This window comes from Mus caroli, unplaced genomic scaffold, assembly GCF_978045245.1.
Source record: "Mus caroli unplaced genomic scaffold, Mus_caroli_1 scaffold_14, whole genome shotgun sequence".
Classification (NCBI taxonomy): domain Eukaryota; kingdom Metazoa; phylum Chordata; class Mammalia; order Rodentia; family Muridae; genus Mus; species Mus caroli.
The window spans coordinates 106,381,238-106,669,595 of NW_028227269.1; the positions used below are offsets into that span (position 1 = coordinate 106,381,238).

Below are 288,358 nucleotides of genomic sequence, written 5' to 3' on the forward strand. Positions count from 1 at the left end.
GACTGGTAATGGCTGAGCCTTGGCCTTCACCTCCTTCCAGTCTTAAGTCCCCCCAGGGGACAGGACATGGAAAAGTCAAGGTCATAGTCGTGATGGAATTAGGACTCACTCATGGACCTTCATACCTGGTGGTGGGTCACTGCAGGCCTGAGTCAGAGCTCTGTGCTGGAACCTCAAGGACGGAGAGAGGGAGAGGGCAGGAGGACCCTCGGCCAGCTCCTGGAGGGTTGGTACATCGTGAACTCATGAGGGGCGGGACTCTCAGTCCAGCAGAGGTCAAATCCTGACCTTATCTGTCACTGGCTTGGCAGTTTCCTCATTCAAAAGGAAGGGCTTCTAACAGGACTCCCTTCTCTGGGCTGGTGGACCCGTCAGGTGTGATCATGAATGGGGTGCAGTGTGGTGCAGAGTCTGGGGATCCCTTCCTGCTGGCCGTTACTAGCATCTTTATTGCTTGCTCCTTGTTGGGGAAGGCAGGGCTTAAAGACCTGCAGTCCTCAGAGGAACCACATGGGGCCACTCTGGAGCAGCTCTGGCATGGCCTGCTCATTCACTGTGCCACCAGACCCTGTGCCTTCCACACCCTGCCGGGGGCCTGGGTTTGGGAGGCAGCAGCGCAGGCTCTTGCTGGCCAACAACCTGGCCCTCGGTTTTCAATGCCTCTCCTTGAGATGAACCTGGACTGTCGGATGCTAGGCAGGGGAAACCTTATGTCCAGAGCCAGGTGGAACTCGAAGACCACAGATGGGAATCACTGATCAGAAATGCACAAAGGGGAGAAAGCTGGGTGCAGGCTATCTCATGTTACTTGTGATACCCTCCCCAGGGACTCTGGAGGGTGCCTATCTCCCTGGCTGCCTGCCTCTAGGCAATGGTGACCTTTTCTGAAAATTTCCTCCCTTGTAAACTCGGACACAGGAATGTGGGGAGGACATGGACTCTAAATCTGTGCTCTGCCCTGGCAGGAAGCTTCCAGTATTCATGGTCTTGGGCAGGCGGTTTATGTTCTTCCTTCCCCTATACTTGAGACCCTTTAATAGTGTGTCTTTCTAGCTCTTTCCAGAGTGGTTACCTCTACAGGAGGCATGCTGGGAATTCTCACTGTGTGTGTGTGTGTGGGGGGGGGGATGTGGGTTCTAATCCTCCAGAGGTGGAGTCCAAAAAGAGGTTGGGGACTCCATTGGATGCTGGCTCACTGGGAAGCGCCCACCTTGTTGTGTTCAGTTCCTGACTGTTCCAGGGGAGCTGGGCATGGGTAAGAGTCGGGGAGCGCTGCAACAGGAGGATTACGTCCTTCCAGTTGGCCAGCCAGGTTCCAGGGTCTATCCTGGGTGGGATGGGGTGGGAGTCAGAGGATCTACCTCTGCTTTTACTCCCTCCTCAGTCCATGGCTGGGGTTAGCCTGAATAGAGTCTGTAGCCAAGACCTTTGCTGGCCCTAGTACCAGGGCAAGGGCCTGTGTCTGTGTGAGAGACCCCAGGATGGGGCATTAGTACAGGCAGCCTTGGTGGATAGGAACCACACCTTCTCCCTGACAGCAACAATTCCTAGCATGCTTCCTGCAGAGGTAGCCCCTCCGCTTGGGACCTGGAGTGATCTACTCTTAAGGAGCCTTAAGAGGCAGCCACCAACATTGGCATGTTTGGGTTCAACTTCCCTCAAATGTGCATGAGGTCCCAGTTCCATTTATTTATTTATTTGTTTGTTTGTTTATTTTACATGAGTACACTGTAGCTGTCAGACACACCAGAAGAGGACTTTGGATCCCATTACAGGTGGTTGTGAGCCACCACATGGTTGCTGGGATTTGAACTCAGGACCTCTGGAAAAGCAGTCAGTACTCTTAACCTCTGAGCCATCACTCTAGCCGGAGGTCCCAGTTCTATAGATACATCTTAAGGGGGCTTTCCCTGTCACAGGGCCCAAGGCAGGGTGGGGGCCTCAACACCCAGGGGCCTTGTCCAGGACAGGAATCCTTCCCATGAGCCTCTTTCTGTTTTCACCACAAGGTAGAGTTCCTAAGGCCCTAAAGCCGATGTGAGGGCTTGACATGAGGAGCCGCAGGTTGCCTCTCCTCCCACCAGGGACACTAGAGAAGCTGGCCTGGCCTGTTTGGCCTCTCTCCTGGCCTGGAGCCTGGAGGCCGCCCAGGAGTGGTTCACTTGTACTTGGGGCTGGGCCAGGGAAGCTGGGGTGGGGGTGGGCGTGGGGTGTGTGCAAAATTAATTTCCAGAACTGTGCTGGAGCACACAGTGTGTGTGTGTGTGTGTGTGTGTGCGCGTGTTTGCGTGTGCCTATGTATTTGCCATGTGCACATGCTCTCTATGATTTAGTACCAGTCATATATATATATATATATATATATATATATATATATATATCTGTGTGTGTGTGCCTGTGTGTGTGTGTATATATATATGTATATGTATATATATATATATATATATATATATATATATGAACCCCATGTATGTGAATCTTTGTGTGTGTAAGCATCATGTCTGCTTAGATCTCACAGTATCTCTGTACGTTTCCATAGTCTCCTCTTTGCATATAAGATGCATGTGATTCTCCCTGTACGTCTGTGTGTGTTTCTCAGGCTGTGTGCAGCTGGGTGTGTCTCACCTTATCCTATCTGGAGGAGGTGTCTGTTTGAATCAGAGTCGGTGGAGCACGTGGTCATCACCACCCGGGTTAGGCTTTAGGCAAGTAACCTTCCTTCTGTGCTTGTCCCACTACTGAGGCCAGGCCTCCTCTGCAAGGCCACCTGCTCAGGAAGTTCTGCTCTGTGCAGACATGGGCCGGTTTTCAGTTCCCACCCACTGAGGTGCCAAGGGAAGCTGTGTATTCCCTCACCCAAAATCAAGGGAGAAGTGTGTTTCTAGAAAGGAGACCCTGGACTCCCAAGGCCTGGCCAGGCATATGACCCATGGGAATGTGAGTGCCAGCAGAGGGAAAGAGGATCGGAAGGAGGCATCCTCTCTGATCATGTCACCCAGACTCCAGGCCTAGGGCTGGACCCCACTGATGTCCGGTAAATGCATGACCCTTTATACCCTATTCTCTTGCAAAGGCCACAACTCCACTGACATCTCTCATCCTACCTGTAACTTTTAACTTTTTCAAACCTTATTTTTATTTTTATTTTTTTAAAGATTTATTTATTTATTATATGTAAGTACACTGTAGCTGTCTTCAGACACCAGAAGAGGGAGTCAGATCTCGTTACGGATGGTTGTGAGCCACCATGTGGTTGCTGGGATTTGAACTCAGGACTTTTGGAAGAGCAGTTGGGTGCTCTTATCTGCCGAGCCATCTCACCAGCCCCTCAAACCTTATTTTTAATGAAGGTTCTTAAATGCTTTAACCTCCCTTATAGCCCACCACCCACCAGAGGTAGTGAGGAAAAAAGGATACGGGGGTGGGTGGGAAGTGGACCTGTTTAGAAAGGTTCTTTGGAGCAACTCCCATCTGTGTTGTCTGGAAATCGGCAGTTCAGTTCACAGGTCAGCAGCGGCAGCCTGATCCACTCGCAACACTTCATGGAATCACCAGCAGTCCACTTTGGCAGAATCAGCATAGCAAACAGGAATCAGCAGCGGTGGCCCTACACAGCAGAGACAGCCAGGCCTCAGCCTTGGCTCAAGTCAGCAGGAGGAACCTGGAGGAACACCAGGAGACGTTCTTGGCTGTGCCTCTCAGGAAACTGAAGATCAGTGAAGACTTGAGACCTACAAGCACTACACAGCTAGCTCTGTAAGCAAGCCAAGCTCTGTCTCCATCACTGTCCATCAAGTTCTTTTTATCTTCCTTCCAAACATCACGTGTCCTCCATGGGTCTTGCCTCAGCTGACATCACTCTGCCAGTCAACCCCAGTCCAAGGAAGCGGCAAAAAGGCAAAAAAGCCGGCACACCTCCAGAAGTTTTTTGGTGCATTTTTTCTCTATGGAGTCCTGACCAATGCAGTTCAACTACGCAGTGTAAGGCAGACCAATACACCTGTGTCATTAGCAAAGGCTCCTTCGTCACGTGACCTTCCGTAGGCTTGCTTTGGCAGAGCATCCTCTCTCCTGTGTCTGCTTCAGCTAAATGTTCCTTCACGAGTCTGCCTTAGTCTTTCACCTGTGTCCGCTTCAGGAAAACACTCCTTCACGTGTTTGCCCCAGCAAAACACCATCCAACACAACTGACTTTCCAAAGAACCCTTAAGTTCCCACTTTGCCACCAGCCAATCTCTTGCCACTCTTGAGGTGCCATGAGCTCTTTCTCATGCCAGGCCCTCCTCCTGCTCACCTCTACCCCTGATATTTCCTAGGCTTCTGTTGAACAGTCCCTCATAGAATACCCCTCGATCACAAGCCCCACCTGCCCCGCCATCCTGACCTCAGCCCCTCCACATGCACCAGCCTGGGGCCTCAGGAGACTGCACAGAGCCTTGTTAGAGCCCTGGGAGTGGCCACCATGCTGTGTCCCCCACCATACTGTGGAAATTGGCACCAGGTGCTTGTGAGTCCTGGGAGCTGGTGGACCCAGACATGGTCAACTTCAGCATGAACTGGTAGAGGTCCTATTGAACATGTGCAAGTGCTTGCTTTACATGCATATACACACTCCATACATGTAAGGCACATGTATGTTCATGTATACGCAATTCCATGGGAGCACATATCCACATCATCACATACACACCCTACATGCCCACCACCAAGCACACGTATACACACATGCACAGCCACCTGCTCACAGATTCTCATACATGCAGTGGGATCGCTCGCATGTTACTATTGACCTCAAAGGCAAGAGAACCAAGTTGTTTTTTTTCTCCTAACACATGTTCTCACAATAAAGAGAACAGGAAGGGGCTTGGAGCCAAGGACAGGAAGGGGAAGTAGCCTGCACACAGGAGCTGACACTGGGCTGTCCCTCTGGGTGGTAATTCAGAGCCAGACAGAGACTGCTCCAGGGAAGGAGGCAGAAGTCTCCTTTGACAGCTCCTAGCAGAGAGCATATGGAGGCTGGGCCCAGGCTTGTCCAGTGATTGGGAGGCCCTTGTAGAGCTGGCATCTGACCTGGTTCAAGTGCCACCAGGCTCCCTCCAGCCCTGGTCCTGAAGTCTGCCCACCAGGGTTGTAAGTAAGCATCTTTGTGGAGCCTCCTCCCTAAGCGCCATCATTTGCCCACACTAGGATGCACCATGTGCCAAAAGCATGACCATGACCAAAGTACTCATAAAAATAGCATTTAATTTGGGGTTCACGGTTGCAGAGGGTTAGAGCCCATGACCATCATGGCAGGAAGCATGGCAGAAGGCAGGCAGGCGGGACACTAGAGCAGATGCTGGCAGCTCATGTCTTAATCCACAAGCACAAGACAAGAGAGCAAACTGGGGATGGTGTGGGCTTAAGAAGCCTCAGAGCCCACCCTCCTTGACACACCTCCTTTCAACAAGGTCAGTCTACTAATCCTTTCCAAACAGTTCCACCAAGTCGGGGCTAAGTATTCAAATAGATAAACCTACGGGGGGGGGGTGCCTGGGGGGCATTCTTATTCAAACCACTACACCCCAAGGCAGGGCCTCTCCCACTGTGAGGTAAGTGGCTGCCCCAGCTCCGACTTCTCCACAGCACCTATTCTGCAAGCACTACATGCTTTGGTCTGAGCTGAGGAAGGAGAAGATGTGGTGCGGAGGAGATGGAGACCCCAGGGCTCGAGAGACAGTCCCCCGGGTCTGTTTAGCCTCTTCTTCGATCACTTAGAATTAAAGCCTTAGTTGGGAGGGACACAGTAAGATCATTTGTTGCTGGGACTGAGGACATTCGCGGGATGCAGGCAGGGCATTCAAGGGTAAAACTGGGTACATGCCAGGCAAACACGGTGGCTAGTTAGTTACCCTCAAGGGACTCCGGCAGCATTGACTCCAGCCCGACCTGACATTTGGACTTCCTTTATGTCTCTAGCCAGGCTGTTCAGCTTTGCTTGCACACTTCCCACCGTGATGCACTTATTACCCATCCACACAACGGGGCTAAGCGCAGGAAGGACCAGGCACTGACCACAGCAAGGTCAGGGTTGGTAGAGTTCACGAGCAGGGGCAATGGACCCCTGAGATGCCTCAAGACAGTAAAAGGAGGAAGGGGAGGAGGGGGAGGGAAGAGGAGAGGGGAGGAGGAGGAGAGGGGAGGGGGAGGAGAGGGGAGGGGGAGGAGGAGGAAGAGGAAGAAGAGGAGGAGGAGAACAAAGGGAAAGGACCTGGCATAGGACACGGCATGGGCCAGACCAGAGGAGCCTTTGCAGTTTTGAATTCCTTTGCTAGTTTTTCCTGGCCCATGGGCCAGTGCTGGGTGAGGGAGATGTGACTCTTCAGAACCTCCTTCCTCCCTTCTCCTGGAAAGGACTTCTTTTGAAACCTTGTGATCACTCCCTCTGTGGTCTCTGAGTTAGAAAAGGCCTCAGTGCCCATGCAAGACTTTCCAGGGGGGGGGGCCCAGAACTAGTTTTTTTTTCCTTTTGAGGTTCAGTGACCCTCAGTATCAGTATCTGACTCCTCCTCTTGGACGCTCGCCTGGCTTCTCCTGCCTTGATTTCTTTCCTCTGCAGGAAAATATACTTTCTGCCTGGACAGTGCAGTTACCTTCAGCCTGTACTGGGGACCCCTGCCATCCCCTGCTGGGGACTGTCCCTTCTTCCTTTGTACCTTCTGGCTCACATTCCTGGAATGGAGCCTAGAGCCAAACAACTCTATGCTTTCATGGGAAAGCATGAAAACTTTCTCCAGGGGCTGGCGAGATGGCTCAGCGTGTAAGAGCACTGACTGCTCTTCCGAAGGTCCTGAGTTCAAGTCCCAGCCACCACATGGTGGCTCACAACCACCTGTAATGAGATCTGACACCCTCTTCTGGTGTGACTAAAGATAGCTACAGTGTACTTATGTATAATATAATAAATCTTTGGGCCGGAGCAAGCAGGGACTGAGCGAGCAGGGTTGACCTGAGAGAGCGGGGCCAACCGGAGTGAGCAGACTTGACAGAAGCAGAGGTCCTTAATTCAATTCCCAGCAACCACATGAAGGCTCACAACCATCTGTACAGCTACGGTGTACTCATAGACATAAAATAAACAAATAAATCTTTAAAAAAGAAAGAAAGCATTCCCCCTCTCTCTGGTTGAGACCCTTTTTTTTTCTTTAAGCTGCTTCACTTCATGGGTCTCACAACTGGAATGACCCCTGGTCCCAGGGGTGGGGGGATAAGACTGGGAGTCCAACACTGGGGTGATACCTCTGGGAGCCATGGCCCTACACCAGAACTGCCCCTTTCGGGAACCAGGAGGGGACTCGGTTGACTCTTAGTCAAGCACACAGCAAACACATACTAAATGCTTGTAGCGGTGTGTTCTCTCAATCTCACGTTTCCTGTGTAAGCACAGAAGTTACCTCACTTCCTGCTGGGAGCTCCTTCACACAGCTCCCCAACATGTGTGGAGCAGAAAGTACCCTGTGTGTGTCCAGAAATGTGGGTGCTCTTGGCTAAACAAAGGCAAGGCTTCCTATGCCTTGGAGACAGACAGCCTGGCTCCAGATCCCGGTTACACCCCTAGAGGGCTGGTTTCCCTTCAGGGTCACTTAACCCTGTCTGTGACATGGACCTGATGTGGCTGTCTGGAAAGCTGAGTGAACTGAAGTGTGGGTGACTGTGCTCTGTGTGCCTCTTGGAACCAGCACACACTCACTGGCAGCGTCCCTTGGTATCCTCCTTCACTAAATGCCCATAAATGGTCCTGACTCAGTAGGTGGGACTAGACACCAGGAGAGAGGGAAAAGGCATTCCGTAGTCTCCAGAGCTGGGATTCCAGGGACTGGTCCAGCACCCAGGGGTGCAGTAGCTTCTCAGGCAACATTCTGGGGCTGCTGAGGAGAGGCCCCAGGCAGAGGAGGGCAGTGCCTAGATTTATCCACCAATCGCACAGGTTCCTGGCACGGGGAACACGCTCTTATCTGCCCAGCCCAACATGGGGGGGTGGCCAGGCTGGCGAGGCAGGACACTGCCTAGGGGCTGGACACGGAGCAGTCCCAAGCCAGGCTGGGTGGGTGACGGCTGTTGAGGGCTCTGAGTGTCCCCGCAGGCTGGTGGCCAGCTGGCTGCCCATCTCCCCCACCATGTCGGACGGCGAGGGCCCCTCAGCTGGTGAGTGGCAGTGCTATATTTACCAGCCATGGCTCCGGTTGCAAAGGCAAGGCCTCCGGTCACCAAGGGCACCCGGCCCCCCACGGGCTGCAGGCAGCAGTGAAGTGGGGACCCCTTCTTCTTAGTTTGACTCCTGGGAGCTGCAGCCTAGCGGAGGCAGTTTGAGTTTCAAAGCTCAGCCCTGGCCGCACCCCCTGATTTCCTAGTAGGCTTTAGCAGGAAGCCGTACCTCTAACAAATTCTTGGGCTGTCAGCCTGGAGAAGGAGCAGGGCTGACCACAGGATTCAGGGATCAAGCTGTGGGCTGGGCTTTAGAGTGGGTGCAGGGTGCATGACCTTTGACACCATATGCAACGGAAGGGGTGTAAGCATTAAGCTGGGACAATCTCGCAGGTCCTGGGAGGTTTTCTGGGATCCTGAGCCCACTGGGATGTTCTGATTACTCCACCAGTGTGAGATCAGCTCCTGAGGATTCCTGCTGGGCTGCATGGAGGTGGCTGGGGATACAGGTGTGAGGAGATGCAGTTGGAATCCAGGTCCTACCCATATACCCTGATGTGTAGTGGGGATTGGCTACCTGAAATAGTAGAAGCTGAGAACTACACACTCAGTGTTTACCATGGGGCTCTGGAGGAAGTGGTCCAGGCTACCGTCTTGAGCAGCTGGTTTAATGTCTCTGAGCTTCAGTGTCTGTAGGTGACAATGAGAACAGATGTGGCTACGCACCTACCGTGCGGTTTGCGAAAATTACAATAATGTACAAAAGTGTCTGCTGGTGTCAGTGTATCGTGAGTGCAGCGGTTCTTCTGAGACAGGATAAGTAGGTACTGCGAGCAGATGCTCAGTAGCACACATGGCCTGGGCATCGTCCCTTGATGTCCTTAGTTAAGACATGGCTCAGCTCTGGCCCATAGTCTTTATCCTAAAACCTCACCTTGGTGATTCTTCAGCATTCACAGGCATGCCAGGCTGCCCCGGGAGGCCCTGTGGTATCTGACGGACATTCCGGGCCTGGCTCTGTATGTGCCTGTGTGTCAGGAGGGAGACATGGACAAAAGCAGGCTGCCCTCGCCTGCTTCCACCGGGTGCCAGCAGAGCTGGCCGCCAAGCTTTACTCCTATGGTTGCGGAGGCCACCAGTGTCTGGGGAGCTGCCAGCGTCCGTCGCTGGCTGGCCTGGCCCCACACCTGACACAAACCCGGAATAGCTCTCCCTGCATCAGGGACAGAGCCCTAGTTTTAGCAGTCTGTAAAGCCACCCGTAGGTAGAGTATTTCAGGAAGGCTAAGACAATATTTAGGCTGCCAGGATTGTGGTACGGCACCGAGTGTACATGGTATGTGAAGCCTGGGGCCAGGAGAGGACTTATACTCTTTTTCTCTTCTTTGTCTGGGGGTGGGGTCAGTACTGGTTTGCTTTGTCCTGGCTCAGCTCTGACAAGAGACCCTGTGCAAGCTCTTGGAATCATTGTTATTGTTATGGCTGTAAAATGCAGTGCCGTGCTCTTTGTCTTCCTTCTATGGGTCTGACACAGAGCCTCATCTGAGAATATAAGCAGGTCCTCCTGAGGAGGCTGAGACAGGAGGATTTCAAGTTTTAGGCCAGCCTCAGCTACACAGAGAGATTGCGTCTCAAAAACCCGAAACAACAGAAAGCAAAATGGAGAGAGAAGAGAGAGAGAGAGAGAGAGAGAGAGAGAGAGAGAGAGAGAGAGAGAGAGAGAGAGAGAGAGAGAGCGCTTTTCCCAGACAACAACAACAAAACCAAACTAGACTAAGGCTGCAGCCTGCAGCGGAGGAGACTCTCTCTGTTTAGAAGTCTCCTGGAATTCATCTCCAGACATTCAGGCTTCTCTGGGATGCCTGCCTCCAGCAACAGATCCAGGAAGCTCAGTGGAATCTCCCTGTTGTCCCTAACTGGTCTCAGGGCCTGTAAAAACAGTCTCAACATTCATGAGGCTTGTGAGCCCTTGGGCAAATCCATTCAAAGGGGCCAGCGAAGGGACTCTGTTCTTCTTAACGCAATAAGAGTAAAAGAATCCAAAACTTGTAGCACCATTAAAACGATGCCAGTCTTTGTTAGCAGTGTGAGGGGGTTTATAGTTCAGGCAATAAATAAGCTACAGGGCAGAAAATGGAATAACGATACCCAGACACCTTCCTAGTCCTGGGTGTTTTGGACGTGCCATTTACTGCCTAGAGGCAAATGGCATGACTCCACTGTTCAGGCAAGGGAGATGAAGTCCAGCGGGCAGATGACATGCCCAAGGTCATCGACTGCTGTAGGGTCTAGCAGAGGCTGGACCCAGCACCCCTATTCTCTGTGCTGGGTCTGTCTTTGTCCCCAGGTTAGGACCTTTATTCCAGGAGTGTCATCTTGCCTTCAGCCACACCCCTTCTTTTCAGAGATTGCTAGGTAGCTCAACACTGCCTCCAATCATCTGGAGCCTGTAAAAAAATGTGGTACCTTGTTAGGACATGGGAGGAAATTCCGTCAAGAGGGGAGCACAGCGGGCGGGCGGCACAGGCCCTGGGATTTATGGCCTTAGGCCTGGGCGGGCAAGCCTACAGGAGGCTTAAGGTTACCCAGGAGTCAGCATTGTATTTATAGCAGGAACTACCGACCCACTGAAGGCACAGCTTTTTCAACGCTTGTGTTTCAGACTAGACTCTACTCCTTGGGTGCAAGGGGTTCCTGGATGCACCACGTCACCAAACCAAGCGTTAGTTTCATCAGTGGTAAAATAGAGACATGCCCCATTTCTCATTGGGTCTGCACTTAGCACCTTCTGGACATACAAAGTGACTTATTCCATACAGTCCAACATTCAGTCCCTTTTGGTAGGAGGAGCTGGCAGGCCTCTGGGCTGTCAGTTTCTCTGTGCTTAGGAGGGGAAACAAAGTAACCAAGCAAGTCTGAGCGTCAAGAGCAGGGTGCTACAATATCAGAGAGCAATGAAAGTAGTCTAACCAGCTCAGGGTTCAAATCTCTGCTCCCACTCACTGGCTCGGTGGCCTTGGGCAAGACACTTACCTGATGGGTGAACATTTGTCCTGTTAGAGAGCATGTCTGGGGTGGGGGGGGGACTCTGTTTGTGGTGGTGGACAGTAGCTGGGTGTGTGTGGGGACAGTAGCGGAGTGTGCATCTGGTTGTTGTGTGACTCTGTTTCCTTCCATATAGTGTCTGCCAATTCCAGTGCAGCCACGCCACTTGTCCCTGGAGAGATGGCTGCTCTTGATACTCTTGTTGGGGGAGGGTTGCTCTATCAAGGTCAGCTCCCTTCATACTACATTGCCAAGAGATTCTCTAAGAAGGCCCTGACATCCTCGCAGGGTCTCCTGATCCTCATCTCTTAAAGCACTTGGCTCTCTGCCTCAATTCAGAGGCTTTGCCCCAAGCCTAGGGCCGGAAGACACTGAGGAGCCATCCATAACTCACCTGCTTCCTCCAGGCCCATGAGAGACCCGGTTGCTTTCTCCCAAGGCCTCATGTGGGGTCCCTAAACAGGCACTGAGACAGCCTCCACCTCCTTCCTTACCCCGGCTTGACTTGAGTTTCTCCCTGGAGACTCCTCAAATCCACGCTGCCCAAGACTCCAGAGCAGCTGTGCAGACCTCAGAGGACAGGCCTGACAGCTGTCTCTGCCCTGGATTCCGGGTAGGCAGACACTGTGAAAGGGGCAAAGAGGACCCAGGAGTGACTCTGGGACATAGAGGAGGCCTTCACGATAACTTCAGGCCACTGACTGTAGAAAAGTTTGGCTGGGCTAGCCTGGGTTACTCTGAGGATCTGAGTCAAGCTCCCTGCCTTGTGCTTCTCAAGACTCACGAGCTGGGCTCACAACAGCAAGAGGAGGTGTCATGCCCAAGTTGCAGAGGCCCCAAAGACAACCGAGGAGCCATTTGTGATGTAAACACATAAGAGTCTTTATTAGCTCTCAAACAAGGACTCTCGTGAACCTCATTACAGCAGGTCACAGAGAGCCCGAGTCTAGGGGTGCAGGGTATTATTGTAGTGACATCAAGCTTGGGGAATTTCTATATGGGTCAGCAAGATAATCTCTTAAAAACTACATTTCTGGAGTAATCTTTAGGAACTGAACACGGAGGCAAACCTGACAAACAGGATGGCTAGGTTATCTATTCTCTGCAGGATGTCTCGAGTTATCTCTATGAACCTTGACCCTGCCGTTGGGATGTTTGCTCAAGTGGACTTCATGGTTTTCTTTCTGGAATTGGAGTTTAGCCCCTGGTCTCCCACAAAATGGAGTTTCTTCCAAAGCGGAGTTGGTTGGGCTTTGCAGAGAGGGATGTGATCTCTGTGTTCCCAAGGCTGAGAGACAGCAAAACAGCCTAGGTTCCCCCCCTCTGTGGCTGCTGACTGGATGATTGACACTCTGCGTTGGAGCCTGGTAAGCATCTCTGGAGGAGGTGCCCAAGCACTCTGCTAGTCTGCTTTCTGCGACAGTAACAAAGTCCCAAGACTAACACATCACAAAGAGGAAAGGGCCATTTTGGCTTCACCGTAGGGCCTCAGCACATGGTCACTTGGAATTGTGACTCTGGGCCTGTGGCGGGCAGGACATTGTGGTGTGAACACAGGAAGCAGAGGGGGGTGGGAGAGGGGATAGGGTCCTAATATTTCTAGGTCACATCCCACTAAGGGACACTCAAGATGCAAACCACAAAGCTGGCTGGGACACTGTTCTTAGAGGGTGGTCTCTGGGCCCTGAGATGGCTTCCTGATGTCCCTCTGCCTAGTCAGGTAACTGCAATCAGGATTTGTTCTATAGGTAGAAGGGAGCCAGGGAGGCCACTGCAACCAGGAGGGACCTGGATGTTTGATGTGCTGTGGACAGAGGCACTGGAAAAAGAGGTTAAGAGGTGGGGGAGGAGCCAGCAGGACTTCAACAGCTTTCTTCTCCTCCTCCTTCTCCTCCGCTTCCTCCTTCTCCTCTTCCTCCTTTTCTTCCTCCCTCTTCCTTCTCCTCCTTCTCTTCCTCTTTCTCTTCCTCTTCTTCTTCCTTTTCCTCCTCTTCCTCCTCTTCTTCCTCCTTTTCCTCCTCTTCCTCCTCCTCCTCTTCCCCTTCTCTTTGTCACCCTTCTCCTCCCGGCCTTTCTTTTTTTTAAAAGATTATATTTATTTATTATATATAGTAAGTACACTGTCTTCAGACACTCCAGAAGAGGGCATCAGATCTCATTACGGATGGTTGTGAGCCACCATGTGGTTGCTGGGAATTGAACTCAGAACCTTTAGAAGATCAGTCAGTGCTCTAAACCGCAGAGCCATCTCTCCAGCCCCTCTCCTCCACTTCTGTATTCTCTCATTCATCACATCCTGATGCCAGTTTCCCTTCCCTCTGCTCCTCCCTGTCTACCTCCATTCCAGCCAGCAGAACTTCTTAGTTTCAGCTGTGAGGTGGAGGTGACACTGTGACATTGGGATGTTGTAGGGATCTCATGAAATGATGCCTGTCACTTCCCTATAAATGAGGAGTCTGGGAGAGGCAGGAGGGAGGAGGTGGCTCTCTTTAAATGATCGCTGCAGTTGTGGTGAACACTCAAGATACAGCTGACACGGAGGGATTGACCTGAGCATCACCGCACTGCCTCCTGGGAGATGTCGGGTGTGGCGAGAGCAGTTACAGGTGGAAGTCCTGGATGGGTTCTCTCATTGCTGTCCTTTATCATATTTATATCACACTTTCGGCTTATAGTCTCCACAGTATGCAGGGGGAAACTGAGCCCAAGAGAGAAAGAAAGACCGGCGATGGCCCTGTGAACCATTCTCAGGGCGCTTGCTCTCTCTAACAGGTCCCACCACACCCCAACACTGTGCTAAGGGATCTCACTCTCTCCTTCCTGTTCAAAGCCAGGCCACTGGCAGACACGGGAGGAGGGTCTGCCTTCTTCAGGGACCCTTCCCTGAGATTTGCAGCTCTAGGGGCCCTGCATGTTGGAGCACCCCTCTACCTCCTGCTATCTCACTGGGCAGTATTCCTGAAGAATGCCAGCCCAGCCTGTCCTGTGCTTCGTGCCCCTTGTGGGAGTGCTGAGGTATTGGGTGTTTGGGGACAACTGGCGCCCTCATTATCCTGCGTTCTGGGGTAGGCCTCTTTCTCTTTCTGGATTCAGGGAAGTTATGTGCTGTATTTGACACTCACTGGTCCCAAATCCCTCAGGATAGCTCCCCCCCCCCCATGTGTAGGGCTCATGCAGGCTCAGTGTGGGCCTCACACATGATCTTAACTCTTAGCAACATATGAATGAATTCTCATTGCTTGAACCCTGCTTCAGTGTCTCCAGAACCCACGAGGACTTCCTGTTTACAGGAAGAAACACAGGGCAAGCATACAGGGAAGCTGTTAGATCTTCAATATGGGAATCTTGGGTCAAGTGGAATTGAGCCTGGTTGAGAGAGCAAGATGTTTTATTTGTTTGAATTTATTATATCTTGTTTATTCATTTTGCATGTATATGTGTGTGCATAGTTTGGATGTGTGCCATATGTATATGTGGTGATCAGGAGACAGCTTGTCTGAGTGGGTTCTCTCCTTCTACCACGTGGGTCCCAGGAGTTACACTCAGTTTATCAGGCTTGGAGGAAGCGCCTTTACCCACTGAGACACCTTGCTAGGCTCTGTATTTTTACTTTTTTCACTGTGTGTGTGTGTGTGTGTGCATGCGTGCGCTTGCACGTGCGCATACCTATGGTCAGGGGACAATGTAAAGGAGCCAGTTCCCTTCATCTAACTTGTGGCCCATCAGCTTGACAGCAAGCGCCTTTATCTCCTGTGCCATCTCACCAGGTTCATTTATTGTATTTTTTTTTTAAAGAAAGTTATTAGCATTTTGAACCCCAGACTATTTTATTCTTGAGATTATACAGTCTAAATAAGCTCCGGAAGTCGCTGAGGCAGGTTTAACCTATCAGTGGCTACCCAGGCAGTGCCTCACACCTTTGCTCTTTCCATTTTGCTTTCGAGGTTGACACTCGTGACCTCTTGGGTGTCACTGACAGCACTGAAAGTCCAGACATGCTCAGTTTGCTGTGGAAAACACAAATGGCAGTGGTTCGTAGTGGTACAGGGTCTTCATTCATGCCAAGTTCATTCTAGTCTGGTTCAGGTAGATCCAGACCCTTACACAGAAGCATCTATTGGGATACTTCCATACCGACCCGGGTCCAGAGAGCAGAGACACCGGCATGGCCAATCATACGGCCCCACAAGAAGTGATGGGCATGGCTATGCTGGCATCTCATTGGCCAAAGCATGTCACATGACGTACATGAAGGCAGAGGGTGGGTGTCTGAGTGAGTAGTAGTAGTAGTAGTAGTAGTAGTTATTTCCCTGTTGTTTCCCCCCTTCAACATTTTTTGTAACTCTAGGGTAATCCACTTCAATTACGAAAAGCTCAGAGCACATTGTGTAAACCGCGGCTAGCAGACTGGTGCGTTGTAGGTCACATGACTCTCAAAATGCCAATCATTCAAAGCGAGGGGCGAGAATTTTCAAGCCATCTTGCTCTCCCACAGACGTGAATTTGCACTTAAAAGCACAAAAATATCCATTCGTCTGTTCATGGACACTTAGGCTGCTTCTGTCTCTTGGCTGTCTTGACAGCGCTGCCTGGAGTGCAGATGTCCCAAACAGGCTGATTCCACTTCCCCAGGAGTGAGATGTCTGGATCAGATGGTGTGTCTATTTTTAATTTTTTGAGAGACTATACTGATTTTCATAGTGGCTGGACTAGCTCATATTCCCACCAGCCATGGATGGTGAGGGCTCCTCTGTATGTAGCCTTTCAACTTTTAAAAATGTTTTGTATAGTTTGTGTGTGTGTGTGTGTGTGTACAGATGATGTGTGTTTATGCATAAGTGATATGCGTGTGTGTAGGTACATGGTGTGTGTGTGTGTGTTTGTGTGTGTATGTGTGTGGCCACCTGTGCTTGAGCACATGGGTGGGGTCAGAGAACAACCTGAGTCCATTTTTCTCCATTCACATTTACAAAGGCTCTTTCTTGACTTTGAACTTGGGGTTTTGGGCCTGCGAGGCGAGTGCATCTCTCTGGTCTCTTTTCTCATTGATCCCAGCCCTTCTAACAGGTGTGAGGTGATGGCTTTCTGTTATTTCTGCATTGCTCTGGTGATCTCTGGTGCTGAGGGTGTTTGCACATACCCCATGGCTGTCTGAACGTCCTCTTTTGAGAAGCATCGGGTCTGGCTCCCCGTTCTGTATTTGGATTGCTTGGTTCTTCACTGCACATACCCCATGGCTGTCTGAACGTCCTCTTTTGAGAAGCATCAGGTCTGGCTCCCCATTCTGTATTTGGATTGCTTGGTTCTTCACTATGAAGCTATCTGAGTTTCTTTCTTTCTTTGATCCTTTATTATTTAATTTTTTTAGTTTTTAGGGTTTTTTTTGTGTGTGACAGGGTCTTAGAACTCACTCCGTAGACCAGGCTCACCTTAAATTCAGAGCTTTTCCTGCCTCTGCCTCCCCAGTGCTGGTACTAAAGGGATGCACCACCACTCTTCAAGGTTCTTTTTAATTTAATTAAAATATATATTTTTAATGAGCCAGGGTCTATGCTGTAATCCAGGCTGGTCTGTAGCCCACTATGTAGCCCAGGCTAGCCTCAAAATCACAGCACTCCTCTTGCCCCATCGCTGAGATTATAGGCGTGAACCATGCCATTTGGCTTGGACTGCTTTCTTTCTAAGATGCCCTTCTCCCTCCCCCTCTCTCCTTTCCTCTTTCCTCTTGGTATGTCTGAGTGTATAGTCATGTACATGAGGGTGCCTAAGGCAGCCAGGAAAGTGTCAGACCCCTTGGAGCTGGAGTTAGAGGTAGTTGTGAACTCCCTGATGTGAGTCCTCTCCAAGAGATGTACATGCTTAGCCCCTGAGCCATCCTTCCAGCCCCATGGATTTCTTATGTGTCCTGCACATTAATCCTCGGTTAGATGTATACAGCGACCCTTAGCCACCCTTCCATAACCCCCGAGGATACCAGGATCTAAGGATTCTCAAGTTGCTATAGAAACGATGCGGTATTTGCATACAGCTTACTAATCCTCCAGAGTACTTCACATCATCTCTAGGTGACTTACACTTCCTGCCACTGTGCAGAGATTATGAAAGCTGCCACACTGTGCTGTCTAGGAAGAAATGACAAGGTGTCCAATAAATGAGACCGTAGGCCTAACTATGTAGCACATGCCAGCTATGCCACGAGGCTTTGCTTTTGGATACCGTTTCCCAGTTGGTTGGATCCACAGATGCAGCAGGCAGGGACACAGAGGTTGACTGTACTTTGCAGGTATCTCATGGCGATCGATCATACGCTGTCCTGGAGTTGGTCCCCGCCTCGTATGTAGATTGTTTCCTTTGCTCTACAGCAGCTTGTTCATGGGATATGACCCCTCCCACTCGGCTGTTTACGCGTTTGTTACCGATGCTTTTGAGATATTATTGGAAAAAAAAATCCTTGCGCGGAATGATGAGTACATTGGTAGATGAATGGATAAAGAGGGGTGGGCTATTATGATAGAATGTTAGTCAGTCGTGAAAAGGACGGAAAGCCAGCCATTTTTGACTATGTAGAATGGAATCATGTTACTCAACATAATATTGAGTCTAGCCTCAAAAGACAAATACCATCTCACTCTTAGGGAATCTAAAAGAATTGACATGTAGATATGGAGTGTAGCGTGGTGCTTACCAGAGGGTGGGGCAGGGAACAGGGAGAGGGGCGGGGAGCAGGGAAAGGGGCGGGGCTCACGGAGTGGGGCGGGGCTCGGGGCGGGGCTCGGGGTTCAGGGCGGAGCTCAGGGAGAGGGTTGCGGAGAGGGGCGGGGCTCAGGGAGCTGGGAGAGAGGCGTGGAGAACCGTGGACAAGAGAACAGAATGTTAGTGAGGCTGAAGAAGTGCATTCCAGATCTGTGAACCCCAAGGTGATTGTTACTAAGGATAGCATACTGCGTACATGAAAAGTTGAGTGGATGGTGAGGCTCTCAGTATTAGACAGCTACGTGAGGTGGTCTGTTTGGTCATTGCTAGATTTATCCATGCCGCAATAGCGCGCAGACTTCAGAACATCCTGCGGCACACATTAAATCACATGTAAAGTAGTTTGCTTATTTTAGTTGAAAAGAAAAAACCAGAACAGAGACACGTAGAGAGCCCAGGGCACGCCAAGACAGCAGAAGACCATGTACTCGCCAAGGAGAGATTAGACACACTCAATCTCAGTCCTTTGGTCACAGAGTTGTGAGGCAAAAGAGTTATGTTGTCTCAGAGAGAGAAAAAGAAAAACAAAAAAATCAATTTCTGAAAGATTTGGTTCCAGGACCAGCAAGAAGCAACAGAGCTAGGGGAGACATTAGCTGTTGATGGTCAAGAGTCTCTCTTTACCAGCTGAGAAGTCTTCTCTCCAGTTTCAAAAGTCTCTTTTAATGTTCTGTTTGGTAAGGGGCAAGAGAGACAGTGCGGGGCATGAGGCTTGGAACAGATCAAGGGGTGTCACACCAGGGAGCTCAGAAGGGAATGGTTATAGGAAAAAGTGGGAATGGTCTGGGTAAACTTTGGGATAGTCTGTGTTGTGGCTCCAATAGACACAATTGCACACAATCCGTCGGGGTCCACGGTGAACATCTTCACTAGCTTCTATAGTCACAGGCCTGCCATCTCTGCCTGGGAGGCTGGCCCAGAAAGATGAGGCCAGCCTGAACTACAGAGTAAGACCCTGTTTCAACTAACTAAGTAACTAAGTAACTAAGTAACTAGCTAAGCAACTAACCAGCCTAATATTGTTCTGATTTTATTGAAACAAATTTCAATAAAAACTTAAAAGTGTACCAGAGGACAGAGCATAACACGCCTTGGTTCTTGCAAGAGAAGGGCCAGTTTAAAGTACAGTTTTCAGGGCAGGGGAGATGATTCAGTAGGGATGAACGCTTGGTCTTCAAGTATGAGGACTTCAGTTTTAATTCCCAACACCTCTGCAAAAAGCTAGGCATGGCTGTATGTGCCTGGAACCCCAACATTGTGGGTAGAGACAAGAGGATCATGGGAGCTGGCACGGTGATCAGCCTAGCAGAAATGGTGAACTTCCGGTTTGATGAGTGACCCAAGCTCTGGATGTATGAGCATCTGATACTGACACACATGTAACACGCACACGCACAGATTTTTTTCCAGCCTACATGATGTTTGTGAACCCTTCCCTAAGGCTGTATGATGTCACCAGAAACAGGGCTGGGATTGTAGGTGGGGCTGGGATTGTAGGTGGGGCTCTGCTGTGACCACACAGTGTTTGTGCTGTCCTGCACTGGCTCTAACCACTGTCTAAGGCCTTACCTTAACATTTCCAGTGGGAAAGTGTAAGTATTGGAACAGTTGCCACAAACACACTTCCAGTCCCCTTGCTCTGAGGGCAGAGCTCAGTCTGACTCCACATTATTTTCCAAGTGTTATGAACTTCCGGGGGCCCTGCCCAAGTCTTTTGGGGTTCAAAGCTGAGGTGGAACACACCACTGGAGGAAGGTCAAAAGACTGATGATCGTTGGCCTTGTAACTCTCTCTCACTGTACTGGGGGCCAAAAGCCGACGGCCTCTAGAAACCTAACACTCTCTTGCTTATTCTGCAGCTGAAAACTGCTGGCTTCTTTTCTCTTTAACTCTTTGTGCTTAACCAAGCATGGGTTCTGGCTGTTTAACACATGCTATTTAGCAGTGGGGAATTGAGTAAAAGGATTTATTGATAGAGTTCCTTTCCCTGGCATGTCAGCCAGAAGCCTCTCAGAGCTCATTAACTCTTCTTGAACCAGAGAGAAGAGAAAGGAAAGGGATGAAGAAGCCACTCACACAGACAACACACACCACTTTTCTTTATTGCTTTCAGCCTTTTTATAGCTTTTTAGACAGAAAGGTCTCTATGCAAGAAGAATTACCTCAGAGATAAAAGGTTACATAAAAGAGCAGTTACAGAAAGGTATCAATAACAATTTCAAAGCAATGTTTCATACTGTAAGCTCATTAGAAGTTCAAAGCAACAGTTTTTATATTGCCTTATCAATAGTGCACACCTGTGGCTTTATCCTTGGACCTGAATGGTTTTCCCTTGACACAAATTTGTCCTAAGCTTATCTCTCTTTTTAGTGTAATTATGAAAGATTATTCTATTTCTTATTATGCAGCCTTTAATTACAGTTTATGAGGAGTAGTCACATTCTATTTTTTTTTAAGATTTATTTATTTTATATGTGAGTACACTGTTGCTGTCTTCAGACACACCAGAAGAGGGTATCAGATCCCATTGCAGATGGTTGTCAACCACCATGTGGTTGGTGGAATTGAACTCAGGACCTCTGGAAGAGCAGCGAATGTTCCTAACCACTAAGCCATCTCTCCAGTCCTGCACATTCTAACTTTATTATATCTTTCTAGCAAAACAACTAAAATCATTTCTTAAAAACTTTCTTCCTAAAATTATTTGAATCAAATCAGGATTTCTATAAAATCATTAATTCATCTAAACAGCATTAATTCATGAAAGTTCATCTTCATGTTGGTCTCTAGGAAGTCTTCTCAATAGGGTGGGCTGATGCACAGGAATCCTTCGGGGTTGTGATACTGGCAGGAAATTTATATCAGCTGCAAGAAGCAATCCTGAGACGAAGTGTCTTGGGGCCCTGCCTCAGAGCTCACCCATCATAAACCATACAAAGATGGTGGGCCACCTGCAGGAGGGCCACCTAGCCTTAGCCTTCCCTAGATGGCTCCTGACAATGAGCCACCTGCTCCCTGGGTCCTTGGAAATCAGGGCTTCCTGGAGAGCCTTGGGGTTGAAGCTTGAGGTCTGGCTTGGAGCCAGCTCTGCCTTAAAAGCCCTGGACTCAGGTAAGTCCATTTCCTCCAGGGAGTTTACCACAGGTCCTTGCCAGGAGCACAACACAAAGACAAATGCATCACTTCCCTTTGCCTGAGCCAGGACCAGGGAGGTACCCCCAAAGCTCCAGCCATCTGATAGAGCAGTTGGGGACTGCAGCTGGTTCCCAGCTCAGCCCTACGACCAGCGTAGGCTGAGCAACACCTGTAGCAGTAGGACCCTCTATCCTGTCTAGGACTGGAATGATGTTGCCTGCCACCCCTCCCTCCAGGGCTCACAAGTCCTTACAGAAGGAGGCAGATGGAGCCAGGCTTCTGTTGTCTGTGCACATGTGCCCTGCCCTGAGACAGCCCTTCTCAACTGTTCTTGCTCATCCAGGTTTTCACAACCCTATCAGATGGCACTGGTGCATAAGCTCAGACACTGGGATAAGCACATTTAAACAGACAGACAAACAGGATAAAAAAAAAAAACAAAAACCAAAAAACAACCAAACTAACAAAAAACCTGGGGCTAGTGAGATAGTTGTCAGGAAAGTGTCTGCGGTGCAAGCATGGGGACCCAAGTTCTAGCCCCTCTACCTCCCACTGTAGGATGCTAAGGATCCTAACTGTCCTGGAAAGGTAGAGAGGTTCTTAGAGGACATTGAGCTCTGTCCCGGCCTCAGTCTGTATCCAGGGTGAAGGATCATGGGAGGAGTGGGAGGTAGGGAGTCTGAGAAATACCAGCTGTGGTTCAGTCAGTGGGATCTGAGGGAAGGTCAGGCTTCCTTTAGGGGTGACCTGTGCTTTGTAGATAGTGGAGAAAGGACATGGCTCACAGTTCCAGGATACCCCAGGGACCCAAGAGCACCCCGTTTGTGTTTGTTGATCACTCCTGTGTCAAACCCAGGTTTGCACTAGGCCAGAGTTGACAAAGAAAGCTTGTGAACAGGTCTGGAGATTCTCCTACTGCAGGACCTTAGGAGGAAAAGAGGCCAGCCAGTCCTAAGAGGAGATGGGAGGGCCACACCCAGCTCAGCACCCATGCTTTTCAAAGGCACCAAGTCTGCCTTCTACACCCTGCAGACTGGTTCCCTTGGCTGGCTCTCCACTCTGTGTCCCTATATCCTCTGAAAAGGCAGGTCAGGAGCCATAGGCAGGCGCTGTCCAGAGTCACAGGGTCAGCCCTGTGCCCTGCTCCTCTGACTGCCCTCGGAGTGGCTAAGGCCACCAGATACATTTGCTGAAAGCCTGGCATTCATCCTTCCAAGGGAGCTGTGCTCAGGGTCCTCTGAGACCATCAGAGGAAACAAAATGAATGGCCAGGAACACCTACAGATGCAGGTTCTGTGGGGTAAGTTTTGGGTTCTAATCCTGGCTCCATTGTCCCATTTCTCCATTTTGGGGAGGAGGGTAGCAATTTTCTTGAAATATCGCTCATATGCTATTAGGTTTGGCCATTTGGGGCTGGGGGTGTGGTTTAGTTGGTAGAACGCTCAAGTAGCATGCAGAAATGCCCGACTTCACTCCCCAGCACACACGGTGTGTGCCCGTATCTTAGCATTTGGGAGTTCGGGATAATTCAAGGTCGTCCTTGCTACATATGACGTTTGAGAGCTTTTGGGGGATATATGGGTTCTTTTCTCAAAAGAAGGATAAATGTTCTGCCCTTTATCTGGCTCATTTTGCACTTGTCACCTGAGGGCACCCCATACCCAATAGCACTCACACCTCCCTCTCCTCCCAGCCTCTGGCAGCCTTGAGTCGGGCTTCCTGTTTCTGTGGATTTGACCCCTCTGGACTGCTCACCTGTGCAATGTTGGATGCTGTACAGCCGAGATCTCTCTCGCTTAGGGCAATGTCAGAGTCAGGACACCATCTTACCTCTGTGCGAGGTTCTCTGTGCTGATTGGTCCACTGATGGCTGATGGCTCTGGCTACCACACCCGGCCATGTTGAACCTTTTGAGAACTCATGCTCTAGGCTGTGGCTTGTGGGTACATATTTTTGTGCTCCACTAGCACTGTCATCTGGTGTCTCTGCCTGGACCCCAGTTCCCACAGGAAACTGGGTTATGATTGTCGTCACTCTAAGGAATATGGGGTGTCATCTCTCTGTGATTTTGACTTTGGCTTCTTTGGTGGCTAAGGCTGCTATGCATTTTCTCAAATACTTACTGGGCAATATTTCTTAGCCTTGTGGCCTTAAGCCTCAGTTTGCCTGCCTGTATAAGGGGACAATGACAGTATCTGTTTCCCAAATTTATGGAGTGCCCAGTTCCTGGCCCCAGATGCTTGCCAGTGGACATCATTGCTTGGAGCTGCGCTAGGGTCTTCCCTTCAAAAGCTTAATAGTAGGAGAGAGGGACAAAGCATGTATGTGTACAAAAATCCCATTAGAAAGGGCATCAGGGAAGGTGCTGATGGATGTGGCCCAGCCCTGGGTGATCTTTCCCCCAGCTTTGAAGTACTGCCAGGCTGTGGATGGGCAGGCCAAGACAGACACTCCCCGATGGAATGCCGACGGGCCTGGCTGGCACCAGGCATCTGACAAGGGGACTTGGTCTGTCCTTCTTATAAATAGTTTGGCCACCCGGGGACTTGCTGCAGTGGCTTGTTACAGTTGTGCTGGTCATTGGAGGGCTCTGTTGCTGGGAGCACACGCCTGTGAGGCTGGGCAGCTGTGCCCTATGTTGGGGCACCTGTGGCCTGTGGAGGTGCCATTAGGCTGATTGTGTAGCTGTAACCTGAGCCAGATGGAGGTGAAGGGACTTAATCAGCCTGTCACAGTGGAAACCAATCCACTTGGGAACAGCAAGCTTATTAGGAGGCTCCAGAGAACAGAACCAGGTGGGGAGGAGAGCAGAGTCTCTGAGGAGCCCTGGGTATTCACTGAATCTATTCAGTTGAAAGGAAGCTGATACCCGATGCAGAACTCCTGGCTCTGAGCCAGCTGTTCGTAGATACTGTGGTAGGCTGGGTGCCAGGTTCATTCTCTGTCCCTGGTACTATATTCTGGGCCAAAAAGGTCACAGGTGGAAAGCAGGGAAGGAGGGCAGACCGGAGGGTCCAGATTGACATTGGCACTTGAGTTCTGCCACCTGGTGCCATGCGATCTGTACTTCTCCTGACACTTGTCATGTGTGCAAGAAGAGGCTGGTGTCTGCTATGTCTGAGATGTAAAATGTCCCTATAGCCTCTTGTGTCTGAACACTTTGTCTGCAGATGATGGCACCACTTTGGGAAGCTATGGGTCCTATGGGGTTGGAGCCCATAGAACCCAGAAGAAGTGGGTTCTTGGGGGTCACCTTGAAGGTTAAAATCTAATCCCAGCTTCTGGTCCCAACTGTGCTTAGTGGTGGACCAAAATGTGGGCAAGCCACCCCAGGCTCTTGCTGCCACCATAATATGCCACTCCTGTCTCTGTTTCCCCTCTATTGTGGACTGTACCCTCCCATCCTCCCGGCAAGCAAACAAATCCTTCTCCCCTCCTCCAGCTGCTTCTGTCACTACTACAGTGTCTTAGCACATGGTTACCACAAGCAAATAAAGTAATGTGTGCTCAAAGACCGAGCTGGAGAACTGAGGTCCTTTCAGATCAGCGTTCCTAAAAGCTTCTGATGTATACATTTGACCTGTTGAGACAGAGCTCTGAGGAGAAACAGAAAGGAGAGAGAGAGGCAGAGAGGGAGCCCAGGTGGAGTCAGATCTCACCCCCCTCCAAAGGCAAGGATCTCACCATCTCTGTCTGCAGATGGTTGGTAGATGTCTGCTGAATGTTTCCCATAGGGAGCAGCTGTGCATGCAGTTAGCATGGGGACCACCAAGCTGGAGACAAATTGCCAGGCATTAAAGTCTGCAGGAGTTAGGTGGGTTCAGGCCTCAGAACCCATCAGGCTCATCCCTGCTCCCACACCTCTTATCCTTGCATGGAACCTTCTTGAAGTTCTGAAGGCTGGGTCTGAAGTTAGTGTCCCAGGGCTCAGTCCCGGGTGTTAAGGCTTTCAGTCTCAGGTAGAAGTCCTTCCATGCATCCTGCAGCTGCAACAGGCCTCTCTCCTCTGCTTGTGGCTCTACCCCTCTGTGATGAGGACATTAGTGACAGCCTTGAAGGACCCACCGATAATCCAGGATCATCTCTTCCCTGAAGTTCTAAACTGCCCCCTCACCTCCAACACACACACACACACACACACACACACACACACACACACACACACACTCAAGAGGCTTTTCCAGGGTCAGTGATTAGGACTGGTTTCTCTGAGCTCACTACAGAGCTCACTATAGACAGGAACACAGCTGCAGCTTCCCTGGGGGCTATGGCCAGGGACCTGGGAACATGTCTGGAAGGAGCTCACATTTGTCCCAGGAACAGCAGCTCCATCCTTGCCCACAATACCTGCCTCTTCCTTCTGGCTTGGTCTTGTTCCACCTCCTTATAGCTTGAAGGACAGACATCCTTACCCTGAATGATGTATCTAATAGCTGCATCATATCCTCCCACACTGAAGAAAAGTCAGACCTTCAAGCTCTTGTTTGGGGGCACATAAGGACTGTTTCTGGACTTGGAAACAATTTTATTTTTTGCATATATGTGTATATACATACATATATATATACATATATATATATATATATACACACACACATATATATATATGGTGTGTGTGTGTGTATGTGTGTGTGTGGTGCACATGCAAGTGTGTATGTAGAGGCCTGAAGGCCAAGTTAGGAGTCTTCTTCAATTCCTTCCTGCATTATCCACTGAAGCAGGGTATACCATAAGAATGCAGGGCTTGCCCATACATCCACTGTAGCTGGCCAGAGAGCTGGTCTCTTCTCTTTCCTAATGCTGGGGTTATACATAGGCTGCTATCACCCCATCTGGCTTTTGAATTGGTTCTGGGGAACTGAACTCTGACCTTCATGCTTGAGTGGTAAGTACTTTATCTCCCAAGCCCTAGAAACATTTTTAATCCTTCTGTGAAGCTGGATCCCAAGGCTATTGTCCCCAGAAGTCATATGCTCTGTCCCGTGTGGTCACTACAGTTTGGGCCTCACTGGCCTTTCAGCCCACTAAGCGTTTGTGTCTGGCTCAGGAAAGCTTTGGTGAATGAAGAACCAAGAAATCACAGGTTGTTGAGTACAGCCAGGCCTGCAGTCTGAGCTACTTGGAAGACGGAGGCAGGAGAACTTGTTTGAGCCCAGGAGTTCAAGGCCAAACTGAACAACTTTGCAAGGTAGTATCTAAAACAAAAATCATCTCAGAGAAGTTACAGGGACTGTTTTACATGAGAAGAAGCACAATTGGCCTCTAAGTCTGCATTTGCGGCCTCTGTCCTATAGGCCTGGAGACTGCTTTGAGCACTTAGGAACACCTTATAACTCCTACACGACAAGGTCACCTAGTATTCACATGGTATTAAGTGTTACAAACGACTTGGAAATGACTTAGCAAGGAAGGCTGACTGTAGGCTCTGTAACACTTCCCTGATTCAAATGAGGGATTTAGGGTTTGGTGTATGAGGTATGGGGTGCCTGGAACCCAGTGCCACCAATATGGAGAGACCAGTATATATGTTTTTTGTTGGCAACTAACAGCTCTTCCTTCTCACACATTTCCACCCTCTCTGCAAGGTCAGGCCCTTGAAGTAGGAAAAATCTGAGCCCCCTTAGTAAAAAGACTAAGCCTGGGCCTCTGTTGACCTGAGGTGCCGAGAGAGAGAGCCCGCTAGTAGGCAGTGCGACCTCAAGGGTGGGATACTGCGGCCCCATGGCCTCTAGAGCTTGACCCTGGATGGCCTGTGAACTACAGCTTGCCAAAGGCAATTGTCTCTGTCCTCCCTACCCCCGGGTTCTCTTCAGAGGAGTTGATTTACAGCCCTGAGAAAGTAGAGTCTGTGGGAGAGGATGCATAGGCCTGGTTCCAGGAAGGGTAGCAGCTGCTACCCTTAAAACACACACACACACACACACACACACACACACACACACACACACACACACACATTGTAGGAACCAGGGAGACAACTCAGTAAAGTGCTCACTACACAGGCATTAGGACCTGAGCTGGGGTCCCCAGAACCTGTGTGAAAAGCCGGGCTTGGAGATGTGAACTATGATCCTAGCACTGGGAAGGCAGACATAGGAAGGTCACTGGAGCTTCCTGAACAGCAGCCTAGCTCCAGGCTTGGTGAGTAACCCTGCCTCAAAACCTAAGGTGGGGCCATAGAGAAGGACATCTAGTCTGATGCTGGCTTCCATACACATATAGGCATAGACACAAGAACATATAGACCGTGCACAAAAATGTACGGTTTAGGGCTTCTGCGATATGTAGATGGATAAAGGCTTAAGTTTAACCCTTTGAACCCTCTGACTTCCACATGCACCCACTGAGAAATGCCCTTGTAATAATAAAACAAAAAGTTTTTAAATTAAAAAATACACATTTTCAAGCCGGGCGTGGTGGCGCATGCCTTTAATCCCAGCACTCGGGAGGCAGAGGCAGGCAGATTTCTGAGTTCGAGGCCAGCCTGGTCTACAAAGTAAGCTCCAGGACAGCCAGGGCTATACAGAGAAACCCTGTCTCGTAAAACCAAAAAAAAAAAAAAAAAAAAAAAAAAAATACACATTTTCAAACAGTATTTTAAGAGTTAAGCCTAAATAAAGAGATAAGGCCCAGCGTCATACTCCAGGAAGCTGAAAGGCAGGGACACAGGGGACAAAGAGTCCTCGTCCTGGCTTTGCCTCTAGCTCTACCATTGTGGGCAGTGACTGCACCTAAGCCTCAGTTTCCCTGTTTGTGCCTGGGTGAGCACAACACATGGAGAGGGGTCTGCACACACCACAGTACACATAAATAGGTACAGACACCACACACATGCGCACACTCACACACACACACACCACACAGATACATACAGATACATATACACACACACCACAGACACACACTACACACACAGACATACAGACACACACACTACATACACACATATCACTCATACCACACCACACACACACACCACACATAGCACACAGATAGACAGACAGACACACACTACATACACATATACACACACAACACCATATGCACACAAACACCCATAGCACACCATATACAAAAACTACATAGACAGACAGACAGACTGATAGGCACATACACACACCATACCACAGAAAGACAGACACACAGACAGACAGACAGACACCAATGTTCCCAAGGACATGCCTACCTCAGCCCAGTTCCAGACACTTCTGCAAGTAGAGTCTCCAAGAGGGAATTCCCCACTGGTGTTAGGTGTGAGCGTCTGAGCCTGGCCAACTCCTCTTATGCTCTGACTCTCTTCACAGCCATCTAGAGCCTCTGACCTGGGGCTGCTCCTCCATCCTCCATGCCCCTCAGTGATAATTGTCATCCTGACAGACTCTGAATCATCCGGGAGACAGCTTCCACACACATCGGTGAAGGATCGTCTTGATGACATTACCTGTGGTGGGAAAACCCATTTTAATGGTGAGGGACCACCTGGGCTGGGCTGCGGCCCTTGTTAAATGAAGAAAATGAGCTGTGCGTAGGCCTGCGTCTGCCTTTCTCCACGGAGGTGTCAGGGCATCTCCTCAAAGCAGCAGTCGAGGACACTAAACTCTTCCAGCAGACCGGTCTCATCTCCTGGCGACTGCCAGGGCAGGCCCCTCTTGCTGGGTTGCCAGGTCACTCCAGGTGACTTCTTCCCTCTGCTTTTTCTTTCCTGATGGGGACGGTCCTCTTTAGTGTTGTGATAGCCCCTAAGAGCCTCCATCACTCCCTCTGGGGCTGCTGTCCCTCCCAGATGGTCGTGCCTAAGGCATGGTCTGATTCTCTTCTCTCCCCAGTACCTGACACACAGTAGGTTCAGAATTGTTATATTCACCTCTTGATCATTAATGTTTCTTCAAAGCCTTTCAGGAAGGCTCTCTGCTAGTCACAGAAGCTGGAAGGGTGTGTTTGGCTGCAGGGTTGTGGGCCACAGAGTTTCCCATCAGGTATGCCTACTAGACCAGAGTCTGAGTGCCCCCTGCCCCTTAACTACCACACCAGGGCCTCTGTGTTCAACATCCCCTCCCTGGGCTTCAGTGGCCTGCTTTGTAAATGGGAAAGAAGCCACAATTAGTAGTCTCTGAAGTGTTCTGAAACCGGGCATGTGAAGCCACAGGGCATGAACAAGCTTGCTGCTGTTCAGGCACCCCTACATGGAGACATGACATCCCGGTAGCTTCATGGCAGGCAGCAGTGTCACCAGCTTGGCAGAGCCCCTGTCCCTCCACCCTGCCTTCTGCCATAGTGCCACAGTGGCATGCGTGATCCTTGTGGGCCCTGTAGGTGGGCTCTGTCAGACTTCTAGGCGTGGCCTGCCTGGCTCCTTGTGCTGAGGACGAGGGAGTGAGGCAGTGGCTACAGGATGACCTCAGGGGTTCCCATTGGTGGCCTTGCATTTTTGCTTTGTGCTATGGACCTCTGTTTGACTGGAGTGTACTCAGGACAGAGGCGTGGGTGGGCATGGGCATGGGCATGAACTCACTCTTTCCTAGTCTTGTTCTGAGGCTGGGTGACTCAGCTTGGCATCCGCATGATCACCACTGACTGAGCCGCTGGCCAGTTGTGCAGTCCTTCAGCCTCCACAGCTTCAGTTTCCCTACCTTGTACTTGGGATATATAAAACTCCACAAGTTTCTGTACAGCCTTCTCCAGGCCATGCAAATGAAGCCCAGTGTATAAGAGGTGCTTCATCAAACCCCTGTGCCCCCTGGGCCAGCAGGCACCTGCCTCTAGGCCTTCACTGCATTGCAGGAGAGGACAGGTGGGAAAGAGCTGTAAGCCTAACCGGCTGCAATCTCACTAATGGTTGGTCTCTCTTTCCCGAGGAGGAGGAGGTCAGGCTTCCTGCACGGGGCCAGAAACAACAGGCCTTTGTCACTGTTCTTGCAGGAACAGGAGGGACAACACAAGCCAAGTCAGGTGTCCTTATCTTTCCTGGCAAAGTAGGGCCTCTGAGCCAGGTCCCTGCTGGCAGCCGAAGGGAGGCATGAATAATATAGAAAGGCTGGCACCGGAACCCCAGCCACCCTTTTGTGTTTTGAGCTGGGGAGGGGGGTGAAGCAGAGAGAGGCAGCCTTAGGTAGCCTGAGAGTCTGAGGTCCAGAGCAGCCAAGGGGTCCTTAGTAGCTAAGGTGTCTGTACTGCGGGGGTTACTGCGAAGGCTACATTTTTACATCTCAGATTCTACAGGTAGTGTGTCGTTGGGCCTCATCCTTGGTTGGCTCCCAGAGTTGGTGCAATGCCCTATGCACAGTAGGTGCCTAGGGGTGGGTGTGAATTGGTCACTCCATTGCTAGCCTCCCGGGAGACTGGGTTGGGAGCCAAGTGCACATATGATCATCTGTGAAGACCAGGTGGAAGCTGAGAAAGGACCCGGCGCTGGACAATGCTCAGCACAAGGGTATTGTAGCCACGAAGGAACAGACTCTGCAGTGCCACTGACCTGGGCAGTTACCCTCTGACAAGAGGCAGAATAAGACACCAAGCCCCTTACCTCTCGCTCTGCACCCTGTCAGCTTGTTAGAGAGCTTTACAAAGCTCATCTTGACTCTGGGGTGGTTTCTAAGAAAATAGAACCAGGGAGTGGCGCTGTGCTGGGGACACCTCAGTGTCCCAAGGAGCCTGTGAGCGTGTGTGGGTCCTAGATTTGTATATCAAAGGTCCTTACCTATGTTGCCAGGAACGACACCCCCGATGCCATCAGGGCCTGAGAGAGAACACCACACAGTGCTAAGCACGTCTGATGTAGGGGTCCAGGGGTGGAAGACTCAAGCAGTATAACCACACCAAAGAAGAAATCACAGGCTGGCAGGCCTGGCCTGGCCCTCCCTCACACAGAGTTGTGGGAGATAGCAGGCTGACTGGCCAGGCCACTCCGTCCAGTCCCACTGTGAGTCACTGGCTGGCTGGAGGCCCAGGCAGAGGTTGAGGGAGGCCTGTGGCTGGACTTCCTGGGGTTAGCAACTCATCATTGACCTCAGATTCCTGATGGGTTTGTGGCCTCTGGGAATCGGGATGTAAGATCACAGAGTGGTTGGTCGTGTAGTTTTAATCTGTGTGAAATCCTAAGCACATTTCTAAAGGGTGCCTGCTTTATTGGCCTTCCCAGATGAAGCCTAAAAGCTAAGACATTAAAGATGACTGGTCCAGGGAGCTTATTCAAATGTCATGTTGAAGCCAGGTGTAATACTATTTTAGTTCCAGCTACCATGAGGATGAACTAGGAAGACATCTTGACCCTTAGAATTCAAGGCTGGCATGGGCAACAATGGCGAGGCCTTGTGTCAAAACAGTAATGACAAAAGGGTCATATTCTGGGCTGGAGAGTCTGTGTGGTCCCCTAATGTCAGCGATCTTCGCTCTTAAGTGCCATTGGACACTAAAAATAATTAAAATTTTTAATTTACCTTATGGTATGTGTGTGCGCGTACACTGGTGGGGATGCTATGGCCTGGAGCATGTGTGGAGGTCAGAGAACAATCTAAAGGAGTCGTTGCTTTCCACTCCGTGAATCCAGGGGTTGAACTCAGATCGTTAGCCTTCTCGGCAAGCACCTTTACCGAATGAGCCCCCTCTCTGGCCCCTTTTGGACCTTTTATGGAAACTCTATTCCCCTTGCAAGTCACTTTCTCAAACCCCTACCAGAGTCTGAACTCCAAGAACACACAGGCAATGGCCATCCACGTATAGGCCCATGCCCACGTGAATGTGCAGGAAGATACACACCCAGCTTAGCTGCAGGATTTTCAGGGCCCTGTGTGAAGTGGGCACGTGCAGAATGCTACAGGATTGCACAACAGTGATTCTGAACCATCTAACCAGCTAGGGCCCGGGGCCCAGCACACACATGGCCACAAAACCACACCCGTGCATATATCCTGAATCCTCACAGATGAATGTCCCCACAGGACAGACACCCATGAACACACACTCATGTGCATATACACATGTTCAGAGGCAATGAGGCTTTTAAAATTTCCTTCACTGTGATAGGAAGTGTGCTGTTTAGCATTTAATGAGAAAAAAATATATATCAGAGTTGAATCACGTGTGGAACGCTTGCAGCGAGGAGCACCAGATGGAACAGCCTGTGAATCATTGTCTTGGGTTTCATGGGTAACGTGTTAATTGGGTTGTGACGAGTTTGGGAAAACTTTTAGGTTTCTTCCACTTTCAAATCCAAACTCAACTGGCACTAATGCTCCCAAAGTCCTGACGCTGCCACAATAAAACGTGGACTTGCTTACGAGAGTTTGTGAATGTTTGCCTACCAAAGAAGAAAGTACAGGATCGCTCCCTCTCCCCCCCTCCCCCCCCCCCAGGAGCAGGAAGAAAACCTGGGCAAGCACCAAGCACAAGGGAGGGCCCATGCTAGGATCCACAGCATTCCTTTAAAATCCTGGCATAGTCACCTGTCACCTCAGTGCTGGAGCAGGTGAGGGGGCGGGGGGAGGGGTTGCAGCTCTCAGTGAGAGCCTCTGTCTCAATAAACAAGGTGGAGAGCAGTCAAGGAAGAAAACGCTGTGCGCCAGCCCTGTCTGTGCTCAGCTACTGTGCCCCGCTGCCTGGCACACAGTGGGGATATGGCAAATGATAACATTGCTATATTTCTTTAGAGCCTAGGGTCCTACTTACTATGAGATTCATATGTTTTCTAGGCCATTAAGAAAAGCAACCTTCCGCCCCCCTCCCCTTTTAAAACTCTGGCAGTAGCCAAGATGCACAGAGAGAGACTCACCCAGTCTCAGAAGCCTGTGGCAGGTACATCTTAGAGCCACAGTCATCTGGATGGAAAGGCTGAGGCCAGTAACCTCAGTCTGAATGCCGTGGGATCTGAGACTGAACAGTTTGTCTCCAGGCTCTGTGTCGCCATGAAGAGCATGGAATTTCACCCACCTTCATAGGGATTGCGTTGGGAGAAGAGACTCAGCATTCCCTAAAATGCTCTTCTTGAGCCCCAGTTTAGGCAACCTTAGGGTCCAGGGCCCACGGGGGCGGCGGGGGGGGGAGGGGGCTCATTCTTTGGCTCTCCCACAGTTTAGCACAGGCAGGCACAGTTTGAGGGGTTTTCTTCAAAGTGAGTTTCAGAGCCCAGTAGTGATGCTGAGGACTGGAGGCCTCTCTGAGTCTTCTTAGTCGCACTCACAGTGACTCATTATGCGAGGAGCCTTCACAGTGGCAACTGGCCTTGGAAGGCAATGGGCTCATGAATATTCATAGACTGGCCCATCAATTATGCATTCCATGTCTTCTCTGGGAGAGGCTAAGCAGGGCTGAGTGATTTTTCGCCCCAGGCGACAGAAGGCTTGCTCACAAGCACATACATCTCTCCCTCCCATCACAATAGACTTGAGGGGCGTGTTAAGCCAGGCTAGAACTCTGGTTGTGGAGTCACTGGGCTTTCCTTGGCTGTGGCTACACCGATGGCCATGGATACCAGTGGCTGTATTTGTTTAGGGAATAGGGTATCCGAGATGCTGAAGTCTCTGTCTTGATCTTACAGTCACCCCACAGGTCATAGCTGCCAACCAGATGTGTGTGTGTTTCACGTGTTCTCCAAACTAGAGCATCTCAGGTATAGGTGGCCAGGTGCCACAGAATCAGTGCTGGGCTTGGGGTCAGCGTAGGACCCTGATTCCAGCAGGACCATGAGGAAGAGATCAGCCAGTGCCTGTGTTAGGGAGAGGAGCCAATGGGAAAAGGGACAGCATTGGCCTTCTCTCTTTCTCTGCCCTTTATGTGCACACCGATGGCACACGATCGGGCAGTGTTGGCTGGATAGCATGCATGCTGGGGGCATGGCTCTCCTTAGTGAGCCTTCCTCTACCAGCTCAACTTTCTGGCTTTCAGTGATTCTGATGACTCTCTATTGGAGCCTAGTCCTGGATGGCAGGTCTCAATTCTTTATGTGTTTCCCGGGTGACTTCAACACTGTTGCTGCTATGCACAGTCAGAGGTATGGACACTCACATCTCTTTTCATTCAACCCGCCCAGGAATCTGGAGAGAGACAGGGCATGGTACACATAAACTGGGCTGCACCCAAAGAGGGGACAACTGTCTTCCTTAGCAATCCAGCTTTGGCCTTCCTCTTCTGCAGCAGGGTTTGAGAAAGCTGCCTTCAGATACAGTGTAAAGTCTGGGCTCAAACCATTCTATTGGTTTGGGTGGGGGAGGGGGCGTCCCGAATGTGAGTAACAAGCCAGGATCTCTCCAGACAATTAAGTGGGGAAAAGAAAAATGAAAACAGTTACAGTCTTGCACTTGGGAATCTGTCCATCAAAGGGCTCCTCCCATCTGTCCATCAAAGGGCTCCTTCCTTCTTCCTTCCTTCACTGCCACAGCCACATGCTGCTCAGTTGCTGCTGTGTTCAGGACTGTGGAACCTGAAGTCAAACAAGGTGGCTTTCTGCCTGCAACTGTCCACCTCTGTCATGTCAGTCTTACTAAGCAGTCTGCTTGGAAGTCACTGTTCAGAGGGTGTGACTACCATCTCCCTCCTTCATTAGTTCTGTGTCTCCTTGGTAACCAATGGCCACTATTGCCTGGTCCCTCCTCCACCTGGCTTTAATAGCGTTCAATAACCCTGCTCTCTTTAAGAGAACTTGAAGACAACCTGGCCTTCTTCATCCCCAATCACATGTGAGAGTCACCAGTGCTAGTAAGGTCCTTTCTGGGACAGACGGCTGGGAGAGTGTCTCACTAACTTACTGCATGGCTGGGCAGCTAGGATGTAGGCCCATCCCATAGTTACTGAATTATGCTCAGTAAGTATAAACCCGGGGCTCAAACACTGCCAAGTCACTCAGCACCCTCCTGTGTGGGTTTGCTACCACAGAGCCAAGCAAAGCCTGACTCCAAAGAGTTCCCAGCAGGCAGGGAGAAAAGAAAACAAGAAGCCCTAGACAAGGCGCGAAGCTCCGATCGGCACTAACAAGACTTTTCAGTGATTTCTTCCCACCTGATGCTCATTGAAGAGCTTTTCCAACTGCTATCTCACCTGAGCCTTTGGGCAGAGTCTCACAGCAGCAGAGTCGGGACCTGACCATCTTCTTTCCAGCTCCAAGCCAGTGTGGCTTCACTGACCTAAAAACCACTCACACAGGGCATTCCCATGGTAGATCTTCGATTGGTATTTGTCAGATATCTGGGGCTTGACAGATATCACAGTCTTGAATAACACTGAGGGAGGTGGGAGGATAGAGCAGTGTGGTAGGTGTCAAACACAGGCTGGGAAAGATCTCTGTGTGACACTGGGCCGGGCTGCCCTTTATCTGCCGAAGCCAAGCTGCCCAGAGTGATTGCAGGATTGGACGGGAGGCATATTGACCAAATTCTCGGGTCACAGAGAGGTTGGGCAAGGACATGATAGGGAGGCTACAGGATGAGAACAGAAAAAAGATCTCTATCAGTTCAAACAGGGAAGGAACTCATGAGATTTGATGGTCACAAAGTCCAGCACCCAGATCACAAAATGACAGAAAATCTAACAATGGGGCTGGTGAGATGGCTCAGTGGGTAAGAGCACCCGACTGCTCTTCCGGAGGTCCGAAGTTCAAATCCCAGCAACCACATGGTGGCTCACAACCATCCATAATGAGATCTGACTCCCTCTTCTGGAGTGTCTGAAGACAACTACAGTGTACTTACATATAATAAAAAATAAATAAATCTTTAAAAAAAAAAAGGAAACAGACTTTAAAAAAAAAAAGAAAATCCAACAACGATCAGACAAAGATGTAGAGGAAGAAATGAAAGACTGACTCACGTGGGACAGAGAGGACTTTATATAAATCAGCTGCAAAACGGAGCCTTGAACCAGACAGTGACCTTGACTGCCAGCGTCTTCCTCTGTCTCATGTGACAATAATAGCAGTGGACTGGCTGGGTCATTTCTAAATTTATTTATCTCATAAACTTTTAAAAATTATAGCGTCCAGGGTGTTCAGATGCTAAGCATATGGCTTCCTGGATTTTCGCAAAGTGAGCTCACCTGCTTAGGAGGACTACACGAGCGCTGCCAGCCAAGAGCCCATCGCATGATAGAGTTCCTCACAGTTGTCCCCAGGAACAACTGAGGAAACCGCTAGACGAGTGCTTAGGAGAGGCCATGTCCTTACTGGCCATGATGTAGGCTCAGCTGTGTGGCTGTCCTGAGCGTCCTGAGTGTCCTTTTCTCCTACAGCATTGGTGTGACAGAAACTTGCGCCTGGGTGGTGATAGGCCAGAAGCTGTCAGGGCAGGAGAGATGCCAGGAAGGAGTCTGCCTTGTGGCACCCACATCCAGCTCTGTCATGTAAGGAGGGGACGACGGGTTGGCTGCTGAGGACTGGGGCTCCTGACAGTCTGGAGGATGCTTCCAGGGAGAGTTTGGATGCCAGGGCCACCCATGGTTTCTTGCCAGCCCTATGTCAGCAGAGCTTCATGGAGGAGGAGGCAGCCTGGAGCGGGGCAAGGCGCCCTGGAAAAGAAAGGGGCAGGGAGGATGGCCAGTCCTGATGGCCGCTGATTTTCGGCATGGCGTTCTTCTTTTCCACAATGCCTTCCGTGACGCTCACATGACCACTGAAAACTCTAGCTTGGGGCTAGGTCCTTGCAGGCCCTCTAGGCCTCAACCATGACTCCCCAGCAAGTGCCACGTCCAGGTTTCCCTTTCTTCTTGCAGCGACCCTGATGTTTACAGACAGGCATCCAGCGCAGAGAGGGCAAGCGGGCTCGCCCACGGATTCTGGTTCTGCGAGCCTGACTCCACTTGGCTTCTCTCTCACCTCTGCTCACCATACAGGCCAAGGTATGGCCATACATTCCTCCATCCAGTCTCCCCTCTCCAACAGACACAGACCCAAATCCAAGCTCCCCAAGTTAGGGTAAGTTAGGCACTGGCTTACAAGAGTGTCTACTGTCAGCTACGGCCAGGTTCCAAGTGTACCACTTGGTCCCTTCCCCCAAGGAAGACAGAACATAGGCCGCCCTATGTATGGCCATGAGAGACATGGGTGTTGTGAGACTCTCAGGCCTTCTCTGGTTCATGCCGTGATGTGTCTGTCCATTCTGCTGGACAGAAAGCTGGGTGCATCAGAGCTTCTGGGTCTTAGAGAGGTGAGGCAGACTCTGCCCCAGAGATAAGTCCTCAAATGTGCCCCGTCTCTGGGTAGGATGCAGGAAGCCATGGTTCCACAATATAGCTTCTTTGCTGTCTGGTTTCAGTGCATCTGTGTTACCTCGTGATCCACACTGCCTCAATAGGAATAGAGCAGGTGGGTTGTCACATGCGGTTCTAATGCCACCAGGAGTGGCTTGAGCTACTGAGAGGCATGTTTTGAGGGAAGGAGTCTTTACCACCCGTGGATTGTGTGGGATGACTCTCATGCCAACTATCTTAGTCAGGGTTTCTATTCCTGCACAAACATCATGACCAAGAAGCAAGTTGGGGAGGAAAGGGTTTATTCAGTTTACACTTCCATACTGCTGTTCATCACTAAAAGTCAGGACTGGAACTCAAGCAGGTCAGAAAGCAGGAACTGATGCAGAGGCCATGGAGGGATGTTCTTTACTGGCTTGCCTCCCCTGGCTTGCTCAGCCTACCCTCTTATAGAACCCAAGACTACCAGCCCAGGGATGGTCCCACCCACAAGGGGCCTTTCCCCCTTGATCACTAATTGAGGAAATGCCTTACAGTTGGATCTCATGGAGGCATTTCCTCAACTGAAGCTCCTTTCTCTGTGATAACTCCAGCTGTGTCAAGTTGACACAAAAATAGCCAGTACAGGGGCTGGTGTGATGGCTCAGCCGTTAAGAGCACTGACTGCTCTTCCGAAGGTCCTGAGTTCAAATCCCAGCAACCACATGGTAAAAAAAAAATAGCCAGTACAATTGACCCCTTGTCAACTTGACACACAAACACATCACTAGTAAGCCTCAACCCTTATATTCTTATTCATCCCCAAGATCTAAATAACTTTAAAAGTCCCACAGTCTTTACATATTCTTAAAATTTCAATCTCTTTTAAAATCCAAAGTCTTTTTACAATTAAAAGTCTCTTAACTGTGGGCTCCACTAAAACAGTTTCTTCCTTCAAGAGGGAAAATATCAGGGCACAGTCACAATCAAAGCAAAAATCAATCTCCAACCGTCCAACGTCTGGGATCCAACTCAAGATCTTCTGGGCTCCTCCAAGGGCTTGGGTCACTTCTCCAGCCATGCCCTTTATAGCACACACTTCATCCTCTGGGCTCCAGATGCCTGTACTCTACTGCTGCTGCTGCTCTTGGTGGTCATCTCGTGGTACTGGCATCTCCAAAACACTGCATGACCCCTTCAGTCCTGGGCCTTCAATTGCAACTGAGGCTGTACCTTCACCAATGGCCTTCCATGGCCTCTCACAGTGCCGAGCCTCAACTGCTCTGTGTGACCCCTTCATGCCTTCAAAACCAGTACCACCTGGGTGACCCTTACACATTACCAAGTCCCGCTGCAGAAGGAGTACAACCTTGGCTATTTCTGGAACACAGCCTCTTTGTGCTTTCAGAAAACACTTCACAGAAGATGTCACCTCAACGATGCTGGTCTCTTCTTAATCACTGCTAATTTCTTAGCTCCAGCTAACCAGCATCAATAGTCCCAGTAATGCAAAGTTTTTGCTTTAGTAGTTCTGGTATCTTGTTAATCACAGCTGATTCTTCAGCCCCAGCTAACCAGAACTACAAAATCTTCACAATCAAAACAGCAATGGCCCTGAAAAGAGTCTTTAATTTTCCCTCTGAAATTTCACAAACCAGACCTCCATCTTCTGCACTGTTCTCAACATTATCTTCCAAGCTCCTACACAACATCTGACAGAGATCTTAACAACGAATGGATCTTCAAGCCCAAAGTTCCAAAGTCCTTCCACAGTCCTCCCCAAAACATGGTCAGGTTGTCACAGGAATACCCCACTCCCAGTACCAATTTGTCTTAGTCAGGGTTTCTATTCCTGCACAAACATCATGACCAAGAAGCAAGTTGGGGAGGAAAGGGTTTATTCAGTTTACACTTCCATACTGCTGTTCATCACCAAAAGTCAGGACTGGAACTCAAGCAGGTCAGAAAGCAGGAACTGATGCAGAGGCCATGGAGGGATGTTCTTTACTGGCTTGCCTCCCCTGGCTTGCTCAGCCTACCCTCTTATAGAACCCAAGACTACCAGCCCAGGGATGGTCCCACCCACAAGGGGCCTTTCCCCCTTGATCACTAATTGAGAAAATGCCTTACAGTTGGATCTCATGGAGGCATTTCCTCAACTGAAGCTCCTTTCTCTGTGATAACTCCAGCTGTGTCAAGTTGACACAAAAATAGCCAGTACAATAACTAAGAACAAGAGAGTCTTCCGATGCTGGGCAAATGAATCTACGGAAGGGGGAGGGTGAGCCACACACAGCATCACGTAGGATCTGGAGCAGTGGTTCTCAACCTGTGGGTCTCGACCCACTTGGGGACTCAAATGGCCCTTTCACAGGGGTCACCTAAGGCCACTGAAAAACACAGATATTTACATTATGATTCATAACAGTAGCAAAAATACAGTTAGGAAGTAGCAACAAAAATAATCTTATGGTTGGGGTCACCACAAGATGAGGACCTATATTAAACTGTCATAGCCTCAGGAAGGTTGAGAACCACTGATCTAAAGTTGTCACTTCTATATCAGAAGACCTAGCAGTGTCACCTCTGGGTTGAAAGAACTGGTCTCTTGAGGAAAACACACTTATTTGTTTAAGAAAAAAATGTTTCATGACAAAGTCAAACAGAAATGGCCATGCACACCTGTCCTGTGTTCAGCCCTGATGTACCAGGGTGAGCATGATGGGGTGTAATACGTCAGGTGGGATCCCGGAGCCCAGCTACTAGGGGGGCCTTGAGGGGGAGAAAAATAAGAGCAAGCTGAGCAGGGCAGGGCCTCAGGCTCAGTCCCAGCCTGCAGGGCTCACCTTGCTGTGTTGACTAGGAGCCAAAAGAGGGGGCTGGGAACAGTTCCAGTACTCGGTTCTCTCTCCCAGTGAAGCAAGATGGTCCAGCAGCCTGGAGCAGAGTGCCAGAGAAAATCAGTCCCATGGGAGGGGGCAGTTGGAGCCAAGGGAATGAAAACTGAGGTGAGTTCTGGAATGCGTTCAAAGTCTGGTATTCCTGGCCGACCTTGGCACACCTGAATATCCTGAAGAGATAGATGTTCATCTGCTGGTCTGCTGATTGATCAGTTCCTGGGGCTGGCTGATGTGACTGATCCAAGGAACAGGCTTTGAGCTCCGCGTCATCACGTGGCACTTTCCTGATACCCCTGGCTTGAGGAGCGTGTGAACAGGTAGAGGGTGACAAAGACCATGGAGGGTCAGGGAAGGCTTCCTGGAGGGGACACTGGAGTGCTGCTGAGGACAGAGAGGGAGATGGTTAGTGTGTCAGGAGGGAGCAGGCAGGACTTGCCACATTCGTCACAGGAAATGCAGGGTGTGCTCTCTGTAGCCAAGATACTGTGCTTGGAGAACTGAGACTTACCTTGGGCCCAAGATTAGGTCTGCCTCCTCACAGACCATTCCCAGATAATAAGTCCAAGGCTGTTGGGAAAGGATGAGAGAGGGAGGGTGGATACACCTTGGAGAATTAAGTCCGGTGCGCCAGAGTGGGTGAGAACCCAGAGTCCAGTGTCTGTCCACCAGGCGTTTATTGAGAGGAGCATGAAAACTGCATTCTTCCCAGAGAGGTAGGATTCCTGAGGGCAGAAGCTATGCCTCCCGTCCTTTGACTAAGTGAAAAGGAAGTCAGTATTCTCACTCAGGGAGAGTTAGTCTTGATTTCTCAGCCTGCTGGTGACTGTTCTATGCTCCAATATCAGGCCGAGTGTGTCTTTAACTTTGGGGCCAGTTGATAGACCCTGCCATTGGGTTGTCCTTGGCATAATTATAAGCCACAAGCTGTAGTTCTGTGGCTTGTGTGTGTGTGTGTGTGTGTGTGTGTGTGTGACTTACTGGGTAGCTCTGGCCGGCATTAAACGCATGGAGATCCTTCAACTTTTGCCACCTCAGACTCACAGAGATCCACCTGCCTCTGCCTCCCGAGTGCTGGGATTGAAGGCGTGCCCCACTATGGTCTGGCTGATACATTATTTAAAAGCACTGTTGATGACTCCTAGATGAGATGCTGCCCTAACACCATCTAATGCTTTGATGAAATGTGCCTTAGGCTTGCTTGAGAGACCTGTGTGTGGCCTGGCTAGAAGTGGGTCCAAGCCAATGTGCAGAGATGCATAGAGCTACCCGAATAATTATTGTATTATTCACTTCTCGGTTGGCAGTTTCCTTTCCTTCCCGTCCCATCTGTTTTTGAGACAGCATCTAATGTAGCCTAGGCTAGCTTCAAACTCACTATGTAGCTAAGGATGACCTTAACTTCTGGATTTTCTCTTGAGTGCTGAGGTCACAGTCAGGCACTGTACCCAGTTTATGTGGTGTTGGGAATGACCCAGAGCCTTTTGCCCAGGAGGCGAGCACTCTGCAAACTGAGCCACATCCTCGGCTGTTATTAGTTTATTAAGGTGGTAAAATACGTAGCTGCACTTGTAACTATAAGCTTTTCCTTCCGACCACTTTGTTCCCAGAAATAATGACTCTGAGACTTAATATTTCACGAGTAAATGCTCAGGCCTAAGCTTCCGCTCTGTTCCCAGACTAGCGCATGTCTCAATAATCTGGGTTATTCTAATCTACCTTCCTCCACCAGTCACTTACCTCTCCTCGGGTTTATGTCACTGCCTCCTCCAGCATCCCCGGGCGAAGCTCTACATCTAACCTCTAACTCTTTCCCAGAATTCTCTCTCTCTCTCTCTCTCTCTCTCTCTCTCTCTCTCTCTCTCTCTCTCTCTTCTCTTGGAACTCCCACCTCCTGTCTTAGCTCATTGGCCATAAGCGTTTTTATTGACAGGTGAATGGTTTTACATAGCGCACAAGAGATTCTCTCCACAAGCCCCAGCTATCTCAACCACGTCTAAGTGGAAATATGCTCAGCACAATTAAGGCCGTTCCCACCACTGATTTCCAGAACTGAGGTCACTTTTCGGAAGTGTGAACTGTCCCCATTAACCAACCACCCCGTCCCCTCCGACACCCAGGCTCTAGTAATTACCATCCTACCTTCTGTCCTTGCGACTTTATCGGCCTGCATCTGTCTTTGTTGTTGTTGTTTTGTTTGTTTTTGCTTTGTTTTTGTTTTTTTGAGACAGGGTTTCTCTGTGTAGCCCGGGCTGTCCTGGAACTCATTTTGTAGACCAGGCTGGCCTTGATCTCAGAAATCCGCCTGCCTCTGCCTCCCAAGTGCTGGGATTAAAGGCGTGTTCCACCACTGCCCGGCTGCATCTGTCTTCTATTACTCAGTGTGGCATCCTCTGGGTTCATTTATGTTGTAGCAAGTGTTGCCATGAGCCAAGACTCAGTTGACTCCCTGTGTACAGGCGGGACGGGGTATCCACTCATCCATCTGTGGCTACTCGGGCTGTTTCCACCCTTGGCTACTGTGGATAGGGTTACCATGAACACAAACGGGGAATCTCTGTTCACACCCCTGTTCCTAGTTCTTTTGGGTATATATCTAGAAACGGATTACTGGTCCATATTAGAATTTTATTTTTAGTTACTCAAGGAACTCAATTGGTAACTTAAAAAAAAGCCACATTTAGATGGGTGTTTTGCTTTGGGGGGGGGGGTTTATCAGCCACAGCCTCACCTGGACATTCCATCCCAGCAACTCCAGCACACGATGCCCCCAAACCAGCCTTCAGCTCTTCACTACTGACGCTCTACCGGACAACATTAAATGTCTACCCAACCCAATATCAGTAATTTGTTTCACTTGGCGAGGAGTGATGTTTAAAATTTAATGGAGCCAGCAGATTTCCATAACTCTGTGTTGCCAGGCAGCAATCACACTAATAAACGGCCATTGCTTTTCTTGTGAGTGTTTGCAGGGAGCGCGCAGGTCAGCCACTAATGCAGTGAGCCTGGCGCTGGCTTCTCCAGGAAGCGAAGGCCAATCCATCATCCCAGGGCTTTACTCTGAAAAGGCTGCGTGTCCACTGGGAGTCCCTGCTTCCCAGAGGTCTCTCTCCCTGCTTCTGCTGATTCATATTCCCATAATTCCTCCATTGCATAATATTTTCCCATCACCATGGAGACCATGTGAGAAGAAGGCTTGGGGAGAAACTTCAGAGTTTACTTCATATTTCCACAGCCAAGCCCGGACTTCAGTGGAAAGTAGCCATGAGTTTAGATTGCAAAGAAGAGGGGTCCTGTAACAGAGCTTGCTATAGCTGAGAGGGACTACAAGGCAGGACTGTGGCTGGGAGCTGGGTCTAGTTCCAGTACTTGCCAGTCATTCTTGTTGGATGAGGCATCTTTTCTAAGCCTCAGTTTCTTTCTCTGTAAACCGGGGTGGAGAAAGGGAATTGCTTGAGAAAATGCAGGATGTTTGCAAAATGGTAAAATCTGTCTCAAAATAATACAAAATCCTTTATTGTAGGTCAAAGTGGGGGTTAAGGGGGCTTCATCTTGCTTTACTGTTACACACACATCACACACACACACATGTGCACGTGCAAACACACACATGCACGTGCAAACACACACGCGCATGTGCAAACACACGCACGTGCACACACACATGCACATGCAAATACACACATGCATGTACAAATATACACACATGCACATGCAAATACACACACATGCACATGCAAACACACACACAAACACACACATGCACATGCAAATACACACACACAAACACACACATGCACGTACAAATACACACACAAACACACACAGGCACGTGCAAATACACACACATGAACACACACATGCACGTGCAAATACACACATGCACATGAACGCACACACATGCACGTGCAAATACACACACATGAACACACACATGCACATGCAAATACACACACATGAACACACACATATACATACACACACTTGCACGCACGTGTACATGCATGCACATACACACATGTGCACGAGTATGACACACAAACTTCTACAGCATCCTAGGTGATTAACTAAAACTCCACTTTATATTTATTCTTTCACTGGGCCCCACATATGACTCTGCATACAGGAGCTAATGAAATACTTGGGCCTGAATTTGAGCCCAGGATATGCTTACCAAGTCCAGTCTGCCCAAGGCCAGGGGTAGGGAGCACACAGCTGAATCAGGGCCAAGTCATTCTGATCTAAGAGCACACCTTAGGGTTCCCAGTAGCTTTGTCTATGGCAAGGATCGGGAGAATCACCCTCACACTGGAGGTGTACATTGGATGTAAGGTCCATTCTTGTATTAGCGGTGAGGCATTGTGGTCACCTCAGAGCTTTGTGTTAAAGGAAACCTTTATAAGGACATGTGGGCCCCAGATTGGACTGAGCAGCCAGAAGGACCCTTCAGTGGGGTGAGAGCTCAAAAGGCTTGCAGAGTCTGGACCAGGGAGGTGGTGTCTGTTTGGGTATTGATTCAGGACTGTAGAGCTGATGGAGCTGCCTTGGAAGACGAGACTTCAAAACTGTAGGGAAGAACTTGGGCTAGCTCCGGCTATGCCTGTCTTTGATGAACAGGCTAGCCCAGAGCATTAAAACAGGGACACTGTATTTACTTATTTACTTATTTTAAGTGAGCCTGCATGTTTGCTGTCATGTGACAACCTCGGGTGGCATCCTTCTGTCACTGCCCACATTTTTTGTTGTTTTGAGACAGGGCATCTCCTTGGTCAGGATCTCACCAAGCTGGCGAGGCTGGAAGCTATCCTGTCCCAGGGATGCCCCTGGCTTCCTCTCCTGCATTGGGATCACAGGCACACAGCATCATAGTTTTAACCTGCGCTATGAGGAATCAGAATGCCATGCAGGCTAATGTCTTCTGATTGCTCTGAAGTTGGTCTCCAGGGAAGCCAGCCAAGGAGTAGAGGAGCTTGGGGACTCATGCCATCTGCCCCCCACCTCTTTTTCTGTGTAGAAGAGGTCATGGGCTTCAATCCTTGATCTGAAACCACCCCACCCCAGGCACATTTCCCACAAGTCCCTTCTGCCTCCTCTACTGTTCTGGGAGCTTCACTCAGTTTGTCCTTGCTCTTGTCTGCCCAGTTCCTACAGAGCCTAGGCTTTCTCTTTCTCCTCTTCTCCCTTTTTGTCTCTCACCCTCTCTTCCCCTCTTCTTCCCTGCCTCTCCCTTCCCCTCCCCCACAACTTTTCTTTCCCCCACTCCTCCTCCTTCCCTCTCCCTCCCCCGCCTTTCCTCTCCCTTCCTTCTCGGTCTTACTACACACCTTGCCTTTATCTCTCTACCGGTTCTCTGACTTTTTCTGCTGTTTTCGATGACAGGGAATCTATTCAGTGACTTTTTTTTAAAAAGATTTATTTATTAGTATAAGTTCACTGTAGCTGTCTTCAAACGCACCAGAAGAGGGTATCAGATCTCATTATGGGTGGTTGTGAGCCACCATGTGGTTGCTGGGATTTGAACTCGGTACCTTTGGAAGAGCAGTCGGTGCTCTTACCCACTGAACCATCTCACCAGCCCCTGTGACTTCTTTGATTTCAGACTCTGCACAGTTGTACGATGTTCACGTGAGTCCATGTAAGAATTCAAGTCAGTGCTCTGTCCCCAGAGTTACTTAGCAATTGCCAATATTAAAGTTAAAAACCTTTCATTAACCCCAAGCAGAACCACTCTGGTGATCAACCAATCATTTCCTACTCCTGCATCCCCGACACCCCCCCGCCGGGCACTCCCTTCCCCCCCCTTCCCCCCAGGCTTCTTTCTAGTCTTTGTGGATTTGCCTGCTCTCAACAGCCCTGTGTGCTCATGTGCTAGTTAGCTCTCCCTGTCACTAGGATAGAATACCCAACAAAATCACCCTAAAAGAGGAGGAGTTTGTTTTGGTTCCCGGGAAAAGGGGATGCAGTTTATCATGGAGGAGAAGGCACAGTGGCTGGGGCTCCACTCTTGGTGCTGTGACAGCCTACTGCATCTCAGAGGGTCAGGAGCCAGGAGCTAGATCTAAGCCCGCCCTATGGCTTGTATCTGCTAGCTAAGCCCTATGTCCTGAAGGCTCCATAGCCGCTCAGAGCAGCTGTGGGGACCCAGTGTTCACACTCATGACGTGTGAAGAGCATTTCATAGTGAAACCCTGCTATGCCTCCAACGGGAATCATACACTATGAAGTGTTTAGTGTCTGCCTTGTTTGTTTAATGTAATGCTTCAACTTTGCCCGTGTTGTGGCTTATATCCATACTTCGTTTTTATGGCCGAGTAATAGTTCATTATATGGACATAACACATTGTTTTTTACCCATTCACCAGATAGTACACATTGAAGTTTTTAGTTTTGTTTTGTTTTCCATTTTGGGGTCATTATGAACAATTAGTTCACTATTATATTTTATACTTCTTGGTTGAGATGTGTTATCTTTATATTGATTATGTAAAATTTTATCTTCGTGAAAACATTTGATACAATAGCTACTTTAAAGTTTTTGTCAAATTAATTTTAGTATGTCGGTCATTGTAGAATTGATGTGTGCTTCCTTAAAACTGAGTTGCTTTTCCTGCAGAGAGGGGAGAAAAGAGGTGAGAGAGAGGAAGAAAGACTGAGAGACAGAGAGATAGAGAGACAGAGAGAAAGAGATATAGAGAGACAGAGATATAGAGACAGAGAGACCCAGAGAGATAGAGAGACGGGTAGAGAGACAGAGATAGAGAAAGTCAGAGAGATACAGAAAGACAGAAACAGAGATACAGTGAGACAGAGAGAGGCAGAGAGACAGAGATTGACAGAGAGACAGAGATAGTGCCATAGGTGTGGGTCCCTGCAGAGGCCTGGAGAGGGTCCTAGAACCCCTGGCACTGGGTGACAGGCACTGGGTGACAGGGTATTCTGAACCTGGGTTCTCTGGAAGAGCAGAAAGCAGTCCTGACTGCTGAACCATCTCTTCAGCCCCAAGTGTTGACATTTTTTTTTTTTTTTGTTAGTTAACTTGGTTGGACAGCAACTTCAGACTCTGACATCTATGGTGGCTTGGCTTGGGGCTCACATCTTGCTTAAGATTTTAATACCTGTCAGAGGGTGAGTGATTTGAGGATCAGCCAGAGGATCTGGCAGGACTCACACACAGGATCTGGGGTTCTGTTTCTCTGGCTCCGCCCTTTCTTGGATCACCTCTCCGTCCTCCTCTCCCTCCTCCTGATTCTGCTGGATGGAAGGCCAGCAGGTCTTCTTTTGGAATTTTGGTTGCATTACCTCACAGATGTGTTTTAGTTGCATTTACCTCACAGATGTGTTCGGCCCCAAGGCAAAGCCTCAAAAACGAGAGGTTCACTACGTGTGGGTTTCTTCTCAGAAATGTCTGTTCCCTCTTTGGGGGTGGGGGCTATTTTTTGAGGCAGGGTTTCTCTGTGTTACTCTGACTGGCCTTGAACTCAAAGATCTGCCTGTCTCTGCTTCCTGAGTGCTGGAATTAGGTTTGTGCCACCATACCTAGTGCCTCTTGAAAATTTCTTAAAATTTATTATTTCATACATACATGTACAATCACAATCACGCACACACTCACACACGTGCACGCATGCTTATGCAATGCCACTGAATCTCCTCTTCCCATCAACCCCTGCTCCTGCTTTAATGTGTCCCCCCCCCCCCCCGCCGTGTGTGTCTGTGTGTCTGTGTGGCTTGGTGTTAAGTAGAGTTGCTTACATGGACACATGGGATAGTGATTGTTTTTCAGTCACAGGCGACTTCTGCACAGCTCCTCCTCTGAAGAAAAATGATGCCCCTCTCCCTCCCCCTCCCCCAGCAGCCATAGTTAAATGCCCAAAGTTTCTTATTTAGGGCTGGGGCCTCAAGACCCTCTCCCTGATTCCATGCTGTAATGTTGAGCGGCCCCATCTAACTACGTGTCTGGTGCAGATGACCATGGCTTCTGAGAATTTCTGGCTGCCCTGGCCATGCCACGCCACCCCCAGAGGATGGTGCCTTACAAATGGCTCCTATTCCCCAGCTGTTCCCTCTTCTGAGATGTTCATTGAGCCTTGTGGTGTTGATGTAGGTGTCCCATTTAGGGCTGGGCTCTCAGCAGTCTAATCTCAGAGCTTTGGCCAGTTGTGGATCTCTGCATTAACTGCTGATCGATTCATGGAGGAGCCTCCCAGGCCAGGACTGAGAGCGGTGTGGTGCAGTCCCTGGGTATAAGAATTCAAAGGCAGTCGTACCGTGTTTTGTTGGCGGGGTGGTGTCTGAGCCCTGACTGCTGTTGCTAACCTCAGGGCGTTGGCTGTTGTTCCCTTACTACTTGGTCCAGAGTCTGTGTTCCGATGGTGCCTGTGGACAGTCTTGTTCATAGCAAGGGAAGCAAAGGCCCCCAACTTCACATTTTTCCCTAGCTTCCTGGGCATATTCTGATATTTTTCTGCTTGGTTCCACATATTTTGGGTTGTGGCTGGCCCTCTTAGTCTCTGCTAAATTGATTTTATGGGCCATTAGTAGGTCACAACCCATGTGTGACCCGTGGTGCTCTCCAGCATGATAGACAAGGAGCAGGTGCTCCTAACGAGGCACTCAGTGAAGGAATGAAATGCAATTCCGACCCTCCCCACCCACAGCCCACAGGGCTTTGCATTCTGAGCTGCTACGGAATGGTCTTGGGCTGTCCCAGAAGCAGGGTGCCCAACTGTGGTACCCCCACATCTTCTTCTGGGGCCTACAGTGACCAGAGCCCAAAGTCACTTAGAGTTCATTCCTCAATTGAAACAACTCAAAGATTTTTTTTTTGTAAGATCCTGACTCCCCCATCCCATACAGACACTCCCTCTCTGTCTCTCTGTCACACACAAACACAAACCTGAGTGCTTTCTCTGTCTCTGTCTTTCTGTCTCTGTCTCTCTCTGTCACATACACACACTCTGTCTCTCTGCCACACTCACACACACACACACACACACACACACACATACATACCCAGTCTTTCTCTCTTACATACACACAAACATACTCTCTCTTTCTCTCTCTCTCTCTCACACACTCTCTCTCTCTGTCTGTCTCTCTGTCATACATATATACTCTCTCGCTCTGTGTCTCTGTCACACACACACACACACACACACACACACACACAGGGCAGCAACAAAAGGCTGCCAGCTTCTTATTTTGCTATTTAAATGTGGCTGTGCAATAATGATGCCCACCACCTCTAACTGTGGTTTCCTAAAAGGAAAGTTATTATCTTTAAAGTTTTACTGTAGTAATTTAGTGTACATGCGTGCACACTTGCACACATCCACCACAGTGCGCATGTAGGAGTCAGAAGACAACTTGTGGAGTCAGTTCTCTTACTATGTGGGTCCAAAGACTCCAACACAGGCTCTTCAGGCTTAGCCACAAGTGCCTTTACCTAGTGCGCTATCCTGCTGGCCCTAGGAAGTTTATTTTGTCATTCCAAATGCCAGATGAACAACCAAAGAAGAAGGCAAAGTCCCTAAAGGAAACATGTTTCCTTTCCTGACACATTTACCATATGTGTCTCTCACTGGCCCATGGGCAGGCACCTGGCCCCGACCTGACTGGCACCCTAGGAGGCTAGGCTAGAAGGACCCAGAAGCTTTCAAGGTCCCTGCATCAGATCCATGGAGGGAGAGCACCTCTCAGGACCAAGCTGCTGAGAGAACAAAGGGTTCCAGATCTCCCCAGAATAATTATCCAACTGCAGAGGTACAGGCCTCAATCCCAGAGTCCTCTCCGTTCAATAGAATTCCCAGGCCCCAGAGCTCATTTCACTAAGTGCAGGCGGCCCCCTGAGGCAGCCCCATCTGCCCTACATACCACCTCCCAGATACACAAGGTCTTGTGGCAGAAAGCAGGAGCCTGGATGGGAAGAGGAGTCGGCTGGCTGAGGTGACTGTCCGTTCCGGGAGCAGTTCTGGGGGTCTAGGGGTCTCATTAGAGCTTGCGTAATGGATGGCTTTACTGACGGCCAGGAGGACATGAGAGGCACAGTCTGCTCATTGTCTGCTCTGCCTCCAGGCTCCCTTTGGAGGAGGGACAGCCTCGCACAGGGAGGACCAGGCTTGGTGTCTGTCTTCTGCTCTGAGAAGGTTGGGTGAGCATCTACTGGCACTCCTATTCTTCATCTGGACCTACCTGGGGCTGGGATGCTGGGCTGTAGTGGGAGCCTCTGAACCATGCATGGAGACCAGGAAGGGCTTGGTCAGAAGAGTCTCTGGCGTGGCTCCAGGGAGCAGGATAGGAGGAAGAACAGGCTCTGTGCAGAGGGGTGGACTGGGAGTCTGCAAGGTGAGATTCTGGGGCCAGGGAACTCTGTCCAGTTCTCAGAATGACTCTGGTCACAGACAGGGAAGGGCTGGTGACCAAAGCCTTCATCACTGTCTGTATTCCTCACCAGGTGTTCTTAGATACCCTGGGAACCCAGAGGGACCCAGCCTCCCCTCTGGTGTTCTGGTTGGCCATGATGACTGTGTTGTATTCTGTATTTGTGTATTGTCTCCCCCCCCACCCCCCATGTATCCCTTTCTTTCCCGCACTCAGACTGTTCTACTGAGACCCCACAGGACCCAACCCTATGTTCAGCAACTGAAACATATCATGGCCGGCATACCAGGGGACTCCTGATAGCTCTACATTGCTAGTCCTAGGGAGGTTGCTGAAACCTTTAAAAACCCCACTGGGATCCTATAGAGGATAGTGGCTCAGCTGCTCCCCTGAGAGACTCTTTGCAGCAATGGGCATGGGTCCTGCTTGTTTGGGAGGCAACCAAGGGCGTTGACTTGGCTTGTGGATTCTCTGCTAATTAGGGATGGTCTGCTCTGTCTACTTGGGTCCCTCCCTGGTGGGGCCAAAACTGAAGATAGGAAAGATGGGGGTGGGGTGGAAGTGGGGGTGGGGTGGAGGTGGGGGTGGGGGGAGGCTTGTGTTCTCTTGGAAATGAGTTAGGATTTTAATTGCAAATCTTGCAGACCTCACCGACAGCTTGACTTTAAGGGAGAAGATGAGCTAAATTTAAGCTAGCCAGTTAAAGAGCCAAAATGCAGTTTACTAATTAGCTTAAAATGGAAACCAGTCCAGTAACATAAAGAGCTTTACTGGTAAAGGGGGGAGGGGGAGGGGGAGTTTTTTTTTTTTTTCTCATTCTGTAATCTACTGAGTACCATCCTGGAGTCAACAATGCAGCTTCCATGGGGACACGGTCCAAGAGGTGACCGCAGTCACTATCTTCACCAGGCGTGCTCTAGGCATGATGGTGCAATCAGACTGGGACCATTCTCTAACTCCCAAGCATCCAGAGGGTCTAGTCTCGGTACTTCCTAGGGAGTACAGAGCCGAAAGCAGGCACACAAGGACCATCATGTGCAGGTCCTGGATGCTGAGGAGTTCAGCAGCAGAAGGAAGGGGATGTGCAGAGGAGAGGACAGAGGGCCTCGAGAAAAGAGGGGACAGAGGGAGACACAAGTCTAATGTGAGATGGGAAGTGGGGGCAAGCCCAAAGGACAGTATGGGGCTCATTTTTCAGGCAGGTAGGCTGACACACAACAGGTATGGTAAGTTCCAGGCCACCAAGAAGATTAACCTAGCCTCACTCCTGTGAGTTAGCAGACCCAGATCCTCCTTCACGTCACCGAGGAAGGACTAGAGTTGGGCTTTGACAGGCTGGCTTCCAGTGTGGAAGATACATTCTGTTAGCAGGCTACGTTCTTAATATAATTAAATATAATATTAGAGACCGAGAGCCTAATGTGTACATTAACTCCTTAGTCTCCTTTTATCACTGATAGCATAGGTGATGGGATGGCAAGAAGAATTATGGATGAAATGCTTTGCAGACTCACTTAGAACGTATGGCATGTGAAGCTGGGCGTAGTGGCTCACACCTTTAATCCCAGCACTCGGGAGACAGGGGCAGGTAGATCTCTGAGTTCGAGGTCAGCCTGATCTACAGAGCAAACTCCAGGGCTATACAGAGAAACTATCATGAGAGGGAGAGAGGGAGAGAGAGAGAGAGAGAGAGAGAGAGAGAGAGAGAGAGAGACTGTGAACAATTCTGATACAAAGAGCAGCCTTTGGGAGAAATGGCAGGTTTTATGCTATAGTTTATGTGTGCACTCTTCCAACTGAAGCAGACGGGCTTTCTAAACTATGCCTCTCTTTTGAGAATATTTTTTTTCTGCTGCTTTAAATGGCACAATAAAATGCCCTACTGTCAAAAATAAAGTCTTAGCAGGTGACATAACTATTACCATACATAAGTGGGACACCTGTGTCTGTGGATTCGGTGGATTCAGTCAACCACCTATCAGGGGGAAATGAATGTCAAAAGACCGATGTAGAGGATCCTTCAAATAACACAGCATCTCGGCTCTTTATGCAGCACTGGTATTGATAGGCTATGTTTAGCCATCATCTCTAGGTGGCATAAGCACAGGGTTGGGGGCAGAAATCAGTGGCACAGCTCTCGCCCTGTGTGCTGGGCTCAAACAGTTAACCGGTGGCTATGCATCAGGTCTGGGAAACCCTGTGGCTCTCTATGCAGGATTCCTGAGCATGTGTGGGCTTTGGTGTTGGTAAGGGGGTCCTGAGAGTGTCTCCTGCACATAACCAAGGGTCAAATGTGTGTGTATATGCAATCAGCCCTACAGATTGAAGGAAAGAGATGGCAATGTCTTTCTGTAAATGGAGGAAGTCTGAAGTCCTGTGAGATTCATTGGTGCAGAGTCCCCAGAATGGGTACAAGTTTACTGTTGTCACATCTGTTGGAAATAGTTGGGTGTTTAAAAAAGACTTATCTACTTTATTGTATGTGTATGGTTATTTTGTCTGCCTGTCTGTCTGTACATCATGTGCGTGACTGGTGCCCTCAGAGGCCAGAAGAGGGTATTAGGTCCCCTGGAATTTGAGTTGCAGACCATTACAAGCTGCTATGTAGGTTCTGTGAGTCGAATCTGGGTCCTCTGGGAGAACAGCTAGTACTCTTAACTGCTAAGGTCTCTCCAGCCCTCAGCCAGCTTTTCATTGCTATATCATAAGCAATACAATGCAATTAAGGACCCAGCACAAGTGTGAATTCTAGCTTATTGTCCTTAGTAATTCCTATCACTACTAAGAACTATTAGTAATATTATTAGTAATGCAGTCACACTGGGACCCTCTCTTCTCACACGTTGACAGGTTAACTACAGATCTGTCCTCAAGCCACCTTGTCCTGCTGACACACACGCTTCTCACCGGATTGGCCAACACACAGACATGTTTACACATCGACGCGTTGTGTAGGAATATTTTCTTTATGGAAGATTTATTATGGGGCCCTGGATTGAGAGCCTTTAGCCACCATGGGCCTTTATCCCATAACTTCATTCAGGTGCAGTTGAAAGTTGATTGGTTATCACAGACTTTAGAGTTTTGTGTCTAAAGAGAGAAGGCGCAGAGCTCAGTCATCTCCACAGTTCTTATTGAAAGGAAAAGTCTGTTCAATGGAGACCTGCACCTCTTCTCCTGCCATCAATCTCAGAAGACAGTTCCATAGATGTCTCTAGGTGGGGTGTGTGAAGGAATCAAGACACTGAGCGCATTCACTTGCTCGCACACACACACACACACACACACACACACACACACACACAAAGATACTGGGGAAGTAAGACTCAAGTGTTCACATGGAAGGCAATGGTTTAGTTGGCAATGTGCTCACTATACAAGCATGAGAACCTGAGTTTGGTTCCCAGCATCCACAAAAATGAGCCAGATGAGGGGTCAAACTTGGAATCACAACACTGGACTCAGAAGCTCCTGGTCAACCTGCCTGGCTACTTGTGAAGCCCCAGTGTAGTGAGAGACCCTGTCTCCAAGCACAAAGATAGTGCTTGGAGAATGACACCTACGGTTGACCTCTGACCTCTTACCCACATGTTTGAACTCTGTGTTCTGTGGATCCCCCTCTCCACATCACTCTAGACAGCTCCCCCTAAGGTGAGCAAGCTTGTAGGAGCTTGGTAGCAAGTCCCAAGCTAACCCATAAACGGATCTATCTCTTGACTTTTCTGATAAAAATCCAGATCTCTAGTAACTTCACTGCATTTTTCGAAACTTTGCTGCTTCGAGATGGCATTTTAAATATGCGCATATGGATATCAGCCTTGTCTCCCCGTGCCCAATGTGGATGGATTCTCCGCCTTTCCATGCTAGCTGGAATGACCACACAGTCTATTATCCTCACTGGAATACTTAAGCAAGTCTAAGGGAGACAACTAGACACTTGCCAGGACCTAGTCAGGAACCTGGCTGTCCCAGGCCCACTGTGGTGAGTGAGGCTCTGATGTTAGCCGATCGTCTCGGTGGTCAGCCTGTAGCATGCCAAGAGCTGCCGTGGAGCCTACAGGCAACACGACGGAGCAGACAACTAAATAGTCTCAAGATGAACTTGTCCCGTTGAGACAGTGTAAGTTGAAGTTCATGTACAACGTCCCATGGTGCCTATGTTATTGTATGTGGGATATTTAGATGTGTACAGCCCCAGGATTTCTCAATGTGATGGCAGAGTTAAAAAAAAAAAATAGAAGACCTACTTTAGACGGCTCAGCAGTTAAAAGTGCATACTATCCTTGCAGAAGACCCAAGTTCAGTACCCAGCACCAAGTTCAGAACCTAGCACCAAGTTCAGTACCCAGCACCAAGTTCAGTACCCAGCACCAGCTCCAGGGTACACGACACCCTCTTCTGGCTTGTGCCGGCATCTGCATTCCTGTGCACAAACGCACACAGATGCACACATGTACACGTACTTAAAAATAAAAATAAATCTTAAAAAAAAAAGAAAACCAGCTGCAAATTGCTTTCAGTTTTCCAGTTCACCTCAGATACTTCAGAATGTGTGAGCTCACTTGATTGGATGCAAATGGCTAAGAACATCTTTGAATAAACAGTCAATGGACAATTATTATCTGTGGGAATGTAACGGGTCAGCCTTTCTGTAACGGGGCTGTGAGGTTGAGACATTTGTAGGAAAGATGGTCTGTGTCTTGGTTGGTGTGTCTCTGACTCCTGACCCTGAGATTCATAGGAATACAGAAGCCACCTTCCTACAATGAGCTGAGAGAGCGATAAAGACCCAGGACATTTGAACTCGGGACAGGAGTCACCAAGGACCCAGAATCCTGGCCTGCATATTTAGGACTTGGCACTCTGGGTCTTTTTTTCTCCAGTAAGGATGAACATCCTGAAAAGAAGGGATAGCAGAAACATCTCACAAGTGCCCACAAGAGGAGAGAGCTGTGGAGAGTTGCTCAGTTACCGGGAACACAGTCTCTGGCTTTTGACAATCCTTAATTTAGCCAGATGGAATTACAGAAAACTGGAAAGGGAGAGAGGGTCGTCATCCTCCTGCCCCAAAAGGAGAGAAAGTTGGATTTTGGAAAATACAATGATACATTTCATATTAATATCGGTGCTGAGAAAAGCTTTCAACCGATCTGCGAAGAGCTAGCGTGGAAATGCTTGGCAGAATGGTTGTCATTAACAGTCGTTAACATCCGTTCCCTCTCTGCATGGGACTAGATCAACAGGGCTGGAGAGACTGTTCTTGACATCCCAGGGATGGTTCAGAGGACTAAGCTGGCTAAGGAGACAGCCAGGGCAACTTTATCTTTTGTTGGACAAACCTAGGGCTACCTCTGGGAGGCCTCCCCAGCAGTCTGTGCAGGGCCCTCCCTTCCTCCAGAGGCTCTGCTAACAGGCTTATGGGGAACAAGGATGAAGGGGACACTGGGGAATTCTCACTCTGTACTCACTTCCTGTCACAGAGCTGTGGGTCAAATGCCAGATCTGAGAGTTGAAGAGATTTTAGTTAGGCTAAAATGATGGGTGGAAACCAATAACATGACATGTAGCCGGAATAAAGATTAATCCCGTCTTTAGAGAAAAATGGAATCAATTAGTTCAGCACCGGATGGAGAAAATCTGACATCAGTTGTTTGAAAAAGACTGATAGGTTTATGATTGGCCATGGGCTTACTACCACCCCTTGGCTATATCATCATCACCACCACCACCATCAATATCATCAATAAAGTCAATGAGAATCTTAGGTGCATCAATAAGGACATGGTATCCTGGGTGCTAAGGATATCCACACTGCTAGAGAGGTTCTCATGTGTTGGGGATGGGCCTCTCTTCAGGTAAGGAGTCTAGAAGCTATGGACCATGCTATGTGTCTAGGTACCCAAATGGAGAATGCTATCCTGGGGATATGCATCCTCTCGTCCACCTTTGGAAGTGCATTGTGTATGATGGGAAACTGTTTTTCCCTGGAGGAGTCATTCCTTCCTTCACTCATCGGTAGTTACAGATGGTCTATTTCACACAACACTGTGTCGTGGCGAACCTTAGAAGCACATACTCCAGGAGAGGAGGACACTGACGTCAGAGATACGTACGCAATTGCAGGGGATAGGCAGGGGATATGCATGGGGATTCCCACCAAGGAGCTGCTGCTGGGGCAGCCTTGTTGCTGATGGGAAAGGAAGACAGGCACTAAGGACAGGGAGAGCTTGCTGGTCCGATCCAGAGTGCTCAAGCGTATGGCGTGACTGAAAGCTGTGATCAGGACTTGTAGCTAACGTGGTGTGGCCGGGTATCGTAGATGCCAACACCGGCCTTTGAGGCAGGGACACAAAGTCTATGTCCCCATGTAATGGTGGGTGACAGGATGAAATGGCATGAGTTAACTCTCTTTGTCTCAGTCCTGGAGCAATGGCACCAACAGGGCAAATCACCACACAGGGTATATTGTGATATTTCTGCACACATGGAAGCTTAAGGCATGATGTAGGCAGACAGAATAAACTAGCCTAAAAGGATCATTTTTTTTTCTTTTTTTCTTTTGGCAAGGGCATCTAGGATTGAAAAAAAGAAATCTATTTAGTCACTGGGATTCTTCAGCTTTGGGAGGGGCTGAGTGTCCCTGTGTCAGGGACGCTGTGGAACAGACAGTTATATTGTCAGGCAGGCAGGAAGCCACAGTGTAATGTTCCCTATTGATGCTAAGAATCACTCTGCTTCTCATTTTACAGAGCGTTTATCATGCGTGGGTATAACATATATTTACTTACATTGTATTGTGTATATACCATTTCTGAGCCAGGATCTCACTAGGTGGCCCAGACTGACTTCAAACTTGTAGTCATCTGTCCCTCAGCCTCCGAAGTGCTGTCATTATAGCTGTGGCCCACCACACTCCATATTTTATATTTTAATATCAGGCCTGGGAGTGGAGTCTGCAGACAAACCAGTCCTTGGCATTGAGATTCTCTGATGACTGTGTGTCTGTTTGATAGGACTTCTATGACAAATGCCACACACTGGGTGACTTTAGCTCTATTGTCTGTGATTCTAGAGATTAGAAGGCTGCCTCCTCTGAGGGATGTGGGAGGAACTCCGTGCTACCTGTAGATGCTGTATTCTGTCTTCATGTCCAAATACCTCCTGTCTTAGTCAGGGATTCTATTCCTGAACAAACATCACGACCAAGAAGCAGTTTGGGGAGGAAAGGGTTTATTCAGCTTACACTTCCTACATTGCTGTTCATCACCAACGGAAGTCAGGACTGGAACTCAAGCAGGTCAGGAAGCAGGAGCTGATGCAGAGGCTATGGAGGGATGTTACTTACTGGCTTGCTTCCCCTGGCTTGCTCTCTTATTGAACCCAAGACTACCAGCCCAGGGATGGCACCACCCACGATGGGCCCTTCCCCCTTGATCACTAATTGAGAAAATGCCTTACAGCTGGATCTTGTGGAGGCATTTCCCCAACTGAAGCTCCTTTCTCTGTGATAACTCCAGCCTTTGTCAAGTTGACACACAACACCAGCCAGTATTCCTCCTATCTATCTATCTATCTATCTATCTATCTATCTATCTATCTATCTATCTATCTATCTATCTACCTACCTACCTACCTACCTACCTACCTACCTATCTATCTTGTGTGTGTGTGTGTCTGTGTGTGTGTGTGTGTACACATGGGTGTGAATGTGCTTATGTGTCTGTATGGAGGTCAGAGGAGGGAACTGGGCATCCCTGGGCCTTGTTCCTTTAAGGTAAGATGTCTCTGTGAGCCTGGAGCTCACAGTTGTTTGTTTGTTTGTTTGTTTGTTTTTCCAGCTACATTGCCAGATGTTAAGGCTCAGCATCCTCTTGTCTCCGTCTCCTTCACTGCTGGGGTTTCAGGCATGCATGGGACCACACCTAGTTTTTTATTTGTTGCTGGGATCTGAAGCCCAGGCCTCAGGCTTGCTCAGCAAGCACACTTAACTGCCACACCACATCTCCAGTCCTCTAGAACACTTTCATCATTCCAAACTGTGACTGTGACCCCAGCAAGCAGCAGCTTCCTAACTCTCACATCCCAGTGCCCATCTGTCATTTCTGCTCCATCTCCGATCCTGACTGCTCTAGGAAGGTCATGCAATTAGAACCTACAGTATTTATCCTTTGGGATTGGCTTAGTCACTCAGCATAATGTTCTCAAAGTTCAACCATGCAGCAGCAGGTGTCAGAAGTCCTTTCCTTTTAAAGTTTAAGTCATACTCCAGCCCGTGATAGCTCACATTTTGTTTATTCAGTCTGTCACCCATGCAGACTTGGGTTATCCCCACCTTCTGGCTCTACCTAATGCGGACATACATGTGATATACATGACGCTGGCATGTGTGTGGATATACATGATGCCGACATACATGCGGGTATACATAACACTACATATATGTGGATATACATAATGCTAACATGCATGTGGATATGCATAATGCTGTCTTGCCTGTTGGATATACATAAAACTGCATGCATGTGGGTATACATAAAACTGCATGCATGTGGATATACAAAAATCTCTACTTTCGATTCTTCTAAACATTCACAAAAGTGAAATTTCTGTTCCTTCTTTTTCCCCTTTCCTCCTCTCCTCCTCCTCCTCCCCCTTCTCCTCCCCCAACAGCATTGTGTACTCTGTGCTTCATTCAGTCCCAGCCCTGAGTGTGGTGCCTGGCACTGGGCAGATATTTTTGGAGAACGTTGAATGAAACAATAGGTAACACAGCCTCACATTTCTGGGTGATATTTTTCTTATTGTTTCTCTATGAATAAAGGCTACAAAACACCCATTTTCCTTTCTCTCTCTCTCTCTCTCTTTCACACATTGCACAAATGCTGGTATTTATCCCACTGAGCACTGTGGTTACATTGTCCTATAAAGTCTACCTCATTAATTACAATGACAACATTTTCTGGGCTCAGGTCACAAATTATCTCAAAGTGACATGGAATAATAGTCTGTTAAAATGTTTGGGCACAAAAAAATCACACATTATCAATTAAGCCTTTAAAAGATTTTTTTTTCCCTTGAACATCTTAGATCCTTTTTATAATGCTATCTAGATTATACCTAATTGACTTAAATGTATAGCCTTCTAATTATTCTAAATTTTGCTTTTTTTTTGACCCAAATTTTATAATTGTGGGAAACCAGGGCTGTTTAATCCCCAAGGTTAAGAGTGTAATCATGGGTCTTTACTGCCCCAGGAGCAAGTGGCCTGGGCTCTGAATGAACTGTTATTTGTAATTTCACTCCCTTGGAAATAATATCCTGTAAGAAAATCTCTTGCAGTGGTTAGCAGTGAACTGGGTGTGATCTGCTCAGGCATGTACCTGCGGTGGTGTGCTGCAGAGGTCGGAGGTCAACCTTGAGTCTCAGTTCCCAATTTTACTTTCTTTGAGATTTTTTTCTTTCTCCTTCCTTCCTTCCTTCCTTCCTTCCTTCCTTCCTTCCTTCCTTCCTTCCCTCCTTCCTTCCTTCCCTCCCTCCTTCCCTCTCTCCCTCCCTCCCTCCCCCCTCCCTCCCTCCCTCCCTCCCTCCCATCTTTTATTGTTGTTGTTGTTTTGTTTATTTTGTTTTTTTTTTGAGACAGGGTTTCTCTGTGTAGCCCTAGCCATCCTAGAACTTGTTCTGTAGAGTACTAGCCTGGCCTTGAACTCAGAGACTCAATGGCCTCTGCCTCCTGAGTGCTAGGATTAAAGGCTGAGCCACAGCTTCTTTTTGTTGTTTCGCACTGAACTAGCTTGCCCATTAACTCACACTTTCCCGGGTCTGTGCCCCATCTTACTATGGGGATGCCAGGACTGCCAGTGGGAAACTACCCCACCTAGTTTGCTCTGGCCCTGGGCATTCCACTCAGGGCCCCACACTTGGGCAGCAGGTTCTTACTTCACTGGGCCACCTTCCCTGGCCCACAGCTCAACTCTTTATTCCAGCTATCCAGCATGTCCTCAAGTGTTTCTGCAAAGTATTGAGGAGAGAGCATAAAGGTTAGGAGGGGGGCAGGGGGGGAAAGAAGAGAGCTCAGAGTGAGTGCACACTGGCATTAAATCTGTCCCTTCGGAAACTCGCTCCCTTACGGATGCAGAGGAGCCACGGGTGCCAGGCAGGGGACAGCGAGGACTCTTGACTGCACCTGCTTGCCAACCATACTTGGTCTCATTTCCTTTCCCGCCCACGGACCATGAATGCCCCCAGTCTTTACCTGCAGCATCCAGGAATCCACTTCCCAACTACATCGTCTCTCCACAATGCTGCAGGTCCCCTGGAGGCCTCTGCCACCATCATGCACGTGGGTTTTCTCTAGCCTGGTCCTCTGTAGAGATGCTGCTCTACAGAGAAGGTATGACAGTGCCAACCTCCTGGAAGCTCTGTGCTGGCCGCTTCCTGAGGCCATTTCCTCTTCGGAGCTGCTGGCTTCCTGGCTGCTCTTTCCAAATTCTCTGCCTTGCCGTCGCTCCGATACCAACACCTCGCCAACTTTCTACTTTCTTCTTTCAACCATGGTTCACTGTGATCCCTTTGCCAGGGTCTCCCAGTTCTTGTCACTACAACTGCCAGAGTCCTAATGGAAGATTTGCTGCCCTGACTTGACCTTCTGCATCCTTCTGGGCCTGTCCTACAGTGATCTCCCCACAGCCCATCCTCCATCCTTCCTCCTTCTGATCAGCTGGGCTCTTGGTGTCTTGTCTCTAGAGCACCGACAACACACTGGATTGTTTGATAACAAGCCCTGACTCTGGCTGTCCAGCACCCAACCTGAGCCCTCTAACCCACCCATCCACCGATGCCTGAGTCTTTCTTTTGTCCTTCCATCTTCAGAGTCTGTCTTGTTCTTCCCCCTCCAGGCTTCTTGTCTAGACCCTTTCCCTCAGCCCAATCTCATTCCCCACATGTCTGCAACATGAGCCCCTCATTCACGTCAGGTTAGAGCTCCTAGCCTGAGAGCAGGCTCGCTCCTCTTTCTTGCACCATTGCCAGCATAGCTCTCCTTCACCCACCTGGCAACAGTTGAATCAGCAGCATCTGGAGCCCTTCTGTCTCCACCCACAACATATTTTCCACCAAAAGCCTTGTTTTCTAAGTGTGCTCTCCTTAGCTAGGACAGAGACCAGGCATGACATCTCTTCTACCTACATCTTTGAGGACCAGAGTGACAGATCCCATCCCTAGCCTTGTCCTCTAATGAAGTGTGAGAAACCTCAGAGCCCCGGAGAGGTCTGGAAGTTTTCTTGATAACTTTCTATTCCATTATTATTATGTGACTATTGTATTCAAGGTCTGGAAGTTAATACGGAAAACTTCAGAATTTTACCTCTAGTGGTCAGAACCCACCTTCGGCTCAAGCATCCCTTTCTCTCTAGCTTTCTCGCTTGTCACTTGGCATTATCTTTATTTCTAGCCATGGGGAGTAAGGTTCAGATCGATAACCTAGCTGGCGCTTGTATATATAGGCTGGGTGTGCTACTGACTCTTGGGTTTGTTTTTTACAATATTCCTAAGTTGACATTCTCTGCCTGATGGTGAACCTCGATCTATGGGTCTGTAACAATTTAATCTAAAGTGACAGCGTCATACGAGTTGGTCACAGAGGAAGGGGGATGGGGTAATCTCTTTCTGCATCCTTGGTCCCCTCTGGAATTAGGTACATGGGTTCTTGTGGAGTTACAAGCCCTGAGCTGGAGAACACGCAGACCAGGGGATACGCCTTGCTGGAAGTGGCCCGGTGGGAGGCGCTATGCTGATGGCAAGCGCCACCGTGGTCCAAATTTAGAGCAGCAGTTGTCCGGGGTTCCGGGGGACAGCTCAAGGGGGAGAAAGGGTGGGCAAGAGGGTCCCTGGGGTCTGGGGACGGGCTGTAAGCGTCCCTTGCCTTCTCTCCCTTTATCCCTCTACCCCCACTCCCCACCCCGTAGCATTCTGCCTGTAGATCATAGGAGCAAGGACCAGGGAGGGGACCAGGGCGGGGACCCAGGCGCGCCCAGCTCTGCGCCCCGCCCGCCACGTCTCCTCCGGACCATGCCACCGAGGCCGCCCCCTCGCGGGCAGCGCGGGTGGCGGGTGCTCGTTTTCGGCGGCGGCGGCGGCAGCGGCGGCGGCGGGCCCGGGTTGCTATGGTGACCGGCGGCAGCCACAGCAGGGCCGGCCCCAGCGCCAGCGCCGCGGCGGCTCGGCAGGGCGCAGTGTGTGGGTGAGCGCGGCCGGAGCGGGCGCGGCCCGGCCTCAGCATGGAGGACGGCTTCTCCAGCTATAGCAGCCTGTACGACACGTCCTCGCTGCTGCAATTCTGCAACGGTGAGCGTGGGCGGGAGGACAGGGGCACGGGGACCGAGTGGCGAGGGCCAGGCTGGGCCGCGGGCGAGGCCGCGCCAAGTCGCTCTGGTTCCCGCCGGCGCATTGTGCTGGGGCCGCGGGGCCGCGCTTCTCCCCGGCTGCGGGATCCCGGGCTCCCCCATACCCACCCCAGGCTCCGGTCGAGGGCGGATCTGTGGTTCCCAGAGCCCCAGCGGATGCAGTGGCGGAAAGCGCGCGCGAGAGCCCGGGAGCCCCGGAGCCGGGAGGCCCGGGCAACCTCGGCGTTCCGGGGACGTGTTGCTCTTTCGCTTCCAAACTCACATCTGTTTGGACGGTGCTGGATGCAGAACTCAGCAAACAAATCACTGCTGGAACAAAACCTTTGCAGGATGCACGCAGGGCTGGCTGCAGATGGACCTCCAGAATCCTTTTGGGGTCACTTGGATGGAATCATCACGGTTTAATGTGCTCCAGAGCCCGGGTGGACCTGGCTTAAAAGTGTTAGACCTTATTTATTTTGTTTAAGGCATCATAGATTTGTTTTTCCCTGTATGTGAATATGTGTGTGGCAGGTTTTACAGGGAGGAGACCACCGCGCTACCAATATGGCATCTTAAAAATATATAGAATCATACACATGCTGTAAAGATTTTATAGTCTCTGTAGCAGGGTTGGGAAAGATTTTTTCACTGCGCTCTGCATATTTTATCAGAACATGATGTGCGATAATTCATGCACAAAAGTTTACCACACTTTTTTTTTTTTTTTTTTTTGCATGTTGGGAGTTATTGCTTTATCAGAAGTTTGTTAAAGGGTGAAATGTGGATTTTACAGAATTTTCTCGAGTGCAGTCAGGATACATTTCAATCCCAGACCCTTGAACAACTGGAGAAAATTTACATTGCAGTTGTAATTGTCATCTAGGGAAACATTTCTTGTTTAGTACCACCTGTTTGCAAACGAGAGCATTAAGAGGAACAAATGTGTTGATTCACTCAATATACTATTTTTCTTTGGTGGAATTTGTCTTTTTCTTTTAATGACGATATATATACACGTACTTGGGTTTTTCAGCTTATGATTTTCATGTGGGGCAGATAGACTGTATTTGGTATTCCACCGATCACTGGGATGCTTTACAGTGTAGACTCATGGGAATGTTTTTGCTCCCGGGTAGGTTGTCTAGATTCTTCAATTAGCACTTTGAATAGTTTCCTTAATTGGCTGATAATCAATCACGTCTGAACAGTTACTTTTGCTGTCCAAGGTAGGTACAACCTTTAGCATAGTTCTGGTGGATTCTCATTGTGTTGGTTGTGAGAGGCATGAAGCTCAAAAAAAGGAATGATAGCCAGGCACAAAACCTTTATGTACCTGTATGTGGGCATATTATTGACAGTTTGACTTTGAGTATGAAACTGGACACTTTTTGTTTTGTTTTGTTTTTTTAATTGGGGCAGCTCTTCAGGGAAGGATGCCCAGGTTCTTTGGTAGCTCAGTCATACAGTTGTTTTATTTGTGAGTGTTTTGGTCTCTTGCCTTCTATCAACTGCCAGTTTAGAGATACTGGTATGATATTTGGCTGGTAATGAAGATGTGGGAAGGAAGCTGAAAACCAGCTCTTAACATGCTAGAGAGGTGACAAATTGAAGAACAAATAGCTCTAAAATAGAACAAGAATGGTGCTTTAAAACACACAAACAGCTGTTGAATTTACTTCCTTTGAAGAGTTAGCTCTGCGTTATTTATTTTCTGGGGTTACCTTAATGATGAAAGTTTAAAACCAAAGAGACTTTGGGGGATAGACATGGCTGTTATCCAGAGATGTCGTAGGAAACAAATGTGTTGCTGTGAAATTAGTCAGTAGGCTTTCATGAAGTGAAAAATATAAATGAATACCATTCAGTTAATTACGACAACAATTCGCTTGAAGCAGCAGGTCACAGAGATGCCATCTCAAAAAGAACTAAATGAAACATTGAGAATTTCACTAGGGGTATGGGGAAGAGGGTCCTTTGCCTTTTAAAGTAGAAATTTGCATCCCAATGGCCGGGTCCCAGCAGGGTAATATGTGAACTCACACATTTTCCTATGTCCAGTTCACCTTGTGCTTTTCAAAGTGACAGGGACTCAAAGATCTTAGCTGTACTGTGTGTGTCATCTTCAGGAGAGGCAGCACACAGTGACTGGATGCCACAGGACAAAGTGCAGGTGGGAGACACATCAGTGAGAGATGCTCTCCTTAGCAATGAGATTTCCAATCTTGCCTCTCAACTGTTTCCTGTTGTCCCCCGGGTACTTGGTCTTTACTGGCTGCCAACTAGGAAGTTCAGAAGCCTCCAGGCTCCTGAAAAGGCTGTCCATGCACATCATTTAGGAGTCTGTTCACTCGTTTAAGTAGAAATCTTGTACATTTTTTTCTTCTAAATATTTAGAATTTGTTAAGTGATCTGGGAATCTCAAACACATGTGTGTGTGTACACATGTGTGCATGCATATATGGGTGCATGCGAATGTATGTGTGTATATGGGGGAGTGGTGTGTATATGCACATATGGGTGCAGGTGTGTGTGTGTGTGGTGTGTATGGGGCAGTGCTGTGTATGCAGGTATGAGTATGCATATATGTGTGTGTGTATATATGTGTATGTGTATATGAGGGAGTGGTGTATATGTGTATGCACATATGGGTGCAGGTGTGTGTGTGTGTGTACGTGTGCATGCACAAATGGAGGCAGGTACATGCATCTCTGCATATGCAAGGGAAGGGCAGAGGTGTCTATCACTCTCTGCCTCACTTTTGAGAGAAGGCCTTTCTTACTGAATCTGAGGCTGGCTGTTTGGTTAGAATAGCTGGCCAGCAATCTCCTGCCCCCCAACTCTGGGGTACAGGTATGTGTCATTGCACCTGACTTTTATAGTGGATGCTGGGGATTCAAACTCAGGTCCTAGTGCTTGCATGGTTTACCCGCTGAGCCATCTCCTTAGCCCCACACACTGCTTCTTTTTTTTTTTTGGTTTTTTCGAGACAGGGTTTCTCTGTATAGCCCTGGCTGTCCTGGAACTCACTTTGTAGACCAGGCTGGCCTCGAACTCAGAAATCCGCCTGCCTCTGCCTCCCGAGTGCTGAGATTAAAGGCGTGCGCCACCACGCCCGGCTCACACACTGCTTCTTAATGTTGTAATGAAAACAGTTCTGGAAAGTGGGCCCTAGCATGTGCATGTGTGCTCAGGCCGGAGTACAACTTGAGAGAATAGGCTCTCTCCTTCCACCATGTGGACACCAGGGATGAAGCGCGGGTTCTCAGTCTTGGGGCAAGCACTTTTACCCAGTGAGCCATCTCACCAACCATTATTTTATTTTAATTAATTAATTAATTTATTTATTTATTTTGGTTTTTTGAGACAGGGTTTCTCTGTAAAGCCCTGGCTGACCTGGAACTCACTTTGTAGACTAAGCTGGCCTTGAACTCAGAAATCCGCCTGCCTTTGCCTCCCGAGTGCTGGGATTAAAGGCCATTATTTTATTTTTATTAATTCATTTTTATAGTTCTGGGAAACAAATATTTTCACCACACCAAAAAGTATCCATAGTAACCATTAGCAATTGGTACCCTAGCCCCTGACAACCATTAATTCTCTATGCATTCTGGATATTAAAATATATAATATATGTTTTTATAAAAGACATGTTTTAATTTTGCATATGTGCATTTCTGTGGAGGGTTATGTGATAGGAATTCAGATGTTTGTGAAAGCCAGAGGTGTCAGATCCCTTGTGTCTGGATTTTTGCATGTTTCTGAGCTGTTGGACCTAAATGCTGGGGCTCAAACTTAGGCCCTCTGCAAGTACACACACTTAACCGCTAAGCCATCTCTCCAGCCCCCAAAGATGTTTTTAATTGTTATTAATATTAAGTATGCACAATAATGGGCTTCATTAAAATATTTTTTCCCTGTTATGAATAATGCTATACCAACATGCTCACTTCTGTGTGGACATGCATCCTTATTTTCTCTTGGGCAGATAATTAGGAATGGAATTTCTATGTTATGTGATAACACTGGGTTTAATATTTTAATGAGCCTACCTGAATCTTCTGAGATATAAGTATCAAGCTCTTTGTCTAACATTCGCTGATAAAAGAATAAGATCCAAGAGAGACTAGAATAGGAAGGAAATAGAGTTGTAGGTCCATAGATACTTCTGTCTGTCAGCTCACCAGGAGTTCAGTGGGCAGACACTTGGCTCAGCAGGTAATCTCATGGCCTTGATTGTTTTCTTAGGCTGTTGAGCTGATTCTCCAAAGGTGAATCAGACAGATGTAGCTGCTCTAGCTGAAATAGAGAGCCCTCCTGTCCTGCCTCTGCCCTGCCCCTGGTGCACTGAACCTCTTGTGACAATGGATGCCCTCACTACTCCTTTGTACAGCTCAGACCATCCGGTCTTGTGTGGAGCCAAAAGTTGGCCCTCATTTTGTTCTCTGGGTCTGTAACAATCAGATTTAATCTCCTACATGTGTCAGCGGATCAGCCTGTGTTTGAAGCCTACAAGCCCTCTTCTAGATTCTTCTTTTGGTTAAACGTTAACATAAACAATTTGCAGGGCAAGGTGGTGCATGCTTTTAATCCCATTACTCATGGGAGGCGGAGACAGAGGCAGGTGAATCTCTGTGAGTTCAAGGTCAGTCTAGTCTACATAGTGAGTTCCAGGACAGCATAGACACTGGAGGGGGGGCGGGGGGGGGGAGGTGGATTGCTCATTCTGCAACGTTCTAGACCCTTAATCTTGGTTTGTGCCACCTATACCTGCTTCCTTCTTTTTGCGTTGCTTTTTAACTTGATACAGGTGAATGGAAATCTAGACATGGCGTTTCTGTTTTTTGTTGTGTGTTTGGAGAATAGCATCTTCTGGTGGAGCCCAGGTTGGATAAGAACACTGAACCTCCTGTCCCTACATCCTGAGTGGTGGGACCAGCCTGTGCCACTCTGGCCAGCCCTGGCATGTTTACTTTTTAGTTACATTTTTTTTTTTTTACTGTTTGTGTGGGGCCGTTGGGGGCACCATGCTGCCCCTATAGAAGTCAGAGGTTTTCTTTTGGGGAGTAAGTTCTCTTCTTCTGCCACATGGGACCTGGGAGACTGGGTCACCAGGCTTGGCAGCCGGCTTGGCAGCCATCTTGGCAGCCATCTTGGCATGGTTGTTGAGTGGAGCCAGGCATGTCACCCTACCAATCCAGTCTGAGATGATATCGACTCCTTCTCTGGTCATACTCCACACTGCCTCAGTTTACCTAAAAGTCTTGTATTTTACCTGATTATGGCCAAGTTCTTGCCCTTATCTTTTTACTGTTAGTAATGGTTTTGTTTGGGGGGAATTTCCTTTGTAGGCTGTGCTCTCTCAAAGGACAACCCAATATAACCTGTACCGTGCTGTGAATAACAGCAGCACTCACTGGCAGTTAGCTTGGGGGCAGCACAGAGCTTTAAAGTGTATGGCCCTGGCTCACAGCCTTTACTTTCCTTATTCCCTTTGAAGGAGGTGTTGAGAAAAACCTTGTCACATTCCCTCTGGACTCTGTGTGGACAGAGTAATATGTCTCCTGCCTTTCCAAGGTGGCCAGGGCCTTCTTTTCTTGCTAATGACCAGGGCCAGTCAACCCTACTTGGCCTGCCTGCTTGAATTTCATTATCATGATAGGATGGTCTTTCCAGCTAATAGGTATTATTTTTCTCTTACCTTGAAATGGAAATTTGTTTTTGTTTGTTTTAAGGTCCCACTATTTAGGTCTTGCTGTTCTGGAACTCACTGTGTAGACCAGACTGGCCTCGAACTCAGAGATCTGCCTGCCTCTGCCTCAGAGCGCTGGGTTTAAAGGCGTGAGGAGCTGCTTCCAACTACAAATTTGTTTTAATTTCCATTTATTTCTCCTGTAAGAATTAACAGTGATTTAATAGTAATATTTTAAAAATTTTAATTGCATTTCTCTTTACGTGGTATGTGTGTGTGTGTGTGCGCGTGCACACATATGCATGAGTGTGTGTGCCTCTGCCTTGCATGTGGATGGAGACTAGAGGACAGGTTGGCTTGCAGAGACTGATTCTCTCCTTCCACTGTGTGGGTTCAGGGAACTGAACTCAGGTCATCAGGCTTAATGGCAGTTACCTTTACCAACGGAGCCATCTCAGCAGCCCCCTTATTAATCATCTTAGTCACTTCTGATGTCTGTAATACTGGTGGCTGTCTCTTAGCTATGACTTCTGGTCAGTGTTTCGAAATGACTAAAACTTAAAAAGTTCTTGCTGGATCTAGGAACTCTGGAGGACCCACCTGGACACCTGAGGCATCTCCAAGCCCGTGTTAAACTTTCACACACTCTCTCTCACTCGATGGCAGAGCTCTGACTTAGAAGGATAGGGTAGGGTCTCTGGTGGCAAATCAAAAGGGAAAGCCTGTGTGGGAGTGTGAGGGTGCATGCCCTGCCAATGGGAGGATGCCTAATTGCCGCATGGGCCCTCCACCCAGCGAGAAGCCCATTTTATAAGTAACCACAAGCATTTATGACATTATAAACAAGCCAAGTGTATGGGGTGGGGAAAAACCCCTAAATTGTGTTTTAAAAGCTATCACTAATCATATAGAATTTATTTCTGAGATAATGAGAGTCCCTTTCACACATGGGATGTATGTCGAAGAAAAGAGAAATAACGCCTGCTGTAAGAGTTTGTTCATGCCCTGAAGCTAGTAGCCTCAAAATTTGCATTGCTGAGGACACAGAAAACGGCTCCAAGCCTTGTGTGCTCTGAAGGCGTTCCCTCCAGTGACTCAGAGTCTGCTCTGTTTTGTAATTAGAAGTTTTTCTTTAATGAACAATTAGTTGTCCTTTTTAAAATCATGGATCAGCCAGGAGAAAGGGGGCAGGTTCTAGTATTGGGGAAATGGTCTAAACACTTTCAGAAAGACTGCTAATAAAAAAGGGGGAAAGCCTCTTATATGCTCTTATGACCATCGATGATGGAACCTCCAACGGCCTGACATCTGACAAGCACATTTACTATCCTGCTGGGAGCATGGCTGTTTCCATACAGACTGGGGAGTCTTCGCTTTGGTCAGCAGAGAGTATATGTCCTCTAGACAAGTGATTTTTGGAGGGGAGACTTTTATTTGTTTTTATTTAAGAGCATAGTATTTATTACTTATTTAAGAACCAGGTACAGGGGGCTGGAGAGATCACTCAATGGTTAAGAGCACCAGCTGCTCTTCCAGAGTACCAGGGTTCAATTCCCAGCACCCACATGGCAGTTCACGACCGTCTGTAACTCCAATTTCAGGGGTTCTGATACTCTCATGTATATACTCACATACGTACATATAGGCAAAACATCAATGTACATAAAATAGAGATAAATAATTTGCTTTTAACAATAACAAAAGAATCAGGTACAAGGTGGGTGTACACTCCCTATAATCCCAGTGGAAGGTAGGGCATCCAGGAGTTTAATATTGTCTGTACCCAGCGAGCTCAAACAGCCTCGGCTGTGAGATCCTACCTTACCACCTCCATCCCCACACCCATTCCCCACCTGCAAAAAAACCCAGGTAGACACGCTTCTGGCTTTATTTATTCAGAACTCCACCTTTCTTTAAAAACCCATGTGGAGTGGAAAAACCATACGTTTGCCGTGTTCTCCCAGGCCGCTGGTGGTCATCCTTCTTTATCCTGCTAGCTTTTTGGAAAATATTTAAACTCTTGGCTTGAATAACGACTCTGACAGGAGCAATCTGGCTTACAATATATATGATGGCTGAAGGCCCAGTGTACCACGACCCAAACCTAGGGGCTTCTCATGGGACACTTCCTTCAGGGGGCTTTGTAGTCAGAGGGAGGGGGGAACCAGCTGGAGGCCACAGGTCCCTAAGGATGCTGACTGTATTGGGGTACAGTCCTGGACAGATGGTGTACTCTGCTCTGTACACCCTTTGTAGAGGATACTGCCTCTGGAGTGCAGTTGAGGGTTCCCAGCTGTGGCCTTTCAGGCAGCACAAAGCTACTCTGGAGAAGGCTTAAAAGCTATTTGGTAAACTAAGCTGGTTTCCAGTGAACACCTACAGTAGGCTGAGGGCAATGTAGAGCTGGGAGATGGCTCAGTGGGTAAAGTGCTGGCCATTCAAACAAGAGGAGTGGATTTGGATCTCCAGCACCTATATCCAAAGCCAGGGACAGCAGTCTGCATCTATAACCCCAGCACTGGGGAGCAGAGGCAGGAGGGGCCTTGCTAGCCACCAGTCTAAGTAAAATCCAGGTTCAGTGAGAGGTCCTGTCTCAAAAAGAAAGTGGGGAACAACTGAGAAAGACCCCAGATCTCTGCTCCAGCCCCACACATGCACAGACACAGACACGTACACATATAATACACATATACAGACATGTGCACACATTAACACACTCATGCACAGACACGGACACATATACACAGAACTCACACATGTGCAGTCATGGACACAGAAAACACACAACCGTGTGCAACATGCACGCATATACATGTTCACAGACTCGTACATGCATAACACACACAACGAAATGTTCACTGCGTGGCCCCTCTAGACATGGAAGGCTTTCTGTTCTCAGCTTGGTCTGTGCCTATTTGGTTTGAAGGGCCTTCCCTATCTACTCCCTCAGCCGCCTCCATCCAGTCTTTGTGTATTCCACAAGAATGTAGGCCCCAACTGTGCACATTGTCACACTGTTCTCAGGCTCCAGTGACCCGCTGGGCCCTCCTGCCCTGCCCTTTAGGAAGCCCTACTGTGCTCATCAGGAGTAAAATGTCAACATCGTTTTCTTCAGTTACTTAGTGACCACAAAACAGCTTGCACTAAGCCCGCTAAGGAACTATGGGAGAGTGCTGCAGGTGTTAGGGCATCAGGGCACTCAGGAAAACTTGGCTGATCTTTCCAACCCACTCATTGCCGGCCAGTGGGCCAGAGGCAGGAGGGACACTCTGGAGCTGGGAAAGCCGCAGGAAGCTCAGAGTGAAGAGTAGAGGTACAGGAGGATGGAGTGAGGCTGAGGTAGGGGAATGACCTGAACAAACTTTCAGCTGGCCTTTTCTTTCTTTTTTTAGATAGAGATTTCTCTATTTTGCTCATACAGGCCTTGAACTTCAGCCCCAGTGTAATCCTCCTGGTCTTATCAATGGCCATCTCCTCTTCTGGGTAGATATTTAGCTCTGAAAGGTCACTGTCAGTGGTGCAGAGGGTAGTCTGGAAGAGCAAGCACAAGTGGATGTGGGAACCAGAGGCTGAAATCCAAGGAGAGGCTGTGGCAATTTATGCAGGGTGTGTGGGGGGTTCAGGAGAGACAGTGGGTGACAGCATCTGCACTTGGAGAGGGAGATGGAACAGCACCTGGGCTATGCGGCTCCTCTAAGGTGGAGACAGGAGACAGATGGATGAGCAGATAACAGGGTCACTGTTGGTCTGTGAGGGACTTGCATGTGAATTTGAGGTGCTGAGCAGACCAGGCCAAAGGATCTAGAGTCTCTGCCAGGATGGGAGCTGACACTTTGCCAGCCATCAGCACAAACAGTAATTACATCACCACCTAGAGAGCTTGAGACACTGGAGTGCCCTTTCTCAGTGACAGAACCCTGCAACTCCTCTCTCTGTCTCTTTGGCATCCAAGATCCTCCGGGGCATGCACACAGCATTCCTGGATCCTTAGGGCTCCTCCAGCTACTGTGCCTTGGCTCCCTAGTAGGTAAGGTGTCCTGCCTGACTTATGCTCTTCCCAGTCTGGTTCTCTGGGTCTTCTGAGCAGTTTTGCCTTTTGGCAGTGTCTGGCACAGAATGGGTTTCCTGGAGAGTGTTCACTGGGTCTATACCGGGCCGGCATGTCTTACAGTGAGACGGGAGAGCGTGTACACATTTAGTCATCCTCCCTCCCTGGGGAGCTGGTGCGTGCGCATGGACACTTGGAAGACAAACCCAGCAATCGTGAATGAGGGAGCATGAGTGGTGGCTCTGACCGAGTCAGCCGTCTCCAGCCCTCTCATACAGACGCGCGCTAGCTGGACACTCACTCACTAAGTAGAAGCGTTTGCTGAAAGCATATGGTGGTTAGCAGCCTTAGCGCGTTATTTCCTGCCAGAGTAACTGACATAATGAAGTCGCTCTTGGCAAAGTCAGAATTTTTAGCAGTAAAAAGGATTTGACTTAAATACCACCCCGCAAAGAAATTACATAACAAGAATTTAACACTTCTAAGGAAATTATGCTTCAGTTGGGAAGTGATTGGATGGAGTTGGGCTCTCTCTCTCTCTCTCTCTCTCTCTCTCTCTCTCTCTCTCTCTCTCTTTCATGCTATATAGTGTTTACAAGGTGTTTTAGCCCCAGTTGTAGGCATCCCTGTTGGGAAGCCTTAGCAATAGCGTTTATCGCTGATCATCATCTCTGGAGTGGCTTCGCAAGCACACCACACCCATAGTGAAACGCACACGGCTGCCGCTCCCCAGGGAGGGTGAAGATCTAATGGGGACTCAGACATGGAGGTTGGCAGGGCTTCAGACGGTCAGTGCCGTGGGGAGGGACAGAGTTGGTATGCATTCATGGCTCCCCAAGTCCAAAATCTGCTTGCTGGGCTTCTTTCCTGTTTCAGTGGAATAAAAATGTGTTCAGACTTCGTTTCATGCTTAATTTTATCTAACACCACAGAGTGACTGTTTCCCAAGTAGAGGTTGGCATTTGGGAGATAAGATCCATGTTCTCTTTATCCAGCAGAGAGTGTGCGCTCGTGTGTGTGTGTGTGTGTGTGTGTGTGTGTGTGTGTGTGTAGGTTTAGCAGAGCAAGAGAGAGCAGTCCCCCTGTTGTGGACTGTGTCCCTAATCATCAGGAGTTGGTTTGTGCACTTTGCATGTATTTCCTTGGTTGATTCTGACAACAGGGCTCCGGAGTGGCTACTCTGTGTCCATTTTGTTGATGAGGAAACAGGGCCAACATTTTAAGGAATTTGTTGGAGGTTAAGTTCAGAGCTAGGGTTTGAACCCAGGCATTCTGGCTCCAGTGCCTGGACCATACTGAATAGTAGGTTATGTTGGTTGAAGATGGTTCCGGAGACAGAATGGCTGTAGTCAGGAAGGGGGATGAGGAGGCAGCTTGAGTTTGGCCCTGGCCTGTGGGATAGTTGGTGCTCACCTTACTCGGCCAGCTCTGCTTGCCTGTCACCTGGTGAGCTGCCACAGGTTTTGGTACAAGTGTCATTATTGCTGCAGCCTGGATATGGATAGTGTTGGGCACACCCGTTCCCAAGGCTTCGTGTGCTGAAATTCAATATGGGAAGGTGATCCAATGGTGGTGATTAGAGGTGGGGACTTAGAATTAGCTGTGGTTGTTAGTTGGAGTCCTGTGATTGAATCTTAAGAAGAGGCATGCCAGAAGGGAGGGACACACACCACACTTACACACACACACATCATTTACCACACACACTTCTCTACATGAATACACACACACTTCATACTACACACACATACATACACACACACATACCACATATCATATACACATACATGTATACATATACCATGTACTACACACACACATACATAACACACATACCACATATCATACACACTTATATACATGCATACACACACCATGTACTACACATACATATACATACATACACATACCACACATACACATACATGCAAATACACATATACTACATTGCACACACTTACATACATACATACATACACACATTATACATACCAGCTCTTGTCTCATCACATGATGCTTTAGGCTGCCTTGGGTCTCTGCGTACCAGAGGCCATCACCGTGTGGAGTTCCTCACTCTTGGACCTCCAGATTGTGAATCAAAATACCCTCTCTTCTTGATGACTTATGTGAAGGTATTTATGGTGGTATGTTTTGGTAACAGAAAACTAGTGAAGACAACTGATATCACATATTTTTTCTTATTGTTGTTTGTTTTTAAATTATACTTCATCACACTTTTAAAAATAGAAGCCTTACTTGTGTCTGAATTCTAAGATGTCTTACAGCTTGAGCCTTAGGAAGTGCCTAGGCATCTCACTTAGCATCTCTGAGCTTCCTTCTGCCTCACAGCTCAATGGGGCAGCCTTTCCTCCCAGAAACCCTTGCACCCAACCACTTGTACTTTTGGAAGTTTCTGAACATGGCTGGCTGTCTTACACATATTCTTTCTTACTGTAACCCTGTCCCAGCCCCTCTCCTCTTACTTCAGGACCACTGCACACCATGGAGACCGGATGTAATTCAGTGCAGCTGTCTTGGTGTGCACCCTAACCAACCCCGAGCCATACCAGGACCTCCTGGAGGACAGACATCGGTCTGTGTCAGTCACTGTGTGGCCAGGATCTGCTTGCCCAGCCGGAGTGAATCTTTTCAGAGTGGAAATACTAAGCGGGAGCTTTAATCTTCTTAGAAAGCTTTAGCATCCTGCGTAGCTCTGTAGCTCTGTAGCTCTGTGCAGAGCAAGCACTTGCTATGTCTGGCTTCCACACCCCATCCCAAATAAACAAAAAGGCAGGGACAGACCGTGGCTCAGGGTGCCTGCCTGGTATGTGGGGCGCCTTTGGTTTAATCCTCAGTGCTGCCAAAGAACACTACGGTAGGATGGCTTGCGTCAGACACTGCTGTCGCCTCTGTAGCTGTGTGCGGAAGCTTCCGTTACCACTTCCAACTTGTTCGTTCTATTAACCTTCCGACTTTCCTTAGCCTAGAAAAACATAATCACGGCAAGACACATGTGACATAGAATGCTCCACCTTAACCATGTTTGAGTATGTAGATCAGAGACAAGAGTTCATTCAGGACCTGTCCATGGAGCTCTGTTTCTCGTCCCAAGGGAAAACCCTGGAAACTCCCTCTCCACAGAATGCAGCCCTGCTCTCTTTCCCTCCCCCTGCCCCCTATGGTGGCCTTCTACTTGGTGGCTGTGACTTTAAACACTTAGGGACCCCAGGTAAGCACAATCATGCACCCCCTGTCTTTCTGTAAATGGTTCCCTCCAGGACCCTTTTGAGAAACAATGGTCTCCTGAAGTCATGGGATTCCAGACCAAATGTCTAACTAATGATTCAGAGTCTGGTGTGGAGTGGGATAAACACCCATGCGTTCCAGCTGTCACACGCCACAAGCACGTGGACTGGACCACACGCACTAGCTCACACGCACTAGCTCACACGCCACACTCTAGGAGCCTTTGCCCAGCCTATGCAAGTCTGCAGTTTCACCTCTGGATTCTGAGGGCTAAATGAGCTTCGTCTTCTAACTAGGGCCAGGGTGTGCTCACACTCAAGAACAGCACAGGACATCGGGATGCTGGCTCTGAGACCAGCCTGTCTTGTCCAGCCATCCAGGAATCCTGAGTCTTCGGGGTTAAGCAGAGGAGAGACAGGCATATAAGCTGGGCTGGGAATTGGGGGTTGGAGGGCAGAGGTTTAAGCAGTTTAGAGAGCTGACGAGGGGCGCATGTTTGCTAAAGAGTCCCGTAACATCTGCTTTCGGATCCAGTAGCGTACATTCTCTCTGCACTAGCTCAGATACTAAGAAAGGAAACAGCAGATGCAGGGCCCGGGACGAAGGAGGATCTGGCTGCAGTCTTGGAATATCTCTGAGTTTTTCTCTCTTTCTCTGTCTTTTTTTTTTTTTTTCTATGATTGCTTTTGCACGTTTGGCACAATTTTCTGACACGAACGCCTGATTGGGGCTTCCAATTTCCAGGGCCATTTAAAGAGATAAGCAAGCAAAAGCTGCGCGTGCTTCGAAGCAGTAATCCTTGGAAATGAGCACAAAAGACAATGTGCGTTCTGTCTAGAACATTCACTGGGACTGACGACAGGTGACTTTTCCAGAGGCTGGGAGCACAGTCTATGCAGATAGACAGGGCTCAGTCTGTCTAGGTTTTGTCTGATGCTGTCGAGATGGCGAACTGGCTTATTTTTCCTGATCTCACAATTCTTGGCTAGAACAAGGCCAGGTGGCTCTAGCGCTTAAATGAGGAGACTCTTGTAAGTCCAGGTATGAAGAAAGGAACCTCACACTGGGTAACTTAAGGGGGTCTCGATAAAGACATCATTACAAAGGCTGAGAGAGGGAGGTGTGTGCGCAGTCAGAGGGTTAGAACAGTGCCCACACCTGGTGCAGAAGGCTCAGTCCAGGCCTGGTTCAGATAGGGCTGTATAGATGGAGCCATGGCTGAGCTATGAGATATCACCCAGGGAATTGGGAGGTTGGTCTCCTGGTTTCAATTTCTTTTTTTCCTACCGGTGGGGTCCACCAATGTAGCTCACGCAGTCAGCCTTCCTGTGTTGAGGATAGGGAAGAGGGTGTGAGACTAGGAGTGTGTGCGGCACGCTCAGGACGCCGAGCTTCATCTCCTAGAATAGGAATGCTAACATTCGGCCATGGCGGCTTTTATCTTGTGCTGACCACTGCAGCTAGCTGGCTCCTGAGTGCCGTCAGTTGGCCTGACTTGTCCATGTTTCCAGTACCCATAGTGGCTATCTCATGAATGTTGGATTCCGGTGACTCACCACATCTCCCCGAGTTGTGTGTGCCGAGAACACCTTGGCTCCAGGGTCACACCTAACCCTTGTTGCTTTCCTGTTCTCAAATGCGTGCTGATTCCTCAGACCTCAGCTTCAGCCTTCCTCCTGGGCCAAACCTTCCCTCATCCCACAGGTTTCTTCGAAGCAGATGTCATTGCTTCCCAGCTGGGATTCACACACCCTGTAACAGCGCTGGCTCCACTCTGTGTGTGGTTAGCGGGGAGCGCCTGTGGTTTGCTCTGAGTCGCCTCGAGACATAAAGTGACTATCCCCACTGCTCTGCATGATCCCTTGTCTGTTGGTACTTGTTGACTGAAAAACAATATCAAAATTATTCAAAAGGCTCTACTGTCTTTATCTTGTGAATCCTGAATGGAATCTGTCTTCGTCGTGTGAGGGAGGGAGTAACCCTCCTGATGACTGTGGAGTGGGCTGGGTGTGTATAGCCTGTGTTCACAGGTCACACACACCTGGCAAGAAATAGCATATATGATTTTGTTCCCCTATTTTTTTCCGCTCAACCTGACCTCTAAGTGCAGGCTAAGCCATGTGCTCAGCACACAGACAGTAATCTGTTCCATTTTTGGAGGGATTTAGTGAGAGATGAGACAGCGGATACAGAACTCCGTGCTTCTCCCAGGGGAGGCTTGGGGAGCTTTTTGAGTGAGGACGACACACTTACTTCCAGCTAGTTTGCTAAACTACAGTGCCAGGTAACTGTAGAGTACTTCAAGCACTGCTCCTGCCTCAGCCTCCCAAGTGACGGGGCCTAGAAGGACCTCAAATCTTCTCACGTAGCTTTTAGAACCCAGCCCTCAGGTGAGCAAGCACGACTTTGTCCCATTTCTCTCACAGATAAACTTGCTGATATACTTTCTGTGACTTAGCAGAGGCGAAGCTGTTAGGTCAGTGGCCGACCACAAGCCTAGGTCTCCCGATGGAAACCCAGGGCCCTTTGACCTTCTCAAGCTGCCCTCATCTTTCCATTACACCTACCACGCTCTGCTCATCGACATTTCTGTCGAGAAATGAAATAAACCCCATGAGGCTCGAGGGCCCTGTAATCTCAGCGCTCGGGAGGCTGAAGCAGGAGGATCAAGAATTTGAGGTCAGTGTGAGTATGCAGCCAGGAGCTGTCAGACAGAGAGGGAGGGAGGGAAGGAGAAAAAGAAAAGATGGTACAGAAAATTGCATCTTTTATTTTGGGGGACTTTTCTCTCTTAGACCTTTTCAAAAAATATATATATATCTTTATTTTAAGGTCACCAACATTCAAAATTCTGAATAAAACTTCAGACGTTATCTATAGAACCTCGCCAAATCCTCTTTTCCTTTCTCTTGGATCAGGGCTCTGGGCATGCTGAGCCATAACTCTGTAACTGTGCTCCAGCCCCAGTGAGTTTTAGTTGTTTTGTTTTTGTTTTTGTTTTTCGAGACAGGGTTTCTCTGTGTAGCCCTGACTGTGCTGGAACTCACTCTGTAGACCAGGCTGGCCTCCAACTCCCAGAGATCCTTTTGTAGTTTTTATTTTAAGTCTGAGCCTCACCAAGATGCCAGGGCTGGTCTTGAACTTGCAACCTTACTACTGCCTCTGCTTCCCAACTAGTCCATAGCAACTTTTTTTTTTTTAAAAAAAGATTTATTTATAAATAAGTACACTATAGCTGTCTTTGGACGTACCGGAAGAAGGCATCAGATCTCATTATGGATGGTTGAGTGCCACCATGTGGTTGCTGGGATTTGAACTCAAGACCTTTGGAAGAACAGTTGGTGCTCTTATCTGCTGAGCCATCTCTCCAGCCCCCACCCCACATAGCACCTTTTTTTTTTTTCTGGAAAACTTTACTTGAAAATAAAATTCCAGTAATATGGGTGAGACAGAAGCCTTGCTTTGAGGGCAGCGGTTCAGCGTGTAACGTTTTCTGGTGGGACAGCTAGCCCCAGTTCAAGGGAAAGCTAAATACCTGGGGTTTGTCCCTATGCTGGACCTGTAGGGGACCGGCTTTCGTTGTGTTGGCATGAAGGGCCCAGAGAGAGTTCTGCTACCCAGGGCACTGTGCCTCACCCAGCAGTCTAAAGAGTCCTGAGGGGATGGTGGCTTTCCTAGAGTAGGTCCTCTGGAGGTAGACAGCCAAGGCCTCAAGTTCCACAGGAAGCCCAGGCCCTTCCAAAGGCTCCTGTTGGCCAGACACTAAAGCACACTCTGGCCAGTTCTGGAAGTAAAATGGCCCCAGGGTTTTTTCTACATTGCTTATCAGCACTGGGCACAGGAAGGAGCAGCCTGTGAGGCTCCTAGTATCAGGCTCAAGGACACGGAGACATTCAAGTCCGAGATCTGGCAAGGTACAATAGTGGCCACCTGTCTGCAACAGCTGGGCCATTGGGAGGTTCATGGATCCATGCCTGCTAGGAGCAAAGCCTCTAGAGATGTCACCTGTGTCCCAAAGAGTCTAAGGACTCCTGAGGGACAGGGGCTCAGCCATCAGCCACGATGGAGAGGGCTCGGAGTTCACTTAGTTTGCTCTCATTTTCCCCGCTCTCGCTGCTCATCGGAGTGGCCTGGCTTTTTAAGCTGCTGGCTCAGGTCTCCAAAGATCTTATCCATTTCTGAGTAGCATCTAACCTGTGCCCGGATCAGGGACTCAAAGCTAGGCTGGAAATAGTCAAGTCGGCTGCCATTGAACTGTGGCATCTCATTCAGGAGTTGTTTGTTCTTGGCCTCAAAGTCTTAGGTAGCTAAGGTAGCTTAGGGCTGTCTGATCTTAAATGGAATCCAGCTCATGGTCCTAAACTCACGCCGACTGCTGGGGTCCTCGGTAGAAAAGCAGGTTCTCGAGGACCACTTCCGGGTTCCCGTAGCAACTTTTAAAAACTTCCGTATCTTCACTTACGGCGATGCTTGTCAATCTCGACCTTCTCTTCAGAAAACATCCTGAGGGGAGTGGCTTGCCTGTTTTTCTGTTTTTAAGACCTCTCCTCCTGCAGACCACCGTGTGAGGTGCTTCACGGAGGCAAAGCCATTGCTGACTTTACAGGCCCAGTGCTTGGATGGAGCCCTTGCCCAACACCCTGGGAATTTGTTGGAACCAAGCACCTGCTTGCTGGGTCCTTCCCCAGCCCAAGGCTCACCTCAGACATCTTGAGTTCCAGCCCACAGCTCCAGAGGCAGGCTGATTGTCACTTAGCGGCAACTTCAGACTCAGAAAATGAAACACATTTCAGTGGCTTCCTGTGACTTCTCTTACTTTAATGATTCTGCTTGTCTATAATGCCGAGGGTTTGCTTTGGTTTTTCCCTGTCTGTGGTGCAAGAGAGAGAATCCAGAGTCCTGAGCATGCATGTGCAGACCCCTGTGTGGAGCTAGCTTCAAGTGTGGCTGTGGGTACTGCCTTAGACCCTTCCAGTGTATTGGCATTTTAGAGCCCAGTGGCTTAGGGAAGAATATGCAGCTATAGGGACTAGTATATCCTGGTGATGCACATACTGGACCCACTAGCCTCACCTGTGGATACTGGCTTGATACTTGGGTAACATTTTCATAAAAACCCTGATATTTAGGTGAATCAAGTCCCCGGAGAGCCATGAGGACATGTACTAACCGCCTGCCACACAGGGTCCGCCAGAACCAGACTCTGGAAACTGTGGTTCCAACCCCATGTGGCATCGCGTGACCAAATGTGGGGCTCACGTGAAAACGGGCAGGAGAGAAAGGTTTCTGAGTGCCTAACCACCAAAAATGTATTGAAAGTCAAATTCATGATGAATCCAGGGTGTGTCTGACTGCACTCACAGATGTGTGTCGCACAGCTCCACTGCAGCCTTGGTTAGGAGCACACACGGGCGTGTCTGCAGTGTGCATGGCCTCCCCGCCACTCAGCACCCACCGACCCCGTCTGAGACAACTCAGCGCACACCAGTCTTTCTGCTCTCACAGAACGGCACTGGTTTACTGAAAGGGAAGACTCACGGTCCACACCACCACTCCTCAGCAGAAAAGTGGAAAAAAAAAATGCGCTTGCAGCCCGTTACCCTGGAACGTTTGATTTAAAACCAAACAGAACTTTTAGGAGAGCTCTGCTGCTTGTACACTTGTGTGCCAGAAGAGGGCGTCAGATCCCATTACAGATGGTCAGGAGCCCCCATGTGGGTGCTGGGAATTGAACTCAGGGACCTCTAGAAGAGTAGTAAGTGCTCTTAACAGCTGAGCCATCTCTCCAGCCCTTAGTGTTTGATTTTTAAAAGTGGTGTTTTCTGACGTGAATTCCATTACAATTTTTTTTTTGTTCAATGAATTTTGGCTTAAGACTAGGGCAGAATGTCAAACAGTTTCTGAAACTTCTCTACTCGTACTTCTGTTGTGTATGATATGTTCATGTGAAGTGGCTCCTTCAGCATTGGCAATGACTAAAGTCAAAAGATCAGTAAACCCTGAAGCATGTTACAAAGACCCTTTATGTCCGGGAGCATCAGATTGTCAGCTAAAAGTCAACGTGACTCTCCTCATTAGAGTGCAAATTTGCTTTTGTTTTAAATAAATGGTAGAATGATATGTATGCCAAGAATTGCTTAAAAAAAATTCTGCCCCAGCACTCAGGAGGCAAAGGCAGGAGGGTCTCCGTGAATTTGAGGCCAGCCCGGTCTACGCTGCAAGTTCCAACAGAGCCAGCCATACATAGTGAGACCTATGAAAGAATAAATGTTTCTCTTTATGATTTATTGTTGGTAAATGTTGGCTTTCTTTCCTGTTTTATAACTCTGTCTACCTCTAGTCATATAAAATATCCTCAGGTGACAGTGGATCTGAACTGAGGAGAGTTTTAGAACAGCCAGGTGCCTAGAAAGCTAAGCCAGTCTGGTCCTGAGAAAGCAGGGTTGGGAAGGGTCCCACTGACTCTCACTGAATCCATCGCTTCTCCTCCCTCCCTCCTTCCCTCCCTGCTTTGTTCAGCAGGAATCTGTGTGTCCTCTGTAAACAAAGCCTGCTGTGTGGCCTGAGGAGCCAGGGTGATTCTTCCCATCTGCCGGGCTTAGTGGGAGTGGCTCAGAGTCCCATCACCAAATTCCTGCAGCGGTTGTGCTTTCCACACAGGAGGAAGCCAAGGGCTTGGGTTTCCCCTGCCCACTGGCATCTCTATGCTGCTGCCTTCAAAGGCCCTGGGGCATAAGCGCTGAACACTGCCGCCCGTCCCTTTTTTTTTTTTTTTTTTTTTTTGAAAATTCAACCCTAAAGGGATGGCTGTTTGTCTCTCGCACACCCAGGACAGACCACTTAGCTTGCTGTGCCAGAGGATATGCCTCAGTTTCCTGTGCCACACATAGGGTTCCAATTTCCCATAAATCTTAAGGGACATAATCTGGATGACTGTCCTGTGACCTATAACCTCCGTCTGGTGGCCGTGACTCATGAGGGTTAATGCACAGTTAATAGTAGCGTGTTTCAAGATGGTAACACTTTGAGTGTGTGTGTGGGTGAGTGGGTTAATTAGATTTAATACTCAACATGGAACATGTATATTAAAGCATTGCATCTTACTCCTTATGGTACTTAAATTTTTAATTGGCAATTATTATCTATCCACTTAAATATACCTTGCTGCATGGCAAATTATTTTCTTGTCTGTCTGCATTTCTTTTCTTTTCTTGAGATAGGGTCTTCCTATGTAGTCCTGGCTGGCCTGAAACTCACTATGTAGATCAGGCTAGCCTCAAATTCATAGAGATCTACAGGCCTCTGCCTTTCAAGTGTTGGGATTAACGACATTGTGCCACCATACCCAGACAGTTTTCTTTCTCTGTCTCTATATTTGGATCTGTCTGTCCAAGGGCCTCTGATTTCTGCCCCTCCTCTCTCATGGAGCTATACAGACAAAGATGGCTGTCGTGTCCCTCAACAGAACAGTCTTGTGGGACCACCATCATAGGTGTACTCTCAGGCCAGGCGCAGGGGTTCTCATGGGGCACATACCTCCCATGACTGCTTGTTTCTGTTCTCCCGCTAGGACTGACGCCCCCAGGGATATAAACTCTGTTGCATTCACTCACCTTAGAGAACTGTGTGTTGCCTCACACTGGGAGTGAGCCAGAACTGTTCATCGCCATGGATACGATGGAGGGATGCATTGCATGTCATCTTGACAGTTTTAAGCCTATTGGTGCTATTAGGTGCCTGGACAGCTGGGGGCATTGTCTTGCTGTGTTAGTCACCGCCTACAGAATGTGGGTGCCTGACTGAGGACATTCGTGTGGCTGTACCTTTGTGATAGCCAAATAGATGGGTAGAGGCAGAGGAAGAAGTCCAGCCAGTGAGTGCCCCTGACCTAAGTCTGAGAGTACAGCTGAAGAGGTCTTCGTCTTTGAATCCTCCCCTGATGCCTTTGTGACACTGGGACTAGGGATGTTCTAACTTACAGACCATCTGGCCTTTGGACAGGCCATAGAGCTTTGAGGTGTCCCATGCTTTCTCCCCTAGCTATAAACCTCTCTGTGACCCCTCATGGCTGAATAATGCTCTTCCCAGCATGCCTTTGTCCCACTCTTCTCCCCACACAATTGCGTCTACAGTTTGGTCCAGAGGGTCCCTCTTTGCAAAGAGATTCACAGTGGCAAGATTTAGGGGAGGCATTTGGAGGGCAGCCCTGCAGCAGCAGCAGCAGCAGCAGCAGCAGCAGCAGCAAGGGTTAATTAAGGGAATAGCATAAACACTTGAACAGAAGCTCAGAATAATTCGAGTTTCGGGGGGGGGGGAGTATCAGCATTAGTTACCTCACCTTTGGTTATAGAAAGTCTGTGCTTTGTAAAACAAATAGTGCTTATGTGGTTTTGCAGAGAAAATGTTTCCAAGTATAGAGTTTCTCTTATCTGAAGCATTGTTAATGAGGGGTGGTGGACCAAGGGTTGCAGACCCCATACACTGCCAAGAACAAAGCAAAACAAAACAAAACTTTTCCATAGCCCCGTGAGCTCCAGAGTCTTCGTCCTCGGGGCTGGACATGTTGGGCGTTCCTTTTGAAAGGGGTATGGGGTTGGCCCAGACTCGTCTTAGCTGCCCTTCCTTGAAGATCAATCCTGTTATCTGAGCAAAGGGATTATGGGTAGAGCTGAACCAGTTTTGTGTGCTTTGCAATTACCAGCCCTGTGGATTCTGTGTTTCTCAATGAGGGCACAACAAAGGCCAACCATTCATGGGGACTTTTGGTTTATGGGACAAAAATAAAAGTGTCCCCAACTTTCAAGTCACAGTCTTCAAGGCAAAATTTCAGATGTTCTGGCCTATCTGTTTATACAGCAAGTGCATGAAAATTATGGATGCAGAAAATGATTTTTAAAAAACCGATAAAAGCAATTATCTTTACCCGTTAGAAACCACAGACATATGGCGGCTTTGCATAGTATATAAATCTGAATGGCAGAACTTACCAACGATTCCTTCAGGTATTGAGGAATTCAGACCTCAGCTGAGGCAAACTGAATTTTAAAAGCTTAGGGTCTGAAGAGTTGGCTCAGAGGTTAAGAACACGTTCAGAGAACCCAAGTTCGATTCCCAGCACCCGCATGGAGGCTCCCAACTGTCTGTAACTCCAGGGCCAAGGACTCTGATACCCTCTTCTGGTTGCCAAGGTAACCAGGCGTGCACACGAGGAACATATATACAGGTAGGCAAAATACTCATGCACATAAAATAAAAATGTAAAAGCAAATGCGTTTATTTATGTATGCATTTATTTAGATAAAGTCTCATTGTGTAGTTCAGATTAGGTTCAAAACCATGGTCCTTCCGCCTCCATCAGTACCCACTTCAAGATTCCATTTCACTGACCATGAGGTTGTTAGTACTGGAGTCGTCAGGGCACACCCTCTCTGCATGGGAGACCCTTCTCAGAAGCTGGAAGCCATCCACTCCTGCACATGTCGGATGCCAGTGAAGGACCTGGTAGGTGACAAGAGCCATGTGTTTGCCTTCAGATGTTCTGTGGCTTTGTAACTTCTGAGAGTTGATGCTGTTGTTTTCCTTAAACAGGGAAAAATGAAAGGGATATACAACGTTATGGCATGGTCTCTAGACCTAGCACTTGGGAGGATGAGGCTGGCTGACCGTGAGTTCAGGATCAGCCAAGGTCATCTAGGGAGACCCTGTCTAAGAAAAACCGAACCTCAAATGAAATGAAGAGGTTTGGTGCCAGAGTTTGTCCCAGGAGACAACCTGCAATCTGAAAGGAGGCTCAGTTGTTCCAACTTCTTTATAAAGCACTTTTAAGCTGACAGATTATAAAATTATAAAGCCAAGACTTGGTTATACTCAGATACTCAGCCAAAGCTATGCTCCCAGACCCTGCAGAGCTGGGATCCAAGTGTCTCTGAGACTATTGAGCCTCCATAGCTCAAGGCATGGCATCCCATTCCAAGTATGCCAGGTGCTGCACAGATCCTATTCCTGACCGTGAACTGCACCCCCTGTGCAGAAGGGCTAGCATGTGTGTGAACCTCAGGGGGGGTCACTGTCCTAGCAAAGATGAATGAATGCCCAGTGAGTGTGTGCCAAAGTCAGAAACAACTTTGCAGCTGGGCCAGCTGATAGGCAAGGCTTACTGCTCCAGGCCGGGCATCCGGGAAGTGGCAGAGCCAGGGTCCAGATGGGTATGAGCTAGCACGTTCTTGTACCACCTATACCTCATGGATCAGCATTGCCCAACCACTTAAGCATCAGCTGTCCTGACTGCTCCCATGCCAAATCTGAGACCTGTACACTCTTATTTGAGAGAGCCGAGTGCCTTCTAACACAGGGTGACACACTTCTTGTTGTGATCGGCAGTGGCTGATCCATTTTCTTCTATAAACACTGGTTTCTGGTTTCTTTTCCCGCCATCTTTGTTAAAATGAGGATGAGTGGATAGTTCTTTTAGATAGGCAAATCACAGCTATCTCTTCGTAATACACCCAAACTAGTACTCCCGCAGCGGTCTGGAAGGATGCCTTTGCCTGCCTGGCAGGCTTGGAGATTAGGTCACATAAGCCATCAGGGACCAGCAGAGGACAAGCTCCAGGTGACTTCATTGAGTTATAAATGCTAATGAGATTTTTAGGGTGTCTGGCCGTCTTTCTTCCTTCTTATGATCTAAAAGATCATCACTTCGGGGAGCCTGGCATTGTGTGGGAGACTTGATGGTTTTGATTTATGTGTAGAGGGAGGGGTGATCCCTTGGAGAGAGACGTCTGACAGTCTTAATGCCAGGCTTCGTGAAGCAGTGCCTGCAGTGGAATGGCTTCTGATGTCCCTATCATGAATGTCAAATGTCATTCCCTTGTCTTCATGCTAGCCTTGCCCGCTTACATGAGGGAATGACCAAAGGCAGGAGGTCTGCCTGCTTTTGCTGGAGCCTGACTCCAGTCACAGTGTCTGTAGCAGGTGGGCACTCCTGGTGCTGAGGTAAAGATACAGGGACTTGGAGGCTTCTCATCACCAGGCGCCCTGCGGGCCAGGTGAGAAGGAGAGTGACATTCTTGTCATTCCTGGTCCACAGGATTTCTTCTGACTTGGGGTACCTCTCTGTTTGGCCCAAGTTTGAAGCTATGTGGTTTGTCTGAGGCGAGAGCTAGGGCTGAAGTGGTACAAATGGTGGATGCAAGTCTGAGATTCCGTGGTCCAGCGCCACAGTTGATGTCTAAGAGCTGGGAGGGGTGTGGGGGTTAGTTTTTTTTTAAAGGTTTATTTTATTTTTAAGTGTGTGTGTGTGTGTGTGTGTGTGTGTGTGAATCTGTCTGTCTGTCTGTCTGTCTGTCTGTCTGTCTGTCTCTGTCTGTCTGTCTCTGTCTGGGAATATGCTCAGGTGTGTAGATACCCATGGAGGCCAGAGGTGTCAGATCCCTTGGAGCTGGAATCACAAGACATTGTGAGCCACCTGCTGTGGGTGTTGGGAACTGAACTCAGGACCTCTTCTGCAAGATCAGGAAATGCTCTTAACTCCTGAGCTGTAGCCCCAGTTCACTCTCTTTTGAGGCAGGTCTTACACCTGAGAATCTTGTGAGAAAAGCCAGTTCCATAGTGTTTGAGCTAATTTGAAGCAACCTCGAATTAAATAGTGGCTAAGATGATGGACTCTGGCCATGACCATTTTAGGGTACCCAGAAAATAGCCACAAGTCACATTTGTCAGAGGCGGACAAAGGCAAAAACCACAAGATCACACTCCCCATCAGGTTCAATCTCTGCCCGCATCCAATCAGGGGCAAACATACATCCTGATGTATTTCCTGCCCACTTACTTCCCACCTACACATGATCAAGTACATCTGGTGCAGTTGAGTCAAACAGATTTGTGTACGGAACGAAAACATGCGACTTCTTATTTCCCATAAACAATATAATAACCTCCAACACTCCAGGAAGCGTCTGACCTTGGGCAAGTGAGGCTCACAGGTTAAATCTGGCCCTGACATAGGGTTGTGTGTAGTCCAGGCTGGCCTCAAAATCATCTTAGAACCGAGGATGGCCTTCATCTACTGATTCTCCACTTGTACCCGTGAACTGCTGGGACTGCAGACATGCACCACCACGTATGGTTTCTGTAGTGTGAGGAGCACACCTAGAGCTTTGTGCAGGCTGAGCCAGCATGCTACCAGCTTAGCCGCATCTGCATTCCTTGCTTTTGCTCCGTGAGTGTATGGTATGCATACATTGGTTTTGTTTTTTGCTTTTTCAAAGACAGGGTTGTGCCACGCAGCCCAGCCTGGCCTCAGACTCTCTGTGATCCAGACAGGTCTACATTTAAGATCTTCCCGTCTCCACCTTCTCAGTGCTGGGTTACAGGCCACCTTGCCTGGCAGCTGGCTTTGACAGAGACATCTGCTGACACCTTCACTTCTCATCCTTCAGCTTGGCACTGTGGCCACTGGTTCTCAGCCTTGTGTCCTAGCTTGTGTTCAGATGACTCTTTCCCCATCTATGATCCTGTAATGACACGCCACTTGAGAACCATGAAGTCACTGAGTTGCACAGTGTGTCTGCTTGTGATATATGTACTACATGGCATCAGAGTGTTCTGAGGGACGGTGTCAGCCCTGTGTCCTCGAAAGGGTCTTTAGGCAGCTGACACCTAAAAGAAGTTTGTGAAGTTCCGGCTTCCTTCCTCCTGGAAAGGTCAGTGTTATTAAGGTCAAACACTGTCAGTTATTTTCTTTGAGGTAACAGGCTTGTTCCTGGTTGTTATTATTGTATTGTGTGTGTGCAGGTGTGCATGTGTGCATGTGTGTGAGAGTGTGTGTGAGTGTGTGCGCGTATGTATGAATGTGTGTGAGTATGTGTGTGAGTGTGTATGTGTGAGTGTGAGCATGTGTGTGTTTCACATGATGTGGAACATTGATGGAGGTCAGAGGACAACGTGCAGCAGTTGGCTTTCAGCTTACCACATGGGTTCCAGCAGTTGAACCTAGGCTGTTAGGCTTGGCAGTGTGCATATCTACCCACGTAGCTGCCGTCTCGCTAGCCAGCCCCTCAGACATTTTTCTGAGAAGCTGACTATAGAACTTTCCAGTATGAATAGCTGCAGTTTGTCCACCAGCCGTTCCCTGAGGGGACATCGGGTTTCCTGAGAGGAGACTCACAGCTGGTTGCAGCGGGTGCTGCTCTGATCCTGTGGACTGAGTGTGCTTTAGGACAAGACCTGTGTGTGGTGGTTGAACTTGAACAGCATCAATAACTTCAAGTTCATCATAGATGACCTTTCATTTTGACTGAGAGTCAGCGGCAATGAAGACTCTAAGCACGGGGGGCACCGCCTCATGCTACCTACTGGCACTTCCGCAGCCAGTTCAGACGTCAGCACTGTGACATAGGAAATGACATTGTGGTGTTAGGAAAGTGTTTTTTGACCTCTTACACTTCCCGGGGTGGGGGTGCTGTATCTCAGGATATTTTAAGAGTTGGTGGACTGTGTGTTTAGAATTGCCACTCAGGAAGTTTATAGCTGGTGACTTGTGTGGCACAGTCCTGGGGGTGGCTTTGCCCACAATGTGTTAGGTACTTACAACACAAAATACCAGCAGTGCAGTTCCTGACTTCTAGGTGCCCTGGCTGAATATGGAAGGGGTCCAGCAAATGGATATTATGACTGTAATAAGCATGGGAGATTCTGTGGAATTCCAGGGGAGAACCCGCAGCTCTGAGGCCGTTAGAGGAGACCCCAAATAGTAAATGACCAGGGAAAACCAAGGAGGTGCAAGGAGGTGCTGAGGAGGTACAAGGGACAGAGACAATGCATTTGATTGTTTATCATGTAGATATTTAGAGCCAACGGGATTTGGTGATTGGTTTGATGTTAATCGGAAGAAATTGGGATTAGCCAAGGCTGTATCTAGGTTTATACATTATTGAGTGGCTGCACAGATGGCCATCCACAGGGGCGGGGGAGCCTGGGAGGAAAAGTGGAAGCAAGGAAATCCGTTTAACATTGTGTCCCGCAGACACACACAATCATGAGTGCACGCGCACATACACATGTGTACACACATACATATGCAGATATACATGCACACACACACACACACACACACACACACACACACACCCCACACCTATAGCAGACTGAGCTCTGGAGCAGGGGAAGCCTTGGCTAGAGACCCCAGCATAGGTGATGGATGATGTGTCATCACATGGGATGTGATGACACCTGAGAGTGGCCTTCCATGTCCCTCCTACCTATAGAGGAAAACAGAGCAACTGTAAACTCTTCAGGAAACCTTTGGAGATGGTTCCGATGTGCTCACAGTAAGCCCGACACTCCGCAGTGACACGGCTGGGTGACGTGTATTTTTGGTCCTGAGTTAACTCAGTCTTCAAGTCTGCACAGGTTGGCAAGATGCTGATTGTGGGTTTCAGCTGTTGTCCCAGTGAGATGATTTTCTCTGGAAAAGAAGGCATTTCTCTTTCCTCTCTTTGGTTTCGGGATGCTCAGAAATTTTGCCTTTCTTTCTTGTACTAATGGGCATGCTGGTCTGGTTCCTGGACATTGTATGGCCAGGACAGGGAAATAATGGTAGATGTGGTACTGTTTTCATGAGAGGCTCTAAGGAGATGAAAGAGAGGAGCTGAAGGTCTTAATTCCCATTGTAGGTTTGGGTATCAGGAGACGGTCTTCTGGATGTCTATCCCCAGTGACCACTTCATCAGCTAAGCCCTACCTAGTAAAGACTCCACATACTCCCAAATAGTTCTATGCCCCAAGCAGGAGACCACGCGCTCAATCGAGTGCATGGGGAATGGTCCAGATTCAAACCAAAGCAGTCCATCTGCAATGTTTTCACTTAAACCGTTTCTCTTCTCCTGCACGCCGTCTTTTATCATGACAGTTTTTGTTTGTTTGTTTGTTTTGTTTTGCTGGAGCGAGGGCGAACATAGTTCTTTGTTTTGTCCACGAGTTCTGCCTTCATGATTCCCCACGAGAAGCTTTGTGGTGTGTGGTTCTTGCTCATAGTGCCCAGGTGCCCTAAGAAGCACTCACTCTGTACACTGCAGGGTGGAGGAGAGCCAGGATCATGGCACCTGCAGGTCAGCTTGCACATGGCAGCTTGCAGGGTGAGGATTATCGCAGATGAGGAGGAAGTTTCTGGGCCTCACTACCTCATAGTTTTACTGTTTAGTTGGTGGCTGAACCTTAGCTGGTGCAGCGCACACTCAGATGTGCATAATGGGCAAAGCACAGGCCAGCGATGCAGAGGGACCTTTCCCCAGTGACCTGTTGAACTTCTCTGAGGAACTTTGTTCCTAACTACAACTCACACACCTCTACCTCGGATAAGGATCTGGGCAGTTCAGAATTGAAGCTGTTTTTGCTTTGATTGACCTCCGAGAAGGGAGGTGTTCAAGCGTCAGTCACGTGTAAGCTGACGTCGTGCAGTGAGCTGGAGCGGGTGGATTACAGGGGTTGGGAGGGGTGAGAGGAGGCAGCTGTGAGCTGGCAGTACACAGCCAGGCTGAGGCACAGCCTCTGTCCTTAACAAGTCTACCTGCAGGGACCACCTGCTCTGTGCTGTCACACGGTTCCACGAGGAGGTCAGAGCAGGGGCTGGCTGTTGTGACAGGATTTCCCACGTTGACTTTTACATTCTTGATGACTTTACTGTGTGTGTGTATGTGTGTGTATCTATCTGTGTGTGTGTATCTATCTGTATGTGTGTGTGTGAGTATGTGTGTGTATCTATCTGTATGTGTGTGTATCTATCTGTATGTGTGTGTGTGAGTATGTGTGTGTATCTATCTGTATGTGTGTGTGTGAGTATGTGTGTGTATCTATCTGTATGTGTGTGTGTATCTATCTGTATGTGTGTGTGTGAGTATGTGTGTGTATCTATCTGTATGTGTGTGTATCTATCTGTATGTGTGTGTATCTATCTGTATGTGTGTGTGTATCTATCTGTATGTGTATGTGTGTATCTATCTGTATGTGTGTGTGTGTATCTATCTGTATATGTGTTTGTGTGTATCTATCTGTATGTGTGTTTGTGTGTATCTATCTGTATGTGTGTGTGTATCTATCTGTATGTGTGTGTGTGTATCTATCTGTATGTGTGTGTATCTATCTGTATGTGTGTGTGTATCTGTATGTGTGTGTATATGTGTGTGTATCTATCTGTATGTGTGTATCTATTGTATGTGTGTATATCTATCTGTATGTGTGTGTGTGAGTATGTGTGTGTATTGTGTGTGCATATGTATGTGTGTATGTATGTGTTTATGTGTATGCATGAGCATATGTATCTGTGTGTATGTGTGTGTAGGTATGTGTGTTGTGTTTATGTATCTCTGTGTGTTTGTGTGTGCACTATGTGTATATTTGTGTGTATGTGTGTGTACGTGTGTGTATGTACGTGTGTTTATGTGCTTCTGTGTGTATGTTTGAGTATGTGTTTATGTGTATCTATGTGTATTGTGTGTATGTATCTGTGTGTATGTGTGTACGTGTTTATGTGTGTGTATCTGTGTGTATGTGTGTACATGTTTATGTGTGTGTATCTGTGTGTGTGTACACATGTAAGTGTAGGCCAGAAATTGGTGATAATCTCTTCTTCAGTAGGTCTTCATGTTTCTGTTGTTGTTTGTTTTGTTTCTGTTTCTGTTTGCGATAGAATCTCTCACTGGCTGATTTGATGCTTGCTGACTCTGCAAGACTGGCTGGCCACTAAGCCTTGGAATCCTCCTGCCTCTGCCTCTCCAGTGGTGCGGTTACAGCCATGTGCTGCCCTCTGGGTTTTATGTGTGTGCTGGGATTCAACTCCGGTTCTTCTGCTTATACAACAGGCTCCACCCATTGAGCCATGTCCCCAGCTCTTAGTCAGCTCTTAGTCAGAGCTTCATGCATGCCACTCTACAGCCCCGCAGAAGAGGGTCATCATTCTTTCCAGCCAGATGAGCTGGCTGTAAGTCCAACACTGCATGACTCATTCAGGGTGACGGTGCTCCAGACCTTCTGACTTCCAAAGCTTTTGCTGTTTATTGCACTAGGCCTCTTGTCTCTTCCAACTGTAGGGATTCTACACTGTAAGGACTCTACAAGAGATGATGAAATGGAATAGAGGCCCATCTAAAACTCCTCAAGGCTAGTATCTGCAAGGGCATTCCCATATGCTAATACGTGGGCTTTGTAAGGCTCCTGTGGCTAACCACTAGCTGTTCACAGTAAGAGGATGTGTGGTTGGATGGCTGGATCGCTCCCCCAATGGGGGCAGGGAGGCCAGAAGGCAGGTCCAAGCACGGTTTTGAAGCTGCCACATCATCTGCAGTGGAATACTGAGTGATCAGCAGACAACCGGTGTGCAGAAGTGAAAAAATCTGGCTGCTCACTTTTGAACAAAGGCACGGCCCAGTGTCTGGGCTGAGGTTACTTGTGACGAGGAGCTCTGGTGTCTCGGTGGAGAACAGACTTGCTCCACCTCGGCTTTCTCAAAACCTCCTTCCAAGGCAGCTCTTTTTCTTTCTTTTTTCTTTAAGTTTTACCTTGACCCTATCTTAATGGTAGCTTGAACACTAACTGCAGAAACTATGTATGAGAATACAGATCCACATCTGTGTTCCCTGGTAACTGACAAACGGACACTTGACATTTGGCTACCTGAACAACAGGAGCCATGTTTATAAGGCGGGTTGATTAATGTGTTCTCTCCCTCGTCCTTTCCATCTTTCCCTCCCTCCTCCCTCCCTCCCTCTCTCTCTCTCTCTCTCTCTCTCTCTCTCTCTTTCTTTCCTTCTTTCTATTCATTTATTTATTTTGTGACAGGGTCTCATTATGTAGCCCTGGCTCTCCTGGAGTTCACTATGTAGACCGAGCTGGCCTGGAACTCACAGAGATCAGCCTGCCTCTGCCCACGGAGTGCTGGGGTTCAACACAACAAAGAAAAGAAAACATGAACATGCCTTACAGATATTTCTCTACATGCCTCTCATTCCTTAGCCACTGTCTCCCTTGTTTTCTGAGCCTGTTCTATAGAGTCCCTCTTGGATGGTCCATCCAGGGCCAGTTTCTGTGGCACCTGTGTTTGTCTGTTTTGAAATGTCCCTTGTTTTCTCTTTATACTCAGGAATGTTCCACAGAAAGCTTGTTGAGTTGCCCTGACTCTCCTGCTCGGGCTTATGGTAGAGAAGAACAGTGATGGCAGATCTTCAAGCCAGAGCATCCACCGTGTGTGCATGTGTGTGCGTGTGCATGTACGTGTGTGCGCTTGCGTGTGTGCATGTGTGCGTGTGTGTGTGTATGTGTTGGTTTTATTTTCACATCTTTGGGCTCCACCCTAGACTGCTGACGCCTCTCTCTAGCCTCTCTCTCTCCCAACATCCTTTTCTTTGGCCCACTCTGCCTCACCAGACATGCTGGCTGTCACCAGGCCAATCCATCTGTGTTTTCTGGATCGGCACTGGGTGTCAGCGTGGTGACAAGTGTGGGTTCCAGAAGGTTCTTCTGTGGAGCCTTGCCTCTCAGAAGCAGACCAAGGTTCCTTTCCGTTCTAGTTGAGACCCCTAACCTTGCCACCCACCCTTGGGTGCCAGCACAGGGTCACAGGGTGCCAGACTGGCTTACAGTGCATAGCTAGCTTTGTTTTATTATAACTTGACTTTTATTCTTTGTAAAACCACCACTTAGGAGACTCTGGTGGCAATGGAGGAGCTACTTTTCCGATGTTTGTGCCAGTCCCTGGCTATAGAGGCGGCCACCTCCTGTGCGGACAGCATCAACCTCGCTCTGGCCTCATGGAAGCAATAGCTTGACTGAGGGTTCAGAGGTGGCACCTTCTGCTGAGCATGGTGCAGCAGGAGGACTGGAAGCTTGGCATCTTCTGCTTTGGGTTAGATCTTGCCATGACTGGGTGTGATATACCTTCTCAGACCCTGAACCTTTATGATGGACAAAATTTGATCAAGAAACCTATACAACCCCACCCTGACAATTGTGTTCTTTGTAGAAAGAAATGGCACAGTATGTGTGCATAGACTCTGAGCTCCATGAACACCGGGGCCTGCCATGTTGCTTGCTCCTGTGACACAGGCATGCCATGTACCATGGTATGCTGAGCTCGCTCTAGGTTTGAGGTAAAAAGCAGAGAAGAAAACAAATCATGGTACTTACTTTCCAGTGGAATGAACATTTCCAGTGGACATGGTCATGAGCTCATGTCCTGAAGAAACAAAGACAGTAGCTGTGGGGACGAGGCTTCTAGTTCTATAGTGGATAAGCTGGATCTTTCTGCTGCAGGACAGCCTTGGGAGGAGCCAGCAGGGTATCACTGTATCCCCTATTCACACAGGGGTCGTCACTCTTCCAGGATTCGTGCCCTGGTTGTTCCAGGCTAACCAAGACAGTCACGGTTTATTTAGTAGCTCCTAGATGCCAAGGAATTTCAGAGTCAGCTCTCAGATGTCCAGTCTCCTCAATGTACTGTGTTCCCTGCCTTTTTTACTCTATTTACTGGTTCTGGGGATAAAACCCAGAGGCTCACATATGTTAGGTAAGCACTCTATACCCCATCCTGTTGCAGGAAATATTAAAACACGGATGGCAAGTCCTGTGCTATACCTTGCTACTCTCAGCCCCGGCAGTCTTGCAGGCCAGTTCACATCTCGTGGAGACTCTCTGACTCAGAGCTCCAGAATCTCTCCACCCAGCTCGCCAAGTTCCCACTGGCGGGTCACTACCACACCAGCCCCATGCTTCAAAATCCTCACAGTCTTTGTGGTGCACATCTGGCAAACCCACACTTTGCCACCATACCCCCTCTCTTGAACCCAGTCAAACCACCGCGTGAAGGAAAATGCCACACAAACTTAGTTCAGAGACAACGGTAACTGGATCGATCACTGGGTGCAACAACTAGAATCCTAATCTTTTTTTTTTCTTTTTCTTTTCTTTCTTTCTTTCTTTTTTTTTTTTTTTTTTTTTTTTTTTTTTGAGACAGGGTTTCTCTGTGTAGCCCTGGCTGTCCTAGAACTCACTTTGTAGACCAGGCTGGCCTCGAACTCAGAAATCCACCTGCCTCTGCCTCCCGAGTGCTGGGATTAAAGGCGTGCACCACCATGCCTGGCTTAAAATCCTAATCTTTTAAGCCATAATAAATCTAAATCCTCTGGTGGTGAATCCTGGTGGATTCTCCATGTAAGTCGGGAGACACCAGTAGCTACATCTTGCCCTCTCACTAGCCCAGTCCAAAAAGCCCCTAACTCTCTCCTGCTTCCTCTAAGTGTCCAACCCAGAAGTCCCGCCTACTCATCCAGTGATTGGTCCCTCTATTCATTCAGGGGAGGGTTCACAAGAAGTCACCTGAGTCTGTGACTCATTCCTCCATCCAGACAACCCCTCCTGGGAAAGCAGAATTAACATCAAAATCCAGGCATCACCAGGGCCACCCACAAAACCATCCTGCTTCCCATTTTTCACTAAGGAAAGCTCCTGTCTGAAATAAGCTTTGACATGAAAGAACCTTTGTTTTATCCTTCATTTCTCTTTACATACATCTAACTGGACCTCTGCCCCTTGCAGCCTATAGCAGGGCTCTGAGAACCAAGCAGAAATCTGTGCTGTCCATGAGCAGAAGAGGTTGTAGCTGGCCATGAACTCAAGTCAATTTGGAGTGAGTCCCTAGGAAGAGATCACTGTGGCTCTGTGGGCATAGTATATGCGGTTTGTGTGAGTGTGAGTGTGTGTGTGTGTGTGTGCATGCATGTGTGTGTGTGTGTGTGTATGTGTGTGTGTGCACAGCATCTCCATCACACTGCAGTATTTAACTGACTTCCAGACATTTCAAGGATTCCCATGATGCCTTTGGAGAACTTTTTTAGCTTGATAACACTTAGGCAAAGGGTATGAGAACATGGGTCAAGATAAAAGAACTAAAAATTCTACCACACACTCCACTGCAGCCACACGGGGGCGACACCATCAGTTTCCCTGTGACTTAGTGGTAGGAATTCATGTTTGTTTTGAATCTCTGTTCTTCCCTCACCTGCATATGGACCTCACTCTCGCCTCTCTGTAGGTCACTGTCTTGTCAGCCTTGTGCCCTCAGGCATGGTGGGAACCGGATGTTGCTCTGATGTCTGTGTTCCTGTGTTTCTGCTATGGATACCTGTTGGTCAGTCTCTGTGATATACAGCGGCAGTGTTAATAGTTGTCCCAGCTCATCTGAGACAGGGGAATGCCTGAGAACACTTCACTGAATTGAGCTGACAGATCTTCTGGATCAGATGCAGTCACACATTGCTACTTGGAATGAGATCTTTTCTCCTGGTCTCTACTGACCCACAGCCTCTGCTTGCAAAAGCTCAGCTTACTCTCTTTCAGATCTGGGGTCTCTGCCAAAGTTCCTCCTGCAGGTATTGACAGAACCTCTCTATCAGTCGAGGGCCACCGTGGAATCCTTTCATGGCTAATCATAAAATCATTAGCTCCTGTGCATCATGGCGTCTGGCTCGAGACATGGACCACACACGTAATTTTCTGTGAAGCGACTTTCAGAGTCACTGCTCCAAGGACAGAACCCAGCCCCAGGATGAGCAGGACTCTGGGTCCAGACTGACCATGTTGTCTTTGGCCTGGAGGAAAGATAGCTTAAATCCTTCAGTCAGGGTGTCTCCTACCCCTCCAGTCAGCCAGGACTGTGCATCTCACAGGAGGATCGTGGTTCTGGCCTTAAAATGACAAAGTGTATACCACTTTCCATGCAAAATGTCTTGTGTCCCTTTTCCTGTTAGGTCTCAGAGCATAAAAATACTTTTCTGCAGACAATAGATAATAAAGAAAGTTAAATGTTATGGGATGGTTTTCTGAAGATTGAGCAAAACTTTCTTTTTCATCATTGCATATATGATTTGTTATGAAATGTTAAATCTCAATAAGTAGTGTGTGTGTGTGTGTGTGTGTGTATGTGTGTACATGGAGGTCAAAGGTTGACATTGGGTATCTTCTTCAGTGGTTCTCTGCTTTATATTTTGAGACAGTCTTTGTTGTGGTTTCATAGTTTCACATATTGGAATATTTGATCCCCAGTGGTGGAACTCTTTGGGAAGGATTAGGAGGTGTGGCCTTGCTGGAGGAGACAAGTCACTAGTGGTGAGCCTTGTGGCTTCAACAGCCCTTGCCAGGTCCATTGTCTTTTTCTCTGCCTCCTGCTTGTGGATCAGATACAAACTCTCAGCTACTGCATCAGCGCTATGCCTGCCTGCCTGCCTGCTTGCTGCCATGCTCCCCACCATGACAGACATGGCCTCACCCTCTCAAACTATAAGCAAGCCTCCAATTAAATGCTCCCTCTTATAAGTTGCCTTGGTCATGTCTCTTCACAGCAATAGAAACATAGCTAAAATGGTCTCACACTTTACCTGGAACTCCAGGGATGCACCTAGTTTCATCTCCCCAGCTGGGTATTACAGAGGCTGCTGCACCCCACTTTTATCTGGGTCCTGGGGATACAAACTGAGGTCCTTACAATTGCCCTGCAAGACATTTATTAGCTGATCCCTCTTCCCAGTTCTTCCTCCCTGGGCTTTTTTTCTCTTAAGCAATACCTGTCAAAAGCTCATGGTTGGGGACGAGTGTTTGTCATTTGGATAAGCAGCCTCTCTGGTGTAGAACTTGGGGTTTATCATTGGCTCTGCCACTGCCACACCATGGCCTTGGGTGAGACCTGGGAGATTTGTTCTCATCTGAGATGTGGGTTGACAGCTCAGTGCAAGGATGTCCTATAGGCAGAGACAAGGCACTGTGCATCAGAGGCTATGATGCTGGGGCTGGCAGATAAAGGGTGAGCACCTTAACAGGGAGACAGGCCCTAGTCTCCTCTTTTAAGATTAACAAGGACAAAATCCCTATTATTCCTTGACCTTTCAAATAGGATGAAAAAGCCCATCTCAAAAAACCTAAGCAAATAAATAGGATGAAACACTGTCTCAGAAAAGCATAGATAGATAGATAGATAGATAGATAGATAGATAGATAGATAGAGGATGAAACAGACAAGCTACCTTTTATGCCATTTTCACAGCTATGAAAGTCATTGATTAAGCTTAATTCTTATAATCATGAGTAGCTCCCTGGGAACAGCAGTAAGGAAGGGGAACTATAAGGTTGTCTTTTTGTTTCTGGAAACAGGGACAGAGCCTGTCTGGTGTCAGCAGGGCTCTGCTCTTGACTGAGGTGGGAGAGGGAGGCTGGGTGGGGACACACTCCTTGTGTCTACCACTCTCTGTACTGCTTGTGAGGACTCCAGTCTTGTCAACCACACTCTGTCTTGAGGTTGTCACTGGGCTGACAGCAGTCTAGGTGACCTCACGGGGCTGGGCGCTGCAGTTTGTAGATTTACTTCAGGCAACTGGCATGGCCAGGGTCTCCAAAGGTCAGGCTTTGCTTTCTGTTGTGATAACAATAAAGTTAGCAGCAGTGGGCTACACATCGAGATTATTCCTCATCTGAAAATTCAAAGTAGAAAAGGCTCTGGAAGCCGAAACTGTTGGAGTATCACCATGGTGTATTTTAGATTTCAGACATTTGCCATGGCCACTCAGTGAAACACAGGCCTGAAAAACTTCAAGACTGGAAACATTCCTGGTCCGAACGAGTTCAGATAGGGGATGGATGTTCCGCCCTTATGTGGATACACCACACTACCACTGTGTGAGTGTCTCCAGGCCATCAGTGTGTTAATACTAGATGTTAGGTACACATTAACATTCATTCTCATGAGAACACCAGAGGCAGGAAAATTGGGCCTGGAGTGGTCAAGTTACTTGCCAGGGTTAATGATCAAGATCAAGAACCCTACTGTGTGTGCCCGGGCTGTGCTCTCTCTACTGTATCTTGTTTCCATCTCTCTAGCTCTAAAATATGAATTCTTCCTTGCACAAAAGTGTTTAGAAAGACTCGGGTATTGGTGATAAATGCCTTTAGTTCCAGCACTCCAGAGGCAGAGGCAGGTGGATCTCTGAGTTCGAGGCCAACCCGGTCTATAGAGTGAGTTTGAGAACAGTCAGGATTACAAAGAGAAATCCTGTCTGGGGGCTGGAGAGATGGCTCAGTGAGTAAGAGCACTGACTGCTCTTCCGAAGGTCCTGAGTTCAAATCCCAGCAACCACATGGTGGCTCACAACCATCCATAATGAGGTCTGATGCTCTCTTCTGGGGTATCTGAAGACAGCTACAGTGTACTTACATATAATAAATAAATCTTTAATAAAAAAAAGAAATCCTGTCTGAAAAAAAACCAAATACATATATAGATAGACAGACAGACAGGTAGATAGATGATAAAGAGATAGATAGATGATAAATAGATAGATAGATGATAGATAGGTTGATAGAGATAGGTAGATAGATAGATAGATAGATAGATAGATAGATAGATAGATAGATAGATAGATAGATCAGAAAGGGGCTAGAGAGCTGACTCAGTGATTAATAGAATGCACTACACTACCAGAGGACTCAAGTTCAGTTCCTAGCACACAGTGGGCCAATCACCATTCAGAACTGCCTGTATTGTCTCCTCCAGGGGATCCAACACCCTTTGCTGGTGTGTACCCACACACTGACATGTAATTAAAAGTAGAACAAAGTTTTAAAACTGTTCAGACAGTATTCTGGAATTTTGAAATTTTAAATTCAAATTAACTCTGATATTCTGTTAATAATATTGATAATCAAGCTTAGTTATAGCACACATGTATTGTCTTAGTCAGGGTTTCTATTCCTGCACAAACATCGTGACCAAGAAGCAAGCTGGGGAGGAAAGGGTTTATTCAGCTTACACTTCCATACTGCTGTTCATCACCAAGGAAGTCAGGACTGGAACTCAGACAGGTCAGGGAGCAGGAGCTGATGCAGAGGCCATGGAGGGATGTTCTTTACTGGCTTGCTTCCCCTGGCTTGCTCAGCCTGCTCTCTTATAGAACCAAGACTACCAGCCCAGAGATGGCACCACCCACAAGGGGACCTCCCCCCTTGATCACTAATTGAGAAAATGCCTTACAGTTGGATCTCATGGAGGCATTTCCCCAACTGAAGCTCCTTTCTCTGTGATAACTCCAGCCTGTGTCAAGTTGACACAAAACTAGCCAGTACATGTATACATTAGCTTGTATAATATACTGTAAGTGAAGCTGATACGGAGCCCATCGACTGTCACAATAACAGGCTGACGTATGTACTGATGTCCCTACTTTTCTGGTGGAGAAGTTGAGGTATCTGGTGAGGAGCAGAGCTGGAATTTCAACGCCAATGGTTTGACTCCACAGTGTGTGCTGATTGTAACAGAAGGAAGGCTCTGTCTCTTCCGCTAGAGTTGCTATACATGGTAATACCTGTTTCATCTTCCTTACAATTGACACCCCTTTTTGCTGTGACATGGCTCTTTGCTTTTTTAATTTTATTTATATGATACTATTTTTATCTTTGTATCTAAAGTGTGTCTGTTGGGCCATGAGATGGATCATCAGCAGGACCCATGTGGTAGGAGAGACTAGATCTGGAAAAGTTGTCCTCTGACTTCCAAATGTGCCATGGCATGTATGAGTGCACTCGTGTGCACGCACACACACACACACACACACACACACACAATTTCTTAAAGCTCTATGGGGAGTTTTAGGTTAGGGTTTAACTTAGGGTTTTTATTACTATGATAAAACACCATGCTCAAGGTAACTTATAAAAGGAAGAGTTTAATTGAGCTAGCAGTTCCAGAGGGTTAGAGTCTACAACTGGCAGAGTGGCCATGGCAGCAGGTAGCTGGACCCGTGGTCAAGAGCTCACATCTTGATCCACAAGACACAGAGCACACTACCAATGCCACTAAGTTTTTGAAACTTCAAAGCCCACCCGCCAGTGACATACCTCCAACACAACCACACCCCCTAATCCTTCCCAAATAGTTCCACCAACTAGGGACTAAGTATTCAAATATCTGAGGGTATGGGGCCATTCTCATTCACACCTCTGCAGGGAAGTTGGTGTGGTAGGTATGTAGTCAGTGAGGAGGAAGATTCTAAAAATGAGGTGGTAGAGACAAGGAAGATGTCCAGGGGCTGGGAACTGTGCCTCTGGATAAGGTGACATCCATAGCTGTTACATAAGGATTTCTTTACCAGACAGATTTGACCACCCAATGCTTTGTCCTTCAAAGAGTGGAACCATATTTCCCCAGTCTGTGCTGATCTGGGCCTGTGCTCTGCATCTGAAGCTCTGAGGGCCACGTCTGGTGTTGCTATGGACATTCTCCCCTTGATCTGGGTTCATCTCCATCTGCATAGCTAGCACTGTGTGGCCATGGTTTGGGGAGGATTTTAGAGATGCAAGATGGATTCAGATAGACCTGCTTTGGTTTCAAGAGGCTGAGTGGCTACAGGCTTAGCACACCAATGGGCAGTGTGGTCCTCTGACCACAAACTTCTGGTCAACTAGCACCAATGGATAAAGGCAAGAGGAGTAGGCAAAGGGTTCTGCAATGTTGAGGACTTGATGTAAACAGAGTCTGACATCACTTGGATCCTCTAGGTTCCCTAGTACCACTGAGCAAGCAAAGAAACAGGCTTGCACTTAGAAAGATGAAGTGCCAGTTTAGACGTTAAACGTGGCAAGCCCATGGAGCATGCGTGATGCTGGTAATGGGAGGAAGAAAGAAACGTCCATAAAGTGAACCGTCTCACGTGATTCTGCCAACAAACCATCGTCTTAGGTCGGCAGAGTGTATCACGTGCAAGCGGTGTCCCTGTGGGTGCCGGATCTGGTTGTCATGGGCTGTACGTCACTCACCTGACACTTCTCTCTGGTCTAGATGACAGCGCTTCTGCTGCCAGCAGCATGGAGGTGTCAGACCGCATCGCCTCTCTGGAGCAGCGCGTCCAGATGCAGGAGGATGACATTCAACTGCTCAAGTCAGCGCTGGCCGACGTGGTTCGGAGGCTGAACATCACGGAGGAGCAACAGGCTGTGCTGAACAGGAAAGGACCTACCAAAGGTGGGCATGAGGCAGCATCCGTGACTCACCCCAAAACTGACTTCAAACCAAAATGCCCTGAGCCCCACCCACTGAACCAATCTCACTAAGGTCGACAGTCTTTGTTGGTGTGCTGTGGGTGAGTTGTCCTGTGTGGTGCTGAGGTGTGACTTTGTAGACGGTCCCTAAATGCTCTTTGAGTCAAGGAAGAGACCATGCACATGGACCACTGAGGACAGTTAAGTTTGCATGAACAGAGAGTGCTGACTGAGAAAGCCTCAGCCCTTTCTGGAGGTTCCACCCAGAAAGCCCACTGGTATATCCCATCTCTTCCTGTGTCCTCGGCTTATACCAAAGCACACGAAAGTCATGTGACGCACGGCGGCCCCTCACTCAGTCTGGGTGTAGATGTGGGAGGCCCTCTTTAGAAAGCTGAGTCCAGAGGCATCTAGCTGGCCGGTTTGCTCGGTTTCTTTTAGTGTATGTCTTTGGCTGCTTTTGAGACCCTTGTACTACCTGTGGGGACACAGCCTTCAGCAGAGGTCTGTACCAGTGGGTTTCTGGTCAATTCAAGCCATTATTTCCTGCCCCTCCCAGGACACAGCCTACAAAGGTGGAGCTCATGTGAAGTAACTTTGTAGTGATGGAGCCTTCGCATTTCAGAAACTAAAGTTGTCATAATGCCCTTCACCTCGTGCATATCAGTGCCCTGACATTTACTTCTGAGGGCAGTGGCTCATCTTTCGCCAGAGTTGATTTTCTGGCTGTCCCATCCAGGCAGTGAGCTTCCCCTGGTTAAGACCCCCTGAGGTTGTAGTATGTTAGAGTCCCTTTGCAATGCCTTTCTTCGCTGGGTGAAGCGTGGTGGTGTGCACCTTTAATTTCAGCGGTCAGAAAGCAGAGGCAGGTGGAGCTCTGTGGCTTCTAAGACAGTCAGGACTACACAGAGAGACCCTGTCTCCAAAATAAAACAAGAACAAGAACAAACCTTTCTTGAACCATGGAGATAGCTAAGTCAGTAAAGTACTTGCTATGCAAGAGTGAAGACCAGAGGACAGTCCCTACTGCATGAGGTGGCATGGGTTTACAGGTTATGGTTCTAGTGCTAGAGAAGAAGATGGCTTCCTGGGTGTCAAGTTGGCCTAGCCTACTTGGCAAGCTTCAGGCCAATGGGAGATCTTGTGTTTAAAAGCAAGGGACATGAACTCACCTGTGCAGGTGTTCTCTCTCCCTCCCCTCCCCCTCCCTCTCCACCCTTCTTCCCCTTTTCCTCTCCCTTCCTCTCCCCCTCTCTCCTTGTTTTGTTTTGTTTTTGTTGTTGTTGTTGTTCTTGTTGTTTTTTTTGTGACAGGGTTTCTCTGTGTAGCCCTGGTTGTCCTGGAACTCACTTTGTAGACCAGGCTGGCCTTGAACTCAGAAATCCGCCTGCCTCTGCCTCCCAAGTGCTGGAATTAAAGGAGTGTGCCACCACTGCCCGGCTCTTTCTCTCCTTGTTTCCTGGAAGCTTGGATTGTCACTGGAGTCAGGAGAGGGCTGTCTAACATCTAATCTCCTTGGCCTCTCTCAAGCCTTGCCTTCTCACCCCTTGGCTAGGTCTCCCCTCTATGGAAAGGGACCCATCCCTTGTCCTTCCTGACATCTGAGTGCGGAACTACATCAGAGGCACACACTACCCTCAGCTCTGCATTTTGAATAATCCTTTCCAGTGACCTTTGCTTCTAAGTTCCAAAGCAGTTGGGGGTATTTCGGACTAGAAACCCAGTTATTTTAGACGTTCATGACCCGCTAAACTTTCCACAAATAGATCTGATGACGACAGTGTCCCGAAGGGTGCCTTGAAAGAAGGCTCTGGGTTTCCAAAATCTCCTTATTTTTGAAGAGTCAGGGAAAGAACAGACAGGGTTCACGCAGGATTTTTATTTTACTTGACGATAAGTGATGAGTGACAAACTGGAAAGAGATGACTTTTTCACGGTTACCTAACACCTCGCTGTGTGCCGATTTCACAAGTGGAAATCGTCATCGGCTTGAAAGTCACTGAGAAATGAAAGGAAATCAGGAGAGTGGGAGACACACATCTTGAGGGGCGCCACGGCCCTACACTACGTCATGGGGAGGGGGCGGAGCTAGGCATTGGAAGATCTGGGGGCGGAGCTACGCATCTGAGGCTCTGGGGGCTGGGCCTGAATTTTACAGAGCTGTGGTTTTGGGTCCTGGACTGTAGGAGAGACTGTAGAAGAGGCAAGCCAGGACCAGCATGCACCGTTCCTCTCTCTGATCTTGACTGTGACTGTGGTGTGACCAGCGCCTCACGTTCCTGCATTGATTTCCCTGCTATGGCCGGCGATGCCTGGAACTGTGAGCTGAAATAAACCCTTTCTTCATAAGCGGCTTTTTGTCAGGGTGTTTTTATCCCAGCAGTAGAACTGAAGCCAGGGTATCAAACCTCATCTTCGTGCTAGGGACTTTCAGTTCTTGTTCCTAACCCTCTCAGTGACACACGGGCACTGCCAGCCTTATGTTATAAGGAAGTTGGAGCTTAGACAGGGTATTGGCATATCCCGGTTGATGGTTAGATCAGCCCTGTGTGCCCCAAGGGTCTCTGCTCTGTGTTCACACATACCTGTCAGTCCCCATGAGGCCTGGCTTGCATCCATCTTGTCCTTGATGGTGCTTCCACCTCAGTATTTGCGGTGCTTCCTTTATCTGAGAAGTTATTCTTGTGTCATCCCTGCATTTACCTCTAGGAACGATTAAGATGTGATTTTTTTTTTAAGCACTTAACATTTTATGAAGCAGAAGGATATCTTCTATCTTAATGTTCCCTGGACATCAGGAAATCATTTCTCCCAGTAACTGGGAGACAGGAAACTGTATTATTCCTTTCCCACGATCTGTGGTGTGTGTGTGTATGTGTGTGTGTGTGTATGTATGTGTGTGGTGTGTGTATGTGTGTGTGTGTATGTGTGGTGTGTGTGTGTGCACATGTTGGGTGTTGGGTGTGTCTATTCAGGGATGCTTACCTTGTTTGTTCTCTACTGTATCTTTTAAAAATGATATTATTTGTATTTTAAATTACGTCCAAGTGTGTGTCTATCTATGTGGGGTTTGTTTGTGCGTATGAGTGCAGGTGCCCCAAAGGCCATAGGAGGATGTTGGATATCCTGAAGCTGCAGTTAACAGGCAGTTAGCAGGTGAGCCACCCAACGTGGATACTGGTAACCAAACTCAGGTCCCGTGAAAGATTCGTGCATGCCTTTAACTGCTGCACCATCTCTCCATCTCATGTTATTGAAATACAATGTGAGCTGACTGACAGATACATCTATCTCTCCATATGCCCAAGGACCTTTTCCGGGGCCCACAAAATACCCAAACCGGAGGCTTCTCAGGTCCCTCACACATAATGGCAAAATGTTTTACATACAACCCAGTCTCTTCTTTATAATCGAAATCACCTCTGCGTCACTGTCACATGTATGTCATAAATGCTATGAATCCTGTTGTTCAAGGAATAATAGCAAGAAAAAGAAAACATTAAAAACCATTGTGTGTCTTTAGTTGGAAGAGCCCCGGGCATTGAACCCGTAGACATGGAGGGCCATGTGGATTACAGGCTGTGGTCCAGGTAGTCCAAAAAATGGCTGTCTACCAACAGACAGTCCAAGAATGCAGAAGTTGTTCAGTCCACAAAGCTGGATGTCTAACCTGGTCTTCTGTATATCCTGGGGTCCTGACGAAGTAGGTTCTAACACCAGTGATGAAGTAGATCTGCTAGCAAGGCGAGAGCAAGCAGGCAAAGAGTAAAGCTTCCTCCTCCCGCCATGGCCTTGTAGGCTGCCCCAGAAGGTATCGCCCACTAAAGGTGGATAGTCTCACCTCAAGAGAGCCAGATTAAAAGTGGGTCTCTCCTTTGCCGCGTGGATTGGAACACACTTTTAACCTCAGCATCTGGGAGGTAAAAGCAGGTAGATCTCTGAGTCCAGGCCAGCCTGGTCTACAAAATGAGTACATCAAGAAATCTGGTCTTGCAAAACAAAACAAAAAAGAACAAAAATAGTGGATCTTCCCACTTCAAACAATTTAATAATAATAATAAAGAAGAAGAAGAAGAGGAAGAGGAGGAAGAGGAAGAAGAAGAGGAAGAAGAAGAAGAAGAAGAAGAAGAAGAAGAAGAAGAAGAAGAAGAAGAAGAAGAAGAAGAAGAAGAAGAAGAAGAAGAAGAAGAAGAAGAAGATCCCTAATAGGTGTACCCTGCTGCTCAGATTTTAGTTAATTCCAGATGTCAAGTTGACAACCAAAAAATAGCATCACACCTGATAGGAATCCCAGAAAAGGGTGTGACAGCCAGAATAGTAAGGACAAGAGGACAACCAAGGCTGACAGTGCTATATCCAGCTGTGCTCAGTGTGGTCCCCAGAGCTCCAGAACATTGTGGACAGTGGGGCAGAGAGGCAGTCTCATGCCCTCCCCTCCCCCTCCTCCCAGCCCCTCCCCTCCTGACCAGATCAGTGCTGGAGCAAGCACAGGTCAGGTCACTTTGCACCCACCAAGTGGGTGGGGTCAGGTGAACTTGATGGGCCACACTGTGTCCCCAATCAGGAAGCAGAGACCAATGAACACAGACCACTACTGAATCCTGTTTGTCTGCTGTTGCACTGTTCAGGGTCCCAGCCAGGGGATGGTTCCACCCACAGTGAGCAGGTCTTCCCACTTCAATGAACCTAATGTAAGCCCACAGGCACTCTCAGGACCAGCTGGTTCTAGATTCTGTTAAGTTCACAGTTAATGCTAGCAATCACCCTCACTCAGACGTCTGACCCGTGTGTGTTACAGGCAGTCCGTTTACTTTGATCACTGAAGCAGTCTGCTGTTGGATAGGCCAGCTTGCCTATCCATTTTACCTGTGGGAGGACATCTTGGTTCCTTCTAGTTTTTGACAATTGTGACTAAAACTGCTATAAACGTTTACATGCAGGTCTGTGTAGACATAAGTTTTCAGACAATTAGGTAAATACTTAGTGTTAGAATGATTACCAGATCATATGGTAAGATTATATTTAGCTTTATAAGACATTGCCAAACTGTATTCCAAAGTAGTGTCACCATTTATCATCCTGTTATCAAAGCATGTGCGTTTCTGTGGCTCCTGCTGGCTTGCGATTGCTGTTTCTTCTTGGTTTTGGGATTTCAGCCATTTGAATAGCTGTATAGAGCTAGTTCATTAGTGTTTTAATTTGCATTTCCTAATGACAGTGATGTTAGCCATCTTTTCGTGTGTCCATTTGCCACCTGAAGACCTTTAGTGAGGTGTCTCTTCTTATCTTTTGTTCATTATTTCTTAAAAATTGGGCCATCTGTTTTCTTACTGTTGAATGTTCAGAATTCTTACACTTTATACAAGTCCTTTATGTACCTTTATCAGGTACATAATTTATCAGACATGCATTTTTTTCCAACCTATAATTTGTGTTTCTGTCTTCTTTAAATTTCTTTGACAAACTTGTAAAGTTCTCAATGAGACCCGCATTGTCAATCCTCCCCGTTATGGGTCAGGCTTTTGATATTTATTAGTTTTATTTTAAAATTTTTTATGGGTAAGAGTGTTTTGTCTGTGTATGTGTGTATGTGACAAATGTATGCCTGGTGCCCAAGGAGGTCAGAGGAAGGTATTGGATCCTTTGTAACTGGAGTTGTGGATGGTTGTGAGCCACTGTGGATTTGAGGAATGGAACCCAAGTCCTCTGCAAGAGCAACCAGTGCTCCTAACCTCAGGGCCATCTCTCCAGTCCCCGTGATGGTGAGGTTTAACTATTAGCTTGCCCTGACTACAATCACCGGAGAGGACAGCTTCAGTTGAGGAATTGTCTAGGGCAAGTTGGCCTGTGGCCATGTGTGTGAGAGACTGTCTCGATTGTCAGTTGATGAAGGAGGGTCCATGTAACATCACCATCCCCTGGGTAGGATGTCTCGAATGCTATGAGAGGGTAGAGCTGAGAGAAGACACAGAAGCTGTTGTGGACTTGTTCTCTTCTCCCTTCCCATCTCTGTGGATGTGTCATGGCTGACTGCTTGAGTTCTGGCTTTGACTTCCCCTCAGCGATGGACTGTGACTTGGAACTATAAACCAAACTCACCCTCTCTTCTGCTATGCTACCTTTGGCCTGAGTATTTTATCACAGGGAGAGAAATGAAAACAGAACAGAACCATATTTTAAGCAGCAGAAGCATCGTTGCGTTAAGGAAGTGGCTCGGTTGGTTGGGTGCTTATGTAGCACACACAAGCCCCGGGTTTGATCCGCACGCAACGCTGTGCACTGTGCGAGCTCGACACAGAGGTGCATATCCATAATGTAAGTGCTTGGGAGGCAGGGAGACTAGGGAGTGGAGAGGGAGCAGGAGTGGAGAGGGGACAGGGGAGGAAGAGAAGGGGAGGAAGAGAAGGAGAAAGAACAGGAGAAGGATTGGCAGGAAGTGAGGAGCAGGAGCCGGGGAAGGGGAGCAGGGGAGGAGGAGCAGGGGAGGAAGAGCAGGGGGGGAGGAGGAGCAAGGGAGGAGGAGCAGGGGAGGAAGAGCAGAGGAGGAAGAGCAGGAGGAAGAGCAGGGGAGGAGGAGCAGGAGAGGAGGAGCAGGAGGAAGAACAGGGGAGGAGGAGGAGGAGTAAGGGAGGAGGAGCAGGGGAGGAAGAGCAGGGGAGGAAGAGCAGGAGGAAGAGCAGGGGAGGAGGAGCAGGAGAGGAGGAGCAGGGGAGGAGGAGCAGGGGAGGAAGAGCAGGAGGAGGAGCAGGGGAGGAGGAGCAGGAGAGGAGGAGCAGGGGAGGAGGAGCAGGGGAGGAAGAGCAGGAGAGGAGGAGCAGGAGGAAGAACAGGGGAGGAGGAGGAGCAAGGGAGGAGGAGCAGGGGAGGAGGAGCAGGGGAGGAAGAGCAGGGGAGGAGGAGCAGGGGAGGAAGAGCAGGGGAGGAGGAGCAGGGGAGGAAGAGCAGAGCAGGGGGAGCAGGGGAGGGGGAGCAGGGGAGGGGGAGTAGGGGAGGAGGAACAGCAGGAACTAAGGAGGAGGAAGAGGAGCAGGGGAGGAAAAGGAACATGAGGGGGACCAAGGGGAGGAGCAGGGAAGGAAGAACAGGAGGAAAAGCAAGAGGAGGAGCAGGGGAGGAGGAGGAGCAGGGGAGGAGGAGGAGCATGGGACGAGGAGGAGCAGGAGAGGAGGGACAGGAGATTACTAAGCCCTTCAATGCTTGCTTCTGCAGAGATGTTCACCTTTGTGCTTCTCATCGCTTGTGAGTTAATATCTGTGTAGGGTGAGGATGCTATCTAGGGTCATAGTTTGGTCATCATTGCTGATAGTCCCACCACTTGCCTTTGTACCCCTGCTACTTTGCTGGCTTTTAGAATTGAAGTCACCTGTGCAGGTTGGTTCCACTCAGCTTGGGCTCTGTGGATCGTTCCTGCTGCTATGGGCAACGTTCTGACTCCATCCTATGCTTCTGTTGCAGCGAGGCCACTGGGGCAGACCCTGCCATTGAGAACCACCGTCAACAATGGCACCGTGTTACCAAAGAAACCCAGTGCCTCCCTCCCATCACCCTCCGGGGCCAGGAAAGAAATAGTTGTGCCGGTAACCAAAAGGTAGGTCACTTGAAGAACCCCCTCTCCCTCCCCACACACCTGACTTCTCAAAGCAGTTCTTTGGGGGACTAGAAGGAGCACGTCCCTTTCTCATAAGATGCTTGTGGTCTCATCTGATTTGAGGCTTGCAGAAGCTCAGGCTTTGATGCCTTGCAATCCAGGAACGGTAGGTAACATTGTATCTGCTTCATATCTAAGGTTGTGCTTATGAAGTCTCAGCCAAGACAGTTGTATGGGGTAAGTATTTTTGCTTACCGTTCTTTATAAAAACAACTAGGATTCCAACTCACATCCCTCCATGCAACATAGCAAAACTCATATTGCCATAGAAACCTTTAAGTTTTATTGGTAAGATTTGGGTAAACTCATTCTTTCAAATTGGGCCTAAGAGTGGGATTCTAGACACCTGTGTTATCTTCAGAGAGATCACAGTTCACGTTCAACTTCTTGACAACTTATTGATTATTGCATTTCAATGTTGTCTTTTATAATCAGTATTAATTTTTAGACTATAGAAAGTTAAATACTCACTCATTTTATAGTGTAGCTAGCTTTGAAGAAATTCCTCGGGCTGGTGAGATGGCTCAGTGGGTAAGAGCACCCGACTGCTCTTCCGAAGGTCCAGAGTTCAAATCCCAGCAACCACATGGTGGCTCACAACCATCCACAATGAGATCTGGCGCCCTCTTCTGGAGTGTCTGAAGACAGCTACAGTGTACTTATATATAATAAATAAATAAATCTTTTTTTAAAAAAAAAAGAAATTCCTCTGAAACGCTACCTCAGGTGTGTTGTGAGAGTATAACAGAGGGCTGGGAAGTGGTGCAGAGGCTAAAACACTGCCTGTGTGGTTCAAATCCCAGGAACCCACGTAAACGCTGGGTAGGAAGGCAGCCAGTATCTGGAAATCAAAGACAAGAGCTACCCCACAGGCCAGCCAGACTAACCTTCTCCGTGAGCTCTAGGTTTACCTGAGAGACCCTGCCTCAATGAATAAGGTGGAGAGTAATCAGGGAAGACTTCTGATTTCAACTACCTGGAAGTATATGCACACATAAACACAAATGCAATATACACACACCACACCTCACATATACCACACCACACCATACTACACACACATAAACACAAATGCAATATACACACACCACACCTCACATATACCACACCACACCATACCACACACACACTCAAAACATACCCCCAGACATACACAAGAGCATACTCATCAAACACACATGCACCATACAACACACATACCACACCACACACACATACATACCAAGCATACACACACACACACTCACACCCCACACCATACAAACACATATACATACACACCAAGCATACACATATCTCTCTCACACACATACACCAAGCATACACCCACATACCACACTACACACCAAGCATACACACACATACCACACCACACCATACATACACATACCATACCACATGCACCAAGCATATACACACACACACATATCACATCACACACACACATACCACACCACACACACCAAGCATAGACACACACACATACCATACCACACCACACACACACATACATACCACACCACACACACCAAGCATACACACACACACACCTCATCACACCACACACACCAAGCATAGACACACACACATACCACACCACACACACCAAGCATAGACACACACACATACCATACCATACCACACACACCAAGCATACACACACACACCTCATCACACCACACACACCAAGCATAGACACACCATATACCACATCACACCACACCACACACACCAAGCATACACACACACCTCATCACACCACACACACCAAGCATAGACACACCATATACCACACCACACCACACCACACACACCAAACATACACACACACCTCATCACACCACACACACCAAGCATAGACACACCATATACCACACCACACCACACCACACACACCAAACATACACACACACCTCATCACACCACACACACCAAGCATAGACACACCATATACCACACCACACCACACCACACCACACACACCAAGCATACACACACACCTCATCACACCACACACACCAAGCATACACACACACCTCATCACACCACACACACCAAGCATACACACACACACACCTCATCACACCACACACACCAAGCATAGACACACACACACATACCACACCACACACACCAAGCATAGACACACCATATACCACACCACACCACACACACCAAGCATACACACACACATACACCAAGCATACACCCCCCAAGCATACACACATACATACCACACCACCCATACACACACCCCCCCCCAAGCATACACACATACACAAGCACACACACATACATACCACACCACCCATACACACACACACACACACCACACAAAGAATACAGCAAACCTGTAGAGCTCACCAAGATACTAGTAGCCTTAGGGACACCGAGGGTTTGGATATGGGGACTGCACCTGCTGCCTCTGTGCCCTAGAATAAGAACCTAGCCACCACCCTTACTTCCTCTAGTTTACTCTTGAGGTCCCTCCCAAGAAGGTGGCCGTGAACCCTAGCCATGCCATCTGGGCCCAGGCCATGCCTTCATGAGATGACGCCTCGCGTCAGCAGAGGCTGAATGCCTGTGGCCTCCCAACCCAGGAAACTTGCCAATATATGGTGGGGCCCCTGTGGCTGTTGGACCTGCCCTACTTCATTCTAACCAAGGTAACGGCTCTCTAGGACAGCCCTGACCTCCCTGTCCACCAGGTGAGACACAGAGCAGACTTGACAAGATACATGGAACATTTTATCACCTCCCAGCTCGTTTCCTGCTGCTGTGATAAAACACCCCAGTGCAAGCAACTTAAGAATAAAGGTTAATTTTAGCTCATCATTCCAGGTTGCAGCCCATCACTTTAGAAGAGTAGAGGCAGGACATTAACCAGCTTGTCACACCCACAGTCAAGAAGAAAGAGAGAGAGAGAGAGAGAGAGAGAGAGAGAGAGAGAGAGAGAGAGAGAGAGAGAGAGAGAGAGAATGCCTGCTTGCTTGGCCTGCTTGCTTGCCAGGGCCCAGCCCATGAAATGGAGCTGCTCACATTGAAAGTGGGCCTTTCAACCTCAATTAACCCAGTTCAGAAAATCGCCTGAAGGCATACCTGCAGGCCAACACAGTCCAGGTGATCCCTGTTCAGACTGTCTTCATTTTGATTGTGTCAAGTTGATAATTAAAACTCACCATCAGCTGGGCATGGTGACCCACGCCTTTAATCCCAGCACTTGGGAGGCAGAAGCAGGCGGATTTCTGAGTTTGAGGCCAGCCTGGTCTACAAAGTGGGTTCCAGGACAGCCAGGGCTATACAGAGAAACCCTGTCTCAAAAAAAAAAAAAAAAAGAAACCTCACCATCATGGTGAGGATCTGACAGACAGATCCATGAGAGAAGAAGGTGCCTGTGGGACCTTCGGAGAGATCTCAACCTTTTGGGACTCTACTTTTATCAGGGCCAATGGTGTCATCTGGCTGTCCAGAGAGTGTCAATAGTTGCTGAATTTAGAAGAAAAAACAAAACAAAAACAAAAACCAAGTGGACAACTTCCTGTGTCCCTGGTGTTGGCAGCTGGGGATTATGCTGTGGTTTGGTTTGTGAAGTGAGGAGTGACCAGGTGATAGTTCAGATGGAGAGTCATTGTCAGTAGGTCAAAGGTGATGAGGTGTAGCTGATACCAAATCGATTCTGTCAGGCCTGAAGTGGATGGTGTTAAGTTAGGACATCTTTGAAATATATATAGAATTAATCAGAACATCCCGCCCTTCACCAGGCAGATTCTCCTTACAGTGCTTTTTAAAACTTTAAAGTGCAGCCGGGTGATGGTGGCACACGCCTTTAATCCCAGCACTCAGGAGGCAGAGGCAGAGTCCAGTCTGATCTTCAAAGGGAGATCTAGGACAGCCAGGGCTACACGGAGAAATCCTGTCTTGAAAAACCAAACCAAATCAAATCAAAACAAAAACCCAGACAAACAAGAACAAAACAAAGCAAGCCCACAGCCAAGTCCCCGTAAAGCGCTCTGCTCAGCCACGTTTCCTATCCTTCAAGCTTTGCTGGGATCATCCATTGTTTATAACAACACAAAATGTCCTTCGGATTGTTCTGATGGTGGGAGGTGGCACTTTGACTCTCTAAATGTAACACCAACAAAGCTGACTTTTTTTCTGTAAATCTCAGGGCTTTATCTATTTTTTTTATTGTAATAAAAGCCTCCTAACATTAAATTTGCCATCCAGCAGTATATTGCTGTCCAGAGGATTCCCAGAGCTTTTTGTCTCTCAAAGTGGAATCTCTCTGTCATTAAATATTTCAGCTCTCCATCCCTGCAGCCCCTGACACGGCCCCTTTTCCCTCTGACTCTGTTTTACCTCATTTAATTATAAAATTAATAAAGCATATGTGTTCATGTGTGGAGCACCACACACATACCGACATGCCGTGGTTGTCCACGCAGAGGTCAGAGTGCAACTTGCAAAGCTCACGTCTCACCCTCCGTCGTGTGGGCCCTGAGGATGGCACTCTGCTCTCAGCTTGGGAGTGAGTGTCTTTACCCACAGAGCCCTCATGCTGGTCCAGTTTTGGCATTAAATATTAAGTAACTACACATGCCCTTGCAATTTTTTAAATTACATTTTTATTTGTTTTGGTTTTATTTGTATGATTGTGCCTGAGTGAGTGTGTGTGTGTGTGCCTGAGTGAGAGAGAGTGTGTGTGTGTGTGTGTATGTGTGTGTGTGTATCTTGTCATGGCCTGTTAGTAGAGTCAAAGGACAACTTAGAGGAGTCAGTTCTCCCTGTTTCCATGTGGGTCCCTAGAATGGAACTCTGTCCATCACGCTTGGAGGCAGATAGGTCCACTCACTGAGCCATCTTGCTGGCCCCTGTATCTCTTATGATTAGTGATTTATATCATTTTTCATATGTTTGTAGACCATTTATACATCTTCAAAGAAATCTTTCCAACACCTTTACCTATGTGCTTATATTTTCCTGTGTATGCTTCTTGAGACAATGTCTGGCTAGATAGCTCAGGCTGTCCTGGTACTTGGGATTTTCCTGCCTCTACTCCCATCGTGTTGGGTTTGCAGGCACGTGACACCACACACCCCTACCTGTATTTTAACTGGATTATGCTGTTGTTGTCATGCAACTACAGAGCTTCCTTATATGTTGAATATTCACCGCTTATTAGGTGTGTGACTTGCAGGTGTGTGTTGCTGTTCCTACATAGTAGTGTTGCCCTTCTACTCTGATGACGTTTGTTTGCTTGATCGTTTGCTTTGACACTAACCGGCTTTTAAGGACAAGCAGATTGTGGTCCGAAGGGCAGACTGTATTTGCCCTTGGTGTCTATTTCAAGAAACCATTGTGGGATCCCACATTCTAAGGTTCTCCCCTGTACTGTTTTCGAGGGGTATCTAAGTTGTAGGTGTTAACTGTAGGTCATTAGTCACTTCTAAGGTAACTTTTAGACACTGTGTAAGACAAAGGCCCACCCTCAACCCTTGGCATGCGATTTCCAGTTTCCCAGCATTCATTTGTTAAAGTGACTGCCAGTGGGTTAATCTTGACATCTTTATTGTAATCTTTTGTCCATAGATGCAAGGGTTCATTTCTGGATTCACACTTCTGAACCAGTAGTCTCTAGTAAAGCCATCTCGGTTTGTACCAGTCCTGTGATATCTTTATCACGGCAGGTTTAAACCCAGCAAGTCTGAGACCTTCATCTTCGTTCCCTCCCTCAGCGCTGTCTTTTGTTTCTGCAAATCTGCTTACCTTTCTGTTGCTATGATCAACACCGTGAGGCAACTTGGAAGAGAAAGGGTTTATCTTGTCTTCCAAGCACAGGAAGCCAGGGGCAGGAACATGGCGGCAGGAACTCCATAGAGGAATGCTGTTTACTGGCTTGCTCAGCCTGCTTTTTTTTTTTTTTTTTTAAACAACCCAGCATCACCTGCACAACATGGCACCACCCATGGTAAGCCTGGCCTTCCCACATCAATCATCAATCAAAAAGAAAAAACCAAAAAAAAAACCATGCTGGGTAGTGCACGCCTTTAATCTCAGCACTCAGGAGGCAGAGGCAGGTGGATCTCTGTGAGTACAAGACCAGCATGATCTACAGAGTAAGTTCCAGGACAGCTAGGGCTACAGAGAAACCATCTTAGGGAAAGAAAGAGAGAGAGGGAGAGGGAGAGGGGGAGGGAGAAAGAGAGAGGGGGGGAGGGAGAGAGGGGGAGGGGGAGGGAGGGAGAGAGAGAGAGAGAGAGAGAGAGAGAGAGAGAGAGAGAGAGTTGCCTCATGTGTTCTGATGAAGGCAGCTCCTCAACTGAGGGTTCTTCTTCCAAGGTAAGTCTAGTGTGTAAGTTGACAAAAACTAGCCAGCACAGTTACCTTTGAAGTCTTAATAAGGATTGCACTGAATCTATAGAGTGCTTTAAATAATATGGCCACTGAGTCTTCTCATCTACAAACATGGTCTTTCTATTTATTTAGACCTTAATTAAAATTTGTTTGTATCTTAATTTTTCTTTTAGCAAAAATTGTATGGTTTCATAGTGTGCATGTCTTTTGCCTTCTAAGATAATGTTGTTCCTAAGTAGGCATTTCTGACGTTGTAATAAGTAGAAGTGGTCTCTCTGTTTCCTTTCCGATCAGAAGGGAATACACCCGACTTTTGTGTGTTGATTTTTTAGATCTTGAAGTTTTGCTGAACTTGTTTACTTGTTGTGCCTCATCCTGTACAGCTCTGGGGACAGAGCGGACTGGAGCTCTGAGGGAATGAATACGGACACACACACAGACGCAGAACAGCTGGGGTCAGGTGGTCCAAGTCCTTCCTTGTATAGAGATGCCTTGGAATTGTGAAAGCTTAGGGTATTTATTGTGTAGAAGGGAACAGGAAGGCAAAATGATAGCACAAATACAGCTGAACAGAGAGTGGGCTATCACCTACAAGGAGTCGGGGTTATTATGTACAGAGGAGAAAAGAGGCAGGATTAGCTAATCTTGGTAGGAGCTGTCTTCAGGCTGTAAAACTCAGGAAGAAAGCTACAGTGAACATTTCCTTCACCCACTGTCACCATCTGCACATGAACCCAAGGAAGGCTCTGCCCCACTGAGACCCTTGACATGTTCATGCCTGTGACAAACAACACACATTCACCCACGACTTCACTCACGTCCTACATAGTGTGTGTGTGGTTTTGAATGTTCTGTGGCTTTTGATTTTTTTTAAAGATTTATTATTATACATAAGTACATTGTAGCTGTCTTCAGACACCCCAGAAGAGGGCATCAGATCCCATTACAGGTGGTTGTGAGCCACCATGTGGTTGCTGGGATTTGAACTCAGGACCTTTGGATGAGCAGTCAGTGATCTTACCCACTGAGCCATCTCACCAGCCCGGCTTTTGATTTTTGTTTGCACACTCATTAGCATGTGCTGTCTACAGAGGTGCACTTGTGCCTTGCCACTCTGAATGGTTCATTTTTCTCTTGTCTAACTGCTGTGGTGAGGACTTCTAGTACTGTGTCGGATACAGTGGGCTTGGCTGATCTTTTCCCACTCTCGGAGAGAACGCTTACAGCCTTCCCTCCTTGAGTAACTTAGCTGTGGTTTCCTGTGTGCCTTCTACTCCATGGGGAATGGTTTGTTTCTGTTCCTGCTTCTTTGAGTGTCTTTATCATGAAAGGTTTTTTGTTTAATTATTTTATTACATTTTATTTACTGCTGTTTTCCAGGTGTGCGCGCGCTCGTGTGTGTGTGTGTGTGTGTGTGTGTGTGTGTGTGCCACATCATGCATGTGGGGGGTTTGAAAACAACTTATAGGAGTTTGTTTTTTCCTTCTACCGTGTGGGTCCCAGGCTTGGGCATACTGAAGTTTCTAGGCTTGAATGGCAAGGACCCTTACCCACTGAGCCACCTCACTGACCCACTGACCCACTGACCCACTGACTGTCAAAGGCTTTTTCTGCACGAATTGAGATGGCTGTGTAATGTTTGTTCTTCATCTCTTAATATGGTCATTACATTGTTTGATTTTGATTCTTTGAAACACCTTTGAAATTAAATTATAAGTCTCAGTTTGTTCTGTTCAGTCTTTGAAACTCCGTATTGAATTCAGTTTGTTGGTATCGTGGATCCTGGTCTTTATTTTTCTTTTCCTTTTAGTGGATCTGTCTGGCTTCAGTATCGGAGCAATACTTGTCACATAGAATGAAATCAGAACTCCTCTGTCCCCTTCAGCTCCGAAGAGGAGAATTGATGTTAATTATTCCTTTGCTATTTGGTAGGGTCCTTCCGTGAAGCCAACTGGTCTTGGGCTCTCCTTTTTGGTAGGCATATTTTATTGCTGCTCAGTCTCTTGCTAATTATAGGTCTGTTCATATTTCTAATTCCTTTGTGATTCGTTCTTATGAGGTTATATAGTTCTAGGATTAGATCCATTCCCTCTAGAGTCTCCAGCTTTGCTAACATGCAATGATTCATAATAGTCTCCTATAATTCTCTGTGTATCTGGGGTGACATCACGGGGGCGACGTCACTTGTTGTGATTGTCTTCTGTTCTTCACCCTTTGGTTGCTAAGCCTCTTCTCTCTGTTCCTCTGTTCATTTTGCTAGAGGTGTTTGGATTTTGTTGATCTGTTTTAGGAAACCAACCCCCGGTATTGCTGCTTTTCTTCCTCACTCTCTTCCTGCTCTCTGTCCGTGTCTCTTGTGCTCATCTTCATTGGCTCCTTTCTTCCGTCAACCCTCAGTTTTGAGTGTTTCTTTTCTGGTTTACAGAGCTGTGAAGTGACATGGTGGTCTTTACCTGTGTTTCAGCCCAGAGGGAAGAGCTCCTGGGTAGTGAGGACTGTCAGCAGTACAAACTTAAGAGGAGAGAAGGAAGGGGATGTGGGCTTATAGACACCATGCTGTGTGCACACACATGTGAGGTGCAAGTGTATGTGATTATGTAATTGCATGTGTGCATTTAAACATGCCCTCTCTTGCTCTGTAGACTGGACTCTTTCTTTCCTTTCTTTCTTTCTTTCTTTCTTTCTTTCTTTCTTTCTTTCTTTCTTTCTTTCTTTCTTCCCTCCCTCTCTCCCCCCTCCCTTCTTTCCTTCTTCCTTCCTTCCTTCCTTCCTTCCTTCCTTCCTTCCTTCCTTCCTTCCTTCCTTCCTTCCTCGTTTTTGTAGTATTGGCAATTTTTGTGGTACTGGGAATCACACCCAGGCCCTCACAAGTGCTAGGTAACCACTCTATCAGAGAGCTGCATCTTCAGCTAAACAATTCTTTTTTCAGTTTTACAAAGCAGTTCATCTAATTCACCTGCTCCACCGTTCTCAGTGTGAAGCTTCACACTGGAAGTATATGGTTTTCTAGATTTAGCCCTGGGAGTGCCAAGGACTACACTTCCCTCAGTGGGCTTCCGTGGGTTTGCAAACCATTCACCTGAGAGCTGGAGACAGGAACAGCTGCCTCCAGATATGATATGGTGGTGATAGCTCCCATTAGGAAAGGTTTCTGATGGCAGAAAGAAGCCAGCCAGACTTCCTGAATGTCGAGGTTTAAACAGGGTGTGTGCAAGGCTCCATCACGAAGACCGTCACTCATTGTGATCACAGCTCCAAATGAAGCAAGCCAGGACATCTGGGGGGCACGTATGGTGTGTGTTTGTAGAAGACTCTGGGGGTTTTAGCCTGGTGCTTAAGGACAAAATCCCCTTTGGAAACAGTCCAGCCCCAGCAGTCACCGCATTGTGTTGCCAATTAAAATTTAGTCCGGGACTGGGCTTCCCCCTGCTTTGGAACCCTTGGGAAGAGGTTTTGCTTCTATTTGTCAAAAGAAAAGGGCAGAAAATCCAAAGAAGACATTGTAGGTCACACCTTGCTCTGCAGTCTGCTGGGGCCCTCAATAGCAGAGTTTCCCAGCCCTCTAGAAAAAGACAATGGCTCATTGTCTCTGGGAGTTTGCAGAGCAGGACAATTGGGTGGGAGTAGGGGTAAGGGGGTGTGGGTGGGTGGGTAAGGGGTGGAGGGGGGGTGGGTGAGGGTGGGGAGTGAGCAGAGATCAAAAGAACAAAATTTTTGCAGACATCATTCCCACAGTGCTCTGTGCCAGTCTGAGACAGAGTCGTGAAGTAGCTGTCACCTCCCAACAGCCAACTGCCCTTTGGGAAAGCAGACTGTTGGATGTGTGACCCACCGCCTAAGCCAGTGCCAGGCACACACGCCGTGGCCATGTAAGCGCCAGAAAACAATATCTGACTTCAGCTGGTTTTTAAGAAAAGTTATTTCTGGACTGGGCATGGTAACTCCTCTCTGCCAGCTCAGCACTTGGGAGCCTGGGACAGTCAGATGCCACCAATACCAAACCAGTGGGGGTGGGTGGGGGGCGCGGCAGAGATACAGTCTATAAGAGTCCTAGGTCTGCCTGGACTGAAGACTAAGACCCTAGTTTGTTTTGTTTTGTTTTAATTTATTTATTTGTTCACTTTACATCTCAATATCAGCACCCCCCTCTCCTCCCAGGGCCCCCTCACGCAGATCCTTCCTCCCTTCTTAGAGAAGGGGGAGCCCAACATGATCCCCTCAGCACATCAAGTCACTGCAGGACTTGGCCAGACAAGGTGGCCCAGTTAGGAGAACGGGATCCAGACTCTGTTATTTTCAGTATCTGTCTTTGTATTCAGATCCATTAAGTGGAGGTGTTAAGCAGAGTATATATAGTGTTTGCCTTTGTTGTCGGTAGCAAAAGTCAGGAAGGACAAGATGGCCCCTGCTCCTCACCACAAACCATGCTGTTCCCGTAACTCAAGAAGTCAGCTTTGTATTGAAGAGAAAGGGAAATGGGTTTTTCCCCTAAGACTTTCCAAGTCGCTTTTTCTGGGAAAGGACTAGTGTCACAAAGGCTTTAGGGACTGGGTGATGCTCAGTGGCCAGGAGAGACTGCTGCACCAGCCCAGGCTCTGAGTTCATATCCTCAGCACCCCACAGAGGAATCTGGGACCCCCTAGCACTGTTGGAGACTGAGATAGGAGGAATCTTGGGGTTCTCTGGCTGCCTGCTCAACTCCAAGTTCAGCGCAGGATTTCTTCAAGGGGAAGGAAGAGGGCAATGGAGGAGGACTCCCGACGTCCTCTGGCCTCCTCGTGCACATGAGCAGTGCACACACACACACACACACACACACACACACACACACAGAGCAAAGAAGTAAAGACATTTTTATTGTTTTCTTTTTAACGATTTATTGATTATACGTAACTACACTGTAGCTGTCTTCAGACACTCCAGAAGAGGGCGTCAGATCTCATTATGGATGGTTGTGAGCCACCATGTGGTTGCTGGGATTTGAACTCAGGACCTTCAGAAGAGCAGTCAGTGTTCTTACCCGCTGAGCCATCTCTCCAGCCCCTGTAAAGATGTTTTTAAAGATGTGCTTTAATTTATCTTTATCATAGTGATGGAGAAGATTGTGTTTTATTTAATTATTAAAGTCTGTCATTCTCAGCCTATTGGAATAGATGTGTCATATAAGGAAAAAGAGCCCCCTTGGGCCCCAGGCCCTGTTTATCACACCCAGCATAGCACAGAAGACCTGGTCAATGCCTAGGATTCGTTGAAGCGGGTCACAGTTTTTAATTCATCCTCAGAAACTCTCTGGTCCTAAGAGCTCTGTGTCAAATCCCTGTTGATTGTAAATGTCCAGGGCCTTTTTAATGACATTTTGGAAAGATCATTTCTTGAGTTCAAAACCATCTAATGATAAGAAAGCTTTAATTCTAGCTCTTTGGGCTAAGTGTTATTATCTCATCACAAGAAAGAATGTCACACGTCTCCGCTGCAGAGATTTTTTTTTTATCATGTCTGATATTCAAAGTGGCAGAATTCTTTGACACATAAATGAAATACAAGAAGCTGCTTTCTCTTCAGATGTAGAAGTTTGGGGTCACGTGCAGGGACAGACAAGCAGACAGGAAGAAATGCCAGTGTTGATGCATAGCCCCTAAAACACCCAATCTCCCTCAAGGACCCAGAGATGAGCTGTGTTATTGTGAGGCCTCTCGCAAGCTGGTACCCCTGCCATGTCCCAAATAAAGGACATTGTTTTCCCTTGCCGTCCAGAGGGACTGTAAGGTCTTTGATATTCCCTGCTGGTGATTAAAAGGGGCTTCCTGCCGCGAGTTGACAACCCGCCGCACTCTCTCTGGCTGCCCTTGTTACAGCAAGGCTTCCAGGCTTTTGTTTTCTGTCCTTCATCTGAGCCCTCTGAAATCCTCTCTAATTCATAAGTGCTCTTGGTTCTCTAAAGGAAATGTCTTATTTCTTTTTTTTTCTTCTTCTTCTACAAATAGGACAATAGTAACTTTTCTTTTTAAACTTTAACATTTGGATGCAAATGTGGGCATGAAAAATGTCCTGAAAGAGCCGTGATGGATTATACCCCGAGCTGTGTGTGCAAAGCAGGGTGTCGGGAGGTTCTGATGCTTGAAGCCTGCAGTTGCCTGAAGTTTTGACAACACTTTCCCACTGGAGCTGAGGAGATGGCTCGGTGGTTTAAGCACACTGGCTGCTCTTGCAGAGGACCAAGGTTCAGTTACCAACACCAACATGGTGGCTTACAACTGTCTGTAAGTTTGACTCCACAAGCCCTGATGCTTTCCTCTGGTCTCCTGGGGCACCAGACATTCACATGCATACACACAAGCAATCGTCTATACACATAAAATAAAAATAAATAAATCCAAAACCCACGATGCTTTCTCATACTTTCATGTGGACAGAATGGGTCTGAGACCGTCTGAACAGGTCAGCGCCAAGATGAGGGAAGCTTTGATCTGATCTGATCCTAGCGCTCCTCCCTCTAACCCAGTGGCTTGATGGCTTTATCCAGAGCCTCCCCTTCCCTGTTGAATTTGTAGAAACCTACCAGATCTGCAGAACTGGTGTGCCTCAAAGTCCTGAGGGAACATAACTGCTCTGATATCCCTACTGGGTGACTAAGGGGGCTTCCTGCAGGAAGGTCCTGGTTAGGCGACCGGTAGAGAGGGCATGGACTGGAGCCACTAACCCAGCTGCTCTTGGAAGCTCAGGCAAGTTGCTATATATCCCTGAATATGTTTTCTTTGTCTGTAAAACGAGGTGGTGATATTTTTGAGGGGAATGGGTGAGATTTAAGGGAAATAATCTGTGTCAGATGGGAAGTGTCCAGTTCCCATTGGCTCTTCCCATCGTCCACATAATGTCACCTCTCCCAGGCACCGGGTTGACTTTGGTTAGTGTTTGCCATAGCTGGATAATAGATGCTCCTTACTGCACTGCAAGAGCGTTTTATGCAACTCTTTAAACTGCCATGAACTTACCACGAACTCCCACAAGGGCACTGCAGAATGACACTCTGGGCCTCCCACTGCCACGGGGCCCTATCAGCAGCTCCCCCGGGAGCTTCCGAGTCTGCGCTGGGTACTTGGCAGAGGTGATGCCAGGAGCTACTGCCGATGACATTTTCATCATGGAGGATGGTGACCTCCGGGCATAAGAGTTCCTCTGATCTTTAGACTGTAATCCTAGGTTTCAGAAAAGCCATGTTGCCCTAAGACATGCCATTTTCTTGTCCCTAAATTGAGCATTCTAAAACAGAAAAACACAAAAATGAACAAACCGCAGGCCAACCTTCAGACACACCCACGCAGAGGCTCTTGTGAGATGTCTGGCATCACAGATTCTAAGCTGCTCGGGCCCCAGGAAGACCATGTGTGAAAAGGATCGTGCTCTGTTACCTGGAGTATACTTGCTCACTCTAAGGATGGGGAGATTTGTCAAAAGCCAGCACATTAGGCGGCCTTTACAGTCTTGGCACAAGGTTCTAGCTGAAGGACTTGGGAGGACCAAGGAGAAGGGCTGAAGGTGGGTCTGAGGAGCAGACCAAGGAGGAAAAGATGGGTGATTGACAGGAGCCCAGCGGGGGCTGTGTGTAGTGGGGGTGCACGTAGGTGGTTTCTTCCTGGAACTGGGCCCTGATGTCTTAGGTCCCTCAGCTCCTGTGCACTACTTTATGAGATTTGGTGGCTTGTTTTCCCTCCATGAGCTATGTCCTTTGAAGCCACACACACACACACACACACACACACACACAGAGGCACCCACTCATTCACACACACACACACACACTCCTCTCTCTCTCTCTCTCTCTCTCTCTCTCTCTCTCTCTCTCTCTCTCTCTCTCTCTCTCTGCTACCTGATCCCATGTCAGCTTTTCAACCTTTTTCTGAAGAAGCACTTTTCTCCTCGGACTTTTTTTCTCATTCTCTTCCCTCTTCCCTGTCTGCCTTCCATTACATCTGTGGCACCATGACACCCTAATAGCCACCAGATGAATAGTTCTGTCCACACCACAGGGTGAGTCGCACACTTGTGCATAGATCTGCCAAGCTCCATGTGTCCAGCCAGCTGGCCCCTCTTCCCCTGCACCCTCAGCGATGCCTCTTCCCTTCTCGCAGATAAGCAAGTATGAGGGCCAAGCAGCCCCGCTCTGCCTGTAGCAGGAGCAGAGACTGCTGCCTCATTGTGTATCCATTTGTATCCATTATATATCCAGGATGCAGACCTGACTAATGAGCTAAGACCCCAAGGTTGACCTTGGTTAGGGTTAAGGGATTAAGGAAGGTGAGGGGCTCTCAGTGAAGCCTGTAACAGCCACGTGCTTGTCTAGGTGAGTGTCACCTGCTTTACCACCGGGCCATAGTCTATTGACTGACAAGCCACAGAAGAGGAAGTGGTCACTCTTGGTTTGTGAGTGAGAGTCCATCAGGCACCAGTGCTCTGCACCAGTGGCAGCCTGGTGCTTTCTCTCTGTGTGCTGATACAGTGGTCAGCGATGATCGGGCTCTCTTGAGCACCTTTTATGAAGGCAGCAACCTCATTCATAAGGGCTCTCCCTACACTCTTGACCCCCCTGAAGGACCACACCTCCAGTTCTGTGGCACAGAGAGAGGGCCAGAGTTTCAGTGGGGGAATTTGGAGGATGGAAACATCGGATGCTCTGGGAGGGGACACTTAGTCTTCACTGTCCCCTGGCTCTTTGTGTCTATGGGATTCCCATGTGTGTGTGTGTGTGTGTGTGTGTGTGTACATATATGCATATCTATTTTTCAAGACAGGGTTTCTCTGTGCAACACCACTTTGTAGACCAGGGTAGCCTTGAACTCACAAAGTTCCTCCTGCCTTTGTCTACCAAGTGCAGTGTTTTAAAGTGTGTGCCACCACACCTGACTGGGATTCTCAAATATTGGTTGCACTCTCCTAGAGCATACCTTCAACTGTGGATGACAACCATGTATGATTGTCAGTGACTGAATGAGGGGATCTTGAGTGAAAAGAGTAAAAGATTTCTGAATAACCAGCAACCAAAAATTAACCCGGAATCAAGTGCATAATGAATCGGTTTCTGGCAGTGCCCACCCATGTTGCCTTGTGTGACTTCACTGTAGCCTTGGTTCTGAGCACACAGTGTGCATTGACACACTACACATGCCATCGTGCCTACAATATTGGGTACTATGCTTGGAGCACCCCCACTCAGATTCAAGGCTATTATATGCTATGCACTGTGATGGTTTTTTTGCTATGTACACAGTTTCCTGTTCCTGTACAGAATGCCTCGATCAGCATTTTCTCACTGTCACTTCTTTAGCATGAAGCATCTAATAACACACCTTTGGATTCTATTATGTTAGAATGTGTATGCCTTTGAAATTGCTGTTTGGGGCTGGGAACACAGATCAGTGGCTATGACACTTGCTGCTCTTGAAGAATTTGGCCCCTAATACTCACATTGGGTGGCTGACGGCATCCTGAACTCCAGCACCAGGAGATCCAATGCCGCCTTCTGGCCTCCAGTGGCCACGACACACATATAGACACAGTATGTGTGTGTGTGTGTGTGTGTGTACATATACATAATTATAAACAGAAATAAAAATAGTACTTAAATTGCTGTCTGAGTTACAGCCTTAGATGGTAAATCACTAGATAGATTTGGATTCAGGATTAGGACAATATTTCCAGCAGATTCTGATATGGTCCTAAACATATCTGTTACTTTGTGCTCATTATATGTCCTGAAGCTGAGTTCCTATAGGGGCTCAGACTGTAAAAGCCTGTCACCTGTGTCACCTGTGACACCTGTGACAGAAGCTTCTGCCATGACATCTGTGTTTGTCCCTGGTGTACTTCTGGTACTGGTTCTCCTGAACGTTGGTAGCCCCTGTGGAGGGACGTCCTGTGCACTGTACAGCAACTGGCAGGTCTCTGGCCTCTACCCAGCACATCAGTAGCAGCCCCCTCCCCCACTCCCCCCCCCCCAGTTGTGACCAGAGTTGCCTCCAGACATTGCTAAGTGTCCCCTGAGGAACAAGGTAACCCCTGACTCAATGCCACTCATCTAGATGGGAGCGCCCTCCAGTGGCGGGCTCCGGAGCTCCCAAGCCCTCCTACAGTATATTGGGGGTCTTTGGCTCAGTGTACGCTATGAGCTATGACTCTGAGCTGTGTCACTTGCTCAGTCACAAAGTGTGCAGGGGTGTGGGAGTGACAATGTGTGCAGAGCTGTGGGGCTCACAACGTGTGCAAGGGTGTGGGGGTGACAGCGTGTGCAGAGCTGTGGGGGTCACAACGTGTGCAGAGCTGTGGGGGTCACAACATGTGCAGAGCTGTGGGGGTCACAACGTGTGCAGAGCTGTGGGGGTGGGTGATCCCGTGGGAGCCTTCTGACCTCCGCAGTAAGGATTTCGGATCCCTCTGATTTAAATGTTACTCGGCAGTATGGTAGTCTGAGCATATGCCCCGTGTGCCCTCAGTGCACCGGGCAGTGAAGGACTGTCCCTTCTCATCTGCCTGCCCTTCCTGCAGCATCAATAGGACCAGCTCTTCTGAAAGAGTGTCTCCAGGTGGCCGGAGGGAGAGCTCTGGGGACTCCAAAGGAAGCCGGAACCGCACGGGCTCAACCAGTAGCTCCTCCAGCGGCAAGAAGAACAGTGAGAGGTAAGGAGGGCCCTGCTGCCTGTACCTTCTTCCATTTATTACCACGGGGACAACTCTACCCAAGGGACAACTTGGAAAATCCCTCTTGATGAGTCAAGCCTACATCTGAGCGCCAGGCCTTCTGAGATGGCAGTAGTGGGAGTTGGGTAGCTGGCAATCACAGGTCACATCCTGGAAACTGTAACCTATGACTTCCAGCCCGCAATGTCTGAGACGATGATGGTGATTGATGATGGTGATGATGATGGTGGGGATGATGATGATGGTGGTGGTGATGATGGTGATGGTGATGGTGATGATGGTAATGGTGGGGATGATGATGATAATGATAGTGATGAGAGTATAGCAATGTGTAAGAAATTAGCCCAGGAAGTGGATCTGAATTTTCAGATGTGGTACCACCTATCTCCAATAGACCTTCCCAAGTTAATATTGAATTTATCTTTGCTGGAATGCTTAAAGCTTGTAGCAATATTTTCTGAGATGGATAGGTTGAAAGCTGTGCTTTTGAGCTCTCCTGGGGCTGTTTTTAATAGTGAGCTAATACCAGAAATACAAACCATTTTCCATTCAGGTTTCCTGTCCTATACTTAACTCCTAACTTTGAATGTTCTGTGAGTTTGTACAGTGGGTTATGATAATATGTGAAATGCACGCTAACATTTTACTCACAAAAGCATTTTAACAGCCTGTTTTAAGAACATGTTGGGTCAGTGAGGTTCCTGTGCTTTTCCGCCTAGCACAGCCTTATTCTTTTTTTTTTTTTTTTTTTTTTTTTTTGGTTTTTTGAGACAGGGTTTCTCTGTATAGCCCTGGCTGTCCTGGAACTCACTTTGTAGACCAGGCACAGCCTTATTCTTGCCTGGCTCTGGTTTTAGTTTTTCTGTTCTGAGGAGTCCAGGAAGGAGCCTCGGCTTCAGAGGTTAGGCTTGCTTCCTTTGAGATGTTCGTGTAAGGAGATGGCTTAGTCAGAACACAGCTGGTTCCAAACCACAGGCTGTAAAGCTTCCAAGTTTGAAACTTTGTGGGGACTCAGTCTTGTGAGGGATGCTTGGAAACCCTGTGTCAGCTTTAGCTCTGAAAAGGATCTTTGTAAAAGAAGGGGGAAGGGGAGGAGGTGGAGGAGAAGGAGGAGGAGGAGGTGGAGAAGGAGGAGGAGGAGGAGGAGAAGAAGAAGAAGAAGGAGAAGAAGAAGAAGAAGAAGAAGAAGAAGAAGAAGAAGAAGAAGAAGAAGAAGAAGAAGAAGAAGAAGAAGAAGAAGAAGAAGAAGAAGAAGAAGAAGAAGAAGAAGAGGTGGCCGCGGCGGCAGAGGAGGAGCAGGAGGAAGAAGAGGAAGAGGAAGAAGAAGAGGAGGAAGAGGAGGAGAAGGAAGAAAAGGAGGAAGGAGGGGAGGAGGAGGAAGAAAAGGAGGAAAGAGGGGAGGAGGAGCAGGGCTGGAGAGATGACTCAGCAGTCAGGACCACTGGCTGTTGTTCCAGAGGACCCGGGTTCAATTCCCAGAACCTGTATGGCAGCTCTCACCAGCCTGTAACTGCAGTTCCAGGAGCTCTGACACCCTCTACCTGGGCCCTGCACACACATGGTGCACAGACATGCATACAGGCAAAACATCCATACACGTAGAGTAAAACAATGTTTAAAAATACTGACAGCTCTTTATATTGTGTGGTAAATTGAGTCCATGGTCCACTGACAATTTCAGAAGCCGTGGACTCATCTTCTTCTCAGACTATGAGTGCTTCTTAGGGGAAGATTATGCTAATCTTATGCTAATGAGGTGGTGAGATCCTGGCAGTGAGGCCAGGTGGCCACAGAGGCAGCCGAGTGTGCCCACCTCAAGGCTGCTCTGAATGGAATTCAGGCCGAGGTTAGTGCTGACCTGAAATGTCTATGTTTTGGCAGGTCCTAGGAACATCTGATTTCTATCAGGAATTTCCAGAAAGAATCTACGCTGTGTAAAGTCCAGATCTGTCTTACCCTTTAAATCCCATGGCTTTGCTTAATGCACTTGGTAAATATTTCCATGAAAGATATTTACAAAGGGATTTTTTTTTTTGAGAAATGCCACGGGAAGGAATTTTGATTTGGAAACGAGAGAATGGGAATGCTTGCAAATCATTTTCTAAAAATAATCCTGGCCACTGTGAGTGTTCGCTTGAAACCAAACCTTCCATCCCATTGAAACCAAGAGACCACCCCAGCCATCCTGTTACAAGTGGGTTCAGAGAGGATGCCTGGGTCCCTACTGGTACTGGTGGATACTCTGGGGCACCTATTGGGATAGTCGTAGGAGTCAAGTTGGCAATGTGGGCACTGCTTGGCCCTGATCGCCACATCGTCATTCCTTTCCCCATATGAGCAGCCCCAGCTCTGGCCTCATCGGGGCTTCCGGAGGAGCTCTTGGATTCTAGGCTAATACAGAGAAAAGCCTAGGGACCCCCAGTGTTCCCCATCTCCAGCTCTAGATTCTTCCACGACTTCCTGTGGTGAAGGGCAAAAACAAGCTGTCTCCCCTTCTCACTAGGGCTTCGAGCTCTAGGGAGTCACCTTAGGTGGCAGCCTCCCATTTGAGAAGATGTGCCTGCCTCCTGAGTTCCTGTGTAGGCAGTGAGACAGAATGGAAAGCACATGGCACGATCTAGATGTCTTCACGTTTGAGAGCCCTGGCTGTTCCTCGGGGATTTTGAGACACGTGTGTCTCGTTCGTTTGGCTCCTAGGGGCCTAACTTGGAAGAAAACACTCAATAGTGTGCTTAATGCTCAGTAAAGGGCCAACTATGTTGGGATGGCAGTGCACAGAAAAATAATACATGAAGTGTTCCGATTCTCAGCCATTTCTTCCTCGTGTATAATGTGAAGGTGATTGACAACTTCTGGTGACTCTGAAGTGACTGCTTCTTTCTTTGGTTTGCCAGGTTTAGTTACAATTGTATGAATGGATTGAGTACAACCCAGAGTTTGATAAAAATCTACCCGTGATTCAGGGAACAGATGGCCCACGCCATGATCCTCCCAGCTGCCAGCCAGGCCACTAGCAGTACACTGATCGACCGCAGGAGGCACGAGTTCTGGCTGGAGTCAGTTTGATAGGTGGAAATTCACTGATATCAGGTAGAGAACCTGGGCTCCGCCCTGATCTGTGGATTCAGATGTAATGCATCAGTAGCCAAAATGGTCAGTGTGGTGTCACACCCACCCCCCCAGTGCAAATAAGCTATGTGCAAGAATGTCACACCAGCGCCTGCATTCCTTAGCAACAGTGAGAACATCTAGAGGACAAATCTGTAGGCTTTATGCAGCTCCTCACTCTTGAGAAGAAAGTGTTTGTCCTGTTCCCCGAGTGTCCTCACTTCCTATAAATCAGGTGTGTGCATCTCTCTTGTTTAGAGCTGTAGTCTTTATTATGCTTTCTATCTCTTTGCTCCCTGTCCCATTTCCTTTAAAAGGGATTGGTGGAGTCTGGAGTCTTTCCCATGACTTCGTACAATCTTCACCTTCCATCTTCGACTGTTTAACATTTAAAAATTCTTTGCCTCTAAGCAGCCTCGGCACTTTTAACAGCATTTAATCTCTCTACTGACAATGCTTCCATTAGAGATAAAAGCAATGTAGGGCAATGTAATATTTTACTTTATGTAATATTCATGGCAAATGAATATTAATGATTACATAATGAGTCTTGTCACCATGAAGTACTTATTAAATTTAAATAGGGAGTCAGCAATAACATTCTGAAAGAATGCTATGATGTACCCGGTACACTAATCCACTAAGAAAAATTTTTTAACTTTAAAAAAGTTTTATATGAGAAATGGCTACTTTGTTCTAAGTTTATGAGCACAGTTGACATTAGATGTTGCCAGAGGGAGAAAGTGTTTCCATTCTGGCCTCCGATAGAGATGTATCAACCTTAGAATTAAGATACTATGTGTCCATCTACAGCTTCTTGCAGTGCGTTGCTTTTGTAGAGTAAGAACTCTCAGCCAACTGTTGGAATCTTTGTTACCACATACATATACACCGTCAGTCTTTGGAGTCAACAAATTTGAAGGGAAAAATCAAAGTATTCCCTAAGGCCCAAGCCCTGCTCCTCTGTACAGCCCTGTTGCTTAGCAGCCTGCCCAGGACAGCTGTGCTGGGCTCTCTGGCCTCTCCTCCTTCTTAGAGCTGGACAGGCCATGCCTTTGTCCTTTGGCTGCTTCCTCCAGCTCCTAACCCAGTTGGTAGCTTCTAACTAGGTAGGCTAGGTACTACTAACCTAGTGATGACCTTTCTCCTTAGCCTCCAGTTCAAGATCTCCTGGCTCCTTGTCCTCTCCTTGGCCCTGACAGTACACCTCTTCAGCCTGCCTCTTCTATTTCCCAGCAGAAAATTATTTTTTTCTTCTCTTTTAGAGTTGTTTTATTTCACAAGTTACCTGTTTCTGAAAAATCCCAAGAGAGGACTTGAAGGTCCCCTATAGTATCCATGGCAACACAGGGCTCACGAGACACTTTCCACATGCCCGAGCAGAACTTGCTGTGTGGCCCAGCTAGTGTGACAGTCACAATCCTGCCTCAGCGTTCCAAGTGCTGAGACTGCAGAAATGTGGCACCATATTTTATGCCAACAAGGGTTTTCTCAACCAGCCAGTCTAGTTCAGCATCCTTAACAATGCTAAGGCACACAGTCGGTGCCCAGAAAACATTCATTGAGCAAATATATCTATTCCTCTTAATGAGGATGAGAGACGGTTAAAATGTCGGATCCTGACAGCCACACCCAAGGCTCCATCCCGGCTCTGCCACTTTGTGTTCCATGATTTTAAATCTCTAGACTGGGGAACCGGGACTCTTCAGCATCAGAACAGTATCGACCTCAGAGGTGTTCCGAGGCTTGAGTACCTTCTTCTCCAAAGCATCCTCCACACCAGGCTGGCCTGCAGGTGCCTGCGTACCTAGGGCTATTGTTGCTCCGTTCCGAGGTTACAGCCTAAGTGTCTCTCTTCTTGGGGACTGCCCAAGTTTTGTTTCTATAGCTGTAATGAAAAGCAACTCTTTCAGTTTACAGTTCCAGGTTAGGGTCTGTCACTCCAGGAAAGTCGCAGTGGCAGGAGTGTGAGGAAGTTAAACGCACAGGAGCAGAGAGCCTGAGGCTGGAGAGATGGCTCAGCAGCTAGGAACATCTTCTGCTCTTGAAGAGGGCTTAGGTTCTGTTCCCAGCATCCATGTCGCGGGGGTTGGGGCTCATAACCATTTGCACTTCCAGTTCCAGAAGATTCAGCACTCTCCTGGCCTCTGTGGGCCCCAGGCACACATGCAGGCAACACACCCCCAGAGCAGAGAATACACTTTCTTCCAGCCCTCTCTGCATTTACACAGCCCAAGACAAGAGGTGCTGCTCATATTGAGGGTGGCCTCTCCCCCACCCCAACCCAATTAAGGAACGTTCTCACAAGCTAACCCAATTCAGACAATTCCTCAGGGAGATGGTCCTCTCAGGCGATGCTAGATCAATTGAAGTTAACCGTCTCGGAAGCATTTGGAGTTCTGCGCCTCCTACCCCAACCTGAAAAGAGAAGAATGAGGCGCTTGGACAATGTCTGTCACCCTACTCATGCAGTCTACAGCAATGCTTCACTTGGACCTACTATGTGTGTGGCATGATGCAAGGCAGGGTGGGAATGGGATGGGCCGAGCGAAGAGATTGATTCACCTTCGCAGGACTTGTTGACAGCATGGAAACAGGCTGACCCTGATCTCCTCAGTTTCTGTAAGACACAACACAGAGCAGTGGGAAAAGAAGAAAAAGCGTTTGGACGTGCAGCTCACTGAGAAAGACACAGCCCTGAACTGATTTTAAAAAAAAAATGGCGCTCAAATCATCAAAGCACAGCAGGTGGCTTACCTAAACTCAGGCATCACTCTGAGATGCCACCCAGCTGTGGTTTTCCCTCTGGTGCTTCAGAGTCTGGAGGGGGAGTGACAGTGTTTGAACAGACTTTTACCTCACCCTGCAAGGCTCAGCTGAAGAGCCCCTTCTTTAGCCCCCACCTGAGGTAGGTGTTTTGCAGACAGCCCTCCTCCATCTTCACCCATTCCCACCCATGACTTCCCTTGGGCTCTAAGAGAGCAGGGACGCTGTCCTTTCTTAGTCTCTGGCCCTGCAGCACTTTGCAAAGTGCAGGAAACACGAAAACCTCCCACTAAGCATTCCTTGAATGCATGAAATTACATTTAAAAAAATAAATAAATCTAGAACTGTTTAAGAAACTGGTAAGGAGCGCCACCTAGAGGCTGATTATTAGCACCACACTTTAGCCTTAGTGTTTGTGCTGGAGTCCTAGTTAAATCTCCAGTCCCTTAAAAGTGGCTTCTTGTGGGTGACATTGGTCAGGCAGGAAGTCGTTGGCATCAGTGTGAAGGCACTTCGTCCTGTCTCGCTCAGTCCCGAAGTGGTTCTGTCCGTTTTCTGGATGAAGAAGCAAAGCAGCCTGTGTCCCCTGGTGTGCTGCATTGCATAGCTTTGATCTACGGAACACAGACACTCCAGTAGCCCTTGATGCCTCTCCCACCATGACTTTTGGCTTTTGTGCCCATCTGTGTCAGTTGCTCCTAGAAGCCATTCCCTCTTCTCAGATTCCTGGAGACCTGAGCATCCCGTAGGGGTTTGAATTCCCCTGTGGACTTCCTCTTCTTGGCGGACCATTGTCTATAGGTGTGTGTGTGTGTGTGTGTGTGTGTGTGTGTGTGTGTGTGTGTGTGCTCACCTGCATGGACATGTGTACAAGCCAAAGGTTAATATCAGTTGTCTTCCTCGATCAGTCTGTCTCCCCCAGACTCCACCCCCACCCGCACAGCCCTTCTGTGTGGGTGCCAGGGATCTGGACCCTGGTCCTCAGGCTTGTGTGGCAGTCACTTTAATGACCAAGACACCTCCCCAGCGCCTGAAACTGCATTTTCCTTTTTCTGGACACCGCACAGAATCATGGGATTCAAGGCTTGGGCATCTTTTTGCCTTTGTGACTGTCAGCATGAGGCAAAGAATTCGGGTCGGTCATGTCTTTTGGCTTCCTGTCTGGCTCCCGCATCCCATTCCTATGACTGCAGGAGGTTTGCCTTGCTGTCTTTTTTTTTTTTTTTTTTTTTTTTTTTTTGCCTTTCCCTCACCTTTCTTCCCACTGCCTGTGAGCCAATGCATAAGTGACATGGAATCGGGACTCTGGCTTCCACAGGGCACACAGATCACAAGACTGTCAATCATGCCCTGACAGAGGGGACAAGCCAGGTGAGCCACAGAAAGACAGCTATTTTTAAGTGTGACAGAAAGCTGAAGCCACTGTATACTGGGCTCAAACAAAGCAAGAGAAGGGAAAAGGGGGCAGGCCCCCCTCAAGGGACAGGCCCGCGATGCATTTTTGGCAGAGTGTCAGAAGGAAAACACTTGGCTTTATAGGAAGAGGGGACTCATTAAAGGCCCAGAGTGAGCTGGCTGACGGGGCAAATTCCTAAAGGTCCAGACAAAGGGGAACCCCACACTCCCACACACTCCTTTTCCATAGACCTTCAGGGAGTGCCCAGGGCAAGCTGTAAAGGAATGTGAGTGAGCATAGCAAGAGACGTTCTGAGGCACACCAGGTCATCTGTGGTGTGTGAGGAGAGAAGTAACCAGGCGGTGGCCACCCTCTGTTCTGCCCTGGAGATGCAACTGTAAGCAGGATGAAGATGCTGTATTCGTGGGCCTTTCTGCTCAGTGGAGAAACAAAATAAAACAGGGCTCAAAGTGCTATAGACAAAAATAAGCCAGGGTGGGGCAGGAGTGCGGACTGTGGGGAGCGGGGCCTGAGGGAAGACTGCAGTGTTGGCTGGACGTCCAAGAAGGCCTCACAGGAAGTGGCCACTAGCCTAAACCCAAGCAGCAGTCTTGTGTCTTCTGCAGGCTGGTGTCCAGGAGGAGGGATAGGGAGCCAATGCGAATACTGGAGTGCTCCAGGCAAGGCCACAGAATAGCAGTTACAGGCTGGAAACCAGAGCTACTTACCCAAGGGGTTAGAAACGGCTTGCCTAGGGCCGTATAGCCTCAAAGGAACCCTAGCACTTAGATCGGAAGGCCAAACAGAGTTTTTACAGTTCCGTGTCCCTTGGCCACACTTCAGAGTTTAGAAAGTTTTGCCAACAGCAAATTCTGCTGTGTTTGAGCCAGGCTTGTTTGAGCCCCACCACCCACTCCACACAGACTCGGAGTGGCCTGGACATCAAGGGAAGCAAGGGATCATATCACTGATACAGCGTCGGCTGAAGGATGACTTCCGGTAGAGGTAAAGCTTTTCATTGCATTTCAAGTTAGAACTGAGGAGAAAAGGGGTGACTTCAGGGAGATGGGATTTTAGGGAGATGGCTCACTTAGAAAGCCTGCCATACCAGACAATGTGCAGGCTAGTTTTGTCAGCCTGACCCCAAACTAGAGTCATTTGGGACGAAGGAAACTCAGTTGAGGAAATGCCCCCACCAGATTCTGTGGGCAAACCTGTGGGGCATTTTCTTGATAGGTGCTTGATGTGGGAGGGCCCAGCTCCCTGTGGGCGGGGCCACCTCTGGCCTGGTGATCCTGGGCGCTTTAAGAAAGCAGACTGAGAAAATCAATCGTGGGGCATCAACTGTAAGCAGCACCTACCTCTCCAGGACCTCTGCATCATCTCCTGCCTTCCGGTCCCTGCTCCTAGTCTCTGCCTTGACTTCCCTCAGTGACACATTGTGACCTCAGAGTTGTAAGCTAAAATAAATCTTTGTCCCCAAGTTGCTTTGGGTCACAGTGGTTCGTCACAGCAACAGTAACCCTCACTAAAACACATAAAGACTTGAGTTCTGAGTTTAGATTCCCAAAACTCATAAAAAGAACTGGGACATAGTGGAAACTGTGCCTGTCACCATAGAACTAGGGAGGGCAGAGACTAACAGATCCCTGAAGCTCAGATCTATGAGTTCAGTGAGAGATTCTGTCTCAGGAAAAAATACAAAAAGGTGACGAACTGCTGCCTGGTCCCTGGACTACCCAGCCTGACCCTACCTGCCCTTGGGGGCTGGAGGTGAGTCAAAGACGTAAACTCAGGGAGCAGGTGAGACACGCCTCCGCAAGCTCATCTGAATACGCCCTCCACCTGCGCCCCATTGGTCCCGAGAAAGCAGCTCTTCTAAGCAGCAGCTCCTGATTGGCTGGCATTGTCTGCGCCAGCAATCCTTGCTCTCTCAGGCAGTCTTCAATCAGTTCCTTTGGCAGGAGGTGCTGAGGCTGAGCCCCCAGTGTTTACGTAGAGGCGGCCCCGCCACAGCTCCTGCTACAGAGAAAGATCTAGAAAAGTCACTTGACGTTTGCCTCTGGCTGATACACACGCGCGCGCACACACACACACACACACACACACTCACACACAATACAAAAACACACGCACACGTACAGCATAGGCACCTAGCTAACAAGTATATGCACAGATGTGCATGCATAAATATAGAAGTGAGATTAGGAATGTATCTGCTTTTTTTTTAATTCAAGCAACCAAAGATTATGTCTCTAGCAGCATTTAAGGGGTGATTAGAGTGACCCCACAGGGGTGGCATATTCAAATGTCCTACATATCAGATATCAACATTAGCAAAATTACACTTATGAAGTAGCAACAAACTAATTTTATGGGGGGGGGGGTCACCACAGCATGGGGAACTGTATTAAAGGGTCGCAGCATCAGGAAGGTCGAGAAGCACTGGATTAAAACAGTGTTCCTTGTGCCTGTGGTTTCCTTTCTTCTGATTTGTTTCCTAGCTTAAGGCTGGGAGACCTGGCATAGCTGAGCTGGAATCTCTGGCTGGGATGCAAGGAGTGGCTCACATTCCTGCCCTCTCTGAGAGTCTGTGTCTGGCGTGTCTCTCTAATCCAGCCTCTTGACCGTAACCCATTAATGATCACGGTGCCCCATGACCTGATCTCATGGGGTCATCTCAGCACTGCTGCCACGGACCAAGCTTCCAGTTGGTGGCCCTTTAGGTCAACCATAGCAGTCTCTGGGCTTTTGTCACCTCCCCACTGGCAGCTGTCCCAGGGGGTCCCCCATTGAGAAGAAGTGGGTGGCCACTTCTCTGGGGCCACACACTCTTCTTGTTTCTCATCTGTTGCCTCCCTCACAAGCTCTGCTTGCCCTAAGAAGGACTGTGGTCCAACTGAGGCATTTTCTTCCAACCTCCGGGGCTTTGATTTCCCAGGCACGGTCATAGGTTGTCACTGTCTGTTTTGTGATGGGCACCCAAGATGACTGTGCTCAGCAGTGACATTCCCTTATGGGGTGGCCTCTGTTCTACTCTTCTGTCATCCTTAGAACAGTTACCATACAAGAGATGTGCCAACGAAGTCCAGACCCACAAGTTCTTTCATCAAGACTTGGATGACTTTTAAAAAATTAACCAATGTATACAGTATTACACTTTATTATGACATTTGCAAATAAAATTTGTTTCAACTTAAAATTTTAAGTTAAATTTAATCCTATGTGTATGAGAATTTTGCCTGCATGTACACCTGTGCAACATGAAGAAAGAGTGTTGGATCCTGGGAACTGGAGTTAGAGATGGCATATATGCGACAGGCATGACCAGGGAAAAGCATGGCAGTGTCCTCAGACCTCCACACGAACATGCACACACGTATGTCCACACACTTGCAAGCACACATCTATGCATACGTATATGTGCAAATATTATACACACATATAAATAAATAAATACTGGTTTTTTGGTTTATTTTCACAGCAAACCCAAGGAGCCTGCATTCAGTCCAGGTAAGCTCTGGTTTTGTCCTTAGATTGGGGGAGGGGGTATATAATTTAGACCTTGACTGAGTGGGGAACAAAATGGTAACCTCAGAGCCAGGCCACTGGTACTCAGAAAACAGATCTGGTGCTTGTGAGTGTACCAAACAGTCATTGGGAGCTCAGATAACAGCAGGGTCACCAGGAGACAGGCAACAGGCATAGTGACTAGACCCCTACCTGCCCCTTGTCAGACCCACATGGAAGTCAGTGAGGGTTAGAGCAGAAACTTCTCAGTAAAGACACCTTAGCCTGTAGCCTGCTCCACCGACCTCTCCTGCGCTTCTCCCCGAGGGAAGGTCTCCCCTCCGTAAGGCTGTCCTACCCTCTTCAAAATACGTGCTCCCTGTCTGCTTCTAATTTCCTAAACTGCAAGCCAATAATACTTCATAAATGGCTGTCTCTAAATCACACTTTCTAAGACAGCAGGTACTTCGTCCTCTCTCCTTTTAGCATATTAACTGTATTTTAAGATATAGCTAAACATGAAAAAAGTTACAAATGTGTAGTTAAATAAATTAATCTGATTTTAGTATTCTCAGTTTTCCCATCTTCCACACAAAATAAAGATTAATCCCTGAAAATGTAATTACCACAACCCCACAGGCGTGCAACCTGAGCATATATGTCATGTCAAGATACACACAGTATCCCCCTTGTTCCCTTGTCCCCTCGGGGGCCAGGGTAGCACCAGTGAGCACCCCAGCAGACAGGCCAGCCACACTTGCGGTACCTGCCATCTCTTTGTCTAGCCCTTCAGTCTCCGAAACCCCAAGGGAAGCGCCGGGTGACACACTGCAAAGGTAGGCAGAGCCTCCCAGCCCACAGCTCTCTGCACATGGCTGCTGCCCCAGCCCCGAGGCTGTTCTCATACAGACAGGAGCCTCCACGCATGACAGCGTTTCTGTTATGTCTCCTAAGTTCAATGCACCTCCGAACTTTCACTTGAACGGGCTTCGACATGTGGCTGACTTGGATTGTCATTCCCCATTGCCTGATTGTAGGAGGTCTAAAAGGATCTGGAGAGAGCTCTCGGGCATCTTCCTGAGTGTCCCCTGTTTGGCATGAAGCCCTGCACCGCTGACCTCTCCCCACAAGCACGCACCTCTGGGTTTGGTGATTGTGTGCTGTGCTCCTAACGCATTTGCAAAACAGCATTGCTTTGCCAGTTGTACTGGTTGTAGACGTAGGCCGTCCCCGTTTATAGTACACGATGGCACAGAGTTAAAATATTGTTTTGTCCTAGTCAGCAATATTTTATGGCAAGGTAAGGAAGCTTCAGTCACACGCATTCTTCACTGGACTGTAACCACCACATGACCTCAACAGACTGTTCACATGCACTGTCGGCTCCCACAGCGGCTCTCTAGCTCTCTGGCTTTCAGAAATGTCCTTGTATAGGTGTTAGTTCTAGCACCCTGGCTGGGTTGATCCCCGTATTACAGAGTTAGCAGAGTGACTTTCTGTTTCACTTTGAACTCCACCATTCCCGCTTCCCTCTGCTCTAAGGTGGGGCAGGCAGCTGCCTTTTAAGCCTGCCTTTGTGATCACCAAGGGATGAACGGCAACTTGGGTGAGAGGTTAGAGTAGGCAAGAGGTTCAGAGGAGAAGAGGAGGGAAGAGCTGGAGGTGAGGCTCAGGGGAGACAGCTCATGAGGTGCTGAGAGCTGCTTCTGGCCCGCAAGGAGAATCCTTGTGGGGTGGATTTAGAAGACGAGGTCAGCTAAAAGAGAGCCGTGCTGGCTCGTACTGCTAGACGTACCAGTAAGCAAGTAGGCAAAGGCAGGATGGATGAAGAATCTGATGAAGCGCACTGGAGGCTCTCTGGCATTGGCAGCAGTGTGTAAGGTGACGTGGGGGAGCATTAAGAGAGCCTGCAGTGATGGCAGTCCCGGGTGAGCCCATCTGGATGCAACCAGGGAGGGTGCTGTCCCCACCATCACAGGGGCCATGGCTGGACCAGCGTGCATGGGGGTGAGCACATTCGTGGCTCTCATCTAAAAGTCAAGCTTCGTTAAACCCAGAGTGAAGAGTGGCACGGGCATTGGGATCTGAAGTGCATGCATGTGGTGACAAATACTTGCATGTGATGTGTGATAGTCCTTAGCTGCTGAAGCATGGTGATTCTCCCAATTTATCCTGTTCTCTCTGAGGTGATTTCCTGTGGGGTTTGGCGCAGATTTTGCTGGTCACCCCTGTCTGGGTTAAATATCGTCGATTCTGGATTCTCCAATCTGCGAGAGTATCGGAGACTCTGATCATTTTCTTTGCTCACATTATAGCCTTAGTAGTCAGAGTACCCCAGGTGGGTTGGGTTAGGGGGTGTGGGGGAAACAGAAGTTGCCTCAGATCAACATATTTTTTTTTATTTTGGCCCTTTTATTTACTTATATCAATTTATTAGAATACCAAAGTATTTCAGGGTCCTAGAGAGACGGTGCAGCGATAAGAGACCTTGTTGCTCTTGCAGAGGACCCAGGTTCAGTTCCCAGCACCCACAAAGCTGCTCACAACTGCTTATGGCTCCAGGCCCAGGGTTTCTGATCCCCTCTTCTGGCATGCATGTGGAGCATGTAGTCATATTCATAAAAATAATAATATTCTAATTAAAAGTAAGGTTATTTTAATAGAAATATTCAATCTAGAAAACTCTGCCTCTCCGTCTCCCCCTCCCCCCTCCCCCTCCTCCTCCTCTCCCTTCTCTATTCCTCCCCCTCCTCCTCCCCTTCTCTCCTCCTCCCCCTCCTCTCCTCCCCCTCCTCTTCCTCCTTCTCCTTCCATTTTCCATTTTAAGCTTCACTTGAAGCATTTTCTTTTTAAATTTTTAAGAATTTTACTTTTAAGATTGATTTACTTAGCTGAGCAGTGGCGGCACACGCCTTTAATCCCAGCACTAGGGAGGCAGAGGCAGGCGGATCTCTAAGTTTGAGGCCAGCCTGGTCTACAGGGTGAGTTCCAGGACAGCCTGGGCTACACAGAGAAACCCGCAAAAAAAACCACACAAAAGGTATTATTTAGCATTCTTGTTGCATCTCTGCGTGCGCTTCTGCTGACTTCACATTCTTTGCATTTGCAAGGACTGTAAAGTGTAAAGAATGCATGGAATTATATTTTACACTTATATAACAAGGCGATTTGAATATCAAAAGATATTTTTTGATACCGAGATTGTATATACTGATGTATGATACTGAGTTGGACTTAGTAATAACGTGGGTTTCTCGGTTACTTATGATTCTCCATGGTACATTTTCTTCTGATGGTAACATGCCTACACCCAGATGTCACAGGAAATGACTGTTGGAATCTCACTCAGGCTCTTTACAAGTTCTTATGGATGCTCTGAACTTGAGTGAGAAGCTCAAAAATAACAACCACACAAACTTTTGTTTCAGGTTATTTATTTAATTTTGCATTAGATTTTTAAATTTGATCTAATTTTTATTTACATATATGTGTCTCTGTGTGTGGATATGTGAACATGTAGCCAAATACCCAAAGAGGGCAGAGAAGGGCAGCAGATCTCTTGGAGTATTGTGAGCCATCTGTCATGGGTGCCAAGAGCCCAGCTTGGGTCCTCTGGAAAAGCAGTCTATGCTCTTAACCACTGAGCCATCTCTCCAGCCCCTGTCTGTTGGGTTTCATTTCCTCTGGAAAACTAATTGAAAGGGACATGGGGGTGGGGGTGTGGTGGAGGGACCAGAGACATGGCTCAGCAGGTAAAGCCGCTTACCCAAACCTAACAGAGTGAGCCGGATTCTGAACCTTATGGGATGGAAGCAGAGAACCAACTCCCAAAAGTCATTCTTTGACCATCACAAGTGTCATGTGACTCCTGTACCAATCAACACGTTAGATAAATAAATGCATTTTAAAAAAAGGGAGACGGCCACTGTGTGCCCGACAGGCTAACCAGACTGTGGTGTTTGCTTTCGGAGCGCCGAGGCACACTGACACCTTCATTGTTTTTGTAGAAGAAGGATATGTAAAAATGTTTCTTCGAGGCCGTCCGGTCACCATGTACATGCCCAAAGACCAAGTGGATTCGTACAGTTTGGAAGCAAAAGCTGAGTTACCAACGAAGCGGCTGAAACTGGAGTGGGTGTATCCTTTACTGGCCGACCAGACTGTCAGGGATGGCTCCTGGTAAAAGATTTATAGAAGTTAAATATTTTACTATTAGCTGTTTAAAAAGTCAAAATTTCAGATGTGGCCATGTAGGAGAGGCAGCTTCAGAGCAAGTTCCCATGATTGTGGTTCCCGTTCGAATGCGTATCCACTGTCTTCCTGAAAGGACGCCATGGAAACAATCGTTGTACAGGTGGATGGATTGGGGGCCAGGGGAATATGAGTGTCTGGCCTGCCTGTCACAGAGAAGCAGCAAGCTTAGTGAAAATGATCAAAATTGGTGTCTTAGTCAGGGTTTCTGTTCTTGCACAAACATCATGACCAAGAAGCAAGTTAGGGAGGAAAGGGTTTATTCAGCTTACACTTCCATACTGCTGTTCACCACCAAAGGAAGTCAGGACTGGAACTCACACAGGGCAGAAACTTGGAGTCAGGAGCTGATGGAGGGGTATTTCTTACTGGCTTGCTTCCCCTGGCTTGCTCAGCCTGCTTTCGTATAGAACTCAGGACTACCAGCCTAGGGGTGGCTCCACCCACAATGCCCCCCCCCCCTTGATCACTAATTGAAAAAGTGCCTTACAGCGGATCTCACGGAGGCATTTCCTCAAGGGAGGCTCCTTTCTCTGTGCTAACTCCAGCTCCTGTCAAGTTGCCACACAAAACCAGCCAGTACAATTGGATAAACATCAGGACTCTAATGATCATGATTTCAACAAACCAACCACTTGTTCTTTTTTGAAACAGGGTCTTCCTATGAACCTAGCCTTTAACTCACAGCAATGCTTCTGCCTCACTCTCCTGAATGCTGGGTTATAGGCATGAGCTGACCCGCCCCTTAAGAGCTTAGTGGTCAGTCTGTTGTTCAATGCTGTATTCATTTCCACCATGGAGGGAGGCTGCAGCAGCCTTTCCCACCTACCAAGACTCTACATCAAGTTTATAGTGACTGTCTGCCACTCTCGGAGTAAAGTCGAGCTCTGAAGACAATCCCGACATGTTGATTTAAGTTGGTGCTGCCGAGCCTTCACTGACAAGAATTAGTATTTGAGATGATGGAATCATATTCATGGAAATCAAAAGATTAGAAGTTGTTTGGCCATCTATTTTGGCTCATGCCATGGGAAGGGATCTGCCTCTTCTTTAAATTGAGTAGTTTTTAAAATCTAATCTGGAAAATGTTATTCAAAGAATGCTTCCTTATTTGTGTTTTAAAAGATTCGAAACAAGAAAATTTGCTCCAAAAAAATGGAATTTTGGCAGGTTTTTTTTTTTTTTACACTCAAGTTCAAGTAACACTTTGCTCTTTTAAAGTACACATGTTAAAATTTTAACACTAGGTTAATGAGAAGGCTCAGTGGCTAAAGGTACCTGCTAACAAGCCTGAAGCTCTGAGTTCAGTCCCCAGGATCCACTTGATGGAAGGAGAGAGCCAACTCCTGCAGACTTATCCTCTGACTCCACTTGTACACAGGCACCTGTGCCCCTGTGCTCTTGCATGCACACACAATAAATAAGGTGTAATAAAATGTAAAAACATTGATAATTATCCCCAAAATGCTGGGGCACCATTAGTTAATTCATTAACTTAATTAACAGTTAAAGGTTAATTAAATTTGAAACCTTTGTTACATTTGAGTGGCATATGTACTCTTTATAAGTACTTGTATCATTTTTAAGTGATGTTTAATAAAAAGATTTAGCTCCTAGATTGCAGAGAGTAAAAGCTGTTTGGCTCAATAGCTTCTAAAAATCAAACAAGTCTTCATTTTTAAAACAAGATGTGTTCATACCAGACATGGTGTGTAGCCAGACATGTCCGTGATTCCAGAGCAAGGGAGGTTGAGGCAGGAAGATCTGAGCTAAAGTCAGCCTGAGCTACACCATGATCACCTGCCTCAAGCACAGCCGTAGAGCATTTGCCTAACACAGGAAAAGCCCTGGGTTCAATTTCCAGCACTGCAAAATGTTGTGTTCATATTCTTACAGAGCACTTAAAATTTGTCTTTAGGTATGTAGGTACTGAGGTCCATTGGGCACTGAGTGTCAGAATCTATTTAATTTTGCTGTTGTTTGAGACATGGCCTCTCTTACCATGCAGCCCCAGTTGGCCTGGAGCTAGCTCACAGAGATCTGTTTAGGCTCACAAGCACGCGCCACCGCACCCAGCACGTTCTCAGTTCAGCATTGTCTAAATTGGTTAAACTGATAGCAACCATTGCACAGCATCTTTGGGCCTGTTGAATGAAGCGGTAGTTCTCCAGCTCTTAAAAGCAAAGGATTTTCGTCTTGACATACACTAAGCTACGGGTACCGGGGGCGAGACTGTCGCAATAACTTGTACTTGCTCCCGACCGGGGAGACCGTGTACTTCATTGCGTCTGTCGTGGTGCTTTACAATGTGGAGGAGCAGCTGCAGAGGCATTACGCGGGCCACAACGATGACGTCAAGTGGTAAGTCCCCACAGACAGGTCGGCAGGACATAGGTGAACTAGCCTTAGCCAAAAGAATTCAGCATCAGGGCACAAGCCAGGGGTGGGATGGTACAGGGCTCTGAAGGTGCAAAGCTTTTCTTTCTGTTCGCCGTGTTGTCTTTAGGCTCCCTAATTCTGCTCTCTGTGCTTCTATGTGACCAGATTATCTGAGGGAAAAAGCTTCAGGAAGCTTTCTTAACATCCTGAATGTTAAAGACTTCAAATTGGGTCTCAAATTGGGTCTCTAAGTTTAGAAAACGTGCTTTGTGTGCAATGGCAGTGGTGGGCGGGGCCAGGTGGTGGGCGGGGCCGGGTGGTGGGCGGGGCCGGGCACAGTAATTTAAAAAAGAAAAAGAAAAATTTATAAAGTTAAAAAAAAAAGTTTAGGCAGGGCGTGGTGGCACACACCTTTAATCCCAGCACTCGGGAGGCATAGGCAGTCAGATTTCTGAGTTCGAGGCCAGCCTGGTCTACAAAGTGAGTTCCAGGACAGCCAGGGCTATACAGAGAAACCCTGTCTCGAAAAAAGAAAACGTGCTTCGCTGTGTACATAGGTCTGAGTCTGGCATGCCTATGGGTCATCCTATAGCTTAGGGAAGACCTTGCAGTGGGTAGATGGGTTTGTGGTCCTACTGACATGAGACGTCTTTCCTAATTAACACACCCAAAAATGACTTTTAGAAAAGGGTGGCGACTAAGTCAGTGGTTCTGAGAAGGAAATGGTATTTTCCCAACAAAGGATGCCTTTCCTTGGAAGTTCCTGAGAGGAAATTGGGCATTCTGATGAATGAAATAGCATTTGCTGGCTAAGGTAGTTGGGGTGAGTCTGTGAGAAGCTAGGCAGTATGGATTTCTTATGTTTAAACTTTTGGAAGATTGTAGAAGTAAAGTGCACCTTCATGTGGGGTTGTCTGATAATTATCCTTATTTTAGCCTAGCGGTCCATCCTGACAGGATCACCATAGCAACGGGACAAGTGGCGGGCACCTCTAAGGACGGAAAGGTGAGGTTTGCTCCTTGTCTTTCTGACTTTGGTAAAGACCTGGCGACAACCTCCTGACGACATTGCTGATGATGAGTCTTCCTGGTCGTTGTGGTCACAGCATCTGAGAACTATTGGGTCCTCACCAGGGGCTCTCACTGCAAACTGAATGTTCCGTGGTGACCTAAGCCCCACCCTGAGCTTCCTCATAACTTCAGCCAGTTTTAAAATAGCATTGCTGCTGGTTGGGATGGCACACATCTTTAATGCCAGAGTTCAGGAGGCAGAGGCAGGCAGGTCTGTGGGCTCTGTAACAGGACACTGTCTTTAAAAATAACATGCAGCAGCCACAACACATTAAAATCGCATTGTCTTATCAAAGAATCAATCAGTTCCTGAAATCCTTATCTCCATACACGATCAACATGAAAATATACCAATCTAAGAAGCAGAGTTAAAATCACCAAGTAACCATATGTTACGGGACGTCCTTGACTGTGGGTGCCTGGCAGTCATTTCTTCAGTGGGTGGACTTTATGCCTTGTGCTGATCACAGAGGCTCCTGGGGGCTTCAGGCAGACTGCAGGCGCTTTAACAAGGTTTCAGTCTGGCTTGGAAGGAAGGAGGTAAGGAACCTGACAAATAGGAGACGTCCAAGCTGGCGTCCACGAGTGACTGCCAGGTTTTATCAAAACTCTCACAGCCTCTTAAGTCCCTGTTTGTACAGCTTTGTCCTGGTGTGAAACTAATCAGGACAGGAACCTCCATTTTTTTTTTTATCAATGTGTATCTGCCTAGAAACTGCTCTCTTATCTGAACAGATGTTTTCATGATACCAAATTTTAGCTGTTGGTTTCATGCTGTTCTCTATGAGTGTTCCACACTTGCAAAGAGCGATAACAGAAGCCAGGCTGCTGTTATGTAAACTCACATAAGGAGCAGTTGTTCATGTTTTAAAAAGAAGGAAACCCTGGAAGAACTCTTTGAAATTAGAAACTGTTTCTTCCGCCCTCTAGTGGCACAAAAGTGTATTTCCATTTTTTGGCATCGCCATTGAATCCTTACGATAGAACTAGAGAGAGATTTACAGCTGTCTGAGTAGATTTTTTGACCTGTGAAGAAACCTAGAGAGACCACATGCTGGTGCCTGGCAACTGGCTATTTGGGGACAAGGCTAAACAAGAGCAAGGTTTGCCTATCACTTGCCTGCCAGCCGGCACAAATCCAAACCCTTTCGTGATGATGGATCTGCTGACTGCACTGTGGTGCTATTTGGTGAAATGTCATTTCTAAAATTTAGAGAAATGCAAATATACAAAAGGCATGTCTGTTCCTCTGGTATGGGTGTTGGAGAGTGGATAGTCAAAGTTTAAAACTTGAGAGCCTTCTCCCGACTCCTCCATGGTTCACGGGCCTAGAGTTTCCTTAAGTCACTGCGAGTGTTTTCATTGAGTCGAGTCCTCAGATACAGAAAAAAAGACTTTGTTTGGCAAAACCGAAGTCACTGTCAAAATAATTTTATGGTTCCAAGGTAAAGAGAAGTAATCGCCCAACAGTCACAAATGATGGCTGTGTTCTTTTCAAACAGCAACTGCCACCACATGTGCGCATCTGGGACTCTGTGACACTGAACACTCTGCATGTCATCGGAATAGGCTTTTTTGACCGGGCTGTTACCTGCATCGCATTCTCAAAGTCTGTAAGTATAAGAATGTACAGGGACACATTTCCAACCAAACATTTCTAGCCACCAGGCTTCCAGCCTTTCTGAAGGCATGCTAGCCCAACACACCCATCCTCGAGCCACTCGCTCATCCGTGTACCCGCTCATATCAGACATCCCTATTTGTTTGATATTCTTGTGCTTTGCTCTGCATATAATCCTAAAACAGCCGTAGGACTGGCCAGGAAAGAACAATGAAGTATACATTCCTCATCTCTGGTATAATGGACCCTTGATGTGTGTTAAGGGTGGGATGTGCAGGCAGGTGGGGGTGAGCGTGCATGTGCGTTCACGCAGAGGCTGCAGTCAACCTCTCCTGTTGTTCTTTACCCTGACTTTGAGACAGTGTCTCTCACTGAGACCTGGGCTCTCTGTTTAAGCCAGGGCGGTTGGCTAGAAAGCTCTAAGGATCTGCCTGCCTCTGCATCCCAGTGTTGCCATTAGAGTGCACACCACCACAACCAGCTGTGGGTCCTGGGGATCGAACTTGGGTCCTCAGGCTTGTGCGGCAAGCTCTTTACCAACTGGGCTCTTTACCCAGCTCTGTAATGAGCTTTTAATTAAAAGTAAAATAATCAGGGATAGAGAGATGGTTCAGTGGTTAAGAATACTGACCTTCCAAAGGACCCGGGTTCAATTCCCAGCACATACACGGCAGCTCACAACTGTCTGTAACTCTAGTTTCAGGGGATCTGACACTCTAATACAGAAATATATGCAGGCAAACACCAATGCACATTCTTTTTTTAAAAAAAAGTAAAATAATCCCCAGGCGGTGGTGGCACACACCTTTAATTCCAGCACTGGGGAAGCAGAGGCAGGCAGATCTCTATGAGTTCGAGGCCAGCTTGGTCTACAGAGCTAGTTCTAGGACATCCAGGGCTACTTTCACAAAGAAACCCTGTTTCAAAAAAACAAAACAAAACAAAAAGTAAAATCAATGATCATTTTTAATCATGTTGGTCCCACTTTGGTCTCAGTGCAGTCTTCCTGCGAATCACTTTTTCTTGGCAGAACGGAGGAGGCCATCTCTGTGCTGTGGATGATTCCAACGATCACGTGCTGTCCGTGTGGGATTGGCAGAAAGAAGAGAGACTGGCTGACGTGAAGGTTCGCATGAGCCACTTACCATGATGTCCCACAGGGCACTGCCTGCACAGCCAGCAGGCTCCAGGGCTACCCACAATCCCCAACCCCATGAGACCCTGCCTAAGACCTGCCAGGGTCTGTGGAACTCTTCATTTTCCTTATTTCATAGTGCAAGCCTAATTTTAATTATTTTAATCATTTGATTTAATTAATTTTAGTCAAGCAGTCACTTCTTTGCTGGCTTTTATTCATACAACAAACCCAGGTACCCACTATGTGCTGGGCTGCCACCCGTGAGCAGGGCTGGAGGTGGTCAATTCTTGAGGCATGCTCAGGACCAGCCAGTCTGTGGGGCTGCAGGAGACATGGATACCACACCCGTGAGGTCAGGACTCTGCCTCAAGTCAACTTCACCCAGAACTTGGAGTTGACACACCTATAACTCTCTACATGTTCCCTTCTGTCAAGAGCACCCCTGAATTCCTATTTTCATAGATCCTACTTCTCGTTTCTCCTTGGCATCTGTCGGCCTCAGTTAACCTGACTTATGTAACCCCAGGGAGACCATCAGCCAGCGTTCTTTGCTCAAACAGCCTTATGGGAGGTTGCGCTCAGAAAGCCTTAGCTTTCTGTCTAGTGTCTGGGATGCAGACAGGTGTTCTACTCAGATGTGTCTCCTGGCCTGACATTCCGTCTTCTAACGTTGCCAAAAGAGATGTTTGTTGTTCACCCCGTGTGCCAGGATTAAGAACATAGAATCGAATCATTACATAGAAGCAATAGTCAGGGCCAGATGCGACAGACCAGGACACCAGTCCTGGAAGTCAGAATATGGATTGAGCACTGCTGGAGCAGATGCCAGAGAGCCACCTCATGGGACCCCAAACTGACTTAGGTAGTTGATCCAGAAGCAGAAGCAAGAGAACTGGGGGACCTGGGCAGCCACCGTAAGGCAGGCTCACAGGGCGGCGGGACATGCAGAGTCCTGGGTCCTTCATAGGGATCCCAGTCATTAGAAAGGGGGAGGGGTGTGACACCACCCAAGGAGTTACCCCAGTGCTCAGCCAGTTGCAAAGCTGCCTTCTTGGCCCTTGTTGACATCTGGCTTCCAGCCACACAGCAGAAAACAAAGAAGAAAACAGGCAGCAGCCAGAATAACCGGGAAGGTGAAGTCGGTGGGGCTTGAGAGACTCAGTGCCCCGCTCGAACAGTTTTGTTAAACGTCCTAAGAGGCCTGCGGCATTTGATGCTCTGCTTTGCTTTGTCTTAAAAGTGCTCGAACGAAGCGGTATTTGCGGCGGACTTCCACCCCACAGACACCAATATCATAGTCACCTGCGGGAAGTCACATCTCTACTTTTGGACCCTAGAAGGAAATTCCCTTAACAAGAAGCAAGGGTTGTTTGAGGTAAGCCGTGCCTGCCATTTCAGTTTTCCTGCGTGGCACCTGGAAGGGGCTGGGTTATAAGGGAGCGCTGAGATACTTCAGTCTTAGTGATTGTTTTAGTGATAAATATGAAGGTGTAGAAAAAACGGTGCTCCCTTGGGGTTCCCCGTACAGTTGGAAGTCCTCCCGTCTTGAGGATCTCCTCAGTAATAAAATGGAGATGGAGGTCCAGATCTCCTGGTGGGGCAGCTAGCTGCAAGGAGCCTGCATATGGGCACTGGTTGCTAGGGACTGGCAACCTGGCTTTGCTAAGGGAGACAGGACCCTGTCCATCATTCTATGCTTGACAGCATAGCCCCTCCCTCATGTCCTCCTTACCACCACCCTGCTTAAACTGTCTGCAGCTTTGGGCTTCATTCCCCAGCCATTGAGTTGTCCAGAATTTCTTTCTCTTAGAGCAAGTACTCTGGAAGAAAATGTCACCCGACGGTACATAAAACTAAAAGCCCCCAACTCCAGAGGCTGGCGCGGTCCACCTGGGGTTGCTGGGACTCTAACTTAACACAAATAAAAGGCTGTCTTCGGTAAATAACATGCCCGCGCTTACTCATTACATTCCACAGAAACAAGAGAAGCCAAAGTTTGTCCTCTGCGTGACGTTTTCTGAAAATGGCGACACCATTACTGGAGATTCAAGTGGCAACATCTTGGTGTGGGGGAAAGGTAATGAGCAGGTCTCCTAAAGCCATTCGATGTCTTTGGTAATGCGGTGACTAAGACATTGGCGGTGGGGTTTATAGAAATGAGCTGTTGAAGTTACGAACAGGACAACCACTAAATTCCCGGTTACATAGGTGTGTTTGTGTGTGTGGTTTTAGTGAAACCATAAAGCAGGAGAAAACTGGGGAATGTTAAGAGTCGCTAACTTTGTGTATACCCTTGTGAAAGGCTTTTGAAGGTTAGGATACGATGATAAAGTTAATCACTTTGCAGTGAGAGCTGTTAGCAAATTACAACGCAGACGTTATTAATGGCTATATAGCTGTGACATATTTGGGTCAGTATTCTGATCCACATAGCATTTGACAAATGTTTCCAGAGTACTAGGCCCGCCAATACAGATGCGCACAGGTCAGCTCAGAGGCTGACGCATGCGTACAGATCAGACCTTTTTTTTTTTTTTGAAAGGGTTTCTCTGTGTAGCCCTGGCTGTCCTGGAACTCACTTTGTAGACCAGGCTGGCCTCAAACTCAGAAATCCGCCTGCTTCTGCCTCCCGAGTGCTGGGATTAAAGGCGTGCGCCACCACGACGGCTAAACCTGCATTTTCTTACAGCTAGAGTGGAGAACCTCAGTCAGAAAGGCAGTGTTGGATAAGTCCAGTGAAAACTCATGAGTCTTCAAGGTTCAGGAAGGTACACCTTCCTGTCTTCCTGGGTCTCAGAGTTAGGTCTGAGAAAGAAGGGAAACACAGACCGCCCGCCCGATGTTACTTCTGAAGGGAAGGGGGTTTTTGTATTCCTCATCATCTTGGCACCTACTGTAGCAATGCTCATTTGAAAGGTCAGCAGTAGCCACATTCCACAACGTGGGGAGCTGAAAGGAACAGCTAACTTATCCAGAGACATGGCCCACTGGGGTGATGGCAGAGGGCACAAGCCAGAGTCTGTGTTCTCCGCCACACAGCTCCCATGACACTATACTTTTCTCAGTCATAGGACGATCCAGTTCATGCATGCTAGGACTCTGAGAGCATCAAAAGATTTTAAGTCCTTCCTAGGAAAGTATTAAAATCATGTCACACCTTACCGTCACACCTTTAAAACAAACTGAAGTGGGTTTTGGCAGTGGTCAGAGGCTAGCCTTTTGATTCTGCCCCACATAATGGTGGTGTTCCTGGCGTGTTTAGGTACAAATCGGATAAGCTATGCAGTTCAAGGGGCCCACGAGGGCGGCATTTTTGCACTTTGTATGCTGAGAGACGGGACACTGGTGTCCGGAGGAGGGAAGGACCGGCGGCTCATTTCCTGGAACGGAAACTATCAAAAACTTCACAAAGCAGAGGTAAGCCACAGCGTGGACCCTGCACCTGTTAGCCTGATGGCCGTTTGGATTAGCTCAGAGTTGGGGGGGGGGGATAGATGAATTTTTATGGCGGCAACAATCTTAGAAAAATCATAGAGGCAGTTTATTTACAAGTAAGAGAATTTGAAGCTACCCAACACTTCCTGCTTGGAACATTGCTTTAATATAGGCAGTCTTGTGGCCGGCTGGGTTTATCACTAGAACCTCTCTTTCTCTAAAATCCAACATGCTTCGTGCACACAGCATCACGGTGAACAGGGTGTGTCCGGCACCTGCCTTATTCGAAGCTCTCAGCTGCGGGGCAGCATGCTTCCCAACACTTTCCTTCCTCTGTGGTTCATTTCACCACCTGAGACCTAGACAGCAGCCTGTCTTCCTGGGAGCCAGGGACGAGAAGCCTGGCACCGAGCAGCCTCCCCGAGGTCTTCCCCTCCAACTCCCAGTGATGAGCAGGCAAGCTGGGAAACTGGCACCAGCGTGGGGATAGCACTCTATCCCCAGCTATGCAGGATGGAGGATTTCCAACATGTAGGATTTCTCCAGCTGCCGAGGCTCACACTGCCTATTCCTGGCCCTGCTTAGGGCAGCAGGACGTTGTGGTTCTCCTGGTTACGTGGCAGACAAAGGCTTTCATCGAGTATTAGCAACCCCCTCCCTTTCCATGATGATTTGGTATTACACCTTTTAATATATTTGTATGTGAGAGTGTCCGTGCATGTGGTATGTGTACACGTGTGTGTGTGCCTGTGCACACTCATGCACAATACTTGTGGAGGCCAGACAAGGATGCCAGGTGTCTGCTTTGTCACTCTTCTCCTTAGTTCACCTGGAGCCAGCCTAGCCCCAGCCATCCTCCTGTCTCCACCTACACCTGTGCGGGGGCCATAAGTATTATAGAGATCTCAGGTCCTAGTGTTTGTGCAGTGTGCCCTCTTGCCCACGGGGCATCTCCCCAACCACTCGTGAAGACCTTAATCTTGGTAACTTTTTTTTTTCTTACTATATAGTCCAGGATGACTTTAAGCTCATTGTGTAGCACAGGCTAGCCTCAAACTAACAGCGATATTCTTCTTCAGTCTTCTGAGTTCTGTATATATTTGTCAAAACATCGTGGGTGTATTTTAAGGATATACTATTTTTATTTGCCATCTATGTCTCAGTAAGCCTTAGCACATTAGAGGCAGAGGCAGAGGCAGAGGCAGAGGCAGAGGCAGAGGCAGAGGCAGAGGCAGAGGCAGAGGCAGAGGCAGAGGCTGTGAATTCAAGGTCAGTCTGATTTACACAGAGAGTTCTAGGACAGCCAGGGCTGTGTAGAGAGATCCCATCTCCAAACAAAAAGCAAAAGAAAAAGAAAAAGAAGGAGGTGAAGGAGAAATGAATAGAGGCTAAGCAGAAGGCTCAGAGGTTAAGATTAGGTTTTGCTCTTGCCGAAGACCCAGGTTAAGTTCCCAGCACCTACATGGACCTCACAAACATCCATTGCTCCAGTTAGAGAGAATCCTACATCCTCTACGGACTTCCGTAGGCACTGTATACAAGAGCACATACATACATGCAGACAAGCATTCTGATATATATGAATATATACACTTTTATAAGCAACAAGGTGATGCGTTTTGTCAACTGGGAAATTACTTCTTACATTATGATACATGGGGCAGGCCTGCCTGGCTCGTCATTGGCAAGGGAACTTGGAAGACTTGGGAAAGTCATTTCGTTTGATCCCTGTCCCTTGATTGAGCAGTGCCCTGAGACCGGTGGGGGTGGGGCACCCACATTTCTCTGAGGAGCTCTTCATCTGTCTCTCTTACTGCACTGTTGGGTGTGGCTCCTTCCTCAGCATCACTCTAAGTGTTCATCAGTAAACTTGATGATGAAACCGTGCTTGAAAATGACCAGGCAGTTTCCTGGACCCATGTCTTCCAGACATAAGACTTTTATGTATGCCTGAAAAACCTCTGGCAGATTTGGACCCTGTTTCAGTTTGTTTAATTGTTTGTTTGTTTGTTTGTTTGTTTGTTTTAAGACAGAGTTTCTTTGTAGCCTGGCTGCCCTGGAATTCACTCTGTAGACGAGGCTGGCTTCAAATTCAGAAATCTTCCTACTTCTCCCTCAGAGTGCTGGGATTAAAGGCATTCACCACCACTGCTCAGCTAGGACCCCATTTGTGAAGACCAGTTCTCTACAGACATCACTGCGTGTCTGTGTTAGACACTGCTTTTCTAAGTCTTTGCTTCCGATTCTTTGTTTCCAGTTCTTCATGATGGGCACATTCTTGGGTCTTTTCCCTTGGAATTGTTTTTTTTTCTGTTAGTGCTTTCTTTTCCCTTTGTACCCCAATGTGTACCCCAATGTTGATAAGCAGCCCCTCTCTCCTGGCATTTGAAGTCCTTGATCACACGCATGCCATCCCATGCCCCTGGGCATCTCAGAGGATGGTGAAGCTGAGGGACCAGGACAAGACATTACACATAGTTCAATTCTGTAACAACAGCACTGAACAACTGTGACTTTCTTACAATACAGTTTGCTGTATTGGGGAATGTGCTGTATGTTGCTAGTCACGGGCATTCTTACATCATTGTGAAGAAAGTACCAGGACTTCTTCTGGTACCTTAGATGACATCACTCACCACGCAGCTCTTCCACCTCACAGAGTGTCATTCCTTTTCTTCTTTGTAACCTTTCTTTAAAAAAAAGAAAAAAGTTCCTTTTGAGTTTGTATGTTTATGTGTGTGTGTGCACATTCGACTGTGTGCGTGCGTGTGGGAGCGTTTGCTGCCAACCCTCGGGAGTGGTCCACTTCATTCATGACATGATGAGGGACCGCATCTCACCGAGGTGTGGAGCTTCCTTATTCATCCAGGCTGACTGCAAGCCCCGCGCCTGGGATTGGCCCACTTCCTTCTGTAAACCCAGGGCTGGGAGTACAAGCCCTTACTACCGCATCTGGATTTTTTTGTTTTGTTTGTTTTGGTGTTTTGTTTTGTGTTTTTGTTTGTTTGTTTGTTTGTTTGTTTGTTTGCTTTTTGAGTCAGGATCTCTCTGTGTGTAGCCCTGGCTATTCTGGAACTCACTCTGTAGACCAGGCTGGCAGATCTGCCTCTGCCTCCCGAGTGCTGGGATTAAAGGTGTGCTCTGCCACCACCCGGCCACATCTGCCTCTTTTCTTGGGGTTCCAGAGATCAAGCATTGATCCTTTGCACTTACACAGGAAACACTTAGCAGTTTGAGTTCCCGCAAGCTTCATCCTCACTTTTTGTCATGTAGAATCTATATCTGCAGCCCAGACCAGCCTCAGACTCCCAGTCCTTCCAGCTCAGCTTCCTAAGCACTAGGAGTTCAGGCACTCGCCAGCTCACCAGCTCAGTCTCTGCCAAGACGAGACACGCACCACAGGTACAGACCACATGGCAGGGCAGGGATCTTCTCACTGGGGTCTCTCACCTGGGCAGCCCCATGGCTCTCATTCTTCCTGCAGTGAGCGAGCATGCTTTACTTTAGCAGCTAGAACTGCCCTTGACAGAAGCATTCTGAAAGTCTCCCTCACAACACACACAGACACACACAGACACACACAGACACAGACACACACACACACACACTTAGCAACATGCACAGGGCCCTGATCGAGGACCACTTTGAAGTTGAAAGAAGTTTTGGCATTTCTGACACTTCTCAGGTCTTATTAACTACAGAGACAGACAGGATGCCTAACAAGTAAAGGACAGGCTGACTATCACACTCCTCCCCAAACTTTTTTTTTTCTTGTCAAAAAATACTTTTAAGAAAAGTTTTGGTGGTGGTGGTGGTGGTTGGGTTTTTTTTTTTTTTTTTTGGTTGGTTGGTTGGTTTTGGGTTTTGGTTGTTGTTTTTGAGACAGGGTCTCTCTACTCCTGGCTGACCTGGAACTCACTATACAGACCAAGCTGGCCTCAAACTCACGGAAATCTGCCTGCCTCTGCCTCCCCAGCACTGAGATTAAAGGCCCTTATGCCCTGCTGAAACTTTATTCCACCTATTCATTTAAAATACTTAAAATGTTTATAGTTTAAAAAGTAAAGGTGAATACTTGCCTAGATTGGAGAGGTCCTAGGTTCCACCTCTAGCACTACTATCAGGCAAGCACACATGTGTGTGCATACACAATACACACATGCACACACACTTGAGTGTTCACACATTGAGTACTTTGGGGTTTTGATCACTGCTCAGCAGCTGGTTCTGGTATCTGTATAACTGAGCCCCTTTTCTGGGTTTATATAATGGTCTCTATAAAGGCTATCACAAGAGCTATCACATGATTCCAATATTTTTAATGCCCAAGCTAAATGCAGATCTATAATCCTAGCACTTGGGAGACTAAATCAGAAGCAACACCTGAGATTGAGGCCGACCTAGCTTGCATAGTAAGTTCAGGGCTAGCCTGAACTACATAATGACACCTTCTCTTAAAACAAAACAAACAAAACAACAAAAAAGCCAAAAACCAATTGAATGAAATCTTAAGTCTTTGTTTGCATGTGACTTTTCCCCACACAGATTCCTGAGCAGTTTGGCCCAATACGGACAGTGGCCGAGGGGAAGGGCAACGTCATCTTGATAGGCACTACTAGAAACTTTGTCCTGCAAGGCACCTTGTCAGGGGACTTCACACCCATCACTCAGGTATCGTCAACTTGGCAAATGCCAAGCTCTTGCATTTCCCCGGTAATATGGACGCATGTGAGTTTCCCAGTGTGGTGGCCTCCTGCTTCAGTGCGGTGTTCTGTGGCATGATTAAGCTTGAGAGGAAAGAGCTCACGAGACAGTCCTTCGGGGGTGCTGTTGTGATGGTGGGATCTCAGAGTCCCTTTGTCTTGGTTCTTTTATAGGGCCACACCGATGAGCTCTGGGGGCTAGCCATCCATGCCTCCAAGCCTCAGTTCCTGACCTGTGGACATGACAAGCATGCCACTCTCTGGGACGCTGTCGGTCACCGGCCAGTCTGGGACAAAATCATAGAGGTAAGTAAGTGTGCATGCTGCATTTCCAGTCTTCTTATAAAAACGCTTCTGGTATGTATTTTTATATGAAATGTATTTTTATATGAATTATCAGTGATAAGGATAGGCTCAGAGCCAGTCCCACAACACCCAGAGGAAGCTCCACTCCCAAGCACTTTAACACACCCAGGATCATAGGATCAGAGGTGAGGAGGACACAACATCTGCCCCAACACCAGAAGTAACAGGGACCAGTGGGACCCGGGCACCCAGGAACTCCTCCTGACCAGTGGCACAGGTTCCTTCCTGTCTGGGCCAGTGCTCTGAGCAGACCTTGGGTGCAAACTCTGCACCCAGAAGAAGCTCCAGGTATTCCAACACGCCCAGGACCACAGGATCCCAGGAGCTTGGTCACACCAGGATCTCAGGGTCCCAGAGACAGCTTGACTCCCAGGAGCTCTGACACACCCAGGATCTCAGGATCCCAGAATCACAGTGACAGATGAACTCTGAGGAGTTCTTACACAACCAGGATCACAGGAAGGACAGACTCCAGTAAGATATAGCGAGGGCAGGTAGTGCTAATAACCAGGTGGTGGGAGGCAAGCATAAGAACATCAGCAACAGAAACCAAGGTTACTTGGCATCATCAGAACCCAATTCTCCCACCATAGTAAGACACCATCACACAGAAAGCAAGATTCAGACCTAAAATCACTTCTCATGATGGTGATAGAGGACTTTAAGAAGGCCATAAATAACTCCCTGAAAGAAATACAGGAGAACACAGGTAAACATCTAGAAGCCCTTGAAGAGGAAACACAAAAATCCCTTAAAGAATTACAGGAAAACACAACCAAACAGGCAAAGGAAAGGAACAAAACCATCCAAGTTCTAAAAATGGAAATAGAAACAATAAAGAAATCAGAAAGGGAGACAACCCTGGAGTTAGAAACCCTAGGAAAGGGATCAGGAGTCATAGATGCAAGCATCACCAACAGAATACAAGAGATGGAAGACAGAATCTCAGGGGCAGAAGATACCATAGAAAACATTGACACAACAGTCAAAGAAAATGCAAAAGGCAAAAAGCTCCTGACCCAAAACATCCAGGAAATTCATGACACAATGAGAAGACCAAACTTAAGGCTAGTAGGTATAGAAGTGAGTGAAGATTCCTAACTTAAAGGGCCAGTAAATATCTTCAACAAAATTATAGAAGAAATCTTCCCCAACCTAAAGAAAGAGATGCCCATGGACATACAAGAAGTCTACAGAACTCCAAATAGACTGGACCAGAAAAGAAATACCTCCTGTCACATATTAATCAAAACACCAAATGCACTAAACAAAGAAAGAATATTAAAAGCAGTAAGGGAAAAAGGTCAAGTAACATATAACATATAAAGGCAGGCCTATCAGAATTACACCAGACTTCTCAACAGAGACTATGAAAGCTAGAAGATCCTGGGCAGATGTCATACAGACCCTAAGAGAACACAAATGCCAGCCCAGGCTACTATACCCAGCAAAACTCCCAATTACCATAGATGGAGAAACCAAGATATTCCATGACAAAAACAAATTTACACCATATCTTTCCATAAATCCAGCCCTACAAAGGATAATAGATGGATAATACCAACACAAGGAGGGAAAACTATACCCTAGAAAAAGCAAGAAAGTAATCTTTCAACAAACCCAGAAGAAGATAGGCACACAAACATTATTCCAGCTCTAACAACAAAAATCACAGGAAGGAACAATCACTTTTCCTTAACATCTCTTAACATCAATGGACTCAATTCCCCCAAAAAGACATAGACTAACAGACTGGATACATAGACAGGACCCAGTATTTTGCTGCACACAGAAAACATACCTCAGTGACAAAGGCAGACACTACCTCAGAGTAAAAGGTTGGAAAACTATTTTCCAAGCAAATGGTCCCATGAAACAAGCTGGAGTAGCCATTCTAATATGGAATAAAATCAACTTTCAACCAAAAGTTATCAAAAAAGATAAAGAAGGACACTTTATACTGGTCAAAAGAAAAATCTACCAAGATGAACTCTCAGTTCTGAACATTTATGTTCAAAATGCAAGGGCACCCACATTCATAAAAGAAACTTTACTAAAGCTCAAAGCACACATCATACCCCACACGGTAATAGTGGGAGACTCCAACACCCCACTCTCATCAATGGACATATCATGGAAACACAAACTAAACAGAGACACAGTGAAACTAACAGAAGTTATGAAACAAATGAACAGATATTTATAGAACATTTCATCCTAAAGCAATATATGTGTGTGTGTGTGTGTGTGTGTGTGTGTGTGTATGTGTATATATACATATATATATCTTCTTCTCAGCACCTTATGGTAGCTTCTCCAAAATTGATCGTATAGTCGGGCGGTGGTGGCACAGACCTTTAATCCCAGCACTGAGGAGGCAGAGGCAGGCGGATTTCTGAGTTCGAGGCCAGCCTGGTCTACAGAGTGAGCTCCAGGACAGCCAAGGCTACACAGAGAAACCCTGTCTCGAAAAACCAAAAAAAAAAAAAAAAAAAAGACAGTATAATTGGTCACAAAACAGGCCTCAACAGATACAAGAAGATTGAAATAATCCCATGCACCCTATCAGATTACCAAGAACTAAGGCTGGTCTTAAATACCAACAAAAACAACAGACAGCACACATGCACATAGAAGCTGAACAGTGCTCTACTCAATGATAACTTAGTCAAGGAAGAAATAAATTAATGGCTTTTTAGAATTTAATGAAAGTGAAGACACATCATACCAAAACTTATGAGAAACAATGAAAGCAGTTGTAAGAGGAAAGCCCAGAGCTCTGAGTGCCTCCGAAAAGAAACTGGAGAGAGCTTACACTAGCAGCTTGACAGCACCCCTGAAAGCTCTAGAACAAAAAGAAGCAAATACACCCAAGAGGAGTAGACAGCAGGAAATAATCAAACTCAGGGCTGAAATCAACCAAATAGAAACAAAAAGAACTGTACAAAGAATCAACAAGGGCTAGTGAGATGGCTCAGTGGGTAAAAGCACCCGACTGCTCTTCTGAAGGTCCAGAGTTCAAACCCCAGCAACCACATGGTGGTGGCTCACAACCATCCGCAACAAGATCTGGCGCCCTCTTCTGGAGTGTCTGAAGACAGCTACAGTGTACTTACATATAATTAATAAATAAAATCTTTAAAAAAAAAAAAAAAGAATCAACAAAACCAGGAGCTGGTTCTTTGAGAAAAATCAACAAAATAGATAAACCCTTAGCCAGACTAACCAGAGACAGTCTCCAAATTAAAAAAATCAGAAATGAAAAGGGAGACATAACAACGAAATATATCTTCAAATAATTATTCTGTTTGTTGAATATTAACAGTTGAAAATATTAAAATCATGTTCTACAAACATGGAAATATCACTGATAATTTTTCTCACTGTGCTTGAAATTAGCATTTTCTTAATGTTTAACTTCAAAGACTTTTGCTATTTCGAAATCTTTAAAATATACTTACTGATGAAATAATTTCTCTCCTAGAAACACTGATATTCTTTTTTGTTTTTACTGATAATCGTTTTAAAGTAAACTTATAGTTAGACAATGTACACAGATATATAATGCGTTTTAAATACTCTCTCACTATATCAGGTGGTATCAAATAAGGGCTTTGGAATAGATTTCTTTTTTTTTTTTTTTTTTTTTGGTTTTTCTGAGACAGGGTTTCTCTGTGTAGCCCTGGCTGTCCTGGAACTCATTTTGTAGACCAGGCTGGCCTCGAACTCAGAAATCCTCCTGCCTCTGCCTCCCAAGTGCTGGAATTAAAGGCGTGTGCCATCACCGCTCGGCTGGAATATATTTCTTAATGATTCATTTTTAATATTTTATGCTTTACTATGTTTAACTCACAAAGAATATTTTGAATGTTTTGAAACAATTTAGTATTCAACATTAGATATAGGATCCTCAGTTATGGATAGTAGTAAATATTCATTAATGATAATTTTAGGGTATAAAAGGATATGAATATAAAAGTTTTATTAAAACTTGTTATATAAAAGAATATAACAATTTTTATATGTTATTTGATTCTCAAAATACTCAAAAATTTAAGAAAAATTCTAAAAATAAAACAGTGATAAGAAGTCTAAATGTAGCCAGGCGTGGTGGCGCACTCCTTTGATCCCAGCACTCAGGAGGCAGAGGCAGGCAGATTTCTGAGTTAGAGGCCAGCCTGGTCTACAAAGTGAGTTCCAGGACAGCCAGGACTACACAGAGAAACCCTGTCTCGAAAAAAACAAAACAAAACAAACAAACAAACAAACAAATCTAAATGCAATATTTTACCTTTTAATAATTGTGTTGCTTTTAAGAACGTTTCAAGCATTCTTACCCATATTATTCTGAACAGCAGCAGGAGTTAGCGTTTCCTAGCAGGGTTGTCAGCGTTCCTGAGAGCAGAGTCTTAATGGACCAAAGTGCTAGAAAGCCCCGTGACTATCCCATGTCCTGTGAGGGCACATCTTACACAGGGTTACAGGCCACAGTGAGAATATGCAGTTTCATTTCTCCCTCTCTGGAGTTTGGTGGCAAAGACATCACATTCATTTTGAACTTCACAGGGGAAACAGATTTCTTATCTGAGAGTCAAAATCCCTTCACCGTGTGGAAATCAGGCCTGTATTCTTGAGCTGTTGGCACCCCAGCTGTGAATGTGTCATACAATCCCCCCTGGACCTTCGGGTTGAAGAACTTTAGCTTTGCTCTGACTCTATTGATCAGGAGATGGGGAAGGGAGTGGCTGAGTTACTTGTAAAGGGCACAGAGTTAGTAAGCAGGAGCTGGGGTGACCCTGTGGTTAAGGGCACCAACTGCTTTGTGCAGAGGACTGTGTTCAGTTCCCAACACCTACATGACAATTTGCGACCATCTATAACTCCAGTTCAGGATATCTGACACCTTTTTCTGATCTCTGGGGTTTACCAGGCATGCACATTGATGTACTTACATGCGTTCAGGGGAAACGCTTGCCCACGTGTAAAGTATGTGGCTCAGCCACCCAGCTCAGGCTGAGTCCCAAACCCAGGCCAGGTTGTTCCATCGCAGCACCATGAACCGCAGGCAGCCTTGCTGGGTTGCTTGTGTCCTGACAACTCACACACCCCACATAAGGAAACAGCCCTTTTGCCATATCATCCCTTCATTCCCTGGAAAGCTGCTGGTACGTCCAACAGCCCAAGACTGGCTCTGGTTCTCCTGTCCTCCACTTGCAGTGAAGGCTGTCACTGGGTTCTGGTTCCTGCAGCCAACTGAGCACCAGAACTGAGGGTAGGCACTCCTACAGCAGAGGTCGTCAGGGACAGCAGCACCCTTGTGGTTCTGTGGACACGGCTGCCTGCTGAGCACCCTGATGCTCCACCTCCCTTCCCCTTGCCAGACAGCTAACTGCTTTGGCCGAACAAAACTTGGGAACCAGATCTGGAGCTCTAACCCTGCAGTGTCCCAGACCATCTGTCCATCCTCCCCGAGGCTTTGAATGGGATCCTTAGCCTCTCCACACCTCCATATGAAAGCAGCTGTGTGGTTCTGGTGAGCTTGTCACAGAAGCAGCTCGTTGGGTTTGGTCTCGGGCACGTGGGATCTGCCAGCATATTGGCTTAATGATAGCTACCTCTTTAGGAAGTAGTTAAAGATGGTGAGGCTGGCGTCTGGAATCTCTATCTGCTCTTGTGGCTGCAGTTTATCTAGTAGCATCTCTGTGGCTCCAATGTCCACTCCTGCCCTGGCGGTGGTCAGTGGTTGTACTCCCAGATAAACCAAGCACACCTTTTGACCAGCTTCCTACGGGACCAGAGGACAGAGAGAGAGATCCAGATGTGCAAACTAGAAAGGGCCCAGAAAGGAGCACTCACCTGCCTGCCTTTTGTGATTACTGTAGATAGGACAGATTATAGGATGGACAAATACATTCCAAAGGCAGGCATATGTTGTGATGGAAGTGTGACAGGGACCCAAGTGGGCCTGCATCTCTTGTAGGGAGAAAAGAGGCTTTTCAAACAGAGCTGTGGAGTCTGAGAAGAACACGGCTCCGGTGGGTTTGTGCTGTCTTGCTCTGTCTGGCCACATATTTACATTTCCTTTAAAATATTCTAGGATCCAGCTCAGTCCTCTGGTTTTCATCCTTCCGGGTCTGTGGTTGCAGTGGGGACACTGACTGGGAGGTAAGCATCCACCCTACCCGCCGCTGCCCCGCAACAGCCTATGCCTGCAGAGTTGCAGGGAGCAGTTAGACATCTGAGCCTCCCTGGGGCGGGGGCAGGTGCATGGCAGCTCTGGCTGCATCTTCTTGGTTCCAGTCATTTACTGAGCATTCAGTCAAAACTCAAAAGCGAAACTGAGTCCTTCCCAATTGAAACTTGGAGGAAAGCCGGATCTTTCAACACGTCTCCTCCCCAGCTTCACCCTCACCCCACCCCATCTCCTTCCAGCTCCAGAGGCTCTAGAACACTCCCAGAATTCTGCTCTAGAGCAGTGGTTCTCAGCCTGTGTGGGTCATGACCCCCAAAGACCATGGAAAAACACAGATACTAATATTATGGTTCATAACCACAGCCAAATTACAGTTATGAAGTAGCAATGAAAATAATGTTATGGCTTGGGTCATCACAACATGAGGAACTGTATTAAAGGGTTAGGCAGGTTGAGAACCACTGCCCTAGAGCCTACAGTAGGAGCCTCCGCTTTTGAAATGGGCAAGAAAGCATTGCAAGACCCCAAGAGAGGAGGCCCTCTTTCTCAGCTAGAGAGGCTTTCAGCACTGGGGAAAGTTCACAGGTCCTGGGTCTCATGTGCAGACTCAGCCTCCTCTCACCAGCCTCCTCCACCATGGGGTGGGCAGTAGATCTGTGCTTTGTCCCCCAGCCTCCCCCACGTAGCAGCAGTGAGCCTGTGAGCCAATTACATACACTCTCTGACTGTCTTTCTAGTCTCTGAGATATGGTGATACCACCAACACCGATGACTGAGAAAGCCATGTACACAGGGACACTGCCTAGCAGGTGAGAGCCGCGGCTGGCATCACTGTGTGGCAGTGCTTGGCTGTGCTTCTGTGTAGTCTGACTCAACAGAGCAGCCCTCAAGGGATGTGGGCCGAGACCCCTGCTGGATGTCTGGAAATGTTGGCACGGAACCCATATAACCTAGCTCTCTCATACATGCCTGTGATAAGACTTAACCGAGTGATTATTCGGCTCAGAGAAAGCTGAACAACACTAATGGTCAGAGGACCTGTTGTGGCCTTAGACATTCTATACCCATGGTTCTGTATCGAGACGTCTGGTTGTGCTGGACTGCTGCCCCCGCCCCCTCCTGAGAAGGGGTCAAAGGACTCGGTTCCTTACGGAGATGACATGAACGGAATACTCTCCTTGGAACAGACACAATGTAAAAGTTATGAAAAGTGTCGGGATTTTTTCATTCAGTATTTTCAGGACTGAGGTTGGTGAAGGGTAAGTGGAAGGACAGCGGAGCAGCTCCCTGGCTGAGGAGGGAGCTGAGGAGGGACTGAGTCTGTTGTAGCTCCAGGTGTAAGATCTGAAATGTTCCCTCCCATAGTCCTTTGCAAAAAAACAAAACAACAATAACAACAACAAAAAGCCCATTGCACTCTGAATCTGCTTTTCTACATGTGGGGACAGCCACTAATGCTTGTGGGGAGCTTGGGACAGGGCTCAGCAGTAAAGAGCCACAAACTGCTCTTACAGAGGACCCAGGTTTGTCCCCTCCCATCCCCACCCCCAACCCACATCAGGCAGCTCACCACCATCCATAACTCCGTCTTTCTGGGAGATCTGGCGCCCTCTGCCTGTATCCTCTGGTACTGCACTTGAGTACAAAAGCCCACACACTCTTGTACACGTGTAGGGACTCACCCACAAATATACATACCATCTTCCATTTAACTCTCTTTGAGACATCAAAGCTTTAATTCAGTAGGCCCTACAAGATAAACATCACCGTCACCTATCTGCTGACAGATGGCGTGGGACAGAATTCGTAATTGAAGCATCCTAGGGTGGAATGGATGGCACTTGTGACCTAATGTTACACTCTCTGATATATGGCCTAACACTAGCACTCTGTGTGCATCTCTGGCTAACCCCAGTGCGTGTGTTATGTGCCAGCCTCAGTGAGATCAGTGGGATGTCTAAGGTAAATGGTTGTCACAGATGCAAGAAATCCCATCTGGAAGCAACATATAAGTTCCACGAAGCTGCCCTGGGTAGGTAGTTAGGCCCAGAAAGGTATCGAGGAAGGCAGTATCTCTGCATCTGTCATCCAGGTCTGAGATTTCAGTAGCCGGGAGTCACAGCCATGGCCTGTGAGCGGCATCGTTCCAGTACTTAACACACCATCTCCTCACTCTGGCCCAGAGCTCTAGGGCAGGCACCTCATGCCCACAGCTCTCTGCTGCAGCTCCTATATGCTCTCGTGCCCAGTTTGCACGCCTTCCTGCCCATAGCTTTCCCACTTCCCATGCGCGCATAAAAGTCCCAGAGAAAAGCCTCAGTGCTAACTTCTGAAGAGCTTCGAGCGTTTGTCAATATGCTGTTCCTTTCTGTAAAGAAAGCTGTGGGGAGGCAGCGGGTTCTTCAGTAGGAGCTGACTGGGTTTACACGCCCCGAGACAAACAGACTTCTGCTGTTGGGACAGCCTTGCATCTCACCAAACAGCTCACAGTGTTTCTCTCATGTTTACGACAGGTGGTTTGTGTTTGACACGGAGACAAAGGACTTGGTCACCGTCCACACGGATGGGAATGAGCAGCTGTCCGTGATGCGGTATTCTCCAGGTCAGAATTCAGCTTTCAAATTCTCACAAAGAATACAGTTTTGTACAAGAAACAGGTTGGCAAAGCTCCACCAAGGGACTTATCTTAAGCCTGTGGTGTGTAGGGTTCTCTAGACAGCGAACCTTTCCGTCACTGTGCAGCTGTGGTTTAACTTTGTATTACAAATCCCCCACCCGCTGTCTAGTCGTCCTCTCTGTTTTTCGAGACAGGGTTTCTCTGTGTAGCCCTGGCTGCCCTGGAACTCACTCTGTAGACCAGGCTGGCCTTGAACTCCTAGAGATCCCCCTGCCTCCACCTCTCAAGTGCTGGGATTATAGGCGTGATTATAGGCGTGGATTATACACTCCACTTATCTTACAGAAAATCTCAAACACAGAATTAGACAGGGTGTCAGGGTGAGTCTCCCACCTCATTACCGCTTGGAAGGACCACTCTGCTACCTTCATGGCCCTCCAAGATACATGCCATTAGTGCATTACAGACATGTAGTCCAGAGGTTCCTGGGACTAGGGAGACGTCTCGAGACTCCGCGTGGGCCGTGCAGGTGTGAGTCTCGAGGATCTGTCTCCCAGCCCTTTTGATAAGTTTATTCTTCTAGATTTGTTCCTATTATTTTTTTAATGTTCATGTGTGTACCGTGGTGCATGGGCATGTGTGGTTTATGTATAATTATGAGTGTATAAATCCCTGGGATCTTTCTCATATGATGTTAGATCATCTGTAAATAAAATGTTTGCTGTGTCTTTGGATCTAGAGGCCTTTATATCTCTTTCACTGCACAGCTGGTTCCTCTAGTAAAGTGTGAACAGGGATCTTCAGGCCGACTCTCTTGTTTTGTTCTCAGTGTTTCCTCTTCAGGGACAGAGATGCCATTTATCACAAGAATGTTCTCTACTGTCTGGCTTGGTCTCAGCATAAGAAGTGTTGGAGCTTGTCAAATGCTTTTCTACGTCTGTTAAGATGGGAAATGTGAAAAGAAATTGAACCTTGTGTGGTTGTACACACCTGTAGTCCCAGCACTCAGGAGGCAGAGGCAGGAGGAACTCTGGGAGCTCAAGCCCAGCTTGGTTTACATAGGGAGTTCCAGGACAGCCAGGGCTACATAGCAAGACCCCGTCTTAAAAAAAAAAAAAGCCGGGTGTGGCAGCGCACGCCTTTACTCCCAGCACTCCGGAGGCAGAGGCAGGCGGATTTCTGAGTTTGAGGCCAGCCTGGTCTACAGAGTGAGTTCTAGGACAGCCAGGACTACACAGAGAAACCCTGTCTCGAAAAACCAAAACCAAAAACAAAGGTGGAGAAGGTGCGTTTGTTCCCTTTAAGTGTGGCAATATTAACTTTCCAACATTCAACCAACCTCACATTCCTCTAATAGATACTGTTGGCATGTTTCAGGTCTTTTCTAAGTTGTTCCTATTTTGTGAAGGGTTTTGCATTCAAGTTTGTGAGGAGCGTTGGTCTGTAGTGTTAGTTACGGTGATGTCATTAGTACAATGCTATTGGCCTTATAGAGCATGATGAGGCGCGTACCTCCTGTTTTCTGAGCGTGTGAAGTATAATTATAGGAAGAAGAAAAGGAGGGAGGAGGGAGGGAAAGAAACGGAGAGAAAGGGAGAGGGAGAGGGGAAGGGAGAGAGTCTGGGACTCACTAACCTGCCGCCTTAGACCTTCCATGTCCTAAGAGCCCAGGCCTGTGTCACTGCACATGCTGATATTTAGTGACCTTTCTCGACAGAATTCACGTGAATTCAGAGAAAGCACGGAGCTATGCTTTGTGGGTGGTATTTGTGTGAACACTTTGGTTTGGTTTGGATACAGGGTCTTTTTTTTTTTTAAGATTTTTTTTTATTTTATGTATGTGAGTACACTGTCACTGCCTTCTGTCTGACACACCAGAAGAGAGCATCAGATCCCTTTACAGATGGGTGTGAGCCACCGTGTGCTTTCTGGGAATTGAACTCAGGACCTCTGGAAGAGCAGTCAGTGCTCTTAACCACTGAGCCATCTCTCCAGCCCCAGGGTTTTGATATGTAATCATTGCCGGTATACACTTGGCTGTGGTGGCCTACACCAGCCTAAGACTTCTAACAGTCCATCCTGCCTGCTGGGACGGCGGGTGTGCACCACACATCCAGCTTTGGGGAGGTTTTTAACAGCTGAAGTGATGCCCTTTAAAAAATGTAACTGGGCCGAGCGTTGGTGGCACACGCCTTTAATCCCAGCACTTGGGAGGCAGAGGCAGGCAGATTTCTGAGTTCGAGGCCAACCTGGTCTACAAAAATGAGTTCCAGGACAGTCAGGACTACACAGAGAAATCCTGTCTCAAAAATAAAATAAAATAAAATAATAAATAAATGTAACTTTATTTTGAGTCTGTTTTTTGAGGCAGTTTAATGATACCGGTCTATTTGGAACTTGCTTTGTCTGCATTACGTAATTTGTTAGCACCGACATGTACAGCATTTTATTATAATCCTTGTGGCTTATCCTTATGTGCAAGTAGCCTGTCTCTCATCCTTGATGCCTGAAACTGATGTCCCCTCTCCTATTGACTCAGTCGGCTAGACAAAGCTGACGTCAGTCTTGCTGAATTCTGTTTGCAATGAGCCAATTCCGTGTGACGCTGGTGGGTTTTCTTCCTATTTTTCTGTCCTGGGATTTATTTCCTTTTTCCCCCTCTCTGGTTTATTTATGTTGAGTTCCTGCTTTTCTGCTTCTGAAGGCAAACACAGGTTATTTATGGGATAACCTTCTTTCCTGGTACAGATGCTTGAAGCTATAAATCCCCCCACTCACCGACCGCCTGAGCCCCGTCTCAGACATTTGATGTGTGTTTTCAGCCGGCAGACGCATCCCAGTTCCCCACATGCATTCTCTGTTCTCAACTTTGTATTGATTCTGTGTGAGGTTGTCAGTGCAGAGGGCTGCGGTCATAACAGATGAAGTTAGCACAGAGACACATCCTCAATCCATTTCCACAGCTCCCTGGCCCTGCTCATAGGCAGCAGGGTGGATGTTCTTCCCAGCATCCCAGCTTCTGTAGTATCCCTCCCCCAGAAAATATGCCTGCCCTCTCTCCCTTCCGACTCTCAGACTATTTAGGCTGTTTCAATCTTGCCCTCATCCCTATTTTGCTAGGACATCCTAAAATACCATTTCCTGAGCCATACCACCCTGTGCAGTCTTCCTGTGGGGACAGAACTCGGTGAAGTAGTGGTGTGTGCCAATGGCTGCCCGGGACTTTCCAAAGGTTGTCTAGTGAGCCTGGCTGAGAGCTGTGTACGGGAGTCTGCACATGCTTCATGGACAGGGATGGATGGTCAGCAAGAGCCAGGACCTGCCTGCAGCAGGCTGGTTGGAGGAACCTGTCATCCCTCACTCCATCCTCTGCACCCCTCCCAACAACTTGAGGCTGCCACTCTGATGTTGCCTCCTGCCTTCTCTCCTGGTCCTGCTCAGGAAATGCTGGCAGTTTTTGGACTAGTCTCCAGGCTCCGAGTTCTTCCTGTCTTAGTTGTAGGACAGCTACAGGAAACTCTGTCACCCTTATCAAATACCTGGTCTAGCATTTCAGCACCAGCACTGCAGCCCAGCAACCCAGACTTCCTTGACACAGGAGGAGACTCCACTGAGGTGGAGCCCCAGGAAGATACGGGAAAGCCTGTAGCATCCTGACTCTGTGAGGAAGGCTGTGGCTACGGAGGCTAAGCAACTGGGTCTCCATTCTGCAAGGCTAGAGAGAGGGATGGCTAGGGAAGGGTTTTATACTATTTTATACTATTTATAAAGTTATCAATTTAGAGCTCAGTGGTTAAGAGCACTAGCTGCTCTTACAAAGGATCTGGGCTCAATTCCCAGCACCCACATAGCAACTTAAAACCATCTGTAACTCCAGTCCCAAGGGGTCTGATGCCTTCTTCTGGCCACCTCAGCCACTGTATGTACATGGTAAACACATATACAAAGATACACGTGGACAAAATACACATACATAAAAATCAATAAATCTAAAAATTATAATTTAGAAGCTTGAAAGAAAAGATTTTATGAACTTTTACTAGCCTCTATAATCAGGATCCCATGGGTATTTTTCAAATGAGAACTTCGAAAGCAATATAAGATACATTGAAAAACAATGTTTTCCCAATGTTTTCCTTTTTGAGTAGTTCATGAATTGGTCTGCCTCTGCCCCAGCCTTTCCTCTTATGACAAGTAATGTCACCCTGATGTCACATTTGTGTCTGTCCTGTTTCTGCAGATGGGAACTTCTTAGCAATCGGCTCCCATGACAACTGCATCTACATATATGGAGTTACCGACAATGGAAGGAAGTACACACGAGTTGGCAAGTGCTCCGTACGTTTTTTCTGTTTCCTGGGGATGCTTATGTGGCCAGTTCATTGCAGCAGCATAGCGTCCTCCAGTCTCAGAAAGGCAAGAGAAACTTACCCAGTGTTCTCCTCTCCCAGGGCCATTCCAGCTTCATCACCCACTTGGACTGGTCCGTGAACTCACAATTCCTGGTGTCAAATTCCGGGGACTACGAGATCCTCTACTGTGAGTAACAGGCATCAGGCTTGTCGGGGTTTAGATTACACAGGACACTCACTCTGACACTCCCAGGGGCCCGTGTGGAGCGAGGACCTCTCCATCCCTCAGTGTCCTTTGTGACATGAGGATTTGGCCTTACAGCCTCTTGGAGTCTTCCTGACTGGGAGGGGTCTTGTTGAAGAGTGGGACCTACCCTGGGGAAGAAGCAGGTGAACCCTGTGCAGAGGTCCTAGAGGTGGGACAGTCCCACAGTCACAGGATGAGTGACCCTAGTAAAGGTACCCACCTCAAGCAGGCAGAGACCCTCCCATTTCAGTGAATCAAAGCCCCTGGACCCTTTTCTTTCAGCCTGCCTTTAGGGCATCTCTGTGCCTATGTAAGACCTGGGAGGAGGGAGGATTTATGGAGTACCTGCTACATGCCATGCTCTGGGCAGAACGAAGGGGGTCACGGGGGGGGGTCGTGGGATGTGAGAGTACCCTGACCTCCACCCACAGGATGTTACTTAGGACGCACACTGCTGTTTGCCTGGCTTTCTCATGATCCACAGTAGTATTTTCTGACAATTTCAGGCTCATCCTTTTGTATCAATAAAACAAACAAACAAACAAACAAAACAACCTTATGAATAGAGGTTCAGATGCCAGTGGGGGGCAGAAAGGCAGTGTGCAGGGAGGAAGTTACACCTGCCAAGGCTGTTGCCCACTTGCTGAGGAGCCTGGGAAAGGCAGCGGGGAGAGATAGCCAGTTCCAGGAGGGAGGTCCCTCCTTCTTAGGTCCCGCCCGACACAGGTGCACAAGCAGGCAAGGTGCTGTGGGGATGAGCCTATGTCTAAAACCTACCCAGACACGGGCACATAGGCTACCAGTGAGAGTCACTTGGCAAACAGACAGATCACCCTGAAGCCTTGGCACTTGCTGAGAGTGGTTTCCTGCCTCAGAGTTGAAGAGGCTGAGGGACGTGTGTGTGTGTGTGTGTGTGTGTGTGTGTGTGTGCTTGTCTGTCTGTTTAGTGTGCGCGCGCACACCTGTAATAAGGACACTGAGCAATAGGAAGCTAGGAACCAGAGACTGGTCAATGGGAGAAGCCAGGCTGGTGGAAGGGAACAGAGTCCCAGAGAAGGACATGGAGTACTGAAAGGCGGACCCTCCTGAGACCCAGATTTGCACCCATTTCCAGACAAACTAACAGCTGTGAACACTGTACCCATGGGAAGGTGGGTGGTCTTCCCTGTGGGGCATGGCTCTGAGGACCCTGCCTGACTCCAGGAGAGCTGGGGCCTGAGCTGAGAAATCACAAGGCTGTTGCTTCCTCCAGGGGTTCCGTCTGCCTGTAAGCAAGTCGTGAGTGTGGAAACCACAAGGGACATCGAGTGGGCCACCTATACCTGCACCTTGGGATTCCACGTCTTTGGTAAGGGTCTGAGTATGTCATTGCCTTTGAAGTTTGAATGTACTCTAGTGCACGAGACCATACCTTCTCCAGTCTTTAAGGGTTTATTTTTAATTGTTTATTGGTATGAACATTTTGCTTTTGTGAAAGTGCAGTGCCTGTGGAAACCAAAGAGGGCATACGTGGATGATGTTGTACCCACTGGCACTAGAGTTACCCATGGTTGTGAGCTGCCACGGAGGTGCCGGGACTCGAACCCTGGTCCCACCACTTTCGGTCTTGTCCATCTGTTCTGTTCCCACCTGGGGCCATGATACACAATCTCCTCAGCTCCCAGGCTCAGGCTGAGGGGTAATGAACTCTTCCCGAGGCACAGGACAGCGCCCCCTAGTGGTTATGTGGATGCTGTTGTACCCACACGAACCACACGACACTCGGCTTACTTACCTACCGCCTAAAACGTTCACTTCTTTCAAAGCTCATCTTAGGAATGCATTCATAAATAGCTCACAATGCGTTTCTACAGTCGGAGCAATCGGGAGTCAGTCGGCTGGTAGGAATTCCTAAGTCCTCTCAGTGTGGCATTTCCCTATTTCCTGGTGTTCTGCCTACTAAGGAGCTGGTGTGTACTCAGCCCTCTAATATACAACACTCTCAACCAAAGCCTCTCCCAGGACACAGTGCCCCTATTCTCCAGGTACCCTGCACTTACAGGACTTTCACTGGAAAGGCATCAGTTTATAAGCAGGGTACCTGCCGCAGCACCCAGAAGGGCCCAGTGGATGCAGGCAGCTCAGGATGCTGCCGGGGCTGTGTGACTTAGCACAGCTGTTAGAAAAGACGCAGGGCTTCTCAGGGCTGACCCTGGGTACCCTGCAACCCAGAGCTAGAGAGAGGCAGGAGCTGGAAACGGGTGTTCGCCCATCCGGCTCTCCATTCTAAAGCCCAGACTGAAGGTGGATTTCTGGCCCCTTTGGTGACCAGTGTTTGTGTGCTGTGGCTCTGAAGTTTCCAGTGCTGTCTGTGCTCTGTTCCAGGAGTGTGGCCGGAGGGCTCCGATGGGACGGACATCAATGCTGTCTGCCGGGCTCACGAGAGAAAGCTCCTGTGCACAGGCGATGACTTCGGCAAAGTGCACCTCTTCTCATACCCCTGCTCACAGTTCCGGGTAAGGCCTTGGCCTTTCACCACCTTTCTTACAGGGCACGGACCGACGGTCTGACTTGTCTAAAAACCAAATGGAAATGAACTGTGGGTGAGGGCTGCCTGCATATGACCTTGTTAATCTGCTGCCTGAAACCTCTGGGGTTCCCCACCACCCTGGAGAAACCTCAACCCAGATATGACCTACAAAACTTTTTATATCTGGTATGTCTACCTCTGCAGCTATGTGGGCTTCACCCTGACACTGACACACACACACACACACACACACACACAAACTCTCCCTACCTACTCGCTATCTCCCCACACTCACTCAAGCTCTGCTGAGCTGACCAACCCCTTTGTGAATCTGAACACCTTTCAGCCAGAAGACCCTGTCTCTCTAGGGTTGGCTCATGCCTGGTGCAGCCCTCTGAGATCGCTCTACTTGATTTCAGGCCTATCATGTGCTGGTCTCTGTCCCGGGGGCTTATTTCTGTATCCCTCTTGAGTCTTGCACACAAAGCTGACACACAGAGAAGAACAGCTTACAAGGGGGGCAGTAACGGAGTTTTAGACTGATTTAGTGCTCAGGGGTTTCCTGGGGCCACAGTCAGCTCTGCGTAAGCTTTTCTCCTTGTCATGCTTTTCCAGGCTCCAAGCCACATCTACAGTGGACACAGCAGCCACGTCACCAATGTGGACTTCCTCTGTGAAGACAGCCACCTTATCTCCACGGGTGGGAAAGACACAAGCATCATGCAGTGGCGAGTCATTTAGTCCCCGTGGGAGCCCAAGGACACAGACTCGAGTTCCGCTTGGTCACTGTGATTTCTGTTTTGTCTACAGACTCTTAACAAACCTCAGGAAAACTGTCCCTCTACCAGTTACCTTAGTTGGGGAACCAGTGTGTGTCGCACCAGATAAGCGGTTGTGTGTCCGCTTTTGTTATATAGGGCAGGATAGAATGCATGTTGGGTAAAGGAAGTTCCCAGGGTTTACACGGCATCAGCAGAAGGGACTGGTGTATCCTTATAGACACTTTTCTATGAACTCTTCAAAAATGGTCACAGAATGCCTTTTAAAATACTGTATATAGTCTTCACTGCTTCACCTTGTTAAGTCAGATATTTATGATAATGAAGTACGGAACTGGGAACTGGGGTCGTTGTTGACTAATTGGTCCTAAAAGGATAAATTATGTAACTGATTTGCCCAGCTGAATCAGGACTGCCAATGCCAGACTTTCCTTGGCCATGTATCTAAAGTCCCATTAACACCTCCCTTTGGGAGGCTGGCAAAAAAGGGGCTGTGCTCTCCCTGGTTAAGCAGTTTGTACTACAGAACCCCTGAGCTGCTGTGGGTCTACAGGCGCTTCCATGCTCTGGTTAGACTGTCCTGCCTTGAGGACACAGCCAGTTTCTTCAGCACCTCCACAAGCTGCACCCCGTCTCTGTTCATGCACCTCGATTCACATTTAGACACCACTCTCTGCGGATTGATGGCATGATACAGTATTGTCCTCATATAGAGTTTAACAACTTACAATAAATTGCCCAAGGCTGGGCCTTGCTGTGTGTGCTCTGGACATTGTACATTTGTACCCAACCAAGTGGGTCAAGTCGGAGAGGGACTCTTCAGTATGGAGGCAGCCTATGGAGTGCAGCACCTTTGAGGCTCTGGGTGTAAGACAGTTTCCTTCCCTGACTCTCGTGCACGGACAGCATGCAGCATACAGACTGAAACTGTGCTCTGCCGAGTAGAAAGTAGGTAGGGTCTGAAGGTGTCGAGAAGGCCTTACCCGTGGTGTGACAGATTGAATTGATGGTTTACACTGGGGACTGTATCTCGGATCTTTAAATAGAGGAATCAATCACAAACAGACTTAAGGACAGATGCTGAGATTGCTTTTTGTAAACTCGTTTAAGCGAGTGAGTGAGTTGAGTTACCTGAACTCTTATAGCACTGGTTGTTCACAGTGATGAAGGACAACATTGAAGACATCTCCCTTGCCATCTCTAGCCTGCTGTGGAAGGACAGGGTGCCAGAAAACAACGTGACTCAAGATGAAGCTGTTTGTATGTATCCTTATCAAATATATTCTATAAGGAAATAAAATCTGAAAAGTGAGTTTCTTATTGACCTACGTTTCTGAAAGTATGTAAATTAAAGAATTTAAAATTAGATGGGGTCCACACTACATCCTGTTCCCCATCAGAGGGCTCACTCTCATGGATCCCTTGCACATGGAGTTCTGTTCCGCATATAGTGTGGAAGCCTTCATCAGCTCAGACAACTCTAAAGGAATTGGCTTAATTTCTTGCTTTAATAACCTAGGCTTAATAACCCAATCCAATTGTTAGTTCCTTTGTCTGTGTAAATATTGGCAAAATGGTCGCTTTTAATTGACAGTTGAAGGAATACTTAGGTATCAAGGAAGGAGAAGAGACCCATGGCAACTTGCAGAGTGGCTCATTTGGTGTCATCAGGACTGAATACCACCTCAGGGAGGTAGGACTTGACTTAGGATATGATGTCAGAGGCTTCAGGCCACTGTCATTTGGCCCTGGGCACTTGGGAAGAATGCCATGGCGAAGGGAGCAAGTTAGAGAAGCATCTTCATGGCCTGGTGGTCAGGAAACAGAACAGAACGAGAAGGAGGAGACCAGAGACGCTGGCCATCTACGGGACCACCCTCCCTCAGTGACTACTGCCTCTAGTGAAGCTCCATCCATAAGAGTTCCCAGAAACTCCTGAAGTTGCCGCATCAACTAGCGATCAGGCATTCAAAACCTGTGGGGAACACTTGACGTACAGATACAACCAACTTAGAAATCAAGGGGAGATGTACACATCTCATAGGATGGATATATACCAGCATAATATTATTCTATATTTTATTAGCTATGAAGATAATGATAACATTACACACACACACATGTAACCATCACAGCATTAAATATATCATATAGTGATTGTTTATAAATAGTATTAAATAGCACTATTGCTATGGCACCATATTTAAATGGTCCAGGGTTAGCTTTACAGATGGTATTTATTTATTGTTCATATAGCACACAATGGTGACTTACCACTGTTCTCTCATCCTGTGGCCAGGGAGTTAATTTGTCTCCTCTTGTATTCGGGAAGCTGGAGAGAAGGATGTAATAAAATAAAGAGTCTGCAGCGCAGGCACAAGAACGAATTTGTTTTCTAAGCTTAAAAAACAAGTAGGTGGGGTCTGGAGAGATGGCTCAGAGGTTACAAGCACTGGCTGCTCTTCCAGAGGACCTGGGTTCAAGTCCCAGCAACCACATGGCAGCTCACAATTGTCTGTAACTCCAGTTCCAGGGGATCTGATACCCTCACACAGACGTACATGCAGGCAAAAAAAAAAAATCAATACATATAAAATAAAAATAAATTATTAAAACAAGTAGGTGTCTTAGCATCCATATGTTGAAAATTGTAGTGGGTGGTTAGCATCTCTAAATCTGGGCAAAACAGAACTTCCAGTTTACCTGGACAGCTCCTCTGTCAGATGCATTCCGCCACCTAGTGGCAAGATAGCAGAACACAGCCCATCTTTTCTGCTCTCAGCACTGCGTGGGGGGAGAAAACCAAAGCAATCCTTTATTCCTCTGAGTGGTCTCTGTGCGGACATGTGCACAACCTGACTGCTCAGGAGAACTGTCACAATTCCTGGAAGACCCTGACATCTCTGCAGCCTTTGGACCCAAGGAAAGGCTTCATGTTTAAGGAGTGACTTCCTTCTCTGAGGGTCCCCCATCTGAAGCTGGGTGGCAGGTGCTGTTAGGCAGGACTGAGGTAACCTACTCTGGCTCCCTTGCGCAGACGCTCACTTCTGTTCAGAGGGAGGTCGTGTCCTGACACCAGCCTTTTCTGGGCACCTGACTGAGATCTGCTCTCTTTTGCCTTTGGAATTTTCCGCCACTGTCCGCAGACGCAGGGAGCACATGCCATGCTCTCCATGTGCCCCCGGGATGAGTCAGAAATGACCCCTGCTCTTCCCTTCTGGGTGGAAGGCAGTGTGATCAACAGATCAACTCCACCACCTCCAACCCCAGGAAATCTTCCAAATTCTTTTAAAATATTTTAAAATGTTTTATTATATTTATTTATCAGGGGGAGGGGCGTGCAGCTGCTCCTGTATGTTCCATGACCTATACATGTGGAGGTCAAAAGGCAGATGGTGGGAGTCGGCTCTCTTCTTCTGTGTGTTCTGGGGATTGAACTTGGCACATCAGGCTTGGCAGCAAGCCCCATTGCCCACTAAGCCTTCTCTCTGGCCTGTCTATTGAAGATGTCTAACTCCTAACCTCGTATGTCTGTAATGTGCATGAGGGAGTATAAGACTTCCTGGGAGCCTTCTGTAACCTGTTCCTTGATCTACGGAGCCTCTGAAATGCCTTATCTACTGCATCTTGGCTCAAGGTTCAACACTCAGCTACATACCAATGCTGCCGTGACTCGCCTTAGATGGTTTCTTTGTGTATCTATGCAGTGGGCTTTACCCTCTCTGCCCTCCTTGCTGAGGGATGGAACTCGATTGTTATCGTGTGGACACTGGATGTTGCTGAATCATCTCTCAGAATAGGCCAGCAGCAGAGAGAGAGAGGCACCCTCCGCTCCACTTCACATCTGGGCCTGTCCTTTTCCAACAGCCTAGCAGCCCTCAGGGCGGTAACTCAGCTCTGCCTTCCATGTGGATGAAGAAGCTTGCCCGGGGCTTCTCCATGGCTGGTGGCAGAGCCTCAACTCTCCCAAGCCATGTCCCACAGGCCTGCATGAGCCTTCTCAGAAGCACCTGCTGGAGACTAAATGTGCGTGCCCGTGTGTGCATGTGTGTGTGTGTGTGTGTGTGTGTGTGTGTGTGTGTGTGTAGAAGGTACCACACACTCTATGTAGTCTGCAGGGTGCAGAATGAATGTCAGCTGCCTAGCCTAGGCCTGCACACTTGTGTGACTAAAAGCTGGTTGTTTCTCCAGCTACAACTCTGGACATTTTCTCTCTCAGCACTGAGTGTTGGATCAGCACTCCACACGTACAGGCTGGGGAAGGGCTCTGGTGTAGGACATATTTAATTATCGTGATGGTTAACGTTGATTATCAACATGATAAGGTTACAAGGAAACAAACCTCTAGCCATCTCTATCAGGGATTATCTAGATGAGGTTCACTGAGGTAAGGAGATTCATTTTAACTATGGCTGGCTCCGTTTCATGGGCTGGGATCCTGAACTGAATTCAAAGGAGCAAGCAAGCTGAGCAGACGCTGACTCTGTTTCTAGACTGCAGATCCAATGTGATGGTCCGCCTTATGCTTTTGCCTGCTACAGCTTCCTGCCATGACGGACCGAATCCTTGAACACTTCTGGGAAAGGGAGGGGGGCCCCTTGAGGTTTAATAAGAAAGACATGGAGATAGATACCTGTATAGCACAAGGCTGCTGCCCTTTTTGCTGGGGTTGACTCTCAGCTAAGCCATTTAAACTTAAGACTTCCCTGCCATTGCATGCTCTCCATTGCTCTCCCTTCTGTCTCCTGCCTCCTGTTTTTTCTTTCTGTCCTTGAACCTCATCTCTCCTGCCCCAGGTCAAGCTGCCAGCTCTTTAGTATGCAAAAAGCCACACTCTGCTCACGCAGTTGGCCTTAGGGGGCTACAAACCTTCCCTTGCCCAGGCGAGAATGCAGCATTTCACTTATCTTGATAGGCTGGGGCACAGCAATTAACAATTGAGAGCACACAGTATTCATAGCCATTTGATACAATGTGTGTGAGTTGTCTCAACTGTGAGCCAAAATAAACAACCCCTTCCTTAACTTGCTCCCATGGCAACAGATCAAGTTACCGACACACCCAAACAGGCTTAGCATAAAAAGAAGAGAGAGAGACAGAACAAGAGTCCATCCTTCTTCGTCTTTACCTCCCCAGTGCCAGCTGGGAACACACTGTGTGTGAGGGCTTTCCTGGGGCACCATAATTCTATCAACTTCTTTAGGGACCTGTGACAAATATGCTTCCACACAAGGCAGCAGGCTACAAGGCGAGGTAGTGATCCTCTCTTAGTAGGTGAGTTACCGTGGCAATAGGTAGGAAGGCTGGGCAAAATGGAAGACCCTAGAAAGAATTGGGCGATATCATTTCTGCTTATAACAAAGCAGGCCGACCACTTCCCACCTCCCAAACTAAGATGGGAAGTTGAATGTCCTCCAGCCTCTGGGAAGGCTTGTGCCATATACCCTGTGATTTTATTTTCGGACGAATGAGTTTCTATGTCTTTAAGATGACCAGAAGACCCCCAGATCATGGCTACTGCAAAGGAGAGTGGGCTAACCCAGCCCACTGCCCAGCTAGCTCCCCACGTGCCCCCATCCTCCCACAGTGGTCCTCTGTTTTCGTGTGGTTCACAGAAGTAGCAGGCTTAGATACAGCATGTCTGTTCACTGTCCGAATTTGCAGTGAGCTGTGGGACAAGCCAGGCACATCCTGTGCTCTTGACCCTTGGGTTCGGGTTCTGCAGGTCACCCTCTCTTTGGCTCCAATCTTTGCTGGTTTGTGCCTGGCATTGGCCAATTGGAAAGAATGCTCAGAAACTGACTTTTCATTCATCCTGTTCACCATCCTCCCCAGAAAGACATAGATAGACCCAGGGCTTAGGCATCCCTGGAAAGCAGGAGAAGAATTTCCAACATGTTTGGGACAGACAGACAGACAGAAGGATGTGAGGCTCAGGATAGCCAAGCAGTCACCATATGCTCTATCACCCTAAAAATGCCCTGGTTTCTCTCTCCTGGCAGGGCTATTTCTTTAGACCACTTGTAAAATGGCAGAGCTGCAGTTAAACTGAGGGGCAGACAGTCTTGGGGAGCATTCCCCCAAAGTGTTCCACAAACTACTGATGCCAGAGACTCCTGATTTGGAAGGCACTTAGTAGAATATATTACCCCATGTTGTGTCTGTCTGTCCAGTCATCTCCCTTTCTTCCTCCCTGTCGCCCTGTCTCCCTTCCTTCCCCTGAGCCAGGCACACTCTCAAGCTGGGGGACATTCTCCTGTCAGGGACCATGACTGGAGATGGTGAGGAAGAGGCAGAAAGGGTACCAGACAGGCTGGTGAGCAGGGGTGGGGGTTACATCGGGCACTAGAGTGACCTTGAGCTGCAGAGCGGTGGCAGAAGGAGAGGCTAAACCTGGCAGCCATCTGAGGGACACCTCAAGCCCTGTGGCATTTCTTTCACCCAGCCTGTCCCTCCTCAGCCATGCTGCCAGCCCTCCAACTAAGAGCACACCCTGGGGGAGGCATAGCTTCACCCAGATGGGTTTTGTATGTTTGCTTCTCTACCATGAAGATTAGAAGCAAACCCTTAGGGAACGAGGTCAATGTGACCTCAGAGACAGTACCAATGGCCCTGTTTGCTGCAGTTTCTTCTTTTTTTTTTTTTTTTAGTAAGATAGTACTGTACCTTTAAATGATAAAATTGTACACTCTTATTATAGCAAACTCAAAAAGAGACTCAGCTGTTCCCACTACCCCAAAATAGCACAATTGCTTCTTAGTGTGTGTGTCCTTTCCATGTTTTCACCCTTTCAGTCAATTTTTAGATAAATTTCGCCAGTTGACATTTTGCATGTATCAAGCTTTGTAACTTCATAGGTTGTTTCCCATTACAATTTGTTATAAATAACTCATGCATATAGTATGACAATCAACACTGTGTGTCTTTGACCAGGGCTCCCACATTGATAAGAATGGTGACGGTGGTAGTCATAGCAATGATGCTGATGGTGATGGTAAATGCCAGCGGACCTAGTGATGGTAAGGATGGTGTGGATAGTGATGATAAAGGTGGTAATGATGCGGATGCTGCTGGTGATGGTGATGCTGGTGATGCCGGGGATGGTGGTGATGATGATGATAATGATGATGGTGATGCTGCTGCTGGTGATGGTGGTAGTGATGATGCTAATGGCGATGGTGATGATGGCAATGGTAGTGATGCTGTTGGTGCTCAGGCTTGCTCAGAGCAGGGTCTCTCTTCAGCACCATGTTTCTCTGTGTTTACCTGCCTTAGTTAGGGTTTCCAGTGCTGGGAAGAGACACCATGACCACAGCAACTCTTATAAAAGAAACTGTTTAATTAGGGCTGGCTTCCAGTTTCAGAGGTTCAGTCCATTAGTCTCTTGGCAGGAAACGTGGCAGCATCCAGGCAGACATGGTGCTAGAGAAGGGGCTGAGAGTTCTACATCTAGGTGGGCAGGCAGCAGTAAGGGAACTGGCTTGAGCTTCTGGGAACTCAAAGCCCACCCTCAAAGTGAACACACGTCTTTCAACAAGGCCACACCTACTCCAACAAAGCCATACCTAACAGTGCCCCTCCCTATGGACGTTGTGTGTGTGTGTGTGTGTGTATGCGTGAGTGTGTGTGTGTGTGTATGCGTGAGTGTGTGTGTGTGTATGTGTGAGTGTGTGTGTGTGTGTGTGTGTGTGTGTGTGTGTGTGTGTATTCAAGCCACCATACCACCACTGAGCTTCCGGCTGTCCCACCATAGCACACTCTCTGTCACCACCCAGGCTTCACCTGTCTCATGCTCTTCCTCCTGTTACCCCTACCTAGCTAGCACTTTCACAACTCAGCTCCAAAGTTCTTTTCTGAGGGAAGTGTGCCTTCAGTGCCCAGTCAAGGGGGTCCCTTATCCCACAGACATGTTTCCGTCGGTGTCTTGGAAGGTCAGGCTCACATTCACCTTGCCTGCACCATCACCTAGCACAGCTGGTACTCAGTACCCTCAGGTTTAGTGAGCCTCGGAAAACAATGGACCTTTGTGCTTGTTCCGTACTCCTTCTTCTAAGACCTCTTCCTGATTCTGGTGCCTTCCACTGACAGGAGACTGTAGACAGCAGCTTCATCATTTGGGCTTAGCTCAAAATCATGAACTTTTGTTTCTTGGGGGGGGGGGGCAAAGGTCCAGGGATAGAGTTACCCAGTTAAAGGAGGTCTCCTGACACAGTTTGAAGGGTGTGTGTGTGTGTGTGTGTGAATTCTTAAATAAAAAAAAAAGAATTCTAAATTTCCAGTGTCAACGTGGTAGGCTGAAGTGACTTCTTTATTCCCTTTAAAGTCTCTTCCTGGCGGAAGATGCCCAAAGCTATTTTTTACCTAAAGGCAGTAAACTCCTCATGCTCAAAGGACAGCCAAGGAGTGACAAGGAAGCTGTCTGCCAGACTCACCAGCCCCAGCCCCAATTGGCCCCGAGCCTTTGCCTATTTCTAGGTCATTCGGAAAAAGTAAGTTTAAATTATGTCCCAAACTAAGCTGTGGTTTTGTGAGAGGAGCTAAGTATTATGGGAAATGTGAATGACCCGTGCTGTCTCTTCTATCAGAGGGTCAAATAAAACAAAGGGAGCTCCGTCTTTAAAGAAATCGGTATAAAGATGCCATCTGCCAGACCTCGGCGGCGGCGTCTGCTCCCTCCTCCACCCCTGCAGTCTACATTTTTCTGAGATCAAAGCGTGTGCTCAAGGGTGCAGGCAGTTCCTAGAGATACTCTGCACTTTATCAGCTGCTCTGCTTAGCGTCAGCCAATGGCCTAAGAATGAGCTGAGCTCTTTACCAGAGTGAGCCACAGAGCAGTGAAAACAGAAGTGGGAAGCCCTACTAAGAGTGTTTGCCCAGCTGCATAAGTGCAGCCATGTATCCTTCTGAAGAGGTAACATTTCACTCTTACTTGAATTATGCAGTCATTTTCTTGAGACCCCAGACCCATTCCTAACAGAGGTAAACATCTGTTTCTGTTGTTTGTCCAAGACTGGGTCTTACTATGTAGCTTCCGCTGCTCGGAACTCACTATGTAGACCAGACTGGCCTTGAATTCAGAGATTTGCCGCTTCTGCCTCCCCAGTGCTGGGATTAAAGGTGTGCGCCACCATGCCTGGCTGCGGTGAACCTCTTTAAAGTTCTAAGAAACCAGGAAGCAAAATCAGGGAACTGCAGAGGAAGGTTAGAAAAAGGTCAGAGCAGGGTGAGCTTGGGAGTCTGCGGTCATCAAGCTTTCGATCCTTTCAGACCGACACAGCTTCCCGAGTCTGCCTGATTTAGGGACCACCAGAAAGCCGGGGAAGCAAGATTTTAAGATACATCAGGGAGGAATTTTCCAATAAGGGAAGCCACCCATCTTCCCAGTAGAGCCCCTGAAGCTACTGGAGAGGTGGAGGGTGAGTCTGTTCTGCCTCAGCAGCGCCCTCTATCTTTTGTGATGGGTTAAGGTCAGGCCTTTGAGATAATTTGTATCAGGATTTTGCCTGTTGTCTTTATATTAGATCCTGGGTCTTCTCAGGCTCCATGATCATCGGTTCCAGCCCATAAAATCTGCATCTATCCATATCCCGGTTCTCTGAGAAACCCTCACAAGCACAGAGCCTTTCTTCAGACAAACTCCTACAGGAAAATCTATCCGGTACATGGGTGGTCATTGCTGAAGCAGTGAGGAGGCCAATGTGACCCAGAAACACGCCCCCGTGGTTGTATTACTGGCACCCCATCTTTGCCCTGACCCTGGTTGCCTCCAGCTGCCTTTCTAGAGTCTATAGTCTACTGTCTTAATCTACCTCTGGAGGAAACGGATACCCAGGGAGGGTAGGGCCTTCATGGCCTGTCTGGCCGATCTCAGGATGACTTTCTGGGGCCGTTCTAGCACAGGCACTTAGAAGCTGATTTTGCTAAGGCAGTGCCAACTCCTCCCTTGGGCCAGTGGTGACTGAGAGCAGAATGAAAGGCAGGTCTCTGTGCCTGTATTTTGCCTCCTGTCTCCTTTGTGCTGGGTTATTTGCTGTCTTAGGGTTTCATGGCTGTGAAGAGACACCATGACCAAGGCAACCCTTACAAAGGGGCTTTTATTTTATACTTATATTTATTATATATCCAATTGGGGCTGGCTTACAGTTTCAGTGGTTCAGTCCATAATTATAATGGTGGGGAGCATGACAGAATCCAAGCAGACATGGTACTGGAAGAGCTGAGAGTTCTACATCTCAATTAGGAGGCAGACAAGAGGAGTCTTTCTCCCACAGGCTACCAGAGTCTCTTCTGCACTGGGCAGAGCTTGCGCACTAGAAGCCCATCTGCCTAGTGACATACTTTCTCCAACAAGGCCACACCTCCTACAAGGGCCACTTCCATGGGCCAAGCATATTCAAACCACCACGCCTGCTTTACCTCTTCATGCCGGCATGCTACTCAATCAGGCAGGGCCCTGTGGAAACCAGCGATTCCAAACTTTACCTCCCCTTCAAGGCTGCAGCCAGATTTTAGAGTACCTAATGTATCTCACTGCCTGCTTTTTACAGTATCCTGTACCAGGCTCCACACAGGCTCTGCAAGGCCAAACCCAAGGTTGATTGTAAACAACAGAGCCTTACAGAACACAGGGCACCACCAAAGGTGAAGGAAAGCTTACCCCCCTCCCCCTCGCCTCCCCCACCCTCCCTCCCCCTCTACCCTCCACCCCTGTGCAGAAGCCTTTGTCTTCTGAGAACCGGCATGTCTTTGCAGGCAACGTCTGCTTAGAACTGAGGCACAGATCCAAAACAGCCGCCTTGACCAAGACTGTTTAATTACATACCTCTTGTGCGTCCCACCCTAGTGCTCCCTCTGTTTAACCTAAAGCTCATGTAGGGAAGTCAGGAGACAGACTTGGAGCCACTGACCACTCAACTTGTTCTTCCCATGCAGCCCGCCTCTGCAGAAAGGTTGAAACCCCCGCTCTCAGCATCACCATTAGAGACTCTAGCTGATATAGTGTGACAGGAGACCCAGATTCCCAGAGCCTATGATGATCACCTTGGCGTGAGTCCTAAAGTCCAGGAATTCCTTGGGTGTGTGTCGCACGGTATCTCTAAGGAGGACCCTAGAGGCTATTTTCCTCCAGACGTTATGAGCTGTGAGTCTGTTCAATGTAACCTCACTATTTGATTTTTGAGGGGAAAAAAAAATCCATTTTGAGCTCGAGCGAGAGCTCAGCAGTTAGAAGCACTCGCTGTTTTTGTAGAGGACCCACGTTCTGTTCCCAGGACCTAGCAGCTCCCGAGGACCCAGTGACCTCTTCTACACTTGGTTTTTCTTTCCTTTCTAGGACTTTGTGGGGTTTCTAGGCTATTACTTCCAGAAGTATACATTCATTTTTCAAACTTGCTATTTCCAGCTTTTAGCCTGATCTCGGCTATTGCCGCACGCTTGGTCATTTTCTATTTATTACACCAAGTTGTCCCTTGAGTGCCTTGTTTATGTGCATTTGGTTTTAGTTTGTCATCAAAGTTGTTTGATGTTTCCCCGTTCTCATTAGCTTCGTGTTTCATTTGTCGTCGTTACAACAACTTCTCTAAGGCAAAATAACTTAAGAGTATTGTCTTAGTTAGGGTTTTACTGCTGTGAACAACAGACACCATGAATGATCAAGGCAACTCTCATAAGGACAACATTTAATGGGGGCTGGCTTACAGGTTCAGAGGTTCAGTCCAGTATCATCAAGGCAGGAACATGGCAGCATCCAGGAAGACATGGTACAGGAGGAGCTGAGAGTTCTACATCTTCATCTGAAGGCTGCTAGCAGAATATTGACTTCCAGGCAGCTAGGAGGACTAGGGTCTTAAAACCCACACCCACAATGACATACCTACTCCAACAGGGTCACACCTCCTAATAGTGCCCTGCCCTGGGTCAAGCATATATGAACCATCACAAGTATTTTATAGCTAATTCTAATCATATTTTGTGATTACCCGTGGCTTTATTACATTCCTGAGGCTTCCTTAAAAATATTCATTTGTATGAATGTTTCACCTCTGTATGTCTATGTGTGTGCCTTCTGTCCCAGTAGAAGCCAGAAGCAAAGAAAGTATTGGATCCTCTGAAACTAGAGTCATGTATGGTTGTGATGCGTCATGGGAATTGAACTCAGGTCCTCTGCAAAAACAAGTGTTCTTATGTGCTGAGCCATCTCTCCAGCCCTCTCCTGAGATTTCTGAATTTCAAGGATAAGAAACTCCAGTGTGCGTGGAAGAGATCACATTTCTCATATACAGAAGTGCCTTTTGCCCACCCCAGGATGCCTGACCCTAGAACCTGAGCTGCAGCTCACATGGCAAAGGGGAATTACAACGGCTAGTCAGAGGACCTTCGTGGTAACCTGTTTTCTATGCCATCACAAAATGTCTGAGGCCACGTAATGTATAATGTCTAGAGAGAGGTTTACTTAGCAGTGTTGATGTTCGTAGTCCAAACTGCCAGTTACTAGTTCTGTTGCGGGCACCAGATAAGAGCATAGGATACCAGAGTTTGAAAAGGGTTAGTCTTGTTCTTTTACCATAACTGTTGTCTTTCATAAACTAACCAGGATGTTGGAAGAACTCTTTTATTCTTTCCAAGGGCAGCAACCCCAGTGACCTAATGACCTCCCAGGAAGCCCCATCTCTTAAAGCTCCCCCTACCCACAACATGGCCACCCCAAGGACCAAGCCTCTAATACATATATGACCTCTTGGTGGACAGAATACCTCCAAACCACATCAGACTTAAGATTTTTTTTGGGAGGGGGAGGCATTACATGTGTAAACCCTGGGTCTAATCTACTCATAAGGTTCTCTCACGGTGGGGAGATGCCAAAGAGAAGGTCAAAGGGAATAACCACAGACATAAGGTCCACGTGCTACTTGGAAAAGACAAACCTGTAGTGGCCTTTGAACATGGTATCTGCCTGGAGGCATGAGTCAAGGCATGTGGGCAGTGTCTCACCTGTGGACAGGGTCTAACATGTGGACAGGTGAGGGACACAGGTTCTCCAAACCTCCCTCCACCCCTGCATCAGCCATCTGCAGAACCATAAGGCTATAATGTGCTCCATTGTGCATTGCTCAGATCTGTTTATTATTTTCTTGCCATGTCAGCAACAGAACACTAATGCACTGTGTGAAAGAGAATCTGACTGGCCCTAGGGCTTTTCACTGCAGCGTAGAGCTAGAAGTCTAGCAACAAATTCCAAGGTTTGGCTTGTTTGTTTGTTTGTTTGTTTGTTTTCCCAACTCTACTGAGCTAGAATTTGCATCCCCTCAAGCACACGTGGTGTAAGTATGCACTCAGTGGTTTTAGCATGTTCTAGAATGTGTCACCGTCACTACTACTTTTAGATCATTTTTTTTCTCATCTCTCCAAGGAAACCTCATTCTCTAGGGCTGCCAGGACAAAATACCACAGGCATGTGACTAAACAATAGTTTGGAAGGCTGGAGGTACAAATGAAAGGTACTAGCAGTGTGGTGTGTGTCATGGGCTCCTGTGTTTGAACACTTGGTCCCTAACTGGAAGAGTGTGGGATCGTAGGAGGTCTGGCTTGCAGGAAGAAGGGACTCACTGGGGATGGGCCTTGAGGTTCCATCCCACTTCCTGCCCACTATCATCCAATAAGCCAAAGGCTAAGCGTGCCATTGGACAGCATCTGAGGCATGGGCGCTGTAACCTGATGTTTCCACTGCTTATTTGGAAAATGCCTTGACTTATTACTTTCTTTTGTTTTGCCACTCTAAATACATATCTTTATTTTTACGTGCATTGGTGTTTTGTCTGCATGCATGTCTGTGTGAGGGTGTCCGATCTCCTGGAACTGGAGTTACAGACAGTTCTGAGCTGCCATGTGGGTTCTGGGAATTGAACCTGGACTGAGCCATCTCTCCAGCCCTCTTTTGCAATTCTAAAAACTTCTTGAAGCTTTTACCACATTGGAGCATGGTATTTGGCATAAATCTGTGTTCCCTAGCCATGGTCACTCATATTTGGCTCTAGAATAAACTCTCTCTTATTCCCTTTGAGATGACAGCTTTGTTTTTGAGCTGACAAAAGAAAAATGTGCCAACTTTTATCTTTGAACAGCAACTCTTCTGTTTATTATCTGACTGCCTCTAATTAATATCCTGGATATTAGAAATTATGTACTTTTGGTCACAAGAAGTATTTCTTATACTCAGATTATTCCCCCTCAGTGTCTTTTTGACTTGGGCTGGCAAGATGGCTCAGTGGGGAATGGCATTCAATTTGTTGCACATGAATATTCAGTTTGAAGCCTCCAGCCCTTTGAAAAGCATCAGTAAGCCACTCATAAGGGCAGAGAGCCCTGTGGCCCAGGGTCTCCCTCTGAGGTCCCATGTTGTTGCATTGGACTCTAAATTCCCAAAACATACTCTTTGGGAGATACAGTGAAACACCATGACAAGGCTCCTCTGGAATTTCTGACCAGTCTACCCAAGGAATGTAGCTGGCATTAACTTCTTAAATGGTGAGAACTCTCAGCTTAGCTCCAGGCAGGATTGCAACGCCGTGAGCTTCATTCAGCCTCTTCTTAAGGTTCACAGAGCCTGTGGGACGGTTCCCTCCCACCCCATCAAATGCCTCCTGTCTTGGTGTCTTCCCAAGGGCAGGTGCAAGGCCGTGGTGTAGGAACTGTCTCCCTTCAAGCTGTGCACCGTTATCTTAAGGAGAGTCACCTGAAGCTGAAGAACTCAATCCGTGAGTCAATACAGGAACCCCAGGCTAACCTCAAGTTGTGAGAGCAAAATGGGTCAAAGGTAATTTTTATTTCTTGCCAGAATGGAACACAGCACCCTTTGTCAGTCATTCCTGCCAACCGCTGCCAAGAACTTCCATAGATAAGGGGACAGGCATTGTGAGAAAGGGAACGTCATCGTCCCCACCACACTCGGTGAATTCCTAAAACCAGCAGCTCTGGTCCCAGGGAGGTCTCTGCAATCTGTTTCTTTCATCAGAGGGCTCCATGAGCTGCCAGAAGGGCCGGGCCAAGACAGACAGGGACCACTCCCATCCTCTGCTGTATCCTGCTTCCCTGTGGAGGCTGCTGATCTTTGTCTAAACCAGCCCTATGGTGCCTGCAAAGGTGGAAGCCCCACATTTAATGCCAAACATGTTCATCCAGTAGGTGGGAATCCCGAAGCTTACCTTACAGGCTGCTGAGGATCTGTTGAGGCACCAAGGTCAGTAGGAAACAGACTCTGAAAGGGACTTGCTCACATTTCTCCCTACCCACACCTGTCCTTCCCCTTTCCCTAACAGCTAGCCATTTGAAGCCAACCTCTCTTTAGCAAAGCAGAAAGAAGGCTTTATTCCTTGGACATAGAAGAACTTGGTGTTTTCCACCCTTCAGATACAAAATGTTACAAAAAGTTAAACAGTTTTTGAAACATGTGACCTCAGAAAGATTTCTTTTTGGAGGCCACCGGTTCTTGGCTTTGGAAAATGGGTTCTCCTCAAGTGTCAGTGATTCTAGTGTGGGGTGCAGAGGAAGGACAGTATCTTTACAGCAAACCCACCAACCGATTCTTCCCTCCAAGTTACAGAATGGCAACAACTTGTTAGACCCCAGGGACAGACACCTGGAGATTGGTGGCCACTTGCAGGAAGAGCACAATGCCTGGCTGGAATAAAAGTGTGCACCAACCCGGACTCTCCTGGGGACACCTGGAATGCCTTCAGGTGACCTGAGGCCTGAGTATTTTCATAACTCTTAGGATGTGACAAGGCTCTTCTGTAACAAAGAGACCAATTTGGATCCCAGGAAGAAGGGAACACATGAGGTTAGGAGAACTATAACCTCAGGCATTGCTAACAGTACTGCAGAGCAAGGGATCCGTTTAAAGATTGCAACTCTCAGCCCATAATGCTCTGTTCTGAATGCACTGGAAAGCCGGTTCAGTAGGGCTCCACGTGCCACCTGGCACTCTCCCCGCTCAGCCTTGCCTCACAAATCACACCCTTTGCCCTAAGCCTTCCCACCTGCCCTTTTCTATACAACTCCTCCACCACCAGGGATTCTGTGGGGTCTCTGCCCGACTCTGCTCGTCTAGCTCCAGGTCAACGCCCCAAACCCCAGCCCCAGGCCCACCACCCTCCAGCCCTTTCCGCGGAGCTCCGCTTTGTCTCTCCCTACTAACTCCTTCCTCCAGGCCTCTCCTAGACCTAAGATCCCGAAGCTTTCCCGCTATGGTCGCCCCGGTCTTTCTCTCGCAGACAAGACCCTGGAATTCACTAAGTTAACCCCATTCCTCTAAGCTACAGTTTCTCCTTTGGGACCTTAGGCCACGCCCCCCGTCTTGCCCCCAGGCCCGATTGCCCAGCCACCCTTTCCACAAAGCTTCGCCCCGCCCCTCCGGACCTGGGCCACACCCCTGCCCCGCCCCTCACGCCCCGCCCTCTTAGAGGCGCGGACCGCGGAGCCCCGCGCCTTTTGTGTGGAGCTTCGCTGCGGCGCGCGTCTATTCCCTCCGCGGCCGCCGACCGAGGGGCGTCGGCGCGCGCAGTCTCCTCGGCGGGCGGAGGGGCCCTCCGCCCCGCGTGCACCCCGCACCCCATCCTCCGGCCGCCGCCCCGAGTCTCAGGCGGACGCGCGCGCTCGCTCCCGCCCGCGAGACCCCGCCGCTCGCCCCCTCCCCCGGCCCGTCGGCGGGCGGGCGGGACGCGCACGCGCCGGCCCGGGCACGCGCGCCCGCCAAGATGGCAGGGGCCGGGGCCCAGCTGTCAGTCGCCGCCGCAGCCGCCGCGGCCGCGCTGCCTCGCAGCTAGCGGCCCGGACGCCCGCCGGAGAAGATGAGCCCCCGCCGCCGCCTGCAGCCCAGCCAGACGCGGAGCCGCCGCGCCCGGGGCCGGCTGCCCCGCTAGCGTCCCGTCGCGCCGCGCTTTCATCCCCGGCCCCGTGCCCGCCCGGCAGCCACGATGAGGTGAGTCGGGGCCTCGAGCGCAGCGAGGCCTGGAGCGCCCGGCGTGGAGGGCGGGGTGCCCCGGCATCGAGGCGGCCCCGGAGCCCCCAGCCGGCGGCCCAAGCACCAGAAGACGCTCAGGCCGCGGGGTCCGCGGGAGGCCGCGCCCGCCTTGCGGTGCCTTACCGCTGCGCGCGCCGCGCCGCGCCGGCGGTCCACACTTTGCCATCCGCACGGAGCTCTTCTCCATTAGGGCGCTCTCCTCTTCACCTTTCTCTTCTGACCTGTCCCCTTTCTCTTGCCAACCCTCAGAGTGTGTAACCCCAAAAGGTACGGCTTTTGATGTGCCACTCAGCTAGAACCTTGTCAGCACCCAGAAACCCGCGTGCCTTCTTCATGTGCTGCACCCAGCCTTCCTTTCCAGACTAACCTTAGCCTGCTTTCTGGGGTGGGGTGGGGCGCGGGGCAGCGTATGCCGGGTTTTCTTTTTCTTTTTTTCTGTGCAATTTTATCTTCTAGGCACATCTTTCTTAAACACCGTGGCGTCCAATTGTAGATTCGTTTCACCTGTTCTGTGAACTGTTTAAATCAAATAATGCACTGTTGTAATTTTTGTGTCTGCCTACTTTCATCAAAGATATTTCTGAAGTTCGTCCATAGGGTTTCTATTATCTACTTACTGTCCTGCATAGTATAGATAGGACACACTTTATCCATTCTACTGTTAGTAGACTTTTGAGTTGTTATGTAGCTTTTCGCCATTAACGTTGCAGTGAATATGCCGGTGGGTGTACCTCCTAAAGCATTCATTTCTATTGAGTAGTTTCCCTACCCACAAGTAAGTTGGGTTTTTGGTTTGTCTGTTTGTTTTGTTTCGTTTTTTTGTTTTTTGTTTTTTGTTTTTGCATAAAAATATGTACATCTTTTGTTGTAGTTGATAGAACTTAATCCCCAAAACTAGCCCTTGTTTAAAAATCCCTGACACCTCTTGGTATTGTCTGTGTGAAATTTTAACCATTCTGGTGAGTGTGAAGTGACATCCATCAGGGTTTTAATTTGCAGTTTCTGGTTGACTAAAGCGACTGATTGTCCATTTGTGTGTGTTTGGTGGTTTTTTTTTTTTTTTTTTTTTAAATAAAGTATCTATTTAAGTATTGTCCAGTTTAGCTTCTTCCTAATTAGTAGAGTTTCCTATTTTTAAGTGAAGAAGATAGCTTGTTAACATTTTGAAGAAATGCTAATATTTTGCTTTTCATATGAAATGATGCTGTCCACCTGGAGTTGGTTTCTGTGTAACGTGGAAATGGAATTCATGTTTTACTTTTTCCTAGCATGATTTATTCCTCGCTGTTTACCTAGATCACCGTTTTCCTCACCTGCAATGCCACCTTTGTCACCTTCCAGTCTTCCATGTGGGGTCATTTCTGTCTGTCTGGAGAACATCTTTTAGTGTTTGTCTTTCTGCCTATTGCAGTGTTGGGTATATCAGACCAAGGGTCTTGTATGCATCCACTGGTTGAATTCCGAAGCTTTTGTCTGTTTGCTTTTTGTATCTTTTATGTGTATGCATGCATGTGTGCATACATGTTGTGTGTGTGTGGGGGGGGGCACCCAAGCCTGGGGATGGCATTGGGAGTTGCTCTTGAATTTCTTCACTGAGGCAGGGTCTCTCGGGTGAACCCACAGCTGACCACTAACCATCTGTGGTCCTGTCTCCTCCTAACAGAATTGTAGCGAGGCTGCCACACCCACCCACTTTTATATGGGTTATGAGGATAGACTTTCATGCTTGCATGGCAAGCAATTGATCCTCAAAACCATTTCCTCTGTCTGTGCTTTTGTTGTTTTTGAGCAGGGTCTCAGGCTGGCCAGACCATAGTAGCTCAGGCTGACCTGTAACTCACCATCTTCCTGTCTGCTGAGATTATGAGTGTACACTGCCGGCCTGGTCCCTTTAGTATTAAAAAATTCTGCTGGCACAGCTTGTCAGGCTTTGTTTGAAAATGTTTATCCTTCACCTTCTTCTGGTTTGTAAATAACTTCATTGAGATGAAACTCATAGCACAAAGCGTCCATGAAAGCATGCAATTCATTGGTGTTTAGACTATCCACAGAATTCCACAACCATTCCCAATTAGAACTTTCTTCTCCACTTAAAAGAATCCTTTCAGTGATTAGTTTCAGAACTCAGGACTTCCCTTGCTTAATAGTCTTTAAAGCTGTCTTGTAGTCTGACTCGATGTTCCTGTTGAGGAGTCACTTGTTATGTTATAGAACATGTTTCACATGCTATGAGAGTAGTTCTTGGTTTTTGGTTTATTGTTTTATTTTGAGATAGGGGATCACACTGTAATCCAGGCTGGCTTTAACTCCTTGGCTGTGCTGGGATGACAAGTGTACAACCCTGCTCAATATCAGTCTCTTGTGTGTTTTTATCTTTATAGTTGGGTTCCTATGCCTTTTTTCCTCCTCCTCCTCCTCTCCCTCCTCTTCCTCCTCCTCCTCTCCCTCCTCCTCCTCCTCCTCTCCCTCCTCCTCCTCTCCCTCCTCCTCCTCTCCCTCCTCCTCCTCCTCCTCTCCCTCCTTCTCCCCTCCCTCCTCCTCTTCCTCCTTCTCTTCTTCTTCTTCCTCCTCCTCCCCTCCTCCCCTCCCTCCTCCCTTCCTCCTCCTCCTCCCTCTCCCCTCCCCTCTGGCTCCAACTCAGAGAGATCTCTCTGTCTCTGCCTCCGAGTGCTGGTCATATGGCTTCTTGAATCTATGGATGTGTATGTTTCATTAGCTTTCCCCACACCAGCTGTAGGGACTGCCTTTACCCGTTTTCTAGTACACTTGCTCTGGGCCTGAAGTTATTTATGTGGACCATTTTATAGATAGCGGTTTCTCTTTCCTCCTTCACCCTTTTCATTGACTTCTCCGTTCTCCCCTTTGGGTAGCTCTTTACTCATCTTTTCTGCTCTATAGAAACTGTGGTTGAAACCATCCATTGTGGTTTTAACTCAGTCACTGCATCTCAAATCACAATCTGGCTGTCTTTTTAAACTTCCAGTTATCTGCTCAGCTTTTCAGCCTTGTTTTTTTTATCTCTCCACATGTACAGTGATCGTTGTCGACTATGTTTGATACACAGTGTCCGTACCGAGTCACTTCCAGGGCTTTTTCTGTTGATTTCATGCACATTGTTGCTCCTTGTGTGCCTAGTTGTTGTCTTCTACTCCTCCTTTTCTTGCTCCTTCTCCTTCTAAAATATGTGGTGGCCACAAATTGTTTTTACAAGAAATTTGAGGCAGAAGATGATATTTTTGTCCCCTAGAGGTAATTCACATTTGCTCCACTGTGGGGTCTCCTTGGTCCAGTTTCAGGGACCGAAATGTTTCTGATCTGAGTTTCATTCCATAGGAGGACCAGCCTGTTCTGTTTGTCCTTCCGCCCTAGTGATTTCTCCTCACCAACATCTTCACTCTGCTCACCACCCCAGACCAAGCCTTAACATTCTTCTCAGAGTCACCAAATGCTTTTAGGGAGAAGTTCTGTACTAGTTTGCCTTTCTGTTGCTGTGATAAAGCATTCTGATTAAAAGCAACTTGGGACTTATTTGGTTTACAGGTTAAAGTCCATCGTCAGGGGAGCCAACTGGGGGCTGGAACTGAAGCGGGACCAACACTGCTTACTGGCTTGCCTTCCATGGCTAGCTCAGCTACTTTCTGATATAGCCAGGACCACTGTCCAGAGGTGGCACTGCCCACAGTGGGCTGGGTCCTTCCACATCAATCATTAATTAAGAAAATGCACCCACAGATTTGCTTACAGGCTGGTCTGATGGAGGCAGTTCCTCATTTGAGGTTCCCTCTTCCCAGGTGACTTCAGTCGTGTCAAATTGACAAACCAGCATACGTACCTTCTCAGTCTCTGACAAACTTCCGCAGTGGCTTTAAGCAAGCATTTGTAATCTTTTGCCTGGTGTTTATGGTTCTGTTAGTTAGTGGATTCTTCTGATTTACTTAGTCCACAGTTACCAGAGACAAAATTACTTGTTTTTTTTCATTTCCAGGGACACTTCAAGTCAAAATTCAGTTCTAGAGACTTATGCTGCTGAGTAATGGAAGCTGTAAAGAATAGTAACAGCCTTCTGCCTGTCCCTGCTGCATTCAGTTGTCTAGTTCCTAGGAGTTTGTTAAATGTTCTTGCATCATTGAAAATAAACAAAACAGACTTGGACTCCTTAATATATAATTAATTTAAAGAATGTCATTTCAGCCGGGGAGCAAAAATCAAGGATTTGGAGGCGGTGGGGGTGGGGGTGCTTCTTGTTTCATGCTTACTTATTTCTCCTGTGTGGTGTTTTTAGCTGTTTATGTGGTAGAGACTCATGGGGTTTCTTGAGGAGAATCTGCAATGTCTCTCAGTAGAGTAAGAAGGCCGATTATAGACATAAAAGTTCTTAAAGTGACTTCCAGGAGGAGTTGCTTATTCTCTTATTCTTTCTCCTCTTTGCAATTCATTTTAAACATGGTTTTAAATTAATTTAAATTGTCTCATTGTTGAAAATACTGATAGCTGGGCATCTATAACAATTATATTTACTGGGTCTGAAATATTTGGGTTTTGCAAATACTACAGGGATCCTTTTGTTTGTTGATTTGATTTGGTTATTTTTTAAAAAAAATATTTATTACTATATGTAAGTACACTGTAGCTGTCTTCAGACACACCAGAGGAGCGTCAGATCTCATTACGGATGGTTGTGAGCCACCATGTGGGTGCTGGGATTTGAACTCGGGACCTCCGGAAGAGCAGTGGGCGCTCTTAAACGCCGATCCATCTCTCCAGCCCTGATTTGGTTATTTTTAATTATAGGAATATGAACTGTCTCTTTCATCTCTGGTGATCAGCATACAGGAGCCAGGTGGGGGATCACCTGTGACTCCCAGGGTCTGAGGTGGGAGAGTCATTTGAGCAGAGACGTTTGAAGTCAGACTAGACAACTTGTGAGACCCGCATCTCAGAAATAAAACTATTTACAAGATAATAAAAGAAGGCTTTTGTGACCTCTAAGGTGTGGGATCCCCCTCACTCTGCGAGAAAAGATACTTGCTGAGTTTCCTCCAGTGTCATGCAGTTCTTTGCTGTGTGGTTGTGTGATTGGATTTGGCTTGCTGTGTGTCCAAGGCTGACCTGGAACTCTGTATCTCAAGCTGTCCTCAAGCTCGCAGTCCTCTTCCCTTGACCTCCTTGTAACTGGGTTCTGATACTGGCTTTGTCAACTCCTCCAGGCCGAGGACTAAGTTCTCAAGACAAATTGGGACTTATAGGGATTTTCAGGGTTTTTTTTTTTGTTTGTTTTTTGTGCTCTTTATTAAAGCACCCCTGACTCCTCTTGCTTATATGCTTTAGTCATCTGTCTGTTGGAAACCTTGTCTTCTGTAAACATTTTCCCACTCTCCCTTTTATCTTTAAAATATGTAATATGTAGAACTTTAATCCTTTTATGGCATTGAGTCATTATCCTAGTGTCTTTTTCCATCACTTTTACGCATGAGAGAGTTTTGTCTAGAAATGTGCACTTTTAATTGGGTGGGGGTTTTTGTTTTCTTCAGAATTCCTGGTCAGGTACCTGACTGCTGCAGTTATTTATGTGGTGGAGATACCAGTGGTTATGCAGTTTTCTGGGAAGGTGGGAGTGTATGTCTATTTATACCTCCAAGGGAACCAGTGACAGACCACCCAATCCCAGCTAGGTGATCCAATGACTTTATCAGGGGCTATGAACAGGAGGAGTATAAGGGACGTGGGCAACTGCATCACTAGAGTTCCCCATATGACAGGCAGGCAGCCCTACCCGGGGGCCTTCTCAGCCCCAGTGGTTGTCTATCCTTGTATAATCTGGGAAGTGCTTTGTTCAGTCTTTCCAAGTCTCCTTAGTGACTTTGCTGAGTCTCAGGAATATCCTTCCAGGAGGGGATGTTTCAAATCAGAGCAAATGGCTACAGAGCAAGAGTGTGCTCTTGGATTGGATGTCAATGCAAGCGAGTCATTGCCAAAATCCAAAGGTGTATGACTGCAGCTGTCTGAAGGTGTATGACTGCAAAGGTGTATGACTGCAGCTGTCTGAAGGTGTATGACTGCAAAGGTGTATGACTGCAGCTGTCTTGTCTGAAGAAGTAAGGATCCTATAATCCCCAGAAAGCTTACCTGCCTCTGCCAGGGCCAGCTTTGCATGGATAAGGCATAGGAGCAGGTCTGTATGTGCTGGGAAAATCTCCTGTGGCCCAGCAGCATGCTGTGTCAGTGTGTGTCATGTAGAATCCTGATTATAGCACAGAGCACAGCATAGTACAAGGTGCACAGCCTGGTTCATTCGTCACCATTGGCCTTCTCACTGACATGACTGCTGTAGATGTTTTTGCCATATTGTTAGCATCAGTTGTAAAGGGCATAGGACAGTTTCAGGGTCTCTCTCCCTCTCTCTGTCTCTCTTTGTCTCTCTCTGTCTCTCTCCCTCCCTCCTTTCCTGTCTCTTGTGTCTCATGTGTGTGTGTGTGTTTCTAGGTTCCTAACTTGGGGCTGATGTCATTTTACCTTATGAACAGTGATTTTAATTTGAGCAGTAGTATCTTATATTAAACTAATGTCACTTCTGGGCATATAGTTTAGTGGTAGAGGGTTTGCCCAGCTCATGATAGGCTCTGGATTCTACCTTAAGCACTACAACATCAATCAAAAGTCAAAAATCAGTCAGTAGATCAGAGACTCACAAAAGTATTGTCACTGAATTGTGCTGGCTTTGTTTGATTTAATCTCTATTTCTACTTTGCTCATGTACTTTTAAAGACACGAGACATAAATTAACCAACATCTTTTCCTTTGGGAGTTTCTTCTCTCAGGGGAATTTGTACACATAAGTTTGAGAAACCCTACAGTAGTCCCTACATACAGAGTCTCTTGAGTTGTGGGTAGGTCCTAAATGCTGCACTCAGATCTGTAGTAGCTTAGAACAGAGCACCTCCAGCCAACGACCTTGCAACCCCCGTGAAACAGTCACAAGTAGAGGTCTCTCCTTCATAGTGTAAGAGAATCATCTCCACAGAGGTCAGTTTAAAAAAAAGATTGATTTATTTATCTGAGTACACTGTAGCTGTCCTCAGACACACCAGAAGAGGGCATTACAGATGGTTGTGAGCCACCATGTGGTTGCTGGGAATTGAACTCAGGATCTCTGGAAGAACAGTTAGTGTTCTTAACTGCTGAGCCCAGCCCAGAAGTCATTTTCTAGTGGAAATTTTTTTTTGACCTTTTGAAAAATATTTTTTCCAGGTTGAAATGTATATGTTGACTGTGGAGAATCTAAAAGCAGGTATAAAGAAGACAACAAAAGTCAGCCCTGAAGCTGTGTGTGGGTAGCCCACTCCCTTCCAACCATCACTGGGGCTGAAGCAGGAGGAGTGAGTCTGTTATCTCTCTCCCTTTAGGAGATTTGATTAAGCCTGGTGCTCCAGCACGTTATTTGTCAGGCATCTTACCTCTGACAAATGCATTTTCTTCCCATCCTTAAATCTTTTATGGGAATGTTTGTAGTAGCTACAGTTTACACAGCACACCAGGATTTACCAGAGCCCAGGCTAGAACACCTGTCTTCACAGTTTCATCATTGTAAGTAACCCTGAGATGAATATCTGTGTGCACCTCTGATTATTTCCTCAAGGTATGTTAGCACCTGGACTACTGGGGCCAAGGAGGATAAACATTTTTAAGGGCCGTCTGTATAAGTTGGAAGTTCTCTCTCAAAACAGAGAAAGGGCAAAGGTAAAGTAGAAAGGCAGATCAGAGAAGCATCTGCTTGTAAGGTGACAACAGTGGTTAATGCAGAGACCACAACTGGCCAAAGCCAAGACCATAAGTCATGGGAGTGCTTGGCCCTAAATGGGACATCAGCCTCACACGCATGCACACATGCATGAACACACATGCCAACATGTACACACGCATACATGGATACACACACACGCACAAACTCCCCACCTCCCAAGGCTCAGGGAACATCACAGAATATAAGGGCCAGAGGTTGGGGAGATGTGCTTTGAAATGCTGTGTTCTGGGCATGGCAAGGCTGATGGGACAGCTGTGGTGGCTAGGGGAAGGGAAGGGGTGTTTTTCTTCATTGGTGTGCCACAGATATGTTGCCCATGCTCTAGTAGCTAGCCTCCTTCCTACCCATGCTCCTGTAGGCAGCCCCTTTTCAATTCTGAGTCACATACACACAAAACACAGGAAAACCAGGAGGGGCGCTTGCTGTGAAGAATGATTTCAGGGTTTCAGTGGGAGGAGGAGAAAAGGATGAAGATGGGCAAAGATGACTAAAGTTAATCATATACATGGATGACATAGTCAGATAATTAAAGATGCTAAGTCATAAAAAGGGGAGGGGGAGTAAGGGAAGAAAGGAGTCTAGGCTTAGAATGCCGTAGTTCCATCTGTCCACCAGAGGTGGGGAGCTCTGTTCCCAGTTCTTCTGTGGGTGTTAAATATGAAGATAGAATGCCCTTGTCTTTAGGGCTGTGTGAACAAAAACAAACTTTCTGTTTGTATTTATAAATTTGAGTTTAATTTATCCCTACATTCTTTAAGTAGCCCTTGATTTAGTTAGGCAGCCTTGGATTTCCCCCAAGCTGCTGCCTAGTAACTAATTCATTGAATGAGTAATTTAACTTCTATAATCCTCCATTTGCAAATGACATATAAGTCTGACAGTCTCACTTCCTAGGGTTCTGGAACATCACATGAGAACATATTAAAAGTGAGTTAGGGTCATGATCTATAAAAGTCACATGAGGCGACTCTTAAAGGTAAAGCAGGAAATCTTGGTTATGGAAAGAGAAGATAACGGTACCAAAAGTGCAGATTGAGAAAATGCATATGGCAGCTGAGCACATTTAGCTCTAAAACTCAAAAAAAAAAAAAAAAATGCCCAACAAGAGACACAAGTAGGTGTGTGCCTCTTACTCTTACTGTGAGACATGTTTTTGTGTAGCTCCACACATGTCTCCTTTGCATCTTCCAGAGACAGTTGCATAGACAGTTGAGTTTATACAAGCTTGGTATTTAGGCAGCCTTTTTCACACCTACTGTCGTTTGCCCTCTGATAGGTCTGCCCTGGACCTGGTCTTCAAAGGTTCTACCCTACCACCCTCTCCTGTAAACATTCTGTGTCTCGCCCACCCCCCTGCAGCTTCTGTGGAGCCCTGTTCACTGTTCTCATCAGCCTCTCTCAGAAAGAACCCTTAGGCCAGAAAAGGCCTGGTGAACTACATCACACAGGTGATCAAAGCTTGCCATTGTCACCTTGCTGACTTCTTAGCCTTCAAATCTGGAGTTGGGAATTTAGCTCTGTAGCATCCCTAGCTTTGGTTCCCAGCACCGCCACCACTTCCTGCCTCCTTCAAAACAATTTAAAGCTTATATATGTTCCTTCCATATGAAAGTGGTCCTTGGCCTGAATGAAGGACCTTCCCTGTTAGTTGCCTTTGGACTGTCCTATGTTTTCTCTTATATTAATGTTTTTAATGCTTACGTTTGCCCTGTGACATCACAGGCTTTACAGAGGCAGAAGTTGCGCCTCTTTTGATCTTTCTTGGCTCCATAGAACCTGCCACGGTGCCTGGTTCTGGTAGATGCTTTGTAAGCACTGGCACTAAGACGTACAAGTGCATGGTTTACCATGGCATCAGTCAGCTTGGCCTGGATTCTCCTAATTAATGATATTGCAGACAACCACATCAATTGGTAGACGTTGGCACTGAGACGCAAGCTGTTTTCATTGTGCTTAGAGAATTAACGCATTGCTGGGTGGCAGTGCCTTTGTCTGTTGTCATACTGCTGCCATGAGGAATTTGTTTGATGACATGGTGGATTTTCCCCATTATTCCTTTTGTATGGACTGTGACACTCAGTATCCCAGCTGTTCCTCAACTTTCCTGCGTGTGGGAATCATTAGGAGCAAAGGAGGTTGTGTGTTATCATTCCAGATGGAGATCCCAGGCCCCCCTCTGTAGGAAGAGGGAGGGAGAGAAGGATTCTTACGTCCGTAGGAGTTCGGCTTTGCAGGAGACTACCGAGAGAGGCCAGTTCCATATACAACTCGCTGCTCGTGCCTCCAGCCATCTAGTGCGCTAGTGTCCGCTTGCTGCTGAAGCGCTCTTAGCTGAAGCTTTGTTCGTTCACCTTCCCTTTGCTCTGTGCTTTGTGTGCTTTTTCTGTTCTTTAGGCTGAAATCCTATCACACGTTCATTTTTGTTTTTTAAAGATTTATTTAAAAAATTTTAATTATGAGTTGTGTATTTCCAGGTTTGTGCACATGTGTGTGGATGCCTGTGGAGGCCAGAGGTGTGGACTGACTGGAGTTGGAGATTGAGCTATCTGACATGGATGCTCAGATCCTCTGGAAAAGTCCACTGTGCTCTTAACTGCTGAACTGTCTCTTCAGCCCCTGGCTTTTCCTTTCTTTCATTCACCTTGTCTACTTTGGAGGACCACTGGTGGGCTAAGTTAAAGGATTCATGTGTGCTGGGTTTTGTCTGATGTTTTGCCAGTGATTTTCCTGGGGTTTTGAATTTGGAGGCGAGGGAGGGAGATGTAGAGGTGAAGTGCTGACTTCATCTTCCTCTGAGGGCAGACAGTAGGCTGACCACAGGCTTACCTGCTCGTGTCATAGTCCCTGTTTCTTTCCTGCCAGCTTCCTCTTTCCCCTCTGTGCTGCTCTTTCTCACAGTGACCGAATACCTCACAGAAACGATGTAAGGAAAGAAAACTGATTTTCAGAGTAAGAGAGAAAACAACTTTTGGGGGTGTTTTTTTTTTGTTGTTGTTGTTGTTCAACAATTACTGAGTAAGGGAGTGGCAGGCAGGGGACCTGCCAAGGACAGGAAAGTCCTTTAGTTTTAGAGGGTTGTTTGGCCCTTTGCAAATGTGCAGAAACTCATGGGGATAGGAGCTAATGTGAGAAGGAGGCAGACATAAAGGTAATATCCCCAGGAACATGCCTGCAGTGATTTCTTTCCATCTTGGCCCTATCTCCTTAGTTTCCAGGACTAAAAATATACTTGCAGCAGCTGAGGACCAAAGGTTCAATATTCACACCATAACTCCCCTTTCATACCGACTCTCCATGGACGCCATGCTGCACACACAGCCCATATGTAATGCACAGGGTGATGCTGCACCGAGCAGTGTTTTTGAAATGCTAAGTTATATAGTATGTTAATGCATATTAGAAAAACACTACTTTATTTTGTCCGTACTGTTTTGGGTGTGTTTTCCAAAAGGTTGAAATCGAGGTGTAGTGAGAGAAATGTGGAGGAAGATGTTACTATAGATGCCCAGTAGGCCCTGAGAGCTGAGAAGACGGGAAAGTAGTATGCAGGAGCTCCTAACCCACTCACCAGAGGGAGCCCCAGCACATAACCACTGGAGTCTGCCGATAGTCAGTGCTAGGCCCTGCCATGGCATCTTCCTGGAGCCACAGCACAGAGCCAGGAGTGGGCTCCTGTAAGCACTTGTTTATTATTTTTCATTTTTCAACCCTTTTAATCATTGCTTCTCAGTTTTTAATCATAGCCAGTAAACTCTTTTTTTTTTTTTAAGAATTTATTTATTATATGTAAGTACACTGTAGCTGTCTTTAGACACTCCAGAAGAGGGCGCCAGATCTCGCTGCGGATGGTTGTGAGCCACCATGTGGTTGCTGGGATTTGAACTCTGGACCTTCGGAAGAGCAGTCGGGTGCTCTTACCCACTGAGCCATCTCACCAGCCCGCCAGTAAACTCTTTACACTCCTGCATTGAAGTCAGCCATTTTGTTTAATTTTTAATGCATGTGCTTGTGTGTGTGGCTTTATTCAGACGTTCAAGTCTCTGGTCCATTTGGAATTTGACACCTGGCTTGAGAGATGGACTCAACATTGCTCTTTTCCACCTGTTGTTTAGGTACCCAAGGACTACTCCTTAGAACGTCCATTAGCTCCCAGGGTTTGCAGTCTTGTTTTTCTCACAATAATCAGTTGTACATGTTTCTGGATTTTCCATTCTCTTCATGGGTCTTTATTACAGGTATTTATTCTGGTGTTGGTATTAATACCTGACTTTTAAATAAAGAAGTTGGTTTGACTATTTTGTAGAGTTAGTACTCTCATTGCTCGGGTAGAAATCCAGTAACCGTTTGGTCCATGAGGCCGGATGGCTCAGCTGGTCTTCAGTATACACTGGAATCCCAAAGGAATAGGCTACAGTGCCAGTGAAGGAATGGACTTGCCAGGCAGATGGAAAACAAGCTGGCACAGAGAGCAGGTTTGCTTCTTCCTTGTCTTTTATATAGGCTGGCAGCCGAAGGTGTCGCCCAATTAAAGGTGTGTATTTGTATCTCAAGGGATCTGGATTCAAGATATATCTTCCCACTTCAAAAAAATCAAAAAAGATTAAAAGTGGATCTTCTCCACTTCAGATGGTTTATTAAGAAAAAAATATCCCTTACCGATGTACCCAGTTGCTTGGGTTTTTGTCAATTCCAGATGTGGTCAAGTTGGCAACCAAGAATAGCATCACATCCACCCTTGTCAGTTTGACACACCCACTTCTCCTTACGTCATGCTTAATTTCCAAGTAAAACAGTAACCAGACCGCAATTACACCTGTGGTGGTTTGAATAGGAATGACCCTCGTTGGCTCATATTTTGAATGCTTGGTCATTAGGGAGTGGCACTACTTGAGAGGGGTTAGAAAGTGTGACCTTGTTGTAGTAGGTATAGCCTTGTTGGAGGAAGTATGTCACTGGAGGTGGACTTTGGTTTTCAAAATCCCAGCCCTTACCTCCCAAAAAAGCACACACCTTTAGTCCCAGCACTCTTGAGGCAGAAACCGGTGGATCTCTGAGTTCAAGGCCATGTTCAGGTCTACAGTACAAATTCAGTTTTAGGGCATTGAGTAGACAGAGAAACCCTGTTCTGGGGTGGGTGTTGGTGTGAGGCAAGGAGCTCACCAAGCCAGGCCCAGTGGCTCTCTCTTCCTACCGTCTCCAGATCCAGATGCAGTCCTCTTAGCTGCCATGTCTGCTGGTGTGCTGCCATGTTCCTTGCATGAGGATGATGGACTAAACTTGTGGAACTATAAGCAAGCCCCAACTAAATGCTTTGTTGTTGTAAGAGTTGCCATGGTTGTGGTGTCTCTTCACAGCAATACAACACTATGACAGTGCCTAACATGACATAACTATCCAACAAACAATAGCAAAGGCATTATAAATTTGGATAGGTGGAGATGTCCCTTGAGGGACAGTCTTTTAGTATCTCAAACTTAAAATACCCACCACTGATAATCTCTTAGTTGATGTTATATATTACATGATAAAGAAATTGAGGGAAGAAGGCATAAATATCTGTTCAAATTGATTCTTAACAAAATATGACAGAAACACTCATGTCAATGGTAATCCTTGTTCTTGCAGCTGGTCACGTGACCTTAGCAGGTATTTATAACTACCTTGTAACTTTCTCTGCTGCCCACTCTGGATTTTCTGCACCTTCAGCTAGAGCCTCACATTCACCATACCTTCAACCCTGAAGGGTTAGTGCTGCTCGTCATCCTGCTTGGATGAGGTTGTTGTAATTTCCCACTAACTTTAATCACAGGACATGATAGCACCAAGAGGGTTGTCAAATGGCCCTTTCATGGAGGTCACCTAAGACCATTGGAAAACACAGATATTTATATTATAATTTATAACATTGGAAAAATTATAATTACAAAGTAGTTTATGGTTGGTGTCCCCACAACATGAGGAACTATATTAAATAAAGTGTTGCAGCATTAGGAAGGTTGAGCAGCACTGTCCTAAAGGGTCTCCTGCACTCCATACATCACAATCTTTCTTACCTTCATGTGGAGAGGCAATCCAGTTTTCCCTTGGTAATCTGGATGGATCACCCCTCCCAACACTGCTATTCCTGTCTTAGCCTGTTGGCTTAAGATCATCATAAACCCAAAGGGGCTGGGGGAAGTGTGAGTTTCCAGGTCAGTAGGATGTTTGTTGTGGCCCCAGGCAGGAGCGTTTCCCACTCTAGAGCCAAAGCTTTTAGGCGAGTAGAACTTGAGGTTGCAGAACAGGAAGCACATGTTTTCATAGCGGATCACGAGGAATGACAGTCAGTAGAACTATTCCCTTTTCCACCCCTTGATTCCTGGACCCATGACCCTCTACGAGAAAAACCATACCATATATGGGTCTCTGATTCAAAGCATATATCACCTTCTAGAGAATGCTGGCCCGCCCTCTTGGTTACTGCCACATAATTGATAATTTAAATATGTCTTCAAAGGCCATTTCATCTTTCTAACAGGCCAGCTGCTTCAGAATGGTGGAGAACATGGTAAGAGCAGTCGATTCTATGATCATGGTCCCATTGTCTTAATTCTCTGTCTTTGAAGTGAGTTACTTAGTCAGAAGAAATACTGTGTGGAATGCCATGATGATAGATAAGACAGCTTTCAGGAGTCAGTGCCACCTTCTGCTCTGCATATTCCAGACTAGCTGGCCTGCAAGTTTCTGGGCACCACTGCAGCTGGCTTTTAACGTGGGTTCCGAGGATCAGCCTCATTGCCAGTGCTTTCACTCACTGAGCCATCTTCCTGGACCTGACCTCTACAGTATGTGTGTGCATGTGCTGAGGTATGGCTGTGGGCTCAGAAGGTGATCTTGTGGAGTTAGTCCTCCGCTTCCACCTGCGCGTGGTTCCAGTAAAGAAACTCAGATCAGCATCTGGGGAGCCGTCTCAGTTGCCTGCCTCTGCTTTTTATGTTTGAGACAGTGTACACAGTGATTGTTTTCTGCATTATAAATACATGGGTATCTTACTATATGCAGTAAAAGTGTCATTATATATTTTATGTAACTTTAATCTCAGGACTGTTGGCCACATGTAGTTTACATAGTTACATAGGCCTGTAATGAACAGTTCTGAACATGTGTAGACTTAATTCTTGCCATTCCTTTAACAGTATAGCATAACAGCTTTTTACACGGTATTTACATGACATGAAGTATTTAAAGCAGTTTAGAAGTTATTTTAAATACATAGGGATGTGCAAATACAGTGGTGTTTTATTGTTGTTATTATTTTAATATTTATCTTTAAATATCTATTCTATGCACTGGCACATACAAATTCATGTGTACAAATTAGAATCATGTCCCACACTGGAGCTAGTCTTCCCATAGATAAAAATCAAATGTTTCCATTGGCACCGCATCCTCCTGGCAGCTGAGATTGCCAGCTGAGCAGCTTAGGGTCCTGTTAATAAACATTTCCTTTCCTGGACAGAAGGGAATTGCTGTCCTTGATTTGTATCACTAAGTGGAACAGAATTGTAAGCAACAGACTGATAGAATCTCAAATAGGAGCAACACTAAAAAGGACCAATTGGCACCTTTGCAAGAGCAGGCAGTAACATGGCTCCCAGTGTTGTCTGTGGGTGATGAGGCAGTGTGACTGTCAATCACAGATGGGTCATGGCTCATCAGACACTTAACTTACACTAGGCTTAGTCCTGGGCCATGTGAGTAGAAGACACATTCTTCTATACATGCACCTCAGTCCCAATGAGCACCAGGCGCCCTAAAGCCTGACTCAAACTAGACTCATTTATAAATTAATAAACAGTTGTCAACAAGAATCCCGGAAGACCGTCAATGGGGGAGACACCGTTTAACAAATACCTGATAGCAGAATGTCTCTGTAACCTTGGACTCTTTCCCTCAAACCATATATAAAACATAACTCAAAAAGATCACAACCTAAATACAACATCTAAAAATGTAAACTCTAAAGTGCTGGGGGTGGGGTGGATATACTGCTCTGGGTTTAATTGCTGGCACTACAGTGCTAATGAGGGCACTGCCACTCCAGGTATACATACCACCCTTATCACAGGATCCACACATTACTCTCCCCTTTGAGGAATTGTGCTCTCAATATTTAGAGAATGCCATTTGCAGCACTAACTTTTGATACTGATAAAACTCAAGCTTTGTTGTGCTGTTTATTATGCATTATCAAGATCAAACCCAGGCCTTATATGTGCTGAGCAAGTGTCTGCCATTTTAATTTCTTTTTGATGTCTGGTGCCAGGGCATAAACCCAGAGCTGTCTTGCACCATTTAAAGTGTGTGATGGGTTTCAGAATATGCAGTTCCACAGTTGAATCCTAGAGTTCTGTGGCCGTGCCAAACTGTGCTCCTTAGCTGCTACTCCCTTTCTTACATAAGCCCCACCCTGAAACTTTTCATCTGCTTTCTGTCTCCGAATTCATCTCCTCTGCAAATAGAACCATACAACATATGGGGTTTTCTGAGTGGCATCTTGAATTTGTCACAGCATTTCTGTGGTTCGTTCATGCTACCTCAGTTTTGGTACTTCGTTCTGTTTTAGCCCACCAGTGGCCCACCATACTTGGCTGATTGTGTTTAGGTTTTGCAGCATAAAATGGCTCTTGTTAAAGGCACTGGCTGCTCTTGCAGAGGACCTGTGTTTGATTCCCAGTGCCCACATGGTGTCTCAACAACCATCTGTATTAGTTCCAGAAGATGTAATGCCCTTTTCTGGGTTTCATGCACTGCACACATGTGGTGACAGACAGACAGACAAATATCTACGTACATAAAATAAAATCTTAAAAAACAACTTACTGTTGTCCTCTTAGAGCTTGCATGCATGGAGAGGCATACTGTGAGCAGAATGGAAAACGAGCTTGGTGAGCCACGCGGGCCCCTGCCTCCACATCCGGGTGGGCAGATTTTGATTCTTGCCTTCTTCTGGTGTGGCACTAATTTAAGTGTGGTCTTTGCTGTTCTAATGCTAATCTGCATGTTGTTTAAATTATTAACACTAAAGGCCAAGTGTTTTCAGAACATTTCTGTATCTCTGGAGAGCCTTGACCCTTCAGCCTAGCTTATGACCAATCACATGAACTGAACTCTCAGCTTCTTCAGATTAATCTCTGTAGCTTTCTTTGCTATTTCTTGGGCTCTTCTTTCTTCCACCCTTTTCCATCCCTTTTTCTTCCCCTAACAGTAGATAGCAAAGAAAAAAGGTAATAAAGGAACGAGATCCCTGGATAAAGTCGGGGCTCGGCAGGGGTGACATAGTAGCTAGACTACTTCCTGCTGTTTAGGGACACTGAGTTCAGTGGGGCAAGCTTGATCTTCACCATAAGGATATCTCATTTCTCCTTGTTTCTCTTTTGCACATGACTGCTTAACAAACCATAATCACCCACCCACCACCACCTCTCAGGGCTTTAGCATTTATATACCCTCCTAAAAGTTTCCAGAATTCCAAATGTCATACTATTGCAGAATTCCAAAACCACCTGCACCTGGCCAGATCATGCCCCTCCTAGAGCATAAGACAAATTATAGTCAGCTGCTGTGGATAATCTGAAGCAGCCATTTATCCATACCTGAAATGAATTAAAACAAAAATATATTCTTATACTATTTTTGTGTTTTCTAAAGAAACCAAAACTCCAAAATGGTCGCTACAAATCTCCTCATATTTATGAAGTCAGTCCTATGTGTTGTTTATAATCTTCTTGTTACTTAATGAATGTTAGTCTTGATTTGAATGTCAGTTTCAAGTGATCAGTAGTCACCTGTGGCTGGTGCTGGCTTTGCATCCTTGTAGAGAACCCTCTTGGATAGTGCTGGTCAGCCTAGATAGTTGGTATAGTGAGCACTCAGCAGGTATTAAATAACTGAGTATAATCATGGCTATTTTCTATGACAGGAATTCTTTCAACATTTGCTTTTGTATTAAAGCACCCCCTGCCTGGACTATGAGGCAGATTATTGAATTATTACATCAGACCCAGACATCTCTTCATTCCTCATGTACTTGGCTGATACTAACTTTTTGTTTTCTTTTTCTTTTTCTTTTTCTTTTTTTTCTTTTTTCTTTTTTCCGAGACAGGGTTTCTCTGTGTAGCCCTGGTTGTCCTGGAACTCACTCTGTAGACCAGGCTGGTCTCGAACTCAGAAATCCACCTGCCTCTGCCTCCCAAGTGCTGGGATCAAAGGCGTGCACCACCATTGCCCGGCGTTACTAACTTTTTAAGATTATTAATTTTTCGAGTGAATCCATTTCATATAGTCCAAAAATAGTGTCCAAGAGTTAGAACATAGCAATTGTTTCCCAAAGTTGACTGTGCCGTAAGTTAAGCATTGTGTACGTGACCTCATGCAACTTGATCAGTGGACTCCAGCGTATCAGTGGTTCTTACAAATGGTCGGATCGAGAGGAAATAGGACCAGGGTAGAACCAAGCTTTCTGGCACCTACATTTCTGTGTAATCCCAACTAAATAAAGTTCATATCCAGCCCAAAGTTTAACAGCACACTAGAAGGCCAGAAAGTTACCCACTGAATGTATGCTGATAAGTGTAACACTTTATTTTTTAAATTAAACATTTTATTTTATTTTATAGCTCAACACTTTCTAGGCTTTGGAGGGGAGCATCTTCTATTGCTGAGTGTCTAAGATTACCTCCTGTCTCTCTATTGTTATACTCTCTCTTTTCTTACCTTGAATAAAAACACTTGACTGCTTTAGAACATGTAAAGACAATTGTCTTAGTCAGGGTTTCTATTCCTGGACAAACATCATGACCAAGGAGCAAGTTGGGGAGGAAAGGGTTTATTCAACTTACACTCTCCACATTGCTGTTGATCACCAAAGGATGTCAGGACTGGAACTCAAGCAGGTCAGGAAGCAGGAGCTGAGCAGAGGCCATGGAGGGATGTTCTTTACTGGCTTGCTTCTCCTGGCTTGCTCAGCCTGCTCTCTTATAGAACCCAAGACTACCAGCCCAGGGATGGTCCCACCCACAAGGAGCCGTTCCCCCTTGATCACTAATTGAGAAAATGCCTTACAGCTGGATCTCATGGAGGCACTTCCTCAACTGAAGCTCCTTTCTCTGTGATTACTCCAGCTGTGTCAAGTTGACACATAACCAGCCAGTACAGGCATGGATAATGAGGAATAGAAGAAAAAGTGGTCAGCCTCCTGTTCTCAGAGATAGTCGCTGTGTACCTATTTCCTCTGAACACATGTTAAAAAGTGTCATGGACTGGTGTGACTCTTTTTTTTTTTTTTTCCAACAGTAATTGAGATTCATTTATATCCAGTGAGCATCTACTTTGAATTTAGCTCTGCTATTCTCTGTTCATGTTATCTATCATTGTTTGTCTATCAGTTCATCAAACTTGTAACATTTAATTTTAAAAGAAGCATCTATTATTGTGTGTGTGCATGTATACATGCACATATGCCCAGGTGTATATAGAGGTCAGGAGACAACTGTGGGAGTCTGTTCTGTCCTTCTACCACGTGAGACCAGAGAGTTGAACTCAGGTTGTCAGGCTTGGGTGGCAAGCGCCATCTAACCAGTCCATTTTCCCCTTTATTGAAAATAGATTCCTTTCTCATTCTCTATATCCTGATTGCAGTTTCACCTCTTTACTCCTCCCAGTTCCTCCCTCCCTTCCTTCCCATCCAGATCCACTCCCTTTCTCTCTCAGTTAGAAAAGAGCGGGCTTCTAAGACATAACAACAAACCATAACAAATATAGTAAGATAAAATAAAATAAAAAAACCCATCACATTGAATTTGGACAAGGTAAACCAACAGAAGAAGAGCCTTGTGAGAAGACCCTGGAATCAGAGTTTCACTCGTTCACACACTCTGAAGTCCTATAAAAACACTAAACTAGAAGCTATAAGACATATGCAGAGGACTTGGGCAGACCTGTGTAGGCCCCATGCTTGCTGCTTCAGTCTCTGTGAGTTCATGTGAGCTTTGCTCAGTTCATTTAGAGGACCTTGTTTTCCTGGTGGTCTCCATCCCCTGTGGCTTTTTACACACTTTCTGCCTCCTCTTCCGCAGGGTTCACTGAATTCCAAGGGAAAGGATTTGATAGAGATGTCCCATGTAGAGCTGTGTGTTCCAAGGCCTCTCAGTCTTTGAGTAATGTCTGGCTGTGGTCTCTGTATGTGTTTCCATCTGCTGCAGGAGGAAGCTTCTCTGACGCTGGCTAAGACACTGATCATAACAGAAGATCAGCAGCAGCCATTGTAGCACAACTGTGTTTGTTTGTTTTAAACAGATAGTGTTTGATTTTACCCAATGTCCCTGGGCTATCTATTCTCTCTGGTTTTTGATCACCCAAGCAATGTTGGGTATGGATTCCCTCTTGTGGAGTGGGCCTTACGTCAGATCAAACATTAGTTGGTTACTCACACAAGCTTTGTGCCACCATTTCCCTACTGTTTTACAGGCAGGACAGCAGTGTAGATGAAAGGTTTTGTTGCTAGGTTGGTGTTTACATTCTCTTTTTGTAGCCTGCAGAGTACCTCCTGTACCAAAGACACTAAAATGTAGGGGTGAGGGTTCCATTAGGCACCAGCTTGACCTCCCCATGTTCAATGAGTTATGTGGGTGCTCTCTTCAGCAATGGGGCCTGCTGTCAGTTGTGAAGAGCAACCTGTTGTCTTGGCAGCAGCCTGGGTTGTATGAGGAGTTCCACATGACCTTTGAGTCAAAGACTTGAATTGGTTGTAACCCAGTCTTGGTACTGAAAGCTTCCTTTGATGGCAAGAGGTGGCCAGTTGGAACTCCATCTCCCTTATTATTTGGAAACTTCATTAGAATTGAGTTCCTATATTTTAGGGAGTTTCTACTGCACTAGATTTCCATACCACTCCTCAGGTGCCCTTAAATTCTGGCTGTCTCTCACTTCATTCTCTTTGTCAATCTCCTCTCCCTCCCCCTCCCCACCTGATCTTCTGTTCCTGCCCTTCCAGCCCCAGTCCTACAAATTTTATTTCCCCTTCCAGGGAGATCCATGTGTTTCCTCCAGTCTCTTCCTCTATACCCAAACTCTTTGGGTCTAAAGACTGTAGCTTGGTCGGGCGTGGTGGTGCACGCCTTTAATCCCAGCACTCAGGAGGCAGAGGCAGGCGGATTTCTGAGTTCGGTCCAGGCCAGCCTGGTCTACATGTAGAGTGAGTTCCAGGACAGCCAGAGCTACACAGAGAAACACTGTCTCGAAAAACCGAGAAAAAAAAAAAAAAAGAGTGTAGCTTGATTATAATTAATAGCTAGTATCCACATATAAGTTAATACGTACCATATTTATCTTTCTGGGTTTGAGTTATCTGACTCAAGATGATTGTTTTTACTTCCATCCATTAGCGTGCAAATTTCATGATTAACTTTTTTTAAACAGCTGAGTAATATTCCATTGTATAAATGTATCACGTTTTCTTTATCCATTATTCTGTTGAGGGATATAGAGGTTGTTTCCTATTTCTGGCTGTTATGAATAGAGCAGCAACGAACAGAGTTGAGCAAGTGTCCTTGTAGAAGGATGAAGTGTCTTTTGGCTATATGCACAAGAGTAGTGTAGCTGGATCCTTCAGAGGGGCTACCACCTGATTTCCATAGCTGTACAAGTCTGCACTCCCTCCAGCAGTGGACGAGTGTTCTTTACTCCACATCCTCCCCAGCAAGCGCTGCCACCTGTGTTGTTGATCTTAGCCATTCTGACAGGTGTAAGACAGAATCGCAGACTGATGGATAAGGATGTTTTCCATTTCTTTGTTTCCCAGCCACTTGAAATTTCTGTTTGAGAATTCTGTTTATATCTGTACCCCACTTTTTAATTATTTGATTTTCTGATATCTAGTTTCTTGAATTCTTCATATGTTTTTGATATTGGTTTCTATTGGATTTGGAGTTGGCAAAACTCCTTTCCCATCCTTAGACTGCCACTTTGTCCTAATAACAGTGTCCTTTGCCTTACAGAAACTTTTCAGTTCATGAGGTCCCACTTATTAATTGTTAATCTTAGTGCCTGTACTAACAGTGTTCTGTTCAGAAATACTTCTCCTGTGTCAATGAGTTCAAAGCTATTCTCGACATTTTTTTTTTCCTATCAGGTTCAGTGTATCTGGTTTTATGTTGACTCTTTGATCCATTTGGAATTGAGTTTTGTGCAGGGTGATAAGTATGTATCTTTTTTGTTGTTGTTGGTTTTTTGAGACAGGGTTTCTCTGTATAGGCTGGCCTCGAATTCAGAGATCCACCTGCCTCTGCCTCCCAGGTGCTGGGATTAAAGGCGTGCGCCACCACGCCTGGCATTGTATGTATCTATTTTAATAAAAATATTTTTTAGACAGTGTTTCACCGCTTACAAGGTCTTAGTCCTGCCTGGCCTGGAACTGGCTATATCTACCAGGTTGGCCTCAAACTCAGAGATCTGCCTGCGTCTGCCTCATGAGTGATGGACTAAAGGCGTTTATCTACAAGCCCAGTCTGAAATTTAATTAAGGACTCCATAGTCTGTCATTTACTGAGGATATCTGATTTACTCAGCTAAGCCTCATGGTTGGATGATGTTGGGCTGTTTTCCATCTATGTCAAGGTGTTTTATATTCTTGTTGAGTTTTGAGATATTCTAGATACAGGCCCTCTATCCGTTATGTGATTTGCAATACTGTCTAGCTGGCAGCTTGCTTTTTCTTAGTGTGTTTTAAAGAGTATGTGTGTGTTAGTTTCAGAGACAAGTTTTGCTGTGTAGCCATTTGTGGTTTTTAGTTTTGTTAACGTTAAGATGCAGGATTTCTGATGTGTCCTGCTTAGTAAAGACTGACCAGATAGGTAATCTGCAGATATTTTCTTCTGTTCTGTACATTGTCTTTTCAGTTTATCTTCATTGTGTGCAGAGGTAATTTTAAATTTGTTTATTTTCATTTGTGTGGGTGAATACAATATTTGCTTACAGAGGCAGAATATCTGGCATCATGTGTCTTCTCTATCACTCTCCTCCTTCCTTTCTGAGATGTGGGAACCTGGAGCTCACCACTTCCCCCAGGCCAGCTGACTAATGCCCCAGGGAATTCTATAGAGTAGCTGGGGATCTGACCTCAGCCTCATAGTTGCCCAGCAAGTGCTTTCCCCACAGCTCACCAGGCCCTGTGTGCAGAAGGTTACATTTTCACACATCCTCCGTTGCCTGCTTTACATTTGATTTTGTAACTGAGACATTTCTCAAATGCAGTGTCCTGGATCTTTATGCCTTCTCTTGTCTTAATACTTTTAAGTGTTTAATTTATGTTGCAGTATATTCTTATGTATGGATTTGAGGTTCAATTTTATACTTTTGTATGTGGTGATCCAGTTTCCTCAGTACTGTGTTGAAGACTGACCTTCCCTGTGTACTGTTAGGCTTGATGAAGACCTAATACACAAGGGTTTGCTCCAGGATTCTCTGTACTGCTTTATTGACTGTGTGAGTCTTTTTTTTTTTTTTCTGTTACACTTTCTTTTTTGAATTATTTTTTTTATTAGGTATTTTCCTCATTTACATTTCCAATGCTATCCAAAAAGGCCCCAATACACCCCCCCCCCACTCCCCTACCCACCCACTCCCACATTTTGGCCCTGGCATTCCCCTGTACTGGGGCACACAAAGTTTGCAAGTCCCATGGGCCTCTCTTTCCAGTGATGACCTACTAGGCCATCTTTTGATACATATGCAGCTAGAGTCAAGAGCTCTGGTGTACTGGTTAGTTCATAATGTTGTTCCACCCACAGGATTGCAGTTCCCTTCAGCTCCTTGGGTACTTTCTCTAGCTCCTCCATTGGGGGCCCTGTGATCCATTCAATAGCTGACTGTGAGCATCCACTTCTGTGTTTGCTAGGCCCTGGCATTGTCTCGAAAGAGACAGCTATATCTGGGTCCTTTCAGCAAAATCTTGCTAGTGTATGCAATGGTGTCAGCGTTTGGAAGCTGATTATGGGATGGATCCCTGGATATGGCAGTCTTTAGATGGTCCATCCTTTCGTCACAGCTCCAAACTTTATCTCTGTAACTCTTTCCATGGGTGTTTTGTTCCCAATTCTAAGAAGGGGCACAGTGTCCACACTTTGGTCTTCGTTCTTCTTGAGTTTCATGTGTTTAACAAATTGTATCTTATATCTTGGGTAGCCTAAGTTTCTGCGCTAATATCCACTTATTAGTGAGTACATATCATTTGAGTTCCTTTGTGATTGTGTTACCTCACTCAGGATGATGCCCTCCAGGTCCATCCATTTGCCTAGGAATTTCGTAAATTCATTCCTTTTAATAGCTGAGTAGTACTCCATTGTGTAAATGTACCACATTTTCTGTATCCATTCCTCTGTTGAGGGGCATCTGGGTTCTTTCCAGCTTCTGGCTATTATAAATAAGGCTGCTATGAACATAGTGGAGCATATGTCCTTCTTACCGGTTGGAACATCTGGATATATGCCCAGGAGAGGTATTGCTGGATCCTCTGGTAGTATTATGTCCAGTTTTCTGAGGAACCGCCAAACTGATTTCCAGAGTGGTTGTACAAGCTTGCAATCCCACCAACAATGAAGGAGTGTTCCTCTTTCTCCACATCCTCGCCAACATCTGCTGTCACCTGAATTTTTGATCTTAGCCATTCTGACTGGTGTGAGGTGGAATCTCAGGGTTGTTTTGATTTGCATTTCCCTGATGATTAAGGATGTTGAACATTTTTTCAGGTGCTTCTCTGCCATTCGGTATTCCTCAGGTGAGAATTCTTTGTTCAGTTCTGAGCCCCATTTTTTAATGGGGTTATTTGATTTTCTGGAGTCCACCTTCTTGAGTTCTTTATATATATTGGATATTAGTCCCCTATCTGATTTAGGATAGGTAAAGATCCTTTCCCAATCTATTGGTGGTCTTTTTGTCTTTTTTTTTTGTTTTGTTTTTTGTTTTTTGTTTTTTGTTTTTTCGAGACAGGGTTTCTCTGTATAGTCCTGGCTGTCCTGGAACTCACTTTGTAGACCAGGCTGGCCTCGAACTCAGAAATCCACCTGCCTCTGCCTCCCGAGTGCTGGGATTAAAGGCCTGCGCCACCACGCCCGGCTGGTCTTTTTGTCTTATTGACGGTGTCTTTTGCCTTGCAGAAGCTTTGCAACTTTATGAGGTCCCATTTATCCATTCTCGATCTTACAGCACAAGCCTTTGCTGTTCTATTCAGGAATTTTTCCCCTGTACCCATATCTTCGAGGCTTTTCCCTACTTTATCCTCTATAAGTTTCAGTGTCTCTGGTTTTTTTTTTTTTTTTTTTTTTTTTTTTTGGTTTTTTTCGAGACAGGGTTTCTCTGTATAGCCCTGGCTGTCCTGGCACTCACTTTGTAGACCAGGCTGGCCTCGAACTCAGAAATCCACCTGCCTCTGCCTCCCGAGTGCTGGGATTAAAGGCGTGCGCCACCACGCCCGGCTAGTGTCTCTGGTTTTATGTGGAGTTCCTTAATCCACTTAGATTTGACCTTAGTACAAGGAGATAGGAATGGATCAATTCGCATTCTTCTACATGATAACCGCCAGTTGTGCCAGCACCATTTGTTGAAAATGCTGTCTTTTTTCCACTGGATGGTTTTAGCTCCCTTGATCAAGTGACCATAGGTGTGTGGGTTCATCTCAGGGTCTTCAATTCTGTTCCATTGGTCTACTTGTCTGTCGTTATACCAGTACCATGCAGTTTTTATCACAATTGCTCTGTAGTACAGCTTTAGGTCAGGCATGGTGATTCCACCAGAGGATCTTTTATCCTTGAGAAGAGTTTTTGCTATCCTAGGTTTTTTGTTGTTCCAGATGAATTTGCAGATTGCCCTTTCTAATTCCTTGAAGAATTGAGTTGGAATTTTGATGGGGATTGCATTGAATCTGTAGATTGCTTTTGGTAAGATAGCCATTTTTACAATGTTGATCCTGCCAATCCATGAGCATGGGAGGTCTTTTCCATCTTCTGAGATCTTCTTTAATTTCTTTCTTCAGAGACTTGAAGTTCTTGTCATACAGATCTTTCACTTCCTTAGTTAGAGTCACGCCAAGGTATTTTATATTGTTTGTGACTATTGAGAAGGGTGTTGTTTCTCTAATTTCCTTCTCAGCCCATTTATCCTTTGTGTACAGAAAGGCCATTGACTTGCTTGAGTTAATTTTATATCCAGCTACTTCATTGAAGCTGTTTATCAGGCTTAGGAGTTCTCTGGTGGAATTTTTAGGGTCACTTATGTATACTATCATATCATCTGCAAAGAGTGATATTTTGACTTCTTCTTTTCCAATTTGTATCCCCTTGATCTCCTTTTGTTGTCTAATTGCTCTGGCTAGGGCTTCAAGTACAATGTTGAATAGGTAGGGAGAGAGTGGACAGCCTTGTCTAGTCCCTGATTTTAGTGGGATTTCTTCTAGCTTCTCACCATTTACTTTGATGTTGGCTACTGGTTTGCTGTAGATTGCTTTTATCATGGTTAGGTATGGGCCTTGAATTCCTGATCTTTCCAAGACTTTTATCATGAATGGGTGTTGGATTTTGTCAAAGGCTTTCTCAGCATCTAACGAGATGATCACGTGGTTTTTGTCTTTGAGTTTGTTTATATACTGGATTACATTGATGGATTTCCGTATATTGAACCATCCTTGCATCCCTGGGATGAAACCTACTTGGTCAGGATGGATGATTGTTTTGATGTGTTCTTGGATTCGGTTAGCGAGAACTTTATTGAGGATTTTTGCATTGATATTCATAAGGGAAATTGGTCTGAAGTTCTCTATCTTTGTTGGGTCTTTTTGTGGTTTAGGTATCAGAGTAATTGTGGCTTCATAGAATGAGTTGGGTAGAGTACCTTCTGTTTCTATTTTGTGGAATAGTTTGTGAAGAACTGGGATTAGATCTTCTTTGAAGGTCTGATAAAACTCTGCACTAAACCCATCTGGTCCTGGGCTTTTTTTGGTTGGGAGACTATTAATGACTGCTTCTATTTCTTTAGGGGATATGGGACTGTTTAGATCATTAACCTGATCTTGATTTAACTTTGGTACCTGGTATATGTCTAGAAACTTGTCCATTTCATCCAGGTTCTCCAGTTTTGTTGAGTATAGCCTTTTGTAGAAGGATCTGATGGTGTTTTGGATTTCTTCAGGATCTGTTGTTATGTCTCCCTTTTCATTTCTGATTTTGTTAATTAGAATACTTTCCCTATGCCCTCTAGTGAGTCTGGCTAAGGGTTTATCTATCTTGTTGATTTTCTCAAAGAACCAGCTCCTCGATTGGTTGATTCTTTGAATAGTTCTTCTTGTTTCCACTTGGTTGATTTCACCCCTGAGTTTGATTATTTCCTGCCTTCTACTCCTCTTGGGTGAATTTGCTTCCTTTCGTTCTAGAGCTTTTAGGTGTGTTGTCAAGCTGCTAATGTGTGCTCTCTCTAGTTTCTTTTTGGAGGCACTCAGAGCTATGAGTTTTCCTCTTAGAAATGTTTTCATTGTGTCCCATAAGTTTGGGTATGTTGTGGCTTCATTTTCATTAAACTCCAAAAAGTCCTTAATTTCTTTCTTTATTCCTTCCTTGACCAAGATATCATTGAGAAGAGTGTTGTTTAGTTTCCACGTGTGTGTTGGCTTTCTATTATTTATTTTGTTATTGAAGATCAGCCTTAGTCCTTGGTGATCTGATAGGATGCATGGGACAATTTCAATATTTTTGTATCTGTTGAGGCTTGTTTTGTGACCAATTATGTGGTCAATTTTGGAGAAGGTACCGTGAGGTGCTGAGAAGAAGGTATATCCTTTTGTTTTAGGATTAAATGTTCTGTAGATATCTGTCAGATCCATTTGTTTCATAATCTCTGTTAGTTTCACTGTGTCTGTTTAGTTTCTGCTTCCATGATCTGTCCATTGGTGAAAGTGGTGTGTTGAAGTCTCCCACTATTATTGTGTGAGGTGCAATGTGTGCTTTGAGCTTTACTAAAGTATCTTTAATGAATGTGGCTGCCCTTGTATTTGGAGCATAGATATTCAGAATTGATAGCTCCTCTTGGAGGATTTTACCTTTGATGAGTATGAAGTGCCCTTCCTTGTCTTTTTTGATGACTTTGGGTTGGAAGTCGATTTTATTAGATATTAGGATGGCTACTCCAGCTTGTTTCTTCCTACCATTTGCGTGGAAAATTGTTTTCCAGCCTTTCATTCTGAGGTAGTGTCTATCTTTTTCTCTGAGATGAGTTTCCTGTAAGCAGCAAAATGTTGGGTCCTGTTTGTGTAGCCAGTCTATTAGTCTATGTCTTTTTATTGAGGAGTTGAGTCCATTGATATTAAGAGATATTAGGGAGAAGTAATTGTTGCTTCTTTTTATTTTTGTTGTTAGAGTTGGCATTCTGTTCTTGTGGCAGTCTTCTTTTAGGTTTGTTCAGGGATTACCTTCTTACTTTTTCTAGGACGTGGTTTCCGTCCTTGTATTGGTTTTTTTCTGTTATTATCCTTTGAAGGGCTGGATTCGTGGAAAGATAATGTGTGAATTTGGTTTTGTCGTGGAATACTTTGGTTTCTCCATCTATGGTAATTGAGAGTTTGGCTGGGTATAGTAGCCTGGGCTGGAATTTGTGTTTTCTTAGTTTCTGTATAACATCTGTCCAGGCCCTTCTGGCTTTCATAGTCTCTGGTGAAAAATCTGGTGTAATTCTGATAGGCTTGCCTTTATATGTTACTTGGCCTTTTTCCCTTACTGCTTTTAGTATTCTATCTTTATTTAGTGCATTTGTTGTTCTGATTATTATGTGTTGGGAGGTATTTCTTTTCTGGTCCAGTCTATTTGGAGTTCTGTAGGCTTCTTGTATGTTCATGGGCATGTCTTTCTTTAGGTTTGGGAAGTTTTCTTCTATACTTTTGTTGAAGATATTTGCCGGTCCTTTGAGTTGGAAATCTTCATTGTCATCTACTCCTATTATCCGTAGGTTTGGTCTTCTCATTGTGTCCTGGATTTCCTGGATGTTTTGAGTTAGGATCTTTTTGGATTTTGTATTTTCTTTGATTGTTGTGCCGATGTTCTCTATGGAGTCTTCTGCACCTGAGATTCTCTCTTCCATCTCTTGTATTCTGTTGCTGATGCTCGCATCTATGGTTCCAGATTTCTTTCTAGGGTTTCTATCTCCAGTGTTGCCTCAATTTGGGTTTTCTTTATTGTGTCTACTTCCCTTTTTATGTCTTGGATGGTTTTATTCAATTCCATCACCTGTTTGGTCTGGTTTTCCTGCAATTCTTTTTTTTTTTTTTTTTAAGATTTATTTATTTATTATATGTAAGTACACTGTAGCTGTCTTCAGACACTCCAAGGTGCCAGATCTCGTTGCGGATGGTTGTGAGCCACCATGTGGTTGCTGTGATTTGAACTCTGGACCTTTGGAAGAGCAGTCGGGTGCTCTTACCCACTGAGCCATCTCACCAGCCCCTTCCTGCAATTCTTTAAGGGATTTTTGTGCTTCCTCTTTAATGTCTTCTACCTGTTTATCAGTGTTCTCCTGTATTTCTTTAAGTGTGTTATTAAAGTCCTTCTTGATGTCCTCTACCATCATCATAAGATATGCTTTTAGATCAGGGTCTAGCTTTTCCGGTGTGTTGGGGTGCCCTGGAATGGGCAAAGTGGGAGTGCTGGGTTCTGATGATGGTGAGTGGTCTTGGTTTCTGTTAGTAAGATTATTACGTTTACCTTTCGCCATCTGGTAATCTCTGGAGTTAGTTGTTATAGTTGACTCTGGTTAGAGATTGGAGCAGATGCTGTGTTCCACTCACCAGAAGTCTTAAGATCCTGTGGCGGGTGTCCTGGGTACCTGGCGGGTGTCAGCAGACTCTGCACCCTAGCTATTCCGGTGCTGGTCGGACCGGAAGGGCTGTGTGAGTCTTTATGCTAGTAGCATACTATCTTGGTGACTGTGTAGTGTGTTTTAAATAATAAGTGTGAGGTCTCCAACTTTGTTCTTTTTTTCAAGGCTATTTTGGATGTTCAGAGCCCCTTGAGATTTTATAATGAATTTTAGAATTGATTATTTTGTATTTCAGGAGTGGTCTTCTCACTATAAGCTCAGACTTGATATAAATCCCAGACTGGCCTTGAACATGCTGTCTCCTGCCTCATCTTCCCAGATTCTCCGATTATATGTGTATGCCACAATGCCCAAAACCAAAACTTTTTAATTTCTGGCTTTTAAAATGCCATTGGGATTTTGTTTTGTTTTAAGACAGCGTCTCCCATTGGTGCCCAGACCTGGTGACAAACTCATATGCTCATGTAATTTTCTTGCCTCAGCTTCCCACATTGCTGGGACTATAGGTGAATGCCACCTGACAAAGTTGGGATTCTGATAGGGAGTATGTAAAACCTATCAGAAATGTAGACATAGTTTAAGGGAGAGTGGAGAGGTGAGACTAAGGAAACATAAAAGGCTGGCAGGAATCACAGGAGAGACTGGAGGTCCTTGTCACCAGGAGAGTGCCAAGAGACCTGGGCCAAAAGCTGTACACTGGCCAGTGTTAAGAGCTAAGGGTTCTTGATTTCCTAGGCCTGTAAGAGCTTAACACTGTCAAGGGCTGAGTATTCCTCAGGCTTTCCTGGAAAGCCAGTGCCACCCACAACCAAGGGCTGAAGAGTCTTGATTCCCTAGGCAGTCACGGCTTGTCCAGCTACAGTCCTGCTGACGCCTACACCAACACAAGGAACTTGCTGCTCCCATCCGCTTGCTGCCACTGCTCACTGTGTTGAGTGGTGAGGGAAAGAAAGGGTAAAGACCAACACTTGAAGAGCTCCTGGTCTGCTACGATTTCATCTAGGTGGATATAAGGACTGGCAGCCAGCTTGTTGGACAACTCTGTAACTGTTTGTCCACTTAGTTTTGTCAGTGTTTATGTCCGTGTTTGAGAGATGTGCAGTGAGGTGTGCTGGTGTTTACCGTTGTATCTCCTGGGGACCTGACCATTTATTTCACTGTGTAATTCCCTTCCTCTGTCCTCAAATGGGCCTGGGGCTCAGGAGCTTCTCTTTGCACTGGCCATCCTTTTCTATCCTTTTCAGTCCAGTATGAATTTAGATGTAGACTGGTTCCAGCTGGATCCTGCTCCATCCACTAAGCATGTCTTTAATTGGAGAATTTAATTATCTTATATTTAAAGTAGTTGCTATTACTTGGTTATTTTCTGTTTGTCTCCCCTTCTCTTGATGCTGACTTAATTTTTGTAGTCATGTGTTTTAATTTCTTTCTCATTTCTTTTTATGTAGTTTTTGGTATGGGTACCATTGCAATTATATAAAACATCTTAAAGTTACAACAATTTAAACTGACAAGTTGCTGATAATTTAACCCTTTACACCTCACTTTATCACCCTCATTGTATATTACTTATGATACAATCGCTACTTATTATTGCACATTCACTAAAGAAATGGAGCTACTTTCTGTTTACTTTTTAATGTTGACACCAACATTAAATTAACATTTAATTTATACATCTACATTACAGTACTGTGGAATTATTCACCTGGGAATCATATATTCATGAGGTTTGTATTGCTGCCTACTGTCTGTTCAACTTGGAAGACACACTGTAGTGTGTCTGCTGAACAGCACTAATGCCATCCTTGTTTATCTGGGAAAGTCTTAATGTCTCCACTTTTGAAAGACACGCGCCCGCGCACACACACTCGTTCTCTCTCTCTCTCTCTCTCTCTCTCTGTTCACTTTGAATATATCTTCTTACCCTTTCAGCCTTTGGTGTTCCAGCTGGGAATATTCATTTATTTATTTATTTTTGTAGAGCACTGTTGATGTTCAACAAACAGAATAGTTATTATTTTCAAATATATTTCATTGTTATGTCTCCCTTTTCATTTCTGATTTTGTTAATTTGGATACTGTTTCCAAGCCCTCTGGTTAGTCTGGCTAAAGGTTTATCTATCTTGCTGATTTTCTCAAAGAACTAGCTCCTGGTTTTGTTGATTCTTTGTATCGTTCTTTTTGTTTCTATTTGGTTTCTTTCCTGCCCCTACTCCTCTTGGCTGTATTTGCTTCTTCGTGTTCTAGAGTTTTCAGGTGTGCTGTCAAGCTGCTAGTGTAAGCTCTCTTCAGTTTCTTTTTGGAGTCACTTAGAGCTATGAGATTTCCTCTTAGCACTGCTTTCATTGTGTCCCATAACTTTTGGTATGATGTATCTTCATTTTTATTAAATTCCAAAAAGCCTTTAATTTCTTTCTTTATTTCTTCTTTGATCAAGTTATCATTTAGTAGAGCGTTGTTCTCAGCTGGGAACTTTGATAATCTTGCAGAAGAATGAACTAACACTAAAAACTCAATGTCAAGGAATCTGAAATACTGAGTCAGGTGCCAAGTGGTGGTGGCACACATCTTTATTCCTACAGTCAAGTTAGAGGAGACAGAGGCCAGTCTGGAACAGAGCAAGTTCCAGGGTAGCCAAAGGTACATGGAAAAGGATCATAGCATAGAACTGTCCATGCTTCTGACTTACTGAGGTTCACATAGGCCACAGAAGCCTAAATCTGCTTTCTAGGTTCCTCTCAGAAGCTGGTCCATCTTTTGTCTTCATGGGGGAGGGGATTGGAGCTTTCTCTTCACTATTACACTGATCATAAACTGTGTAGTGCTCTCTGGTGAAATAAGCATTCTCTAGGGACTCATTTAACCTGTTCCTATAATTTGTGAAGTAGTGATAAACTCTAAGCTCAAAAGAACAGCTTGGCGCTTAGACTGGAGTGTTCCTCAGTTAGTGTGAATGATAACAATAGCTCATAGGTTTGAGGGTTGTATACTGTGCTGTTCTAACCACTAACATAGGCCATCTCTTCAATCTTTGCCACTGTCGGGGGAGCTAGATGTTGTAATGCTCCCCTTCTTGTAGGGAATAGCCTAGGGCAAGAAGAATGAAGCCCATGGAGCATGCTTGCTACTTGATGGCTCCCAAGCTTGATGGCCACTGTGCTAGTTAGGTGGTCAGAGGTTTAGAGAATTTCTGGATATTCTACATAGTTGCTATCACATTCATTCTTAACTTTTTAAACATGTACAGGTATTTTGCCTACATATATGTCTGTGTACTCTGTGCATACAGTGTCCACAGAGGGCAGAAGAAGGCATCAGATCCCCTGTGACTGGAGCTGTGGATGGTCGTGAGCAGCCATGTGGATGCTGGGAACCCAATTTGGGTCCTCTGCAAAAGCAGTTGTGCTATTAACTGCCAAGCCATCTTTCCAGTCCCTTACATTTATTTTTTTTTTAATTAAAAAGATTTACATATTGTCAGATAGTGGTGGCACACACTTTTGATCCTAGCACTTGGGAGGCAGAGGCAGGCAGATCTCTGAGTTTCAGGCCAGCCTGGTCTACAGAGTGAGATTAGGACAGCCAGGGCTACACAGAGAAACCCTGTCTTTAAAAAAAAAAAAAAAAAAAAAGAACAACAACAAAAAAGATTTTCCATTTATTGTGTGTGTGCGTATACACACATGTATTCAGGCATGGGTGAAAGTCAGAGAACCACTTGTGGGAGTCGATTCTTGCCTTCACCATGTGTGTCCTGGGGATTAAACACTTACCCACCCTGCCAGAGTAATTAAGTCATCATATTTAAATGTGCCTTGGATGGACGGTATGGAGAGAAGTTATTTATTGGAATATAACAATGGCCTTTAGTTTCAATAGAGTCATGGCTTCCATGTGATCAACAAGGTAACTGTCCACATTTCTGTCAATGTTCTGTCTCCTAAAACAGTATCAGGAAGAACCAGCATAAATAAGCACCAATTACAGCCTTTAAGACTTTCTTTATCCTGCCTCTCCAAACCTCCCCATTGCCACCATGGGTGTGTGTGTGTATCAGAAACCAGCTCTGTGTATCATTCCTCAGGTGCCATTCACTTTTTTTTTTTTTTTTTTTTTTTTTTTTTTGGTTTTTCAAGACAGGGTTTCTCTGTGTATCCCTGGCTGTCCTGGAACTCACTCTGTAGACCAGGCTGGCCTCGAACTCAGAAATCCGCCTGGCTCTGCCTCCCAAGTGCTGGGATTAAAAGCGTGTGCCACCACCGCCTGGCTCACTTTGTTTTTTGAGACCCCATCTCTCATTTTGTTTAAAGCTCAGGAAGCCTTGCTGGCTAGGAAGCCTCAGAGACCTACTTGTCTCCTCTTGCCCAGGGCTGGGATGAGAGGGATATGTCAGTGCACCCAGCTTCCTGCATGGGTTCCAGGATCAAACTCACATCCTCATGCTTGTGTGGCAAGCACTTTACTGACTGAGCTCTCTCTCCAGCCCTCTCCAAACTTTCCTCTCCAGCAGACCAACTCTTAAAGCATGTCATCACATGTAGTCATAGCAGCCACTCTGGGACAAAATTTCTTTGTTAGCTTTCCAACCTTGTGACAAGAAGCCCTGGGATATTGGACTTATAAGGAAGAAAGATGCACTGTGGCTTGGTGTCAGTGGTCTTTGTCCATGGCCCTGTGCTTGCTTGCTTTGGTTCTGGTGCAACATTCAACAGCATGGTAGAAACATGTGGCAGAGGAAGTGCTCACCTAGTAGCCAGAAAACAGGAAAAAGATAGGGCTAGCATCCTGTTGTGCTAATGGCTAGCTTTCTCTCATTAGGCTCTACCTCTTTATGTTAGTCATTTTCTTACTGCTGTGGCAAAAGTACCTGGGCAAAAGCAACTTAAGAAGTAAAGGGTTTCTTCTGGCTTTTAGTTCAATGGCAGTGTCCCACCACAGTGCGGATGGCATGGTAGCAAATGAGGGTGCAAGCTGGTCACATTGCATCTCTAGTCAGGAAGTGGAAAGTGAACAGTAAGTGGGGCTAAGCTATAAAACCTCAAGGCTTACACTACAGTGACCCCCTTCCTCCAGCATTCTCCTAAAGGAGCTTCCTAAATGACACAACCAGCTTGGGGCCAGATGCTCAAACACATGAGCCTGGGGTACATCATAGTGGAGGGAGTGCATCTCACACTCGGATCACAACTCCTAAGGATGCTATTGCTACCTAATAGCCCGGCAACCAAGCCTTCAGTACAAGATTTTGGAGCTCTGATCTGAACTTGGGAAGGTGTGAATATCTGGCTTCGTCTTTGACTTGTCTCACTTATTGAAGAAGATAGAGCAGTGCTGGCTTTGAAAGTGATACTGGTGAAGTATTTCGCAACTGATCACGTATTTGCTTTCCATTTTCCTGGTTTTCCATCTATTTCTGGGAATGTATTGACAAATTTCAGTACACCAGGACAATACTGGAACAGGTCCCTTGTTTGGAAGGATGATCTCCTATTTGAAGCCTGCTGACTTGATCCAGTTTCATCTTCCTGTGAACCTCTTAAGTCCACAAGCATCTGACTAACTCACCACCTAGGAGATGCTCTTGTCTGACCCTGGCTAGAACAGCAAAATATGCCAAGTTTCTCCTCACAGAGCTCACATTTCCTTGGCCTATGATGTTAGCTGTAGTCTTCATTTTCAAAAGGATATTTAGAAGAGTTTTTGGTCTTTGCTCTTTTTCATTGTGAGCCTAAGACCATAGTGAAACAATTGAGTGGTGAGAAAGATTACCTGTAACACCTAACTGAAATCATGCTGTTTTTTCTACTGCTGCTCTCGAGGTCAAACTCTACCCCCCACCCTGACCCCTTTTTTCATTTTCTTTTCTTTTCTTTTTTTTACATTCATTTCTTTTGGGAGATGGGGCTGGGAAGAAGGTACCTGTGTGTCATAGCACATATGTAGAGGTCAGAGGACAACTTGCAGGAGTCAGTTCTTTCCTCCTACCATGTGCTTCCCAGGAACTGAACTCAGGTTCTCAGGCTTGGCAGCAAGCACCTTACCCATTAAGCCATCTTGCTGGCTCCGCTACCTTTGTTTTGTTTTTGTTTATGGAACATAACAATTATACACAGTGGGCTTCATAACACTTCTCTGTAACATATTGTGATCTTATTAATTTCTTGATACCATTCCTTACCCCTCCCACTCCAGCTGCATGGCCCAGTAAGTTATAGTAGGGTGGCTCATGGGAACCCAGGCACCTCATCAGTTGAAGAAAATGTCTTGCCTTCCTTTAGCAGAGTTAATTGCTATAGATACTTGGGAGGGGTGGGAGCCCGGAGGTGGGGGTGACGCATTACACTGTGGCTGAGCATTACACTGCCACTGTTCTCAGCACACTGACCAGTTACGAGCCGCTGTAGTTCCCACTGCCCACTGCAACAAACAAACAAACAAAACCCCAACGATAATAACACTCATGCCTTTGGTCCATTTGGAGTTGTTTTATTTTATGCAGGGTAAGACATATAGATCTAGTATCATTCTCCTGTCTACAGACATAATTTTTTTAAAGATTTATTTATTATTATATGTAAGTACACTGTAGCTGTCTTCAGACACCCCAGAAGAGGGCATCAGATCTCATTACAGGTGGTTGTGAGCCACCATGTGGGTTCTGGGAATTGAACTCAGGACCTTCGGAAGATCAGTCAGTGCTCTTAACCGCTGAGCCATCTCTCCAGCCCCAGACATAATTTATAGCACCATTTGTTGGAAGAAGAGACAGTTTGTTCAATTTGTATTTTTGGCATTTTTGACAAAAATTAGGTGGTGGTAGTTGTGTGGACTTACATCTCAGTCCTTTGTTCTCTTCCACAGGGTGTTCTTTTCCCTCCTCTGTGTGTGTGTGTGTGTATGTGTGTGTGTGTCTGTCTGTCTGTAGTATAACTCTGAGTCGGGATTGCTCTGATGTGTTATGTGTTTCCATATGAATTTAAGATTCAAATTTCATCATGTCCTAACTGGGCTAGCTAAAACTGGTCTCTTTGTGTTCATTTCCATTAAAAAATGAGAACCAGATTACCAAAATTACCACCACCACCAAAATAACCCCTCTGATTCCTTGATTCGTAAAGTCCCTGCCCTTTCCTCTGTTCAGTGCCCGCTTATCCTGGCTGTTCCACTCGTACCATGTTAGAGGGGCGAATGCTAAGTTAGCTGTCCTTTATCTAGGGCTTTTCACAAGTTATTCCTCTGTGTTTTAGGATCATTCCCTGATACTTGCTCAATTGGACCTTTGTCTCTCAAATCTTGATGCAAATGCCCTTTTAAAAAAAAAAAAATTACCTATTCTGTTTCTTGCCCCAACCCCAACCCCACACACAGTCAAAACAATCCCTGGCTTATCATCTTTTTCTTATCCATTGTCACCTGGCTTCCAACATTAGAAATAAATCATTAAAGCCAGATGGTAGTGCACATGTAACTCTAGGGATTGAAGCAGAAGGATTTTGAGTTGTGGCCTGGGCTACCTAGAAAGACCCTATACCCTTAAAAGGATATAACTACTCGTGTATGTGTGTATTCATATTCATGTAATACATATATTTATATAACATATAAAAAATACAATTCACTGCTCTGTGGACCATCTAAAATGGTGTCTAGCAACAAGTAGCCCTTCAAATATTGGGTATGTGTGTCCATGTGTGTGGATGTACATGGAGTCTAGGGATTGATGCTTGATGTCTTCATCATTAGGATTTCCATCCAGCCTTATTTTTTAAAGATACTCTATTACAATCTGGATTTTACCAATTCCTCTAGACTGGTGGTCAGCAAGGCTCAGTGCTGAGATTGTAGGCATGCACCATCGTGCCTATCCCAGCTTCTTATGTTAATGCTGAGAATCCAAATTGAGGTCCTTATTTACTTGTGCCATAAGCACTTTTCAGACTGAGCCTTGTCTCCACTATCTCCTTTAAGCCTTTGTTAGGAAAAAAAATCTCTAAGAGAGTGGCTCTCTTTGTTGCAAGAGTCTGCTGTAGAGATGGGAATGAAGAAACTCCCACTTTGGAGCAGTAGTGAATTTTAAGATGTAATCATGTTCACTTTTAGTACATTTCCTTTTGGTGGCTTACTTTAGATTTCCTCAAAATGGAGATATGGAGTGGCTTTGGTTTACATTTTTATTTTAAAGTTAAATATCCCTGGAAGTCCAGTTGAAATGTGTAATGTGGAGGAGGATTTAGGGCTTGCTTACTGTTTCACAGGGTTAGTTCATTTTCATGACAGGAAGCATGCATGGCTCTGAGAGCTCACATCTCATAGGTAAGCTGTAGGCAGAGAGAGAGAGAGTAAGACTGTATCTGGCTGGCTTAGACTTCAAAAGTTCAACCCCAGTGGCACACCTCCTCCAACCAGGTACGTCTATCAATATTCCCTAAGCAGCTTACCAACTGGGAACCAAATAGTTAAAATATGAGCCTCAGGGGCCATTCTCATTCAACTACCATAGTTGTATGTCTATTTTTTGGGACAAACTGTAATATTTGGTGGATTCTGGAGCTGTCTCCTCAGGTCTCCCCAGCCAGCCCTGTCAGACATGTACCTTGTAAAGTTAGGGGCCTAAGTCCTGGGCTAGACAAGTCGTTTAACAGAAGACAGTATGTGAGGGTTTTGTTTTGTTAATTATTTTCGAGGTGATTTTTGAGTTTAGCTTGTTTGTTTAGGAACTGGACTTGGCAGGCTTTTGACACATACACACTAACATGAGCTACCATCAGTTGTGGTTTTTGTGTGCCATGCATTTCCTCATCTTCACAGCATCCCCACAGAGTATGTGCTGTCTTCCTCACTGTGGTATGTGGTGGAGCTTGAGGCTTTCCTAGCCTTTAAGAATAAGCCTTGAGGTTTCTCAATAGAGAGCAATATACTAGCATTCAGAATCCTCCTTACTGTAACCAGTGTGGAGGAAGGTGAAGCATTTCAAGTTAGGGGACCAAGGAGAACTGGAAATGGAGGTACACAGAATACAGAGCCGAGTCAGTGAGGAGACCATCCTGTGCAGCCTCCAGGTTGGCAGCAGTGAGAGGCAGACTGGAGGTAGAGCAGTGAGGCTGTGCAAGCTGACCGCCCAGCTGCAGAGCTGAGACTTCACTGAAAAGGCACCACTGAGTGGTGCAGAGGGTGGAGGAGGGCGGGGAGAAGCAGGGTCTTAATTAGAACTAAAAAAGCCTAGAAAGAAGCAGGCATCTGAGGACACTCCCAAGCACTTCTTACCACGCAGTCCCTACTCATTGGAAACACCCCTGGTTGGGCCATGGGATGGGATTGGTATTTTTAGTCATGACTGATTTCCGTTTGTGTCTCCTGTTTTGTCTCTACACAGTGCAGTAGTGAATGTTCATATCTGTAAATGTCAGGACAGCTTTCTCGTTTTACTTGATTGGCACATCAGACTCTGTTCATATGCTCGGTTCTTATTTTGTTTCACGTACATCATGGCTGTGTGCCCACAACCTAAAAATGTGAAAGGGAAAACAGTTGCCAAGTGAAGCTGGTAGGACATGGGTTTGAGGCTCCGCTTAGTCTCTTTTGAGTGTGAGCCCCAAAGACCAGAATTTTTCTTTCTTGGAAAATTGTTCATTTCACTGAAGAAACCATGTTACTTCCAAAACTTGGGTGTTCGTATTACCCTAAGGTCACTTGTTTGAAATATTCTCATTTAGCTTTTGAGAATTACTAGGGACACAGTAACATTTGTACTGTTTGTGTTGTACATAGTGTGCCAGGTTTTTTTCTCTAGAGAAGCCTAGTCGGCCGTTGTTCAGTGACTGGGGAAGCGTGCTCTGCCATGACCACAGGGAGACACAGGGCTGCATCCATCAGGGCAGCTCTGGTGGTCTATAGAATGGAGAGAGGACCAGCACTGACATATCTGCCAGAGGCAGATATCTTCTGAGGATGTATTTCAGATGAATGGGCTCCGCCGCCTTTGGCAGGAGCCTTTCTATTTTATATCTAAGGCATTTGCTTCATTTAGGGTTACGTGGAAGTGCCAACTTAAAGAATAAGTTGTTGAAAATGAGAAGTTAATGTGTAGTTATTCTCATTTACAAAGGGGATCTAAGTCTCAAAGCAGGAGTACGTATTTTCTGTACCTCGAGCCTTTGACAGATGCCTTGGAGTGACCATTTGTGTTATTTAACACTTTATGGGGCTGCAGAGATGGCTTAGTGGTTAAGAGCTCTGACTGCTTTTCTAGAGGTCCTGGGTTCAATCCCCAGCAACCACATGGTGGCTCACAGCCATCTGTAATGGGATCGGATGCCCTCTTCTGGTGTGTCTGAAGACAGCAAGAGTGTTCTCACATACATTAAACAAACAAACAAACAAACAAATAAATAGAGGGAATTGGAGCTGTTAGAAGTCTTGGCAACTCACTTCAGTCTCGGTCCTCCCACTTTGGAGTTTGCAGTAGCCATGTGGTCAAGGATCTGCCTAATCTGAGGTCCCAACAGCTTGTCAGCTCAGGTTTTTACCTGCTTTCTTCCTGACTGTGTCGGAACAGTTTGAGCCTTTAAAGGTCTCTTGCTCGCTGTAAATCTGGTAATTATAACATTCAGGTGAACTGCATAATGTAACATAAAAAGGGCATAGTGCCCCAGCCCTGCCACAGTAGTTACTTATTTCTATGACCAAAGAAAGACCTGCCAGGAGGTCACTTAAAGGAAGAAGAATTTCTTTTGCCTCATTTGAGGGTATACAGTCCATCATGGCAGAGAAGGCAGCTCTCCATCAGTAGGAACATGTGGCTAGGGCTCTAACGTAGTAGAACAGGAAGCAGAGCCAGGCTGTAAACCTCAGAGTCTACCCTAAACAGCCCACTCTCTCCAGCTAGGTCCCACCTCCAAAGGCTCTGCATCTCCCCAGGGCAGTGCCATCATCAGGAGGTAAAGCATTCAAACCCAAGCCAGCACAGTTCATATCCAAACCATAGCACACCTTTCTTAGAGCCACTAGCTGCCCACCATCTATTGAATCCTCTTCTGGAGACAGCTTGAACTATGGTTCATTGGTATTAAGACACAAGTAGAACATGTTAATTAGACAAACCAGTATCTGAGCCATTGCTCTTCCACTTATAGCTGTGTGATGTTGGGAACATTGTACTTATCATATTGGGCTTTGTTTTTTTATTGTTAATTTAAGGATCTTGGACAGAGATGTCTAAAATGAACTTGCTAGTAGGATTTGGTTTCTTACTATTTATTTGTACCAACTCTTGCCAGGACCTTAGGTATAGCCCAGAATTGTATAACCAGCCCTCCACCAGTGAGTTATAGATGGAAAATAGCCACAGGGCCTAGAAGTTCTGTGCCCCTGTCCTTCCACTTGTACAGACTTGTTTGTTATTCTATTCTATTAAAACAAGGTAACAAGTATTTATATAGACTTTATGTTATTGTTAAATAGTATTAGGTATTATATGCTATCTAGTGATGAGTTAAAGAGTATAAAATGTATATAGATATATGCAAATACTATAGCATTTTACATAAGTGACTTGAACATGTGTGGACTTATCTATTCAGAGGCCCAATATCTCACAGATACCAAGTGATAAATAAATGCATCTCCCTTGACCTGGGACTCACAGGACAAAAATTCCTCCCACCTGCCTCCACATGAATGACCAGGCAGATCACTCCTGAAGAAGGTGCCGCCACACCCCCCGCCCCTCCCCACTCCCCAAAACTGGGTTTCTTTTTGTGACCCTAGGTGTCCTGAAACTCACAAACTGGACTGACCTCAAACTTATGAGTTTTGCCTGCTTCTGCCTCCTGAGTGCTGGGATTAAAAGTATATACCACCACCGCCAGCTGTTCAGTGAGAGAATATCTTGTGAGACAGTAAAGATGATGTAGAACCGTTATTTAATGTTGTATGGTTTATGAGCACACACTTTGTTGGTGCCTGTGTGAGATACACGGGCTGTGTCCATGTTACTACAGCTTTACCTGTGGGGTATCTGGCTTGCCAGCAATTAGCACCAATAGAACAAGTAGGGGTTCTGGGATTTAAAGCCAGGCTGTTTAATGGCTTTGAATGTCCTATTTTTTCTGATACAATGTGATTCTATCAAAAAGCTGTTACCCCAAAAGGTCACACCCAGATGCTTGTGAGACGTACTGGAAAGGTGTTTCGGATCAGCTTGGTAGATCTTCCTCACTCATCCGTCTGTTCCACTGGGTCTGGTCATTGCATTTCCCTGAACTGAGTTCTGGGCTCTTCTTTCTCTGTAAGACAAAGATAGCCACACAAAGAGCTTCACTTTAACCCAGAGTACCTTTGTGACTGTGAATAACTGATTTTTTTTTCTCCTGGACCAGACACAAAGGGTAGGCCAAAGGAGGTTCTTTCAGTAAACCCCCTTTGAGTATGCCCCTTTTGTCATTGCTATCCCAGGAGCTAGAAATACAGAGCTTAAGGATCCCCCATGCTGTGAGGGGACCATGTTGAAGAAACCGTATGTCATAATCCAGGGAGGTTACTGAGTCTTACAGACATGTTAAAATAAGGTGGCATCAAAATCAGATTTGTGGAAGTACTCAATAGATTTTTAGGGCAGTGTGGGATAAGGAAGTCCAGTTACTGATGTGAGAGAGACAGAAATGCTGAAGACAGTAGATGTGAAGAGGGTCTGCCTCCGGAGAACAATTAGCAACTGATTTTTTTTTTTTTTTTTTGTAAAAAGTTGAGTGACTCACAAGTTTTTATTTGAGATTTTTCTCCCATATTTTATAAAGATTTGCAATCCAAATGCTGCAGATTTCCCTTCATGTCAGGTTTCAGGAGGCACCCTCAGTACATTTGCCAAATCTCGCCAGCCTGAGCTTTACAAATGGGTAAACACTCCTCTTTTCTTCTTGGCTGACATCTCATTGCCTTTCTCTTTTATTTTGAAAGATTTACAGCAGTTTTTATACTTCAAGGAATTGACATTATACACATAGTAAATGAATAGTCAAGTAAAGGAGACTGCTAATCATGGGTCATACTAGCTGTGGCATGTTGGTGACACTGAACTTTGACTGTGGCGCTGGAGCAACGTGTGCACCTGCGCTAGTTTGACAGTATGGCAGCACACTAGATTTGGAAGAATTGTTTCATGCTCTGGCTGTCCTTGAAAGGTAGCCCTGCTATCACCTGTATGATGCTCATTTACAACATGGGTTTAGACTGATCTTTGTAGCAGCAACAGCCTTGGGAAGATGAGGTCATTAGGCTGATCACAATGGAGCAGGTCTCATTCTCATTGCAGAAACCCCACCCCAGCACTCTGCACAATTTGTGGAGGTGGGATGTGTTACTTGATTTACCCAGGATCCTAAGCGCACCCTGGGTTCGACTTCTCTAGACTAATCCAGCTCCCAGTCTGGAGTCTAAGCATTCACTGCATTAATCAGGCTTGCTGGAATGATCACATGGTTTTCTTGCTGCCTCCCCTGTTAGCTGCCGCTTGTCAGCAGCTGGCGGAGCTGGAGGCTGCAGGGCCCCCGTCTGCAGAGAGCCTTTTACTTCAGAATATTGGGGGTGTGGAAACCTCACCTCTTTTTTTCTGCACTTTGTAGCATCTGACTGACTAAATGGTTGTCCTCGGTACCAAAAAGGCTGCCATACAATCCAAGGAAATTGCCTCTGACTAGGTCATGTTCGCATTTGAGGAATTCAGGTATGTTCTGGGTTTTCTCTCAGTCTAATGCTGGGTTTTTGTTCTCCCTACGTTTTTGCTGTGTAATGACTGCTTAGGCTCTGACTGACTCTACACACAAAAAGAGGTTCTTGTCTGCATTCGGTAGGGTTTATCGAGGTGGTGAGGGTCAGGGATGTTTGCTACATGGAAGTAAAGCATGGGTAATTGGTTTGATCTTGTGTAGATTCGTAGAGGACCCCACCTCCTGCATTATTCTGTTAGCTGCTTCTGCTGGTGTAGAGTTATGAATACAGAATCGCAACTGTGTCTCCAGAACGAGTCTTTTGCTATCTTTTGTTTTCTTCCTTTGTCAAACTCATGCAGTCTACTGCTGCTTTACAAAAAGGGAACTGTAGCAGAGGGTGAAAAATTCTGCAAATGGATCTGCATGGCTGGATTGGATTTGGCTCTGGCTTTCTGCTATTAAAGCCACAGCCAGGCTGTTTTCTGGGACGTGCCTTGACAACGTTTGTTAGCAGGGTGCTTCTTTCCGGGGCTCTTCCGCTGTTGTCATCATTAGTGTTTCAGATTAGATCCTTTGTGACTTCTTCCTTCTGCTCCTCCATCGCTTTCCGGGGAAGCTATCCGAGTCTGATGATGGGAAGGGATGTGCCAGCAGAGATAGTTCCTAGGGAATGAGAATAAAGGAGGCAGAGAGGAGGCACTCAGACCATTCTGTGCCCATTTCTGTGGACAATGTGTGTGTATGTGTGTGTCTGTATCTGACCTCTGACAGCACCTCCTTTTCCTGTGAAATTTCCATGTGTCTTAGAACAGGGCATAAATACCATGTTGATTGACAGAGAGAGTGATTATACAGGACCTCAGCTTTATCTTGACAGGCAGGATTTTTTGGTTCCTTCTAAATGATACTGCAATAGACATTGAACCTGTAAGAGAAGAGCCAGCCAGTAGATGGAGGATCATTAGGTTTCCATATAGAAAAGTAAGCTTCAAAGAGTGTCTCCACCCTTTGCTCTAAACTTGATGCTGTGGGTTCAGGAAGTTTTCCTTTGTTTCAGAACATGTGTCTGCATTATTCTGAATGAAGTGCACTTGGAAAAAGGAAAGCCTTTTCATGTGGCAACATGCCCCGATGGCATGAGGCCTGTCCCCTTGCAGGATGACCACACTCAGTACTTTAGAATAGCTCCATTAGAGAACTAATTATTTCGTGTCTGGTGTGATACAGTAGATGCACCTATGAGTCAGGAATCCTGTGTTCTTGTCTTGGATTCTAGATTAGCTTTCCATGTCTTGTGAGAGTCACTTAAGTTCTGACCTAGTAAGATGAGTCAGCGTGTAAAGGTGCTTGCAGCTAAGACTGAGAACCTGAGTTTGAACCCTGGCACCCACGTGCTGGAAGGAGAGAACCAACTCCTACAAGTTGTTCTCTGACCTCACACAGATGCACACACATCCCAGTAAGTGTAATGGTGTTCTAAGAGTCATGGAGTTGTAGAAGTTATAAAAGCTGCTGTGATGGCTTAAAGGAGGATGATCCCTACAGGCTAATATAGTCGAATCTTTGGGAACGATTAGAAGGTGTGGTGGCCTTGTTGAGAGAAGTGTGCCACTGTGGAGGTAGGCTTTGAGGTTTCTGAAGCCCATGCCATTCTTTGAGCTTGTGTCTCAAGCTCTCAGTTCCTGCTCCAATGCCATGTCTGTCTGTTGCCAAGCTGGTCATGCTAGTCATGAAACTATAAGCCCCCCATGAACTCTTTCTTCTTTAACTGCCTTGGTCATAGTATCTTATCATAGCAATGAAAAATCACTAAGACAGTTGTAGTTTGTGAAGCTCAGATTTTGTTGTTAGCATTTGGATACAGTCAGCCTTCATTGCCTCTTTGAGAAGAATTTAAAGTCTCATTAGGATTTGTGGTTAAGAATGAAGGCTATAGAGCAATGAAACTGTGCTCACTGTGATAGGCTCTGACCCCAAAGCCAAGAAAGACCTGGTGGAAGGGTCTAAGGTAAAGGCAGCTACCTTGATTAGCTGAGAACATGGAGATGGCATTATGAAAAGTAGACCAGAGTCAGGAGTGTGATCTTCCCTCCTTCAGGATTCTGCCCAGAGTGGTTGCAGAGAATCTTACTAGGTATAGCTTCACAGTGTTAGACAGTGCCCTTCTTCAGTCCAGGAGCTGTGTACCTGTGACTAGGAAATGGTGGCAGGGGACCATAGAGGAGTGTAGCAGTTTAGTTTAGTTTAGTTTAGGGTGGTCTCGAGATTTTAGAATCCCTGAAAGCTTATTGGTAATTCTGTGGCATCTTAAATAAAAAATTCTTACAGAACTTGAATCAATATTTCTAATGAATTCTCAAGTGATTTTGGTACTACAGGTTGAGGGACCAGACATTTAGATCCATTGAGTTAGGAAAGGTAGATTGACTTGCCTGTCACAGAGATAAGAAATTCAAGGCAAAGACAGGGAGGGGGAATCGGTACAAAAGACATCAGGCAGTTCAAGTTCAACCCTCCTTTAGCTTTAGCGTCCACAGGGTGATGGTTCCAGGACTTCCCTAAGGACACCGTACATGATGGAAAGTGTGTGCATGTCACAGTGAACATTCTCCCAAATGCTGCAAATCACCTTCAGGTTACTTATGGTGCCAACTGCATGTAAATGCTGTATACATAGTTGCTAGACTATATGTCCAAAGAAACCAGCCTGTGCATGCTCTCTAAAGATGCAGACTCTTCCGTGTCCCCTCTCCTTCCCCCCTCCCCTCTATTTTTGAGGCAGGGTCTCATGTTGAGCCCAGGTTGGCCTCAAACTTGCTATGTAGCCAAGATGACCTTGAACTCTGATGTTCCTGTTTCCATCTCCCAAGTGCCTGGATTATAGACTTGTGCCACTACACTCAGCTTCCCATATCTTTGATCTGATTTTTTTATCTTCATAACCTGTTATACAAGCAGGTGATCAGCAGTGTGTGCTTATGAGGTTAAAGCACGGCTAGGTCAGTTTGACACTCAGCCCTCCCTCTGTAGAGGTCCTGATGAACAGTGGCTGATAACCCTGCTACTGCCATGTATTACCTCTGTGGACCTAGCAAGTAGCTAGACCTTTCTTAGTGTCAATTCCCTCAGCTGGAAAATGGGGATAGCCATTCTTGCTAAGAAGATCTTTACTGCTGTCAAGATGAGATGGGATAATATAAACTACAAATCATATCAGTTCCTTCTACATGAAGATAGAGGGAGAAGAGGACCCTGGGGCAGCTCCACCAGAGTGTCTACATGTGCTTTTAGGTCTCATGTATGCATACATTTCTCCATACATACCACAGCACTGAGGGCACAAGGGCCACATTCACCTCAAAAAAAAAAAAAAAAAAAGAAATCTAATTTTGATGCAAAATGTTTGCACGCCATCCTCCTTATTGGACTGTGAGTTCCTTGAGAGCTTTGGTGAATGTTATCTGTCTTAAACTTGGGCTAAACTACTAGCAATTGACACAATTTATTTAACCAAGATTCTGAGACAAATAAAGAACAAGCCAGCCATGTGGTTATCTTGGTGCCCTCCTGAGATCTGCCTGTGTTGTGGTATGTACTAGAGCTCAAGAACATGCAGAGCCATGACATAACACAACACCTTATGTTCAGGGGCATATAGGGAATTTACCATTGTCTGCACCCTACACCTAGGGTTACAAGATCCTAAGAGCTGGAAAGGTGGGCAGGCAGCTCCCAGAGGTTATAGAATTTTGCCTGCCATAGCAATATAACACCAGGCAAACTGCTTCAGCTTGCTGATGTAGTAATCATGGGACATTGAAATGTTTTTGCCTTAAAAAAAAAGTATTAGAGACCTAGGGAGATAGCTTAGCAAGTAAAGTATTAGAGACCTAGGGAGGTAGCTTAGCAAGTAAAGTATTAGAGACCTAGGGAGATAGCTTAGCAAGTAAAGTATTAGAGACCTAGGGAGATAGCTTAGCAAGTAAAGTATTAGAGACCTAGGGAGGTAGCTTAGCAAGTAAAGTATTAGAGACCTAGGGAGATAGCTTAGCAAGTAAAGTCGTTGCTGGACACATGTAAGGATCAGTGTTTGAATCCCCAGAACCCATGGAACACAGGTGTGGTAGGACACACCTGTAATCCTAGTGTTCCTACAGACAGTGGGACATGAAAACAGGAGAATTCCCACAAGCTTCACAGACCTCTATTTCTCAGACTCCCTAGTACTTGATAATTCTGATTTATTTCCAGAAGTAGTCTTGTACACGAATTCCAAGATCTAAAATCCTGTTTGAATGTGTCACATGGGAAGCTACTATTTTGAGTCTCTTTTGTTTTATTTTAAAACAAAACTGATATCATACAAAGGTTGAGGTTCAAATTCCAACTGACATTTTTTCTTTGTTAATGCTAATTTATATCTGGTCTTAGGAAGTGGTATAATTTTTTCCCTACCCACTTACTGGAATGTTGGCACGGGTTAGAATTAGTACTATGAGAAAAGAAATGAAGTCTGCAAGCCTGAAGCACCCTTGCAAATTCAAGAACTGACTGGCGAGATGGCTCAGTGGGTAAGAGCACTGACTGCTTTTCCGAAGGTCCAGAGTTCAAATCCCAGCAACCACATGGTGGCTCATAACCACCCGTAATCCCGTAAAGAGATTTGATACCCTCTTCTGGCACATCTGAAGACAGCTACAGTGTACTTAAGTATAATAATAAATACATCTTTTAAAAAAAAGAGAACAGGGGCTGGGAACAGAGTAACACAGGTGATCTTCACTAATACCATGGTTTTGGTAGTAACTTAGAAGCCACAAGCAAAACAAACAAGTTAGTTGCCAAGATGGCAAGGCAGAATGCTCCAGTCTGCCTCAATTAATGGTGAGCTTACTCAACTAGAGGCAGGGCTGTGGGTCTGCAGCCCAGAGACTGTGACTCCAAGAAGTCATCTCACCTGGCTACCTGTCTTATTAAAGCAGACTGGGGGTCATGTGTAGAAGGACTCCTGTGGGTGATAAAGCATTGCTTTGCTTATATTCTGAGTTTGGGAAGTAGTGAGGGCTGAATCTGTTAGTGCTTATCTGGCTCGGTGCTAACAGCCCCAATACTGGCCCATTCTAGTATTCTCTTATGTTAAAAACAAATAAAACTGAGGTGACAGATCAAAACTCACTACCTGAAGGAATGAAATGATGTTCTAGAATACCACCTCGGAGCCATGTAGCCCTTGGCAGTGACTTAGAGTTTAGAAGTTGCTCCCATTTTGTAAACTCTACAAACTCCAGGAGGAGCCTTTTTGGAGGTGGGAAGATGGGGCGGGGGTCCTTCTGCTCTTAGAGTGACCATTCACCTGACATTTCCTGAAAAGCTACTAAATAGGCGCCATAGTTGAAATAGCAGGTATGAACATGTCTTCCAGAGCTTACTGCCCTCCCTCAGGAGCTGCTGAAGACATCCAAAGCTTGGGATGAAGCAGCCAAGCAGCAGAGTACTACCTTGGAACTCAGGGCTGGAGGAGAGTGGCAGCCCTCAGGTATCTCCTGGAGTGAACCCCTGACCAGTGACTTGTGAGGTTGGCGGTAGAGTATAGGAGCTGACCATGGGGAGCGGAGAGTGAGCTGGGTTTATTGGATGCTCTCTCCCAGGCTGTGGTGACTTCTCTGTCCCTGCAGAGGGCACCCTTTACCCCAAGGAATATAAGTTCATGGTGCTTTAATTTCCCTGACTTTAAATGGGGCTGTTACTTGAGAGTTAATGTGCTTACGTGAGACTTCTCAAAGGAAGCATCTCCTAAGGTGTCTGGAATTTAGAAGCTATTCAGTATATTAATAAGTCTTTATTTACTGAAAGAAACAGGGCATTTCCTCAGACCCTTGTCTTGGATCTGAAATTTACTAGAGAGAAGGAAAAGGCCAACACGTTGTACAGACAACATTTCTAATGTCTTCCTACCCACTGAGAGTTGAGATTTAGAATGCTAAAAATTAGTCCCTGGAAGATGATCCTGTTTGCAGATGCAGTGTTTATGAGCAAGTGAAACAAACACAGTATGACTAGTCAGCTGAGAGCTGGGGTCTTTGCTTGGTCGGCATGTAGGCTCCCAGGTCTGAAGTTAAATGATTCCATTACTGTTGACAAATGAGCTGTGGGGTTTTCTGGCTAAGGTAATGGGGCCAGAGACCAACTCCAAGAGTTAGCCTTCTCTGAACCTGTGTCATCTCTCATTATCTTCAGAGCTTGATAATAAAGTGTCTATTGACCTGTTATGGCTGCACCAGACAGTGATATGGACAGCCTGTTCCTTTGAAAGGAGAGTTAATGAAAGTGAGAGTTCTCTGATGAGAGCTGTTCAAGCAAATTGTATTGTTATTGCTTTGATAGGATTGTGGGTCTTCTTTTAACATGAGCTAGAGAAGAACTTTAAAGAGTGACTTTAACTTGAGAACCCTTGTACAGGTTCTCAATTGGGGTGGGGTAAGTGGGGAATATTGTAATCTAAACACAGGTCACTCCTAAACCCCTGAGAGACAGGAGGATTACTGCAGGTTTGAGGTCATCTTTGTTTACAGTGAGTTCTGGGCCAACAATAAATACTTAGTAAGACTCCATCTCAAAAACAGAGCAGCATTGTACATAGTAGAAAAGGATTTCCTGGAGAGAGGACACATTCACACACAAATACACCGCAGAGCAGTCCCCAAGCCATGAAACAAGTACTTAGCACCTTTACATTTTATTCCCCTCTGCCTTCAACTGTAGACACATTTGGTAAGATTCCTGGTGTGAACAGTGTGGGTCAGCTCATGTTTGCTCATGGCTGAAAAGTTAAAAACAGGCAAGAAGGAGCTAAACAGGTCCTGCTGCTCTGGGGACAATCCTTCCCAATTTAAAGTTCAGAACTCTGCTCATTTCTGGTACAGCTTCTCCTCTGCTGCACATAGCCCTTGGTGGTCTTTCTGCCCTTTTCCTGAAACTGAGCTAGCAGTTTAGCTTCTGTTCTCCAAAAGACTAGTTGAACAGCAGGCTTGATGGTGTATACTTGGAGTACTAGCACTGGGGAGGTTGAGGTAGGATAACCAGCTTGAGGCCAGCCTGGGCTACTACTGGGCTATACAGGCAGGCCCATCTTAGAGACTGAAGAGTAGGAGACCTGCTTTAGGTGTGGGTCTGTGCATCTTCTTTGCTCTCTGTCTAAACCCATGGTTTTTGTTGGTGCTCTTTTCTCTCCTTAATGACATCCTCTAAAGCCCGGGCCTGTGTCACACTCCTCCTTGGCTCCTTTTCCAACCTCTGTGGCCCTCTATGTTTCTCTTTTCTTCTGAATTCCCGTACAACCCTTAAAGAATCTAACCTGTATCCTACTATTTAACTTTTCACTAGGTGGAAGGTGACAGGGACAACACTTAGTGTGCTTCCATCCCAGCTCCCTTGAGCAGAGCTGGGTAGGCTTGGCTTCCCAGTACTCATGGTGTTCTAGTCTGTCTTTAACTTCCTGCCTCCTGCCAGTCGTTGTTACACAGCAGAATGAAAAAATGAAAGGGAAGGGAACTGTGCTGCCAATTGGAGGTCTCATTTTCAATCGTGAAAGTCTTTGAGGAGTTTGATAAAGCTGCTGAACTTACTATGTTAGGCAGAATTAACTCAAGTAAGGAGAACAGGAAGTGTGGTAGTAGGTTTTCAAAGGTTCAGGAATCAACAAAATGATTGAGCGCAAAAATTCATGGGGCCTATAAATGTCCTTATTTGTTTATTTTGGCTTTTTGAGACAGGGTCCTAAGTAGCCCAGACTAACCTTGAACTCACTATGTACCCAAGTCTAGCCTTGAAATCCTGATCCTCCTGCCTCCACACCTGAGTGCTGGCATTAGAAGTGTGTACACCACTCTCAGCTCAAAGGACATAGTTCTTCATCCTTCTACATTGAGTCAGAAGAACATAGTTTAGGTGTGTTCTTCCATCTTGCATCCCGCCTTCCATCTGAGTGGGATCCAGTGTTGGCTTCAGTGTGACCATTATTATACCTCTCAGGTACCTAGAGTTCAGAGAGCTTAACCTACATCTCAGACTGCCACTGGGTCAATGCCCAGCAAGATAGTGAATTCTGCAGCCTAGCTCTCCAGGTTCTCCAAGAGCTGGAAATTTAAATAAGGCTTTCTTGTTTGATTGGCTTTCTTTTCTTTTTTCTTCCTTCCTTCTTTCATTCCTCCTTCCCTCCCTCCCTCCTTCCTTGTTTGTTTATTTGATTTTTAAGACAGAATCTCTCTCTTCAGTAGCTCTGGCTGTGGCTATCCTAAAACTGACTGGGAATGTAGACCAGGCTGGGCTTGAACTCACAGAAACATACCTGCCTCTGCCTCCCAAGTGCTAGAAATAAAGGTGCGCACCACCACTCCCAGCTTGAATTTCATTCTAAATTTTGTTCTGCTTGGTTTTGCTTTGGGGGGGTGGTGGTGTATTTGATGAATTCAGTCAGAGATCATGTTTCTCTGCATCCCTTTATTACACACCCCTTTGGATTTCTAAGTAAAGTTCACTTTTTGGTTTTCTGACACATCTCTGGATTAAGTGTTTCTTTGCATAATTCCAAAATGTTAAATTTCATTCAGTAGTGTTTGGACTTTTCTTTCTTCCTTCCTTTTTTCCCCCATCTTCATTTTTAAATTGTGCTCAGATATGGCCATCTGTTTGGGTTTTTTTTTTTCTTTTGCTGTTTTTAAAGGAATTTCTAAAGTATTGTCTTGTTGATATAATCACTTTAAATGTTTCCATGATACAATCTGACTCGTGAAGGAAAAGCCTGCTGTACCTTTGCATGCCAGAGCAGATTCTACTGACAGGGAGAGATGCACGAGTGTTTTTGCCATTGGTCACTAAGCCCTTTGCCCTTCTGCAAATGGACAGTAATGTGAGTTTAAGGTCATCGCAGTAGATAAAGTATTGCACAGACAACACTGTAAAACAGTACTGAAATAGGTTTTGACAAATCCATTCGTCTGTTAGGACAGTATTGTTTCTTTAGAGAGGAGGAATTGGGTGGTAAGAACCTCTGATCCTCTGCCCTTAGTGGCCCAACCTCATCCTCTGACTCCTGGGACCTAAGCTTCAACCCTACTTTAGGGATGATTCTCAGACCAGGCCGACAGGTGCTCTTGAATCGTGGTAACTGATTTAAAGACAGTCTGTCATGCACTATTCCCTGTAGGATTTAAACTTGCACCATTAGAAATGTGCCAGGCCCATTCAAGGAAGAGGGCAAGTTTAAGAGCCTTGCTTCCTCCTACCCAGGAAGCCCACAGAGAGGGAAGGGGGAAGGATTCAGTGATAGCCCCCGAAAGTGCTTGTCAGGGCAGCTTTGACTGTCCTTCCTAGGCGGTTACCCCTAATTTAAGCAGACTTAACCATGATTTTTTTTTTGTCGTGACATAATATGAATTTCCCAGTTTTTGTTTTCTTGTTAAATGTTGTCACTTAAAATGTAGAGACTCTGGAGTATTTTGAATCTGAGAAAGAAATGAAAAACAGAGTAGGAGTGACAGTATTCTGACCTCTAGAGGAGGTCACCATGACAGTCACCTTCAAAGTTCTCATTCTGACTTGGGTGGGCACTGTATGGCGTTAGTATGGACGAAATTGTGTTCCCTTAAATTCCCTCAAGTTGGTGCCCTCGTCAGCTAGACTGACTGTATTTGGGCCTTTAAGAAGGTAAAGGCATTGCTGTTGTGGATGGAGCCCTCGTCTACCATGACTAGGTGAGAAGAGGACAATAGACCACTTGTGGACAGAGAAGAGGCATGTGAGGGTCCAGGGCAGGTCGCTGCCCACCTGCCAGGGACACTGGTGTTCAGAGAAAGTTGCCTTGTGGTAAACAGCTACAGGACAGGGATTATCACCCAGGCCAGGAAAGACCTTTCTAGCAGAAGCCTCACTCTGCCTGAGGCCTGCCTTCCCTCCTGCTCTGCAAGAAGAGTAAGTCACCTTCCTTCTCACACTCTAGGACTACTCTACCCCACCTGCTGCTGTGCTTACTGCAGCCTGCGTCTGCCCTCACTTGTGAATGATGAGCTGCCGCTTAGAGCCTGGGTGGGGAGGAAAGGATGTGATATGACTCCCAGCACGTGTATCGGGCCCCCAGAGGTGTTTTCCCAGAAAGCCCTGGCAAAGTGAAGAGCCTCAGAACAGTCAGACCAGTGCTCTGCAGGTTCCGACTTGAGAACAGCATTGACTTCACGTCCTGGAAGTAGACATGTCAGGGTCTCCTGAGGGACTTCCCCAGGGTGGGGAAGTCCTCTGTGCACTTTCCCAGGCACGCTGAGTGACATGAGTGCATTTTTTTTTCATTCAGAGTTAGATTTTAGTAATACTGAAGAGTGTACTGTCTGTTGACACAGCCCAGATCTGTATATAAAACACCATTTAATTAATGCCGTGTTCGCTAAGCTAGAAATTGATGGCAGTTATGGAAACAAACCTAGGCAGGGCCAGAACCTGGCCATGGTCGGCAGGCTAGTCACAGAACAGGACGAGAGGTTGCTTCTGGTCCTGCCGCGGTCATGGTTTCTTCCTTTGCCCTCCATCTTGAGTGGGCGCTGCTCTGGCAGCAGGAAGAAGCGTCAGTTCTGCCATTTAAAGCCAAAGAAGACCAAAGCTCTACCCTGACCACACACTGCAGACTGGAGGGAAAGAAACACCTAAACTCTTAAGAACCTGCCATAATTACTAACAGGACAAAGCCAATACCCTGTGTTTGTGGCCACCGGATTTCCTGCCCCGTCTGCGCTGAACTCTCAGTTCTGTGGGGCTGCAGATTTTCTGACCTACAGCCAAAGAGCGGAAGCCCTGGCCTGAGCTGTCAGGTGAGATGGACTTTCACGTCCTCTCATTTTGAGTACCATGGGGTCCCAGCTGATTTTTGTGGTGGTGGTGGTGGTGGTGGTGGTGGTGGTGGTGGTGGTGGTGGTGGTATTATCTGAGAATTTCCCAGATTTTGTTTTCCTGTTAAATGTTGTCACTTAAAATGTAGACTTTAGAGTAATTTGAAATTGGGAAAGAAATGAAAAACAGAGTAGAAGTGACAGTATTCAACCTCTAGAGGAGGTCACCATGACAGTCACCTTCAGAGTTGTCATTCTGACTTGGATGGGCACTGTATGGCGTTAGTATGGCTCTTTGTCCCAATTAAGACTGCTGTCATAGCTGGGCAGTGGTGGCGCATGCCTTTAATCCCAGCACTCGGGAGGCAGAGGCAGGCGGATCTATGAGTTCAAGGCCAGCCTGGTCTACAGAGTGAGTTCCAGGACAGCCAGGGCTACACAGAGAAACCCTGTCTTGAAAAACCAAAAAAAAAAAAAAAAAAAGACTGTTGTCACTGCCTGCCTGCTAGGCTAGACTGGCCCTGCCTTCTTCCACTGTGCTTACTCCTTGGCTACCTTAATATCACTCCCCAACACCTATCCTGGGAGAGTCTCCTTATGTAGCCCAGGCTGGCCTAGAGCCTCAGCCACCTGAGTGCCAAAATAACAAGTACCACCAAGTGTCTATTTGTGGTCACAGACTAAGGGAGGACGGGTTTATATGAGTTTATAGTACCTGGGAATATAATCCATCCCAGAGAGGAAGTCATGGCAGCAGGTCCCATTGTATCCAGTCAGGAAGCCAAGAGTGAGAATGCGGCTGCTCACCTAGTTTCCCCTTTTTGCTCAGCATCTAAGAGCCCAGCCCAGGGAATGCTGCCCTGTTCAGAATGTATCTTCCCACCCCAATTAACCCCATTAAAGTCATCCCTCTGGCTTTGGCAGACGCTTGTCTTGTGGTGATTCTGGATCTATCACATTGATAATATTAAATATCACACGGACAAAGGTTTGACCAATTTTCTTTTTAATTAACTAGTTTAATTAATTAATTGATTTGGTAAGGGAGCAAGCCATGGTACATGTAGAAGTCAGAGGGCAATGTAGTAGAGTCAGCTCTTTCCTTCCACCATATGTGTCCCCATAATCACGCTCAGTGGTGAGTGTCTATTTGTAGAGCCACCTCACTGTCCTTAAGCTGGTTTTATTAATTGCACAGTGATAAAGTGCTTGTCGTATTAAAAGCAGAGTAACACCAAGTCTTCAGTTTCAGATTCTCCAGCTTTTCTGATATGGTAGAGGTTTCATTATTTTCTTAAAAACTTTAAATAAAATTAATATCTCACATATACCATCTGAATCAAAGATCTAGGTTTACTGAAATGATGGGTAAACAACAGGCAAGAAAAGAGCTGTGCAGAGTGTCTAAGTAAGCTGCCCAGTGAGGCCGTGCCCCTTCACTAATGGGTGCTAGAGGGCTTTCTGCTCTGATGCCTGTTTTCTTGTGTGACCATGACCCTGAGCTGCTAGTCTTGGTGGTTTTTTCCTTTCTGCTTTGCATCTTGGCCCTGGGACAAACTTGGCAAGCAGCTCATTGTGAAGTGTTACTGGTGCTGCTTGGCTGAATTCTTAATGGCTCCTCTCCTTCTGTCTAGCATGCTCTCCAGTCATTATTTCCTTCTTTGAGCTCTTCTTCAGGTCTGCTGTGTGGTTCCTCTTCTGACCCAGGTCCTCTTCCTGTGGGCTTACAGCAGCCTCCAGTGGTCTGCATTTATCATGCCATGCTCTGTGTTAGAGCTGGTCTTGTTTGTCATGGTTACTGTGTTTTTCCTTAAGCTTTGGAACCAAGAAAGATTCCTCCTGCCCCTCAGAATACCACTCAGCAGGACGTAAGGTCTCCACAACCTCCTCATCCTTTCACTTCTTGTTCAGAACTTCATTTCTTCACTGCATTATGCACAGTTTGTTTGGAACACAGACAGCACATAATACTTCAGGCTGAAAGCACAGATGGAATAGTGGGCATAGTAATGTACCAGGTATCGCACTATAAATCCACGGGGCTGTGCTAGCAATTTATTGATATCCAGTGTGTCACAATGTGTGTGTAGAAACAGTTACATTGTGCTTGATATATATAACCATGGTTAACAGAAAAGGCCTCATCCTGTTCCCTTTAACTCCATGCCTAGGGAACAATCTGCATTAAAAGAAGAAAGTTCTGGAGCCAGTGGGGTGGCCTACCAGATTAAGGAATTTGCCACCAAGCTTGACAACCTGAGTTAGGTCCCTGGAACTCACAAAGTAGATGGAGAAAATCAACTCTTAAAGGTTTTCCTCTGACCACTGTACAGATGTACTATGGCATACATGTACCATGGCATACGAACCTTGTGGCATAAGTGACCCATCCCTCTTCCCACAAAAATATGTTTAAAAAAAATGAGGATTCTTCTATTTACCTCCCAACTCCGAGGTCCAAAGACTGTGCTTTCCCCTTCAGCAGCCTTGCCCTGAGTTTCCATGAAGATTGGATGCTTTCTTTTAGACGGGGTTTGAATGTTCTTGCCTACTTCACAGAATGGTTAGGAAAAATGAATAGTGCAATATGTCTGGAGAAATTTTGTAAGCCAGAGAGTGGTGCGCACATAACCGAGGGCAGAGGGGAGGGGCATGGCAGTTTTCAGTGACATGAACAGTGGTTTGGTGTCCTCTGCTAACTAGAGAAATGGCAGGAGCGACTCTGAGCCTCAGCTGCTCTCCTGATGGGATAAAGCAACGATGATAATGTGAAGATGCTGTCCTCACCAGGCTTCGGTCGTGCACAGCACACTATTAGGCTCAGGGTCTGCACAGTCCCAAGTGAAGGGTTTGGTTTCTGGGTTTTGTTTTTGTTTTTTGTGAAGATAATATCTGTAAATGAAGTTAGTATATTTTTTCGCCTTTTGTTTTATATACCTACACTTAGAACTCCTGTTTGAAAGCTTTGCCTTTGATTTACAGAGTAAAAAATTTCTAAGATGGGGATTCATCAGCAAATCACTGGTGGAAAACAGTCTAGTGAGTGGTTGGTTTGCACAGGCCACAGATGGGAGCCATGTGTGAGCGGAAGTAATTAATGGCATCATTAGCAAAAGTTAAAATAGCAGGTTAATTGTAATAGTGTGTGTTTAAACTGTTGTGTCCGTAATATTATGATTTCAACATGTAACCAGTATGAAAATTATTGCTAAGTTACATTATTAGTTTTGTGCCACTTTGATATTTATTTACACCAGTAAATTCTCAGTTCAGAGCAGTCGAATTTCAAGGGCTCAATAGTCACCTGTGGCTTGAGACTGAACTTGATAAGCTGAGACCTAGAGAGTAACTGAGACGGATTCCCTAGTACACTGTTGCACACAACAAAGCGGTTTAAAACTGGGGAAATCATGTCCCATTATTGTGTTAAATTCTTTAAATTTAAATTTAAATTTAAATGCTGTGTGTTAAATTCTTTAGTTGCTGGCAGTCCCAGCCTGTGTGTGGTGAAGGGAACATTGGGAGCTCCCTCCTCTGGCTAGGAGGAGAAGGCTGTAGCAGGGCTGCATAAGTTCACAAGCTTGCTTGCTCATTCTTTCAACTCCTCCCACCCTTCCCTACATCCATGGCAGCTGCTGTTGCTGCTCCTCCTCCTCTTCCTCTTTCTCCTCCTCCTTTTTCTCCTCTTTCTCCTCCTCCTCCTTCTTCTTGTTATTATTATTAGACACACATGCACACATGTGTGCACACACTCAAAAGATTGCTCCTTCTATTAAGAAGAACTTATTTAGGAGGTCAGAAATTACTTTGAAAAATTAATGGTGGCTATGAACCCAACCAATCCCCTAAAAAACATCTCACTTTGAAAGTTACAACATTGGTGAGCTCTGGATTGTGTGGCCCTGATGCCTCCCCACTCAGCAACACTGTAGAACAGTGTGTAGTGTGTGTGCCCATGGTATGCCTTAAATTTGAAGTGTTTATAGGAAATATTGGTGATTGTAGAGTGCAAGCACCCAGCAATAATGTTTTAGTTGGCAGTCACCATCCCACGTGACAGCTGTAAAATGAGTTACATAGCCCTTGCCAGTTACATTGCTTTGTGGTCTAACATTGCCTTTTGGCTCTGTCCTAGTGAAGAATAAGGACAGGTGATGAAATAAACCCAGGGCAGCACGGTGCAGAGGCTTGCCAGGAGTCCACAGGGCACGGCCTGCCCACAGTCCTCTGCTCTCAGTCCGCAGGCTTTTCACCGTGGTCCCAGTCTCTCTGTCAGTACCTCAGGGCCTTTGCTCAGTTTGCTGGTAGGTTACTGACACATACCCCATCAGGCTATGCCCCAGGGATACTTCTCCTTGGGTGCTTGGATCCAGAATAGAGAAGGAAGTACCAGAGTGCTGTGGAGCAGTGTGGGCCCACGGTGTGTCTTCCTCCTTGCAGGGTTCTTAGAGAAGTTTCTTCTGAGTCAGTCTGGCAGGATCATGGTTGACAGGATTTCCTGGCAGTTAAAGGTTAAAACAAATGGGCACAAAACTTGAGGTGTGCACTCAGTTGAAGAAGCCAATCAGAAAGGCTGCACATGGTGATTACAGCTGGGTAGCATTTGGGAAATTATAGGATCTAGGTCAGTGGGTGTCAAGAAATGGGTAGAAGGAACAAATCCTCAGAATGCAGTCTTCAAAACATTTTTTTTAAGTTCATTGAGAGGTAGTTGGATATTTTCCATTCTCCTCACCCCTACATTTGTCTCCTCCCCTATTAAAAATAGCCCCCAGTAGAATATACAGTTGTTATAACCAGTGAGCACACATGGATACTTCCTATCCACCTGACTCCATCATTTACTCTTAATTTGTCTGTCATTATAAAATGGATAGATCATATCAGGTGTGGGGTCGATAATACATGGGAAATCTCTGCCTCCCAGTTTGCAAAGCTCTTCTCATGCCTGCTGTCTCGATTGATCCTCACCAGAACTCTTCATGGTAGAAAGGAAAGAGAAGAGCAATCTCACCTGAAGATGAACAGTGTTCAGAGAATTGGGACTAGGAAGGGATATACTGGCTTTTTGCCAGGCCACACTGCCCATGGAGATCCCTAAGCAGCAGGTTTTAATCCTTATCTCTGCCCGCCCTTAGGTAGATAAGTAAAAGTGAGCCAGTCAATGATGTCTTTTTTTTTTCCCCCAGTGTGTGTTTGTAGCCAATGGGTGGAATGAACCAACATATTCTGTCAGACTACTCTGCGGTTAGTTTGGGCCTGTGTAATCTTAAGTCGTCTTGGCAACCTTTTCCTCTAGCCATATCCTAGAACTCATGAAGCCAGACTTAGTTTCCAGCCTAATTAAAGCACGGCTCAGAGCAGAAGTGAGGTCTTCACAAGAGGTGCTTTGATTTGCTCCTTATTTTGTCATTGAAAGAGCTGAAATTTAGGCATGCGAGATTCCTTTTTCTGCAGAGGTTTCTGAGACAGTAATCCAGAAAAACCAGAAACCTAGTGAGGAGGAAGAACTCAGAGGACAGTTTCTCTCTGAAGGAGGTACCAGCACTCTTCAGCAAACACAGGGCTGAATTTGGACCAAGCAAGCATCCAAAGCCTGACTCCCAAACTCAATTTACAACTACAGTTTGATACGTTGGGCACATCTCTTCCTACACGTGACTTGAGTCTGTTTGTGAGGCTTTAAGGGCAGAGAGTCATCTGTTCCATAGAGTTGTTGAGCTACCTTTAGCAACTGTGCACAGTCAGAATAAAATCTAGTCATTGAATCCTGTCTCTTCCCTGAAGCAGAGGTACCTAGTGTTAATTACAGTCTTAATTGATACCGTGGAATCCATAATTTCCCCCATAGAGTTTAACTCTATGAATCAAGGAAGTATCCTATCCGTGTCTGGACCCGAGTGTCAGAGCAGTACCTACTGCTAGCCTCTGAACCAACTTCACTCCTTCTGTCAATGTGACTTGTTTGCAGTGAGCTCTGCACCATGTCCAGAGCTCATGCTTACACTTCATGTCTTTCAACACCCAGGCCGCACACCCCTGCTCTCCTCTGTATTGGTTTCTATTTCCACTACCTCAATACCCTCTAAGAATATTGCTGGCTGCCAGGACCCCTCTTAAATTGTGACATCAAAACTAATCTTGGTGTTCCATGTGCTGTCTGGCCTAGGCAAGAGAATAGGTTGCCTGTTTCACAGCCTACATCACAGAGTAAACGATTCAAATACCCAATCAGTATTCCTGCTTCAAGGTCTGATTTAGCTTTATCATATGACACATGTATGGTACCAACACGTTTGTCTTGTGTGTTTATAAGGTCTCTTATGGGAGGCTGGGTGCTTGGGTAGACAGTCCAGAAACAGATCCAGAAGAGCATGTCACGTGAGGTTCACCAGAGGTATGAGGAGGATTTAGTGATGAAAGCGTAGCTAGACGAAGGGGACCTGAGATCTCATACGCAGGCAGATCTGATAAGGAAGAAGCAGACACCAGAGAGCCAGTCTAACCAGTCAGTGAGCTTCAGGTTCAGTGGGAGATCCTGTCTAAGAAAATAAATGGATGGTGGTAGAGACCCTGTCCTGTGCATGCATTTGTGCACACATGCAGACATTCCAAACGCATCATCCTGGCTCACATCAATAATAATCCTCTCTAGAAAGAGCCTTACCCAGGCTGATAATTCTCCTTACTTCACTTGTCTAGAGAGTAAACAGGAAACACAATAAGGCTAGCATACTTCTGAGGAAAAGGTCCCCCAGAATACAGCAGCTGCTGTGTGTCCTCATGAATTAACTCCACCTTAAAAACACTTATTCAGAAAGCTGCTTCCCAAGACCCTGGCCTCCTCTGAACACTCCAGTGGGCTTAAAGAGGACATAAAGCAAGAGCCAGGCATTGGGGTACACACCTATAATCCTAGCATCAGGAGGCAGAGGCAGAAAAATGGCTACTAAGTTAAGACCAGGCCAGGCTAAATAGTTCCATATCAGTTGGATTTGGCTAATTTCAGATCAAACACATGCACAGGGACGTAATGACAAGGGACCAGTTTTCGTCATCTGTGAGTCCTGGGGCTGTTTCTGTGAGCCCTTGGTTGCATTGGCTTTCTACAGGTGTAATGTTTGTGTAGGTCTGTGCAAACTCTACTGTAGAAGGCCCCATAGTCCAACCCACCCTGGAAGTCACACCCTTTCTGGTAGATGTTAAGTCATCCTCCATCTTCACAATGCTGTCTCCTGCAAGATGCCACCCTGATGGGATCCTCTCCTCAGCTATTTCACCGAGGCTTCGCTCAGTGTGTCATAGCTGAGACCACCAACCGCTGTGTTTACTAGGAAGCATGGCAGCTTTTCATATCTTTTTCATGGTTTTTCACGGTATGAATGCAGTACAGAGTATTTATCCATGTAGTTGAAGGGCATCTGAATAGCTTACCATTCTTGACAGCTGTCAATAAGGCTGCTGGAACACTTTTCCTCTCCAGAGAATAAACATGCAGGATGCCAGGCAGTTAACTGTAGATTTCACTGACAGTGGCTGACTGCTCTGGCTCTTTCTAGGAATGTAGGAGAGTTACTACTGCTATGTTTCCTGTCTGCTATGACTAGAGTAGTACACAATGAAACCTTACTGTAATTTTAATTTCTGTGGCCTAGTGATTAACGATTCAGCCATCTCAAAGCCCACACTGCTTTATAACCCACTTGAAAGTGTTTATATTTTATTCTGCATTTGAGGCAGTTTTTAACCATAGCTTTATTGAGGTATAATTTACATATCATAAATTCACCCATTTAAAATGTATAATGTGGTGAGTTTCAGCAGACCACAGCTGGTCATAAAATATTCTTATCACTCAAGATGGTAACTACTCATTAGTGTGGTAGCTTTTGCTTCAGTCTTTCTTTCCCGTTAGTTCAAAGGTCTCCAGTGTCTGTGAGACACCCTCACCCTTGAGTGGACTCTTGCTGCCTTCTGGTTCTGTTGTTGTTGTTGTTTAGGTTTTTTTGCAGATGAAACACTCTATACAACAAAATATACTGTGACTTTTGTCCTAAAATTGTAACTATGCTTTCTTTAAAAGTGGTCATTAATTATTGTTGCATATTCAAGCTCAGCCCTTAGGCAATAAGAAACCTGACTAAGCAAGTCCAATGGCCACCCTCATGGACTCTGCTCCTAGGAGGCAGATGCAGGGTGATCGTGAGTTTGAGGTTAGCCGAAGCTACATACAGAGACCTTGACTTAAACATATAAATAAAGACAGTGAGGCTAGAGACATGGCCCAGCAGATGCTTTTCCAGAGAACCCAAGTTCATTTCCTGAATCCACATGATTGCTCATAGCTAGCTATCTGTAACTCCAATTCCAGGGGATCCCCTTCTAGCCTTCCAAGGCATCAGGTAATCATGTAGCGCATGGACTTGCATGCAAAAACTCCTACACAAATGTGAAAGCAACAAGTATATATAAACAAATAATACATAAATAACAGTAAATGATAGCCTAACTAGCTACGAAGTGTGAGCTTGTCACCCAACTCTGAAGTTCTGTTGTACTGTCTCACGGCCGCTGAGTACAGAAGTTACTCTGGGTTTCGTTCTTTTGATGGTGCTTGGTTTCCATGGAGAGCTTTTATATTTTCCTCCTTGTCTTTGATGTTCTAAACAGTATAATCAGTGTTTATATGGATGCACGTGTGCACTCACCTCTTTGTCCTGTGTTTGTGCTCTGACCTGAGCTCTTACATCACTCTGGGATTCTACATAACTTTGTCATTATTTATTTTGATAAAATCCAAATATTTTATCTCTATTTTTCTTTCCTTCCAAGATGCCTTTTAGAGAGAAGCCAATGCTTCTGCTGCTGCTCTCTCTAGGCTCTTTGCTTGTCTGTCTTTGTTAGTTCTTTGACCCTTTCTGGGTGATATGTTTCTTGTTTTTCTACTCACTGCCCAGACTGCTGAGCCTCTTGAGTTCTGTGAAGGCTAAAAATTGGTTTACATTGCTCCTTGTTGCTTCCTTCCACTTAATGCTTTCAGTAACTTTCCTCCTCTCCAACGGAGAGAAGACCATTAACCCATTGCTTTGGAGAGTTCTGCTTCTCACGGTTGAGGTCACTGCTGTTTCCTTTTATGTCTTTCTTCATGGTGCTTCCACTCCTCTGAGATGTGACTCGCCCTGAAAGTTCATTATGTCTTTGGGCATTCTGTTGCCATAGCCAGTCATACCTGCTTATGTTGCAGATGACTTTAGCAGGGCCTTGGATAGGAGTGGGGCTGCCCTGAGCCATGGTAGGCCCAGCTCTCCTTTTCCATGTCTGTCCTCCGTAAGTACTTGTGTACCTCTTGAGTCCCGGTCCTCCCAGCAGAACAGCCTAACTGAGATTCTGAGCATGTGTCATGTGTTTCAAGAGCTGTGCTGGAGCAAATGGTTACTAAAAGGTGACTGAACAGTATCCTCTACCAAAGGACAACGGTCTTTGAAGATGTGGATATTATGGTGCCTGTGATAGCTCTCTGCATTTTCCTCAGTAAATACTGTTGATGAGGTAAAGTGTGCAAGTAGAATCCTGGAGGGCAAGCCTAACTTTGACTGCTGGTAGATGGAGGTTATTTCAGGAGGGAGGATAACTAGGTGTGAAGGCACAGAAGCCCTACTGTCAGTTCATGACTATGAAGGGAGTATGTGCAGACAGATCAAAGCAGTGTCCTCAGGAGCCCAAAGCCATGGGCCATAGATGGCTGAAGAGACAAGTTGCATTTCCCTACAGAATTGCTCAAGTGTCTTCTTATCTGGCCGTTTATACATTATTCTCCAAGTTCTGTAGCTGAAGAGGGAATGTGTGAGGGCAACTCCCAGGCTGTGAATGGATGCTTGAGAGTTTGGGTCATTGAGTTTTGCCTAGGATGTTTAGTAATCTATAGCTGGTCTCTGCTGCTCTCTGAGTTCCCACCCTTTATTCATTCCACCCCCACCCCCTTGTCTTACCCTCCCCCCCAATCACTAAATAAGAGAGAAAGAAGGAGGGAGAGAGGGAGGGAAGGAGGGAGGGAGGGGGAGAGAGAGAGAGAGAGAGAGAGAGAGAGAGAGAGAGAGAGAGAACCCTGAATATAATTTCTTTGTTCTTTGAACACAACTATTAACAAGCCACATCCAACCGCAAACACCTGCGCCCCCCCCCCCCCAATGACCACCAATCAGCCTCTTGGGGCCCTCTGAAAAGTTCCAGAATTCCAACTGTCACACAATGGCAGACACTATCTGCAGCTGGCAAAACTGTGACTCTGCTAGATCATGAGGCAAATCATAGTCTACTGCTGCAGTCAGCTTGGAGAAGCCCCAGATCCCCACACCTCGGATTAGAACAAAAACACATTCTTATAATATTCCTGTGTTTAAAGAAAACAAAATTCCCAAATTCTCACTACAGTAAGCTGGTCTTTGCAGAGCTGGTCCACTTAAGTAGCGCCTGCAGCAAGAGCTGCAGCTGTGCTGTGAGAGTGAGCATGTTTGGCTTGTAAGAAAGGCCTAGCAGATAGCCATTGAAAATACAAGAATCTCCAGCAAGTCCAATTCCATTTTGATTTTTGAAGTTGTAGTTAAGGCTCTAAGACACAGATAATGACAACACAAATACTGTCACATTAAAAGGACTACTGAACATTGCTAACTAACCTCATTGCATTGGAGATAGCAGATTTTGAGTGAAGATGTCTCTACCCTCTTTAGCACCTCCCTTCTTCCTTCTTACAGTGTCCTGCCTTTACCACAGAGGTGGATGATGTGCCAGTTCTTCAAGAATTATCTCTTTTGCTATCATTCAAAGTCCCTCTGTACTTGCTGTAGTTGCTGTCCCAGAGGGCTGAGTGTTAAAAATTGATATCCCAGAGTGGTGGTGTTGAAAAGGTTGTAAGCCATTAGGAGGAGGTCATTAGGCCACGAGAGACATGTCCTGGAAAGTATGGAGGGATCCTAGACTTCCAGTCTCTATGGGCTTTCTGGTTGTTAAGTTGTTTGCTCTGCCATCTGCTTTTGCCATTATGTGTCACCCTTACCAGAGGCGCAGAGAATGGGACTGCCTGATTTGAGTTAAAACAAGTTTTAAGAAACAGACTGGACCTTCAAAGGTATGAGTTCAGTGTCTTCAGTCGTCAGTGTCCAGGCATTTTGTTATAATGATAGAAAGGTGACTAACATGATGCTGTTGTGAAGTGAGTCCTTCAAAGAACACATGGACTCTTGAAGCCAATAGAACGCCTTTATTCTCTGGCCAGGGGCCACATTGGGAAACTTGCCCAAATTGTGTAACCATCAGCCTTAACTGATCTTGTCTTTTTATGCACAAAACCCATATCCTGGTTGACACACTTCAATTAGCAAGATCAGTTACCAGTAGGCAGAGCCACAGAAGCCAAAAAACAAGGTCAGTGTTATTTAAGGACTTTCCCAGAACTATAGGCATGCTGGATTAGGTCTTTGTTCTCATTTTGGCAGGTGTTAGGGTCTCTGTGCTGTGCTCTTAAGTCAATGGTGCCTTGGTGTCTTTAATAGGTGTCAGTTGTTCTAGGTTCTAGGGGCCTGATATAATCTCATATGTGTTCCACCAAGGTGAGATGAGCAGTCCCTAGCCAGTTTGCCGGTCTCTCAAGGAAGTTTCCTAAGGGAACTGGCTTTGGGTTTAGTTCTTGACTTGTTTTTAGCAAACTCCCAAGTTCTTTGGAATCTGACAGTACCTCTTGCAGGTCAAGTAGATGTTTCTGCTGACATGCCAGAGCCAGCAGCCGTGGCTCATCTGCTGCAGGTGTTGGTATCATTCCTCTTCACTCATTCTGAAGTTCCTTTGTGGGGTCACCATTTACCCTAATCCTGCTGGTACCTTGTATCTTAAGCTCTGTGCTTGGCTCATCATATCACATTACATGCTGCTTTCTTAACAGAATGGGTTTCTTCCTCACTAAACTGCTTCTTTGGTGCCAACATCCCCTATCCTATATTCCCAACAGGTCCTGTTGTCTTTACATGATTGACTTAAGGCCTGTTGTGCATAGATTTTTATTTATTTTGTGTGTGTGGGGGGCACATGTAACTCACAACCTTTCTGAGAGTCAGCTCTCTTCTAAGCTCTTACCTGCTAACCACCTCAAGGCCAACCCATGGATTTCTAATACAGCCATTCCTTTCAATGAACAGATGAGGAAGCCAGAGTGAAGGTGGGGATAACCAGGAAGTCATGCATAAAGCAAGGGCAGGCCAGAGCTCTTTTCCTTTCCCGCTCCTTCTCATAATTCTGCTAAGTGTATTACTAAAGTTCTAGGACTGAGTTAAAAGGGCTCCCAGAAGGTTCACTCAAGCTACCTGCTTACTGAAACCAGAAAAGACGGTAGCACCAGGTAAAAGTCAGAGGAAGTGGGAGAGGAAACTGAAAGGTACTTTATCACAGAGATGTTTACACATAGGCCAACATCTTCAGGAAATGAAAAAATAACCTTTGTTATTGTAGTAACTGTAACTTATTCTGCTACTCTCCTTGATGAAGTGACAATAGTGACTTACTTTGAAAACATCTGTAAAATGAGCAAAATCTACAATGGGTACTGAATCAAACAGGCGTCAGACAGCATATAGGGCTCTGACTCTTGAGAAGAAATATCATGATAAGCCCTACAGTGGCCAGAGGCCTGTGCCTCTGTTTGCTTTTCTCTTTTAGAAGAAGGTGGAACTGAAGCTAACTGGTTCACAGGAGGCAGATCCTAAAATTCCAGGTCACATAGAGTTAGGCTTAGGAAGAACTAGAAAAAGAGAAAGCAGGTCTGAGCAGAGACAACTGAGTTCTGTGTAAAGGGCTTCCCTCTTTGGAGCTGTTGCCTAGTGGATGTCTGTGCATGTGAGAACACTCCTAGAAGCCAGCTCAGATTGCCCTCTGCAGAGCTAAGCAAGGAAGGGTGGTGTCAGAGCCGTGCAGTGTGGCAGCATGTGGGGCTGTCAGCTCAACCTGAGCTCAGAGACCCACTACAGTTTGACTGTGACATGTCTCCCACAGGCTAGTATGTTAGGACCTGTGGTCTCCAGCTGATAATCCTATTTTTGAGAGTCATAGAAACTTTAAGAGGTAGAGCCTCACTAGGTGGAAGTGGATCACTGGAGGTGGGCCATGAGGTTTTATCCCCTGGCCCCACTTCCTGTCTGTTTTCTACTCTTTGACAGGTGGCACAGTATGACCAGGTTCCTAACACCTGGTCTGCCACTTCCTGTCGTAAAAGACTTTCTCCCTTTGTTTATTTGTTTGGCAGGGTCTCATTCTGTGGATCAAGCTGACCTTGAACTCACAGATCCACCTACCTGCCTCCTAAGTACCAGGATTAAAGGTGTGTACCACTACACCTGGACGGATTTCTTCTTAGACCATTAGCCAGACAAACCCTTCCTTGGGTTGCTCCTGTTAGGGGTTTTGTCACAGCAACAACATGAGTAACCAACACAAAAACCTGGCACTCAGAAGTGAGGCCATTCCCGGGATAAACCTGACCACATGGTTTGTAGGCTTTTGGAACTGGCTTGTGTGAGGAATGAGAATTCAGAATTTAGAGCTCTAGGCTAAAGAAGCCCCAGAATATTATAAACTGAACTCAGTGGCCATCTGGTGGAGCCCAGAAGACCAAAACCTGAAAGAACTGCAGGCCTGCACCATGGCTCAGTTGATATAGTACCTGCCATGCATGTAGGATCTGAATTGTCCAGATCTCTGGCATCCATATAAAGGGTGGGTGTGGCAGTATGCATCCATAAGCCCACTTCAGGGATTGACGAGGTGTCACAGACCCCTGCAGCTCACTGACCAACCATCCTGGCCAATGATGAGTTCCAGGGTCAGAGAGGACCTTGTCTCAAAACTAAGATCGCCTGGCTCATAAAGTTTCAGAGCCCAACAAGGACTTTGTCAGGACCTGGGCTAGAGTCCGTTCTTGTGATATTCTGGGGAAAATGTATGTCTGTATTCTGCCCATATCCTTAGACCTTGAATGAGGCCCAATTCAAAAGTAGTGAACTCGCTAGGCCTGTGATTTTAGAATTCAGGAGGTAGAAGCAAATGGATCTTTGTGAGTTTGAGATTAGCCTTAACTACAAAGGACATTTCAAGGCAGCAGAGCCACTCAACCTGTGGCAGTGCCTTTGCTCCGGCTCCTGTTGAGGTAGACAGTGAGAGCAGCCAAGTGAAACAAAATATCGACATGTACATTTGTGGAGGAAGGAGCTATGAGCAAGCTAAAGTTATAAATACAGGGGTGCAAATGCAGCTGTAGTTACTAGATAGGAACCTCCTATTTTATAGGGATGATATGGAAGGCTCCCTGAGGAGAAGACCTGAGCCATCCAAAGCTCTAACTTCTGAATTTGCAACTTCATTTGACCAGAGAACCTGAAGTAAGTGTGTCTACAGGGGTTCCCTGTTGGATAAATGCCTATGGAAGTGTTTCCCTGGCTCTGCCTTTAAGGACAGAAGAACTCTGATCCAGGAAGATCAGGCTACATCTCCAGCTGGAGGTACAAGGTAGGATGCTGAGAGAACATGGATGGCTCACACCAGGGGTCCAGCCCACTGAAGCCAGGCAGTGTGTGGCAGGATCAGGAAAGCTCCAGGAGGCCTGTCTCAGGCTGAAGTGGAGGGTGATTGAAGAAGACTCCCAGTATCGCCCTCTGCCTCATATACATGTGCACATACATGTATGCATGCACATGTAGGTACATGCATATGAACCTAAAGAACATGCTGGGCTTGGTGGTTCGTGTTATGATCCTCACACTCAGGAAGTAGAGAAAGGAGGTTCAGGGGTTCAAGGTGATTCTCAGCTACATAGGGCTTAAGGACAGCTGAAAAGAAAGGGAAAGAAAACAAACAAACAAAACCCCAAGAGAAACAAAAGCAGATTTTGCCTTAAGCATGGCCAGAAGGAAAGGTCACTTTAGAAGAGGGGTCAGAATGATGGATTGCATGCTTTAAAAATGGAGGGAGCCATGGACCAAGGAATGTGGGTACCGTGGAGGAGAGGGAAGGGAAGGGGCTAACTCTTCTGCAGAGCCTCAAGAGCGGAGTGCACCATTCCCACCGTCTTAATTTAACCTAGGGAGAGCCATGTTGGAAATCTCATCCCTGGTGGACTGCTCAGCTACTGTTATCCTATCGTAATTATGAGATAATGCATTTTTATTGTTGTAAGCCACTACATTTGTGGTAAATTGTTATAGTCGTAACATAAAGACTATAGAATAGAAAGTGTTCTTAATAAAAACTCCAAATTTTAGAAAATATAGGTATTAACAGAACTGAAGATGCTTTAGTCTCCTAGAGATTTTCAAGGCCTTTCAACAATTGATGAGATGTTTAGAGAAAATAGTGAGGACATAGAAGTCCTGCACCTATTGTCCACCTTGACCTAACAGACGTTGTAGGAAACACACTTCCTCTCAACTGAGCTCCATACTGGGCCCTAGATGTCTCTGTGCAGGTAAAACAATTGTATTCATACCAAGAAACACGGAAGTCATACTAAAAGCATATGCTCTGACCACAGTAGTCAATAGCAACAGAGCAAGAAGACACCGTAGATTCTGAGACAAAGTTAAATAACATACTTCCAAATAATCCACAGTTACAAAGAAACATTCACAAGGGAAAATAGCAAATACTCCAACCAGCTAAAACCAAAACCACAAGTCACAAACATGGTTTGCAGCTGACACGTGCTTGACAGGAAGTACAGATCTTTACTGCCTCTGAAAATGCATATTCAACACTCAAAGGGCATTCGTCTCCCCAGTTAGAACAAACCCTTTATGTCCTTCACACAGCTGTCTCCCACCGTTGCAACAATGACATTTGAATGTGCCTACTTGCTAACAGATCCATTCTTCACTGTGCCCCAGTCCTCCTTTCCTGCTTCCTAGGATCTCACTCTGCAGCCTTGGTCGGCCTCAAACCAAGACCCTCCAAGCGCTGGCCTTGCAGGTGCGCTCTTGCTCCTAGCTGTAGAACTGTAAAAGCCTTCTAAAGACGAGGCCTGCCCTTCTTTCCAAATCTTGGTTTCTGGTTTCTAGCAGTGTGCAACTTTTAGTGAGTTCTTTGCCAAGTTAAGAAGACATGAAGAATCTATCTTTGTGGAAACCCATGGGAAAAGAGTCACCCTGTGTTAGAGAAATGAGGCCATGATCACTGAATAGCTGACAAAGGTGGCTTCCCATGTTTCTGCAGTGTTCTTTCAGATAGTGGCATCCCATAAGAAAGCAGTGTTTCCTGAGAAAATGCTAATTTTACCCTAGGTTCAAATAGAGAGTCTGTTCCAGGTGTGCACACCATCCAGGCCCTTGATCTGAGAACTAGCCAGGACCTTCTGGGTCTAGCAGCCCTCTCATAGGTTCCTGTAGGAAGTCGTCTGTGCTGAGCCTGCTCTGTCAAGTGGAAAACTGGGTCTCCATCCTGAGGTGGCTCTGACCTAGACTAGTTAGTGGGACCAATAGTTACTGGTGGAGCCAGCACTCAGCCTGGTCTCCAGCTCTTGGCCAACTTTGTGGCCTTACAAGTATTAGGTCTCAAACCTGGGACAAAGGGCAAACTAAAGTGTCTAATTGTTTAACATATCAAAGCAGACACTATATGACAGGCTCGCTCAGCTTCCCCAGTACCTGCCACAGAATCATCTTGGTTGGCACTTTGGCCCTCACCTTGGGTTCTCCAGCCCAGGGTTCGGGCTCCCCTTCCCAAAATAACGTCAGCTATCTGGTTACCCGACCTCTTGTCTATCTGCCCTTCCCCCTCTCTTCACATTGGCCTAGTTCAGTTTGCTGATCATGGTCACTCTAGACTCTTCTAGATGCCTCTATCTCTGCCTGTGGTTTTCCTTATAATTAAGAAGCTCAACCCCTTAGATGCAGCTTGCTTGCTTGCTTTCTTTCTTTCTTTCTTTCTTTCTTTCTTTCTTTCTTCTCTCTCATTCAACAGGAAATGGGGGAGCTTGAGGTTGCCAGTCTTGGGCCTAGGCAGCAGATCTCAGCCACCCACACTGGTGGGGCCCTGTGCTGTTAGCTTCTTCTTTCTCTATTTTCTACCTAGGTTTCAGTTTTTCACTTGGGTTTGTTTCCCCTTTGTCTCTGGTTCAGCTTCCTTTTCCTGTTTGGTTTTAAGAAGAGTCTAACTCGTAGCTGTCTTCAGAGGGTCTGTGGTCTTCAGATTCGGAGCGCAGGACTCTCCTCAGGGTTCCCTGTGCAAACGTCATTCCGTCATGGTCCCGGGGTGAGTACTGGAGCCAGGATGGGCAGAGGATGCCTAGGCTTTGGTGGTGAAGCTTCTGTAGAGGTCCTCTCTGGTCCTCTTGGATACCAGTGATGGGAACATCCAGTACCATAGGGCAAAGGACTCGCCAAAATTCTAAGTAACCTCAGTCCCTTCTGCTCTTCTCAGTCCTGTCCTATACATGTAGATGCCAGTGACCTTGAGTCACGGAGTCAGAAAGACTTATTCAGAATTGACCTTGGAGAATAGAGGAGATTCTGAACTCTGAGGGAGGGGTGGGAGGGCTAGGCTTTTGAGCAGTGGCCTGAGGCAGTTTATGTATTGTGCCTCTGGACCAAGATGAGGCCTGAGTTTCCTTTAGAAAACAGAAGCTGCATGCACTGTGACCTGTGGAGAGACTTGTCCCTCTGTGGCTGCTTGCCCCGTAGATGATGTTGAGTATTGTTGAGTGCTAGTCACCTGAAAACCAGGCTGTACTCTGAGTGGCCATCCAAACAGTGAGTGTTCCGTTCCTGTAACTACATGAAAGGTTGTGGTAAGACCAAGTTTAACCTCCAAGATTTGGGACTTTTATTTGATTAAATTATTAGAGTCTTGTGTCTTCACATAAAATAATAATCCCCCACTTTGTTTGCAAAGTGCTACTTCACCAGCTGTCTCCCTCTGCCTTTCTTGGATGGATGAGGGAGGTATGACAGCGTCTGCCTTGTGGCTGAGGATGCCGAGACTCTGAAAGGCTGGGACTTACCCAGAGCCTACCTGGTTGAGGAGGCACCAGACCTGGAGCTTCCCCATGCTGCCTCATCCAGACACTTGAGACACACTTTGCAGTGAGTTTACTGGAATGAATGAGAAAGCAAAGACAGCGTAAGTAGCCAGGGAGCATGGCTGCCCCTCCTGTTCAGTCTGCTGAGCAACTGCAGCCCAGCTAGGCCAGAGAACACTGATTTGGTGCTGGAGTTTTGGTGACTTTATTCCTGCTGTGTGTGTGTGTGTGTGTGTGTGTGTGTGTGTGTGTGTGTGTTTAGTTTTTCTATAGCTTCAGGGGATTTGTGCATAGAGCTGTGAAAACCAAAATGCTCTCTGTTCAGATGTATGATATTTTCAGTTGTACATTATATGGTAAAAGCTGAGGAAGCTTACTGGGGTAGAAAATAGCACCAGAAGGAAATGGGGAGGAGGCACTAAGATTTCTTAAAGGTCTCTCAACCCTTAGACATTGGAGAAGTTGCAACTGGGAAGCTTCAGTGACTGTAGGCCCAGGGCAGCAGGGCTTTAGGCCTTTGACTTTCCACTTCAGCAGAGTCACTCCTCTGTGTTCCTTATGCACCCTTTATTTGTGCTGAAGAAAAGCACCTTGTATCATAGCATTGTGAGTGACAGGGTTTGAAGTCCCAATTCTAGCTCTGGAGACTAGAGATGGACAAGATTTGTCTGCAGTAAGTTAGTAGCCAAAGTAAGAAGAAAGCCAGGGAATTGTGTGTCCCTTCCTCAACAAGGTTATGTGTGCTTGTCTGAACAAACAGGCTAATGCCCTGACACTGTGACTGTCCACGTAAGATATGATAGCATCTAGACTCCCCATTTACCCTGACAACCATGGTAGGGCTACAGAGGGCTTCCTGTCACCAAGGCCACTTCCGAACCAGGAAACCTTTCTCAGAGACAAGGAGCTGAATTTTCCTTATCACAACACAGGACACTGCCTCACAGTGGTGCTGACAAGAACAAATATGGGGAATGGAGCTCCTCCAACCGCAACCTCGGCAACTGAGCTTCTGAAATAGGTTGATGATGGAGTGAAAGGAAAATGGCCTAAAGATGGATCATATACAGGAGCATCACATGAAGCAAAGCAAGCACCCCCATACCCAGAGAAATACAAAGATTCTGTCCATGTAGACAGTCCCTCTAGAGAGAGGAAGGTGCCCTCGTCTGAGTGAGGGACATGCTGCCTGAGTGTGTGTAGTGTCCATTGTCTTCCTCCTATGGCACAGTGCATGTCCTTGTAGGAATTCATGACAATTGAATTCTTTTAAGGGATTCTAAAGGAATTAGGGGAAGTGCCTCTTAAACATCTGCTGTTGCCTGAACCTAGAAGTTGTCCACACACCAGGGTCACAGACTAGAGGACAGTATTCCTGGACTCCTTTGTGAACATTATTCACAAATACATTTCTGTATCAGTGAGAAATAAACTAAGAGAAGGTGAAAGGACTTGGCCAGAAGCACAGCCAGTGAGTGAGTGAGTGAGTGAGATCCAAGCCTGGGGTATGAGCCTGTGAACCCTGTGCTGTCTTGGAGGAAGAACTAACCTCCAGCATCAGACGGGGGAGGAATGAGAGCTGTAGCAGAATGGGACATACTCTATATAGGACCCTGGACACAGATAATATGTGGGGAATCGCACTCCCATAATCCCAGCACTTGGAAGGCTGATGTGAGAAGGTGGTTGTGAGTTTGAGACCAACCTGGTCCACAGATTGAGCATTAGTGAAATCCTCTCTCAAAAACAAAACAAAAACCCTAAAACCTAAATAACATAGGCACACTGAGAAGTTGGAGCTGTCAGGTAAAAGTGGCCTCTTAAAGAATTCTGAAGCACAGGAAGGATTTCTTTCAAAGGGCTATCTCAGTGGTCAGTCAGTCAGTCAGTCAGCCTGGGCTGCTGCAGATGCTGGAGAGACAGTTCTTCTAGGGGAAGGGCAGGCAGCAGTTGAGAAATTACCAAGGAGAGGTGGGGAGAGAATGCTGGGCCACCATCAGTGTTCAGAACATTTTCTTTAAAACCACAATGCTTACATGAGACAGACATAAAATTTAGAACTGAAAACTCATGTGGCAAAGAGAGACAGCAAGTGCCCTGAGGTGGGAACAGTTTGGTACACTGGAGAGTCAGAAAAAAATAGAGAGGACCAAGTCATGTGACAGGGAAAATGGAAGAAAATGAGGGCCAAGGACGTAGTTCCTGAAGTCTGTCAGTGTACACAAAAAGTTATGAGCAACTTTGGAGGGAAAGACAGCTAACTGCAGCCTGAGCACACTAAGCACATTCCCACTGACCACTGTGGGAATAAATAGTTGCCACCAGGACAAGAATGGAGGCAGAAAGTCTTCTTTGGAAGCTGCTTCAGTCATCCAGATCAGAGGCAGGAGACTGATGGTGGAGTTCAGGGGCAAGGAGGAGAGAGGCAGCCAGATACAGTAAGGATGTGGGAGGGGTAGCCTGGAGGACTTCCTAGTACACCCATGTGGGTGAAAGAAAGTGCGGGGTCTGGTGTGATGTAGGTGGGTGGTGGTTCCTAGGGAACAGGGCTTGACACAGGCAGAACTAGGAGGAGCTGTAGGCTTTGAACCCTGTACAGCATACACCCCCCCAAAATGTTTCTTGCGTAAGCTGACAAGCAGGAATTGATTAGCCAATATCACAGTGCAGCCACGGAATACAATGAGAATGAGTAATTGATGATCTCTTCTTCCAGTATGAGCCAGTTCACTTCCCTAGACACCCAGCTTCTTTACCATGTAGGGCTTTTCTCTCAAGTACTCATTGTCTCCTGACATACTACCTAACTCATTCATGTTTTGTTGACTGTTTGTCTTTCCTTTCCACTCCAGCGGGATTACCAGTTCCAAGACAGCAGGCATTTGGTCCTGTAGTTCCCTAGTGTTTTCCCAAAGCTTAAGACCATGCCTGGGAACTCACACATTTAATCTCTATGTTCAATTTCTTTTTGATCCTCTGTGCTTGGAGATGCTTGGCTACCATTGCTGCTGCTCAGTGGAGCTTCCTATGGTGTCAGATGTTGTGGTTACTCTAAGTGGGGAAGAAATAGTGGCCCTGTGCAATTGATACTGGCTGCAGCCAGTCATCTCTATTGCTCTCAAGGGCCTACGGATATTCTGTGCATGAAGATGTGTGAAGTCTTGCACATTCTGAGGCACCCTCAGTCTTGGAGAGCACTCTGGGATCTCATTCAAGGTCATCTGTCTCAGAAACTTGTGACCAAGCAAGCCTCAAAGACCTCATAGTTACTCTTCTGGGAGTGATTCCCCAGGATCTGAAGCCATGCCTTGCCCAATAGAGCTTCTGAAGTGTTTGCCATCTTTTGTCCCCAGTAGTCTAATGGCCTGAAGCTCCTGGTCACTCACAACAGGACATCATGTCCCTCAGGCACCAAGTAGAAACTGGGAGAACTGGTCAAGCCCAGTGGCTACCCTGGTAATTGAGTCACTGGAAGAGACATCCAGTAGCCACCCTGTGCCAGTGCTAATGACAAGCGCTCTACCAGCCGGGCTGCCTGCGCACCTTGCATGTAGTCACCATGGGAGCTGTCGCCTTGCTTTCCCCCAAACAAGACAGCGCTCTTAAGGTGCTTGCTCCATGTCACAGCTTCAGATCCTTGTTACAGCTGGGACTAGAACCAGGTCTCTTGTGCCATGTCTGTCCTTTCAGTTGTAGCTCAAATTGTAAGAACCAAGGCCTACTGCAGTGTTTACAGTATCCACCCTTCCATGCTGTCACTAGCTCTGTCCCCCTTAGCAAGTTTTGCACCTCTGCCCACCAGCCTAGACCTGCTTCAGAGCAAGATGTTTGTGTGTTGCTCAGTTCTGTCTGTCTCTGTGCCTACTAACAGTGCAATTACTTAGATGTTGGTTGAACTGAGCCAAAGGGATGTGCTAAGGATTGGGAATGTTAACTGAAATGAGCCATTCTCATTCCAAGGCTACCCTCAAAGCTGAATTCCACCCCAAAGCCAGAGATTTAACAACACAGCTGTCCTGGAGCACATCAGACTTTCTGAATGCTTTTGAGGCATCGTAGCCTGATATCCACATGGCCTATGGGATGGCTCTCCAAGCAATGGGATAAGTTGGTGGCTTTGAGATGTTATAGGAAATACTGTGAGCCTAAGAATATAAGATATCCTTAACAGTTGGTTTTGTTTTTTGTTTTTGTTTTTGTTTTGAGAATCCTCAAGTCTTCAGAGAGAAGTGAAGACCACTGTACACATTTAGGATAGTAGCCTCAGATAAAAAAAACAAAAACAAACATCTAGATTGCCTGTGGCCTCCCAGTGTGAGCCTTCAGCAGTCTGGATGGAAAAGAAGATGCCTGGGTTTAAAATAAAATTGTAGGCTGAGTTGCCCAAAGCCCTTATTTGTGATAAAGGTTACTCAGGCCGTAGCACTTTGTGTTTGCACAGAACTGTGTGGCTATCTAGTTCCTTGTTTTTTATTTCTGTAGGTTAGTGAACTACTAAATGTGGCAAGGAGATTGACCTTTCTGGGCTGGGTCAAAACTGCATTTATGATGATACCAAGACTATTACTCTTGCTTCTTAAGTTCACAGTGGAACTTTCCAGAAATACTTGACATTGGTTTTAAAATATACTTTAACTTCCAGTACTGTTAAATGCTCACCATTTCATTACTACAAAATACTTGATGTAATTAACTTAGAAAAAATATATATTTAGTTCATAGTCCAGGATTCTGTTACTTTGGGCTTCTACAGAGTCTTACATGGTGGCGGAACCATCCACATTGCACATGAGGAAGTATGAAAACAACCAAGAGGAGACCAGATCCTGCTGTCTCTTGTGAGGACATGCTTCAAACAGAAGGCAGTTTAGCATTATATGCGCTTGGGTTCGGGGATGGAGGCCCACCGTCCTAACCACGTAGAAAAAAGAACAGAGGCAGCCTACATGATTGGGCTCAAGTTCTTCATGAACATAATTCATTAGCAGTGAAAAAGAAATAGCCTAACACCCTAGTTTAGAATAAGCAAACAGCACAGCCAGCAGCCATAGTTAAGGAGCTATGAGTAGATTCTGGGTCCAAAATTGCCAAAAACTTTTTTTGGAAAAAAGTATGGACTCTGTGTTAGAAAAAAAAATGTGTGTGTGTGTGTGTGTGTGTGTGTGTGTGTGTGTCCTAAATTCTATGTTGGAACATTTGTTTCATTGTGCTGGGAATCGAATCTAGGGCCTCGTATATTATAGGTAAGTGCTTTGCCCTTGAGCTATATCCTAGCTAGTATGTCTGTCTTAAAGAAATGTAAGCTTAGAACCTTGGTTTGAAATACCGTGTCTCCAAGTTTCATATAATTCAAGAAAATATATCATGGGCTGGAGAGTTGGCTCAGAGGTTAAGAGCGCTTGTTGCTCTGGCAAAGGACCGGGGTTCAATTCCTAGCAACCACATGGTAGCTCACAGTTGTCTAACTCCAGTTGTGGGGATCTTGTGCTGTCTTTTGGCCTTTTTGGGCACCAGGCATGCACTCAGTGAACATACATCCAATCCAGACAAAATACTCATGCACATAAAACAATAAATCTTTAGAGAGAGAGAGAGAGAGAGAGAGAGAGAGAGAGAGAGAGAGAGAGAGAGAGAAAGGAAACATTCATGCACACAAAATGAATCACACATGCCAGACTGTTAGCTCTGGACAGTCTAAATGAGAGGGAGAGTTGCATGTACTGCATATCGCTGTAGATTTGACAGTTTATAGAGCAGCTTCAACAACAAGGAGAACTTGGAGGTGAGGAATTTCCCTTTGCTCAGGAGAGCAGAAAAGCATATCACATGGCAACAGTGAGGTCAGTAGTAGAGCGTAGGGACTCCTACACATCAGCATAGACTTGGGCAAGGCATTCTCCTGCAGCAAGCCTATCTGCCCTCCTGGAAAACAAGCTACTACAGTATGGAGGCACTCCGTTACTCTGACTCCAGGTGGTTCTCAGTTGCTGAACTGTGACCTGGTACTATAGTACAGACTTCCTCATTCCCCTTTGGAAACGAGAGGAGGGTTGGAAAGCCGTGTACCCTAGTGGATACGAAGGGGCTGTGTGTGCCCAGTGCTGCCCCTTTTCCCTCCTTGGTTGCTCACTCTCTCTTCTTGAAAGGTTTGCTTCTCCCTCACAGCAGCCTCTGTGATCCCTTGGGCAGCATTAAATGGACCCCTTCTTACCCTGGTTCTAGAGACCTTAGAGTTGGGTCCTCTGATAAGCTAGATACACCTGAGTAGATCAGTTAGAGATAGTAGTGGAAAAACAAAGAGATTTGTTGATTGTGCCCACATTGGGAAAGGAACAAATAAAGAGGTCTAGTGACCCTCAGGTTTGTCCTTCAGGAACCATCCTCAAGTTTAGGTTTGAGGGGCAGGTTTAGGTTTAAGGTTTAAGCAATCCTTGTCACAGCCCATTCGTAACCCATCGTTGATTTGGGTCTGTCCTGACACTACGTTGGTAGAATGGTAAGCTAGCTGGGGCTAGGGTTGGCTTTCTGACTTTCTTCAACATTTGTCCATATATATGTTCTCTGGCACATGTGCATGCTTTTTCATCATAAAAGAGCCAAGCTTTGAGGATGAGAAAGGGCAAGACCTTGGAGGAGGCAGCTAGAGGAGAAGGGTGAGAACAGAGCAGGTGGAACGTTTGAGTGATGAGGCCAGTGAGGAAGGCTGGAAGAAGCCTCCAGATGGACTCCCATGCAGTGGCCTTTCCCCCATGAACTCTATACATTTCAGTGGGAAGTGGGAGGAAATGCAATGATGACTTCAAATCAGTGATTTTGAGTGCCCTCAAGTGGTCTACCATACTAGCATGTGATAGCTTCTCAAAGAAGATGGAAGTCAGCAGAGATCCCTATTTGCTTTACCCACGGTTTCTTTTCTGAAGTCCAGTAGATGAGCAGGAGCCACCCCTTCATCCTGGAGCTACCTTGCAGGCTCTAGTGAGGGGCTGCCTCGCTCCCAGCTGTGTGTGTGTGTGGAGGGGGGGCTTCTTTAATGATGGTCTCAGCTCCTTTTAGGAATCACTTTTGGTGCTATATGTTGAAAGCAAACAAAGTGTTGGGGCTTTATGTACTGCCTTTGAGTCTGGTCCAATTTCTTGACTTGGGACATGGTTCACCACACACCCCATCGCTCGCTAGTTTCGGAGTTGAAGGCACTGGTGTGTGTTGGGTGAACATAGAGTGGTTCAGATGAGTTCTGACCTCCAGAAGTGTTCAGTCTCAGGACACATAAGCTCTAAATAGCTTTTATGAAAACAGTGCCTGTTAGGAGGCATTAAGTATCAGAAGCGCACATAACCTTGCAGTAGGGCCAGATGCAGAAACACTTCCAGGGGCCATGGGCTTCATTATATGTCTCCGTTGGTCACTGTAGTGCTGTTTTATAGGCAAAACCTCTTTTCCTGGATCATACTCCTCAGGACAGACAGATGTTCAAAGCAGCAGGCTTTACTCTTAGCACTTGTCGGGTGAGTAGGAGTAGGCAGTTGCCCTTTACCTAAGCTTTGAGTCAGACCTCTGGATGTAAGGAGAACACATCTTGGGCAATAATACTCGTAATTACCTGAGTAACAGTGAAGTCATTTTAAAGGCCCAAGTGTTGTGGGATGCTTCTTCTGCCAAGCCCTACTTTACCATGAGACACAGCCTAGCCTTCTCACTGAAGTGTGCTAGACAGGGCAGCATCACTTCCAGGACATTGAGAAGGGAAATGCCCAAGAATCCACCGTCATCCTGGACCTTCCAAGGTGGAAATGGAACTGTGCCCTACCTTTTAGATCAGCACCTAGGGGAACCTGTATGGAGACATTGCCCAACAGAGGGGCCTAAAATGAGACAGCTGGTAGAGTAGCTTTTAGAAAACCACCTAGGTAGGCTGGAGATGCAATAGAGAGCTCAGAAAAGGATCATCTCACACTTGGACTTAAGACTTTTACACCCCACACATGGTGGCACACATCTTTAATCCCCACAGACAGAGGCCAGTGGATGTCTAAAGTTCAAAGCCAATATGGTCTATATAGTGAGTTCCAGACCAGCCAGAGGTACATATCAAGACCCTGTCTGTAAAGAAAGGTATCTAAATTCTTTACAGATTAGTGGGAAGTACTTGTCAGTTCAGCTGGAAAGAGTGTCATTGGCAAAACAGAATAAACTGAGCTAGCGAGGCCTCAGAAACAGTACCTGTTAGGAGCCATATTTCCACCAGACTAGATGGGGTCGGGGCTCAGCTGGGGACTTGTTGGGAGGGTGGGATGTGAAGAGTTCTGAGGGCCTTCCAGGAGCCCAGGCTGTACTACTTACATGGTGACAAGATGTACATCTTAATCCCTCAGAGTAACCACCAGGGAAGTGAGGAGAGAGGAAGGAGAGCAGTAGGTAAGGAGGACGAACCACAGATGAGCACTCTGTCTGAGGTCATTATAGCCTCTGTGGAGTGGTCAGGCTCCCAGTGAGGCTTGAAGAGGCAGGCCCACCTGCCTTTGAAGTCTTTTTCTGGCCTCATTAAGGGATATTGAGACTCCAGACACTGGAACCCAGAGATAGGAAAGTAGGCAGGAAGCCATTATGATGTTGTAGAGGAGTAGATGATAATGATATAGGCTTCAAACACTAGCAAGCCAGGAGGGCAGAGGGCAAGAGACCTGCAATATGTTTAGGAAATACAACAGCTGGCCTAGTAGCCATAGAGGGCGGGGCTTGAAGAGGTGAGCATTGAAAATGACTCTCACAGATCAGGCATGGCCTGGAGGTGGGATGGCTGGCACTTCTTATAGTAGGAAGCATTGCATGGGTTTTGGTTTTTGAGGTACCTGAGATATTACCAGTAGTCTGAAATACAGTGTCTGGAGGAGAGCTTCATTAACCAGGATCTCTGGTAATCACCATGACCCCTGGCCATGGTGAGAACCATGAGGAGACTCCTAGGATTGTTGGCACCAGAATCTATAATCATGTAGAGATGGAGTCTCCATCTGCAGTTCACACTGAGCCAAAACCACACAGGAGACCTGGGGACTTGCTTTATAGTAAGTACCTTGCTAGTTTTTCCAATGCATGCAGTTTTGAGAGCTGTGGCCATGGAGTGAGAAAAGAAATCAGAAGTAGCAAAATTTATGCTAAACTTTAAAATCCACTTGAAATAGAGACCCATTTGAAGCATAACCAAGGCATACTTCACATACAGTCGCCTTTACAATTGATTTCAGAGGCCCCAAGACACCTCAGGCATTTCCTTTGCCCCAGCTAAAGAACATGATAAAAGAGAAATGTAGTCAATTCAAAACTATGAAGGAGGCTAAAAAAAACCCCAGAAGCACCAGAACTGTCATAGAGAACCAGGAGAGTCGGTCAGGGCAGGTTTCAAAACTAAAGACAGCAGCATTTGAGTCTCCAGGAGCAGCTAAATGATTTTGGAGACTAAGGGTGTTCCATTTATCCTCAGGAACAGAAGCCAGCCAGCTCCACTGGCAGCTTGGAGAGTGGCGGACTGGGTGGAGAGGGAGAACAGAGCATCAGCTTCCTGGAAGAAAGGCACTGGAGGGGAGCAGCTAGGAGTGAGGGCCAGCCCAGCAGTGTTTACTAGAAGTATCCTCTGAGTGAAAGATTACATTTCTAAAACATGAGCTGCCACTCGAGTGACTACCTCATGTTGGTGTGCCTGAACTGTTCCAGTTTCCATAGGGAATGTCCTACTTCCTAGGAAGCCCCTGAGTTACATGGACTCGTTGACAAAATGAAACAAACCTTCAGATCAGAATGGGTTAGCTGTTTTGTCAGAAACTGTCAAGCCACCATATTGGGCCTGAGCAGGGCCATTTCATCAGTTCTGGGCAGATGAACGGCTAGAACCCAGCAGCAGTGACAGCTACATAGCAGTCAAGAACTTACTCCTCTCTCCCACACTGGCAATATAAATGGCAAAAGGGGAATGTATATCTTCTTCCATTTAGGCTTACTAGTCACAATAAGTGAAAGAAAGAAAGAAAGAAAGAAAGAAAGAAAGAAAGAAAGAAAGAAAGAAAGAAAGAAAGAAAGAAAGAAAGAAAAGTACTATTCAAATGGGGAGGAAAACAGGCTTTTGGTTAACCACAGGTTTAAATTGAACCCACAGTGTTAAAAACAACAGCGGGGGAGGGGGAAGCCTGTGACTATCATTACAATAACTAAAATGTATTTCTTTTATCTCTCTTCTTACAACCTCTGAATAATGTGTGATACCCCAGACACATTGCATCTACTTTGGGGAGGGGGGTGGTCTGCAGCTCTCTGCATACTGTGTGGTTCTTGCCTTTGCCCCTGTCTGGACTGCCTGTCTCCTCTGCCTAGACTTCTACCTCTGCTTTGTGTAGGAATTTAAGACCATCATCTTTAATCCCAAACTGTTTTCTTCCCAAGATCCCTTGCTTCCCAAGACCTCTCCTAGCCAGGTGAGGTGTGTGTGTTCTTTGTCTGACTCCTGTCTGTACGCTCCCTAGCAACCACTGCCCTATCATCTGTTCTTTGACTCATGGGCATCTGTGCTACAGTTTGAGTGGTCTGATGGGCTACTATGCTGTTCAGAAAACAAGCTATGACTGGAAAACTAGAATGTACTAAGACCAAGAAGAGCGTGTCTACATCAGTCATCCACCTGACCTCTTTAGAGAGGCCTCAATGCTCAGTTATTCAGAGTTTGCTATATGTTCTCAGGGCTGCTTTATTGAACCCAATAGAGAATTGGGTTGCATCATCTAGGGCTCTTTTCAGCTCTGAGAGTCTCTATTGAGCACTTATAGACACTTGCTGGGTGTACTCTACCAAAGGTGACAAGGCCACCTGTTTAGAATATGTTGGAAAACCTATCCCACATATATCCTAGACCACAAGTTCTGAGGAGGTCTTGAGCTCAGCCCTCAGTACTCAGGGTGAATTGGCCACATGCCTTTCCAAGAGGACTGATTAATCCTTTAAAAGCACCATGTCTGTGCTGGGGACAAGGCTTTTTCCAAATATTTTGGTTCCCTGCCCTTCTTATGATAACATTTCCTTTCTGCTTGGTTTGGCTGTTATGATTACCCAACACTGTCACTTTGCTTCTTCATTATTACTCTCTAAGGTGGAGATTCTGTCTCAGTCCACCTGTGGTCCACACTGGCCTAGTGTGGCCTCCTTTCTAAGCACTGTCTCTTTCTTGTTGTCAGCCTTGGGAATCCTTACTTAACACTAAGACTGTATTCAAGATTCTTGGGCTCTAAAAACTAAATAGCTGGCCAGTGTAGTGTGTTCATTTTAGTGGTGACATTTGACCTCTGCAGAGGGAAGGTTCCAGCTGAGTCCTGGGTTTTCTGACATATTCTAAACAGGTGGCCTTGTTTTGCCAGGTGTCTATAGCCTAGAACCAGTGTGTGAGTGACTGTTGCTCAGTTCTTGAGGTCACCTAACCTCCTCATTGCCTACATGGCATTTCTCATGCCTTGACACTGGATATAAATTGAACATTTTGTTGGATGCTACAAAGAAAACTCCTGTGTGGTGTACTCTGGAGTTAGAACTGGCTTAACATCTGAAACCCCATCCCTGGTACCTATGTAAACTCATGGGGCTCCTCCCCAGTGTCTCAGACAGTATTGTCTCATCAAATGGGGGTAATTGGTGGCTACTTGAAGCTGTGTGTGAGGTAACAGTGCTTAGATGCATTGTATTATGTAACACAGGGTTTCTAAGAATCAACTAATAAGAATTCCTTTTTCCTCAAGCACACCTCCCTGCAAAGCCAAGTCATGAGTCTCCCAAGCTGTGGGGTGTTGGAAGATGCCCTTTGGTGGGGGGACAAACTCATCACTGCTTTTACAGAGCATCCCTGCTGTGTCAGCAAGTTCATGGTGCCTTTGACCTCTGTTTGAGGACAGGGCCAGCGTCTATCTACCTTAGCCAAGTGTGACCCTGTGTTTTCTTGCTCTTTCTGAAGTGAACAGAGTATCTGCCAAGCGCGGGCCTCCGTGATGGTCTACGATGACACCAGTAAGAAGTGGGTACCGATCAAGCCTGGCCAGCAGGGATTCAGCCGGATCAACATCTACCACAACACTGCCAGCAGCACCTTCAGAGTTGTCGGGGTCAAGCTACAGGACCAGCAGGTAACCTCTGCAGTCAGCAGCGTACCCCTGAGCTGCCAGCCTGCCAGTGCGTGCTTGGGGAAAAGAGGGCCCAGACACTTCAGCATTAGGGAGAGAGCTACTTCAGATCTGACTCTACAGCCTGAGAGCCAAAGCATGAGACCGAGAGCAAACTATCTTTTCTGAGAGTCATTTCCCATGTCATATGCAAACAGTAAGCTACACCTTTCTGCTCCACTGTGTCAGATCAGAATGCAGGGACTAATAAAATATAAAGTAAGATAAAATATTCTGTCAGATCAGAATAAAATAATTGTGAGAAGGCTTTGAGAAGTATAGTCGGTGTGGGCTAGGGAGATGGCTCCGTAGATAAAAGCACACAAGCTGTGCACAGTTGAGGAAGACACTTGGCGTTAGCCTCTGCCTAAACACTTACATGCATATATGCATACATATATGTGTGCCAAGCACAAAAAGAAAGAAAAAAGAAAAATATACTTCTTGGATCTTTCACTCTGATTCTGTTAGAACTTTGCTATTGAGATTTTGAGTTATACATAACCCCAGCCCTAAGATGACTGGAGGATTGTATTATCGCTCCCTAACAGACAGCCTGGACAAATCAGCTGAAGCAGTGTGTAGTGTGCCTGGGAAATACACCTCCAGGTATAAGTAATATCTCCTGCCTATTCATGTCACACATAACCAAGGCAAAGTAGTCCAAAGTAACGTGCTTACCCATAGTGCCTTCCTAAGTGCCCCGTGCTCCCCACCCTGTTGCCTTTGGGAGGACTGACCAGGATTCTGAACAGTAAGGCTAGAAGATCTGTGGTTTCATTGTTTATAAAAACAACAACTGAGATGGCTCAGTAATTAAGAGGCTGTCCTTCCAGAGGACAATTCCCAGCACCCACATAGCAACTTACAAGTGTCCATAAGTACAATTCCAGGGCATCCAGTATCTTCTGGTTTCTTCAGATACCAGGTACTCACAGACATACATGGTGTTTAGATATACATGCAGGCAAAACACCCCATACATAGAAAGCAACAATAGTAATAATGATAAAATAAAACACCTCTCCCTAAATGGTGTTTTCTGACAGCTTTGTGGTCAGGTTGGCTAAGAGAATGCTAGGTTTCCTGTTGTCTCTGAAGCCTGTGGCAGCAAGTTACAATGTGAAGAGAAACTTGGAGTTCAGGTGTAGGGATTGCCCATTGGACAGGTGTCTGCATTGGCCAAAGCAGCCTTTGTCCCTGTTAGGAAGAAGAGACAAACACACTTTAGGACTCTAGCTCTGAGGTAACTCGTGCGGCTCTTAGAGGTGCTCCTTCCCCTCGTGACGATGTCTTCCGAGGCTTAGTCTTTGACATGAAGGCATTGTTCCTGAGTCAGTGGGGATCCCAAAGTGGCTGCTTTTTTTTTTTAATTTAGAACTGAGGCTGGAAATCTCACTCAGCGCCCCATGCATGCTAAGCAAAGGCTGCATGCATGCTAGGCAGGTGTTCTCCCACTGATCCACAGCTGCAGCCATTTGGTCACTCTGGAACTTCCGGTGCTGTGAAATGGATAGATTTCTTTATAAAGTTAGTCTGCTTCTGTGCCTCATTATAGTAATGAAAGCAGACTAGCCACAGCATACTGTTGAGCCCATGGGGGAAGCTGGGGTGTAGGTAAGATTCTGGGGAGATTATTCTGTCATTAGATGGACATCTATTTGGATCTCAGAGTCTTTACCAACTTACATTGTTCTTTTTTAGATCCTAGCCAATAGCATAGGGGCCAAGAAGATTGTTCTCTATCACAAGATTTTTCTCTGTAAAAAAACCTTTAGATTATTTCTACTCAGAAGCCTCAAAACCATGTTAGACAATATTTGATGTTTCAAGGGCTTTAGAAACAAACAAACAAACAAAAAATCAGGAAAGGCACTCCCATATACTCCCACACTCTCCAAAATTAGACAGCGGTGTGATTATGGCTCCTACGTGGAAAGTGCAACATTTAAAATAAGCTTATCCTTTGAAAGGATAAATCAGTCCTGCTGAATACTAGGGGGTTATCTTTACACTAAACCTGACTAGAAAAGCTGGTAGCTGGTATGTATGTCAGATACAACAGGCAGCAAGCATTCCAAAGTAGAAAAGAGACTGACCTTTTTAAGAAGAGGCTCCACTAAAAGAGAAGTCACAGCAGCCCTAAATTTAAATGTATCTAATAATGTACTTTCCAAATATATAAAGCAGAAATGGACCAATCTAAAGATTTCAGGAAATAGACTAATTGCGAAGCCTGCTTGATCCTGATCATGCCTCCAAATAGCATGTGAACAGCAGACAGAAATGAAAACACAGGGATTCTCGTAGGCATTGTTAACCAGCCTGACCTGGTTGATGTTAAGGAAACTGCAGCCAATAGCTGTACAGTACCATAGTGTCTTAGTTAGGGTTCCTATTGTTGTGAAAAGACACCATGGCCACAGTAACTCTTCATAAGGAAAACACTGAGTTGGGGCTGGCTTACAGTTTCAGAATTTAATCCGTTATCATCATGGTGGCACATAGGCAGGCATGCTGAACAAGCCAAGAATTCTACATTTAGATCGGCAGGCAGCAGAAAGAGAGAGACACTGGGCCTGGCTTGAGCTTCTGAAACCTCAAGCCCACCTCTAGTGACAAAGTTCCTCCAATAAGGTGCTGTGCAGACAGAACCAGTCCAGCAGAAATGAGAAAACACTGTCAGCTCATTTTGCCGGCAGTGAGCCGAAGCGTGTAATCCTCTCTGCAGACTCAGCCTCTAACTCCAGCTTGCTCATGAGTTTACTGTGTAACTTTGTAAGTCACTTGGCTTCCCACGTGTAAAAATATTTCCTCAGATCCCTGTGAGTTCTCTGCAGCTCTCTGCTGTCCACCCTGTTCCTGTACCTGGCAGGGATATTCCATTCCTCTTGATTCTTGCACCCTGAGTCCCCTCTGAGAGCCAAGCATCTCACCTCACAGATGCGGAAGGCTCACTTCCTCTGAGCACCTCGCCAGGGAGTCTTGATTTGCTCCATCTCCAGCAGCTTCACTTCCAGCTGACTCAGCTCTCACAGCTTTCTCTTTAGTTTGCTTTGATTTCTTTTTTGTACTTGTTTTTCAAGATGGTTTCTTTGTATAATAGCACTGGCTGTCCTGGACTTGCTTTGTAGATCAGGCTGGCCTCAAACTCAGAGAGATTCCCCTGCCTCTGCTTACCCAGTGCTGGGATTGTAGGCGAGTACCACCATGCCTAGCATTGCTCTGGTTTCTTAATGTTCATCAAAACTATAGATGGAAGATTGAACACAGAACTCCTGATGTGTGTTGACTAGGACAAAATGAAGCAGGGTCTTAGCTCTCTGGTTCTATATAGTACTCAAACCTGAAGAGCCATTTTAACCTGGCTCACTTGGCAGTCCATCTCATACATACACTTCACAAGAGCTCAAGCCCTTTGTCAACTGCTAGCTTGGGTCTTCTGTTTACCAGCACACGTGGGATCTGCTCCTGTTCAGGAACCTGTATATAGATATTAGCCAAGGTCCCTGCCTGCTGCTGTTGTGAAATGAGTCATCTCTTCTCCTGGCTTAGTGCATGTGTGTCCAATGGCTCATCTCACTTTAGGCCATTGTAGGTGGGCCCAGAGCCATCTTGCACAGGATAGGGACCTAGGATGCTGCTGTTCTAGATATTGTCCACAATTGCTGTTCTGACCTTTCCTGATTCAGTAGCACAGCAGTCAGAGCAGTTGAGGAGAGCAACCATCCATTACCATATTCTTCCCACTCCAAGGGCAAGAGGACTCATAGGTGGAGGGTCACACAGCAGAGTGACAGCTACAGCCCAGAGTAGTATCAGGCTACCGCTGACTTCAGGGAGCAGCACTTACTAGAGAGCCTGAACTCATTCTTTCAGTGTGTAGAAGAGTAGACATCTAGAGGCCAGCAGACTGCTGATGAGAGTGTCTGCCTTCTCTTTCCCTGCCTGGCTTGACATTGCATCTCACACACTGTGATGTCTATTGGTTGACTAATAACAAAGACAGTAATGAGGCTATATGTCTGTGTAGTACATTAATTTCCACAAGTCAACCTTGAAACTAGAACTTGATTTTATGAATTCTCAACACTCTTATTGAGGGCTGTGGGAAACTGAGACCAAATTGCAGAAGACTCTTACCTTAAGGAGCTTCATATCTAGGAGCTATAGATAAAATAGCTGGCTTTGGGAGATCCTTTCCGAATCCCCACAAGGTCAGTAAGGCAGCATTAGATCTTCCATATTATTGGAGAAACTGAGCCACAGAAAACTGCATTGATATCCCCTAAGTGGTACAGCTAGCCAAGAGACAAGGTCTGGACCAGAACCCAGCCAGGGATCCTGACCCCCAGCTCAGAGCTCATTAAATAAGTTTTGCAACCATTCAGTGTGATCACCCTTTCCCTTCTGTGGTCCTCACCCACCCCCACCCTGTGGCTGAAAGGATACAGTGTCTTTGCCCCATGCCAGTTCCCTGCAGCTCACTTACATTTTATTTATTCTCTCCTCCAGGTTGTGATCAATTATTCAATTGTTAAAGGGCTGAAGTACAATCAGGCAACACCCACCTTCCATCAGTGGCGAGATGCCCGTCAGGTCTATGGCTTAAACTTTGCAAGTAAGGAAGAAGCAACCACATTCTCCAATGCCATGCTCTTTGCCCTGAACATCATGAATTCCCAAGAAGGAGGTAAGCAGGGTTTACCTTTCCTGGATGCTGAGACTCTCTCTTGTTCTGTGTCCCAGCTCTGGCTGGCTGACATGCCTACTTCACTGTTGACATGATTTGGAGCCTAGTACTTGTCTTGAGGTTCAGCGTCATGACTAAGAGGGGGGTGATGTGCCATTTGTGAAAGCAGGTCTGTAGTGAAGTGCTCCTGCAGCCCTCAGGGAGGCATACTTTAATGTTGCCCGTCTCACCTCCATGTATCAGAACAGACGCCTGGCAGGAAACTGGCTGGGAAGTAAACGGAGTCCTAAGCTCTCAGCGCTTTAGGATTTAGAGTTCACAGATTAATATCTAGTTGACTGTAGTGGTCTGCAGTGAGTGCCAAGTACTTGGTGAGTACAAAGGGAAACAGGGAGTTGCCTATTGGGCTGTATGGGAGACCACAGCAGTAGCGCTGGCCAAAGGGCCAACAACAGTGTCTGAGGCCTGGGCCCAGGTGCACAGCAGCTAGCTGAAACTGGCAGGGTGGCAGCTTGGACACGGTAAGGCCTGGGGTGGGGACTAGCAACAGCACCCGAGCCGAACAGCAACCTGCTCATGGCCTTATTGCAGCAGCTTTGAGGGAGGACAGAGGCCTTCCCATCAAGGGTGTCTTGCTGGCCTCAGACATTGGCAGGAACCTGACTTAACCACAGTGGGGCACAGTGCGGTGGCTGTGGACTAGGCTCGGAGTCGCTCTGTTGGGTGTGAGCTCTGGTTTGCTTCATTCCAGCCAAGGGGCCCTTGAACACCTTCCTGCAGGTTCCTAGGCCTCGGTGTCCCTGCCTACAAATGCAGGTGTGGGGAGTCGCTTCACATTCACATGAGCCGTCCTGGGCCACCATTAGGTTTTCTGCTTTGAAGCCCTGTGATTTTGCAGCTGTGCTTCCGGGGGTCAAGGAAGTGTATTTCTTGGTCTGGTGAGCCCACCTATGCTGCAGCCCCTGGCAGGCTTCTCATCCCAAGGATCAGAGCTTAGATGGGAGGGACAGTGAGGCTGCCTCCTGCCATCATTCAGGTCCCTTGTAGGAGAATAAGGAGGGCTTTGGAGTCAGGTGTCTGCCTTGTGCTGACACCACCTCCAGGAAGTGACCTATCTTTTGCCTGCACTGTTGGTTGGCTCAGCCCCCACCCAGAGAGGTGTTGACTGTTGTTCTTCCTCACTCTGTTCTGCTCAGTTCCCTCTCCACCTCAGATTTACCCTCCAGCAGTAGGGAGACACTCTTTAACTCACTTGAGTCGGTAGGAAGAGCCCAGCAATTCCAGAGTTCTGGAGGCAGGAGGCAGGGTTCTAACCCAGCTGCACTGCAGAGTTCAGGGGGCTTTTGTTGTTTGTTTGTTTTATCTCCATTGGTGTTCTAGACTCTGAAAAGGCAGGGTTGGTGTAGATAAAGATTGTTCCACCGGAAAAGCATGGAAACAAAGGTATTTTTTGTGGACAAGCCATACCTGCTAAGCACAGTGCAGCGTGCAGCTAGAAAACATATTTTGAATTTTCTGAGCTAAAACTTAACTCTGTTTTAAGAAAAAAGTATGTTTTAAACAGTTCTAGAGTATACTAAATTTTCTAGGATTATAACTTTGGTATACCTCAAAGGGAAACTAGGCTTGATTCTGTTTGTAACTTTACTGAGAGTTGTTTTCTGTTTCGGAAAACCCAGTCTCCAGTGTTGTAGCTGTGATATTTTAGATATCCAGACGACTCCCCTGTAACAAATCTATCTGTGGCAACCACATTTCCTCAGAGTCTGTGGGCAAGTGCAAGCAGCTCTCTGATTCTGTCTCTTGTAGGTGTGTCTGGACTTTTACAAACATGATGGACACTTCTTATAGATCACTTCTCTGCCTCCCTTTGCTGAACACTTAAGGTGCTACCCTGAGTTTTCTGATCTATGTAGAGCAGTTATATAATTCCTGAATTGCATTTCAGGGTAATACAAGACATTTGAAAATGTTGGTTATGGAGAAGGGCTTCAGTTCTTAGGCTGGAGAACTGCTTGACCTAGGAGCAATGTGAAATCAGACTCCTCCCTTGTTCCATGTCTGCGATTTCATTTCATCATCACTCAGACATCTCACAATGGGGAAAGCCAAGTCTCGGAGAAAGCATGGCAAACATTTGATCCGAGCCATTGATTTGACTTTGTAAGGAAAATGAACAGGGTGAGAGAGAACCTTGATCAGGGGAGAAGAGCATGGGAAGAAGAGCATGCCTTGCCTCAGGTTCGGTTTTGAGCATGTTGCTGCATCTGCAAATGGTTGCTGGTAGTTATGTCACCTGACTGTTGTGTAGGATGCCTTGTGCCAGGGAGATGTCCTTAAGTGCTACTCCCTCCCCCTGAGCTACTCTGTTCCCACGGCCAGCATTCTCTCCAGACTCTCCACAGACATCTTGTAATAATGTTATTCCAGGAGCGCAGAACTAGGATGGCACTGGAAGCAAGGTGCCTACATGGTAGGACTTCGCCTCCTTTCCCTAAAGCTTCAGCTGACATTTGCAAAGGTAGATGTCCAACCCCAGATGGGGTCTGCAGAGATGGAACTGGGGAAGGAGCCTGAGGTGTCATGAAGCCACAAGTTTATTATCGGTAGTCAGGTTCAAGGCCTCTTAGCCAAACAACTGAAAATCACACAGATTTGCCAAAAAAAAAGAAGAAGAAGAAGAAGAGGAAGAGGAAGAAGAGGAAGAAGAAAACTTAACTGGAGCAAAGCCAAGGTGCATTTTAAAGGTCTGAGGAGGTTCCGGGGTGATTAGGAACATTGTTCAGGGAGGGGATGTGTACATAGAACATGCAGGAATACACTGTCGAGACTGACAATAGGCCACGTGAGCATGAGGGAGCACTTGACCCCATTCCCTCTTCTGGGGTCAGGAAGAGGGGGAAGTGGCTACTCAGGGGTACAGTTTAGGTGGTTTTGTTTTGATTTATAGACTGGGTCACAATCACTTTCTACTGTGCATGTCTCTCCTTGTGAATCTAATTGCAATGTTATGATATGCATACCCAATATAGGTTGGCATCAGGTAGGAAATATGGGGTTCTCCCTAAAAGTTTATAGACAGTTTTGCTTTATATAGTCAAAACCAGTTCAGGACAGGTCAGCTCTTTTGTTCTTCCTACCTATCTACCTGGATACATTAGGAATGCATTCGTATAGAAAAAATCCAAATTCAATAACTGCATGGCAGAGAAACGTCTACTGTTTAGAGAGGAGGTATGTGTAGTCTGATATCACGCAAGGTGGGGATCTGAAGAGGTTCTGAGGCGCATTGTTCAGAGAGAGCTACGTGCACGGTGCATGCAGGTAAAAGAGCTAGGCTGCCAGGTGCACTATCGTAAGAGAGGTGGAAACCAAAACCAGCTAGGGTCATAGGATCCTAAACTATTCCTTATGTTTTCCTGCCTCGAGTTTGCATTTTGTAGGTAACAGAACTAACCCCAATCCTGAGTGAGGCTTATATAGAATAGATTAAAGCTAGGTCCACAACCAAGCATTCTCCTCCTATCCCAGCCAGTCTGGGTCTGAGATGCCATTTCTTCCTGGAGTCTGCGGTCAGAGTGGTGCTTTGGGAAGCAGGCGGGTGCAAGGCATCTTTTCCCTTTTGGTTCTTGCCAATGAAGACTATGCAGACCTTCGCAGTAGGTATAGTACAGGGCCCACCAACACTTCTGAGAAACAGACTGCCATATTCAGAGCTTAGGACTCTTCCTTTTGGCACACGAAGAATACTCCCCGCCACACCCCCCCCCCCCCGTGAGCCTGAGTTCCAGTCCCTGCAACAATGGTGTGAGTTTGAATTCACAGGGAGCAGCCCTGCAATTGCTGATAGCCCATCTGACCTTGGGCAAGACCTGAACCTCAATTTCCCATCTAGAATGCAGAAATGAGATCATGAAGATAAAAATAGTAATGACAGGAGTTTTGAAAACAAATAAGGGCAGAACAGCTTTAGCCTGAAGTTAGGGGTCAGCCACGTAGTGTGTCCAAGCTCTCTGTGGAGGTAATGGCTCCTTTAAAAGCATGAACTGGCTACCAGAAGTTGCAGCCTGGGAAAGTCCTGGATGTTAGACTTGGTCTGGAAAGGAGCAAGAGGCAGAGCAGGAGGATGAATGATCAAAAGGCAAGGCTGCAGGCTTGAGATTAGATTGGGCTGATTTCAAACTGTTTTTCGGAGGAGTACCAGGGGCCAGCATTTTGTATAGGATTCACTGTGAATAGGCTTGGTCTATCTCCTCACTGTGAACCTGGGTGAAGTGTTAAACCTCAGAGCTTCTTGAAGTCAGCTTCAGTTTTGCTTCCCACAAACCTTATTTTGCTAGAAATTATGAAACTTTTCCCTCGAAGAGATAGAACTCCTAAACTGTTTTTTGCATCTCCCCTGCAGTGGGGATGTTGACTGTTGGTATGGCTTCCTCTGGGTATGCCTTTTGGGCCAAGGTCACACTTCCTACCCAGGCTTTGTTTCCAGGCTCTGCTCATTCCATCTGCCCTGCCCCCTACTGGCCACACTGTAAACAGTGGCCCTCTGTGTTTGTCCACCCACCTCACTAAGAGAACCGGGGCTTTGTAACAGTCTCCATGCCAACAATACACAAGTCCCCTTCACACTTTGCTCCTGCTAGGCCTTCCCCACCTCTGACCCCTTCTCCCTCCTCACTTGCCTGACATAATTCAGAATCCCCATAGCTCCTCACTCTCCTCAGTGTGCCCCCTGTTACTGTGGTTTTTTGCCTCTATCCTGACAGTAACACTTGGCACAGCACATTCGAGCGCATGGACTCAGCCAGTGTGAAAACTAAAGACCAGTCCCTAGAACCTCAAAAGCCAGCATGATATCTGATGCCAGGTACACCCTGACAAGGCTTGGGGATGTGGCAGGCCTGGAGCTCATTTACAACCCAAAGTCCTCAACACAGTTCCAGCTGCCTTACACCATGTCTGGGGAGGAAGGGATGTGTGCTGGGCCAAGTCCCAGGAGAACTCTATCTCATGGTCTCCTCCCAGACCCCTCATCTTCAGCCCATAGATTTACCGTCCCTCTCCTGACTGTATGGACAAACCAAGAAGTTTGCCTTGACTTCCCTTTCCGGATAAGGGCCAAGCATCCATCCAGCCTGGCTGCCAGTGCTGCTTATGTCAATGACCTGCACAGCCCTCCACAATGCACCTTGCCTTTGACTTATTTATGACTTGGCCTAGTGCGCTCTCCTGCTTGTGATGTTTCTTATGTACCACTCTGACTGTGGATTCACCCCAGATGATCAGAGAACCTGGGTCCTTCCCAGGACTCTTGGTTGGCTGTGTTCAGTTATTGAGTTTCTCTGGAGCAAGTTGCTTTCCATATCTGTATTTATCTACACCCTAAGAGACTGACATGCAAGTGTTTGTGGTGCCTGCATGAGCGAGTGAGCGAGTGGGTTCACTATGTGTTCCTCCATTGTATTGTGCACCTTGCAAACATACCCCTCGCTTCCTGCTTCTGTACCCTCTCCTGAAGACCACGATGAAGCTCCTGAACCGCCAGCACCATTTGCCATCTGTGAAAATGGGCTCAAGGTGAGGGGTGCTATCTGTGATTGAGGGACATGGTCAATGGAATTGTCTCACACAGAAATCGCACCCGTCACCTTGGCCTGCTGAGCACCACCAGAACCAAGAAGCACACCACCCCAAACCAAGCAGCAGCCCTGGTGAAGTACCTGTGAATGTGGCCATGATGTGTGTGAGCTGTGGAAGGAGCTTTGGATGCAGACCTGGGCAGTGTGTGGGGTTTGGATGTGGATTTGAACAGTGTGTGTGGCCAGCAGAGTAACAATCTGTGAGAGATAAGAAAGTAGTTCAGTCCAACATGACTAACTATTGGTTCAGACTTCAGGAGTCTGACCCCAAATAATTAAGTTTAGGCATATTTAAGCACAGCACAATTTGGTGCTTTCCGGGTGATAATTAACTCAGTCCCATATACAACAAAGCTCAAGATGTGACTACATCAAAACTCTTTGTAAAGTACGTGTGACATCTTCCATAAAGATCGGTTCTGTCGATTGACAAGCTCACAGTAAGGGTCTGGGGAGTGGTCTCGGCCACATAGATAGCGCAGAGGTCACTAGGCTGTTAACCACATTTCCTCTCAGCCTTCTGGCCAGATAACAGGTTTATGTGTCCCTCCCTTTGAAGGGACAACTCTGTGTGTTTAGCATTCCTGGTTCCCTAGTACTCATCTGTGAGCACAGAGACCTTCATACCTCCCACAAGATAGATCTGTTCTCCAGCTCTTTTGCAAAGTACTCACCCTTTCTAAAATTGTTTTTCCATCTGTGAAATGGGTTGTCACACCTACCTCACAGGGGTGTTCTGAGTGCAACACAAGACATTGTGCAAGTTCTTTATCAGTTGAAAATCACTCCAGCAGCTTGAAATGCCTCTCCTTACAAAGCAGGAGTTCTCATCACCCACTCATGTGACAGTGCTAATAGGAGAGGAGGACATGGTCTCTGTGGGGAGTTTACATGAAGGTCTCTGGAAAGGCCTGAACTTTAGGGTGCGCTGCATGGGGACCCTTAATCTCAGAGCATCTCCTTTAAAGTAGTACTGGCTCATCTGCAGTTTACATCCCAGGAGAGAAAAGCTGCCTTCTCCTCCAGCACCAAGGTCACTTCCTCAACACTGATGGCTACTGATGCTTCAGGCTTCCTGAAACCCCACAGACCCAATGATAGTATGAGACGGTGATCCAGAGCATAGCCACCTTACACGCCTGTCCTCTGTACTCAGAGAACAGACGAGCAAGGTGAGCTACATATAGCCAACACAGGCAGCTCAAGAGGGACACAAACTGGAAGCAGGGGACCCTTCTGTGCCCTAGCTGCCTGCATCTGTTCTACACTCTGTTATATTTAGTGAACATAGACCCACCGCATCTATTTCTGCATGCCCCCATGCGAAGTCTTACTTTCCTGGACACAAGGGCTGGTGAGATGGCTTAGTAGAGCAAGGGAAGGTGCTTGCTGCTACGTCTGACAGCCATCGTTCAGTCCCCAGACCCACAGTGGTGAAAGGAGAGAACCAGCGCCTGAAAGCTGTGCTCTAGCTTCCATACGCGCACACGTAAAGTAGACAAGAGGGAGGCTCTAAGGATCGAAGTGCTGTCATACACAGGCTCCTGAAAGCTGTGCTGTAGCTTCCATACGCACACACGTAAAGTAGACAAGAGGGAGGGAGGGAGGCTCTAAGGATCGAAGTGCTGTCATACACAGGCTCCTGAAAGCTGTGCTCTAGCTTCCATATGCGCACACGTAAAGTAGACAAGAGGGAGGGAGGGAGGGAGGGAGGGAGGGAGGCTCTAAGGATCGAAGTGCTGTCATACACAGGCTCCTGGGGCTCCTGTCCCCTTTGACACTCACATTGGTGGTGTGATGCCGCTAGGACTAAGAAGTGCCTTACAGAAAGACAAGAGCCTCCCTTTCCACATTGCCGTTGTACATCTCCTCCCTGCATCGTCACTGTATCTCCTGAGTTCTCTAGAGAGGTTAGGAACTCTTGCCACTATTTTAAAGACGAGGAAACAAAGGCTCATAGCAGTCCATAATTTGCTGAATACCACACTAATGATAAAGACTTCAGTGTACAGTCCAGATCTCTGCCCATCACACTGTCTCCCAAAGGACTGACTCTGCTTGTCTGGTAGCTAGCAAACTGTAAGGATAACACACCTTCATCAGAACTATTTATGAACACTTCACTTGGCCCATCTCTGTAGACAGAGAATGTAAGTGGAGAATTCATTTATGTCCGTTTTCTTTCTCTCATAGCATGTATAACCTCTTTCCCACAGAGTTACTCCAATGCACACCTGGAGGTGTAGCACTTGGGAGACTGAGCCAGGAGGATTGGTTCAAGTTTTAACACCAGCCCAGACTACATCATGAATCTTTGTCTCAAAAGAAACAAAAAACACAATAATAATAATTTTAAAAGTAGCTTCTTGCCAACTTCAA

The 288,358-nt window shown here is 46.8% G+C and overlaps 2 protein-coding genes and 1 long non-coding RNA gene across 9 annotated transcripts in view; 2 read left to right on the forward strand and 1 right to left on the reverse strand.

Moving 5' to 3' along the window:
* The first annotated feature begins 8,021 nt into the window (after nt 1–8,021).
* On the forward strand, nt 8,022–175,437 carry Eml1 (EMAP like 1). 4 transcript variants are annotated; one of them, XM_029484428.2, is made up of 23 exons: nt 8,022–8,184; nt 102,778–102,960; nt 110,433–110,565; nt 127,519–127,650; nt 138,426–138,454; nt 139,237–139,287; nt 142,459–142,588; nt 144,914–145,063; nt 146,018–146,087; nt 147,655–147,765; nt 148,804–148,899; nt 150,152–150,286; nt 150,889–150,988; nt 152,174–152,328; nt 156,892–157,017; nt 157,224–157,355; nt 163,513–163,580; nt 166,122–166,210; nt 170,466–170,563; nt 170,677–170,764; nt 172,077–172,172; nt 173,189–173,319; nt 173,949–175,437. In XM_029484428.2, the coding sequence occupies exons 1-23, from the start codon at nt 8,157–8,159 to the stop codon at nt 174,072–174,074; spliced, it is 2,457 nt and encodes an 818-aa protein (XP_029340288.1). In that variant the 5' UTR covers nt 8,022–8,156; the 3' UTR covers nt 174,075–175,437. The 4 variants fall into 4 exon arrangements, with proteins under 4 accessions (XP_029340288.1, XP_085686775.1, XP_021034216.2 ...); XM_085830649.1 differs by lacking the exon at nt 8,022–8,184 and adding an exon at nt 50,028–50,107; XM_021178557.3 differs by lacking the exon at nt 8,022–8,184 and adding an exon at nt 62,682–62,884.
* A 15,175-nt stretch (nt 175,438–190,612) lies between these two features.
* Nucleotides 190,613–288,358, forward strand: part of Evl (Enah/Vasp-like) — a 125,133-nt gene continuing 27,387 nt past the window's right edge. The window contains exons 1-3 of one of the 4 annotated variants that reach the window (XM_021178559.2): nt 190,613–191,087; nt 275,443–275,611; nt 280,163–280,340. In XM_021178559.2, the coding sequence (XP_021034218.1) occupies nt 191,083–191,087; nt 275,443–275,611; nt 280,163–280,340 (352 nt within the window). In that variant the 5' untranslated portion in view covers nt 190,613–191,082. Of the gene's footprint in view, nt 191,088–234,319; nt 234,545–262,559; nt 262,691–275,442; nt 275,612–280,162; nt 280,341–288,358 lie in introns of those variants that run through there. The other 3 variants (XM_021178558.3, XM_029484430.2, XM_029484429.2) reach the window with 3 other exon arrangements.
* Nucleotides 276,644–288,358, reverse strand: part of LOC115032777 (uncharacterized) — a 26,608-nt gene continuing 14,893 nt past the window's right edge. The window contains exon 3 of the long non-coding RNA XR_003838395.2: nt 276,644–276,847. This is a non-coding gene — a long non-coding RNA (uncharacterized LOC115032777). The remainder of the gene's footprint in view (nt 276,848–288,358) is intronic.

Bases quoted from the DNA above. Each gene is read 5' to 3' on its own strand.
- Eml1 (XM_021178557.3), top strand. From the start codon at position 62,818: ATGGAGGACGGCTTCTCCAGCTATAGCAGCCTGTACGACACGTCCTCG. The intron at 146,088-147,654 runs GTGAGGTTTGCT...CTTTTCAAACAG, and splicing joins GCACCTCTAAGGACGGAAAG to CAACTGCCACCACATGTGCG. The intron at 150,287-150,888 runs GTAAGCCGTGCC...TACATTCCACAG, and splicing joins AGAAGCAAGGGTTGTTTGAG to AAACAAGAGAAGCCAAAGTT.